At 43.6% G+C, this 286,657-nt stretch overlaps 3 protein-coding genes, 1 long non-coding RNA gene and 1 other non-coding gene across 45 annotated transcripts in view; 3 read left to right on the top strand and 2 right to left on the bottom strand.

The window, feature by feature from the left end:
- Positions 1–524: 524 nt before the first annotated feature.
- On the bottom strand, positions 525–45,409 carry SLC25A16 (solute carrier family 25 member 16). 11 transcript variants are annotated; one of them, XM_074001972.1, is made up of 11 exons: positions 45,167–45,409; positions 36,634–36,735; positions 36,314–36,406; positions 28,459–28,592; positions 25,204–25,267; positions 16,468–16,546; positions 13,140–13,261; positions 12,828–12,894; positions 7,863–8,025; positions 5,897–5,965; positions 525–1,777 (listed from the first exon to the last, which is right to left on the bottom strand). In XM_074001972.1, the coding sequence occupies exons 7-11, from the start codon at positions 13,257–13,259 to the stop codon at positions 1,621–1,623; spliced, it is 576 nt and encodes a 191-aa protein (XP_073858073.1). In that variant the 5' UTR covers positions 13,260–13,261; positions 16,468–16,546; positions 25,204–25,267; positions 28,459–28,592; positions 36,314–36,406; positions 36,634–36,735; positions 45,167–45,409; the 3' UTR covers positions 525–1,620. The 11 variants fall into 11 exon arrangements, with proteins under 11 accessions (XP_073858073.1, XP_073858070.1, XP_065377080.1 ...); XM_074001969.1 differs by lacking the exons at positions 16,468–16,546; positions 36,634–36,735 and adding an exon at positions 35,166–35,263; XM_065521008.2 differs by lacking the exons at positions 16,468–16,546; positions 36,634–36,735 and adding an exon at positions 20,120–20,206.
- Positions 45,410–81,534: 36,125 nt separating this feature from the next.
- Positions 81,535–220,986, top strand: TET1 (tet methylcytosine dioxygenase 1). 12 transcript variants are annotated; one of them, XR_012417860.1, is made up of 14 exons: positions 81,535–81,940; positions 92,764–94,799; positions 123,191–123,244; positions 169,234–171,529; positions 175,234–175,324; positions 175,892–175,985; positions 190,057–190,146; positions 191,313–191,524; positions 197,747–197,897; positions 198,249–198,335; positions 206,489–206,578; positions 208,846–208,983; positions 212,829–213,180; positions 217,311–218,138. XR_012417860.1 is itself a non-coding variant. In XM_015456260.4 (13 exons), the coding sequence occupies exons 2-13, from the start codon at positions 92,886–92,888 to the stop codon at positions 218,315–218,317; spliced, it is 6,486 nt and encodes a 2,161-aa protein (XP_015311746.1). In that variant the 5' UTR covers positions 81,535–81,940; positions 92,764–92,885; the 3' UTR covers positions 218,318–220,986. The 12 variants fall into 12 exon arrangements, 8 of the variants coding, with proteins under 8 accessions (XP_015311746.1, XP_005565748.1, XP_073858050.1 ...); XM_015456260.4 differs by lacking the exon at positions 190,057–190,146 and having other exon boundaries at positions 217,311–220,986; XR_012417862.1 differs by lacking the exons at positions 175,234–175,324; positions 190,057–190,146 and having other exon boundaries at positions 217,311–218,533.
- A 24,473-nt stretch (positions 220,987–245,459) lies between these two features.
- CCAR1 (cell division cycle and apoptosis regulator 1) overlaps positions 245,460–286,657 on the top strand; it is a 78,965-nt gene continuing 37,767 nt past the window's right edge. The window contains exons 1-14 of one of the 20 annotated variants that reach the window (XM_074001957.1): positions 245,686–245,729; positions 246,874–246,995; positions 255,392–255,506; positions 265,919–266,091; positions 266,879–266,923; positions 269,926–269,958; positions 271,949–272,142; positions 274,669–274,783; positions 274,883–275,075; positions 280,095–280,224; positions 280,477–280,638; positions 284,501–284,726; positions 285,358–285,471; positions 286,017–286,183. In XM_074001957.1, coding sequence (XP_073858058.1) covers positions 274,736–274,783; positions 274,883–275,075; positions 280,095–280,224; positions 280,477–280,638; positions 284,501–284,726; positions 285,358–285,471; positions 286,017–286,183 — 1,040 coding nt within the window. In that variant the 5' untranslated portion in view covers positions 245,686–245,729; positions 246,874–246,995; positions 255,392–255,506; ... (3 more) ...; positions 271,949–272,142; positions 274,669–274,735. Of the gene's footprint in view, positions 245,604–245,685; positions 245,854–245,953; positions 246,250–246,873; positions 246,996–255,254; positions 255,348–255,391; positions 255,507–265,918; positions 266,092–266,878; positions 266,924–269,925; positions 269,959–271,948; positions 272,143–274,668; positions 274,784–274,882; positions 275,076–280,094; positions 280,225–280,476; positions 280,639–284,500; positions 284,727–285,322; positions 285,472–286,016; positions 286,184–286,657 lie in introns of those variants that run through there. The other 19 variants (XM_074001955.1, XM_074001958.1, XM_074001956.1 and 16 more) reach the window with 19 other exon arrangements.
- The window catches only part of LOC135965132 (uncharacterized), a 213,136-nt gene continuing 205,044 nt past the window's right edge, over positions 278,566–286,657 (bottom strand). The window contains exon 2 of the long non-coding RNA XR_010577999.2: positions 278,566–278,749. This is a non-coding gene — a long non-coding RNA (uncharacterized lncRNA). The remainder of the gene's footprint in view (positions 278,750–286,657) is intronic.
- On the top strand, positions 285,819–285,885 carry LOC123567008 (small nucleolar RNA SNORD98). The gene has a single exon (XR_006689718.1). It is a non-coding gene; the product is annotated as a small nucleolar RNA SNORD98 (small nucleolar RNA).

The following is a 286,657-nucleotide window of genomic DNA, read 5'->3' as shown; positions in this document are numbered from 1 at the left end:
ATGTTGATCTTAAACTCCTGATTTCAGGTGATCCACCCAACTCGGCCTCCCAAAGTGCTGGGAATAAAGGCGTGAGCCACCACGCCTAGACTTCTAATGTCTTTAAAGTCATATCAAAGGGCCGGGCACCATGGCTCATGCCAGTAATCCCAGCACTTTGGGAGACCAAAGTGGGCAGATCATGATGTCAGGAGATCGAGGTCATCCTGGCTAACACAGTGAAATCCCGTCCTACTAAAAACACAAAAATTAGCCTGGCGTGGTGGTGGGCACCTGTAGTCCCAGCTACTTGGGAGACTGAGGCAGGAGAGAATCACTTGAACCCGGGAAGCAGAGGTTGCAGTGAGCCAAGATCACACCACTGCACTCCAGCCTGGGCAATAAAGCAAGACTCTGTCTCAAAAAAAAAAAAAGTCACATCAATTCTACAAATTACTGTTTCTGAAGACAGAACTTTAAATATTCCCTTCCCATTTCTGACATGCTTATTTATAATAAATCATAAAAGCACTCTAAAGAGAATAAATGGAATTCTTACATTTTAAAACATTTTGTTAATATAAAGGATAACAATTCAAATCATATTTTACATTTCTACGTCTTCATATTGCACTAAAATTATTTTACATGGAAGAACTAGTTGATGCATCATAATACCTTAGAAACATTTTTTGATATTCACATCTACATTAATAAATATTTCACAGTCTACTTAAATAAATATTCTAGTATAGAGTGAATCATCTAACAAAAACAAATCTACAGTGCTACTTTGTTTTTGAGAGCAAAGATATTCAGTATTTTTATTTCTGCCTCTGGGAAACACACTGACATTTTCAAACACATGTAAGTCACTCATAGTACCTAGTAATAACAATTGAGCAAGACTTAGTCGTTCATTCATTTATTAAACGGGGTCTCACGATGTTGCACAGGCTGGCATGGAATTCCAGGGCTCAAGTGATCCTCTCACCTCAGCTTCCAGAGTAGCTGGGACCACATGCCCATCCTACCATGCCCAGCTTCTTCATTTATTTTTGTGTCTCTACATGGCTACTTTTTAAATACAACATTAATTTTATTTAAAAAATGAAGGAAAGAAGTGTTTTTCCTATTATCCAGTGGAGCATAATTGTGAGAAGAGAGATAACAAAAATAAAATGTCAATGCTGGCTGTTTTATAGAACTTAAAAATTCAGTTCTCATTATTCTACTGCAATATAACCAACCCTGCTTATTTTAATAATAATAAACACTGTCAGTCTTTTAAAAACCATGATAACAATTAAAAACTTTGAACAGCATGACAAAGCTAATGGCAACCTCTTGAACCCCGTTTTAAAGCTAGTTCTACTTCCAAATAAAACTTTAAAGCGGTTTAGCCAGCATCAGCTTAGGAATATTTTTTTCAATGTTCTAAGGTATAATGTTTGGCATCAAAAAGTATGGTAAGCACTTCTGATTTGTGACTAAAGAAAAAATAATCAAGTACTAAAATACCAGTGGCTCCTGTGACAGTGTAAATATCCCCATTCAAGTAATGTTCCCCCAACAATTAAAGTAACGTTTCATTTCTCCCTCTGAGAATGTATTAAGGAAAACCAACCATAATTTTTTTTTTTAGTTGAGGTGAAAAACCTGCTTCATAAGTTCATATGTTGTAAAAGCAACTGCTTGAGAGGGAATACAGCGAATGTAATTAAGAGATAAACCACGATAGAGTCCTTTTCGAATTCCATGGTGTCCATAGACATACTTCATAGTATCCCGCATGGTACTGAAAGACAATGATTAAATGATGACACCTCTATGCCCATTCATGAAGAAACAATTTCAGGATCCATAATATCAATTTTTTTTTTTTTTTTGAAATGGACTCTTGCTCTGTCACCCAGGTGGGAATGTGGATTGCAGTGGTACGATCTCAGCTCACTGCAGTCTCTGCCTCCCAGGTTCAAGTGATTCTCCTGCCTCAGCCTCCTGAGTAGCTGGGATTACAGGCGCATGCCACCATGCCCAGCTAATTTTTGTAATTTTTAGTAGAGATGGGGTTTCTCCATGTTGCCCAGGGCAATCTCGAACTCCTGACCTCAGGTGATCCACCCACCTCGGCCTCCCAAAGTGCTGGGATTACAGATGTGAGCCACCGCGCCCAGGCCATAATATCAATTTTTAAAGAAGCTTAAATGCCATCTTGAATAGCTTTAGGAAGACAAATGTTATAACAAGCGAAACTTTTTTCATAATAAAAAGGCAAATCATTCCAAACAAGTACAAGCATTATGCATCAAATTTCAGGACTCATTAGCACAACATATTTTGTTTGTACTATGTCTATGACATTTATTGGACAACACTATTTCATACTTATATTTGAAATATTAATGCAATCCTTTTAAAGGATGTATGTCCAGTTGCCCTTTAAGCCTTTATTATAGCTGAAGTTGCACAGTACCAACAGCAGGTGGTTATAGAACTAAAGCTTGAAGGACTATCTTTCAGATTTCAGCCAAGAAGACTTTCCTGTTTCAGAGTTGTTCCTTTCCTTTCAAACCAATAATTTGGGCTTGGCCTTCCCCTTTCAACAGGCAATCTGGACTGAAATCTTTTCAAAAATCTTTTTTTTTAAGACTAAGTCTGGCTCTGTCGCCCAGGCTGGAGTGCAGTGGCCGGATCTCAGCTCACTGCAAGCTCCGCCTCCCGGGTTTACGCCATTCTCCTGCCTCAGCCTCCCGAGTAGCTGGGACCACAGGCGCCCGCCACCTCGCCCGGCTAGTTTTTTGTATTTTTTAGTAGAGACGGGGTTTCACCGGGTTAACCGGGATGGTCTCGATCTCCTGACCTCGTGATCCGCCCGTCTCGGCCTCCCAAAGTGCTGGGATTACAGGCTTGAGCCACCGCGCCCGGCCAGTTTTGTTTTTTTTTTTTTAAAAAGACAGGTTCTCACTCTGTTGCCCAGGCTGGAGTGCAGTGGCAATCGTTGCTCACGACAGCCTCCAACTCTTGGGCACAAGCAATCCTCCCACCTCAGCCTCTTGAGTAGCTGGGACTATAGGCACATACCACCACCATGCCTCGTTAATGTTTTTTTTAGTTAAAAGAAATTTTTTTAGAGACAAGGTCTTACAATGTTTCCCAAGCTGATCTCAAACTCCTGGCCTCAAGTGAACCTCCCACCTCAGCCTCTCAAGTAGCTGAATACTACAAGCACAGGGCAATGTTCATGGCCAAAAAAATCTTTTGGATAAATAAGGCAATCCAAATTCATGAACAAATGTTCTGCTCTTCCCCTGAGAGACAACATATCACCAATCAAATGGAATGATTTTAAATCACTATAAAGAAAACTCTGGAGCTGTGCTATACAATCACAGCAGCCACTAGCCACATATGGCTATTAAGCACTTGAAATGTGGCAGTCCAAATCAAGATGTGCTGTGAGTGTAAAATACATCCTGGATTTCAAATACTTTATATAAAAAAAAAGAAACAAAACAACGAAATGTTGAGGTGATAACATTTTAGGTTTAACAAAAAATATTTTTCACAATTTTTTTTTTTCTTCTTTTTCTTTTTTTTTTGTTTTGTTTTTTATTTTTTTTGAGACGCAGTCTCGCTGCCAGGCTGGAGTGCAGTGGCACAATCTCGGCTCACTGCAACCTCTGCTCCTGGGCTCAAGTGATTCTTGTGCCTCAGCCTCCCGAGTAGCTGCGACTATAGGCACGCCCCACCACACCCAGCTAATTTTTTTGTATTTTTAGTAGAGACAGGGTTTCACCATGTTGACCAGGATGGTCTTGATCTCCTGACCTTGTGATCCTCCCTCCTCGGCCTCCCAAAGTGCTGGGATTACAGGTGTGAGCCACAGCGCCCGGCCCTTTTTCTTTTTTAGACAAGAATCTCGCTCTGTCACCCCAGCTGGAGTGAAGCGGCATGATCTTGGCTAACTGCAACTTCCGCCTCCCGGGTTGAAGCAATTCCCTGCCTCAGCCTCCTGAGTAGCCGGCATGACAGATGCCTGCCACCATGCCCAGCTAATTGTTTTTGTATTTTTAGTAGAGACGGGTTTCACCATCTTGGCCATGTTGGTCTTGAACTCCTGACCTCATGATCCACCCACCTCTGCCTCCCAAAGTGCTGGGATTACAGGTGTGAGCCACTGCTCCAGGCCTCTTTTGTTTTTTTTTGAGGCAGAGTCTCACTCTGTCACCTAGGCTGGAGTACAGTGGCACCATCTCGGCTCACTGCAACCTCCGCCTCCTGGGTTCAAGCAATTATCGTGCCTCAGCCTCCCGAGCAATATTTCTTTTTATACTTTTTAAAAATTTGGCTACCAAAAATGTTAAACATGTAGCTCACATTATATTACTATTTTTAAAAACTGGCTGGGCATGGAGGCTCACGCCTGTAATCCCAGCACTTTGGAAGGCCAAGGCAGGCAGATCACCTGAGGTCAGGAGTACCAGACCAGCCTGGACAACATGGTGAAACCCTGTCTCTCCTAAAAATAAAAAAATTAGCCAGGCATGGTGGCAGGTACCTATAATCCCAGCTACTAGGGAGGCTGAGGCAGGAGAATCGCTTTAACCCAGGAGGCAGAGGTTGCAGTGAGCTGACATCATGCCATTGCACTCCAGCCTGGGGGACAAAAGTGAGACTTTGTCTCAAAAACAAAAAACAAAACAAAAAAAAAAAAACAGCTCTAAAATATTATTATTTTTTTTAAGAGACAAGGTCTCACTGTGTTGTCTGGGCTGGTCTTGGACTCCTGAGTTCAAGTGATCCTTTCACTCTGGCCTCCCAAATTGCTCAGATTACAGGCAAGAGCTACTACGACTAGCCTAAATTTAATCTTTTGGTTTTTTGTTTGTTTGTTTGTTTTGTTTTATTGAGACGGAGTCTCCGTCTGTCGCCTAATTGGCTCACTGCAACCTCCACCTCCCTAGTAGATGGGATTACAGGCACCCGACACCACGTCTGGCTAATTTTTGTATTTTTAGTACAGACGGGATTTCATCATGTTGGCCAGGCTGGTCTCAAACTCCAGACCTCAGGTGATATGCCCTCCTCGGCTTCCCAAAGTGCTAGGATTACAGGCATGAGCTATCGTGCCTGGCCCTAAATTAAATTTTTTTTTTTTTTTTTGAGACAGAGTCTCGCTCTGCCGCCCAGGCTGGAGTGCAGTGGCGTGATCTTGGCTCACTGCAAGCTCCGCCTCCCGGGTTCACGCCATTCTCCTGCCTCAGCCTCCCGAGTAGCTGGGACTACAGGCGCCCGCCACCTCGCCCGGCTAGTTTTTTTTTTTTTTGTATTTTTTAGTAGAGACGGGGTTTCACTGTGTCAGCCAGGATGGTCTCGATCTCCTGACCTCGTGATCCGCCGCCCGTCTCGGCCTCCCAAAGTGCTGGGATTACAGGCTTGAGCCACCGCGCCCGGCCTAAATTAAATTTTTAACAGGAGGATTAGAACCTGATTATAGACCAGGCACGTAGGCAGATCACTTGAGGTCAGGAGTTCAACACCAGTCTGGCCAACATGGTGAAACCTTGTTTCTACTAAAAATACAAAAATTAGCCAGTCATGGTGGTGGGTGCCTGTAATCCCAGCTGCTTGGAAGACTGAGGCAGGAGAATCACTTGAACCCGGGAGGCAGAGGTTACAGTTAGCCAAGACCATGCCACTACACTCCAGCCCAGATGACAGAGTAAGACTGCATCTCAAAAAAAAAAAAAAAAGAAACTGATTGCCTGATTGTAATCTTATAAAGTTTCCAAAATAAACTTTGGGAGATAAAATGGAAGATACAGACTATTGGTCAAACTAGAGTCATACCTCCTTACTGAGTTTAATGTTACATTTCCTAAAGAAAATGAACAATGACATATGATGAACTTACAGGCACTTTTCAAATTCTGGCAGAACAGTTCCTAATTGCATTCGCCGACGTGTCACATCAAATGGGTAGCTAAAAGAAGAAAAAAGGCATAAAGAATAAAAATTTTTGGTTTTCTACTCAACAACTATTGAATACAAAGCCCTATAAACTCAAAGAAATAATGTGTTACTGCTCTTATTGTTCTGTCTAACCTAGGAGTCAGGATATAAGCATATGAATAAAATCAATTAACGATATAGAGATCTTTGCTTATGTGATCCCTCTGATTAGAGGATTCTTCTCTCCCATCACCGTAATATCAAGTTCTGTTTATTCCTAAAGGCCAAATGAAATGCCAGTTCCTGAAGAAACAAACTGGTTGCTTTTCACTGTTGAACACTAATATATAGTTTCTCAACATTGGCACTACTGACATTTTGGGTTGGATCTTCCTTTGTTGTAGGGAACTGTCCTGTGCACTAGAGATATTTAAGCACTTCCCTGACCTCTGCCCACTAGATGCCGGTAGCACTCTCCCAGCTGTGACAACCAAAAATGTCTCCAGACATTAACAAATGTCCACTGGCGGTAAAACCACCACCAGTTGAGAATTGCTCTACTGTTATGATGCAGCAAGTCCCCTTGAATACAGTAGACCAATACAAAATTTTCCATAAGGGCTAAAACTAATAATACAGATAACTGCCTGAAATTAAATACACAATATACAAATGCAATCTCTCTCTTTTTTTTTTTTTTTTTTTGAGACGGAGTCTGGCTCTGTCGCCCAGGCTGGAGTGTAGTGGCCGGATCTCAGCTCACTGCAAGCTCCGCCTCCCGGGTTTACGCCATTCTCCTGCCTCAGCCTCCCGAGTAGCTGGGACTACAGGCACCCGCCACCTCGCCCTGCTAGTTTTTTGTATTTTTTTTTTTTTTTTAGTAGAGACAGGGTTTCACCGTGTTAGCCAGGATGGTCTCGATCTCCTGACCTCGTGATCCGCCCGTCTCGGCCTCCCAAAGTGCTGGGATTACAGGCTTGAGCCACCGCGCCCGGCCTTTTTTTTTTTTTTTGAGACGGAGTCTCACTCTGTCGCCCAGGCTGGAGTGCAGTAATGCAATCTTGGCTCACTGCAACCTCTACCTCCCAGGTTCAAGCAATTCTCTGCCTTGACCTCCCAAGTAGCTGGGATTACAGGGGGCCGCCACCACACCCGGCTAATTTTTTTTTTTTTTTTTTTTTTTTTTTGAGACGGAGTCTTGCTCTGTCACCCAGGCTGGAGTGCAGTGGCCGGATCTCAGCTCACTGCAAGCTCCTCCTCTCGGGTTCACGCCATTCTCCTGCCTCAGCCTCCCCAGTAGCTGGGACTACAGGCACCCGCCACTTCACCCGGCTAGTTTTTTGTATTTTTTAGTAGAGACGGGGTTTCACCGTGTTAGCCAGAGATGGTCTCGATCTCCTGACCTCATGATCCGCCCGTCTCGGCCTCCCAAAGTGCTGGGATTACAGGCTTGAGCCACCGCGCCCGGCCCACCCGGCTAATTTTTGTGTTTTCAGTAAAGACGGGTTTTCACCATGTTGGCCAGATGGTCTCTTGACCTCGTGATCCAACCAACCAGCCTCGGCCTTCCAAACTGCTGGGATTACAGGCGTGAGCCACTGCACCCGCCCTCTGTCTTTTTTTCTTAGGGGCAAGGTCTCGCTATATCTCCCAGACTGGCCTCAAACTCCTGGGCTCAAGCAATCCTCCTGCCACAGTCTCCCAAGTAGTTGAGACAACAGGCAGCACTACTCCATCCGAACATGTAATTATTTATAATATGCTTAAAGTGCACACACATCTGGAAAAATGTATTAAATTGATACTTATATTTTGCAAGGGATCCTCTTTTTGAATAATCTATTAGAAAAAATAAATGATTAACCAATGTTGAAAATCAGGATTGGGTAACCATAATTTGATTAAATTAAGTTGGTGAAGAAACTTACGATATTGTCTGCGCTATTGCTCCAGCAACACCACCACAAAGTAAGTTTACGTGAGTTTTCAACACTAAGACATTAGGATTGTCTGACGAAGGTCTGCCAAGAAGGGTAGGAGCATGGGAAAGACCAACACTCTTTAAGGTACCAAAAGTAAAAAATGAAACACCTGAAAAAAAATAATAAATTCACCATGATGCTTAACGTAACATGAGCTGTGAAAAAGACACCATTCTTAAATAATAAACACATTTCCTAATTTCTGGTGTTTGGCTTAATTTAAAATAGAAAGATTTGTGTACATAAATAGCCGAAAGATGACGAAATTACCACCAATAAAAAATTATAGCTTTGGTTTTCATGCACCACTGCAGTTTACTGCACTGACGGAGGCTATAGTGGATATAATGCCACTTTATATGTGAAAAAAATAACGTTTTCCACGTTTCACATGAGAAACATTAAATTCATGACTATTAATTACAAGGAAATGTGACAACTTACATTTAAAATAACAATGATGGCCAGGCACGGTGGCTCACGCCTGTAATCCCAACACTTTGGGAGGCTGAGGTGGGCGGATTACCTGAGGTCAGGAGTTCCAGACCAGCCTGACCAACATGGAGAAACCCCGTCTCTACTAAAAATACACAATTAGTCGGGTGTGGTGGTGCATGCCTGTTATCCCAGCTACTTAGGAGGCTGAGGCAGGAGAATCATTTGAACCCAGGAGGCGGAGTTTGCAGTGAGCCGAGATCACACCATTGCACTCCAGCCTGGGCAACAAGAGCGAAACTCCATCTCAAACACAAAACAAAACAAAACAAAAAAACAGTGATGGTGATAATGTAAGATACAGGCAAAAATTAAGAAGTGAAAAAGCATTTTTATTTTAATTAAGTGTCTAAGTTTGTCTTCAAGGAAGAATTGTGACCATGACAGAAGCGTTTATGTTAATTCACAAAACACGCAGAATCTAATAAAAATAGTATGCAGATAGTGCTTGTTAAACATTACATGATTTTACTAGAATCATTATTTATTAATAAAATTAGGAAAGAAATTCAGGGAGGGGAAAAAAGTAAATAGATATGAAATTCAAGCATTCCTCCCAACTAAGCCTTACTCGAGATATTGTGATGTTTATTGAATTGGCCAGGCTCAGTGGCTCATGCCTGTAATCCCAGCACTTTGGGAGGCTGAGGCTGGCGGATCACAAGGTCAGGAGTTTGAGACCAGCCTGGCCAACATGGTGAAACCCCATCTCTACAAAAAATACAAATATTAGCCGGGTGTGTTGGTGTGCGCCTGTAGTCCCAGCTACTCAGGAGGCTGAGACAAGAGAATTGCTTGAACCCAGGAGGCAGAGGATGCAGTGAGCCGAGATTACAACACTGTACTCGAGCCTGTGCAACAGTGAGACTCTGTCTCAAAAAAAAAAAAGATTCATAAGGGATTTCTCTTACCAAATATAAAGACTCATTGTGAAACTGCCCTAGCCGAGGCAGCTCATCCTTCTAATCCTAACACTAATGGAGGCTAAGGTGGGAGGACTGCTCAAGCTCCAGAGTTTGAGACCAGCCTGGGTAATATAGTGAGAACTCATCACTGCAAAAAATTTTTAAAAGGAGGTAGATGCAGTGTGTTACATGTCTGTAGTCCTAGTTACTCAGGCCGCTGATGTGGGAGGATAACCTGAGCCAAGGGAGGTCAAGGCTGTAGTGAGCCATGATTGCACCACTGCACTCAGCTATGATTGCACCACTGCACTCCAGCCTGGGCAACACAGCAAGACTCTATGTCAAAGAAAAAAAGGAAAAAAAAAAAACAACAACTCTGCATTATGTTATTTTTTTAAGATGACTGGGAAAAGAAGATACTTTTTTTTTTTTTTTGGAAACATAGTTTTATTCTTGTCACCCAGGCTGGAGTGCAATGGTACGATCTTGGCTCACTGCAGCCTCCACCTCGCGGGTTCAAGTGATTCTCTTGCCTCAGCCTCCTGAGTAGCTGGGATTACAGACGTGCTCCACCACGCCTGGCTAATTTTTGTATTTTTAGTACAGACGGCATTTCACCATGTTGGTCAGGTTGGTCTCGAACTCCAGACCTCGTGATCCACTCCCCCTGGCCCTCCCAAACTGCTCGGATTACAGGCATGAGCCACTGCACCCAGCCAAGAAGATACTATAAAATGGTGCCAAGTCAAAACTGAAGGGGATAAAAAAAAAAAAAAAAACAACTTCCTTAACAAAGAAAATAAATACTTCCAGAGAGATTAGTGGCATATATATAAAATGCTAAACGTTAAAAATCATTATCAGAAGAAAATATTTCTTGACACAATAAAGACTATCCATAAAAGAATAGATTGATACATTCAACTACCTTAAAATTGGAATTTCTGAACCACTAGAACAGCTTAAAAAACAATTTTTTTTTTCAAACTGGGACAGGGTCTTACTCTGTCATTCAGACTGGAGTACAGTGGCATGATCACAGCTCACTGAAGCCTCAACCTTCTGGGCTCAGGCAATCCTCTCGCCTCACACCAAGCCTGGCTAATTTTAGAAAATTATTTGTAGAGACAGATTCTCCCCATGTTGCCAAGGCTGGTCTCAAATTCCCAGGCTCAAGTAATCCTCCTGCCTCAGCCTCCCAAAGTTCTGGGATTATAGGTGTGAGCCACCATGTCTGGCCACAGCACATTTTAGTTTGCTATTAGTGCACTGTTTTGTTGTTGTTGTTGTTGCTTTTTTTTTTTTTTTTTTGAGATGGAGTTTTGCTCTTGTGGCCCAGACTGGAGTGCAATGGCGCAATCTCGGCTCACTGCAACCTCCGCCTTCTGGGTTCAAGCAATTTTCCTGCATCAGCCTCCCAAGTAGCTGGGATTACAGGCATGTGCAACCACGCCCGGCTAATTTTATATTTTTAGTAGAGATGGGATTTTTCCATGTTGGTCAGGCTGGTCTCAAACTCCTGACCTCAGGTGATCTGCCTGCCTTGGCCTCACAAAGTGCTGGGATTACAGGCATGAGTCACCGCACCCGGCCCTTGTTGCTTTTTTGTTTGTTTGATTTTTAGAGACAAGGTCTCACTCTGTCACCCAGGAGAGTGTCCATTCTTTTGGACGAAGCTCCTACACTAGGCCCTAACAGACCAGACTAAAAATCAAAACAGAGTCACCCATGCTTAAGTTCCATACTACCAAACTAAAACTAGTTGTTACCTGACCTCCTGAGAAATTAGGAGAAAGAAGTGACAGCTACTTTCTCTAACAGGCCAGTTTCAATCTTGAATAAGCTTGATAGTAAACTTCTCTCTGCTTGATTGATTGATTGACTGACTGATTTATAAATGGAGTCTCACTCTTTTGCCCAGGCTAGAGTGCAGTGGCGGGATCTTGGCTCACCACAACCTCCGCCTCCTGGGTTCAAATGATTCTCCTGCCTCAACCTCCCGAGTAGCTGGGATTACAGGCACACGCCACCAAGCCAGCTAATTTTTGTATTTTTAGTAGAGACAGGGTTTCACCATGTTGGCCAGGCCAGTCTCGAACTCGTGACTTCAGGTGATCCACCCGCCTTGGCCTCCAAAAGTGCTGGGATTACAGGCTTGAGCCACCACACTCGGCTCCTTTTGCTTTAATACTTACACAAAAAAGGTAGCCTAATATAACCTTAAGTTAACTAGTGATTTTTCTATTTTATTCTTCCTGTCCCCAACTTACAAGGATAGTAACTTTGAACTGAGCAACCTGCTTGTTCATTGTTTCTGCTTTCTTCAACCCTTTCTCTATATAAAATCAACTCCTTCGGGTCTAGTCTTTCCAACTCTTACTCTATTTTTATGAAATGAAGTATTGCCCAATTCTAGAATTGCAAATAAAGCCAACTGAGATGTTTAAACTAAACTGGCTGCAACTTTGTCTTGTAACACAACTGTATGTAAATCCACAATTACCTCAAAATAAAAAGTTTAGTTTAAAAAAAAAACAAGACTGCCGGGCACAGTGGCTCACACCTATAATCCCAGCACTTTGGGAGGCCAAGGCAGGTAGATCACCTGAGGTCAGGAGTTCGAGACCAGCCTGACCATGGGCAAGAGAATCGCTTGAACCCAGCAGGCAGAGGTTGCGGTGAGCCGAGATCACGCCATTGCACTCCAGCTTGGGCAACAAGAGCAAAACTCCGCCTCAAAAAAAAAAAAAAACAGGACTGTAAACAAGGTAATAGGCCGGGCTCGGTGGCTCAAGCCTGTAATTCCAGCACTTTGGGAGGCCGAGACGGGCGGATCACGAGGTCAGGAGATCGAGACCATCCTGGCTAACACAATGAAACCCCGTCTCTACTAAAAATACAAAAAAATTAGCCGGGCGTGGTGGCGGCGCCTGTAGTCCCAGCTACTCGGGAGGCTGAGGCAGGAGAATGGCGGGAACCCGGGAGGCGGAGCTTGCAGTGAGCCGAGATCGCGCCACTGCACTCCAGCCTGGGCGACAGAGCAAGACTCAGCCTCAAAAAAAAAAAAAAAAAAAAAAAACAAGGTAATAATGGAGACTAGAGAACTACAGGTATCCTTATTTTTCTTCTTTCTACTTTTCTATATTGTCAAAATTTCCCATAAGTCTTCATTATTTATAATGAGACAAAAACCACTTTTCAACTCCTATTTTTAATTAACATGTTCATAAAAACTAAATGTTTAACATCATCTAACGTAAGTGTGTGTTAATAAGACTACAGCTGGCTCAGGTATTAAGAAAAAGATGTAAAGTAATTTTCTACTTATCATATACAAATAGTCATCTTTATATCCAAGACATTACTATTATGTGACCATGCATAAATCATTTCCTATTAAAAGTACTTAACAGACAGCATCTTTTTATATTACCATTTCAGAAAAAAAAAGAAAAAAAAGGTAACAAATTTTAAACATGCAAATTAGGATTCTGGCAAATTTGAAACATACCTGCATATGGAGCCATTCCTAAAATAGTAGGCATCAGACCTCTGTAAAATCCAAAGAAACCACCTTCCTTTTGAGTGAAGGAAAATTGCAAGTGAGATTACATTGTGCTCATTATCATAAACATCAAAGAACAAAATCACACTTTATAACAGAAAAATTATTCTGGGATCCACCCTGAAACACAAAGATGTGCTTTCATAATTATTGTTATTAACATCAATAAGTAAAAGAATAATTATTTATATGACATTCAAAATATTTTCCTAAGTATAAAAGGGCATGTTATAGATGAGGAAGGTAAATATGAAATACCTGTGCATAAATTGTTTTGAATGCATGAATAATTCCTGTATAGGTGTGTTCCCCTTTCACCTGGAATGCTAGGCGGACCCTAACCATGTCAAGAGGGTAAGTACAGATAACTGCTGTCATACCTGAAAAGAAAGTAGAAACTTAAAGGTAAAAAAAAAATTTGATGTATACATATATTCCTCTATCATTAGTATTATTCTAAATATTATGGCAATGGTGAAAACCCAATAAAATCAAAGGTGATATTACTGATAGAATTATACCATATCATTAGATGCAAAAACAACCTAGTAAGTGAAGGGTCAGTTTGCAAAAAATATTTTCAAGTTCTCACTGTGAAGTTATACTGTCAGCACCAAAATGGTACAGTGTACAGTGTAAGGGAATCATGAGATTTTTTTTAAAACAATTATTCTACTATTTATGTATTCCCAGTTAAGACATCAGAAAGGAAACACAGTAGGTCCTCCTGATCCATGGTTTCCACATCCACGGATTCAAGCAACCATTGATGGAAAATGTAGTGAGGTCTACAATGGTTGCATCTGTACTGAACATGTACAGATTTTTTGGTCACTGTTTCCTAAACCATATAGTATAACAAATATATACATAGCATTTACATTATATTAGGTATTATAAGTAATCTACACCCAGCCCAACTCCATTTCTTAATTCCTTTTCCCATGTTCCAAGTTTTCTGGTTACTGGCTGAAAGGGGTTTAATAGGCCAGGCGTGGTGGCTCACGCCTGTAATCCCAGCACTTTGGGAGGCCAAGGCGGGTGGATTGGTCAAGAGATCGAGACCATCCTGGCCAACACGGTGAAACCCAGTCTCTATTAATAATACAAAAATTAGCTGGGCGTGGCAGCACATGCCTGTAGTGAGGCAGGAGAATCACTTGAGCCCAGGAGGCAGAGGTTGCAGTATGCCAAGATGGCGCCACTACAGTCCAGCCTGGCAACAGAGTGAGAGTCCATGAAAGAAAAGAAAAGAAGAGAGAAGAGAGAAGAAAGGAAGGAAGGAAGGAAAGAAGGAGAGAGAGAAAGAGAGAAAGAAAGAAAAAAGAAAAGAAAAGAAAGAAAAAAGAAAAGAAAAGGAAAGAAAAGAAAGGAAAAGGAGGTTTAATAGCAAATCACTGTGGGAGCTGGGCATGCTCACGCCTGTAGTCCCAGCACTTTGGGAGGCTGAGATGGACAGATCACCTGAGGTCAGGGGTTGAAGACCAGCCTGGCCAAGATGGTGAAACCCCATCTCTACTAAAAATACAAAAATTAGCCAGGTATGGTAGCGAGCACTTGTAATGCAGCAACTTGGGAGGCTGAGGCAAGAGAATCACTTGAACCCAGGAGGCGGAGGTTACAGTGAGCCGAGATCGTGCCATTGCACTCCAGCCTGGGTGACAAGAGTAAAGCTGCATCTAAAAAGGAAAGGAAAGGAAGGGAAGGGAAGGGAAGGGGAGGGGAGGGGAGAGGGGGGAGGGGAGGGAAGGGAGGAGGGGAGGGGGCAGGGGAGGGGAGAGGGAGAGGGGGAGGGGAGGGGAGGGGGAGGGGAGGGGTGGGGAGGGGAGGGGGAGGGGAGAGAAGGGGGAGGGGAGGGGGAGGGGAGAGAAGGGGGAGGGGAGGGGAGGGGAGGGGGAGGGGGGAGGAGAGGGGAGAGGAGGCGAGGGGTGGGGGGAGGGGAGAGGAGGGGAGGGGAGGTCACTGTGGGAGTTAATGTAGTGGTTAAATAATTAATTGGTAGGAAACAAGAATATCCAGAAATTTGTAAAGGTAAAGGAAGTGGGTGGGTACCATGGCTCAATCCTTTTAATCCCAGCACTTTGGGAGGCTGAGGTAAATGGATCACTTGAGTCCAAAAGTTTGAGAACAGCCTGGGCAACATAGCAAAACTTTGTATTCATTTAAAAAATAGGCCGGGTGCAGTGGCTCACGCCTATAATCCCAGCACTTTGGGAGACTGAGGTAGGAGGATCACTTGAGGTCAGAAGTTCCAGACCAGCCTGGCCAATATGGTGAAACCCCGTCTCTACTAAAAATACAAAAATTAGCCAGGTGTGGTGGTGGGCACCTGTATTCTCAGCTACTCTTCTCGGGAGGCTGAGACAGGAGAATCCTTGAACCTGGAAGGCAGAGGTTGCAGTGAGCCAAGATCATACTACTGCACTCCAGCCTGGGTGACAGGGCCAGACTCTGTCTCAAAAAATAATAATAATAATAAACTATTAACTTTTTACTTATAATCAAAATTGACCAAAATGGTCAAAAGTTAAAAAAGTATGTACTCTAGGGACAGACACGGTGGCTCACGCCTGTAATCCCAGCACTTTGGGAAGCCGACACGGGCGGATCACAAGGTCAGGAGATCGAGACCATCCTGGTTAACACAATGAAACCCTGTCTCTACCAAAAACTGGGGAGGCGAGGTAGGAAAATAGCATGAACCTGGGAGACTGAGCTTGCAGTGAGCCGAGATCACGCCACTGCACTCCAGCCTGGGTGACACAACAAGACTCCGTCTCAAAAAAAAAAAAAAAATTAGCCAGGCGTGATGGTGGGTACCTGTAATCCCAGCTACTCAGAAGGTTGAGGCAGGGAATCCTTGAACCTGGGAGGCGGAGACTGCAGTGAGCCAAGATCATGCCACTGCACTCCAGCCTAGACAACAGAGTGAGACTATGTCTCAAAAAAAAAGAGAAGAGTATAAACTCTAGAGTGTACCTCCTTGCTTCAAATTAGACTCTACCACTAACTAGATATACGACCCTGATCAAGTTACTTAATCTGGGTTTCAATTCTGTTTTCTGTCAAATGGGTATTATAATAAGTGGGTACCTAAATCAGGGTTTTGTAAAGATTAGGTGAGCTAACATATGTAAATGCTTAAAATAATTCCTGGTACATAGTAAAGGTTACATATAAGTGTTAGCTATTATTCTCCAGTGTATTCTATTGAAACTATGTACTTTTTTATCCTTTCCTTTGAGAACCAATTTATTTGTCTCCTCTTCTTGCATCCCCTTGCCCCCCATCTGTTTCCTGCATATCAAAGCTTACAAATTTGAATTAAAAGGGAAGCACAATCAGAGAATTACTGAAGAAGAATATGTAACAACGTGGGAATTCAGCTTGCCTGGTGCTAGTATTCAGACTGACATCCATAACAATCATTCAGAGGGTGACTGAGGTTTTCAATTCATGAAGCTACAGTCTCCCATTGGGCCTCTTTTCTCCATTCACACACTCCTTACTATTCTATCTAACAGTTCTTTTAAGAAGGCCAAAAAAGCCCTCGATGAACAAATAAGGCAAATCAGAAACTACTTACCTTGAATAGTGATGGTAACAGCTTTCTTCTTCCCTCAGTTTACAACTACAATCCAATACAAATAGTAGAATATCTTTACCTACCAGGAAGCAATGAGACTCAATCAAGCTGAGACTTGCTTTCAATTTTTATGAATGTGCAAACTCTTCTCTTTCCCTCCCTTAAGTCAAGAAACTGAGGACATAAAGATAAATCTAAACAAAGTCAGACTTTTTTCTCTAAATTCTCATCATCTTACTGTCTCTATAGTCTAGAATCCCAGGAGTTATGGGAAACCTGAGAATATATTTTAACCAGCAATTACATTAGGGATCATATTTAGAAAGTATGGTAAATATGAATTATTTATTGCATTCCAGAAAGAAACACAAAACACTTTTTTTCTTCTTTTTGTTGAGATGGTGTCTTGCTCTGTCACCCAGGCTGGAATGCAGTGGTGTGATCACTGCACACTGCAGCCTCAAACTCCTGGGCTCAAATGTTCCTCCTACCTCAGCCTCCCAAGTTGCTGGGATCACAGGTGTGCATCACCCCACCCAGCTACAAAGGATTTCTTAAAAAAGGAACTAACATTACAAAGAGAGAGTAAAAGGAAAGAAGAAATCAATATTAGAAATTGCATAATACAGGACATTTACAGACCCTCATCAATTCATCCTTTTCTGCAACTTCTCAATGAATACGGTAGTGGATTTGTTTTCAAAGATGGCTTCTCACCACCCTCCATCTCCATCTGAGGCTGACATAGTGGGAGCAGCATCCAGAGTCCATGTACATATTCAAAGAGATTAAAGTATAACAAAAATACATAGTTTCTAAATACATACTTTAGACAAAAGAAGGGCTCCAAGCATCATAGATACAAAAGCTAAGCCACAAAGCTAAGCAAATTGGTCTGGAGTAGGAGTCCAAGGAAGTCCAATTCTACAATAGTTTGTCCCTTGGAAACACGTTACTACTTTGAGGTTGACTAAATATCAGTTATGAACAACCAAAATACACCTGTCGATAGTTGTGTGCAATCTCTGATGAGTATGACAACTAAAATTATGTTCTTAGAGTAGGTTCTAGGTAGAAAAAATTCAGTTATGACACTCATGAGCCACAATAGAAACCATTATAACACAAAAGAATAACTGTACATCTTTTTCTTCTTACTTCTAACATTTTTTTTTTTCCCCGAGATGGAGTCTTGTTCTGTTACCCAAGCTGGAATGCAGTGATGTGATCTCGGCTCATTGAAACCTCCACCTCCCAGGTTCAAGCAATTCTCCTGCCTCAGCCTCCCAAGTAGTTGGGATTATAGGCGTGCACCAAGACACCCGGCTAATTTTTGTATTTTTAGTAGAGATGGAGTTTCACCATGTTGGCCAAGCTGGTCTTGAACGCCTGCTCTCATGATCCACCCCACCTTGGCCTCCCAAAGTTCTGGGATTACCCACCGTGCCCTGCCTTTATTTTTATTTTTGAGGAAATGGGGTCTCATTGTGTTGCCCAGGCTGGTCTTGAATTCCTGAGCTCAAGCAATCCTCCCTTCTTAGCCTCCCAAAGAACTGGGTTTATAGAGTATATGCCTTTTGTACAGGATTCTCACATAGAAATCACAGATCTCTAATACCTGTACAATGTAAGTCAAAAACCCAAAGGGCTTAAGAGTAGAGGTCTAAGCATCATGCCACTCCCCCACTCCCACAAATCAGGACTCAAATTCTATTAATTGGGACTTACCTACATTCCAATTTTCAAAAATTCAAGAATTGGACTACCAGCTCAGAAGAGCAATTTTTCCAAACATGTAGGAAGCTTGTTGCTTTTGAATTCTGGATCAGAGCTCAAGGGAGATAGAATTCCCCCCTTTTTTTTTTTAACTTTTTCTTTTTTCTTTCTTTTTTTTTTTTTTTTTTTTTTGAGACGGAGTCTCACGCTATTGCCCAGGCTGGAGTGCAGTGGCGCGATCTCGGCTCACTGCAAGCTCCGCCTCCCGGGTTCCCGCCATTCTCCTGCCTCAGCCTCCTGAGTAGCTGGGACTACAGGCGCCCGCCACTTCGCCCGGCTAATTTTTTGTATTTTTAGTAGAGACGGGGTTTCACTGTGGTCTCGATCTCCTGACCTTGTGATCCGCCCGCCTCGGCCTCCCAAAGTGCTGGGATTACAGGCTTGAGCCACCGCGCCCGGCCTTCTTTTTTCTTTTTCTTTTTTTTTTTTTTTTTGAGACAGTCTCATTTTGTCACTGTGCCCAACCTAGAATTCCCCTTTTTTTTTTTTTTTTTTTGAGACCGAGTCTCGCTCTGCCACCCGGGCTGGAGTGCAGTGGCCGGATCTCAGCTCACTGCAAGCTCCGCCTCCCGGGTTCACACCATTCTCCTGCCTCAGCCTCCCGAGTAGCTGAGACTACAGGCGCCCGCCAACTCACCCGGCTAGTTTTTTGTATTTTTTAGTAGAGACGGGGTTGCACCGTGTTAGCCAGGATGGTCTCGATCTCCTGACCTCGTGATCCACCCGTCTCGGCCTCCCAAAGTGCTGAGATTACAGGCTTGAGCCACCGCGCCCGGCTAGAATTCCCTTTTAAATATAAAAGTATTTGGAAGGCCAGGTGCAGTGGCATGTGTCTGTAGTCCTAGCTACTTGGGAGGTTGAGATGGCAGGAATGCTTCAGGTCAGGAGTTCAAGACCAGTGTGAGCCACATAACCTCTTATTTTTTCTGTCTCTACAAAAAAAGTTAAAATTAGCCAGGCACGATGGCATGTGCCTGCAGTCCCGGCTACCCAGGAGGCTGAGCGGGGAGGACTGCTTGAGCCCAGGAGTTAGAGGTTGCAGTGAACTAGCATCTCACCACTGCACTCCAGCCTGGGCAACAGAGCAAAATCCTGTCTCTGAAAAAAAGAAAACAAAATTTATTTGGGAAAGGTGCCTCCAAGCCTCTTTGAGATTCTCAAAGTCCGGTGAGCATGTGGTTCTAATAATCTTTGGAGTATACCGTACAGTCATCTGATTGCAGATGTCCAGCCTCTGCTGTGATCGGCTACTGCCTTTGCCATAGTCGTTGTTAAATATTTTGAATATCACCATTATTTACAACTAAAATATTCCCTACATTACAAATGAAACGAAAAGGAGAATAAAGAATTCAGGTTGCTGACTTAAAAGCATGCACTGGTATGGAAGGATTAATAACATTCCCTTGTGTTCATGGAGGACTTCAGATCTCTCAGACTGCTTTTACAGCAATTCTTTACACTGACCCTCAGAACAACTGAGATAGAGGAGAAAGATTGGGAAAAAGGAGGGTTGTGGGAAAGAGAGCGAGAGAAACCACAAGCTCCACTTTAACAAACATAGAGGCAAGTTACAGAGGTTTTGGGTGATCTGCCCATGGTCAAAGGGAAGGTGAGTAATGGAGGCCAGGCAGGATCCCAGCAAGTGTTCTGTCCACTCAACCACCAAGCTTTGGACTGGAACATCAAGTAGGAGCAGACCAAAGAGCGCAACAAGCGGAACTCAGCTCATCACTTCTAGGTTGTAACACTTTCCTTCTTTTTTCTCTACTCTTTATCTTGTCACGTTTAGTTCCATGGAAACTGGCAGAGCCAGATGGATTTCAGACAACTAAAACATATGTGGGGAAAGGAGACCTTCCTTAAAAATACAAACCCTTCTCTTCCCTTCTGCAGCCATCACCGAAGCAGGAGCAGCCAAAATGAAATTCAATCCCTCTGTGACTTCCAATCGAGGCAAGAACTGCAAAAGGCATTTCAATGCAACTTCCAACATTAGCAGGAAGATTATGTCTTCCCCTCTTTCCAAAGAGCTGAGACAGAAGTACAATGTGTGATCCACGCCTATCCGAAAGGTTTTGATGAAGGTCAGGTTGTATGAGGACACTATAAAAGTCAGCAAATTGGCAAAGTAGTCCAAGCTTACAGGAAGAAACATGTCATCTACAATGAATGGGTGCAACGGGAAAAGGCTAATGGCACAACTGTCCATGTAGACGTTCACCACAGCAAGGTGGTTCTCACTAGGCTAAAACGGGACAAAGATGGCAAAAAGATTCTTGAACAGAAAGCCAAATCTCACCAAGTAGGAAAGGAAAAGGGCAAATACAAGGAAGAAACAATTGAGAAGATGCAGGAATAAAGTAATCTTATATACAAGCTTTGGTAAAAACTTGAAACAAAAAAAAGAAAATACAAACCTTGATCTCAATCTATAGGTTTCCTTTTGCTGGCCAACTGAGATTTAGTATGTATTGGATTGTAGTTGTAGGACGAGGGACAGGAAAAAAGTTTTTAAAAAGCTTTAAAATAAGCTACGTTAAAATGATCATAAAAAACACAACTTTTTACTTTAGCAAATATAAAATTTCCGAAGTTACATTTAGAAGCCTTATCAAAAGTAGAGGAGCAAAGATACCAGACATAAATTAATCATAAGATCCAGTTCAAGCATTTCAATCACAGGAGAAAACTATAAATTGTAATTTATACAAAGTCTAGCTCTGTTGCCAAGGCTGGAGTGCAGTGGCGCGATCTGGGCTCACTGAAACCTCTACCTCCCAGGTTCAAGCGATCCTCCTGCCTCAGCTTACCAAATAGCTGGGATTACAGGCGCCGACCACCATGCCTGGCTAATTTTATTTATTTTTACCACAGACAGGGTTTTACCATGTTGGCTAGGCTGGTCTCAAACTCCTGACCTCAGGTGATTCACCCGCCTTGGTCTCCCAAAGTGTTGGGATTACAAGCAAGAGCTACCGTGCCTGGCCCTGAATTAAATTTTTAACAGGAGGATTATAACCTGATTATAGGCCAGGCACCATGGCTCACGCCTGTAATCCTAACACTTTGGGAGGCTGAGGCGGGTGGATCACCTGAGGGCAGAAGTTCGAAACCAGGCCAGGTGCGGAGACTCACACCTGTAATCCAGCACTTTGGGAGGCCGAGGCAGGCAGATCATCTGAGGTCAGGAGTTTGAGACCAGCCTGGCCAACATATTGAAACCCCGTCTCTACTAAAAATACAAAAATTAGCCAGGCATGTGGCACATGCCCGTAATCCCAACTACTTGGGAGGCTGAGGCAGAAGAATCTCATGAACCCAGGAAGCAGAGGTTGCAGTGAGCTGAGATTCCACCACTGCACTCCAGCCTGGGCAACAGAGGGAGACTCCGTCTCAAAAAAAAAACAAGAAAAACGAGAATTGCAAAGCGATATACAGGATGCGCGCGGTGGCTCCTGCCTGTAATCCCAGCACTTTGGAGAGCCAAGGTGGGCAAATCACCTGAGATCAGGAGTTCGAGACCAGCCTGGCCAATATGGTGAAACCCCGTGTCTCTACTAAAAATACAAAAATTAGCCAGGGATGTGGCACGTTGCCTGTAATCCCAGCTACTTGGAAAGCTGAGGCTGAAGAATGGCTTGAACCCAGGAGGCGAGGGTTGCAGTGAGCCAAGATTGTGCCACTATATTCCAGCCTGGGCAACAGAGAGGGACTCCATCTCAAAAAAAAAAAAAAAAAAAGTGATATACAAAATAACACATCGTAAAATTTGGAAACTTTCTAACATTGCTCTTCTGTAAACTGAAGACAAATCATAGAGCTTTCCTAATAATGTTGTCCTGTGGACTCCATGTCGAGTGTCCAAATATTATATGTCAAGAGTTGTATCAGCCAGGCTGAGTGCAAACTCATCCCACCACTCAGCCTGGGTGACAGAACAAGAGCCTATCTCAAAAAAAAAAAAAAAAAGGAAAGAGAGAAAAAGGAGAGAAAGAAGAGAAGGGGAGAGGAGGGAAAGAGGGGAGGGGAGGGGAGGGAAGGGAAGCGAAGGGAAGCGAAGGGAAGCGAAGGGAAGTGAAGGGAAGGGGAGGGGAGGGAAGGGAAGCGGAGGGAAGGGAAGCGAAGGGAAGGGAAGGGAAGGTAAAGGAAAGGAAAGGAATGTTGGGAGAATCTGACTCAAAATTTGAATTTTCAAATGGGTGCAGTAGTGTGTGCCTCTAGTCCCAGCACTTTGGGAGGCTGAGGCAGGAAGATCACTTGAATCCAGGAGTTTAAGCCATCCTGGGCAACAGAGCAAGACTCCATCTCTAAAATAACCTTTCTTTGGCAAAAAAGTTATGTGAGTGAATAATGTTGGCACAACTGACAAGTCATATGTAAAACTTATTCCGTCCATCCCTCACTCCCTCTATAAAAGTAAACATAAGATCAACATGCCAAAACAAATAGTTTTAGTAAAGAAACATGACTAGGGCTGGGCACAGTGGCTCACACCTATAATCCTACACTTTGGGAGGCCAAAGCGGGTGGATAACCTGAAATCAGGAGTTCGAGACCAGCCTGGCCAACGTGGCGAAACCCCATCTCTACTAAAAATACAAAAATCAGCCAGGCATGGTGGCGTGAGCCTGTAATCCCAGCTACTGGGGGGCTGAGGCAGAAGAATCGCTTGAACCTGGGAGTCAGAGGTTGCAGTGAGCTGAGATCGTGCCACTGCACCCCAGCCTGGGCAACATAGTAAGACTCTGTCTCAAAAAAAAAAAGAAAAAAAAAACATGACTAAATGTCTTTAACTTAGAATGGGGAGGGAATTTCTACACACAACACAAAATTTAGAAGTTTAACAGAGGAAAAAAACTAACATGTTTGGCCATGTAAAACGTCTGTATAGGGAAAAAAATCTTAGATGATTTTTTTAAAAAAATCATGGAACCAAAGGTCAAATCTAAAACTGGGAAATAAAATATTAGCAATATCTCAAAGAAAAAGAACTAACGTCCCACCTCCCAAACTCATAAAAATGAATATTGGCTGGCCGGGCGCGGTGGCTCAAGCCTGTAATCCCAGCACTTTGGGAGGCCAAGACGGGCGGATCATGAGGTCAGGAGATCGAGACCATCCTGGATAACCCAGTGAAACCCCGTCTCTACTAAAAAATACAAAAAAAAATTAGCCGGGCGAGGTGGCAGGCGCCTGTAGTCCCAGCTACGCGGGAGGCTGAGGCAGGAGAATGGCGTGAACCCGGGAGGCGGAGCTTGCAGTGAGCTGAGATCCGGCCACTGTACTCCAGCCTGGGCGACAGAGCCAGACTCCGTCTCAAAAAAAAAAAAAAAAAAAAAATGAATATTTAAAAAACAGAAATAGGCCAGGTGAGAATTTGAGGAGTTTGAGATCAGCCTGGGCAACATGACAAATGCCCGTCTCTACAGAAAATACAAAAATTGGCCGGGTGCAGTGACTCACGCCTGTAATCCCAGCACTTTGGGAGGCCAAGGCAGGCAGATCACGAGGTCAGGAGATCGAGACCATCCTGGCTAACACGGGAAAACCCCATCTCTACTAAAAATACAAAAAATTAGCCGGTCGTGGTGGCGGGGGCCTGTAGTCCCAGCTACTGGGAGGCTGAGGCAGGAGAATGGCGTGAACCCGGGAGGCGGAGCTTGCAGTGAGCCGAGATCACACCACTGCGCTCCAGCCTGGGTAAGAGCAAGACTAGGTCTCAAAAAAATTAAAAAATAAAAATAAAGAAAATACAAAAGGGCCGGGCGTGGTGGCTCAAGCCTGTAATCCCAGCACTTTGGGAGGCCGAGACGGGCGGATCACGAGGTCAGGAGATCGAGACCATCCCGGCTAACACGATGAAACCCCATCTCTACTAAAAAATACAAAAAACTAGCCGGGCGAGGTGGCGGGCGTCTGTAGTCCCAGCTACTCGGGAGGCTGAGGCAGGAGAATGGCGTAAACCCAGGAGGCGGAGCTTGCAATAAGCTGAGATCCGGCCACTGCACTCCAGCCTGGGCGACAGAGCGAGACTCCGTCTCAAAAAAAAAAAAAAAAAAGAAAATACAAAAATTAGCTGGATATGGTGGCATGTGCCTGTAGTCCCAGCTACTTTTGGGAGGCTGAGAGAGGAGGATGGCTTGAGCCTAGAAGGTGAAGGCTGCAGTGAGTTGTGATCACGCCACTGTACTCCAGCCTGGGAGACAGAGCCAGACCCTGTCTCAAAAAAAGAGAAGAGGAGAGGAGGGGAGGGGAGGGGAGGGGGAGGGGAAGGGGAGGGGAAGGGGAGGGGATAAGAGAAGGGAGAGGAGAGGGAAGAGGAGAGGGAAGAGAAGGAAAGGAAAGGAGAAGGAAAGGAATTGCTAATCATGGTTGTCTCTAGGGAATGCAACTATTTTTACTGTATAGGAGTAGTTATTACTATAGTCATAATTCGTTACAATTTTTTTAAAGAAAAAAGATAAATTTTGAAAAGTAATGGCTGGTCCAAGTGAAGTGCAGTGATGTTTAAAACTCATTGATCACAATCAGTTACAGTTTTCTTTGTTTTTTCTCCATTCACACTGTATTACATGACTAGCCTTCAAAAAATTTTTTTAAAATTTTTAAACATTTCCAAAAGTAGAACTGTCAAAGAGAATGCAAGCTTTTCACATAGTTATAAGTTGAGACTACTCCTTATCCTCTACTGTAAAAGGACTATTTTTCAGTTGGCGTATGGTAATTTCATATATATAACTGAATATAGAAAAACAACAAATGTGTGCTACTAAATCAATGTCACACTTTTTATTTTAATACATAACTTTTTTTGAGGATGCACCCAGGAAAAAATACAAGTCACAGGACACCTGCAACCTGTGCTTTCCTCAATGCCACTCATATAATCTAAACCAAATTAAGTATTTTAACAGAAAATTAATTTGTCAGAAATAAAATATACCTAACTCCTCTTACCTGCCATAGATCCAGCCATTAATCTGTGCACATGACCCGAAATTCCCAGCTTCGTAGTAATTAACTAGAAAACAAGAACACTGAATTAAATGAGATATTTTTTAAATGCTGCCCATTTTACTGTTTAATAATGAAGATTTATTTCAAGAGTTACAGGACTAATAAAAAGAAAATTAATAATAAATGTGAACGAAATGAGCACAATTAAATACAGCTTGGCAGTATTATATCACAGCAAAGGGGATGTTTCCTCTGCAGTCTCTGCTTTAATTTTTTGTGTTTCTGCAGAAGCAAACTAGCTTAGAATTGCTAAATATATGATACTGTGTATTAAGGAACACAAGCCCTTAACAAGTGACTGAGGGTAGTAGGAATAAATTGTTACTTTTTTTTTTTTTTTTTTTTTGAGACGGAGTCTTGCTCTGTGTCCCAGGCTGGATTGCAGTGGTGCAATCTCAGCTCACTGCAACCTTCGCCTCCTAGGTTCAAGAGATTCTCCTGCCTCAGCCTCTCAAGCAGCTGGGACTACAGCCACATGCCACTACGCCTGGCTAATTTTTTATTTTTTAGTAGAGACGAGGTTTCACCATATTGGTCAGGCTGGTCTTGAACTCCTGACCTCAGGTGATCCACCCACCTCGGCCTCCCAAAGTGCTGGGATTATAGGCGTAAGCCACCACACCTGGCCTAATTTTTTATTTTTATTTTTTTTAATGCTCTATAGACAATGAAGTCCTGATATACAAATGGTATCAATTCTCTCTGGCTGACTAGCTTAGAATGTTGCTCCGATCTCTGCTGCTTGTTCTTTTTTTTTTTTTTTTTTTTGAGATGGAGTCTCACTCTGTCGCCCAGGCTGGAGTGCAGTGGCGGGATCTCCACTCACTGCAAGCTCCGCCTCCTGGGTTCACACCATTCTCCTGCCTCAGCCTCCTGAGTAGCTGGGTTCCACCATGTTAGCCAGGATGGTCTCGATCTCCTGACCTCGTGATGCACCCAGGCTGGAGTGCAATGGCACAATCTTGGCTCACTGCAACTTCCATATCCTGGGTTCAAGCGATTCTCCTGCCTCAGCCTCCTGAGTAGCTGAGATTACAGGCATGTGCCACCACATCTGGCTAATTTTGTATTTTTAGTAGAGAAGGGGTTTCTCCATATTGGTCAGGCTGGTCTCGAACTTCTGACCTCAGCTGATCCTCCCACCTCAGCCTCCCAAAGTGCTATGATTACAAGTGTGAGCCACTGCGCCCAGCCAGTTTCACTATTTTATTTAATAAGAAAATCCAAAGTCACAGTGTTCCTCTCCTACAATTGAGTAACAAAAAGCACACTAAAGGCTGGAGCCCACGGATAGCTTGGGCCCAGGAGTTCCAGATTAGCATGGGCAACACAGTGAGACCCCACCTCTACAAAATGTTTTTTAAAAAATTAGCCAGGCCGGGCCGGGCGCGGTGGCTCAAGCCTGTAATCCCAGCACTTTGGGAGGCCGAGACGGGCGGATCACGAGGTCAGGAGATTGAGACCATTGGCTAACACGGTGAAACCCCGTCTCTACTAAAAAATACAAAAAACTAGCCGGGCGAGGTGGCGGGCGCCTGTAGTCCCAGCTACTCGGGAGGCTGAGGCAGGAGAATGGCGTAAACCCGGGAGGCGGAGCTTGCAGTGAGCCGAGATCGCGCCACTGTACTCCAGCCTGGGTGACAGAGCCAGACTCCGTCTCAAAAAAAAAAAAAAAAAAAATTAGCCAGGCCTCCTCTCCACCACTGAAAAAGAAAGAAAGAAAGAAAAAAAAAATTAGCTGGGGGTGGTGGCACATGCCTCTAGTGCCAGTTACTTAGGAGGCTGAAGTGGGAGAACTGCTTTAGCCCATGAGGTTGAGGCTGCAGTAAGCCATGACCACATCACTGCACTCCAGTCTAGGAGACAGAGAAACTATCTCAAAAAAGAAAGAAAGAATAGAATAGAATAGAATAGAATAGAATAGAATAGAATAGAATAGAATAGAATAGAATAGAATAGAATAGAATAGAGGGAAGGAGGGAAGGGAAACACATTAAAAATATATTAATATTTTATGGATTTATTATCTTCTTTAAAGATACTCTAGCTTTCGGCCGGGCACGGTGGCTCAAGCCTGTAATCCCAGCACTTTGGGAGGCCGAGACGGGTGGATCACGAGGTCAGGAGATCGAGACCATCCTGGCTAACACGGTGAAACCCCGTCTCTACTAAAAACATACAAAAAAATAGCCGGGCGAGGTGGTGGGCGCCTGTAGTCCCAGCTACTCGGGAGGCTGAGGCAGGAGAATGGCGTGAACCCGGGAGGCGGAGCTTGCAGTGAGCTGAGATCCCGCCACTGCACTCCAGCCTGGGCGACACAGCAAGACTCCGTCTCAAAAAAAAAAAAAAAAAAAAAAAAAAAAAAAAAAAAGATACTCTAGCTCTCATTCATTAGGAGTGAACATAAAGAATTTACTTGGCTGGGTGCAGTGGCTATGCCTGTAATCCCAAGACTTTGGGAGGCCAAGGCGGGGGATCACCTGACATCAGGAGTTCCAGACCAGCCTGACCAACATGGTGAAACCCCGCCTCTACTAAAAATAAAAAATTAGCCAGGCATGGTGGTGCATGCCTGTAAGAATGTAGGAGGCAGAGATTGCAGTGAGCCAAGATCATGTCATTGCACTCCAGCCTAGGGAACAAAAGTGAAACTCTGTCTCAAAAAATAAATAAATAAATAACTCATAACTGACTAACAATTCTGGAATCAGTAACTCCAAAGACAATTTATATTTAAAAGCTTAAGCTATCACAAGTCTTATTCCTTTAAAAAGGCATTGCTATATCAAAAGTAACTTTTTGGCCCGGTATCATGGCTCATGCCTGCAAGACCAACACTTTGGGAGGCCAGGAGTTCGAGACAAGCCTGGCCAAAATGGCAAAGTCCTGTCTCTACTACAAATACAAGAATTGGCCAGGCATGGTGGCACAGGCCTGTAATCCCAGCCACTCAGGAGGCTGAGGCAGGAGAACTGCTTGAACCTAGGAGGTGGAGGTTGCAGTGAGCCTTTCAAAATAGTGTCACTGTACTCCAGCCTGGGCAGCGAGACTCTGTCTCAAAAATTAAAAAAAAAAAAAAAGTTCAAATTTTAAAATATGAAACTTTTACATATTTTTAAATGTCCAAAGCAAATGCCTGGTCAAGCATGCACAATATTCAAGAATGCAAAAGAGAAAAGATCAAAGTTTAACTACCGTTTTATAATGCTCAAATGCCATAAACTGGATTGCACCATAGGGAAAGATTCGAATCATCATTGCACCATTTCCTTTATACAATCCAAGGAATCCTTCTTTTTGAGGAACAGCACGCAATGCAGAAAATACTCCTATTTTTAGAGGAAAAATGCTGTTAAAACCGAGAAAATTACCTAAATCTAAATTTTCATGACAACCACAGATAAAGATTAATGTGCCATCACTTGGGATATAATTTTGCTTAAGGGATTACATGAATAGTAATTTCTATAAAACAGCTAAACCTACTAAAAATACAAAATATATCCAAATAATATAAATAAGCACACCCCATATAATATAAAACCTACTGTAGAAACAGCTACAAATTACAACAAATTCTATTTATAATAATAGCAAATTATATTAAACTATAGCAATCTAAAAAATATTAACAATAGAAATATATGCAAGGTCTAGGTTTGCACTAAAGATGATCTACTCTTTTTTTTTTTTTTTTTTTTGAGACAGAGTTTCATTCATGTTGCCCCAGCTGGAGTGCAGCGGTGTGATCTGGGCTCCCTGCAACCTCCGCCTCCCTGCACTCTCCGCCTCCCAGGTTCAAATGATTCTCCTGCCTCAGCCTCCCAAGTAGCTGGGATTACAGGTGCCCACCACCACGCCCAGCTAATTTTTGCATTTTTAGTAGAAACGGGGTTTCACCATGTTGGCCAGGCTGGTCTCGAACTCCTGACCTCGTGATCCACCCGTCTCGGTCTCCCAAAGTGCTGGGATTACAGGCGTGACCCACCATGCCTGGCCCTGAAGATGATCTACTCTTATCTGGAAGGATGAAGGCAGGTTTCAGAGGCCTACCCAGATACATGTGTTTTGTTTGTTTACATAAAGAGACTTTTAAATAAAGCAAGCAAATAAAAAGATTACCTATTAATACTCTGTAAGTGTGGGGGCAAATTTTCATTATTAGGACACTTTAGGAATAATGATAAACAAAGGGCTCAGTTGTAATCTATATACAGTGATATTCTGAGCTTTCTAACTGACAAGTAAAAAATATAGATATAGATACATCTATATATAGTGATATCTTTATTACTTTATTAACATCGGTCACTAATCCTACAAGCAGTATACAGACTTCTCAAAAACACATGACTACTTCCATTATTCAACAATTTAAATTCAAGTTCCCTTTCAAATTTTTCAAGCAAACTTTTGATCAAATATGAAAGTAAATCACCAGGCTCATTTCAAATTTTAGACTGCAAATAACCTTTTCAGCCCTTCTCAGTAATTAAAATTGTAGGTACTTATTAACATCCAAAAGATATATCCCAAAAGTATCTCACAATAAGCAGATATCTAAATGTACTAACATTCTGTTAAGAAGAATCCTGGCGTTGCGTGGTGGCTCATGCCTGTAATCCCAGCACTTTGGGAAGACAAGGCAGGTGGATCACCTGAGGTCAGGAGTTTGAGATCAGCCTGGGCAATATGGTGAAACCTCGTCTCTACTAAAAATACAAAAATTAGGCAGGCATGGTGTCCTGTGCCTGTAATCCCAGGTACTCAGGAGGCTAAGGCAGTCTGACCTACATGATGAAACTCTGTCTCTACTAAAAATACAAAAATTAGCTGGAAGTGGTGGCAGGTGCCTGTAATCCCAGCTACTAGGGAGTCTGAAGCAGGAGAACTTTTTGAACCCGGGAGGCGGAGGTTGCAGTGAGCCAAGATTGTGACACTGCACTCCAGCCTGGGCAATCAGTGAAACTCTGTCTCAAAAAAACAAAACAAATTGGGATAAGGAGAAATTTTAAATATACTCCTTCCTTATAATTTGAGGAAAATAATTTTAATTTAAAATAAGAAGTACAACCAGGCACAGTGGCTCATGCCAATAGTCTGAGCACTTTGTGGGGCCAAGGTGAGAGGATCGCTTGAGCCCAGGAATTTGACACCAACCAGCCTGACTCAGCCTCCCAAAGTGCTGGGATTACAGGCGTGAGCCACTGCACCTGGCCTTTGTCTTTTTTTTTTTTTTTTTTTTTTGAGACGGAGTCTCGCTCTGTCACCCAGGCTGGAGTGCAGTGGCCGGATCTCAGCTCACTGCAAGCTCCGCCTCCCGGGTTTACGTCATTCTCCTGCCTCAGCCTCCCGAGTAGCTGGGACTACAGGCGCCTGCCACCTCGCCCGGCTAAGTTTTTGTATTTTTAGTAGAGACGGGGTTTCACTGTGTTAGCCAGGATGGTCTCGATCTCCTGACCTCGTGATCCGCCCGTCTCGGCCTCCCAAAGTGCTGGGATTACAGGCTTGAGCTACCGCGCCCGGCCGTCTTTTTTTAATACAGTTTTTTTTTTTTTTTTTGAGACATGGTCTTATTCTGTCACCCAGGCTGGAGTGCAGTGGTGTGATCACAGCTCACAGCAGCCTCTACCTCCTGGGCCCAAGCAATCTTCCTGCCTCAGCCTCCTGAATTGCTGGGACTAAAGGCAAGCGCCACCATGAGACCAGCCTGACCAACATGATGAAACCTCGTCACTACTAAAAATACAAAAATTAGCCCAGCATGGTGGTACGCACCTATAATCCCAGCTACCTGGGAGGCTAAGGTTGAAACCAGGAGGCAGAGGTTGCAGCGAGCCAAGATCGCACTACTGCTCTCTAGCCTGGGTAACAGAGCAAGACTCCATCTCAAAAAATAATAAATACATAAATAAAAGACATATAAAATAAAAACACGTCTTTGATGCCTTGGAAGTAATGTCACACTTTTTATAAGAAGTTGGAGTAGAAGTAATAGTTTTGTCCAATAACATATCTTTATCATCTGTGAAAAATCATGTTTAAAAAAGCAAAATTTTAGGGGCTGGGTGCAGCTGGGGCTGCTCACGCCTGTAATCCCAGCACTTTGGGAGGCCAAAGTGGGTGGATCATCTGAGGTCAGGAGTTCGAGACCAGTCTGGCTAACATGATGAAACCCTGTCTCTACTAAAAATACAAAAAAAAAAAAAATTAGCCAGGTGTGGTGGTGAGCACCTATACTCCCAGCTACTCGGGAGGCTGAGGCAGGAGAATTGCTTGAACCTGGAAGGCCAAGGTTACAGTGAGCCAGATCGCACCGTTGCACTCCAGCCTGGGTGACAAGAGTGAAACTACATCTCAAAAAATTAAAAAATGGACAGGGCGCAATGGCTCACGCCTGTAATTCCAATACTTTGGGAGGCCGAAGTGGGCAGATCACCAGGTCAGGAGATCGAGACCATCCTGGCTAACACAGTGAAACTCCATCTCTACTAAAAACACAAAAGATCAGCCAGGCGTGGTGGCATGTGCCTGTAGTCCTAGCTACTCGAGAGGCTGAGGCAGGAGAATTGCTTGAATCCGGGAGGCAGAGGTTGCAGTGAGCCGGTATCATGCCACTGCACTCCAGCCTGGGCGACAGAGCAAGACTCCGTCTCAAAATAAATAAACACATGAAAAAAATTTTCGAAAAAAGCAAAATTTTAAAAAACTATCTTATACCTACAAAAAGTGGAGAGGTACCTGGAATAAAATGCTTAAAAGCATTAAAAAAAAAAAAAAAAAGGTTGGGTGCAGTGGCTCACTCCTGTAATCCCAGCACTTTGCGAGACCGAAGCCGGCAGATCATGAGGTCAGGAAGTTGAGACCAGCCTGGTCAACATAGTGAAACCCCATCTGTACAAAACATACTAGGGCTTGGTGGCAGGCACTTGTAATTTGAGCTACTTGGGAGACTGAGGCAGGAGAATCTGGCCTTGAACCTGGGAGGCAGAGGTTGCAGTAAGCCAAGATTATGTCATTGAACTCCAGCCTGGGCAACAAGAGTGAAACTCTGTTTCAAAAAAGAAAAATTAAATTAAATTAAAAGCCACCAAAACAGATTTATTTTTTTGAGGGGGCTTGTATATATTAAAAATAGAGGACATTCCAAAGACTACTATAATAGTTCACTGTTGCACTCCAGGAATTCACTCCAAATTTTATACGCCTTGTAGGGTATACTGTAACCAGGGTACACTGTAACCCACAGCATGTAGCCCTATAGAGCGTGAAATCTAATATGAATATGTAACCTAATGACTGCAAATCAGGAAACAAAACAACACACATCAGCACAGGGAGGAGGTTAAAGGAATAAAAGAATCCTGTTCAGACACTGATACGCAGGGTCATTGTAAAACACCCCAAGACACTGGGTAATATCATTCTTCTCCATTTTATCCTCAATCTAGACAACAAAAGAAAATAATTTCCTTCCTTTCCAGTTTTTTATAATCTCTCAACAAGTTCACAGGTCTAATTCTTTCTTTCTTTTTTGGAGACAGAGTCTCACTCTGTTGCCCAGGCTGGAATGCAGTGGCACAATCACAGCTCACCGCAGCCTCAAATGCTTGGGATCAAGCAAGCCTCCCACCTCAGCCTCCCAAGAGTACTGGGACTACAGGCACATGCAACCACACACATTTAATTTTTTTTTTTTTTTTTTTTAAGATGGGGTCTCACTCTATCGCCCAGGCTGGAGTACAGGGGCACAATCTTGGCTCACTGCAACCTCTACCTCCTGGGTTCAAGCAATTCTCCTGCCTCAGCCTCCTCAGTAGCTGGGATTACAGGTCTGCGCCACCATGCCTGGACAATTTTTGTATTTTTAGTAGAGACGGAGTTTCACTGTATTGGCTAGGCTTACACATATTTAATTTTGATTCTTTGTATACATGAGCAATAAACTGTGTGAGGAAGAATTCATTGCAGAGGCAGGGCACAGTGGCTCATGCCAGTAATCAAAGCACTTTGGGAGGCCAAGGCAGGTGGGTCAAACAGCTTAAGCCCAGAAGTTTGAGACCAGCCTTGGCAATATAGAGATACCTTGTCTCTACAAAAAATTTAAGACATCCTGTCGCAAATAAATACATACATACATATATAAATACATAAATAAGTCTAATAAAAACTAAATTAAAGATAAATGATAATTCACTCCTGGATATGAAGATAGTTGCAATTTTCCTATTTCAAAGTACAGACTTCCTCAGTATTAAAAATGTCAGCTGGGGCTGGAAGTGGTGACTCATGCCTGTAATCCCAGCACTTTGGGAGGCCGAGGCAGGTGGATCGACTGAGATCAGGAGTTCAAGACCAGCCTGACCAACATAGTGAAGCCCCATCTCTACTAACTATACAAAAAATTAGCTGGGCATGGTGGCAGGTGCCTATAATCCCAGCTATTCGGGAGGCTGAGGCAGGAGAATCGCTTGAACCTGGGAGGCGGAGTTTGCAGCGAGCTAAGATCACGCCATTGCACTCCAGCCTAGGCAACAAGAGCGAGACTCCGTCTCAAAAAAAAATTTTTTTGGCTGGGCAGTAAGGTCCCACGCAGTAATCCTAGCACTTTGGGAGGCCAAGGCAGGAGGATCACTTGAAGTCATGAGTTGAAGACCAGCCTGGGGAACAAGTGAGACCTACTCTCTTTTTTTTTTTTTAAATAAAAAATAAGAAACCAGCTTGGTCAAACATAAGGAAACCCTGTCTTTACCAAAAATACAAAAATTAGCTGGGCGCAGTGGTGCATGCCTGTAATCCCAGATACATAGGAGGCTGACACAGGAGAATTGCTTGAACCCAGGAGGCAGACGATACCATGAGCTGAGACCGCACCACTGCACTCCAGCCTGGGCAATAGAGCAAGACCATCTCAAAAAAAGAAAAAAAAGAAGAGAGAGAGAAAAAAAGAAAAGAAAAAATATTGACAAGAAAATGAGTTACAATTAATATACTACATAAATATCCATTCAGGATTGTAAGAATGACACTTTTAAAATGCAGTTGGAAAAATAACTGATTGTTATTCACCCTGTTAAACATCTTTCTATAAAACGATATTATAAAAATCAAGCACAGTGGCCACGCGTGGTGACTCATGCCTTTAATCCCAGTACTTAGGGAGGACAAGGCGGGCAGATCACCTGAGGTTGGGAATTCGAGACCAGCCTGGTAAACACAGTGAAATCCCATCTCTAGTAAAAATACAAAAATTAACCGGACATGGTGGCACACGCCTGTAATCCCAGCTAGTCAGGAGGCTGAGGCAGGAGAATAGCTTGAACCCAGGAGGCAGAGGTTGCAGTAAGCTGAGACTGAGCCAGCTTAGACTCAGTAAGCTGAGACTGGGCAACAGAACAAGACTCCATCTCAGAAAGAAAGAAAAAAACTAACACAAATAATGTTTTGGCCGGGAGCAGTGGCGTATGCCTATAATTTCAATACTTTGGGAGGCCAAGACAGGCAGATTATTTGAGGTTAGGGGTTCGAGGCCAGCCAACATGGCGAAACCCTGTCTCTACTGAAAATACAAAAATTAGCCAGTCATGGTGGCGGGTACCTGTAATCCCAGCTACTCGTGAGGCTGAGGCATGAGAATGGCTTGAACCCTGGAGGAGGAGGTTTCAGTGAGCCAAGATCATGCCACAGTACTCCAGCCTCTGGGCAACAGAGCAAGACTTTGTCTCAAAAAAATAGTAATAATAATAAGCTGGGTGTGGTGGCTTACACCTGTAATCCCAGCACTTTGAGAGGCTGAGATGGGCAGATCATGAGGTCACGAGTTCCGGACCAGCCTGGCCAATATGGTGAAACCCCGTACCTACTAAAAAATACAAAAGTTAGCCGGGCATGGTGGCGCACACCTGTAGTCCCAGCCACTCAGGAGGCTGAGGCAGGAGAATCACTTGAACCTGGGAGGCAGAGGTTGCAGTGAGCCGAGGTCACGCCATTGCACTCCAGCCTGGGCAACAAGAGCAAAACTCCGTCTCAATAAATAAATAAATAAATAAATAAATAATAAAAAATCAGACTGAGTTGTTATGTGTGCCTGTGAACAATGTGACTAATTAATCCCAATAAACACGTAACATTTACTTCAATTATTCCAAGATTTGGGCTAGGAAAATATCAGCATCCTAAAATGATAATATATATAACCACTACTGCAAATGAAAGGATTATAATGGATAAGAAAAATATTCTTTGGAAAATTTGCCCCCTTTCCTTTTTTTTTTAATTGCCCCTTTTCAAGTTCCTGAATCTACAGAGAAAAAACAAAGAGCAAATTTGCCCGTTTGAAATGCTTGTTTCCTGGTGCCGTAAAGAAACAGTACTTGAACATATATTTAAAGTACTTAGCAAGGTCATTTTTATTTTTCGCAGAAAGGGTACCCTCGCCAGCAGTTTTGCCATGAGAGTACACCGAACAAAGGAGAAACAGGGTCATTTATAACCTGACTTGTCCACCCTACTGTTGTGTCCTGTTTCCATTGGCTGGAATGGGACCTCACACCCTATATTTGTCCCGATTGGCTAGCAATTTAGAACTTTTTAAAAGAGGCAAAGGAGAACAAAGGAAGGAGAAATTAACGTGTGGAATCCTGTGAAAGGTCAAAAAACACCTTTAAATAAGGAAGAGGAACAGGCTGTGACTAATGCTTGCAAAACACCTTCAAATAAGGAAGAGGAACAGGCTATGACCTAATGCTTGCTTGGAGCAGAATAAGCATGCCAGGGCAAATATTTACACTAAATTGTGGGAGCTAAGAAAATAAAGTACTTTGATTTTTTTTTTTATCATGGCTAGCAGATATTTAAGAATGTTAGCACAAGTCTTTGAATAAATTTTGCTTTTTAAAAGAAGTTAGTATGTATTCCTAATTAAATGGGGAAAAAGTCTTTAAAGAGGAACCTCTACTTTACTTTTTGCATCCCCAAACTTAAATTCCCTTTTTTGCCCACTTTCCACAATATTTTCATTCATTTTTATCTTTAGCATCTATTAACTCACCGAAATGCTTGTAATGGCGATTGTGAGCTTGTAATAAAACCTTTACTCGATCCAATGGAGCAACTGTTGTTTTGGCACAGCATCCAGCAATACCTAAAAATTTTTCAAAAGGTCAGGAAGAAATTGCGTACCATTTCTTTCCAGATAGAAATCATTAGTTGTTCAGCCAGCAAACCCTCTAATCTCTAATTTAGTCTCCATGAGTAAATCTGCCTACAGCATGGACATGCAGATGCCTGGTCCCCATTCCCTGTAACTTAATAAGTGAGCATGATTACACTACTTTAGTAAGTTTTATTGTGTAAATCAGTATCTAATACCTGAGGAACACTGGGAATCTTGCTAAAATGTGATTATGGAGACAGACACTTGAAGGTATTTATCCAACTGCCAGGTCCTGTTTGAAGTAACCTCCTCTTCTTCTGGAAGATTTTTATGGAGACAGACACTTGAAGGTATTTATCCGATTGCCAGGTTCTGTTTGAAGTAACCTCCTCTTCTTCTGGATCATTTTTTCATTGAAACAACCAACTTTTACCCATAAAATTAGTCATTCATTTATACATTCAGCAAATATGTATTTTGACCCTACCATGTGCCACTGGGAAAAAGTATAGATGAAAGTAGAATAAAGTGCATACATGGGCTTTAGCATAGGTCAGAGTCCAGGCCAGCCCCTCGAGCTTGGCATGCTTCTAAATCAACTATATAGACTTCTCTACAATATTGTACATCTAGTAATGACTTGATAAAATGGGTGGCTCCTCTTATAAAAAGGTGAAAAATAAGCCAGGCACAGTAGCTCACACCTGTAATCCCAGCACTTTGGGAGGTCAAGGTGGAAAAATTACTTGAGACTAGGCGTTTGAGACCAGCCTGGGAAACACAGTGAGACCTCATCTCTATAAAAAAAATGTTAAAAATCGGCCGGGCGCAGTGGTTCATGCCTGTAATCCCAGCACTTTGGCAGGTTGGGGCGGGCAGATCTCCTGGGGTCAGGAGCTCGATACCAGCCTGGCCAACATGGTAAAATCCCGTCTCTATTAAATATACAAAAAAAATTAGCGAGGCATGGTGGCAGGCACCTGTAGTCTCAGCTATTTGGGAGGTTAAGGCAGGAGAATCCCTTGAACCCAGGAGGCTGAGGTTGCAGTGCGCCGAGATCAGGCCATTGCACTCCAGTCTGGGCAACAAAGTGAAACTGTCTCGAAGAAGAAAAAAAAAAATTAGCGAGACATGGTGGTATGCCTCAATACTCAGAGGCTAAGGCTGGAGGATCACTTGAGCCCATAGCTGGAAGTCGCAGAGAGCTATAATTGCGCGGCTTCGCTCCAGCCTGGGTAACAGAGCAAGACCCGGTCTTTAAAAAACAACAAGTCCAGGCACGGTGGCTCATGCCTGTAATCCAGCAATTTGGGAGGCCAACGCAGGCGGATCACTTGAGGTCAGGAATTCGAAACCAGCCTGGCCGACATGGTGAAACCCCATCTCTACTAAAAATACAAAAATTAGCCAGGCATGGTGGCGGCTGCCTGTAATCCCAACTACTCGGGAGGCTGAGGCAGGAGAATCTCTTGAACCCGGGAGGCGGAGGTTGCAGTGAGCTGAGATCACGCCATTGCACTCCAGCCTGGGTTACAGAGACTATATCTTAAAAAAAGGAAAAAAAAAAAAAACCACACACACACACACACACACACACACACACACAAATAAAATTTTAACTTTAAAAATCCACATTCTGAGATATCCAAAAATAAATTGTGGCTGGGAGCAGTGGCTCACGCCTGTAATTGCAGCAGTTTGGAAGGCTGAGGCGGGCAGATCACGAGGTCTGGAGTTCAAGACCAGCCTGGCCAACATGGTAAAACCCCATCTCTACTAAAAACACAAAAATTAGCCGGGCATGGTGGTGCATGCCTGTAATCCCAGCTACTTGCGAGGCTGAGGCAGGAGAATTGCGTGAACCCAGGAGGCAGAGGTAACAGTGAGCTGAGATCACACCATTGCACTCCAGCCTGAGCAACAGAGTGGGTCTCTGTCTAAAAAAACAAACAAAATAAATAAATAAATAAATAACATGTATATTTATACTCAAATATTATATCTACTATGTTTCCATATCAAAGCTCTCTTATCCGAACTAATGAAAATAATAGCTGGCCAGGCGCAGTGACCCATACCTGTAATCCCAGCACTTTGGGAGGCCGAGGCGGGCGGATCACCTGAAGTCAGGAGTTCGAGACCAGCCCTACCAACATGGAGAAACCCTGTCTCTACTAAAAATACAAAATTAGCCCGGCGTGGTGGCGCATGCCTGTAATCCCTGCTACTCGGAAGGGTGAGGCAGGGTAATCACTTGAACCTGGGAGGCAGAGGTTGTGGTGAGCCGAGATCACGCCATTGCACTCCAGCCTGGGCAACAAGAGCGAAACTCCGTCTCAAAAAACAAAAAAAGGCTGGGTGCAGTGGCTCATGCCTGTAATCCCAGCACTTTGGGAGGCTGAGGCAGGTGGATCACAAGGTCAGAAGTTCAAGACCAGCCTGGCCATAATGGTGAAACCTTGTCTCTACTAAAAATACAAAAATTAGCCAGGTGTGGTGGTGGGCACCTGTAATCCCAGCTACTCAGGAGACTGAGGCAGAAAATTGCTTGAACTCAGGAGGCAGAGGTCTCAGTGAGCTCAGATTGCGCCACTGCACTCCAGCCTGGGTGACAGAGTGAGACTCCGTCTCAAAAAAAAAGAGTAAATCATAATAATGGCTATCCAAAATTATGGATAAACTAAAAATAATATGCATTTGGTTTTAGAATATTGTATATTATCTTCTCAGTTGTGTACGAATTAACTGTATAATGAATTATTTAGGCCAGGTGCAGTAGCTCACGCCTGTACTCCCAGCACTTTGGGAGGCCGAGGCAGGCAGATCACCTGAGGTCAGGAGTTGAAGACCAGCCTAGCCAACATGGTGAAACCCCATCTCTACTAAAAATACAAAAATTAGCTGGGTGTAGTGGCACATGCTTATAATCTCAGATACTTGGAAAGCTGGGGCAGGAGAATCGCTTGAACCCGGGAGGCATAGGTTACAGTGAGCCAAGATCACACCACTGCACTCCAGCCTAGGTGACAAGAATGAAACTCCGTCTCAAAAAAAAAAAAAGAGAGAGAGAAATTGTTTAGAATGTATTCAATAAGTAGTTTTATTTAATAGTATCTTTTTTTTTTTTTTCCAGGCTGGAGTGCAATGGCATGATCTCGGCTCACTACCACCTCCGCCTCCCAGGTTCAAGTGATTCTCCTGCCCCAGCCTCCTGAGTAGGTGGGATTACAGGAACCCGCTGCCACGCCCAGCTAATTTTTTTTTTTTTTGTACCTTTCGTAGAGACGAGGTTTCACCATGTTGGCCAGGCTGTTCTTGAACTCCTGACCTCGTGATCTGCCCGCCTCGGCCTCCCAAAGTACTGGGATTACAGGCATGAGCCACCACAACCAGCCTATTTAATAGTGTCTTACCTTGCTTTCACACTACAGTAGTCCCCCCTTATCTGCAATTTCACTTTCTGCAGTTTCAGTTACCACCAGTCATCCATGTTCAAAAAATATTAGATAGACAATCTGTAATAAGCAATTCACCCGGGCACAATGGCTCACGCCTATAATCCCAGCACTTTGGGAGGCCTAGGTGGGAGGATCACCTGAGGTAAGGATTTCAAGACCAGCCTGGCCAACTTGGCGAAACCCTGTCTCTACTAAAAATAGAAAAATTAGGCTGGGCGCAGTGGCCCACACCTGTAATTCCAGCACTTTGGGAGTCCGAGACAGGCGGATCACCTGAGGTCGGAAGTTCGAAACCAGCCTAACCAACATGGAGAAACACCATCTCTACTAAAAATACAAAAATTAGCTGGGCGTGGTGGCGAATGCCTGTAGTCCCAGCTACTCGGGAGGCTGAGGTAGGAGAATCGCTTGAATCCGGGAGGCAGAGGTTGCAGTGATTCAAGATCGCACAATTGCACTCCAGCCTGGGTGACAAGAGCAAAACTCTGTCTCAAAAAAAAAAAAAAAAAAAAAAAGGTCGGGCGAGGTGGCTCACGCCTGTAATCCCAGCACTTTGGGAGGCTGAGGCGGGCGGATCACGAGGTCAGGAGATCGAGACCATCCTGGCTAATACAGTGAAACCCCCTCTACTAAAAACTTCAAAAAATTAGCCGGGCGCGGTGGTGGGTGCCTGTAGTCCCAGCTACTCGGGAGGCGGAGGCAGGAGAATGGCGTGAACCCGGGAGGCAGAGCTTGCAGTGAGCAGTGAGCTGAGATCGCGCCACTGCACTCCAGCCTAGGAGACAGAGGGAGACTCAGTCTCAAAAAAAAAAAAAAAAAAATTAGCCAGGCGAAGGGCCAGGCATGGTGCCTCACATCTGTAATCCCAGCACTTTGGGAGGTTGAGGCGGGCTGATGGTGAGGTCAGGAGATTGAGACCATCCTGGCTAACAAGGTGAAACCCTGTCTCCACTAAAAATACAAAAAATTAGCCAGCGTGGTAGCACGTGCCTGCAGTCCTTGCTACTCGGGAGGCTGAGCCAGGAGAATCGCTTGAACTTGGGAGGCAGAGGTTGCAGTGAGCCAAGATCATGCCACTGCACTTCAGCCTGGTGACAAAGTGAGACTCCGTCTCCAAACAAAAAAAAAAACAGAAAGGAACACACAGACACACACATACTCACATTTAATATCAAGTGACAATAAGGCAGTGGGGATACAAAATGGAATAGACACTTTAGAAATACTTTGACAGTTTCTAATTAAAACACAAAAAATTAGCCGAGAGTGGTGACGGGCACCTGTAGTCCCGGCTACTTGGGAGGCGGAGGCAGGAGAATGGCGTGAACTCGGGAGACGGAGCTTGCAGTGAGGCGAGATAGCACAACTGCACTCCAGCCTGGACAATGTGAATGAATCTTAAATGCATTAAGGTAAGTGATGGAAGTCAAACTCAAAAGGCTACATACTGTATGACTCTATTTATATATCTTTCTGGAAAAGTCAAGACTATAGAGATAGAAAAACAGATCAGTGGTTGACAGGGGTTGCAGATGAGAGGAGAGGAATGTCAAAGAAAAGTGGAAATAAAGCCCGGCACAGTGGCTCATGCCTGTAATTCTAACACATTGGGACGCCAAGGCAGGTGGATCACTTGAAGTCAGGAATTTGAATCTGGCCAGAATGGTGAAACCCAGTCTCCACTGAAAATACAAAAATTAGGCCAGGCACGGTGGCTCACACCTGTAATCCCAGCACTTTGGGAGGCCGAGGCGGGCAGATCACGAGGTCAGGAGATCAAGACCATCCTGGCTAACACGGTGAAACCCCATCTTTACTAAAAATACAAAAAATTAGCCGGGTGTGGTGACAAATGCCTATAGTCCCAGCTACTTGGGAGGCTGAGGCAGGAGAATCGCTTGAACCTGGGTGGTGGAGGTTGCAGTGAGCCAAGATTGCACCACTGCACTCCCGCCTGGGCAACAGAGTGAGACTCCTTCTCAAAAAAAAAAAAAAAAAAAAAAATTGCCAGAAGTGGTGGCACCCACCTGTAGTCCCAGCTACTCTGGAAGCTGAGACAGGAGATCACTTGAACATGAGAGGTGGAGGTTGCAGTGATATCAGGCCACTGCACTCCAGGTTAGGCAACAAAGCGAGAATGTCTCAAAAAAAAAAAAAAAAAAGAAAAGTGGAAATATTTTGGAACTACTCTATATCTTGACTGTGGTGGTCATTACACAACATGTTTGTCAAAGTGCATTTTACTTAGCCAACAATGATAGCTCTTTTTTTTCCCCTTTCATGGAATCTGGCTCTGTTGCCCAGGCTGAGTGCAGCGGTGCGATCTGGGCTTACTGCAACCTCCGCCTCCCGCGTTCAAGTAATTCTCCTTCCTCAGTCTCCCAAGTAGCTGGGACTACAACAGGTGGGCACCACCATGCCCGGCTAATTTTTGTATTTTTTGTACAGACTGGGTATCACCATGTTGCCCAGGCTGGTCTCCAACTCCTTAGCTCAAGCTATCCACCCGATTCAGCCTCCCCAAGTGCTGGATATAGAGGCCTGAACCACTGCACCCAGCGATAGATCTTTTGTTCTCTGATTTATACCAAGCAAGTTGGAGGCACATAGCTGGGACTCATTTCCATGTGAATAAATGTCATTTCTTTTTTTTTTTCTTTTAATTGAGAGGGAGTCTCGCTCTGTTGCCCAGGCTGGAGTGCAGTGGAGAAATCTCGGCTCACAGCAACCTCCACCACCCAGGTTGAAGCAATTCTCATGCCTCAGCTTCCCAGGTAGCAGGGACTACAGGCATGTGCCACCACGCCTGGCCTTTTTTTTTTTGTATTTTTAGTAGACATGGGGTTTCACCATGTTGGCCAGGCTGGTCTTGAACTCCTGACCTCAGGTGATCTCCCCACCTGAGCCTCCTGAAGTGCTGGGATTACAGGTGTGAGACACCTCACCTGGCCTAAATGTCATTTTATCAGCAGAAGAACAAAATAATTAAATTCTGAGGCCTGGATTGGTGGCTCACGCCTTTAATCCCAGCACTTTGGGAGGCAGAGGTGAGCAGATTGCTTGAGGCCAAGAGTTCGAGACCAGCCTGGCCAACACGGTAAAACCCTGTTTCTACTAAAAATATAAAAATTAGGGCCAGGCGCGGTGGCTCACACCTGTAATCCCACCACTCTGGGAGACCAAGGCGGGTGGATCTCGAAGTCAAAAGATCAAGACAATCCTGGCCAACATGGTAAAACTCCATCTCTACTAAAAATACACAATTAGCTGGGTGTGGTGGCACACACCTATGGTCCTAGATACTCGGGAAGCTGAGGCAGGAGAATCGCTTGAACCCAGGAGGCAGAGGTTGCAGTGAGCTGAGAGGGCACCACTGCACTCCAGCCTGGGTGACAGAGTGAGACACCGTCTCAAAAATAAATAAATAAATAAATGAGCCAGGCATGGTGGTGCACGCCTCTAATCCCAGCTACTTGGAAGGCAGAAGCAGGTAAATCACTTGAACCTGGATGCAGAGGTTACAGTGAGCAGAGATCGTGCCGCTGCACTCCAGCCTGGCTGACAGAGTGAGACTCCATCTGGAAAAAGAAAAAGAAAAAGAAAAAGAAAAAAAAAAAAAAAAAAAAATTGGCCGGGCGCGGTGGCTCACGCCTGTAATCCCAGCACTTTGGGAGGCCGAGGCGGGCGGATCACAAGGTCAGGAGATCGAGACCACGGTGAAACCCCGTCTCTACTAAAAATACAAAAAATTAGCCGGGCGCGGTTGTGGGCGCCTGTAGTCCCAGCTACTCGGGAGGCTGAGGCAGGAGAATGGCGTGAACCCGGGAGGCGGAGCTTGCAGTGAGCCGAGATCGCGCCACTGCACTCCAGCCTGGGCGACAGAGCGAGACTCCATCTCAAAAAAAAAAAAAAAAAAAAAAAAAAATAGCCGGGCCTGGTGGCATTCCCCGGTAATCCCAGCTACTTGGGAAGGTGAGTGAGGAGAATCACTTGAACCCAGGATGCAGAGGTTACAGTGAGCCGAGATCATGCCACTGCACTCCAGCCTGGGTGTGGGAGTGAGACTCTGTCTCAAAACAACAACAACAACAACAAAAACTTAATACTGCTGCAGTCTTCAGAAATGATCTTTCTACAAATCCTCATGTGAGTGTTTGCTTTGTTTTGTTTTGTTTTTGAGATGGAGTGTGGCTCTGTTGCCCAGACTGGAGTGCATGGCAGGATCTCAGCTCACTGCAACCTCCACCTCCCCAGTTTAGGTGATTCTCCTGCCTCAGTCTCCTGAGTAGTTGAGTGCCACCACGCCTGACAAATTTTTGTAGTTTTAGTAGAGACAGGGTTTCACCATGTTGGACGGGCTGGTCTCAAACTCCTGACTTCAAGTGATCTGCCCACTTCAGTCTCCCAAAGTGCTGGGATTACAGGTGTGAGCCACTCTGCCCAGCAAATTTTTATCTTTTGTTTGTTTGTTTGTTTGTTTTCTTCTTTTAGGAGAGGGCCTTTCTCTGTAGGTCAGGCTGGAGTATAGTGGTATGATCATGGCTTACTGGAGCCTCAATCTCCTGGGCTCAAGCAGTCTTCCTGCCTCAGCTTCCCTAGTAACTGGGACTACAGTAGTGCACCACTGCACACAACCTCAATGTGGAATTTTTAAATTTATGAATCTTAAATAAGTAATTACAACCCAGAGAAGTAATTAAAGAAGGGTAGAGCTTGAAGGCCCAGGAAATTCCTAAGCGACAATATGAACTTTTTGATCCCAAAGTCACACCAATAACAGGGCTTGTCAAGTACTGTGGCACAGTTTACTAGAATCACTGGAACCAGTTTTGGCTCTAGATAGTTTTGCACAATTTTCCAGTCGTCATTAAAAAGCTGATCTCCAATATTTGTTTTCCTTTAAGCAAACAGCAAAATCCAAGTCTACACTGGGTCACTCATGGTTTTTATAAAAGAAAGGAGTGCCCCGCATGTTTCACTAAAACCCCAGGGTCTCTGTAAGGGATCCTCCTCTTTTCCCTGTTACCCAGCCCTGAAAAATGGGTACCTGATTCAGACCTTCCACCTCCCCAGCCTTTGCCGGAGAGCCAAAGGTTCCACTCCCCATTATCTGACTGTCATTAGTCAAGTGATTACTAGAAAGAGGTTACAGCAGGTCAGGGCAGACGTCTAGCAGAGCATTGAAGCAGCCAGAGTCCAGGAATGTCATAAAGGCCGCTTGCATCCCACTTGCCCACAATCCTGACCCCGCCACCCAGAGCGCGGCTGGCTCTTCGTGGCATGGACCCACCTCCGGCCAGAAAGGAGCGCAGCCAGTAGAAGTCTCTGCGGGCTGTGGGCCCTCCGGCCCCTGCCGCCTGCGGCATTGCAGGAGGGGGATCGGCCGCCGCCAGGGCTGCCGCGGCCGCCGCCGCCATCAGGACCAGAGTCGCGTCAGCAGCCGAGGTTGCCAACTTACAAAACACCGGACGGGACCATAGCCCGAACAGGCGGTGACAGGACGCTGACCGCCCCGCCGGCGGGGCAGAGTGACACCCGGCGGCACGGCGCGAGCTGATGGCGTACAGCAGGGGCGGGACCTGAGTCACGCGCCAAGGGGCTCAAGCGGGAGGGGCGGGGCCAGGATGCGGAAGGGGGCGTCACCCAGGCTCGTAAACTTCCCCATAGCGCCTCACCCGGCATAGCCTCTGTCAGTTTACTGCTCAGGCCCCTTCTGTTCGGACGGAAAAAGGGAACGGTAGGCAGTGAGACCGTCCCATTAAAACCCACAACCTGGCCGGGCGCAGTGGCTCACGCCTGTAATCCCAGCACTTTGGAAGGCCCAGGCGGACGGATCACGTGAGGTCAAGAGTTCAAGACTAGCCTGGCGAACGTGGTGAAACCCCGTCTCTACTAAAAATACAAAAAATTAGCCTGGCGTTGGGTGGGCGCCTGTAATCCCAGATACTGGGGAGACTGAGGCAGGAGAATTGCTTGAACCCAGGAGGCAGAGGTTGCAGTAAGCCGAGATCACGCCATTGCACTCCAGCCTGGGCGACACAGCGAGACTACGCCTCGGAAAAAAAAAAAAAAAAAAAAAGAAGCAGCAGCAGCAGCAGCAGCAGCCAGGCGCGGTGGCTCCCGCCTGTAATCCCAGCACTTCGGGAGGCCGAGGCCGATGGATCACGAGGTCAGGAGATAGAGACCATCCTGGCTAACACGGTGAAACCCTGTCTCTACTAAAAATGCAAAAAATTCGCCGGGCGTGGCGGCGGGCGCCTGTAGTCCCAGCTACTCAGGAGGCTGAGTCAGGAGAATAGCATGAACCTGAGAAGCGGAGCTTGCAAGTGAGCCAAGATCCCGCCACTGCACTCCAGCCTGGACTACAAAGCAAGACTCCGTCTCAGGGGAAAAAAAAAAAAAAAAAAGCCCACAACTTTTTTTAGAAAGTTCTCTCCCATCTCTTCCCTTGACCTATATTGACCACTGACCAGTAATCCAGTAATCGCCTATCGCGCTTTTTTTTTTTTTTTTTTTTTTTTTGAGACAGAGTCTCGTGCTATTGCCCAGGTTGGAGTACAGTGGCGAGATCTCCGCTCACTGCAACCTCCACCCCCTGGGTTCAAGCAATTCTCTCGCCTCAGCCTCCCTAGTAGGTGGGATTACAGGCATGCGATACCACCCCCGGCTAATTTTTGTATGTTTAATAGAGAAGGGGTTTTGACGTATTGGCCAAGGCTGGTCTCAAACTCCTGACCTCATGGGATCCGCCCTCCTCGGCCTCCCAAAGTGCTGGGATTACAGGCGTGAGCCTCTGCGCCCGCCTCTCCGAGCTGTATTCTGACCTCCCTAGGATACAGCCTTTCTAACCTGCGGCTTCTCGCTTTTTCAGGCATGTTTGGACTTGCTTTCATCTCCCACCAAATCAGCTCTGCTTTGTCAGAGCTCCTCACTGAACATCAGTTTCTGCCCTCCCTAAGTCCCCACTAAGCTTCCATTCCACCCCTACCACCTCTGCAAAATATTTTAAAAAATATATCACAACCAGGCCTGGAGCGGTGGCTCACACAGTAATCCCAGCACTTTGGGAGGCCAAGGCTGGCAGACCACCAGGAGTTCGATACCAGCCTGGCCAACATGGTGAAACCCTGTCTCTACTAAAAATACAAAAATTAGCCGAGTGTGGTTGTAGGTGCCTGTGGGTGCCAGTAATCCCAGCTACTCGGGAGCCTGAGGCAGGAGAATCGCTTGAACCTGGGAGGTGGAGGTTGCAGTGAGCTGAGATCCCACCGTTGCACTCCAGCCTGGGTGACAAGAGAAAAACTCTGTCTCAAAAAAAAAAAAATATATATATATATATATGTATATAATATCTTGCTAAAGCAGGTGATTCTTTCTTTTTGGCTCTATACATTTCACAAATAGTTCTGCCTTTTCAGGCAATCCTGAATCTGTCTTCCACTTAGTTCTCCAATTTGTTTGAAATGTTTGTTTTTTGGTGCCGTAAATAAATAGCACTTGAATATAAATTTAATTTATTTAGTAAGGCCATTTTTACTTTTTGCAGAAAGGGTACACTCGCCAGCAGTGTACAGGGTCATTTATGACCTGTCATGTCTACCTTACTGCTGTGTCTAGTTTCCATTGACTGGAACAGGACCTCACATTTTGTATTTGTTTCAATTGGCTAGTAACTTAGAACTTTTTAAAAGAGGCATAGGTAGAGAGGAACAAAGGAAGGAGTAAGTAACTTGTGGAATGTTGAGAAAGGTAAAAACACTTTTAAATAAGGAAGAGGAACATGTAGTCCCAGCTACTCGGGAGGCTGAGGCAGGAGAATGGTGAGAACCCAGGAGGCGGAGCTTGCAGTGAGCCGAGATCACGCCACTGCACTCCAGCCTGGGCGACAGAGTGAGACTCTGTCTCAAAATAAAGAAAGAGAAGTTATTATTTATTCCTAATTAGACGGGGAAGAAAGTCGTTGAAGAGGAACCTCTATTTTACTTTTTACAAATTCCACTGAGCTCTGCTTCCTACCAACCTCAAGTCTCTGCCCTAAACTCTGAGGAAACTTCCAGGTTCATCTCCCTGGTCCCACTGCGTCCAAGACTCTATTTATTAACCACCATTTACAAGCATTTCTCTCTCACTGTGGACCCCACATCAGTTCCAGCCTGGACAAAACTCATTCCCAATCTTTGTGACCAAAGTTGTACTGAACTTTTATCTTCCCTTTCAGAAATTACCTATTATATTTTTACTAAATACTTCAGCCTTCCCTTTACAGACACTGATCTCTGTCTTTTTCTGTGCATGTGCCTCTGCAAAATGTGCATTTGCAGATGTTCCAGTGTTCCAGAGCTTAGTCTATGCGTCTCTTCTCTTCTATGATTATATTTGCTCTTAGAGATCTCACCCAAGCGCGTGGCTTTTTTCTTTCCTTTTTTCGATGAAGTTTCCCTCTTGTTGCCCAGGCTGGAGTTCAATGACACAGTCTCAGCTCACTGCAATCACCACCTCCCAGGTTCAAGCAATTCTCCTGCCTCAGCCTCCCAAGTAGCTGGGATTACAGGCATGCGCCACCACGCCTGGCTAATTTTGTTTGTTGTTTTTTTTTTTTTTTGAGACGAAATCTCGCTCTGTCACCCAGGCTGGAGTGCAGTGGCCGGATCTCAGCTCACTGCAAGCTCCGCCTCCCAGGTTCACACCATTCTCCTGGCTCAGCCTCCCAAGTAGCTGGGACTACAGGCGCCCGCCACCTTGAGTAGAGACGGGGTTTCACCGTGTTAGTCAGGATGGTCTCGATCTCCTGACCTCGTGATCCACCTGTCTCAGCCTCCCAAAGTGCTGGGATTACAGGCTTGAGCCACCATGCCCGACCAATTTTGTATTTTTAGTAGAGATGGGGTTTCACTATGTTGGTCAGGCTGGTTTCAAACTCCTGACCTCAAGTGATCCTTAGCCTCCCAAAGTTCTGTGATTACAGGTATGAGTCACTGCCCCCGACCCCACCCGACCCCTCTTTTTTTATTTTTTATTTTTTTAATTTATTTATTTCTTTTTTTTTGAGGCAAGGTCTTTTGCTCAGGCTGAAGTACAGTGGCGAGATCTCAGTTCCCTGCAACCTCAAACTCCAGAACTCAAGTGATCCTCTCACTTTAGCCTCTCAAGTAGCTAGGACTAGTGGCGTGCACCACTATGCCTGGCTAATTTGTTTTTAAATTTCTTTTTTTTTTTTTTTTTTCAGACAGAGTTTCACTCTTGTCACCCAGGCTGGAGTGCAATGGCATGATCTCAACTCACTGCAACCTCTGCCTCCTGAGTTCAAGCGATTCTCCTGCCTCAGCCTCCCAAGTAGCTGGGATTACAGGCGCCCACCACCAGGCCCAGCTAATTTTTGTATTTTTAGTAGAGACGGGGTTTCACCATGTTGGCCAGGCTGGTCTTGAACTTCTGACCTCAGGTGATCTGCCCACCTTGGCCTCCTAAAATGCTGGGATTACACGTGTGAGCCACTGCACCCAGCCTGTTTTTTAATTTTTTTGTAGAGACAAGGTCTCACTCTGTTGCCCAGACTGGTCTTGAACTCCTAGCTTCAAGTAATACCACCTCAGCCTCCCAAAGTGCTAGGATAACAGGTGTGAGCCACTGTGCCCGGTCTCCAACTATAGCTTTTTTTTTTTTTTTTTTTTGGTTTTTTTGTTTGTTTGTTTTTGTTTTTCTGAGACAGAGTCTTGCTCAGTTGCCCAGGCTGGAATGCAGTGGCGCAATCTCTGCTCACTGCAACCTCTGCCTCCCGGAGTCAAGCGATTCTCCTACCTCAGCCTCAGGAGTAACTGGGATTACAGGCATGTGCCACCATGCCATACTAATTGTATTTTCAGTAGAGGCAGCGTTTCACCATGTTGGCCAGGCTAGTCTTGAACTCCTGACCTCATGATCTGCCTGCCTCGGCCTCCCAAAGTCCTGGGATTACAAGCATGAGCCACAATCATGGTTTTAAATAACATCCATATCATGAGAACTCCCATATCTCTAGTCCTTCTCACTCTATTCCCCAACTCCATTGATTCATATCTCCACAATCTTCATCTGTATATCTAACTGGCATCTATTTACCACATCCAAAACTAATTTTTTTTTTTTTTTTTTTTTTTTTTTTTGAGACGGAGTCTCACTGTGTCGCCCAGGCTGGAGTGCAGTGGCCGGATCTCAGCTCACTGCAAGCTCTGCCTCCCGGGTTTTTACGCCATTGTCCTGCCTCAGCCTCCCGAGTAGCCGGGACTACAGGCGCCCGCCACCTCGCCCGGCTAGTTTTTTGTATTTTTTAGTAGAGACGGGGTTTCACCGTGTTAGCCAGGATGGTCTCGAACTCCTGACCTCATGATCCGCCCGTCTCGGCCTCCCAAAGTGCTGGGATTACAGGCTTGAGCCACCGCGCCCGGCCTAATTTTTTTAATTAAAAAAAAAATTTTTTTTGAGACAGTGTCTTGCTCTGTCACCCAGGCTGGAGTGCAGTGGCAAGATCACGGCTCACTGCAGACTCCTCCTCCTGGTGCCCGTGATTCTCCCATGTCAGCCTCCCGAGTATCTGGGACTACAGGCAGGCGCCATCAAGCCTGGCTAATTTTTGTACTTTTTGTAGAGACAGTGTTTCATCATGTTACCCAGGCTGGTCTCAAACTCCTGGGCTCAGACTATCTGCCTGGGTAGGCCTCCCAAAGTGTTTGGATTACAGACACAAGCTGCTGTGCCAGACCTCAAAGCAATTCTCCAAAACTTGAACCAAATTTCATCACTCCTCATCCCAAAACCCCCTGATGGCGGCCAGGCCCAGTGGCTTACGCCTGTAATCCCAGTACTTTGGGAGGCTGAGGCAGGCGGATCACCTGAGGTCGGGAATTGGAGACCAGCTTGACCAACATGGAGAAACCCCATCTCTACTAAAAATACAAAATTAGCCAGGCATGGCGGTGCATATCTGTAATCCCAGCTACTCGGGAGGCTGAGGCAGGAGAATTGCTTGAACCCCAGAGGTTGCTATGAACCGAGATCATGCCATGGCACTCCAGCCTGGGCAACAAGACCGAAATTCTGTCTCAAACAAACAAACAAACAAAAATAAACAAACAAAAAAACCCTCTGATGGCTTCCCATTCTACATAGAGGAAGCTGAAATCCTTACAATGACTTTGTGAATTCCTACTAAATCTCTGACCTCCACAGCTAGGACTCCTCTCAGTCATGCTGGTCTCTTTGTTGTTTTTCAAAAACACCAAACATGCTTCCTTCAGGGCCTATGCATGTGCTATGTCTTCTGCCTGCACTGCTAGATATTCCTTGTAACTTCTTCTCTCCCCTCCAAGTATTTATACAAAATGACACCTGAAATAGACCTTGCCTAACTACGATATTTAAAATTACCAATCCCGGCTGGGCGCGGTGGCTCAAGCCTGTAATCCCAGCACTTTGGGAGGCCGAGACGGGCGGATCATGAGGTCAGGAGATCGAGACCACCCTGGCTAACCCGGTGAAACCCCGTCTCTAGTAAAAAAATACAAAAAAACAGCCGGGCGAGGTGGCGAGCGTCTGTAGTCCCAGTTACCCGGGAGCCTGAGGCAGGAGAATGGCGTAAACCCGGGAGGCGGAGCTTGCAGTGAGCCGAGATCTGGCCACTGCACTCCAGGCTGGGTGACAGAGCGAGACTCCGTCTCAAAAACAAAACAAACAAAAAAAAAATAAATAAAATAAAATAAAATTACCAATCCCTACCATAATTCACTATCTCTTTTCTGTCCTTTATTATTATTATTGTTGTTGTTGTTGTTGTTGTTGTTGTTTGAGAAGGAGTCTCGCTCTGTCACCAGGCTAGCGTGCATGGCGCGATCTCCACTCACTGCACCCTCCGCCTCCTGGATTCAAGCAACTGTTTCGCCTCAGCCTCCTGAGTAGCTGAGATTACAGGCACAAGCCACCATACTTAGCTAATTTTCTTGTATGTGTATATATATGTGTGTGTGTATACACACAGACACACACATACATATATATATACACACACACACACTTTTTTTGTGTGTGTATTTTTTTTTTAGATGGAGTCTCGCTCTTGTCACCCAGGCTGGAGTGCATAGGCACAATCTCAGCTCACTTGCAACCTCCGCCTCCCGGGTTCAAGCAATTCTCCTATCTCAGGCTCCCGGGTAACTGGGACTACAGGCGCACGCCATCATCCCCTAATTTTTTTTTTTTTTTTTTTTTTTTGAGACAGAGTCTCGCTCTGTCGCCCAGGCTGGAGTGCAGTGGCATGATCTCGGCTCACTGCAAATTCCGCCTCCCAGGTTCATGCCATTATCCTGTCTCAGCCTCCCAAGTAGCTGGGACTACAGGCACCCGCCACCATGCCTGGCTAATTTTTTGTATTTTTTTTTTTTTTAGTAGAGACAGGGTTTCACCATGTTAGCCAGGATGGTCTTGATCTCCTGACCTCATGATCCACCCGTCTTGGCCTCCCAAAGTGCTGGGATTACAGGCGTAAGCCACTGCACCTAGCCAAAATAAAATCACTCTTGTCCCCACACTCTACCCCTCTAATGCATCTATTATAATCTGATGCACCTACTTCTTCTGCAATGGCCCCTGAGCTTTGTGGGAGACACTGAAGTTATTTCCATGGCGTGGGTGACATGTTGCCTCAGTTTGTTTTCTAGTTGTAAGCAGAGACTGCAGCAACAATACAACAGACAAGATATCATAGGTTAAATATAAGGCACAGAATTAAAAATGCCTTTGTCACCACGTTTACCCGTAGCCAAACCAGGAGGAGAGCCACTGGGAGAAAGAAAGGGTAGAGAAACACACTCTAGAAAGAGGTTCATTTCTCCTTCTGTAGGGCAGAGCACCAGGAGGAACAGAAGACTATGAGTGGAAATACAAATGCTTAGTAGATACTTGGTGGGAGAGTTCTTCTCCATCAAGCAGAATGACTGTGGTAGTTTCATCTCTGTTAGTGAGGACACAGGCAGCCTGAAGATTATGGGCTGGGGGTGCATACCAAACATGTTGCCCAAGGGACGAAGGTGCCAGTATTATGTGTAAGGCTACAGGAGCAGCAAAAGACCATGTCAGACGGCTGACCGAGGTTCTCTTTAAAAGAAGCCTTGTTCCAATGTATTGGCATGTGGAGCATTTTGGCCCAGACTCCAACAGGATCAATGCAGACCACTTACACTGGCCAGGAAATCCCTTGCTCTTTGGCAAGAAAGGCCCTATTCAACCTGGGGTAAGTTGCCAGTCCAACCCTCATTCACGTGTCTCCTCCCCTTGCCGGGCGCTGTGGCTAACACCTGTAATCCCAGGACTTTGGGAGGCCAAGGCGGGCAGATCACCTGAGGTCAGGAGTTCAAGACCAGCCTGACGAACATGGAGAAACCCCATCTCTACTAAAAATACAGAATTAGTTGGGGTGGTGGCACATGCCTGTAATCCCAGCTACTTGGGAGGCTGAGGCAGGAGAATAGCTTGAACCCAGGAGGCGGAGGTTGCTGTGAGCCAAGATCATGCCATTGCACTCCAGCCTGGACAACAAGAGCGAAACTCCGTCTTAAAAAAAAAAGAGGCCGGGCGCGGTGGCTCAAGCCTGTAATCCCAGCACTTTGGGAGGCCGAGACGGGCAGATCACAAGGTCAGGAGATCGAGACCACCCTGGCTAACATGGTGAAACCCTGTCTCTACTAAAAAATACAAAAAACTAGCCGGGCGAGATGGCGGGCGCCTGTAGTCCCAGCTACTTGGGAGGCTGAGGCAGGAGAATGGCGTGAACCCAGGAGGCGGAGCTTGCAGTGAGCTGAGATCCGGCCACTGCACTCCAGCCTGGGTGACAGAGCGAGATCCGTCTCAAAAAAAAAAAAAAAAAAGAAAAAAAAGTGTCTCCTCCTCTGGATCAAGGTCTTGGGGAGTCCTAAATAACATTTGCTGTTGGCCTGTTATCAGCACTGGTAGACATGCATCTGGTCAGACTTTTTTTTTTTTTTTTGAGACAGAGTCTCACTCTGTCACCCAGGATGGAGTGCAGTGGCATGATCTCAGCTCACTGCAACCTCCACCTCCCAGGTTGAAGCGATTTTCCTGCCTCAGCCTCCCGAGTAACTGGGACTGCAGGTGTGCACTACCATGCCCAGCTAAATTTTCTGTTTTTAGTACAGACAGGGTTTCACCATGTCGGCCAAGATGGTCTTGATCTCTTGACATTGTGATCTGCCTGCCTTGGCCTCCCAAAGTGCTGGGATTACAGGCATGAGCCACCACGTCCAGCCCAGACTTTTTTTGTAAGTGTGGTCAATAGACCCTCCCCAGTGGTGGTACTGAGTCCATGGTATGATACCAGCACAGAATGTATTTCAACCAAATTAAGATTTCTTTTTTTTTTTTCTTTATTTTTTGGAAATAGGGTCTTGTTCTGTGGCCCAAGCTGGAGTGCAGTGGTGCCATTATAGCTAACTGCAGCCTAGACCTCACGGGTTCAAGTGATGCTCCTGCCTCAGCCTCATAAGTAGCTGGGACTCCAGTTGCGTGCCACCACCATGCCCAGCTCGCTCGCTCTCTCTCTCTTTTTTGTTTTTTTTTGTGGTAGAGACAGGATTGCACTATGTTGCCCAGCAGGCTGGTCTCCAATTCCTGGCCTCAAACAATTTTCCCACCTTGGCCTCCCAAAGCATCGGGATTGCAGATGTGAACCACCACCTCTGGCCCAAATTAAGGTTTCTTTTATTTTTTTGAGATGTTGTCTCCCTCTACCTCCCAGGCTGGAGTGCAGTGGCACGATCTCGGTTCACTACAACCTCCCCCTCCCAGATTCAAGCAGTTCTCCTGCCTCAGCCTCCTGAGTAGCTAGGATTACAGGCACACACTACCATGCCCGGGTAATTTTTGTATTTTTTAGTAGAGACGGGGTTTCACCTTGTTGGCCAGGCTGGTCTCGAACTCCTGACCTCAAGTTATCCGCCTGCCTTGGCCTCCCAAAGTGCTGGGATTACAGGCATAAGCCATCTTACCCGGCCCTAATTAAGGTTTCTAATTAAGGCCAAATTAAGGTTTGCCTGAAGCAAAACCTTCTCCCACCCATGCAATGTTCTGGGTTGCAAAAATATTCACTGTGTGCCTTCAAATTGCTATTTTTTGTTTCAATAAACCTTGCCACTTGGGGATTATATGGCAAATGAAATCTCTGGTCTATATCCCTTTCAAGTGCCCAATCTTGGACATCATGCCCAGTAAAATGTGTGCCTACATCACTACAAATGCATCAAGAGTATCCATATATTACACTGAGTTGTTCCAAGCCCTTAATGGTGGCTATTTGGTTTGCCCTTTTACAAGGGAAGGCCTGTAACCACCCTGTGGTGGTGTCTCCATGTTAGTATGTACTTCTATCCCAACCTTACTGGTGGAGGTCCATTGTAGTCTATCTGAAGCCTCTCACAGGAGTGGCTGTCCCATATATGTGTCCAGATCTATGTGGAATGCAGCAGGGGCACAGGTGGGAGCAAACCGAACAGTGTGGTACTGCTGCTGCTAAATCTGCATAGCAGAGGGGCAATCCTGCTCCCTTTGCTATTCGCCATTCCACTCATACACTGTGATGCCCACTGTATTTATGTGCCAATCAGCTAGCTCAGAGAATTGCAAGGGAGCCAGGGTTCTAATTTTTGCCATGGTACCAGCCTCCATGTTACAGGGGTGGGGGATGGGGGTTGAATCTGACCGGTGTGCAGAAACGTGATACATAGTTAGATTTGCAGTGAGTTCTTGTAGCTTTTCCCAAATATCTTTCCACATGGCAGCTTCCCACAGTATGTGCCAGTCATTCCAACCAACCGGGCAAGCCAAATTATAAGGTCCTTTTTTTTTTTTTTTTTTTTTTAACTGAGACAAGGTCTTGCTCTGTCACCCAGGCTAGAGTCCACTGGCACAATAATGTCTCACTGCAGCCTCAACTTCCTGGGCTCAAGCAGTCCTCCTGCCTCAGTCTCCCTAGTAGCTGGGACTACAAGTATGCACCACAACACCGAGCCAATTTTTTTTTTTTTTTGAAACAGAGTTTCGCTCTGTCACCCAGGCTGGAATGCAGAGGCATGACTTGGCTCACTGCAACCTCCACCTCCCAGGTTCACGCCATTCTCCTGCCTCAGCCTCCTGAGTAGCTGGGACTATAGGCGCCCATCACCATGGCTGGCGAATTTTTGTATTTTTAGTAGAGACGTGGTTTCACTATGTTGGTCAGGCTGGTCTCGAACTCCTGACCTCTTGATCCACCCACCTCTGCCTCCCAAAGTGCTGGGATTACAGGCTTGAGCCACTGCGCCTGGCCAACACAGAACCAATTTTTAATCTTTTTGTAGAGACGAGGGCCTCACTATCTTGCTCAGGCTGGTCTCAATCTCCTGAGCTCAAGTGATCTTGGCTCACAAAGTGCTGGTATTATAGACATGAACCACCACTCCTGGCAAAGATCACTGAATACTGCGCAACTATTTGTACAGAGAACTATAGGCCATCGCTCATGGCCATCGTACAAACCAATTGTGCAGCTCAAAGTTCTGCCTATTGACTGCTTTGCTGCATTCTCAAACCATAAGGTATCTGCCTGTGTATGGGCAGCTGCAGCTACTGTGTGTCCATCCATACAGGTTACCTCTGCTCAACCCATCTCAGTACCAAGTGTTTTCAAGAATAAGGGTCATGCCTCCATGTACACACTCTGCAATAGGGGCAGCCCTGGTCTCATAGTGTACTAGCTTTAAGATAGCATGCACAGCCGTGCACAGTGGCTCACGCCTGTAATCCCAGCATTTTGGGAGGCCAAGGCGGGTGGATCACCTGAGGTCGGGAGTCTGAGACCAGCCTGACCAGCATGGTGAAACCCCGTCTCTACCAAAAAAAAAAAAAAAAAAAAACAAAATTAGCCGGCTGTGGTAGCTCATGCCTGTAATCCCAGCTACTCAGGAGGAGAATCACTTGAACCTGGGAGGCAGAGGTTGCGGTGAGTCAAGATCTTACCATTGCACTCCAGCCTGGGCAACAAGAGCAAAATTCCGTCTCAAAAAAAAAAAATGATAGCATGCAATTCATCTCTCAACGGACTCATGGAGAGGGCACTACCTTGTTGCAGGTATGCATGCCACTTTTGTAAAGTGGAGGCCTGGGCAATAGCTGAGGCAGTCCTGGCAAACAACACTTCCATCCAGCCTTTGATAGGGAAACCTGTTTGTATGTGTGTGTGTGTGTGTGTGTTTTGTTTTTGTTTTTGTTTTTTGAGACACGGTCTTGCTCTGTCGCCTAGGCTGGAGTGCAGTGGCACCATCAAAGCTCTCTGCAGCCTGGAACTCACAGCCTCGAGTGATCCTTCCCCTTCAGCCTCCCAAAGTGCTAGGGTTACAGGTTTCAGCTACCATGCCTGGCGAGGAGACTCGGCCTTACTATTATTGGCAAAGCAGCAGTTCTGGGTTTCACTTGCTACATCCCCCAGGATCTGTTGTTCAAGTGGGGAATTCGTGGGTTTCAGCACTATTGGTCCAGAGCTGTGACCAAAATCCTAGAGGAACTGCTTTCCCATGTTGGACTTGCCAGAGGGCCCAACTGGTCCCCTCAGCATTTATGGTCACATCTAAAGACATCGCCATCCTGGAAAAGGGGAACCTAAGGCTTTTACCTGAACCACTAGCATTTTAGCCTTCTCAAATGTTTCCTCTTGTTTTCTATACCAGCACTAACTGGATACCTTCTTTACTAGTCAGTGTAGGGGATATAAACATTAAGCTAAATGTGGAATGATGTCTGCTAGTATCCCAAAAGACTGAGGAAATTTTGTAACTGTTTCCCTGTTTTAGGCATGGAAAATTTTTATATTTTGCCAATGATTGTGCCTGGGATAAGGTGTGTCTTAACCGATCAACTGACACTCTAAAGACTTTACAGATGGTCCTGGCCCTTGTATATTTTGCAAGTTGATGGCCCATCCTCTGGATTGGAGAAGGGTGCACAAGTGTCAAGCTGTTGCTGTAACACTGACAAATCTTCAGAGGTTAGCATAATATTACCAACGTAATGAAACCATCTGACAGCAAGTGGTGGTGGAGATAGAGTCAAACCTCTAACAATCACACCATGACAAATAGTGAGTCTATGTAAATAACCTTAGGGCAACACTTGAAATGTCCATCTCGGCTGTCCCAAGTAAAAGCAAATTGGCCAGGCATGGAGGCTCATGCCTGTAATCCCAGCACTTTGGAAGGCCAAAGGCCAGAGGATCACTTGAGGTCAGCAGTTCGAGACCAGGCTGGCCAACATGGTGAAACCCTGTCTCTACTAAAATACAAAAATTAGCTGGGCATGGTGGCGCACACCTGTAATCCCAGCTACGCAGGAGGCTGAGGCAGGAGGATCACTTGAACAAGGGAGGTGGAGGTTACAGTGAGCTGAGATCACGCCACTGCACTTTACCATGGGCCACAAAGGGAGACTCTATCTCAAAAAACAAAACACGAAAACAGCCAGGCTTCGGTGGCTCACACCTGTAATCCCAGCACTTTGGGAGGCCAAGATGGGTGGATCAACTGAGGTCAGGAGTTCCAGAACAGCCTGGCCAGCGTGGTGAAACCCCACCTCTAAAAATCAAGCATTAGCCAGGTGTGGTGGCGCCTGCCTGTAGTCCCAGCTACTCAGGAGGCTGAGACAGGAAAATTGCTTGAACCCGAGAGGTGGAGGTTTCAGTGAGCCAAGATCACGCCACTATACTCCAGCCTAGGCGACAGAATGAGACTCTGTCTCGAAACAACCAACCAACCAACAACAACAACAAACAATAAAAAAACCCTAGCAAATTGGTCCTGTGAGTCAGGATGCAAAGGGATGCTAAAGAAGACATTAATGGCCAGGTGTGGTGGCTCACGCCTGTAATCCCAGGACTTTGGGAGGCCGAAGTGGGCAGATCACCTGAGGTCAGGAGTTCAAGACCAGCCTGGCCAACATCATGAAACCCCGTCTCTACTAAAACTACAAAAAATTAGCTGGGCGTGGTGACAGTGCCTGTAATCCCAGCTACTCAGGAGGCTGAGGCATTAGAATCGCTTGAACCCAGGAGGCAGAGGTTGCAGTGAGTTGAGATTGTACCATTGAACTCCAGCTTGGGCAACAAGAGTGAAACTCTGTCTCAAAAAAAAAAAAAAAAAAAGAAGAAGGAGAAGAAGACATTAGCATCTGGGTGCGTTGGCTCACGCCTGTAATCCCAGAACTTTGGGAGGCCAAGGCAGGCAAATCACCTGAGGTCAGGAGTTCGAGACCAGCCTGACCAACATGGAGAAACCCCGTTTCTACTAAAAATACAAAATTAGCCAGACGTGGTGGCGCATGCCTGTAATCCCAGCTATTCGGGAGGCTGAGGCAGGAGAATTGCTTGAACCCAGGAGGCAGAGGTTGTGGCGAGCCAAGATCATGCCATTGCACTCCAGCCTGTGCAACAAGAGTGAAACTCTGTCTCAAAGAAAAAAAAAGACATTAGGGAAATCTAACATGACATGGGTTTAGTTGCATTCTGCACCTGTGTCCACTAAAGTCAGGGTTCTCTGTGTGTTTTTTGGAATCTAATAGATTGTGAGCTCCACAAGGGACCTATGGCTGCCCCCTACTGCTTGTAGGTGGAGGTAACCTTGGCCCCATCCCTGGTCTTCAGGCTGGAGAGGAGTACACCTTTGGAATCTTGGAATGCAGAGTTTAGGATTTTCTTTTTCTTTTTCTTTTTTTTGAGGCGGATTCTCCCTCTGTCACCCAGGCTGGAGTGCAGTGGCATGATCTCGGCTCACTGCAACCTACATCTCCCGGGTTCAAGCAATTCTCCTGCCTCAGCCTCCCAAGTAGTTGAGACTACAGGCGTGTGCCACCACGCCTGGCTAATTTTTTGTATTTTTAGTAGAGACGGGGTTTCACTGTGTTAGCCAGGATGGTTCTTTTTTTGTTTGTTTATTTTGTTTTGAGACAGAGTCTCACTCTGTTGCCCAGGCTGGAGTGCAGTGGCACAACCTCGGCCTCCACCTCCTAGGTTCAGTCAATTCTTCTGCCTCAGCCTCCAGAGTAGCTGGGACTATAGGTGCATGCCACCATGCTGTTTTTTGTATTTATAGTAGAGTCAGGGTTTCACCGTGTTGGCCAGGGTGGTCTCAAGCTCCTAACCTCAGGTGATTTGCTCGCCTCGACCTCCCAAAGTGCTGGAATTACAAGCATGAACTACTGCGACTGACCAAGTTTAGGGTTTTTTACATGGAGTTTCTTTTTTACTTTCCCCTTTCCTGGTGGGGCACTAGGGAGGGGCCTAATTTGTTGGTCAAGAGTCAGGTCTTTCCAAAGGCCCACCAACATTGCATTTGGCTGTGGATCTGTTTTCTCTTTTTCTTTTTTCCCTTTTTTTGTCTTGTCTTTGTCTCACTCTGTCACCTAGGCTGGAGTGCAGTGGCCTGATCTCGGGTCACTGCAGTCTCTGTCTCCCGGGTTCAAGTGATTCTCCTGCCTCAGCCTCCTGAGTAGCTGGGATTACAGGCGCCTGCCACCGTGCCCAGCTAATTTTTGTATTTTTAGTAGAGATGGGATTCACGATCTTGGCCAGGCTAGTTGAACTCCTGACCTCATGATCCACCCACCTCGGCCTCCCAAAGTGCTGGAATTACAGGCATGCGCCACTGTGCCCAGCCTATTTTCTCTTTTTCTATCTTGGGTGAAATCAAATTATACCACATTTGTTTCCTGGTAATCCTAATTGGGCTTTTTTGGCTTCCCTTTTTGGTCTAGCAGACTTGGTTTTTAAATTAAATTAAATTAAATTTTCTAGTAACCAATCTGACTTTATCTTTTCCTTGTTCTGTCTCTCCAAGATTAGCTATGGTTTATCGCACATTATATATATCTTGTCCCATAAGGGGGCTCAAGAGGGATAAGAGAAGGCCATGCCACTCTTGGGAAGCATTCTGTAACAATTTTCTTTTCACGCCTGTGGTAAGCACAGTCTTTTCTGGTCCTTCAAATTGTCGGGGCTGGACCCAGTGGCTGACTGAGCAAGGTGGTTCATGCCTGTAATCCCAGCACTTTGGGAAGCAGAGGCAGGAGGACCACTTGAGGTCAGGAGTTTGGGACCAACCTGGCCAACATGGTGAAACCCATCTCCACTAAAAATACAAAAATTAGCAGGGCATGGTGGTGGGCACCTGTAATCCCAGCTACTTGGGAGGCTGAAGCAGGAGAATCTCTTGAACCAGGGAGGCAAGAGGCTGCAGTGAGCTGAGATCACACCACTGCACTCCATCCTGGGTGACAGAGTGAGACTCCATCTCAGGGAAAAAAAAAAAAAAAATGTGTTGGGCCTACTGCATGCCCCACTCTCTTAAAGTGCTCTGTGCTTCTTCCAAAGATTCCCATGGTGAGCTGTGTCCAGAGAAGTCTCTTTTATTTGACTGAGCCTCTCTCATGGTCGCTATAATCCCAGTCCACAAGTCTACGGTTACCCAAGACAGTTCTAGCATAATACAAACACTGTCTCAAAGTGAGATGAGTTGGTTATATTAATCATTTTTTTCAGCTTCGTTCTCTGCTAGAGAAATGCCATCCCTACCAGTGTCCCATAGCCGCACCATCCATGTGGCTGAGCTTTCTCTCAGCAGCTCTTTGGAAATTTTTGCTAGCTCTAATAATTCTTCTGAGGAGTAATCTTGGATCATCAAAGATTCCTGCAAAGGCTGTTGCTTATGGCCAGGATGTACATATTGGGCTTTTGCTTTCTGCTGCATGCCTTCAAAAGGGGATGATAATTATCCTCCACCTCCCAGATAACCTCTGTGTCTTTATCTGGCTCACTAGCTGGTTCCCAACAATTCCAAATGTTTGCATCCCAGTCTGGTTTGGCAAGGGCAGCCTGCATTAGCACAGTTTTTTCCCTCCCAACTGTACAAAGTGTCAAGCTAAGGTTTCCAACTGTGCCTCCTGTGTTTCAAGCTTATCTGCCAAACCAGAAACTAACACAGATGTGGAAGTCTTTTTCCTTTTTTTTTTTTTTTTGTGACGGAGTTTCACTCTTGTTGCCCAGACTGGAGTGCAATGGCGCAATGGTGGTTCAATGCAACCTCCGCCTCCCGGGTTCAAGCAATTCTACTGCCTCAGCCTCCTGAGTAGCTGGGATAACAGGCTCACACCACCACGCCTGGCTAATTTTTTTGTATTTTTAGTAGAGATGAGGTTTCACCAGGTTGGCCAGGCTGGTCTCAAACTCCTGATCTCAGGTGACCCACCCACCTCAGCCTCCCAAAGTGCTGGGATTACAGGCAGGAGCCACTGTGCCTGGCGTGGAAGTTCTTATATCCCTTTCTAATTGCAATTCTTCTAACTTTCAGATATTTGCTGTAGCTGCTACCTGTACTTCTATGGTCGCTGAAATAGACCATAACAGTGGCCAAGTCACTGTCATAGCAGCTCACTGACCTTTCTCACCACAGTGAGTCATATGGCTTTTTACAAATCCCCAGGATTTCCCCAGGGATGCTTCTTTCTTCTTGCTCATGCTTTGGTTTCCTGGCTCCTGGCTGGATCACCACTTGTTTCATGTAAGGGCTGTATATGCAAAGCCACCCTCAAATGCAGAAGAACTGAGAAATTAAAGAAGGGGGCAGATAAATCCAGTTTGTCAGTACGGGATGACTTATTGGGAGAATTTACAGACAGAAGCATGGTCTTGGGCAGCTACAGACAGGTAGAGCTCTTCACCTCAAACCCCCAGGTCCAGGGCTTAGATCTTGGGGAAAGGTAACTGTGCTCTGGAAGGAATTCGTAGGTGGCTACGATGTACCAAGGGTTGCTTTGAAGGAAAGGTGAAACTTACAATGAATAGGTATCCTATATAAAGAGTAATACATCACCTAGACATTTTGGAGGCATTCCCAGACTCGGGGTTAGTCAGCGAATTAGCATTTCAAATAAAGTTATTCTTATCCCCAAAATGACAAACGACTTTTGAGTACAGACAACATAAAATTACCATACAGGCCATATAAAACAATAACTACCTAAGGCCGGGCGCGGTGACTCAAGCCTGTAATCTCAGCACTTTGGGAGGCCGAGGCGGGCGGATCACAAGGTCAGGAGATCGAGACCATCCTGGCTAATCTGGTGAAACTCCGTCTCTATTAAAAAATACAAAAAACTAGCCGGGCGAGGTGGTGGTGCCTGTGGTCCCAGCTACTCGGGAGGCTGAGGCAGGAGAATGGCGTGAACCCGGGAGGCGGAGCTTGCAGTGAGCTGAGATCCAGCCACTGCACTCCAGCCTGGGCGACAGAGCAAGACTCCGTCTCAAAAAAAAAAAAAAAAAAAAAACAATAACTACCTAAAAAGCCTTCTTTGAAAGCTTTCCCTCATTTGACACGTACCCCAACATGTTATGAAATGGGGGGAAATTGTGTATCTTTTAGTAAGTATTATCTTGCACCTTAGCTATCTTTTTTGTTTGTTTGTTATTTATTTGCGACAGAGTTTCGCTCTTGTTGCCCAGGCTAGAGTACAATGGCGCGATCTGGCTCACTGCAACCTCCACCTCCCAGGTTCAAGAGATTCTCCTGCCTCAGCCTCCTGAGTAGATGGGATTACAGGCATGTGCCACCATGCCCGGCTAATTTTGTATATTTAGTAGAGACGGGGTTTCTCCATGTTAGTCAGACTGGTCTCGAACTCCCAACCTCAGGTGATCCACCCTTCTCGGCCTCCCAAAGTTCTGGGATTACAGGCATGAGCCACCACATCAGCCTGTTTTTGTTTTTTTTAATTGAAATGGAGTCTTGCTCTGGTGCCCAGGCTGGAGTTCAGTGACACAATCTCAGCTCATTGCAACCTCTGCCGCCCGGGATCAAGTGATTCTCCTGCCTCAACCTCCTGAGTAGCTAGGATTACAGGCACCCACCAACACGCCTGGCTAATTTTTGTATTTTTAGTAGAGACTGGGTTTTGCCATGTTGGCTAGGCTGGTCTCGAACTCCTGACCTCAGGTGATCCGCCCGCCTCAGCCTCTCAAAATGCTGGGATTACAGGCGTGAGCCACCGCACCTGGCCGGATCTTAGCTATCTTTGTCTTCTATTATGCAGTCTCTTTTAGACCACAGATCATTAATTTTTCTTTTATTTTGTTTTCTTCTGAAACAGTCTTGCTCTGCCACCCAGGCTGGAGTGCAGTGGCACAATCTCAACTCACAGCAATCTCCGTGTCCTGGGTTCAGGCAATTCAACTGCCACAGCCTCATGAGTAGCTTCTCCTGCCACAACCTCATGAGTAGCTGGGATTACCGGTGTGCGACAGCACACCCAGCTAATTTTTTAATTTTTAGTAGACATGGGGTTTCCCCATGTTGGCCAGGTTGGTCTCGAACTCCTGACCTCAAATTATCCACCCAGCTTGGCCTCCCAAATTACTGTGATTATACGCATGAGCCACCACACCCAGCCAATTCATTTTCTTTAATATAAAACTTAGAGGCGGGCGCAGTGCCTCACGCCTGTAATCCCAGCATTTTGGGAGGCTGATGTGGGCAGATCAGGAAGTCAGGAGTTCGAGACCAGCCTGACCAACATGGTAAAACCCCATCTCAAAAAAAAAAAACAAATTTAAAAATTAGCTGGGCGCAGTGGTGCATGCCTGTAGTCCCAGCTACTCAGAAGACTGAGGCTGGAGAATCGCTTGAACCCAGGAAGCAGAGGTTGTGGTGAGCTGAGATTGCACCACTGCACTCCAGCCTGGGTGACAGAGTGAGACTCTGTCTTTTTTTTTTTTTTTTTTTTTTTTTTTTTTGAGACGGAGTCTCGCTCTGTCGCCCAGGCTGGAGTGCAGTGGCCGGATCTCAGCTCACTGCAAGCTCCGCCTCCCGGGTTCACGCCATTCTCCTGCCTCAGCCTCCCGAGTAGCCGGGACTACAGGCGCCCGCCACTGCGCCCGGCTAATTTTTTGTATTTTTTTGGTAGAGACGGGGTTTCACCGTGTTAGCCAGGATGGTCTCGATCTCCTGACCTCGTAATCCGCCCGTCTTGGCCTCCCAAAGTGCTGGGATTACCGGCTTGAACCACCGCGCCTGGCCAACTCTGTCTTAAAAAATAAATAAAAATAAGCCGACCGGGCAAAGTGGCTCATACCTGTAATCCCAACACTTTGGAAGGCCGAGGCAGGCAGATCACCTGAGGTCAGGAGTTCAAGACCAGCCTGGCTAACATGGTGAAACCCCATGTCTACCGAAAATACAAAAAATTAGCCAGGCATAATGGCACGTGCCTGTAATCCCAGCTACTCGAGAGGCTGAGGCAGGAGAATCGCTTGAACCCGGGAGGTGGAGGTTGCAGTGAGCCGAGATTGTGTCGTTGCACTCTAGCTTGAGCAACAAGAGCGAAACTCTGCCTAAATAAATAAATAAAAATTAGAGACATTGTCTTTCTATGTCACCCAGGTTAGTTTAAAACTCCTGGGCTCAATCAATCCTCCTGTCTCAGCCATCCAAAGTGATGGAATCACAGGTGTGAGACACCATGCTCGGCTCATTATTAACTTTTATTTATTTATAGTTATCAGAAATAAGCATCATATATTACAGATGCCTTATTCATTTAAAAAACTTTAGGGAACAGCCAGGCACGGTGGCTCACACCTGTAATCCCAGCACTTTGGGAGGTCAAGGCGGGCGGATCACAAGGTCTGGAGTTCGAGACCAGCCTGGCCAACATGGTGAAACCCCGTCTACTAAAGATATAAAAAATTATCTGGGTATGGTGCTGCCTGCCTGTAATCCCAGCTACTGGAGAGGCTGGGGCAGAATTGCTTGAACCTGGGAAGTGGAGGTTGCAGTGAGCTGAATTCGCACCATTGCACCTCAGCCTGGGCAACACGGCAAGACTCTGTCTCAAAAAAAAAAAAAAAAAAATTGGGGATCTGCTGGGCACAGTGGCTCACGCCTGTAATCCCAGCACTTTGGGAGGCTGAGGTAGATGGATTACCTGAGGTGAGGAGTTCGACATCACCCTGGCCAAATGGGGAAATCCCATCTCTAGTTTAAAAAAATAATAATAATACCAAAAAAAAAAAAAAAAGCCAGTCTTGGAGGCAAGTGCCTGTAATCCCAGCTACTCGGGAGGATGAGGCAGGAGAATCACTTGAACCTGGGAAGCAGAGGGTGCAGTGAGCCAAGATCCTGCCATTCCACTCCTGCCTGGGCAACAAGAGGGAAACTCCGTTTTAGCTGGGCATGGTGGTGGGCGCCTGTAATCCCAGCTACTCAGGAGGCTGAGGCAGGAGAATCGCTTGAACCCAGGAGGCAGAGGTTGCAGTGAGCTGAGATCGTACCACTGCACTCCAACCTGGGTGACAGAGCGAGACTTTTTGTCTCAATAATAATAATAAAGAAACAGGATGTCTTCATTCTCTTTTATAGCCACATAAAGTACAGGATTTTAGTATATCAGAAGAAATGACATGACAAATCCCAGAAGCATACACAAGAATTTGTCAGCCATCATGATCTCTGAGGAGGGGGATGAATGAAAGATGAGGAGCTGCACATTGTTTTTGAGACAGAGTCTCATTATGTTGCCCTGGCTTGAGTGTAGTGGCATGATCTTGGCTCAGTGCAACCTTCGCCTCCTGTGTTCAAATGATTCTTCTGCCTCAGCCTCCTGAGTAACTGTGACTACAGGCGTGCACCACCACACCCAGCTAATTTTTGTATTTGTAGTAGAGACGGGGTCTCACCATCATGGCTTGGCTGCTCTGGAACTCCTGACCTTGTTCATGATCCACCTGCATCGGCCTCCCAAAGTGCTGGGATTACAGGCGTGAGCCATCATGGCCAGCCAATTTTTTATTTTTAGTAGAGACGGGGTTTCACCATGTTGGCCAGGCTGGTCTTGAATCCCTGACTTCAAGTGACCCACTTGCCTTGGCCTTCCAAATTGCTGGGATTACAGCTGTGAGCCACTGCACCCAGCCCCAACTCCTTTTTTGTTTTGTAGAGAGGAGGGCTCACTATATTACCCAGGTGGGTTCAATCTCCTGGGCTCAAGCAATCCACATGCCTTTAGTTTCCCAAAGTGCTGGGATTACAGGCATGAGCCACTGCACCCAGTTGAAAGCTGGGACTTAAAAAAAAAGTTTCAGATTTATCTTTTTTTTTTTTTTTTTTTTTTTGAGACGGAGTCTCGCTCTGTCGCCCAGGCTGGAGTGCAGTGGCCGGATCTCAGCTCACTGCAAGCTCCGCCTCCCGGGTTCACGCCATTCTCCTGTCTCAGCCTCCTGAGTAGCTGGGACTACAGGCACCCGCCACCTCGCCCGGCTAGTTTTTTGTATTTTTTAGTAGAGACGGGGTTTCACCGTGTTAGCCAGGATGGTCTCGATCTCCTGACCTCGTGATCCGCCCGTCTCGGCCTCCCAAAGTGCTGGGATTACAGGCTTGAGCCACCGCGCCCGGCCTCAGATTTATCTTTTATTTTGGCTTGAGTAATATGGTTATTATTATATTTTTTTCATGAAAATTGCCCTGGCCAGGCGCAGTGCCTCACGCCTATAATCCCAGCAACTTGGGAGGCTAAGGCGGGTAGATCATGAGGTCCAGAGATCAAGACCATCCTGGCCAACATGGTGAAACCCTGTCTCTACTAAAAGTACAAAATAATTAGCTGGGTGTGGTGGTGCGTGCCTGTAGTCCCAGCTACTTGGGAGGCTGAAGCAGGAGAATCGTTTGAACACAGGAGGCGGAGATTGCAGTGAGCCGAGATCACACCACTGTACTCCAGCCTGGCAACAGAGCAAGACTCCGTCTCAGAAAAAAAAAAAAAAAAAAAAAAACACAGAAAACTGCCCAGGCATGGTGGCTTATGCATGTAATCCCAACACCTTGAAGGCTAAGGTAGGGGTATCCCTTGAGGGCAGATGTTCAAGACTGACCTAGGCAACATATTGAGATCCCATCTCTGCAAAAAAAAAAAAAAAAAAAAAAAAAAACTTGGGCGTGGTGGCATGTGCTTGTAGTCCCGGCTACTTGGGAGGCTGAGTAGGAGGGGATGGCTTAAGCCCATGAATTCAAGATTGCAGTGAACTAAGATTGCACCACTGCACTCCAGCTTGGGTGACAGAGCAAGACCCTGCCTCAAATAAAATAAAATGAAATGAAAACGGGACATGTTTTGGTTAAGTCTTTTTCTACAGCCCACCAAATCTATACATTAAATATCTAACACCACAAATGGGCATGGTGACTCATGCCTTTAATCTCAGCACTTTGGGAGGCTGAGTCAGGAGGGTTGCTTGAGTCCAGGAGTTTGAGACCAATCTGAGCAACATAGTGAGATCCATGGTGAGCCTGGCCAAGCTGGTGAAACCCTGTCTCCACTAAAAATATGAAAATTAGCTTGGCGTGATGGCATGTACATGTAATCCCTATTACTGGGGAGGCTGAGGCAGGAGGATTGCTTGAACCTGGGAGGTGGAGGTTACAGGGAGCCAAGGTGATGGAGTAAGACTCCATCTTAAAAAAAAGAAAAGACAACCCCATGCAACGTATACAATTTGGTGAGTAACTGGAGTAGAATGTGTGAGAATTGCAATGAGAGAGACATAGAAATGTTGCAGAAGCAGCTCAGAGATCCATAAGGCTATGGAGCTCCTAATTCTGCCTCAGTAATTATATAAGGTTTCACAGACTTGGAGCTCTGTGAGTCGGGTTTTGAGGAATAAGGACAAGTTTTCCAGGTTGATAAGAACGAAAATTAGTCTGGACATGGTGGATCACGCCTGTAGCGCTAGCAAATTTGGGAGGCTGAGGCTGGCAGATTGCCTGAGCTCAGGAGTTCGAGACCAGCCTGGGCAACATGGTGAAACCGTGTCTGTACTACAAATACAAAAAATAGGCTGGACATGGTGGCTTATACTGTAATCCCAGCTCTATGGGAGGCCGAGGCAGGTGGATCATGAGGTCAGGAGTTCAAGACCAGCCTTGCCAACATGGTGAAACCTCGTCTCTATTAAAAACACAAAAATGGCCGGGCGCGGTGGCTCAAGCCTGTAATCCCAGCACTTTGGGAGGCCGAGACGGGCGGATCACGAGGTCAGGAGATCAAGACCATCCTGGCTAACACGGTGAAACCCCGTCTCTACTAAAAGATACAAAAAACTAGCCGGGCGAGGTGGTGGGCGTCTGTGGTCCCAGCTACTCGGGAGGCTGAGGCAGGAGAATGGCAGGAACCCGGGAGGCGGAGCTTGCAGTGAGCTGAGATCTGGCCACTGCACTCCAGCCTGGGCGACAGAGCGAGACTCCATCTCAAAGAAAAAAATAAAAAATAAAAAATAAAAACACAAAAATTAGCTGGGTACAGTGGTACGTGCCTGTAATCGTAGCTACTCAGGAGGCTGAGGCAGGAGAATCACTTCAACTGGGGAGGCGGAGGTTTCCGTGAGCTGAGATTGTGTCATTGCATTCCAGCCTAGATAACAAAGCAAGACTCTGTCTCAAAAAAAAAAAAAAAAAAAGAAAGAAAGAAAGAAGAAGAAGATGAAGACTGGGCGTGGTGGCTCACGCCCGTAATCTCAGTGCTTTCAGAGGCCAAAGCAGGTGGATCAAGAGGTCAGGAGTTCGAGATTAGCCATTAGCCTGACCAACACGGTGAAACCCCATCTCTACTAAAAATACAGAGATTAGCCAGGCATGGTGGTACATGCCTGTAATCCCAGCTACTCAGGAGGCTGAGGCAGGAGAATCACTTGAATCTGGGAGGTGGAAGTTGCAGTGAGCCAAGATCGCACCACTGCACTCCAGCCCCGGCGACAGAGCGAGACTCTGTCTCAAAAAAAAAAAAAAAAAAAAGACAAAAAAAAGAAAGTTAGACAAGGGAAGAAGAGGACAGGCAGGAGGAAGAAGGACATTCTAGGCAGATCTGCATCCGTCCCTCTGTCCCAACATTTCCATCATCTCTATTCACAAAGCCGGAGAAAATGTTAGGAGAAACTCATGAGGTAACTAAGATAGGTTTTATTAAGATAACTTTTTTTTTTTTTGAGACAGGGTCTTGTCAAGGTCTGTCTCCCAGGCTGGAATGCGGTACCATGATCTCAGCTCACTGCCACTTCTGCCTCCTGGGTTCAAGTGATTCTCCTGCCTCAGCCTACCAAGTAGCTGGGATTACAAGAGCCTGTCACCATATCCAACTACTTTTGTATTTTTAGTAGAGGAAGGGTTTCACCATGTTGGCCAGTCTGGTCTAGAACTCCTGTGCTTATGCGATCCATCCACCTGGACCTCCCAAAGTGCTGGAATTTCAGCCGTGAGCCATTGCTTGGCCACTCATTCAGTCATTTTTAGTGCCTGAATAGGCATGTGTGGAGGTTACGACATACAACATAAATGAAGCGTCAGAGGGGAGGAAGTCTCAGCAACACTCAGGTGAAAATGAATGGAAAATAGAGCAGGAACACAAAACGTGGCTTCAGAGGTTAGTGGTAATACCAGAGCTACAAACCAGGACTAGAAATTCAGCTTCAGAAGTCTTCTGAGACCAGTACTCTTGAAGGGCTTGCAGTACCAGGAAGTCTCCAAAGGAGGGAGCAGGTAGAGAGAGAAGATGGTGAAGACAATTTGGTTGGACATGTAGGTGGCCTATTAGCTGTCACAGAGATCCAGGGAGGAAGCATTTTTAAACAAAGGAGAATGAAGATGTGGTGACTATAGCCTTAGGAGAGTGCAACAGTGGACTCAGGAATAAATGAGTATTGTAGAAAAGAGAAGCAGCAAATAGAAATTCTTGGCCGGTCATAATGGCTTCATGGCTGTAAATCCCAGCACTTTGGGAGTCTGAGGTGGAAGGATCACCTGGGGCTGGGAGTTCATGACCAGCCTGGGCAACAGAGCAAGATCCCATCTCTAAAAAAAAAAAAATTTTTTTTTTGAGATAGAGTCTGGCTCTGTCAGACGCCGGGTGTGGTGGCTAACACCTCTAATCCCAGCACTTTGGGAGGCTGAGGCGGGCAGATCATGAGGTCAGAAGTTCAAGATGAGCCTGGCCAACATGGTGAAACCCTGGAAACCCCGTCTCTTTTTTTTGTTTGTTTGTTTTTTTGGTTATGAGTCTCACTCTTTTTGCCCAGGCTGGAGTGCAGTGGTGCAATCTTGGCTCACTTCAACCTCTGCCTCCTGGTTTCAAGCGATTCTCCTGCCTCAGGTTTCAGAGTAGCTGGGTGGGGAGGTGGCAGCTACAGGCACCCCCCACCATGCCAGGCTAGTTTTGTATTTTTGGTAGAGACGGGGTTTCACCATGTGGGCCAGGCTGGTCTTGAATTCCTGACCTGATGATCGCCTGCCTTGGCCTCCCAAAGTGTTGGGATTACAGGTGTGAGCCACCTCGCCCTGCTGAAACCCTGTCTCTACTAAAAAGTACAAACATTAGGCTGGGCATTAGCCTTGCCTGTAGTCCTAGCTACTTGGGAGGCTGAGGCGGGGGATCACTTGAAACTGGGAGGGAGGCTGAGGCTGCAATAAGCTGTGATCATACCAGTCCACTCCAGCCTGGGCTACAAAAGAGACCTTGTCAAAGAGAGAGAAGGGAAGGGGAGGGGTGGGGAGAGGAGCTGCGGGAGAGATTCTCAGGGAAAGAAATAAGAAAACAAGGTCAAGTAAAGGGACCACCTGGGAATGGTAAGCACAAAAGACCTATAAACAGCAGAGGAGAAGGAATTAATGAAGAGGAGACTGTGACAATGCTAGAAAGACAGGGACTCATTAATGGAGTAAGAGGTGCTTAGATAAAGTAACATAGAAGCTATGGGTTCAAGGATACAAGCTAATGGGCAGCCACATAACATAGAGAAGAAACTTCAAGTAAGAAAAGAAATTGCACGCTGAGGAAAGGAAAGAAAGGTAAGTAAGAAATCTCTGTCATCCCACTACTCAGGAGGCTGAGGCAGGAGGATCACTGGAGTCTAGGAGGTGGAGATTGCAGTGAGCTATAATCACACACGGTACTTCAGCCTGGATGACAGCTAGAAACTATTGCTTTTTCTTGAGACAGAGTCTTGCTCTGTTGCCCAGGCCGGAGTGCAGTGGCCAGATCTCAGCTCACCACAACCTCCGCCTCCCAGGTTCAAGCGATTCTCCTGCCTAAGCCTCCCCAGTAGCTGGGACTACAGGCACCCACCACCACACCTGGCTAATTTTTTTTTTTTTTTTTTGAGACGGAGTCTTGCTCTGTCACCCAGGCTGGAGTGCAGTGGACCGATCTCGGCTCACTGCAACCTCTACCTCCTAGGTTCAAGCAATTCTCCTGCCTCAGCCTCCTGAGGAGCTGGGATTACAGGCATGCACCACCACGCCTGGCTAATTTTTGTATTTTTTTTTTTTAGTAGAGATGGGGTTTCACCATGTTGGTCAGGCTGGTCTTGAACTCCTGATCTCGTGATCTGCCTGCCTCAGCCTCCCAAAGTGCTGAGATTACAGGCGTGAGCCACCATGCCCGGCCACACCCAGTTATTTTTTTGTATTTTTAGGTGTGAGCCACCTCACCTGCCCGAAACTTGATTTTTAGCAATTTTTATTTTATTTTATTTAAAATTTATTTTATTATTTAATAAGATAAAATAAGTATTTTAAAACCTATTGCTGGCCAGGCATAGTGGTTCACGCCTGTAATCCCAGCACTTTGGGGGGCCCAGGCAGGTGAATCGTGAAGTCAGGAGTTCGAGACCAGCCTGGCCAAGATAGTGAAACCCCTTCTCTACTAAAACTACAAAAATAAAATAAAATAAAATTAGCCAGGCGGGGTGGCAGGCCCCTGTAATCCCAGCTACTCGAGAGGCTGAGGCAGGAGATCACTTGAACCAGGGTGGCAGAGGTTGCAGTGAGCCAAGATCGCGCCACTGCACTCCATCCTGGACAACAGAGTGAGACTCCGTCTCAAAAAAAAAAAAAATATATATATATATATATATATATAGTTTATTTCTTCAATTTTCCATGGAATCTTTTTTTTTTTTTTTTTTTTTTTTTTGAGACGGAGTCTCGCTCTGTCGCCCAGGCTGGAGTGCAGTGGCGCGATCTCGGCTCACTGCAAGCTCCGCCTCCCGGGTTCACGCCATTCTCCTGCCTCAGCCTCCCGAGTAGCTGGGACTACAGGCGCCCACAACCGCGCCCGGCTAATTTTTTGTATTTTTAGTAGAGACGGGGTTTCACCGTGGTCTCGATCTCCTGACCTTGTGATCCGCCCGCCTCGGCCTCCCAAAGCGCTGGGATTACAGGCGTGAGCCACCGCGCCCGGCCTCCATGGAATCTTATGAGACCACTGACGACCTCTGGTAAGGAGTGAACTACTGTGATATGAAATACATTTAGTCTGAGTCTCCAGCTCCTGTCACACAGCTCCTAAAACCGTAGGAATTTCCTGAGTGCTAGGAATGTCTTAGCAAACCCCTTCATCACACCAGAGTTTATGCTAAAGAAGTGATTCAGGGTGGGGTCCCAAGGTAGCCTTAGGCTGGGGCTGCTCAACGGGTGATTAGAGGATTGGAAAGGCAGAGGGGGTGGGGAAGGGAGGGGTTCCGGAGAGGACGCTCTATAAAGACTTTTGAACAGGGAGTCGCTGAACATTTGGAGTTGCTGGGAGGTTGTTGTTCGCAGTCAGGGTACGGAAGCTTTGTGACACCTCCTACAATCATGCCCTTTGCATGTCTTCTTGGAGTGATCATCTGTGTCCTTCATAATACATTGGTAAACGTAAGTAGAGCATTTCCCCTGAGTTCTGTGAACCATCCTAGCAAATTATCAAACTCGAGGAGCAGGGTAGTGGGACCCCTGATTTATAGGCAGTCAGAAGCACAGGTCACTGTCTGGGACATGTAATTGGTGTCTCAAAATGGCGGCAGTCTTGTGGGACTGAGCCCCTATCTGCGGGCTCCAGATAGCATCAGAATTGAATTGAGTTAGAGGATACCCAGTTGGCATCTACTGGAGAGTTTTGGTGTGTGTGTGTGTGAAAACCCCCATACATTTGATAAATATTCTGAGCTGCATTCAGTGCGAGTAGAGAGAAAAAACTTTTTTCCCTTAATTTGTGACCAATAAATGCCAATTCTTAAACATCTGCTCAGTGCAAGTTCTCTCCTCTGGTAGTTCTCTGGTCATTCCCTTGGGTCCTTTCTTCCCCCCCCCCACCCCAAGATGGAGTTTCACTCTGTTGCCCAGGATGGAGTACAATGGTGCGATCTTGGCTCACTGCAACATTCACCTCCTGGATTCAAGCGATTCTCTTGCCTCAGCCTCCCGAGTAGCTAGAATTACAGGCATCCACCACCATGCCCGGGTAATAGTTTGTATTTTTAGTAGAGACGGGGTTTCACCATGTTGGCCCGGCTGGTCTTGAACTCCTGACCTCAGGTGAGCAACTGGCCTCAGCCTCCCAGAGTGCTGGGATTATAGGCCTGAGCCACCACGCATGGCCTCTTTTCTAAGAATTATTTCATTTTATTTTATTTTTTTGGCAGAGTCATGCTATGTCACCCAGTCTGGAGCCCACTGGTGCACTTATAGCTCACTGCAGCCGTCAACTCCTGGGCTTAAGCAATCCTCCCGCCTCAGCCGCCTGGGTAACTGGGACTACAGGTGTAAGCCACAGCGCCCGGCCTCCTTGAGTTTTTTCTACTTGAAATTTTTCTTTCTCCTTTGGATTCTTAGCCGATCTGACAGCATTAGATCTTTACCAATGCTACTGCTGGCTTCTGCTGCTTCTTTATTCTTGGTCTCAAACTCCTGACCTCGTGGCCAGGCGCTGTGGCCCACGCCTGTAATCCTAGCACTTTGGGAGGCTGAAGTGGGTGGATTGCCTGAGCTCAGGGGTTTGAGACCAGCCTGGACAACATGGTGAAATCCCGTCTCTACTAAAATACAAAAAAAATTAGCTGGGCGTGGCGATGTGCGCCTGTAGTCCCAGCTACTCTTGAGGCTGACGCAGGAGAATGCTTGAATCTGGGAGGCGGAGATTGTAATGAGCTGAGATCACGCCACTGCACTCAAGCCTGGGCGACTGAGGGAGATTCCGTCTCAAAACAAAACAAAACAAAACACAAAACTCCTGACCTCGTGATCCACCCGCCTCAGCCCCCTAAAGTGCTAGGATTACAGGCATGAGCCATGGCGCCCAGCCTATTTTATTTTTTATTTTATTTATTTATTTACTGAGTTAGGGTCTTCCTATGTTGCTCAGGTTGGTCTCAAACTCCTCCCATGTCAGCATCCTAAGTAGCTGGTCCCCAGGCATGGGCCATCTAGCCCCAATTCATTTCTCTCTCTCTCTCTCTCTCTCTCTCTCTCTAATCAGACCCTGATTACCTTATAGGACATAATGAGTCTGTCTTCCTTAGTTACTATATAATTTATACTACTAGGACCATATAAGATTCCTAACACTTAGTATTGCCAAATTTTAAAATTTTGTCCAATGGAGATTATATTCTTTTTTTTTGAGACGGAGTCTTGGTCTGTCACCCAGGCTGGAGTGTAGTGGTGTGATCTCAGCTCACTGCAACCTCTGCCTCCCAGGTTGAAACAATTCTCCTGCCTCAGCCTCCCCAGTAGCTGGGATTACAGGCGCCCACCACCATGCCCGGCTAATTTTTGTATTTTTAGTAGAGACAGGGTTGCACCTTCTTGGCCAGGCTGGTCGTGAGCTCCTGACCTCGTGATCCACCTGCCTTGGCCTCCCAAAGTGCTGGGATTACAGGTGTGAGCCACGATACCCCACTGAGGTTATATTCTTTAGGAAAGAAACTCTGTGTGTATATGTGTGTTTGAGGAGGTTATGCTATATTATACATATAATTTCCACCCCTGTCAGGTCACTAACCAAGACAATTTAGTAAGGAGAGTAGCTAAGCTGTTTTAGAGATAGAGCAATAGTAAAATGAGAAATAACTTTAGAGGGAACTTGAGTTAGGTTTGGATGAGTTAGATAAGTGCAGTTCCAATACCCTTATGACATAATTTTCACACCTCTTTTTTTTTTTTTTTTTTTTTTTTTGAGGCGGAGTCTCGCTCTATCGCCCGGGCTGGAGTGCAGTGGCCGGATCTCAGCTCACTGCAAGCTCCGCCTTCCGGGTTCACACCATTCTCCTGCCTCAGCCTCCCGAGTAGCTGGGACTACAGGCGCCTGCCACCTCGCCCGGCTAGTTTTTTGTATTTTTTAGTAGAGACAGGGTTTCACCGTGTTAGCCAGGATGGTCTCGATCTCCTAACCTCGTGATCTGCCCGTCTCGGCCTCCCAAAGTGCTGGGATTACAGGCTTGAGCCACCGCGCCCGGCCTCACACCTCTTTTTAAAAGAGGTGACTGGAAAAAAGACATGAATTCTTGCTGTTACTTGGGGGAGAAAATGGAGTAAGTTAATTATAAGGATAGTAGAGGCCGGGCGCGGTGGCTCACGCCTGTAATCCCAGCACTTTGGGAGGCCAAGGCGGATGGATCACAAGGTCAGGAGATCGAGACCATCCTGGCTAACACGGTGAAACTCCATCTCTACTTAAAAAATACAAAAAATTAGCTGGGCTTGGTGGCGGGCACCTGTAGTCCCAGCTACTTGGGAGGCTGAGGCAAGAGAATGGTGTGAACCCGGGAAGTGGAGGCTGCAGTGAACTGAGATGCGCCACTGTACTCCAGTCTGGGTGACAGAGCAAGACTCCATCTCGAAAAAAAAAGATAGTGGAAAATTGCCTAAACATTTATTCTTTGTTATTGATGTCCAGAAAGAATTGCACTTTATTTTTTTCTCCTTGAGTAGACACCTCATGTTATAGTTTAATTTCCCATGACTTGTTAAACCTTTTAGACTTTATGGAAACATCTGGCCCCTTTCCTGATAGAGGAGCCCGATCAGGTTGCTGGCTGCCAAGGTGGTTTTTAATATCATCTACATGCTGAGGACTCTCAGTTTGTTTCTCCAAGATAACTCTTTCCCAAACTCGAAATTGTCCCAGACTTGGCCAGTGGGAGGGACCTGTCCTTTTCTGATGGACATTCAGATGGTTTCCAGTTTTTCACCACTGTGAAACATGATGAAAATATTTTATTTACGCAGACACAATTGAGCCTTCAGAGCCTTTGCACTTGCTTTTTTCCTAAGCCTGAAATCTTCCTCCAGCTTCCTCCCTTACTTTTTACAGATCTACTCAATGTGGTCTTCCTTGATTGCTGAATTCAAAATTACAATCCTGGTCGGGGGCATTGGCTCATGCCTGTGATCACAGCTACTTGGGAGGATGAGATACAAGAATCGCTTGAACTTGGGAAGTGAAGGTTGCAGTGAGACAAGATTGCACTACTGCAATCCAGCCTGGGCCACTGAGTGAGACTCCCTCTCAAAAGCAAACAGGCCAGGTGCATTGGCTCTTTGGGAGGCCAAGGCAAGTGGATCACCTGAGGTCAGGAGTTCAAGACCAGCCTGACCAACAAGGTGAAATCCTGTCTCTGCTAAAAAAACACAAATTAGCCAGGCGTGGTGGTGCGTGCCTGCAGTCCCAGCTACTGAGGAGGCTAAAGCAGGAGAATTGCTTGAACCTGGAAGGCAAAGGTTGCAGTGAGACGAGATCAGGCCACTGCACTCCAGCCTGGGTGACAGAGCAAGACTCCATCTCGAAAGAAAAACCCAAAACAAAACACACACACACACACACACACACACACACACACACACACGATTCTTTTAGAAGCACACATGCAATTAGAATCCTTTTAGAGGCCGGGCGCGGTGGCTCAAGCCTGTAATCCCAGCACTTTGGGAGGCCGAGACGGGCGGATCACGAGTTCAGGAGATCGAGACCATCCTGGCTAACACGGTGAAACCCCGTCTCTACTAAAATACAAAAAAAATTAGCCGGGCGAGGTGGCGGGCACCTGTACTCCCGGGAGGCTGAGGCAGGAGAATGGCGTGAACCCGGGAGGCGGGGCTTGCAGTGAGCTGAGATCCGGCCACTGCACTCCAGCCTGGGCAACAGAGCTAGACTCCGTCTCAAAAAAAAAAAAAAAAAAAAAAAAGAAAGAATCCTTTTAGAAGCACTCATTGGGTATTTTATTATTTTATTTTATTTTATTTTGACACAGGGTCTTGATCTTTCTTCCAGGCTGAAATGCAAGCGGTGCGATCTTCGCTCACTGCAACTACCTCCCAGGCTCAGTTGATTCTCCCATCTCAGCTTCCGGAGTAGCTGGGACAACAGGCATGCACCACCATGCCTGGCTAATTTTTATATTTTTAGTAGAGATTTCACTAAGTTGCCCAGGCTGGTCTCGATCTCCTGGGTTCAAGTGATCCTCCCGCCTCTGCCTCCCTAAGTGAGGAAATTACAGGCATGAGCCACTGAGCCCTGAGCCCTGTGTATTTTGTGTGTGTGTGTGTGTGTGTGTGTGTGTGTGTGTGTGTGTGTTTGAGACAGAGTGTTGCTCTGTTACCAGGCTGTAGGCTGGAGGGCAGTGGCACCATCTTGGCTCACTGCAACCTCCGCCTTCCGGGTTCAAGCAATTCTCCTACCTCAGCCTCCCAAGTTCCTGGGATTACAGGTGCGTGTCACCACGCCCAGCTAAGTTTTGTATTTTTAGTAGAAACTGGGTTTCACCATGTTGGTCAGGATGGAGTTGATCTTGACCTCATGATCTGCTCACCTTGGCCTCCCAAAGTGCTGAGATTACAGGCGTGAGCCACCGCACCTGGCTATTTTTTTTTTTAGTTGCAATCTTCCCCAGCATTCCCCGTCCTCTTCCCTGCCTTTCTCCCCCACTTTATCCTGGTGCTATCACTATCTGATAAACTATATATTCTGCTCATTTGTTTTCTTTATTTTCTGTGCCCCAACTCCTACAACACGATGGAATGCAAGCTCTGCAAGGACCGAGGTTTCCTTTTGCTCACTTTTGTTTCCCCGAGTTTGGAACTGTGTCTGGCACTAAGTAGGGACTCAAGGTGCATTAGGGGAATTAGTGTTACCATGGACATCATTCTATGTAGTGGTATGATTTTCGTATTTCAATACATTTTAAAGTTAATCCAGTTAATTGACAAAAGCCATGATATCGCTATTTTATGATAGTCCTTTTCCTTTTGTTCTTCATGAAAATTACGTTATGTTGGATTTTTCCTTTTCCTTCCTTTGGGGGCAGGGAGATGGGTCTTGCTATGGTTGCCCAGGATGGCCTCAAACTCTTGGGCTCAAGCAATCCTCTTGCCTCAGCCTCCCAAGTAGCTGGGATGGTGTGCACTATTATGCCCACCTGAAAGTAAGGATTTTTTTTGAGACAGTGTCTTGCCCTGTCACTCAGGCTGGAGTGCAGTGGCTTTACCAAAGCTCACTGCAAACCTGAAACTCCTGGGCTCAAACAGTCCTCCTGCCCCAGCCTCTCAAAGTGTTAGGATTATAGGTGTGTGCCCAGCCTTGAAAATCAAGTTTTTAAGTCAAACTCTCCCTGCATTCCTTTTTTTTTTTTTTAATCTAGGTAGAATGTTTCTTTCTTTTTTTTTTTTTTAAGAGGGAGTCTCCCTCTGTCGCCCAGGCTGGAGTGCTGTGGCACGATCTCCGCTCACTGTAAGCTCCACCTCCCGGGTTCACGCCCTTCTCCTACCTCAGCCTCCTGAGTAGCTGGGACTACAGGCGCCCACCACCGGGCCCGGCTAATTTTTTGAAGTTTTAGTAGAGACGGGGTTTCACCGTTAACCAGGATGGTCTGGATCTCCTGACCTTGTGATCCACCCACCTTGGCCTCCCAAAGTGCTGGGATTACAGGCGTGAGCCACCGTGCCTGGCCTAGGTAGAATGTTTCTAACAAGGTATTAATAAGTAAGCTTTTTGAAGTATTGATTTAGAAGGGTCAATTTTTGTCCATAAGATTTATTTCATGGAAGGCAGCTATGCTAACCACTATACCATCAACAGGTCATATAAAATTTATTTCAGGCCGGGCGCGGTGGTTCAAGCCTGTAATCCCAGCACTTTGGGAGGCCGAGAACGGGCGGATCACCAGGTCAGGAGATCAAGACCATCCTGGTTAACATGGTGAAACTCCGTCTCTATTAAAAAATACAAAAACTAGCCGGTTGAGGCGGCAGGCGCCTGTAGTCCCAGCTACTCCGGAGGCTGAGGCAGGAGAATGGGGTAAACCCGGGAAGCGGAGCTTGCAGTGAGCTGAGATCCGACCACTGCACTCCAGCCTGGTGACAGAGCCAGACTCCGTCTCAAAAAAAAAAAATTTATTTCAGGCCTGGTGCGGTGGCTCACGCGTGTAATCCCAGTACTTTGGGAGGCCAAGGCAGGTAGATCACCTGAGGTCAGGAGTTTGAGACCAGCCTGACCAACAAGGTGAAACCCTGTCTCTACTAAAAAAAAGAAAAAAATATATATATTAGCTGAGTGTGGTGGCGCACACCTGTAATCCCAACTACTCAGGAGGCTGAGACAGGAGCATCACTTGAACCTGGGAGAGAGGTTGCAGTAAGCCAATATCACGCCATTGCACTTCAGCCTGGGCAACAAGAGTGAAACTCCGTCTCAAGGAAAAAAAAAAAAAAGATTGATTTCAAATGCCACATTTCTGATTTTATTCAGCCAAGGTACTTTGTCTGATTGTGCCATTGAAAACATGAGTGCAGTCATCAGTTTGCTCTGCCAGCCTGGAATCTCTGTTCTTTCTGTGTAGGAGGTAAATTCTCTTCTATGCCTACATTGTAGTGTAAGAATACATTTGTATGAATCAATCAGTGAAGAAGGTTAAAAGTTTAGGAATCTTTCCGAGAACAGCCTGGTTATGCTTATGTGTATAAGAATAAAATCTAAGTGCAGAATGGGGGTAGAATGGTGTGAAAGGTAATGAGGGACTGAATCCTTTCTCTTCACTTGAAGTTTGACCTGGAAGGAATGAAGATTCCATGAACAGCATTTTCCTTACCACAGTGACCCCATTAAAGTCCTGGATTCCCTTGTCTGTGTCATGACTGCTGGAAGAAGCAATAGCCATCAAACATTTAGAGAAAAATTCAGATGCCCTAGTCAGTCTTAATTCTGGCATAATGCCACTGGTTATTCCTCCTCATTCGGAAAACTTAGCTCTTCTTGCACTTTCATTTCTTCATTCATAAAGTGAATACGACCACCACTGAGGTCCAGGGCCAAATAGCTAACAGAAACATTATGATGAACTTAGCAGACGTCCAGCCCAGAGTCAGGGAACACAGCCCTCATCTGGTTTCTCTCTTTGGTGTTGAGGGCGGTTTTCCGTTGCTGGCGACCTAGATATTGCTCAATGGTGTCATCTCTGACCTGGCATCTTCTTCATACGTTTATAAACATGCAATTTAGAGATCCTAAAAACTTTTTCTAGAGTTCTCCTGGGAAAAAAGGTAATGACAAAATCTTGACACCTCTCTACTACTTCTTCGGAGACAGAGAGAGAGAGAGTGTGTGTGTGTGTTGAGAGAGGTGGAGAACGAGGGGGAGGGGAGGGGGTCGAGAGGGAGTCGAGGAGGGATTCCAGCTCCAGTTTGGGTAAATCCAGCTCGCGTTTTGCCTGTCGCTCAACTGTGCAGGGTCCAGCGAAGGCAGAGCCCCAGCTTCACTCCCTGAGGTCTGTCCTGGGGAGACACTGCTGCTCCGGGGGGCTGACCTGGCGGGGAGTGGCCGCGCAGTCTGCTCCGGCGCCGCTTTGTGCGCGCAGCCGCTGGCCCCTCTACTCCCGGGTCTGCCCCCCGGGACACCCCCCTGCCCCGCCCAAGTCATGCAGCCCTACCTGCCTCTCCACTGTGGACCTTTGGGAACCGACTTTCCACCTCAGGGGCTCCGGCCTTGACTGTACTGGGAGCCAGTAGGCGCCCTCCCCTACCCGCCCGCGCCTCTCGCGCCCGCCGGGGCCCCGGGCTCCAAAGTTGTGGGGAGGAGCGCGAGTTGGAAAGTTTGCCCGAGGGCTGATGCAGGCTTGGAGCTGGGGGCCGTGCGCTGCCCTGGGAGTGTGACCCGGCCAGCGGTGAGTTGGGGCCGGGGCAGAGGGCAGGGGTGCGGGGAGGGAGGACTCCGACGCCGAGGCCCGAGGGGGGTCCGGGAGGCGGCGCTCGGCGCGGGCTGGACTGGCCAGGGCTCTGCGTCCTTGGCTCTCCCGCGGCCGCAGGGGTGGGCTCGTTCCCTGCCGCGACCCCCCACCCCGGGACGCTCGGGGCGCTTTTGTTGCTGGAGGTAAACAATGCCCCCGGCCGGAGGTCTCGGCCACCCGCCCGGGAGGCCCCGACACAGCGCCGGGTGGGGGGCAGCGGGGGCGACTGGGGCTCTGACCCCGGGCTGCGCTGAAGAAGGGCTGGGGGAGGGCAAGTGTGGCTTGGGGGAGACGGCTGAATGTGCCAGTGGTTCCCTGGCCCCTTTGGGGAGTTGGAGGTCCGGGCGCCTCGGGATAAGGAGAGGCTAGAGTCTGTGCAAGTTGTGAGTGGGGAGCCCGGGCTGTCCCGTGCTCAAGCGTACCCCCTAAACAAGTTTTCTTCCTCCCTCCATATTTATATGAGAGACAGGTTGATGGGGAAACGCTTTGGCGCCTGTCTCCCCGAGAGTTGTGGGAGGACGGCTCCAGGGATGAAACGTTTGGAGTGGAGGCAGTGGTGGAGTCTTGCTGGGAGTTGGCTTGGAGTTGTTAAGGATCAGGGAAGCAGGGAATACGGAGTAGAGTGTGTTCTGTCAAAATGGCATTTAAGAAACTCATTTGTGAACACCACTGGGTCGCAGGACGCGCTGGCTTTGCGATCCCATCAGTCCCCGTCTGGCGGGATCCCGGAGCGGGCCCTGAGGGTGGGAGGTGCGCGGAGCTTGGTGCTGGGGCTAGTCGTGCAGCACGTGAGGGGCCTGGTCCTCGCCCGAGGGCTAGGAGGATGCCGCGCAATCTACCGCCCCCAGAGAGAAAATGCTCTTCCCCTCTCTGTGCTTCCCTCCTTCCCTCTCCCCCGCTCCGGTCCCCCCTCGCTCGCCCCGGGCTCTTCTCTCTCTCTCTCTCTCTCTCTCTCTCTCTCTCTCTGTCTCTCTGTCTTTCTCTCTCTCTCTCTCTCTCTCTCTGTCTCTCTCTCTCTCTCTCTCTATATATATATATATTCTACAAGAAGTGGTCTGGAAGGGGACTGACCGGCGCTGGTAATCTTTCCACGTGAACGAGAAACCCACGCTGGGCATTTCTGATCCACTAAAAACTAAAGTGTCTCCAAAAGAACATTTAAAGGTTCAGCCTCGGAGTCTTTCCCGCGCCCCCAACTCGTCCTTCTCCCAAATTAACCAACCTTTCTACATACGTCTCTTAGGGTGCCTCTTCCCCTCCGCCCCGGTTCCACTCTGGGGCACTAAACGAGCTGCACAATACGTCCTAGTAATGACCGGTTTTTGAAGAAATGTTTGAAAAGTGCTTTAAGACCTTGAAGCGAGAACAGGATTAGGTACACAGACCTGGGCCGGCGGGGTGAGCCGCGCGCGCCACTGGGAAGAGCGGCGCTGTATAGCAGCAGCCCCGGGTCTCCCCTGGACCTGAGTGTGCTCGGCGTCCCCACCCCCAATATAAAGTAAAATAAAAGCAATGGTTTAATTAGGCCTCAGGATACGAAAAAATATGGAAAAGGAGCTTCTTAACCAGTTAGGGCAACGGTTATTTGGAGCCTATTACGAATTTATGACTACAATTAAACCAGGGGCAGGGGTACATGTAGATAGGTACGGAAATAAGGAGATTAGTATGAGTTAATAATCAAAAGACTTAGGTGAATCAAACCAAGAATCAAAAGACTTAGGTGGTTTTTGGTGTGTTTCCCGATTTTATCGGTATTGGTCATAGGGGTCCCCCTTTTCCCCAATTAAGGGGTTTTAATTAGCTTGTCAACCTCTCTGTCTTTAAAGCTAAGTTGTAGTTTCAATCAAATTTCAGAATCAAGATATACGGGAAATGGCAGACAGTGTCCTTTTCTCTTTGCAAAGATGAGGAGTCCAGGCTTACAACTCTGGGACTGCCACTTTCCATTTTAATGAGAGTTAACTATCGCTCTCCGGGCTGGTCTTCCAGAATGGATGGGTGGGAGGGTTGGGTCTCCACTGTCCCTGCCCTTTGTTTCTCTTCCTTCTCCCATCTGATTTGTCTCCCCTCCCCCACCTTCCGAGCGTCCGTATCTTTCCTTTCCTGCACACTTGATTTCCCCTCTCCCCTTGGTCTTTTAGTCTTTGGCCTTTTGATCTCAGTTGTCTTTTAATATTCTAGTTTTATTACTATAGATGTCGAACCCCTTCCTCAGTTTTTACTCTAAGTAATTTTTCCCCTTCCTCAGTTTTTTACTATAAAATTCTTTCCCTTCTTTCGTTTTTGGCCTTTTTTGTTTTCTTTTTGGGCACTTTCTTCCTTCTCATGCTTTTTCTTCTACTTCCTCCTAATGTGTTTTATGCCTTTCTTGTCTTTGGAAGGACCGTTCTATGTCCATTCTAACGTCTCCCTTCCCTTTTCTTGGCCCTTTCCCCCCCTTTTCCCCCTTCCTCTCTGCAGGGCAGAGGGGTGTTTTACATATGGAAGGAGCCATTGACTAAATGTGCTGGCATTCTAGTGAGTTTCCCTGAACAGCTTTTACATGTGCCGAGAGCTCTTACACTTCCTGTGGTAGAAAACTATCTAGGAACTGCAAGCAGTTGCCTGCCTACTCTTCGTTTAGAGGTAGAACTTAGTTGCTGGAGGAAACTGAGCCGGGTGCTGCCTTTTTGAAATAAATGTTATAAATCTTGTTTTTCTCAGCCAAGTGCAAGAGCCTTTAAGTTTTGTGGAGCTGAATGGAGGGACTATGAAATCAGTCTGTTGCAACTAGCTCTATGTGTGCAAATACCACGTTTTTGGCCACTGCTGGTAGTGGAAAGAATTGAAATATGACTTTAAATTAACATGAAGGCTGGATCGTTACATCAATTAAGCATTTTTGCCCAGAGGATTTTGGGGGAATCCAGAAAAAGGACAGATATAGGTGGGAGAGGATCTTTCTGACATGTTGCTATCAATACTAGTTTGTTTGTTTGTTTGTTTGTTTGTTTTTTGTTGTTTGTTTTTTGTTTGTTTGTTTGTTTTTTGAGTCTCTGTCTCCCAGGCTAGAGTGCAGTGGTGTGATCTTGGCTTACTGCAATCTCTGCCTCCCGGGTTCAAGCAATTCTCCTGCCTCAGCCACCGGAGTAACTGAGATTACAGGCGTGTGCCACCACACCTGACTAATTTTTGTATTTTTAGTAAAGACAGGGTTTCACTGTGTTGGCCAGGCTGGTCTGGAACTCCTGACCTCAGGTGATCCGCCTGCCTCGGCCTCCCAAAATGCTTAGATTACAGACAAGAACCACCACACCCGCCAGTTCTCTACAGAAAACCCTTACACTTTAAGAAGCCAGCTTTTCATTCTCTAAGCAAGGTAATTATTTTAAAAATTTAGTTGGGTTATTATCTCCTGGCCTATAATTTTGGATCGCACACTCTGTAGTTCCCTTGTCACAAAGACATTTTATGGGGGAAAATGTTCTATTGTTTTCCTTTTTTTTTTGTTTTCAGAGTCTCGCTCTGTGGCCCAGGCTGGAGTCTAGTGGTGTGATCTCAGCTCACTGCAACCTTCATCTCCTGGGTTCAAGTGATTCTCCTGCCTCAGCTTCCCAAGTAGCTAGGATTACAGGCATGTGCTACCATGCCCGGCTAATTTTTGTATTTTTAGTAGAGACAGGGATTCACCATGTTGGCCAGGCTGGTCTCGAACTTCTGACTTCAAGTGATCCACCTGCCTCAGTTTCCCAAAGTGCTGGGATTATAGGCGTGAGCCACCGTGCCTGACCAAAATAATGTTCTATTGTTGTTTGGGGGTCTTGGTGCTCTCTGGTGTAAAGATCTGTTGATTGAGTAATGTTTTACATCACAGAAATGGTTTTTCGTTTTTCCCTTCCATGACAGTAAGAACTCACAGGATGGTGTCCATTAATTGCACACGATTCCCATCTTGGGCCAATGATATATGCTTAATAACAGGGTCTCCAGTCTTATTTTCTTCTCATATCATTTTATCATGAAGCTATCTCTGCAGCACTTTCACGGACTCTTGAAGACATTCCAGGTTAGAATAAAAGTAACTTTCTCATGCCTGTAATCCCAGTGTTTTGGGAGGCTGAGGCAGAAGGATCATTTGAGGCTAGGAGTTTGAGACCAGTCTGGGCAACATAGTGACATCAATCCTCATCTCTACAAAAAATAAAAAGAACTTAGCCAGGCATGGTGGCCTGTGCTTGTAGTTGGGTGGCTGAGATGGGAGGATCACTTGAGTCTAGGAGTTTAAGGCTATAGTTAGTGATCACAGCACTGCACTCCAGCCTGGGCAACAGAGCAAGACCTGTCTCAAAAAAAAAAAAAAAAAACGAATATTGAGAGGCATTGAAATATCAATTTTTATCAGAAATGAAAAATGGAAGTAGAATTAGGGAAGAGTGTACACAGGGGAGATTTGACTGCTGGAAATATTTTAGTTCATGTGAGTATTTATTTGAAAATACACATTTTTGCTGGACATGGTGGCCCACACCTGTAGTCCCAGCACTTTAAGAGGCTCAGGAGGGCAGATGACTTGAAGCTAGGAGTTTGAGAGTGGCCTGGGCAGCATAGTGAGTCTTCACAAAAGAAAGAAAAAATTAGCCTGGTGTGGTGGCACGTGCCTGTAGTCCCAGCTACTTGGGAAGCTGAGGTGGGAGGATCACTTAAGCCCAGGAGGTCAAGGCTACAGTGATCCTTGATACACATGAGCGACAGAGCAAGACCCTGTTAAAAAAAAAAAAAAAAAATATATATATATATATATATATATATATATATATATATATATATGCATGCACACACACACACACAGACACACACACATTTTTGTATGAATTGAATACTCTATGATAGAAGCACTAAAAATGGAAGTAAATCATTTAATAATGTTTACAAAAAAGAAATTAATTTCCAGAGGTCTTTGAGGTAATTCCATATTTAAATGTGGACCTATTTAATGGAGTGGACTACATTCTCTTCCCCTTGCCTCCACAAATTTCATGATAAGCTTGCTACCCTTACTCCATGAGTTCGGCTCTTGGGACAACTTAGTTTGTCACAAAAGAAGTTTATGTTTCAATAGTGGAGCCAAGAGTGATAAAAATCAGGGTCTTGCCGGAAGGAGTCCTTATTTTGTTTCTGGTTGTCTCTGATTCCTTGGCTGGGTGGTACTCAGTGATTTTCTCCCCTGCAGTTGGGTTTTTCAGGGGTCATTGGCCTCTTTCATGATCTCGTAAAAAGGCTGTTACCATTTAAAGAGGCCACATCTTCGCAATCCATGTTGTTCATACCTTTTCTATTTCTTTGACAGGCTGTTTTTTAGGAGATAGGGTTTGAATGATAAAGATTATCTTAATTACAAGTCTGAATTTCTAAAGCACTTCAATTTAAAAATATAAAAGAATATAGGAGAGACAGAGATCAAATTGTAAACCACTTTCAAAGCAGATCCCATGACACCCTCTGGCATACCCAGATTACTTGCCTACATATATGAATTTTAATTTTTGTGGCTGATTGCAATGACTAGATTATATACTCCTAATAATTTTTTAGCAGTATAATCTTGATACAAGAGAGAAAGCATGCTTTTAATGATAGTGTTGAATTTTGAGAGATTAAAATGAATTGCTTTTTGTAATGAAAAATGCATCCTGATAAAGGTATTTGTTGACTTTTTGGAAATTCAAATTGGAATGTCTTGTTTTCTGAAAATCTTGTACAAAAAGCAGTGGTCTTTGGAGAAAATATCCTTCAGTTTTTCACAGCCAAAGACTGAATTACTGCAAGCCAAACTTTTTTTTTTTTGGAAGAAGGGGAAAGCAGTAAGCTTAGATGCCAAGAATTCAAGTGAAGTATTCTCTGGCCTAGTGTTTGTATTTAGTACAGATTTATCAAAATGTTATTTTTTGTGTATTTGATGTTATCGCTAATGTCTATTTTAAAAGTCTTAAAGACACATTACATTGACTAAATGTAGTGTGCTCTGGGAACTCTTATGTGTGTAACCTACTTAGTGCGTAAGGTGGGAACAGAACCAAAAGGAGATCTTGGTCTGGAGAATATAACAAAGTCTGGGTTAAACTGGTTCCATAATAATGATAACTACCACTTATTTTCTCTTTCTCTCTTTTTTTTTTTTTTGTATTTTGAAGTTGCAAACAGCCTTCTTTTTTTTTTTTTTTTTAGCTCCTATTTATGAAACACCTATCATGCGCGAGCCCTGTGCTAAGCCTTTACATATATTATTTCATTTTATTCTCATGATAACCCAGTGAGGTCAACACTATTAGACTTTCTTTTGTATTACACATGAAGAAACATAGGTATAAAGATACCAAGAAACTTGTCACAATCTACTAATATTTATAAACTGAAAACTGAACCCAGGTCAGCCTACTTCCAACGTCCATCTTTTTACTCTGCTACCCATGTCCCCTTACACTCAACCACAGATACCACAAGGATGAAACCAATGCCACTAGGTTTTTCCTGTGGGAGCCTATTGAAACCTCAAAACTACCTCATTTTTTATGAAGGAACATGGACTCAGTTAAGTAGTTCTCTGGACACATAGCTGGTGATCACAGATTCAAACCCAGGACTTTTTGATGTGAGATCATCTCTAGACCTGAAACTAACCAGTGGGTCCCAGGATTACCTGGGTCAGATCAGTAATTTTTAAACAGATTCAACCGGGGAGGGTTCCAGTGATTCTCCTGCCTCAACCTCCCAAGTAGCTGGGATTACAGGCATGTACTACCACGACTGGCTAATTTTGTATTTTTAGTAGAGATGGAGTTTCTCCATGTTGGTCACTCTGGTCTCAAACTCCCGACCTCAGGTGATCTGCCCTTCTCAGCCTCCCATAGTGCTGGGATTACAGGCATGAGCCACTGTGCCTGACCGGGTTTGTTTTTTTAATCTATTTTTAATTTTTCTCAGACTTTGGGAGGCTGAGGTGGGTAGATAACCTGAGGTCGCGAATTGGAGACCAGCCTGCTCAACATGCCAAGATCGTGCCATTGCACTCCAGCCTGGGCAATAAGAGCGAAACTCCTGGCCGGGTGCGTGGCTCACGCCTGTAATCCCAGCACTTTGGGAGGCAGAGGCGGGTGGATCACGAGGTCAGGAGATCGAGACCACCCTGGCTAACACGGTGAAACCCCATCTCTACTAAAAATACAAAAAATTAGCCAGGCGTGGTGGCAGGCACCTGTAGTCCCAGCTACTCAGGAGGCATGGTGGCACATGCCTGTGGTCCCAGCTATTGGGGCAGCTGGATGGCAGGATTGCTTGAGCCCAGGAGGTTGAGGCTATAGTGAGCTGAGTTTGCACTACTGCACTCCAGTCCGGGTGAGACCCTCTCTCAAAAAAAAAAAAAAGAAAGAAAAAGACTTGTGGGATCTTTTAGAAGGAATTTCAGAACCAGCAGTCTTTGAATTGAGTCAGGAGAAAGAAAAGAGGGACATTTCTGGGTTTGGGGAGTGTCCACCACAATGCCTTCCTTAGACATAGCGGGTACTCAACAGATGTATTGGACCTGTGTGTCTTATCTGTAACCTAATTTGTCAATACTGTCTCCTGAGACTTTATGCTGTTTTGGTGTGCATGTGAAAAGCTCAAAATTTGTGGATTGTTAATTGGAATGTGGTAGGAAGTGTTGGATCTCCAGGGAGGAGAGTTTCTTACGTTATATAAACCTCTTCTTCTGGTTTAACCAGCTTTACTGTCAAACAGATGATACTTCTCCCTGTATAGGGATGTGCTCAGGAAAGAGATAATTTTTAAAGTATCCACATTTGTAAAGATTGGGATTTAAGCTTTAAAACACATATAATGGCTGGGCATGCTGGTTCACACCTGCAATCCCAGCACTTTGGGAGGCAGAGAGGGTTGCTTGGGGCCAGGAGTTCAAGGTTACAGTGAGGTATGATTATGTCACTGCACTGCAACCTGGGCAACAGAGGGAGACCTGTCTCAAAAAAAAAATACATAAGAATCAATAAAATCATGCATGAAACTACAAGGGGTGTGGTTTCTAATACAGAGAAAACCCCATGCTTACCTTATTTGAGGAACTTCATCAACTTAAATCATTTGTTGAGGCAACTAAAGAAGCTTTAAGTGAATCTAAGGTTTAAAGGATACTTTAGTATTTTTTTTTTTAAATAATTTCAACTCTTCTTTTAGGTTCGGGGGTACATGTGCAGGTTTGTTACATGGGAATATTGTGTGATGCTGTGGTTTGGGGTGCAACTGCTCCTGTCACCCAGGTAGTGAACATAGTACCCAATAGTTTTTCTTTTTTTTTTTTTTGAGATGGAGTCTCGCTCTGTCACCCAGGCTGGAGTGCTGTGGTGTGATCTTGGCTCACTGCAACCTCTGCTTCCCAGGTTCAAGTGATTCTCCTGCCTCAGCCTCCCGAGTAGCTGGGATTACAGGTGCCCGCCACCATGCCCAGCTAATTTTTGTATTTTTAGTAGAGACGCGGTTTCACCATGTTGGCCAGGCTGGTCTCGAACTCCTGACCTCAAGTGATCCACCTGCCCCGGCCTCCCGAAGTGCTGGGATTACAGGCATTAGCCACCATATCCAGCCAGTACCAGATAGTTTTTCAACCCTTGTCTTCATCCCTCCCTCCTTCTCTAGTAGTCCTCAGTGTCTATTATGGCCATCTTTATACCCATGAGTACCTGATAAGTGAGAGCAAAAGATATTTGGTTTTCTGTCCCTGCATTAATTCTCTTGGGATATTTTAGTACTTTCTGTGTTGACTATATTTTCTTTTGCAGTAAACAATTCTCAGTTCCATGATTTTAATTATTAAAAAAAATTTTTAGGCCGGGCGTGGTGGCTCACGCCTGTAATCCCAGCACTTTGGGAGGCCGAGGTGGGCAGATCACGAGGTCAGGAGATGGAGACCATCCTGGCTAACATGGTGAAACCCCGTCTCTACGAAAAATTTAAAAAAAAAAAATTTTTTTTTTTTGAGACAAGAGTCTCACTCTGTCGCCCAGGCTGGAGTGCGGTGGCGCGATCTCGGCTCACTGCAAGCGCCGCCTCCCGGGTTCACGCCATTCTCCTGCCTCAGCCTCTGGAGTAGCTGGGACTACAGGCACCCACCACCATGCCCGGCTAATTTTTTGTATTTTTAGTAGAGACGGGGTTTCACCATGTTAGCCAGGATGGTCTCGATCTCCTGACCTCATGTTCCAACCACCTCGGCCTCCCAAAGTGCTGGGATTAGAGGCATGAGCCAGCACGCCCAGCCCTGTTATTTCATTTCATTTCATTTCATTCCATTTCATTTTTTGAGATGGAGTCTGGCTCTGTCACCAAGGCTGGAGTGCAATGGCACAATCTCCCCTCACTATAACCTCCGCCTCTCATGTTCAAGTGATTCTCCTACCTCAGCCTCTTGAGTAGTTGGGTTTATAGGTGCGCACCACCATGCCCAGCAATTTTTTTTTTTTTTTTTGAGATGGAGTTTCACTCTTGTTGCCCAAGCTGGAGTGCAATGGCACGATCTCAGCTCACTGCAGCCTCCATCTCTCAGGTTCAATCCATTTTCCTGCCTCAGCCTCCCGAGTAGCTGGAATTATAGGTGCCCACCACCACGCCCGGCTAATTTTTTTTGTATTTTTAGTGGAGACGGGGTTTCACTATGTTGGCCAGGCTGGTCTCAAACTCCTGACCTCGTGATCCGCCCACCTTGGCCTCCCAAAGTGCTGGGGTTAGAGGCGTGAGCCACCGCGCCTGGCCACTATTTTAATTTTTATTATTTATTTATTTATTTATTTTGAGACGGAGTCTGTCTCTGTCACCCATGCTGGAGTGCAGTGGCGCGATCTCGGCTCACTGCAAACTCCGCCTCCCAGGTTCACGCCATTCTCCTGCCTCAGCTTGCTAAGTAGCTGGGACTATAGGTGCCCACCACCACACCCGGCTAATTTTTTGTATTTTTAGTAGAGACAGGTTTTCACCGCATTAGCCAGGATGATCTCAATCTCCTGACCTTGTGATCTGCTCGCCTCGGCCTCCCAAAGTGCTGGGATTACAGGCGTGAGCCACCGCGCCTGGCAATTTTCGTATTGTTAGGAGAGACGGAGTTTCACCATGTTCACCAGACTGGTCTCGAACTCCTGACCTCATGATCCACCTGCCTTGGCCTCCCAAAGTGCTGGGGTTACAGGCATAAGCCACCGCCCCTGGCTGCTATTTTTATTTTTATGAGATGGAGTCTGCCTATGTTGCCCAAGCTGGTCTTGAACTCCTGGCCTCAAGTTATCTTCCTGCCTCAGTCTCCTAAAATGCTGGGATCACAGGCATGAACCACCGCTCTTGGTCCTTGCTTTTAAGTGGCCGGGCATGCTGGCTCACACCTGTAATCCCATTACTAGGGGAGGCCAAGCTAGGTGGATGACTTGAGCCCAGTTAAAGACCAGCCAGGGCAACATGGCGAAAACCAGTCTCTACAAAAAATACAAAAATTAGCCGGGTGTGATGGTGTGAGCCTGCAGTCCTAGCTACTTGGGGGGCTGAAGTGGGAAGATTGCTTGAGCCTGGGGAGGTCCAGGCTGTGGTGAGCTGTGATCATGCTTCTGCACTCCAACCTGGGCAACAGAATGAGATCCTGTCTCAAAAAAATAAAATAAAATAATTAGTAGTGAATATTCTATTTCAAATAGGGAAATGCATAGGAAAAAGACTCACTTCAGTGTTTTCTGTTGTTATTTCAGACCAAAACCTTGTGTGACTGAGCTCAAGAGCAGTGCATCCAGATTCTCCTCAGAAGTGAGACTTTCCAAAGGACCAATGACTCTGTTTCCTGTGCCCTTTCATTTTTTCCTACTCTGTAGCTATGTCTCGATCCCGCCATGCAAGGCCTTCCAGATTAGTCAGGAAGGAAGATGTAAACAAAAAAAAGAAAAACAGCCAACTACGAAAGACAACCAAGGGAGCCAACAAAAATGTGGCATCAGTCAAGACTTTAAGCCCTGGAAAATTAAAGCAATTAATTCAAGAAAGAGATGTTAAGAAAAAAACAGAACCTAAACCACCCATGCCAGTCAGAAGCCTTCTGACAAGAGCTGGAGCAGCACGCATGAATTCCGATAGGACTGAGGTTCTTTTTCAGAACCCAGAGTCCTTAACCTGCAATGGGTTTACAATGGCGCTACGAAGCACCTCTCTTAGCAGGCGACTCTCCCAACCCCCACTGGTCATAGCCAAATCCAAAAAGGTTCCACTTTCTAAGGGTTTAGAAAAGCAACATGATTGTGATTATAAGATACTCCCTGATTTGGGAGTAAAGCACTCAGAAAATGATTCGGTTCCAATGCAAGACACCCAAGTCCTTCCTGATATAGAGACTCTAATCAGTATACAAAATCCCTCTTTACTTAAAGGTAAGAGCCAAGAGACAGCTCAGTCTTGGTCCCAAAGAGTTGAGGATTCCAAAATCAATATCCCTACCCACAGTGGCCCTGCAGCTGAGATCCTTCCTGGGCCACTGGAAGGGACATGCTGTGATGAAGGACTATTCTCTGAAGAGACATTTAATGATACCAGTGGTTCCCCAAAAATGTTTGCTCAGGACACAGTGTGTGCTCCTTTTCCCCAAAGAGCAACCCCCAAAGTTACCTCTCAAGGAAACCCCAGCATTCAGTTAGAAGAGTTGGGTTCACGAGTAGAATCTCTTAAGTTATCTGATTCTTACCTGGATCCCATTAAAAGTGAACATAATTGCTACCCCACCTCCAGTCTTAATAAGGTTATACCTGAATTGAACCTTAGAAACTGCTTGGCTCTTGGTGGGTCTACGTCTCCTACCTCTGTAATAAAATTCCTCTTGGCAGGCTCAAAACAAGCAACCCTTGGTGCTAAACCAGATCATCAAGAGGCCTTCAAAGCTACTGCAAATCAACAGGAAGTTTCTGATACCACCTCTTTCCTAGGACAGGCCTTTGGTGCTATCCCACATCAATGGGAACTTCCTGGTGCTGACCCAGTTCATGGTGAGGCCCTGGGTGAGACCCCAGATCTACCAGAGATTCGTGGTGCTATTCCAGTCCAAGGAGAGGTCTTTGGTACTATTTTAGACCAACAGGAAACTCTTGGTATGAGTGGGAGTGTTGTCCCAGACTTGCCTGTCTTCCTTCCTGTTTCTCCAAATCCAGTTGCTACCTTTAATGCTCCTTCCAAATGGCCTGAGCCCCAAGGCGCTGTCTCATATGGACTTGCAGTCCAGGGTGCTATACAGATTTTGCCTTTGGGCTCAGGACACACTCCTCAATCATCATCAATCTCAGAGAAAAATTCATTACCTCCAGTAATGGCTATAAGCAATGTAGAAAATGAGAAGCAGGTTCATATAAGCTTCCTGCCAGCTAACACTCAGGGGTTCCCATTAGCCCCGGAGAGAGGACTCTTCCATGCTTCACTGGGTGTGGCCCAACTCTCTCAGGCTGGTCCCAACAAATCAGACAGAGGGAGCTCCCAGGTCAGTGTAACCAGCACAGTTCATGTTGTCAACACCACAGTGGTGACTATGCCAGTGCCAATGGTCAGTACCTCCTCTTCTTCCTATACCACTTTGCTACCCACTTTGGAAAAGAAGAAAAGAAAGCGATGTGGGGTCTGCGAACCCTGCCAGCAGAAGACCAACTGTGGTGAATGTACTTACTGCAAGAACAGAAAGAACAGCCATCAGATCTGTAAGAAAAGAAAATGTGAGGAGCTGAAAAAGAAACCATCTGTCCTTGTGCCTCTGGAGGTAAGCAGACAGTCAAAGGGCGGGGAGACAGCTGATACTTGGTATAGTGATCTATGTGCAGAGACACCTCTCGTGTCTCTGCGTAATAGTGAATTGTTTCACTAGTACGTATTTTTACTTTGGTACAATGTTACTTTAAGTTATCCATACAAGAATTCCTGGACCTACCTGAAGTATGTCTTATGCAGTGATGCCTTAGCTAGCTTATTTTTAGAATTTGTCCCAGAAAACTAGAACATACAGTTTTTTCTCATTACAGGATTTGATGGACATGTAGAGAAATTGTATGAAATGTGGTTTTGCAAAGATTTCCCCTATGCCTCTTTTGGCTAGTTGTGTGTCTTTTTTGGCAGTCACAGATTTAAAAATTAAGAGTGGAACAAATTCATTAACTCCATAGCAGCCTGAAAAACCAGAGGAATTAAACATCTTTCCTTTTCAAAGAATACAGTTGCATCCCTAATCTTGAAACTTTGCTTTGGAGATATAGCAATAATACAGCTTTTGTCTCAACTTTTGGTGAGTGATTTCTACCTGCTCTACTAACCTCATAGGGTTGTTGGGATTAAAGGAAAATGGCTTGTAAACTCAAGTAATATACAAACATTAGTTCTTATTATAGTTAATGAACCTAACGTAGTTAAAGGATCTGTTGATTTAGAATTTATTTAAAAACTTTTAGGGAGCTTGGTTAAAACTCAATATTACTTTTTTGGCCTTTTGAAACACCTGTCAAATATGATGTTTTATGATTTTTAGATTACACATTAAAGTTATGTTTATTATGTCTATTATGAATGCAGGTATAGTAGAATAGATGGACTTAGAAGTATTGTAGGCCTGGTGTGGTAGCTCATGCCTGTAATCCCAACACTTTGAAAGGCCAAGGCGGGCAGATCACTTGAAGTCAGGAGTTTGGGACCAGCCTGGCCGACATGGTGAAACCCCATCTCTACTAAAAATACAAAAATTAGCTGGTTGTGGTGGCAGTTGCCTGTAATCCCAGCTACTCTGGAGGCTGAGGCAGGAAAATCAGTTGAACCCAGGAGGCAGAGGTTACAGTGAGCCAAGATTCCAGCCTAGGCCACAAAAGCGAAACTCTGTCTCAAAAATAAATAAATAAATAAATAAATAAATAAAGTATTGTGGCCGGGCATGGTGGCTTACACCTGTAATCCCAGGACTTTGGGAGGCCAAGGTGGCGGATCACTTGAGGTCAGGAGTTCGAGACCAACGTGGGGTGAAACCCCATCTCTACTAAAATTACAAAATTAGCCGGGCATAATGGTGCACACAGGTAGTCCCAGCTACTCAGGAGGCTGAGGCAGCAGAATCGCTTGAACCCAGGAGGTGGAGGTTTCAGTGAGACATGATCACACCACTGACCTACAGCCTGGACAACAAGAGTGAAACTCCATCTCAAAAAATAAAAATAAATAAATAAATAAATAAATAAATGAATAAATAAAAATGTTGTGAGGCCGGTCACGGTGGCTCACACCCGTAATCCCAGAACTTTGGGAGACTGAGGTGGACAGATCACTTGAGGCCAGGAGTTCGAGACCAGCCTGGCCAACCTGGCGAAACCCCATCTCTACTAACAATATAAAAATTAGCCAGGAGTAGTGGTGCATGCCTGTAGTGCCAGCTACTCTGGAGGCTCAGGCACAAGAATCACTTGAACCTGGGAAGCAGAGGTTGCAGCGAGTGGAGATTGCACCACGGCACTCCAGCAGGGGCAACAGGGAGAGACCCTGTCTCAAAAAAAAAAAAAAAAAACGTATTGTGAGGTTTAGGCCAGGCATGGTGGCTCATGTCTGTAATCCCAGCACTTTGGGAGGGCTCAGACAGGTGGACTGCTTAAGCCAAGGAGGTCGAAATCAGCCTGGGCAACATGGCAAGACCTCATCTCTACTAAAGATACAAAACTAGCTCTGGATGATGGCACGTTCCTGTAGTCCCAACTACTTGGGAGGCTGCAGTGAGAGGATCGCCTGAGCCTGGGAAGTCAAGGCTGCAGTGAACAGTGATGGTGCCACTGCATTCTAGCCTGGGTGACAGCAATGAGACCCTGTCTCAAAAAGAAAAAAAAAAAAAAAAGGATTGTGAACTTAAAATTCAGTAAACTGTTTCTATTTCTTTTTTGGTTTTCATTTTCTTTTCTGAGTCTCACTCTGTCATCCAGGCTGAACTGCAGTGTCGTAATCTCGGCTCCCAAGTTCAAGCAACCTCTGCCTCCCAAGTTCAAGCAACCTCTGCCTCCCAAGTTCAAGTGATTCTGTCTTGCTCAGCCTCCTGCGTAGCTGGGATTACAGGCGCCCACCACCATACCTGGCTAATTTTTGCATTTTTAATGGAGACAGGGTTTTGCCATGTTGGCCAAGCTGGTCTCCAACTCCTGACCTCAGTTGATCTGCCTGCGTCAGCCTCCCAAAGTGCTGCGATTACAGGCATGAGCCACTGTTCCTGGCCTTCTATTTCACTCTTGACTCAAATTATCAGTTTAAAAATGCTGACTTTGGCTGGGTACAGTGGCTCATGCCTGTAATCCCAGCACTTTGGGAGGCCAGTGCAGGCGGATCACGAGGTCAGGAGATCAAGACCATCCTGATTAACACGGTGAAACTCTGTCTCTACTTAAAAATACAAAAACTTAGCCGGGCGTGGTTGCGGGCGTCTGTAGTCCCAGCTACTCAGGAGGCTGAGGCAGGAGAATGGCGTGAACCTGGGAAGCGGAGCTTGCAGTGAGCCAAGATGGCACCACTGCACTCCAGCCTGGGCGACAGTGCAAGACTCCACCTCAAAAAAAAAAAAAAAATGCTGACTTTCACTGCTCATGGTGGCTCACGGCTGTAACCCCAGCACTTCGAGAGGCTGAGGGGAGAGGATTACTTGAGGCCAGGAGTTTGAGACCAATATAAGCAACATAGCAAGACCTCATTTAAAAAAAAAAAAAAAAAACCACATAGGTGGTCCGGGTGCGTTGACTCACGCCTATAATCCCAGAACTTTGGGAGGCCAAGGTGGGCAGATCACCTGAGGTCAGGAGTTTGAGACCAGCCTGGCCAACATGGTAAAACCCTATCTCTACTAAAAATACAAAAATTAGCAGAGCATGGTGATGCACACCTGTAATCCCAGCTACTCAGGAGGCTGAGGCAAGAGAATCTCTTGAACTTGGAGGGGCGCGCTGCAGTGAGCCGAGATTGCGCAATTGCACTCCAGCATGGGTGACAGAGCAAGACACTGTCTCAAAAAACAAGAAACAAAAAAAGCATTGCTGGGTATGTTGGCATACACCTGTATTCCCAGTTACATGAGAGGCTGAGGTGGGAGGATAGCTTGAGCCCAAGAGTTCAAGGCTGCAGTGAGCTATGATGGCACCACTGCATTCCAGCTTCAGGGACAGAGCCTGACCCTGTCTCAATCAATAAATAAATAACGCTGATTTTTTATTTGTCTGAGACACTGCAAATGAGAGATCAGACATTTAATAAATCATGTATTGATGGGCATTTAAAGTGTTTCTAAAATACTTTGTCAAAAAGCTTACTGAGCCTGTAATCCCAGCACTTTGAGAGGCCAAGGCATGTCGGGAGTGGTGGCTGGCAAGAGGACTGCTTGAGCCCAAGACTTTGAGATAAATAAACTGGGCAACATAGCGACATACGCCTCTACACCAAAATTTAATTTAATGTAATTTAATTAATTTATTTTTGAGAAAGAGTCTCGCTCTGTCACCCAGGCTGGAGTGCAGTGGCTTGATCTCAGCTCACTTAACCTCCAACTGCCGGGTTCAAGCCATTCTCCTGCCTCAGCCTCCCGAGTAGCTGGGATTATAGGCACCTGCCACCATGCCCAGCTAAGTTTTGCATTTTTAGTAGAGATGAGGTTTCACCACGTTGTCCAGTCTGGTCATGAACTCCTGACTCAGGTGATCTGCCTGCCTCAGCCTCAAAGTGCTGTGATTACTGCGCCTGGCTGATTTTTGATTCTTTATAATATTTTTATTCTTTTTTTAAAGCCCTGACCATGGTAAGGACAGATTTTGAAGTTTTTAGTGAGTCCTGATAAGAATTTTTACATTTAGCTGGGATTTGGACAAAGCCGCCCGTTAAGACATTTTTAGGAGCAAAATAGAGAAAGATCTTGTTTGATGCTGAGTGATGGATACACCTGGGGGACAGAGGGGATGCTTTTGCTTTGAATAGTGTTGCTAATTGCTGATTTCTGGTCTAAATTGGGGTGCTGGGACTACAGACATGAGCCATCACGCCCAGCCCCAAAATTTTAAAAAAGAAAAAATTAGCCAAGCGTGGTGGCTCATGCCTGTGGTCCCAGCTACTCGGGATGCTGAGGTGAGAAGATTGCATGAACCTGTGAAGCTGAGGTTGCAGTGAGCTATGATCGTGCCACTGCACTCCAGCCTGAGTGACATAGCAAGCAAGACCCTGTCTGAAAAAATAATAATAATAATTACCTTACTGAAATATATAATCTTCTTTCACTCAATCAAGTCACTTCACACATGTGGTAACAGATAAAATGTGGCCCGTTACTGATGGTTTACTAAAGATATTGGTAAAGTAACATTTAGCAATATCTCTAGTAGAGAGACCTCCCTTGTAAGCTACTGGTTTGTAGCATTGCCAAATGACATCATTGTAAAAAAACACTGTATCTCTAATGGATATGAACACATTTGTTCTATTCTTTCCCAAACCTGCTCTTTCTCTTGCATTACATGTTTGGTTCAGTGCCATTAACACATGATCACCCAAAATAGAATATTCAGTATCTTCGCCTCCTTTGTTCATCCATCCAAATTCTTTTGTTCTACAAGTTCTGAACACTACCACCTCTCCATTTTCTTGGCCACTGCTATAGTGAGGCCTTTATTTCTTTTTTTTTTTTTTTTGTTGAGACGGAGTCTCGCTCTGTCACCCAGGCTGGAGTGCAGTGGCCGGATCTCAGCTCACCGCAAGCTCCACCTCCCGGGTTTACGCCATTCTCCTGCCTCAGCCTCCCAAGTAGCTGGGACTACAGGCGCCCGCCACCTCACCCGGCTAGTTTTTTTTTTATTTTTTTAGTAGAGACGGGGTTTCACTGTGTTTGCCAGGATGGTTTCGATCTCCTGACCTCGTGATCCGCCCGTCTCGGCCTCCCAAAGTGCTGGGATTACAGGCTTGAGCCACCGCGCCCGGCGAGGCCTTTATTTCTTAAACAGGATAATTTCAGTGCTATCTTTATTATCAACAAGTATATATTGCACTTCTCCTAGGCTATGCACTGGAAACATAATCATGAGCATTCTAGCCACCAGGGAAATCAGGAAGCTGAATAATAAGCTCTCCTTAGGGTAGTTCAAGTTTTCCTTTTGAAAAACATGATTCTTCGCTCTAACTACATGTAGTGTTCTGTTTATGTGATATATTTCACTCAAAATAAAACAAAAGAAATAGAGCAAAACTTTCAGGGCCTTCGAATGATTAGATGAAGCCTAGATTCATTAGCAGGGAATACAGGACCTTTAAGATTTTTGCAAAACTCGCTTCTGTCTTTTCTGCCTTCGTGTATCTTCACTTTCTACTTGCTGCAGCAGTATCCGACTGCATACATTCCCCCAGTGCACGTTCTTGCCTCAGTCTCCAGGCCCTAGTCATGCCCTTTTTCCTTTCTCTGTCTTCTTTTTTTGAGACAGACTCTCACTCTTTCCTTCTTTTTTTTGAGACTGAGTTTCACTCTTGTTGCCCAGGCTGGAGTGCAGTGGTGCGATCTCAGCTCACTGGATCCTCTGCCTCCCAGGTTCAAGTGATTCTCTTGCTTCAGCCTACCTAGTAGCTGGGATTACAGGCGCACACCACCACGCCCAGCTAATTTTGTATTTTTAATAGAGATGGGGTTTCTTCATGCTGGTCAGGCTGGTCTCAAACTCCTGTTCTCAGGTGATCCACCCGCCTCGGCCTCCCAAAGTGCCGGGATTACAGGCGTGAGCCACTGCACCCGGCTGAGTCTCACTCTTTCACCTGGCCTATTTTATTATTTTTATCTTATCTTTCAGTATGAACCAATGCATTTTTATTATATTCAATTTTATTTATTTATTTATTTATTTTGAGACAGAGTCTTGCTCTGTCACCCAGGCTGGAGTGAGGTGGCATGGTCATGGCTCACTGCAGCCCTGACCTCCAGGCTCAAGTCATTCGCCCACCTTAGCCTCCCAGTAGCTGGTACTACAGGCACATGCCTGGCCAGCTTAAAAATCTTTTGTAGAAGGCTGGGCATGGTGACTCCCGCCTGTAATCCCAGCACTTCGGGAGGCCAAGGAAGGTGAATCACTTGAGGTCAGGAGTTCAAGACCAGCCTGGCCAACATGGTGAAAACCCGTTTCTACCCAAAATTCAAAAACAATTAGCCGAGTGTGGTGGGGCACGCCTGTAGTCTCAGCAACTCTGGAGGCTAAGGCAGGAGAATGGCGTGAGCCCAGCAGATGGAGGTTGTGGTGAGCCAAGATTGTGCCATTGCACTCCAGCCATATATATATATGGCGTGGTGGTGGCCCACACTTGTGATCCCAAGTACTCAAGAGGCTGAGGTGGCAGATTGGTTGAGGCTGCAGTGAGCTGTGATCACTCCACTGCACTCTAGCCTTGGTGACAGTGAGACTGTGTCTCAGAAAATACAGAAAAATTCTGAAGGAGTCTCTCTGAATTTATTCTTGTTTGAGGGTTGCCTGTAAGAAATAAAATATGTTTAGCCCGTAAACATAGATTATTACATTGTAGTCTCCCATTCTTTAATTGCATGACAGCGTGTTATGTAATCTTCTGAGAGGTATCTTTTGGTCTTGAAAAAAACTTAATTTGTCATCTGTCAAGCCTAATTCAGCTTACTCTTCTTGATATTCAGAATTACAGATAATTAAAACTGCTAGCTTTGTCACGCTCAGTCATCTAGGAATTTGCTTTCAGTTGGGGTTTTCCTCCTGTGCGTTTGTAATTTAGCATTTTGAAATATATGCACTACCCTGTTTATTGAACAGTGAGAGATTGTTACAAAAAAGGAAGGGGGGATTGTAGAGCTATTCGCAGACATTAGAGAGTAGCTGCTTTGGGCTGGGCACGGGGGCTCACGCCTGTAAACCCTGCACTTTGGGAGGTTGAGGCAGGCAGATCACGAGGTCAGGAGATCGAGACCATCCTGGCTAACACGATGAAACCCCATCTTTACTAAAAATACAAAAAAATTAGCCAGGCGTGGTGGTGGGCACCTGTAGTCCCAGCTACTCAGGAGGCTGAGGCAGGAGAATGGCGTGAACTTGGGAGGCGGAGCTTGCAGTGAGCCAAGATTGCGCCACTGCACTCCAGCCTGGGCCACAGAGCAAGACTCCGTCTCAAAAAAAAAAAAAAATATATATATATATATATATATATATAAAGAGAGTAGGTGCTTTGGCTAGACTACACTTTCACAAGTAATTTTTAGTATGTGTGAAAGCCAAAGAAAACAAAATTGGCCATGGGGGACTGGCGCACTCCTGTAATCCCACCACTTTAGGAGACCGAGGCAGGCAGATCACTTGAGCCCTGGCATTGGAGACCAGCCCAGGCAACACGGTGAAACCCTGTTTCTCCAAAAAAAATACAAAAATATTAGCTGTGCATTGTGGCATGTGCCTATAGTCCCAGCTTCTCAGGAGGCTGAGGCAGGAGGATAGCTTGAGCTCAGGATGTGGAGGTTGTAGTGAGCTGAGATCATACTACAGCCTGGGTGACAGAAACTGTGTCTCAAAAAAAAAAAAAAAGGGAAAGCAATCTAAAGTTGTAGACTGTATCTCTAAAGACAGGGTCTTTATATATCTCTAGCCAGGTAATTTTGGTGTAGTATCATGCATTTAATTAACTTTCATTGAATGACTGGACAATTAGTTTGCAAGTTTAGTCAAACTGAAATAATCTCTCATATTTACTCTGGTTAGTGTATTTTTTGTCTAAAATATTAAAGGGCTATTGTGTACTTGGTTAGTTTAAATAGCAGCATATTAGATGACACTTTTTTTTTATTTTTGGAAATGGAGTTTCGCTCTTGTTGCCCAAGCTATTGTGCAATGGCATGATCTTGGTCACCGCAACCTCCACCTCCTGGGTTCAAGCAATTCTCCTGCCTCAGCCTCCTGAGTAGCTGGGATTACAGGCATGCACCACCCCGAGTAGCTGGGATTACAGGCATGCACCACCATGACTGGCTAATTTTGTATTCTTAGTAGAGACAGTGTTTCTCCTCGTTGGTCTGGCTGGTCTTGAACTAATCTCAGGTGATCCGCCCACCTTGTCCTCGAAAAATGCCGGGTTTACAGGGTAAGCCACCGCACCTGGGCTTAGATGACACTATTAAGTCATCTAATGCGCCATATTCATTACCACGATAGCCTCTTAACTAATGCAAATTCCACTGGAAAAAAAATTGTAATACCTACATGGGCTGTGTCTCAGGAGCTAAAAAGTTAAGTAGTGTTAGTATGATACAAATTGAACCACTGACTATCCACTATTTTATGTGCAGATCTTTCCATGTGTTGATAGTCTAGCTCCAGGGCTGTCATTTCAGAATTGCTTGACACACTCATATCATTTTATCCCTTTTGGTGGTAGTGGGGGCGGGGCTAGCCTCTCTTGGCCATTGCTTTTCTCAGTTTTCAAACAGCCGTATCTCATTTTGGCATATGTTACATATGGCATATGGAACAAATTTTTGCTACCAACTCTTTCAATTGAGGGCAGATGTTATATGTACTTAAATATGTCTTTAAGGAATCTCTTTGTATCACTACTGAGACTTCAGTAGCATACTGCACCACAGAACTGGACTTTGGGGAAAAAAAATAAAAAACACCAAACTTTTGTTGTTTAGTAGATACTCGTGTATAACCTCCAAGTATGTGAATATAAAAGCATGTTGACTGACTCTGACCCATGGGTGTTAATTTCTGAAATTTTGTCACAGTAGTTCAAATCTTACCCATCATTTTGTATGTATTATCTTTTCTAGGAAGAAAAATTTGTAAAACTGCCCAACATCTTCATCCAGTGTCAGCATAATCCAAGTTACACTATGATGTAATATTGAGCACCCTATTATCGTACATGTTTATTTTGCTACAGAGCTTAAATTCAGATCTCTTTTTGTTGGTCAACCTTTTGGTTTTTTTATTCCAGAGTGGTATTTCAAGAATTGACTATATCAAAGCTGCGAAAGTACTTTTCAAGTAGCCAGCCATTATGGGACTATGATGGATAATGGCACAAATGTTACCAGGAAGGATAGGAGAAAGCATCTCTTTTTGTATTATTATCATACTAAAATAAGACACAACTTCCAAATGAATCAGACTAATCTAAACAATTCAGGGCACTACCTTGACAATGAGACCCAGTGCTCAAGACATATCCAGAAGGCATTGGCTAATTATCATCAGATTTTCATGTCTGCTATGAGTGCAACAAAAGAGAAATTTTGCTTTTTACTGATTTAATTGTGCACCATTAACACCAAGTCACTGTTTTGAAAGAATGTCCTGATGTTCTCCTGCAGAGAGAGCACTAGAAGTGAGATGCCTGGCCGGACACGGTGGCTCTCACCTGTAATCCCAGCACTTTGGGAGGCCGAGGCGGGCAGATCACGAGGTCAAGAGGTCAAGACCATCCTGGCTAACATGGTGAAACCTCGTCTCTGCTAAACATAGAAAAATTAGCTGGGTGTGGTGGTGTGCACCTGTAGTCCCAGCTACCTGGGAGGCTGAGGCAGGAGAATCGCTTGAACCCGGGAGGTGGAGGTTGCAGTGAGGTGAGATTGAACCACTGCACTCCAGTCTGGCGACAGAGACTCTGTCTCCAAAAAAAAAAAAAAAGAAAAAGACGTGCTTATGTTAACTTCCAAAGCCCAAGCCTTGGGTTTAGGGGGTGCTAGCAGCACATAACAGGTGCTCAAGAAATATTTGTCGAACAAATGATTGAATTAGTGAGTGCATAACATCTTTTTTTTTTTTTTTTTTTTTTTTTTTTTTTTTTTTGAGGCAGTCTCACTCTGTCGCCCAGGCTGGAGTGCAGTGGCGCGATCTCGGCTCACTGCAAGCTCCGCTTCCTGGGTTCACACCATTCTCCTGCCTCAGCCTCCCGAGTAGCTGGGACTACAGGCGCCCGCCACCACACCTGCTAATTTTTTGTATTTTTAGTAGAAACGGGGTTTCACCGTGTTAGCCAGGATGGTCTTGATCTCCTGGCCTTGTGATCCGCCCGCCTCGGCCTCCCAAAGTGCAGGGATTACAGGTGTGAGCCACCGCACCCAGCCTCTTTGTAAAAATTTTTTTTTTTTTTTTTTTTTTTTGACGGAGTCTCGCTCTGTCGCCCAGGCTGGAGTGCAGTGGCCGGATCTCAGCTCGCTGCAAGCCCCGCCTCCCGGGTTTATGCCATTCTCCTGCCTCAGCCTCCCGAGTAGCTGGGACTACAGGCGCCCACCACCTCGAGTGGCTAAATTTTTGTATTTTTTAGTAGAGACGGGGTTTCACCGTGTTAGTCAGGATGGTCTCAATCTCCTGACCTCGTGATCCTCCCGTCTCGGCCTCCCAAAGTGCTGGGATTACAGGCTTGAGCCACCGCGCCCGGCCTGTAAAATTTTTTTGAGACAGAGTCTTGCTCTGTCGCCCAGGCTAGAATGCAGTGGCGAGATCTTGGCTCACTGCAACCTCTGCCTCCCAGGTTCAAGCAATTCTCTTCTCTCAGCCTCCCAAGTAGCTGGGATTATAGGCACACCCCACAATGCCCAGCTAATTTTTTTTTTATTTTTAGTAGAGACAGGGTTTCACCATGTTGGCCAGGCTGGTCGTGAACTCCTGACCTCAGGTGATCCACCCGCCTCAGCCTCCCAAAGTGCTGGGATTACAGGCGTGAGCTACCGCGCCCGGCCATGAGTGAATAAAATCTTACAAATACATGAGTCAGCCTTTTTTTCATATGACGATGTTTGTTTAAAAAAAAAAAAAAGAAAGAAAGCAAGCAGGCCGGGTGCAGTGGCTCACACCTGTAATCCCAACACTTTGGGAGACCAAGGCTGGCGAATCACTTGAAGCCGGGAGTTTGAGACCAGCCTGGCCAACATGGTGAAACCCCATCTCTACTAAAAATACAAAAATTAGCCAGGTGTGGTGGCATGCGCCTGTAATCCCAGGTTCTCCGGAGGCTGAGGCAGGAGAATTGCTTGAACCCGGGAGGTAAAGGTTGCAGTGAGCTGAGATCGCGCCTCTGCACTCCAGCCTGGGTGACAAAGTGAGACTCCGTCTCAGGGAAAAAACAAAAAAAGTATACTGTAAACCATAATTTTATTCCATATGTAGTATACTATAGCAGCTAGTACACCAAAACAACACTATATGAGTTTATTCTGCACATATCCCTCTTATCTTTTTTTTTTTTTTTTTTTTTTTTAGGCAAAATCTCGCCCTGTTGCTCAGGCTGGGGTGCAGTGGTGAGATCTAAGCTCACTGCAACGTTTGCCTCCCGGGTTCAAGCAATTTTCCTGCCTCAGCTTCCGTAGTAGCTGGGACTACAGGCGTCTGCCACCACGCCCAGCTTATTATTTTGTGTTTTTGTTTTGTTTTGTTTTGTTTGAGTCGGAGTTTTGCTATTGTTGCCCAGTCTTGAATGCAATGGCGCAATCTTGGCTCACTGAATCCTCTGCCTCCCGGGTTCAAGCGATTCTCCTGCCTCAGCCTCCCGAGTAGCTGGGACTAAAGGCATGCATCACCATGCCAGGCTAATTTTATATTTTTAGTAGAGACAGGGTTTCTTCATGTTGGTCAGGCTGGTCTTGAACCCCTGACCTCAGGTGATCCTCTCATCTCAGCCTCCCGAAGTGCTGGGATTACAGGAGTGAGGCGCTGCATCAGGTCTTGTGTTTTCAATAGAGATGTGATTTCACCATGTTGACCAGGGTGGTCCTGACCTCCTGACGTCAGGTGATCCGCCTGCCTCAGCTTCTCAGCGTGCTGGGATTATAGGTGTGAGCCACTGTGCCTGGCCAAGTATTTCTAGGCGAATTTGATCCTAGTTTAAGTGATTCCAACATCATTCTTTCATATGATTTAGAAATCATAAAACTGCAACTTCTACATCAGAGGTTCTTACTCTGGATAGGCTTCAATGGTCTGTGATCCCACCCCCTCAGAATTATATGCAGCATATTGCCTTTATATGCATTTTTTATGGTGAGATTACCCATAGCTTGTATTAGATTTCAGAGAAAGTAAATCGTATGTCCACTCCCTGAAATAAAAAGAAATGAAAGAATCAGACCACTTAAAAATTTTTTTTGGGCCGGGCACAGTGGCTCACGCCTGTAATCTCAGCACTTTGGGAGGCCGAGGTGGGTGATCACGAGGTCAAGAGATCGAGACCATCCTGGCCAACGTGGTGAAACCCCGTCTCTATTAAAAGTACAAAAATTAGCCAGGCATGGTGGCGGACGCCTGTAGTCCCAGCTACTCGGGAGGCTAAGGCAGGAGAATGGCATGAACCCAGGAGGCCGAGGTCGCAGTGAGCCGAGATCGCGCCACTGTACTCCACCCTGGCGACACAGGCTCCATCTCAAAAAACAAACAAACAAAAATACGTTTTTGAGATAGAGTTGCTCTGTCCCTAGGCTAGGCTACAGTGGTGATCATAGCCCACTGTAACCTTAAACCTCTGGGCTCAAGGGATCCTTCCGCCTCAGCCTCCTAACTAGCTAGGACTATGCGTGTGTGCCACTATGCCTGGCTTACGTTTTTGCGTTTTGAGAAGGAGTCTTGCTCTGTTGCCTAGGCTGGAGTGCAGTGGTGCAATCTCGGCTTGCTGCAATTAGTCCCTCCCGGGGTTAAGCGATTCTCCTGCCTCAGCCTCCCTCGTAGCTGGGATTACAGGTGCCAAACACCACTCCCAGCTAATTTTTGTATTTTTAGCAGAGACAGGGTTTCACCATGTTGGTCAGGCTGGTTTCAGACGCCAGACCTCAAGTGATCTGCTCGCCTAGGCCTCCCAAGTTGCTGAGATTACAGGCATGTGCCATTGCGCCCAGCCAGCTAACGTTTTTTGTTTTTGTTTTAATTTTTTTGTAGAGATGTGATCTCACTATGTTGCCCAGGCTGGTCTTGAACTCCTGGCCTCAAGTGATCTTTCCTCCAGCTTTCCAAGGTGCTGGTATTACAGGCATGAGGCACCGTGCCCAGCCTCACATCAGTTTTTTAACGGATTTGAAGGAATGCAATTGAGTATTGTTTGTATGGTTAAGGAGAAAACAGTTTGCTAAGAATTTAGTTATTTCCTATATGGTAATCAGTGTGAGAGTGGACCTACTTGTAACATTGTGATAGTCATATTGCAAAGCAGAGATGCCATGAGGAGCAGAGATGATGTCTGTAAAGTGTCTTGCAGTGCGTCTGCTATACAATAGGTGCTTAAAAGTGGTGGGTATTACATATGTTTGAAGAGATTTTTGTATTTATTTCATTACTTTCACCTGTTTTCCATCTTGCCATTTTATTCATGTTATGTAGAGGAAAGTAATTAAGTCTTCCTAAGTATTCCATATGTACCATTTCTCAGTATCTGCAAAAGCATTTTTCTGCTGGAAGATTAAGATACTTTATGAATGAATTGGTTTCACTGTTCCCATGTGATGCAGAGTTATAGTTGTGGTTTCCAGCGAGATGACTATGCCACAGTTATTTTCTTGTGCTTGTATAATAAGAGGGTTTTGGTGTTTCTACTGTGTTCTAGACAGTTACACTATACAGCTCATTTTCATATCATATTTCATACGCAACACCATATTGTGGTGAGTTTTCTGTAAAAGTAGGATCAAGGGAGGAGGAAGTGGGAGGACAAGACAGTGGAAGGCCAGAGTTGATCCAAGCCATGGAATTTTGGATGGAGTGGATATAGGTTAGATTTAGAGAAAAAAGCGGGTGTCTGTTGGTTTCTTCTATCCTTAGAGGAGTAAGTAATTTGTACAGGAGTTATTACAGAATTGCAGAGAGATTTGTCTACTGGGCAACATAGAAGTTAAGTTGCTTTCCTTATTTCCCATTTTCTAGAGACCCTGATACTGCATTATGAGTTGGTAAAACAAACAGACTAATAAAACACGAAAATCAAAATAGTGTTCTACCTTTTTTTCTTCCTTTTTAAAGAACCAATAACCTTTATTATTAATTAGGTACATTACTAATTCACATTACTTCATTACTAATTAGTTACACGCAATTTTAACAAAATTGAAACTGCTTGAAACACACACAGGAAGCTGGCAAAGGAAAGGAAGGTGGAAGGAAACTGACATTTTTTTGAGGGCCAGACACAGTGATAAGACTTTCCATTACTGTATTCATTGCTCACAGTAACCCTAACCCATGAGGTATAAGCATTCGGGTTCTCATTATGCAGAATGGGAAATAGAAACACATCTTGTTGGTTTTGTTTTGTTTTTTGAGACAGTCTCACTCTATCACTCAGGCTGGATTGCAGTGGCGCAACCTCCGCCTCCCAGGTACAAGAGATTCTCGTGCCTCAGCCTCCCAAGTAGCTGGGAGTATAGGTGCGTACCATTACACGCCTGGCTGATTTTTATATATTTAGTAGAGATGGGGTTTCACCATGTTGGTCAGACTGGTCTTGAACTCCTGACCTCAAGTGATCCACCTGCCTAGGTCTCCCAAGTGCTGAGATTAGAGGCGTCAGCCGCTGTGCTCAGCTTTTATTTATTTTTTATATGTAGAAATAGACATGGAGTTTTATCGTGTTACCCTGGACTCAAGCAATCCACCCACTTCAGACTCACAAAGTGCAGGGATTACAGGTGTGCACCACCATGCCCAGCCTTATTCAGTATTTGTTTTTTTTTTTATTTTTATTTATTTATTTATTTATTTTTTTTGAGACGGAGTCTTGCTCTGCCGCCCAGGCTGGAGTGCAGTGGCCGGATCTCAGCTCACTGCAAGCTCCGCCTCCCGGGTTCACGCCATTCTTCTGCCTCAGCCTCCCAAGTAGCTGGGACTACAGGCGCCCGCCACCTCGCCCGGCTAGTTTTTTGTATTTTTTAGTAGAGACGGGGTTTCACCGTGTTAGCCAGGACGGTCTCGATCTCCTGACCTCGTGATCCGCCCGTCTCGGCCTCCCAAAGTGCTGGGTCAGTATTTGTTAAGTGAGCAGTATAGCATTAAGAAAACACATGCTCATTGTCTTATACAATCTTACAACAATCCTATGAAATATACATTCTGCTTTAATTTATAAAGTAAGACTCTGAGGCTTAGAGAGGTCAGGTAACTTGCTTAAGAACATAGTTGATCTGGGATTAGAATCCCTGGGTTGAACGGTATGTGTTCATTTTAGTTACCATATCTCTGAGCTAAAGCAATGAGGAAAATGTAAAGGGCCCAGAGGATGGAGAATAGTGAGACTGAGAGGTGGACTGGTTAAGGAATAAGTCATGCTGAGGTTATTGCTGTCATATTTTAGACTTGTTAAATTTGGAGAGATGTTAGCATCTTATAGGTTCATTTCACACAAAAAAAACCAAAAATGTTAACATGATTTAAATACTTAAACTCTTTGAGTTTGTCAATTCTACTGCTGCTGTATTTTAATATTAAGGTGTTCCTTTAACTGTGTTTAACTCTTTCTCTCCATTTTTAATTTTACTTAAAATACTTTTAGTGAAACTCTGTCTCAAAAAAAAAAAAATGTGTATATATAGGTCGGGTGTGGTGGCTCACACCTGTAATCCCGGCACTTTGGGAGGCTGAGAGAGGAGGATCTCTTGAGCCCTGGTGTTTGAGACAAGCCCAGGTAACAAACTGAGACCCTCATCTCTACAAAAAATATACAAACTAGCTGGGCATGGTGGTGAGTGTCTGTAGTCCCAGCTAGTAGGGACGCTGAGGTGAGAGGATTGCTTGAGCTGAGGAGATGGGGACTGCAGTAGGCTATGATTGCACCACTGCACAGCAACCTGGGCAGAAGACCCTGTCTCAAAAAAAAAAAAAAAAAGGTTTTTACACTCCCTGGACCTTATTTCCCTCTGAATCATGGTCTGGTAATTCTTCACTATCATGGTAATGATTCACCCTCCAATTCCTTCAAGAAGATGACTTTGTGTTCTATCCAACTTTTCTTTTTTTTTTTTTGAGACGGAGTCTCCAGGGTGGAGTGCAGTGGCCGGATCTCAGCTCACTGCAAGCTCAGCCTCCCAGGTTTACGCCATTCTCCTGCCTCAGCCTCCCGAGTAGCTGGGACTACAGGCGCCGGCCACCGCGCCCGGCTAGTTTTTTTGTATTTTTTAGTAGAGACAGGGTTTCACCGTGTTAGCCAGGATAGTCTCGATCTCCTGACCTCGTGATCCGCCCGTCTCGGCCTCCCAAAGTGCTGGGATTACAGGCTTGAGCCACCGCACCCGGCCCTTTCCAACTTTTCTAATTGTCTTCAGCAGGAGGTTTCTCCCAAATTATCAATTTCATTATCTGTAGAAGTGAAAGTTTCTTATTCTCTTTAACTTAGTAAGTGTAAGGTTATATTATGATGCAATTAGCATGGAGCTAGCCTATCCCGACACTAGCAGCAAACTTGTTTAATACTTAGATGTATATATCTATATGCGTGTATATATATACTTTAAAAAGAAATTTATAAGAAGAGATGGGGTTTCACCATGTTGCCCAGGATGGTCTTGAACTCCTGGGTTCAAGTGATCCACCTGCCTCGGCCTCCCAAAGTGCTGGGCTTACAGGACCCCAGCCTTAGTACTCTATTTATCTGGAAGAGGTTCCAGTGCCCCAAAATGCTGTAATGTTTAATGTTAATATCTCCAATTTTTTTTTTTTTTTTTTTTTTTTTTTGGAGACAGTGTCTCACTCTTTCACCCAGGCTGGAATACAGTAATGACATCTCGGCTTACTACAACCTCTGCCTCCCGAATTCAAGCAATTCTCATGCCTCTACCTCCCAAGTAGCTGAAACTACAAGCATGCACCACGATGCTCACTAATTTTTTGTATTTTTAGCAGAAATGGGGCTTCACTGTGTTGGCCAGGCTGGTCTCGTACTCCTGGCCTCAAGCCTTCTGCCTGCCTTGGCTTTCTAAAGTGCTGAGATTACAGGTGTGAGCCACCATGCCCAGCCTTCCAATTTTTATATTAAATGAATTTTAACTGCTCATTGTATGGTTTACGTGTACATCGTTTTCTTAATTAGTTACAGCCATAGTTCTCCATAGCTGCAGTTGCACAGACTGAGAGTCAAGTGCCATACACATGCTTTTCTTTTGTGTGTGTGTGTGAGTGACAGGGTCTTGCTCTGTTCCCCAGTCTGGAGTGCAGTGGTGTGATCATGGCTCACTGCAGCCTCCACCTCCCAGACTCAAGTGATTCTCCCATCTCAGCCTCCTGAGTAACTGGGACCAGAGGCATGTACCAACATGCCCGGCTAGTGTTTTTGTTTGTTTGTTTTTGTTTTTTAGAGATGGGTCTCACTATGTTGCCCAGGCTGGTCTCAAACTCCTGGGCTCAAGCAATCCTCCTGCCTTGGCTTCCCAAATTGTTGGGATTACAGGCATGAGACACCACGCCCAGCTACTACATGCTTTCCATATCCAATATTGCATATAGCTGTAATGTTAGCATTTCCCCTCACTGAGTCTACTGGAGGTTGACTTGCTCATGGTCCCGTCACTGGGATTTGGATCTCCCCAAGGATATACTCATCTTGTATAAGATCCTAGCACTTTGAGAGGCCAAGGTGGGATGATCACTTGAGGCCAGGAGTTTGAGACCAGCCTGGGCAACATATTGAGACCCTGTCTCTACAAAACATAAAAAGAATTGGAGTCTGAGGCGGAAGGATCACTTGAGCCCAGGAGTTCACCACATGTCTGCCTTGAGCCATGACTGCACTGGTGTACACCACCCTGGGGGACAGAGCAAGGCCCTGCTTCTAAATAAATAAATGATTTAAGAAAATATAAAGTTATTTTCTTTCTTTTTAAAAAAATTTTTTTTGAGACAGAGTTTTGCTCTTCTTTCCCAGACTGGAATGCAACGGCATGACCTCGGCTCACTGCAACCTCCACCTCCCAGGTTCAAGTGATTCTCCTGCCTCAGCCTCCCAAGTAGCTGGGATTACAAGCATGCACCACCACCTTCAGCCAATTTTGTATTTTTAGTAGAGATGGGGTTTCTCCATGTTGGTCAGGCTGGTCTCAAACTCCCGACCTCAGGTGATCCACCTGCCTTGGTCTCCCAAAGTGCTGGGATTACAGGCATGAGCCACCGCATCCCATTTATGCATTTTAAACAAAAAGAGCTAATGTGTCATTGACTATTTGGATATCAGGAAAATCATGCAGACTTTGGAAAGTTAATTGTAGATATTATGAGTTCTACTGTTGTAAATATTATGAGTTCAATGATAGGTCTTTTTATTTTTTGGTTCCTCTCTTTTTTCTGTCTGAGTTATGTTCCATGGAAAAGTGCTATTCAGTAAGAACGACAGCCATTAAGCAGTGCCCTTGAACATAGCTGGTGTCCTGTATTCTATTTCTGGAATGAACAAAGTAAGAGCATCCCCTACTTCCAGCATCAGAAGCATCTGTGCAGTACAGGGTCATCCAGCTGAGAGAGTAACTCATTTGTCGGCAGTCAAATCTTGCTTCTCCATAAATTGTTTGAAACTCGAGTAAATGAGTTTAGAAACTAAAGAAGTAAACCCTTTCTGAATAACTGGTCTCATCTCAACAAAAACAGCCCACATAAAGGCCAGGCGCGCTGGCTCACGCCTGTTATCCAAGCACTTTGGGGGGCTGAGGCGGGCGAATCACGAGATCAGGAGATCAAGAACATCCTGACTAACACGGTGAAACCCCATCTCCACTAAAAAATACAAAAAACTAGCCAGGCGTGCTGACGGGTGCCTGTAGTCCCAGCTACTCGGGAGGCTGACGCAGGAGAATGGCATGAAACTGGGAGGCAGAGCTTGCAGTGAAGCGAGATCGTGCCACTGCACTCCAGCCTGGGTGACAGAGTGAGACTCCCTCTCAAAAAACAAAATACAGCCTACATAATAGCTATTCTCAAAATAATTGCTTTCTTCTGATTAGGAGACTTAGTTATAAAAGGGTGTTTTCTAGCTTAAAAACAAAAGAGTTTCAGGTCTGGGACAAACCCAATCACCTCTCTTTAGTTCTCCTCTTGAAAAGGTAACTTGTATATTTGATAATCATCTTAACAGGTGCATTATTCTTGGCTTCTCAAAGAAACAATTATGGACAACTGAAAGACAGAACAACAAAAATAATTCTAATGGGAATGGTAGAGAAGTAAAGGCTGGTATCTCTTCATATGCATGCTCAATAACCTTGCCACCCAAGTGGTGGCATATTTATTGACATGCATATCTCCCCATGGCCCCTTAGCAGCCACACTGGAATGTTACCTCAGCAACCACAGTGCTCCAGTGTCTTTATGGGTGCTGTTACCTCCATGTGGGGCACACTGCTTTCTTCCATCCCTCTATATCTTGCCAACTCCTACCTGCCCAGGGTTTCAGAGGGAAATGTTGCTTCCCCTGGGAAGCCTCCTGGGTACTATATACCTCCTGGGCTCATCTCATTCTACATTATGTCATGAATATGTGGTTATTTGTTTGTGTCTCTTATAAGATGGTAGTTTCCGGGTGGGTGGCAACAATGACATTCCTCCAGTTATACACTCAGCACTATGTCTGCATAAGAGAGGTGCTCAAGGCCGGGGCACGGTGGCTCATGCCTGTAATTCCAGTACTTTCGGAGGCCAAGGCGGGTGAATCACGAGGTCAAGAGATCGAGACCATCCTGGCTAACGTAGTGAAACTCCGTCTCTACTAAATACACACAAAAAATTAGCTGGGCGTTGTGGCACGCACGTGTAATCCTAGCTACTCGGGAGGCTGAGGCAGGAGAATAGCTTGAACCTGGAAGGTGAAGATTGCAGTGAGCTGAGATCGCGCCGCTGCACTCCAGCCTGGCGACAGAGTGAAACTCCATCTCAAAAAAAAAAGAGGTGCTCAACATATATTACATTGTTTTAAGGGGTTTTGGTTATTAAATGGGGAAGGTCATTGTCAAAAACAAATTAATACATTTTAAAGAAAACATTTTTGGACCTGGGGTCTTTTAAGGTTCTTCAATAATTTTAAGTTCTCTGAAACGGAAGGGAAAAAATAAAGTGTTTTTTCTTTTTTTTTTTTAATTTTTAATTTTTTCACTTTTTGTGATGGAGTCTCGCTCAACATGTTGCCCAGGCTGGAGTGCAGTGGCGAGATCTCTGCTCACTCCAATTTATGCCTCCAGGGTTCAAGGGATTCTCTTGCCTCAGGCTCCTGAGTAGCTGGGACTACAGGTGTGCGCCACTATGCCCTGCTAACTTTTGTAGTAGTAGTATTATTTTCAGACAGAGTTTCGCTCTTGTTGCACAGGCTGGAGAGCAATGGTGCAACCTTGGCTCACTGCAACCTCCGCCTCTCAGGTTCAAGTCATTCTCCTGCCTCAGCCTCCTAAGTACCTGGGATTACAGGCGCCCACAACCACGCCCAGTAAATCTTTTGCATTTTTAGTAGAGACGGGGTTTCACTATGTTGGCCAGGCTGGTCTCAAACTCCTGACCTCAGGCAATCCACCTGCCTTGGCCTCCCAAAGTGCTGGGGTTACAGGCATGAACCACCGCGCCTGAGCTATTTTTTCTCTTTTTTGAGACAGAGTCTCTCTCTGTTGCCCAGGCAAGAGTCCAGTTGCAAGATTCCAGCTCACTGGAACTTGTGCCTCCTGGATTCAAGTGATTCTCCTGCCTCAGCCTCCTGACTAGCTGGGACTACAGGCATGCACCACCATACTTGGCTAATTTTTGTATTTTTAGTAAAGATGGGGTTCTACCATGTTGGCCAGGCTGGTCTCAAACTCCTGACCTCACATGATCCTCCCACCTTGGCCTCCCAAAGTACTGGGATTACAGGCATGAGGCACTGTGCCCAGCCCTGTTATTGGATTTTTCTGTCCAAATTTTGAATCTAGACTGACACAGGGAGTAGGCCTTCCACTTTCTAGTTGGTACAAAGAAGAGTTGAGAAATTTGGGAGAGGCAATAATTTCAGCCCCATTCTTACAACAGTTTGACTCAGTTGGTAACTGTTGAAGATTATTCACCTACTTTTTCCTCAATTCTTGCTTTAGAAGAGCCACCAAGGAACAGCTATTTTTACCAGCAGTAAGCAGAACTGCTGGAGGGAATCGGTAGATCTGGCCGCTTGGGAGGGTGGGGGAAGAGCAAGAGTAGCCTCAGGGAAAGGGGTCAGGGAGAGATCCATCAGGAAAGGCTCTGCTAGGGGACCAACCACTTACATTCTGACTATGTACTCAACACAGTCTTGCAAGGAGATTCTCCAGTGTTAGTCTTTCGGGTTCCTATGTGTCACAGGAAATAAAAACAAACCAGCTTTTTTAAATCTATGAGAAAGGCCGGGCACGGTGACTCAACGCCTGTACTCCCAGCACTTTGGGAGGGTGAGGTGGGCTGACCACTTGAGGTCAGGAGTTTAAGACCATCCTGGCCAACATCGTGAAACCTTATCTCTATTAAAAATACAAAAATTAGTCAGGCGTGGTGGCACGTGCCCATAATCCCAGCTACTCAGGAGGCTGAGGCAGGAGAATCGCTTGAACCCGGGAGGCAGAGGTTGCAGTGAGCCGAGATCTCACCATTGTACTCCAGCCTGGGCTACAGTACAAGACACTACCTCAAAAAAAAAAAAAAAAAAAGAAGAAGAAGAAGAAAAAAATTAGCTTGTTATGGTAGCACAGGCCTGTTCAGGACACTGATATGGGAGGACCACTTGAGCCCAGGAGTTCGAGGTTGCAGTGGGCTATGACTGGAGCACTGGACTCCAGCCTGGGCAAGAGAGTGAGACCTTATCAAAAAAAAAAAAAAAAAAAAAATCTGAAAGGTACGAGACATTATTTTCTTATTCCTTAAATTATTTTAAAGTTTTTAATTTTTATGGGTACATAGTACGTGTGTGTACTTATTCTTATTGATTGGAAGTTTATAATAGATGGTTCTTGGAATATCTTCAGTTATCACTGCAAAAGTTGTAGCCCCCAAAATCAGAAGAAAAATAAAGGATTTCTTGGGAGAGGAGAGTGCAGGACACATTGGAATGATACTGTGTTTGGGTCTTCAGTCTTGAGGAAAGGTGAATTACTCCTGAGACTAATCTGGAAGAAGATTTCTCCTAGTATGCTGCTGTTGTTTTAATCTAAATAGTTTGTACTTCGAGTTTCTTGTTGATCCAGAGGTGCATATACCCAGAAAGAGAAGTACAGTTTTGGAATTATTCATAGTTTTAATCCTGAGGGCATAACACACACACATTCTTTTTTTTTTTTTGAGACGAAGTCTCGCTCTGTCGTCCAGGCTGGAGTGCAGTGGTGCTATCTCAGCTCACTGCAAGCTCCGCCTCCCGGGTTCCCGCCATTCTTCTGCCTCAGCCTCCCGAGTAGCTGGACTACAGGAGCCCGCCACCTCGCCCGCCTAATTTTTTTGTATTTTTAGTAGAGACGGGGTTTCACTGTGTTAGCCAGGGTGGTCTCGATCTCCTGATCTCGTGATCCTCCCACCTCAGCTTCCCAAAGTGCTGGGATTACAGTCGTGAGCCACCGCACCCGACCCACACTTTTTTTTTTTTTTTTTTTGAGGTATAGTCTCACTCAGCCACCCAGGCTGGAGTGCACTGGCGTGATTTCGGCTTACTTGCCGAATTGCTTGAAACTCCCCTTGCCGGTTTCAAGGAATTCTCTTGCATCAGCCTCCGGTGTAGCTGGGATTACAGGCAAGCGCCACCATGTCTGGCTAATTTTTGTATATTTAGTAGAGTCAGGGTTTCAGCATGTTGGTCAGGCTGGTCTTGAACTCCTAACCTTGTGATCGGCCTGCAGTGACCTCCCAAAGTGTTGGTATTACAGGCGTGAGCCACTGCGCCTGGCCAAAACATATATATATATATATTTTTTTTTTTTTTTTTTTTTTCTTCTTCTTCTTCTTTTGAGACAGTCTCGTCCTGTTGCCCAGGCTGCAGTGCAGTGTCGCTATCTCAGCTCACTACAAACTCTGCCTTCTGGGTTCCAGCAATTCTCCTGCCTCAGGCTCCCGAGTAGCTGAGATTACAGGCACATGTCACTACACCCAGCCGAAGATATTTCTTTTAAGGTTATTTTAGGATATTTACAAATGTGTTTTGTTGGATATTGAAAATGAAGAGAATTTGTAGAGAGAGCTGTATAGATGGTTAGAAGTGGGGAGCAACTCAAGTTCTATATATTTTCATATTTTTTCTGTATATTAATAAACATCTTATGGTACATGCTCAAGTCAAGTTCTAACCTGCTATGCAAGCTGAGATATTTTTACCTCTTTGGGCCTCTGGAAATTATTTCATAGCTAATATTTAATTTTTTGGTAGAGATGCAGTCTCCGCTATGTAGCTTAGGCTGGCCTTGAAATCCTGGGCTTAAGTGATCCTCCAACCTTGGCCTCTCAAGTGCTTGGATTGCAAATGTGAGCCACCTGGCCTCTGCTCAGAATTTCTGACTATTCTCTCGCATCAAAACTCGCCCAGAGCTCAGACCATCAAATCACTTAGTATAGGAATTGAAACACCTGATAGAGATTACCAATCCATTCTGTGTTCAAACAAGTATAGATCTTCATGGTGAAGCGTCAATTTGATTATGAAAGTTCATTAACTTTCATATATAGCTAGGATGAGCCTTGGCTTTATTTATTATCTAATTTTACAGAAGAGTGCACACAGGCCTTTGATGTTTGCTTAGGTTGTCAAGTGCAATGTTGTATGGCTTCATGAGTGTTCTATACAGTGAAAACACCTGTCTTTGGGTCTTTAAAAAACAGACCTCTCACCAATATAGATATTCCGTACACCTAACCCTCTGAGCCTGGTTTCATTTTGTTTTATTTTAGTGAACACACAGCTAAGGGATTGATTTTTTTTTTTTTTTTTTTTTTTTGAGATGGAGTCTCGTTCTGTTGCCCAGGCTGGAGTGCAGTGGCACGATCTCGGCTCACTGCAACCTTCACCTCCCAGGTTCAGGTGATCCTCCTGCTTCAGTCTCCTGAGTAGCTGGGACTATAGGTGTGCACCACCACTCCTGGCTAATTTTTGTATTTTTAGTAGAGACAGGGTTTCACCATGTTGGCCAGGCTGGTCTCGAACTCCTGACCTGAAGTGATCAACCTGCCTCAGCCTTCCAAAGTGCTAGGATTACAGGCCTGAGCCACCGCACCTGGCTGATTGATTTAAATTATACAATTATATCATAATATACCATGGCCACTTTACTAAATGTTGAACAACTAACCTGGATAAAATGTTGATGTTTTTAAAGTTATATTCAAACATTCAAGAGAAGAGGCATAATGTGTAACTGAAATGCAAGGCACTTCAAGAAACGTAGGGCTACCCTTGTGCATAGCTGATGGGAATGTAAAACGGTGCAGCTGCTCTGGTAAACAATTTGGTAGTTCCTCAGAAAGTTAAACATAGCCTTATCATATGATCCAGCAATTCCACTCTGAGGTATATACTACTTGTATACCTACTTGTACACCTATATTCATAGCAGTAATATTCACAATCACCAAAAAGTACTAACAACCCAAATGTCTAACAACAGAATAATGGAAAAACAAAACGTGTTATGTACATACAAAGAAATATTGTTCAGCCTTCAAAATGAATGAAATTCTGATACATTCTACAACATGGATGAACCTTGTAAATATTATGCTATTAATAAGTGAAGCAAAGAGAAACAGAAAGAAAAATACTATACGAAAAATACTATATGATTCCAATTATAAGAGGTACTTAGAGTAGTCCATTTCATAGACAGAAAGTAGAATGGAAGTTAGTATGGGCTGGGGGAAGGCAAATGAGGAGTTACTGTTTAATGGGTATGGAGTTTCTGTTTACAAGGAGGAAAACGTTCTGGAAATGGAGAGGTGATAGTTGCACAGCATTGTGAATGTACTTAATGTCATTGAACAATACACTTAAAAATAGTTAAAATGGGCCAGGCATGTTGGCTCACCCCTGTAATCCCAGCACTTTGGAAGGCCAAGGTGGGTGGATCACCTGAGGTCAGGAGTTCAAGACCAGCCTGACCAAAATGGTGAAATCCCGTGTCTACTAAAAAATACAAAAAATTAGCCAGACATGATGGTGGGTGCCTGTGATCCCAGCTACTTGGAAGGCTGAGGCAGGAGAATTGCTTGAACCTGGGAGACAGAGGTTGCAGTGAGCCAAGATCGCAACCACTGCACTCCAGCCTCGGTGTGACCAAGTAAGGCTCCGTCTCAAAAAAAAGTTGTTAAAATGAGGCTGGGTGCGGTGGCTTACTCCTGTAATCCCAACACTTTGGGAGGCCAAGGCGGGCGGATCACCTGAGGTCAGGAGATTGAAACCAGCCTGCCCAACATGGCGAAACCCCGTCTCTACTAAAAATACAAAAAATTAGCCAGGTGTGATGGTGCATGCCTGTAATCCCAGCTCAGGAGACTGAGGCAGGAGAATCATTTGAACCTGGGAGGCGGAGGTTGCAGTGAGCTAAGATCATGCCATTGCACCTGGGCGACAAGAGTGAAACTCTATCTCCAAAAAAAAAAAAAAAAAAAAAAGTTAATGATAAATTTTATGTTATGTATATTTCATCACAGTTTTTTTTTTTAATCACCAAAAATGGGGGGATGTACAGCTAAAAGATTTTGTACCTATTTTCAAATCTTACTGTATTTGATGATTTTTCTGCCTGTTTCAATGCTGCTTTATTCCTCACAGAGAGCTTCTTAGAGGTAGTGTGGGCTTAGTGTGTGCAAAGTTGCACTGGTTGATGTGCATAATTCAGAGTCCAATTGGTTTTGTTACAAGTGTTGAAGGAAGAGTTGAGAACTCCATATTCTATCCATTAGGCTTTATTTTTCTTTTTTTCTTTTTTTTTTTTTTTGGAGACGGAGTCTCGCTCAGCCATCTAGGCTGGAGTGCAGTGGTGCTCACTGCAACCACTGTCTCCCGGGTTCAAGCGATTCTCCTGTCTCAGCCTCCTGAGTAGATGGGATTACAGGCACCCACCATCATGCCCGGCTAATTTTTGTATTTTAGTAGAGACAGCGTTTCATGTTGGCCAGGCTGGTCTCAAACGCCTGACCTCAGATGATCCTCCTGCCTCAGCCTCCCAAAGGGTTAGGATTACAGGCATGAGCCACCGTGTCCGGCCAGTAGTTTTTTTCTTACATGAGATTGTTAAAAATGTGGGTGAGGAGTGGGTGAGTGAGAGGTAATTTAAAAGTGGAAAAACAGCGCATGCTGGACTTCACGTTCCAAAATGAAAAGCATGCTTTTGTGGCAAACTGAAAGGCTAGGAATCAAGGGTGATGAAATGCAGGCCTTCCGGCCCTCACTCTGTTCCCGATTTCTGGTTGTGGGAATCTGTTCTGAATCCAACTGCAAGTGGAAAACCCATCTTTGGCTGAGCAGCCGGGGAGGCCCTCCTGCCAATCCCCCAAATGTGCTGCTGAAACTTTGGCCCTGCAAGGCTGGAGCTAGGGCTGTCTTCCCCAGATCTATGCAGCTGTCAAGGTGGCTGTGATGGGACTGTGACTGCCCTCTGCACTGCATTTTGGCAGTGACCTTGAGACCAGCCAGCTCACCACAGCTGTCCTGCTCTGCTGCCGCTGTTGCAATGCCAGGTGGCTAAGAGGGGTGGTGGGGGGCACGGCTCCTGGTCCAGCTTTCCCAGTGTCTGGCAGGTGCCAGCTGTGGTGCCAGCTGTCCCACTGCCTACCACCCACTGTGTGTGGGGGCAGTCCAGGTGTATGTTGGGAGATGGTGGCTTGTTCTACCCCTGGCTCAGGTCCTGATCCCTAGGAAGTGGGTGGTTCTGTCTGACCGCGAGTCTGGTGCACAGACCGGCCCCACGGACTTGCTTGGCAGGTCTGCGGATATAGATGCTCAGTGACAGTTGATCTTGGGAGACAGAAGAGCCAAAGGTATCCGTTTATCCCGAAGATATGAGTCCTAATTTTCCTTCTGGTAGGGGAGAATTTTTATTTGGAAATGAAGGTCATCAGAAATGCCCAGAGCAAGAGAGAGAAAGTCCTTTCTCTCTAGCCACTCAGAGTGGCAAGTGTATTTTGAAAACTCCTCCCCTTCTTTTTGTCCTCATCCTGTCCTTTTCCTTTTCAGTGGCTTTACTGTTATTTTTTAATTTGCCATTGTCATTGGACATTTATTGACAGAAATCAAATTGCTGTGTTTCTGGGCAAGGCGCCTGCTGCAAAGAGGTGTGGTTCCCGAGGAATGAGACATGCAGCCCAACAGCTGAGCCTACACTGTCCTCACATAACCTCCCTGCCTTAAATATCGCCAATATTTAGCCTTGCCTTATAAAGTAAAAATGCACAATACCTTCCAGAGTTTCAGCAAGCCCAAATGCCCCCCTAGGCTCAGTTATGTCTCCTGTACATTGGAGGCACAGCAGCGCACCCCTCCCCCATGCAGACCTGCTCTCGGAGCCGCCAAGAGGTTACTAATCAGGAAGGCTCTGCCATCGATCCAATGGTGGTGACCTGGGGGATTTGTGTGCATTGTTTTTGCTGAAGCCTCCTGTGATTTCGGCGCGACCAGATCCTCTGCAGCGAACTCCATGTCGCAGCTTGTGGCTGCCTGTGTCCTGTGGTGAGAGCCGAGCCGCACAGGAGATCCTTTGTCTAGGAAGGGCTAGGCTGAGAAGATCACTTTGGAGTTGCTAAGCTCTGCATTGCCATTGGCTGCACTCTTTGTGGGGCTGTTTTTGCAAAAGGCATGCCCAGCACGTCTACAGTGCTGGCAGGCCAGGGCTGCCTTTAAACACCATGATAATAATACCAAAAAGCAGTTTGCAGAACTGTTCCACTGTAGAGGCTTCCTCTGCAGAAGCAAGCAAGATGGCTACCTCGTGGGCTTCGCTGTGAAGAATGCAGAGGCTAATTAAGACAGACTTTAAGGGGAAAAAAGGGTATTTCCCTACTCAATATTTATGCAAGATTTTTTTTAGTGACTTTTAAAGTATACATTTTACATACGCTCTTTAGGTTCTGCCTAGCAAACATGTTGATGATTTTAAATGGTGTAAATAGTTTTACAGAGAAATAGCCAAAAATTTTGGGGATGTGGGAGCTGATTTTATTTCTTAAACAGAGGCTCATTTTGCAATTTGATTTTTTTTAGGTTATAAAGGAAAACAAGAGGCCCCAGAGGGAAAAGAAGCCCAAAGTTTTAAAGGTAATCAGCTGTTGATTAAATAATATTTCATTATTTTTCCATTTCATATAGTATTTTTCTGCACTTGGGTATATTTGGAGTACAGTATATGTGAATTCTCCCAGATTTTCAGTAGATGGATGAATTTCCACTCAACTAAAGTGTTTTCTCTTTTTTTTTTTTTTGATGTGCTGCATAATGTGCATATTAGCATCCTTTATTTTCAACTCCACACAAGTCTACAGAAGGAAAAGTTTGTATGCAGAGGGTTGTGAATAAAATTTGTTTTTCTTTATAGCTCCCTTTGTAGCATCTGCATTTGTGGTGTTGCACCAGTGTGTAAACTTAAGCCCTTTAGAAGAAAGGCACTATTTGAAGTTGACATCTATGATCCATTGTGATTTTAATAGACTGTCCATTAAAGGCTATTTTAAAATGTATGATTCTTTTCCAAAGAAAAAGGTCCTTAGAGATTTTAGTTAAACTTAATGTGTAAGTCATGGAGATCTTACAGCCAAATTATAGTTGTTTAATCTCAAATTCTCATAATATCATCTTTAATTTTGGCTTTCATGGAGCCATAAGAATATGCATGTTTTCTTTATTTTCTGTAGTTTGCCTGATGAGTATTTAGTGGTAACCTAATTCAGTTATAAGCTCACAGTCTGTGTGATGAGATTTGTACAGTGTTTAGAAGGGTTAATTTAAAAGCATATGGCATCACTAAAAGTTCAAGGCTAGCTTTAGTCTAGCAAATAGGTGCTTATGTGTTTAAGATTTCAAGTGGTGTATTGCTATTAGAAATGTAAGCAACCTTTGCAAGCCACCTTTTAAATTCATGAAGAAATACTAAGCAATAAAATGACTTGTCTTTAATTATTTTGTGTACATTTAATTTAAAATAGTTTTACCTAATCCTAGCTTTCCTTTTTTACATATAAAGTTTTAGCACTCAAAGAGGAACAACATGTTGAACTATGAATGTGGCAGAATTTTATTTCATTTGTTGCCCCAGTGTGTAACTTGAAAATGTTGACACGGAGAACCAAACCTTGCCCTGCTTTCAAATTTGCCTGACCACATTGAGTTTCTGCTTCCTGTGTATATACAGCGTTTTCATGTACCAGTTTCATCAACCAACAAGTATTTATTTAATATTTACCACACAGTCAGCAATGTGCTAGGCACTGTGAAATGAATGAAATTGCTTGACACAAATTTTCACTGGGCCTGGACAAATAGAATCATGGTTATTCTCAAGGTAAATTAAACCCTTTTCTGTTTTTCTTCTTTGTGCTGATCCATCAACTCCCTTTTTCTCCTTTTCCTTCCAACAAAGATAGAAGTTTATCATTAAAACCTCCTTCTATACTTTCTGTCTTGGCTATATCCATCTCAGGCATTTTGTGAGAAATAGTTGTAGTCTTACTCTTATAAATGGCTCTCATTTGTTGGAGTTGTCGATGGGGGTTAGCAGGAGAAAGGGATAGACTACATGGAGAAAACTAATACAGACCAAGCCTAGTATCTATATCTTCTCCTGCCTTGGCTAGGAAGTAGAATTGGACTTTGAGAATGCAATTTAATTCTATGTTTATTTTGTTAGATTGTGAGTGTCCTGTCACCTGAAATAAATTTAAAAAGTAAATATACCATGTGTTGCTTTTTGGAATCATGGTAGTGGACTCTGACTTAAAAGAAAAAGAAAAAAAGTACCTGTGGGTGGCCACATTTCATCTGCAACAGCAAGCAGAACCAAATTGTTGCTCACGTTCCTCTATAGTTAGCAATTGTTGTACAAGAGCAGGAAAATATTCTAAAAGGAAAAAAATTTCTGATGTTGGCATTTAAAAATGTTTTTCTACACTTTCTGTTAGACATAATTTTTTTCTCATCCAAAGAAAGCTTTGTTTCTCTGCTTCACAGTAGAAATGCTAAAAAAAAAAAAAAACTTTTGGATTTTAGCTTGATGTGTATAAAATTCATAGAGCAAATGTAGAATATTATATAATCCTATAGGAGACATAAGAAAATGAAACCTGTGTTTGGGAAGGAGAGTGGGAGAGGAATACAACTATCAGCTTAAGGTTTTATGAGTGAGGACTTCAGCGTTCTAGGAGGATGCTTCCTGGGGGACCAGTGATGGGAATCTCACAGGTTATGATTTGATCTTCCATCATAATTTGCTGTCTTTACATTTGGCATTATTCCAGAAATTTAGTCTGCTTCCTGTGAAATCTCCTGGATCATTTACTCTTTGTCAGTGTGGATGCTGCAGGTGTCCTGATTGACTTTTCATTTTCATCATGTATTAGAAAGTAGTTGGATAGGTGAAGAACGTGATTCAAGAAGTTGGGTATAGAATTTGAGACTTGTTTCATCCTATACTGATCTGAACCTGATAACTACTGAATCTAGTTGTGGGGCTGAAATTGGCTGGAATGTCTTATATCCCTCTCCTCTTAAAAACATACCTATTATCCACCAGGTGTGATGACTCATCCGTGTAATCCCAGAAGTTTGGGAGGCCAAGGCAGGAGGATTGCCTGAGGCCAGGAGTTTAACACCAGCCCGCAAAACATAGCAAAATCCTGTGTCTATGAAAAATTTAAAAATTAGCTGGATGCGATGGCATGCACTTGTAGTCATAGCTACTCATGAGCCTGAGGAGGGAGGATCGCTTGAGCCTAGGAGTTGGAGGCTGCAGTGAGCTATAATCACATGAGCTATATGCACTCCAGCCTTAGCGGTAGAATCAGACCTTGTCTCCAAAAAAAAAAAGGAAACTATTATCCTTATTTATACCTATATTCATTCTATTGTACTTCAAAATTAAAAACTAAATAGTGATCTAAATCCTGATTAGAGATTCTTCCTGTAGCTGAAATGATAGTTCTGGCCAAAGCACTTTAAAGGCCAGAATGGGTATCAGCTAATGGTGCACCAGTGGTGGGTGGGGGTGGCTCAGCATCAGCTTCCTATTCAAACCTATTGGTGATCACTAGTTATTTTCATACATAGATGACATCTTGTTAGCAATGTTATTATTGGAAACACAAGCATTTCCTTGACTCTTGATCTAGGTAGAGATGTGGTCTAATTCCAGTCCTTGAATCATGAACTTGGCCTTTTAAGTGATGTGGTTTAGAATTCCTCTTGGAAGAAACCTTTGTGTAAATAACTTTTACTTTGCGGGGCGCGGTGGCTCAAGCCTGTAATCCCAGCACTTTGGGAGGCCGAGACAGGCGGATCACGAGGTCAGGAGATCGAGACCATCCTGGCTAACACGGTGAAACCCCGTCTCTACTAAAAATACAAAAAAACTAGCCGGGCGAGGTGGCGGGCGTCTGTAGTCCCAGCTACTGGGGAGGCTGAGGCAGGAGAATGGCGTGAACCCGGGAGGTGGAGCTTGCAGTGAGCTGAGATCCGGCCACTGCACTCCAGCCTGGGTGACAGAGCAAGACTCCGTCTCAAAAAAAAAAAAAAAAACTTTTACTTTGTGTGTGTGTGGTGGGGGCAGGTAAGTAGGAGTGTATATTCCCTTTAAGAAAGTCGATTTTAAGGTGATATTAATTTTGTTAGATTGTTAGTCGTTGTCCCCAGAGAAAATCAGACAGCACAGTCGATTGGGGGTTTGAACAGAGTTTAATAAATGAATTACTTTAAATGGTGTGGGGAGGGTTAAGGAAAGAACTAAGGATGGTGAAGAAATCCAGGTCTAATGAAGCCAGAGCTATTACTAATCCTAGGCCTGAAGGGGGATGGTGACTGGGAACCAGGTAATGTAGCTCCAGCTGAGTAGAGGAAGCATGGGCTGGAACCTTTGGTAAAGAGATGCTCTTGCAAGGAGTCAAGGAGGGGGTGGGTGTGGGATAAATGCCCTGCTCTCCAGTCTCTTGCTGCTTTGACTGGTTGATCCCAATGGGGAGCCAGAGTGAAAGGGGAGACTTCTGATGCAGTACACGCTGGTCAGCCTTCTGGGACGTGTAAGAGGGTTATGGAAGGTGGAATGTAGGCCTGGAAGGGAAAACAACATGCTGAGCATGACTACTGACCACAGGGGTAGCATGGTAGGGTGAACAATAGTACTAGAACCATGGTTATGTAAGATGGTAACATTAGGCAAAGATGGCTGAGGAGTATGTAAGAACTCTATACTATTTTTGCAACTCATCTGTAAATCTAAAATTATTTCGAAATAAGCATGAGCATCCTTGAGGGGATGCATTTCTACATTCTGTAATTAGTCTTTTTGGCTGGTAAGGAATATTTTCTAGCTATTTAATTATAAAATATCATCACAGTAGTATTTGGAAGAGCTGGGTGAACAAATATAAAGAAATGTCAGTGAATATTAAACCAGGAGAGTGTCTCCAGAGGCTGATTTTAGAAAGGCAAAATGGAAACTAAGGGATCTTCCTGCAGGGTTTGGCACTAACTTGTTCTTCTCTGTTTCCTTCATTCCTTGATGACGCTGATAAAGAACAAGTGGGGCTGGGCGCAGTGGCTCATGCCTGTAATCCCAACACATTGGGAGGCCGAGGCGGGCAGATCACCTGAGGTCGGGTGTTCGAGACCAGCCTGACCAACAGACAGAAACCCCCATGTCTACTAAAAATACAAAATTAGCCAGGCGCAGTGGCTCATGCCTGTAATCCCAGCTACTCGGGAGGCTGAGATAGGAGAATCACTTGAATCCAGGAGGTGGAGGTTACAGTGAGGAAACAAGCAAAAATTGCCGAGATGATGAAGGAAAACATCATCCAGGGAAAGTTACTTAATGTTCCAATAATTTATAAATTGTTTTTATTGAATTTATTTATTTATTTGAGACAGAGTCTCAATCTGTCGCTAAGGCTGGAGTGCAGTCGTGCAATCTTGGCTCACTGCAACCTCTGCCACCTGGGTTCAAATGATTCTCCTTCCTCAGCCTACTGAGTAACTGGGATTACATGCATGTGCCACCACGCCCAGCTAATTCTTTTTTTTTTTTTTTTTTTTTTTTTTTGTATTTTTAGTAGAGACGTGGTTTTGCCAGGCTGGCCAGGCTGGTCTCAAACTCCTGGCCTCAAGTGATATACCCACTTCAGCCTCCCAAAATGCTGGGATTACAGGCATGAGCAACCATGCCTAGCCCATATATTATTTTTATATATACTAGACCAGTGCTGGTTTAAAAGGACTAAATTATATGCTGGTTATGTTTGTTTGTTGTTTGTTTGTTGAGCTGAGGTCTTGCTGTGCTGCCCAGGCTGGTTTTCAACGCCTGGGCTCAAACTATTGTCCTTTCTCATTCTCCTGAGTAGCTAGGATTACAGCTACCCTCCCCTGCTAAAATTACTAAATTAGATACAATTGAGTTACATTGTTTATTTTAAAATTCTATTAAGCTATAAATAGGCCAGGTGCGGTGGCTCATGCCTGTAATCCCAACACTTTGAGAGGCCGAGACGAGTGGATCACTTGAGGTCAGGAGTTCAAGACCACCCTGGCCAACATGGTAAAACCCTGTCTCTACTAAAAATACAAATATTCACCAGGTGTGGTAGCAGGTGACTGTAATCTCAGCTAATTGGGAGGCTGAGGCAGGAGAATCACTTGAACATGGAAGGCGGAGGTGGCAGTCAGCCGAGATTGTGCCACTGCACTCCATCCTGGGCCACAGAGGGAGACTCCCTCTCAAACAAACAAAAAAACCCTAGGAATGAAAGACAACATAGTTGCTAATGATTTTCTTCTGCTTATTTGTCTATAACATTGTTTCAGTTAGTAAAATAAATCACTGGTAAAGTAATTTCTTTAGAGTTTTTAAAGGGAGGGTTATAATGCAACATTCTATTACTTGTAGCAACATGTTGCAAATTTAAGTACTAGATCAAATACTAAGCTTGACCATCCTTCAGGAAAAAACAAAACAAAGAAAAACCATATCATTGTGATAGTTCCTTATAGTCCCAGGCAACTAATCCCAGACTTCTGGATTTAATGGGCCAGTGAGGAAAAAATTCAGAGTGGGTGTTGAAAGTATTCACAAGGGGATACCAGCTTTATTTTTTTTAAATGAGAAGATAATATCAGAACACAGGAAGGTCATAGAAATTTAATAATTTAGTTTTATGACAACACATGGTCTTTATTGAACTCATTTTGTCATAAACTGGCAAAAACTGTTAAGGACGTGTGCTCACCCATCAGTGTTTATTCACACAATCAAAGACACACATGGGCTTCTGGTTTGTATACCCAGAAATTGTAATACAGCATTTTGCCTGGAGATCAGACTGGATTTCAGGGCTGAGTTCTCACTAAGCCAGCTCAAACACAGGCATTCGTTGATCACTGGAGCATGTATATTTCCAGTGACTCAAGACTCATGTCCATTCTGTGATTTCTAGGAATGATCCCAAACAGAGAATCAAAGTGAATAAAAGCCAAATGGAGTTGGACGGGTTTAAGGAAAATTTCATTCAGGCTATTAAAAAAAAAAAAAAAAAGACTTGAATTCTTCCTAGTCCACAAAAGAGCATATGCCTTGTATCTTGAATACTTAGGCTCATATGGTATGTGTTTGTATTTTGATAGTGCCGGATTCATACTGTTTCTGAGTTGTACTTTCTTTACTGTATAGCTCTCCATTTACTGACTAGAATATATTCTCATGAGTCAGATAAAAAGAGTCAACTAATAACTTTATTGAATTTTTGTTTGGATCTTAATTATTTATTTATTATTATTATTTTTGAGACAGGTCTCACTGTTGCCCAGGCTGGTGTGGAGTGGCACAATCTTGGTTCATTGCAACCTTTGCCTCCCAGGTTCAAGAGGTTCTGTAGCCTCAGCCTCCCAAATAGCTGGGATCACAGGCACACGCCACCACGCCCGGCTAATTTTTGTATTTTTTGTAGAGACAGTTTTGCCAGGCTGGTCTAGAACTCTGAGCTCAAAGTGATCCATTCTCCTCAGGCTCCTAAAGTACAGGCATGCACCACTGCACCTGGCCTTCTTAATTCATTTTTAAGTGAAATAATTTTAATAATGGAATGTCTTTCAATGTCATTCATATATATGTATATATTCTCTTTATATATAGAATATATACATATATATATTAAATTTTCAACCATTTGATGGTAAGGTTTGCCAACCAAAATGGCCTATGCAAGAGAATGTGGGTAACAGAGGTAACAGTGTCTTTTTTTGGGGGGGGGGGGGACAGAGTATTACTCTGTCACCAGGCTGGAGTGCAGTGGCACAATCTCGGCTTACTGCAACCTCCAACTCCTGGGTTCAAGCAGAGGCTCCTGCCTCAGCCTCTGGAGTAACTGGGACTACAGGTGCACACCACCACACCCAGCTAATTTTTGTATTTTTAGTGGAGACTGGGGTTTCACCACGTTGACCAGGATGGTCTCAATCTCTTGACCTCATGATCCACCCTCCTCGGCCTCCCAAAGTGCTGGGATTATAGGCGTGATCCACCATGCCCAGCCAATAGTGTCTTATTTATTTATTTATTGAGATGGAGTCTCACTCTGTAGCCCAGGCTGGAGTGCAGTGGCATGATTTCAGCTCACTGCAACTTCCGCCTCCCAGGTTCAAGCGATTCTTCTACCTCAACCTCCCAAGTAGCTGGGATTACAGGTGCCCGCCACCACGCCCGGCTAATTTTCTTTATTTTTAGTAGAGATGCGGTTTCACCATCTTAGCCAGGCTGGTCTTGAACTCCTGACTCGTGATTCACCCGCCTTGGCCTCCCTAAATGCTGGGATTACAGGCGTGAGCCACCGCGCCTGGCCTATTTATTCATTTATTTTTGAGATGGAGTCTTGGTTTGTCACCCAGGCAGGAGTGCAGTGGTGGGATCTTGGCTCACTGTAACCTCTGCCTCCTGGGTTCAAGCGATTCTCCTGCCTCAGTCTCCTGAGTAGCTGGGACTAAAGGTGTGTGCCACCATGCCCAGCTAATTTTTTGTAGTTTTAGTAGAGACAGGGTTTCACCATGTTGGCCAGGTTGGCCGCCAACTCCTGACATCAGGTGATCTGCCTACCTCGGCCTCCCAGCGTGTTGGGATTACAGGCATGAGCCAACATGCGTGGCCATATTTATTTTTTAATTTAAAAAAAGTTTTTTAATATAAAGGAAGGGTCTCAAATGTTGCCCAGGGTGGTCTCAACCTCCTGGATTTAAGTGATCCTACTGCCTTGGCCTCCAAAAGTGTTGGGATTACAGGCATCAGCAACCGTCCCTGGCCCATAGTTTTGTTTGTTGGTTTATATGTTTTTATGACAGGGTCTCACTCTGTCACCCAGGCTGGAGTGCAGTGGCTCTGCTCACTGCAGCAGAAACCTACTGGGCTCTTGTGATCTTCTCACCTCAGTCTCCTGAGTACCTGGGATGACAAGTGTGTGCCACCAAGCCTAATTGTTTTTGTTTTTGTTTTTGAGATGGAGTTTTGCTCTTGTTGCCCAGCCTGGAGTACAATGGCGCGATCTTGGCTCACCACAACCTCTGCCTCCCAGGTTCAAGCGATTCTCCTGCCTCACCCTCCCTAGTAGCTGGGATTACAGGCATGTGCCACCACGCCTGGCTAATTTGTATTTTTAGCAGAGACAGGGTTTCTCCATGTTGGTCAGGCTGGTCTCAAACTCCTGACCTCAGGTGATCTGCCCTCCTCGGCCTCCCAAAGTGCTGGGATTACAGGCATGAGCAACCGTGCCCTGCCAAGCCTGACTATTTTAAAATTTTTTTTTGCAGAGACCAGGTTTCACTGTGTTGCTCAGGGTGATCTTGAACTTCTGGGCTTAAGCAATCCTCCTGCCTTAGCCTCCTCAAGTGTTGGCCCATAGTTTTAAATAGTAACTCCTTTTCTGTACTTCTGAAGTCTTTATCATCTATGTGTAAAATTTAGTGATGTCACATGAATTTGATTAAAGCATAGATTATTTTCAGAATTCTAGGAAACCAGATATTAAATAGTAAACTTATTCTAGGAGTTTGGTTATTTTATTTATATATATATGTATATATATATGTATATATGTGTGTGTGTGTATATATACACACACACACAGTGTGAGAGCATTTTAAAATATTTTATTTATTTTTAAATATTTTATGTACATATACACCATATCATAGGATTATTGGGGAGTTGGGTGAATTATTTAAAATATGTTAGGCAGGGCACAGTGGCTCATACCTGTAATCCCAGCACTTTGGGAGGCTAAGACTAGTGGGTTGCCTGAGCTCAGGAGTTTGAGACCAGCCTGGGCAACATGACAAAACTCCATCTTTATATATTTACAAAAAATAAGGCCGGGCACGATGGCTCATGCTTATAATCACAGCATTTTGGGAGGCCGAGGCGGGAGGATCACGAGGTCAGGAGATCCAGACCATCCTGGTTAACACAGTGATACCTCATCTCTACTAAAAATACAAAAAATTAGCCGGGCTTGATGGCGGGCGCCTGTAGTCCCTGCTACGTGGGAGGATATGATGCAGGAGAATGATGTGAACCCGGGAGGCGGAGCTTGCGGTAAGCCGAGATTGCGCCACTGTACTCCAGCCTGGGCGACAGTGTGAGACTACGTCTCAAAAAAAAAAAAAAAAAAAAAAAAAAAAAAAGGCAGGCATGGTGGCTCATTGCCTGTAATCCCAGTACTTTGTGAGACCGAGGCAGTGAATCACTTGAGGTCAGGAGCTCAACCACCCTGGCCAACATGGTGAAACCCCATCTCTACTGAAAAAAAGGAAATTAACAAAAATTAACCAGGCATGGTGGTGGTTGCCTGTAGTCCCAGCTACTCGGGAGGCTGAGGTGGGAGAATTGCTTGAACCCAGGGGCTGGAGGTTGCCGTGAGCTGAGATCACCCACTGCACTCCAGCCTGGGTGACAGAGGGAGATTCCTTCTCAAAACATAAGAAAAACACAAAAATAAAAATACGTTAACTGTTTAGAACTTTGGGAGGCTGAGGCGGGCGGATCACAAGGTCAGGAGATTGAGACCATCCTGGCTAACACGGTGAAACCCCGTCTCTACTAAAAATACAAAAAATTAGCCGGGCGCGGTGGCGGGCGCCTGTAGTCCCAGCTACTCGGGAGGCTGAGGCAGGAGAATGGCGTGGGCCCGGGAGGCGGAGCTTGCAGTGAGCCGAGATCGCGCCACTGCACTCCAGCCTGGGCCACAGAGCAAGACTCTGTCTCAAAAAATAAATAAATAAATAAATATAAATAAAAAATAAAAATAAAAAAAATGTTTAGAACAGCTTGGCATTCTGTGGTTTTCTTTGTTTTTACTTTTTTTTTTTTTTCCTTTGAGACAAGGTCTTGCTTGGTCACCCAGGCTAGAGTGTAGTGGTGTGATCATGGCTCACTGCAGCCTTGACCTCCTGGATCAATTGATCTTTTACCTCAGCCTCCTAAATAGCTGAGACCACAGGTGTGCACCACCAAACCCGCCTAATTTTTATGTTTTTTGTAGAGATGAAGTTTTGCCATGTTACCCAGGCTGGTCTCAAACTCCTGGGCTCAAGCAAACCCAAAGTATTAACACTACAGGCATGAGCTACCTTGCCCAACTAGTAATTTTTTGATAGTGATTATAATTACAAGTAAAGGTGTAATTTATATTCATAAAAATATTAAGTGAACTAGGCTGAGCCCAGTGGCTTATGCCTGTAATTCCAGCACTTTGGGAGGCTGAAGGAGGCAGATCACGAGATCAGGAGTTCGAGACAAGCCTGGCCAGCATGGTGAAATCCCGCCTACTAAATACAAAAATTAGCCGGGCATGGTGGTGGACCCCTGTAATCCCAGCTACTCAGGAGGCTGAGGTAGGAGAATCGCTTGACTTCAGGAGGCGGAGGTTGCAGTGAACTGAGATCGTGCCACTGCACTCTAGCCTGGGCGACAGAGCGAGACTCCTTCTCGAAAAAAAAAAAAAAAGGGATATTTCCAAAAAATGTGGATTTCAGCCAGGTACAGTGGCACACTCATGTAGTCCTAGCTACTTAGAAGGCTAAAGCAAGGTGATTGCTTGAACTATGGAGCTCAAGACTGTGGTATGCTGTGAGAGCTCCTGTGAAAATACACTGGACTCCAGCCTGGGCAACATAGCAAGACTCCATTTCTTCAAGAAAAACACAAGTGGGTTGGGCATAGTGGCTTAATGATTGCCATTCCAGCTACTCAGGAGGCTAGGGTGGGAGGATCATTTGAGCTTGGGAGTTCCAGGCTGCAGTGAGTTGTAATCATGCCACTGCACTCCAGCCTAGGCCAATTGTCAGAGATCCTTTCTTTCTTTCTTTTTTTTTTTTCTTTCTTTCTTTATTATTTTTTTTGAGAGGGAGTCTCACTCTGTTGCTCAGGGTGGAGTGTAATGGTGTGATCTTGGCTCACTGCAACCTCTGCCTCCCGGGTTCAAGTGATTCTCCTGCCTCAGTCTACTGAGTAGCTGGGGGAGGGGGTGGGGAGAGGAGCGGGGGAGGGAAGGAAGGGAGGAAGGGAGGGAGGCAGGGAGGGAAAAAGAAAATAAAATATTTCCGGCAGGGCGCGATGGCACACGCCTGTAATCCCAGCACTTTGAGAGGCCGAGGCAGGCGGATCAGTAGGTCAAGAGATTGAGACCATCTGGCTAACACGGTGAAACCCTGTCTCTAGTAAAAATACAAAAACTTAGCCAGGCGTGGTGGCGGACGCCTGCAGTCCCAGCTACTCCAGCGGCTGAGGCAGGAGAATGGCGTGAACCCGGGAGGCGGAGCTTGCAGTGAGCCAAGAGTCTCACTCTGTCACCCAGGCTGAAGTGCAGTGGCTCTATCTTGGCTCACTGCAACCTCCGCCTCCTGGGTTCAAGTGATTTGTGATTCTCCTGTTTCAGCCTCCTGACTAGCTGGGATGACAAGCACATACTACCACACCCAGCTCATTTTTGTATTTTTGGTATAGATGAGGTTTCACCATTTTGGCCAGGGTGGTCTCGAACTCCTGACCTCAGGTGATCCACCAGCCTCAGCCTCCCAAAGTGGTGGGATTACCAGCATGAGCCACCGGGCCCAGCCAGTCATTTGTTTTAATGTGATCAGCAGATGCTAGGACCCAGTCCTATAATCCCAGCAGTGTGGGAGGCTAAGTTTGGAGAATCCACTGATCCCCGGAGTTTGAGACCAGCCTGGGCAACGTGTTGAGATCCTGTTTCAAAACTAAAAAATAAAATAAAGTCCTTTTTAGTCTATTAATTTGCTTAGGTTTTTAATTGCATTTATTATTTTATGCGTGTGGGTTTTTTTTGTTTTTGTTTTGTTTATGAGACAGAGTCTCACTTTGTCACCCAGGCCACAATGCAGTGGCGAGATCTCGGCTCAGTGTAGCCTCACCTCTCAGGCTCAAGTGATCCTCCCACCTCAGTCCCCCAAGTAGCTGGCACTACAGGTACACACCACCATGCCCAGCTAATTTTTGTAGTTTTCATAGAGACGGGGTTACACCATGTTGCCCAGGCTGGTCTCAAACTCTTGAGCTCAACTGATCTGGCCACCTCAGACTCCCAAAGTGCTGGAATTACAGACATGACCCATCACACCTGGCTGCTTTTATTAATCATTACAAATCTTTAAGGGTAGAGTAGTATTCACCTCTGTGTTCTCCATAGTTTCAACAGAATATCTTGTGTTTACAACTCAATGCATTTATCTTTTTAATGAATAATTGAATTCATACACATTATAGCTTCACTTTCGTCAGTTAAGTCAGAACTACAAAATTTGTGTAATGGCATCTTGGTATAAAGGAAAAACTAGTTCCTCAAATCATTGTTCCAGACTTGATAGTCTCTAATTAATTGCTATGGCAAATCAAGATACATATTTAATACATTTATTTTAATGTGATTAATTTTTCTCTGACATGTTACATTTAAAAGGACCCAAACCTACATAAAAGTTGTCTTTCTTTTTCGTGATGGTTACATAGACTACTTGTCCCATTTTGTAATAAAATCTTTTGATTTGAAGGTCAATTGATTTGGGTAACTGACAGTAAATTTCAGTAGGTTTCAGGTAGGTTGTCCAATCTATGTTTAACTGTTGGAGTCTTTGTTGGAGACTGTCCAAAGTTCCTAATTACAGGAGATTAGCAGATTGGAAAAAACAATGTAATTGGGTAAATTCAGAGATTAAACTGATCTGCTGTATCCACCCCAGGTGGTTTCGGGGAATGAAGATAAAAGAATGCCTATTTGAGAAAACAATATGAAAAAAAAAAAAGTGGTGATAAAGTAATGGGGAAGCACTGACAAAAACATTACTGGTCGGCTGGGCGCGGTGGCTCAGCCTGTAATCCCAGCACTTTGGGAGGCCGAGGTGGGTGAATCACCTGAGGTCAGGAGCTCAAGAGCAGCCTAGCCAACATGGTGAAACCCTGTCTCTACTTAAAATACAAAAAATTAGGTGGGCTTGGTGGTACGTACCTGTAAACCCAGCTACTCGGGAGGCTGAGGCAGAAGAATGGCATGGGCCGGGCGCGGTGGCTCAAGCCTGTAATCCTAGCACTTTGGGAGGCCGAGACGGGCGGATCACGAGGTCAGGAGATCGAGACCATCCTGGCTAACACGGTGAAACCCCGTCTCTACTAAAAATACAAAAAATTAGCCGGGCGAGGTGGCGGGCGCCTGTAGTCCCAGCTACACGGGAGGCTGAGGCAGGAGAATGGCGTAAACCCGGGAGGCGGAGCTTGCAGAGACCATCCTGGCTAACACGGTGAAACCCCGTCTCTACTAAAAATACAAAAAATTAGCCGGGCGAGGTGGCGGGCGCCTGTAGTCCCAGCTACACGGGAGGCTGAGGCAGGAGAATGGCGTAAACCCGGGAGGCGGAGCTTGCAGTGAGCTGAGATCCGGCCACTGCACTCCAGCCCGGGCGACAGAGCGAGACTCCGTCTCAACAAAAAAAAAAAAAAAAAAAAAAAGAAGAATGGCATGAACCCGGGAGGCGGAGGCAGAGGTTGCAGTGAGCTGAGATCACGCCATTGCACTCCAGACTGGGGGACAAGAGCGAGATTTCGTCTCAAAAAAATAAAAATAAAAAAATTACTGGTTGAAGTATTTTGGTGAACCTTATTTGATTAAGATAAGTAGAAGTTATTTCAAAATGTTAATTTTGTCCCTCCACCCATTAAATCTGGTTTATGCTCTCACTTAACGGACAGTATAAAATAGCTGAACTGAAGATTGGAACATTTCATGAGAAATTTAATCCACCTGTCCAGGGTTTATTTAAAGCCTCTGATATTTGATCACTTCACTAAAACAGCTTAGGACCATGCTGACCATGCTGATTTAGTTGGGCCACATTTTCTAAGATGCTATACGTTATCACAAATGATACAATTATACTATAAGGTCTAACAGCTAATTTCTGCTCAATAGAATTTCTAGGGGGAAATACTAAAGATTAATTTATGTGCTATTCATGGTCAGAAATAAAAGACAGTATAAATACTGTGTTTTCCTTCTAAAGTGGTGAAAGGAAAAAATTTATTTTTCTGTCCTGACTTTTCAAAAAACTCAGTCAAATTCACTGCCCAAGAAATGTGATTTACTAAATTCTGAAATGAAAAAGCATCCTGTCTTCTCACTCCTTTATTGTTTGAGACAAGAGTCTTGCTCTGTTATCCAGGGTAGAGTGCGGTGGCACGATCTCAGCTCGCTGCGACCTAACCTTCGCCTCTTAGGTTCAAGCGATTCTCATGCCTCAGCCACCTGAATAGCTGGGACTACAGGTGTGCTCACTGCGTTCTCCACCTCCCGGGTTCAAGCAGTTCTCGTGCCTGAGTCTCTCGAGTAACTGGGATTACAGGTGTATGCCACCACACCTGGCTAATTTTTGTATATTTTATAGAGACAGGGTTTTGTCATGTTGCCAAGGCTGGTCTCAAACTCTTGAACTCAAGCAATCCACCCACCTTGGCCTCCTAAACTCCTGGACTTACAGACGTGAGCCATCACACCTAGCCGTTCTCATCTCACTTCTTTCTTGTGTGTTTCAGTAAAAATTTAAAATTCGTATGGCATTTTTTTTTTTTGAGTTTTACTTTTTTGCCCATGTTGGCACTCCAACATATTATGATTTCGGCTCACTGCATTCTCCACCTCCCGGGTTCAAGCAGTTCTCGTGCCTCAGCCTCCTGAATAGCTGGGATTACAGGCGCGTGCCACCATGCCTGGCTGATATTTGTATTTTTATTACAGACAGGATTTCACCATGTTGGCCAGGCTGGTCTCGAACTCCTGACCTCGTGATCCACCTGCCTCGGCCTCCCGAAGTGCTGGGATTACAGGTGTGAGCCACCGTGCCCAGCCTGGCATAGTACACAGTATTCTTGGCATGGTACACAGTATTCCCTTATACCCTTCCCTGAGGTTTCTTTTTCTCTCTCTACACATAGTTTTTTTATCCTGAATTCTTTGAGAGTAAGTTTCAGAATGGTGTTTCTTTTCTTTCTTTCTTTGTTTTTTGAGATGGAGTCTCGCTCTGTCACTCAAGCTGGAGTGCAGTGGCACGATTTCAGCTCACTGTAACCTACACCTTCCAGGTTCAAGCAATTCTCCTGCCTCAGCTTCCCAAGTAGCTGGGACTGCAGGCGCCCACCACCACGCCTGGCTAATTTTTGTATTTTTAGCAGAGATGGGGTTTCGCCATATTGGCCAGGCTGGTCATGAACTTCTGACCTCAAGCGATCCACCTGCCTCGGCCTCCCAAAGTGCTAAGATTACAGGCATGAGCCACCACATCCGGGCAAGAATGGTGTTTTTTATTTTTTATTTTTTTGAGACAGAGTTTCACTCTTACTGCCCCGACTGGAGTGCAATGGTGCGATCTTGGCCCACCACAACCTCTGTCTCCCAGGTTCAAGCGATTCTCCTGCTTCAGCCCCCAAGTAGCTGGGATTACAGGCATGTGCCACTATGCCCAGATTATTTTGTATTTTTAGTAGAGATTGGGTTTCTCCATGTTGGTCAGGCTGGTCTACAAACTCCCGACCTCAGGAGATCGGACTCACCTTGGGAGACCTCACCTGCCTCGGGTTCCCAAAGTGCTGGGATTACAGGTGTGAGCCACCACGCCGAGTCTAAAGGTGTTTTTTAAACTCCTTACTAGAGTATTTCCTGTAAATAAGGACATCTTACTTAGCTTACTGTACAATCATCAAATTAAGGAAATGAACATTGATACAATGCTGTATTATCTAATGTACTGATAAGGAAATTAACATTGATACAATGCTATTATCTAATTTACGCATCAGAACCTATTCAGATGTCACCAATTGTCCTAATACCTTGTACTTCAGATGCTCATTATGCATTGCTTTCAGTTCCTAGATCTCTAGTCTTTCTATCTGATCTTTTCCAAGCGTATAGGTTAGCTATTTTTGAAGAATTTCCCTCCTTTTGTAGAATTTCCCTCAAGTTGAGTTTTGCATTTGCTGATGATTACATTCAAGTTATGCATTTTCACAAGAATATCACAGAAGTGTGTTTGTGATATCTGCAGCATGATATCTGGAGACACATAATGTTATGGAGGCTCAAGTGATCCTCCTGAGGTATTGGGATTACAGGCGTTAGTCACCATACCTGGCTTTGAATTTTGGGGGTGGGGAGGGCATAGAAATGGTATCTCTTGAGTTTTTAAGAGTAAAGGAGTAAACCTTTTAAGTAATAGTGAAAAATGCTTATGGCTTCTTGTGTCACTCCACTCATGAAATCTAGTTTATACCCTCAATCAATATCCGATTACACAGTGTAGTTAAAATGGCTAAGTTTGGTTTGAGAAAGTTGGAGTCAGGTTACTGTGTGGTAAAATGTGGCTGTAGTAACTGGGATGTTGGAAAAAAAAAAAGGTATTAGCGAATGAGGCTAACTAGGCATAGAATTCCAAGGGAATGTGACATAGACTTCATTCCTTCTTTATCTTGCCCTTCCTGCTCTTATCTTCCACACAACTTTATCTTACCAGGACCTTAATACAAACAAAAGAAGCCCAATGCTGAAAGTCAATGGAGATAAAGTAAAATAGAAGATAACCAATTAATCAGTGACAACCTACTCCTCCAATCTGGGACCACCTAGCTGTGAACAAAAGAAAAAAGATTTATTTATGTACCAGATAGGAAACAAATAGCAGAAAATGCCCTTCAGGGCATGTACAAACACAAAAATTACCTCTGAGTGAAACTTTTAGCTTATTATAATAGCATAAGTATAGTACAATCCTATGTACAACTGATGATCCAAGGGCGACATGTCAAAGTGTAGTCAAAGTTAATTTGTTATGAAAGAAAATGCAGATTAATCAGTATGATTGAAAAGAAAATCTGGGCCTGACCTGGTAGCTCATGGTGTCATCTCAGCACTTTCAGAAGTTGAGCTGGGAGGATCACTTGAGCCCAGGATTTCAAGGCTGCAATGAGCTATGATCTTGCCACTTCACTGCAGCTTGGATGACAGAACTAGACCCTGTCTCTTAAAAAGCAAACAAATAATTAAGTAAAACGAAACTCAGTGAATTCATTGAATAGTAGTTTTAAATTATAGAAGACAGGCCGGGCGCGGTGGCTCAAGCCTGTAATCCCAGCACTTTGGGAGGCCGAGACGGGTGGATCACGAGGTCAGGAGATCGAGACCATCCTGGCGAACACGGTGAAACCCCGTCTCTACTAAAAAATACAAAAAACTAGCCAGGCGAGGTGGCGGGCGCCTGTAGTCCCAGCTACTCGGGAGGCTGAGGCAGGAGAATGGCATAAACCCGGGAGGCGGAGCTTGCAGTGAGCTGAGATCCAGCCACTGCACTCCAGCCTGGGCGACAGAGCCAGACTCCATCTCAAAAAAAAAAAAAAAAAATTATAGAAGACAACACTGTTGAAAGGAATTAAAGGTACAAAGGAAAAGTAAACATTCTCCTGTATACTTGTTCCTTCTTTCAATCTTAGTCTCATATATCAGAGGTGCATAGTCTTGACGGTTTTGTGGGTATGCTTCTAGGTATAGTCTATATACATACAAATATCTCTATAGTTACATATGTGTAGTATAGACACATGTGTCCACCCCTTCCGTTGTTCTTTTTTTGAGCCAGAGTTTCACTCTATCACCCAGGCTGGTATGCAGTGGTAGAAGCTCAGCTTACTGTAACCTCCGCCTCCCGGGCTCAAGTGATCCTCCCACCTCAGTCTCCCAAGTAGCTGGGAACACTCATGCTTGCCATCACGCCTGGCTTTTTACAATATTTTTTGTAGAGACAAAGGTGTCTCTCACTTTTTTGTCCTGAGCTCAAGTGATCTGCCCACCTCGGCCTCCCAAAGTGCTGGGATTACGGGTGTGAGTCAAATGCACTCACCCACACTCATTCATTTTGAATGGCAGAATTATTTTTAAAGTTTATTTTCATTGTAAATTGACAAACAATAGTTGCATATATTTATGGGGTAAAAAACAACATTGCATTTTTATGAATACAATGTGGAAAATTAATCTAATTAACATATTTATCACCTTAAATAACTTATGGTGAGAATATTTGAAATGTACTCTCTCAGCAAGTTTGCAGTACACAATGCACTGATAGTTATATTTACCATGCCGTGCAGGTGTCATTAGTTTTTGAAGTGAATTTTACATAATGTGAAATACTCAGATCACACGTATATTACTCAGTGAGTTTTGATGACTGGTTTCCCTAGTCTCATTGAGATATGATTTGTATACCATACAGTTCACTCATTAAAAGTGTACTATTCAGGCTGGGCATGGTGGCTCATGCCTGTAATCCCAGCACTTTGGGAGGCCGAGCTGGGCAGATCACTTGAGTTTAGGAGTTCAAGACCAGCCTGGTCAATATGGTGAAACCCCGTCTCCATTAAAAATACAAAAAGTAGTCACGCATGGTGGCAGGGGCCTGTAATTTCAGCTACTTGGGAGGCTGAGGCAGGGAGAATTGCTTGAACCCAGGAGGCAGAGATTGCAGTGATCCAGGCACTCCAGTCTGGGCGACAGAGTGAGACTTTGTCTCAAAAATAAATAAATAAATAAAATAAAGTGTACAATTCAATGGCTTTTAGTACATTCACCAATGTGCCTCTATCACAACAATCAATTTTAGAACATTTTCATTACCACACGAAGTAACCCTGTTCTCCTTGGCTGTCATTCCCCAATCCCTCCATTCACCCCAGCCCTTGGCAACCACTAGTATACTTCCTGTCCCTGGATTTGCCTATTCCAGACATTTCAAACAGTGGCATACATAGTACATGATACTTTGTGACAGACTTTCACTTTCCAAGTTCACCCATGTTGTAGCATATATCACGACTTTTCTTGAGTAATGTTTCAATGTATGTATTACCTATATAACTCATTTTATTTCTGTATCCTCCAGTTGTTGGCCATTTGTACACCACGCCCCCTCCCCCCACACACACACTTTTTAACTACTATGAAGAATCCTGCTATAGTCATTTATGTGGAAGTTTTTGTGTGGACATGTTTTCATTCTTCTTGGGTACATACCAAGAGTGGAATTACTGGTTCCTATGTTAACTCTATGCTTGACTTTAAGAGGAACTGCCAGACCTTTCCAAAGCAGCTTCATCCTTTTACGTTCCCACTACCAATGGATGAAAGGTTCAGTTTCTCTACATCCTGGCCCACACTTGTTAATGCCCATCTTAAAAGTTTTAGCCTCCTAGTAGGTGGCAAACTGGTATCTTGAATAGCTAATGGTATTTAGCTTCTTTTCATGTACCTCTTGGCCATTTGTATGTTTTCTTTGGAGAACTGTCTATTCATATTTAAATTGAGCCATTTGACTGTTTATTGAATTATAATAGTACTTTATGTGTCCTACACACAAGTCCTATATCAAATGTGTGGTTTGCACATTCTGTTAGTTATGGTATCATAATTTTGGTGGTGTTCAGTTTAGCTTTTTCTTTGGGTACTTAAGGTTTTGGTGTTAAAAACGGTTGGCCAGGCATGGTGGCTCATGCTTGTAATCCCAGCAATTTGGGAAGCCAAGGTGGGAGGATTGCTTGAGTCTAGGTGTTGTGTTGTGTTTTTTTGTTTGTTTGTTTTTTTTTTTGAGACGGAGTCTTGCGCTGTGTCACCCAGGCTGGAGTGCAGTGGCGCGATCTCGGCTCACTGCAAGCTCCGCCTCCCAGGTTCACGCCATTCTCCTGCCTCAGCCTCCGAGTAGCTGGGACTACAGGCGCCCGCCACCACGCCCGGCTAGTTTTTTGTATTTTTAGTGGAGACGGGGTTTCACCATGTTAGCCAGGATGGTCTTGATCTCCTGACCTCGTGATCCACCCGCCTCGGCCTCCCAAAGTGCTGGGATTACAGGCTTGAGCCACCGCGCCCGGCCGTGTTGTGTTTTTGTTGTTGTTGTTTTGAGACGGAGTTTCACTCTTGTTGCCCAGGCTGGAATTCAATGGCGCGATTTTGGCCCACAGCAACCTACACCTCCTGGGTTCCAGTCATTCTCCTGCCTCAGCCTCCTGAGCTCAGGAGTTTGAGACTAGCCTGGGCAACGTGGTGAAACCCCGTATTTACTAAAAATACAAAAATTAACTGAGCTTGATGGTGTTTGCCTGAAGTTCCAGCTACTCAGGAGGCTGAGGCAGGAGAATCTCTTGAACCCAGGAAGCGGAGGTTACAGTGAGCTGAGATCGCACCATTGTACTCCAGCCTGGGTGACAGAGCAAGACTCCATCTAAAAAAAAATAAGCAAAATAAAATAAAATAAAAAGGAATCTGGCTGATTAAATACTAGTTTCCCCTGAGTAGATGATTTGGGGTGTTTCTTAAACCTTCTCTACATCTGTTGCATTTTCAATTTTTTTCTGTAGTGAGATTTTAATAAAACCAAAGAAATTTCAAATTATAATGAAAAACACAAAGGCTAACCTTGGGATTAAAGAACTGAGTGATCAACATTGTGTACATTGTAAAATCCATTCCCTATATATAAAAGTTCTGTTTAAACCTAAGCCTTGAGGGAGAAAAATGGTCGTGGGAATGGGAGTATGGGCTCTAAGCTAAGATAGTTATATGTTTGTCTCTTTTTTATTTGGATGTTGTTTGATATTTATAAAATGATTGCAAAAATAGTACAAAGAATTTCTTTACCCAACATCCCCAAATGTTATCTTACATAACCTCACTGTCAATCAAAACTAGGATATTAACAGTAACACAGTGCTATTAACTATGTTAAAGATGTAACTCAAATTTGGGCAATTTTCCCTCGAATGTCCTCTTTTGGGTGCAGGATTCCATGTAGGATACCTATGCCCTTCCTTCCGTCCCTCCCTCCATCCCTCCCTCTTTGGACAAGGCCTTTCTCTGTCACCCAGTCTGGATGGAGTGCAGTGGCATGATCTCAGCTCACTGCAGTCTCAACCTCCCAGGTTCTAACAATTCTCCTGCCTCAGCCTCCAGAGTAGATGGGATTATAGGTGTCTGACACCAGGCCCAGCTAATTTTTGTATTTTTTTTTTAGTAGAGACGGTTTCGCCATGTTCACCAGGCTGGTCTGGAACTCCTAGTCTCAGGTGATCTGCCTGCCTCGGCCTCCCAAAGTGCTGGGATTACAGGCGTGTGCCACCACACGCGGCCCCTCATTGCATTTAGTTGTCATTTCTCCTTGATCTCCAACATAGTTCCACACAGTTCCTCAGTGCTGAACAGTTCCACAGTTCTCTTTTCAACATAGTTTTCTCAGTGTTTGCCTTTCATGACATTGGCAGTTTTAAAGAATCTTGGTCTGTTATTTTGTAGAATGTCCCTGAAATTGGTTTTAAGAGAATTTTTGTAGACAGTGTCTCACCGTGTTGCCCAGGTTGGTATAAAACTCTTTCCCTCAAAGGACCCTCCCGCCTTAGCCTCCCAGGGTGCTAGGATTACAGGCGTGAGTTAGTGCTCTTGGCTACTCTAATTGGGCTTGTTTGGTACTTCCTCATAATTAAATTTAGGATATGCATTTTTGGCAATAATCCAGGAGTTAGGTGCCCTGCTGTGTATCATGTCAGAAAATCACATTATCTGAGTTAACTTTGATCTCTTGGCTTAAGGGTTTTACAGAGATCTTTGGCCAGGTTTCACCTCTGTAAAATTACTGTTTCCCCTTGTAATTAACAAATATTAATATATTGTGGGGAGATATGTGGAGACTATGCAAGTCCTTTAATTGTATTTAGCATCTACTTTGCCTCCAACACTTATTAATGTGGTGTTCACCAAATGGTCATTTTCTGTTTCTACCATTCCTTCTACATCTATTAATGGAAATTCTACTGTAAAAAAGTGCTGTCCTTTTTCTCCCATTTCTTTATTCATCAAGTATTTGTTATATTAGTATAGTATAAACTTATAGCTATTTCTTTTATTCTATGGGCTATAAACTATTACTGACAGATATATGAAAGGTTAAAGAGAAGAGTGTTTTTGACTTGACATCTCAGGTTCTAAAGTATAAAAATAAGACTGTTGGATAGAAGGGAGGAGGAAACAGCCTATTACATACTGTTTCGAGGTAGTTAGTTTCCTGTTGCTTTGGATACTTGCAAAGGTTGAGGAATCACTTAATAGAGTTAACAGAGTACACCCCTGGCATCAGTAGATGGACTCGATGCCCTTGAAGGTCTCTTCTACCTTTGAGATCCTCTCAACGGCTTAAGCAGAAAACACAGATGGCCACTTCATAACTACTAAGCTTGCATAGTCAGGGTTAGCCTCTGGTGTATCTGTCACATAATTAGTAAAATCCAGCAAGAACACCAGGCAATGGGTAAGGTGTGTAGAAATTCAGTGTAAATGATGGAAACAGACCATCCCTGACGATTCCACCACACTCATTTAGCTGACCTCTCACTTGCAAGACTCAATATTACCAATGCCAAAGTAACTCAAAGCGACTTTTCCTTGGCATGTATAAAGAAGATTATTTCATTTTCTGGAGTTGTTTTCTAATAACAGCTACACTGCTGTGTGATGTGTTGTCTGCTGCCACCCCAAATCCTTTTCCAGCACTTTTCCTTTGAATTTCAGCCTTGGATTATTCTCCCCCAGACATTTCCATATTTTTCAGCTGACTTGTGTACATGTTTCCTGCCATCCCCATTTGTGAAATATTTCATAAAGCAATATAATATAATAGTTTTAACACACATATTTTCTTTCTTTCTTTCCTTTTTTTTTTTTTTTTTTTTTTGAGATGTAGTCTCGATCTATTGCCCAGGCTGGAGTGCAATGGCGTAATCTCGACCCACTGAAACTTCCCCCTCCCGGGTTCAAGCAATTCTCCTGCCTCAGCCTCCCAGGTGGCTGGGATTGTAGGAGCGTGCCACCACGCCTGGCTAATTCTTGTGGTTTTTCTTGTTTTGTTTTTGTTTGTTTGTTTCTTTTTGTAGACGGAGTCTTGCTCTTGTTGCCCAGGCTGGAGTGCAATGGCACAATCTCGGCTCACCACAACCTCCGCCTCCTGGGTTCAAGCGATTCTCCTGCGTCAGCCTTCCGAGTAGCTGGGATTACAGGCATGTGCCACCACACCCAGCTAATTTTATATTTTTAGTGGAGACAGGGTTTCTCCATATTGGTCAGGCTAGTCTGGAACTCCCGGCCTCAGATGATCCGCCCGCCTCAGCCTCCCAAAGTTCTGGGATTACGGGCGTGAGCCACTGCGCCCGGCCTAATTCTTGTGTTTTTAGATTTTTGGTAGAGACAGGGTTTCGCCATTTTGGCCAGGCTAGCCCCGGGCTCCTGACCTCAGGTGGTCAGCCCGCTTTGGCCTCCCAAAGTGCTGGAATTACAGGCATGAGCCACCGTGCCTGGCCTTATTTTCTTTTTTTCTTTTCTTTTCTTTTCTTTTTTTTTTTTTTTTTTTTTGAGACTGAGGCTCGCTCTGTCGCCCAGGCTGGAGTGCAGCGGCGCGATCTCGGCTCACTGCAAGCTCCGCCTCCCGGGTTCACGTCATTCTCCTGCCTCAGCCTCCTGAGTAGCTGGGACTACAGGCGCCCGCCACCTCGCCCGGCTGATTTTTTGTATTTTTAGTAGAGACGGGGTTTCACCGCGTTAGCCAGGATGTTCTGGATCTCCTGACCTCGTGATCCGCCCACCTCGGCCTCCCAACGTGCTGGGATTACAGGCGTGAGCCACTGCGCCCGGCTTCTTTTTCTTACTATATGTTCTCTTACTACGTCGGTTAAATTTTCTTCCCTTTTAGTAGCCTGTAGTTATCGGTCTCATTTATTATTGGCCCAACACTTGTATTTTACTCGTTTTCAATTAATTGCTAAATTTAGAAGGTCTTAGGTTTTATTTGAATTTCTACTAGCCAAGTTTGCCCACTCCTGGCAAGGGTTCTTTGTTGACTGTATTTGATCCAATATCTAGTCCCTATGATTGCACTGTCTCAAGCAGATTTGTTTGAATCAGTTTTGCAAAGAAAATACCAAGAAGCCTTGTAGAACTTGCTTTATTATTAATGTTCAAATGTACAATGCCTGCCGAGGCTTCATCACACAGGAACCTTGTGTTCTCAAAAGTCCCATTAGTTTTTGCTGCTATCATCTCATTTGTTAGCAGGCACCAAAGTCACTTAAAAGCAGGTCACAAAAGGCTACTTGGCAACATTCCACAGTGGTGTAGATTAAAGATATTTTAGGGTCAGGCTGTAACTTTAACAGAAAACCTTCAGTATTCACATATCAGGAAATCACATGGTTTTCTGGTGTTATTTTTACTTATTTTCATAAAAAGCCTTACACTCAGCTGTGTTGGTCTTTGCAACCTTCCTTTGATTGTATGATTTTAAGATTAATTGTTTTTAGTTTTGTAACACCAATCTTTTTGGGCCTATGGAATTCATAATATTGAAGTAATGCAGTCCTAGATTTGAATTTCTCTGTTTATGATCCTTGAGGAAATACTTAAGAGTGGACCAAGTGTAATGCCTCACACCTGTAATCTCAGCACTTTGGGAAGCTGAGGCAGGTAGATCGCTTGAGCCCAGGAGTTTGAGACCGACCTGGGAAACATGAGGAGACCCGGTGTCTACAAAATACAGAAAAGCCCAGCATGATGTCTACATGCCTGCAGTCCCATGGATTCAGAAGGTTGAGGTGGGAGGATCACTTCAGCCCACAAGGTCCAGAGTGAGGTGAATCGAGATTGTGCCGCTGCACTCCAGCCTGGGCAACAGAGTGAGAATGAGATCCTATCTCAAAAGGAAAAAAAAAAAAGAAATACTTAAAGGGGGAGGAAAAATACGGTGTCCTTTTCTGTATGGTCTAATATCTTTTAAAAACTCTTTCTTTTTTACTTTGTCTCTCTCTTTTTACTCTTTTTTTGTTTTTGTTTTTTGTTTTGTTTTGTTTTGTTTGGACACAGGATCTCATTCTGTTTCCCAGGCTGGAGTACAGTGGCATGAGCAGCCGGGACCTAGATACTATTTATTTGGTGTTTGTTTTGTTTGTTTATGTAGATAGAGTCTTTCTATGTTTCCCAGGCTGGTCTCCAACTCGTGGCCTCAAGGGATCCTCCTGCTTCAGCCTCCCAGAGTGCTGGGATAACAGGTGTGAGCCACTGCACTGGGCCTAGACATTTATTATTGTCTTTTTCTTTTATATATATATATATATTTTATTATTTTATTATTATTATTTTGTTTCTGAGACAGAGTCTCGCTCTGTCACCAGACTGGGGTGCAGTGGCATGATCTCAGCTCACTGCAACCTCTGCCTCCTGGGTTCAAGCAGTGCTCCTGCCTCAGCCTCTCCAGTAGCTGGGATTATAGGCACGTGCCACCACATCCAGCTGATTTTTTATATTTTTGGTAGAGACGGGGTTTCACCATGTTAGTCAAGCTGGTCTTGAACTCCTGAGCTCAAGTGATCTGCCCTCAGACTTCCAAAGTGCTGGGATTACAGATGCAAGCTACCGCACCTGGCCCCTTATTATTTTATTAGTTGTTTATTTATTAATTTTGAGATATTCTTATTCTATTGCCGAGGCTTAAACTTTAGGTTGTGAAATATTCATGCAAGTCTGTCTATAAGACATTTGTACAGTTAAGAATTATTAGAAGGCCGAGTGTGGTGGCTCAAGCCTGTAATCCCAGCACTTTGGGAGGCCGAGACGGGCGGATCACGAGGTCAGGAGATCGAGACCATCCTGGCTAACATGGTGAAACCCCGTCTCTACTAAAAAATACAAAAAAACTAGCCGGGTGAGGGGGCGGGCGCCTGTAGTCCCAGCTACTGGGGAGGCTGAGGCAGGAGAATGGCATAAACCCGGGAGGCAGAGCTTGCAGTGAGCCGAGATCCGGCCACTGCACTCCAGCCTGGGCAACAGACCGAGACTCCGTCTCAAAAAAAAAAAAAAGAAAAGAATTATTAGAAAAAGAACACTTGAATGGGTATATTGGCTCACACCTGTAATCCCAACACTTTGGGAGGCCGAAGCAGGTGGATCACCTGAGGTCAGGAGTTCAAGACCAGCCTGGCCAACATGGTGAAACCCCATCTCTACTAATAAAATACAAAAATTAGCTGGGTGTGGTGGTCCGTGCCTGTAATCCTAGCTACTCAGGAGGCTGAGACAGGAGAATCACTTGACCCAGGAGGCAGAGGTTTTAGTGAGCCAAGATCACGCCACTGTACTCCAGCCTGGGTGACAGAGCAAGATTCTGTCTCCAAAAAATAAATAAGTAAATACATAAATAAATAAAAATACAAAAATTAGGTGGGTGTGGTGCTGGACGCCTGTAATCCCAGCTACTCCGGAGGCTGAGTTAGAAGAATCGCTTGAATCCGTGAGGCAAAGGTTACAGTGAGCCAAGATCACGCTACTGCGCTCCGGCCTGGGTCACAGAGCAAGACTCCGTCTCAAAAAAAAGTAAAAAGAACACTCAATCACCATGCAGTTAAGAAATAAAGCGGCCGGGCGCGGTGGGTCACACCTGTAACGCTAGCACTCTGGGAGGCCAAGACGGGTGGATCACCCGAGGTCAGGAGTTAAAGACCGGCCTGGCCAACACGGTGAAATCCCGTCTCTACTAAAAAGAAATACAAAAATTAGCCGGGTATAATGGCGGATGCCTGTAATCCCGGCTACTTGGGAGGCTGAGACGGCACAATCTCTTGAACCTGAGAGGTAGAGGCAGTAAGCTGAGATCGCACCACTGCACTCCAGCCGGGGCGGCTGAGAGAGACTCTGTCTCAAAAAAAAAAAAAAGAAAGAAAGAAAGAAAGAAAGCATTGCCAGCCAGGTGTGGTGGCATGTGCTTGTAGTCCCAGCTATTCTGCAGCCTGAGGTGTGAGGATGGCTTGAGCCCAGGAGGTTGAAGTTGCATGGAGCTGCGATCGGTGATCCGGCCACTGCAATCCATCCAGGTTCACAGAGTGAGACCCTGTCTTAAAACAAAAAATAAAACACGCACAAAAGAAATAGGACATTGCCAATATTGTTGAATCCTCTATGTATGTCTCCCTCCCATATTGTCTTCCTTCTAATCCATAAGAAACTTACTTCTTTTTTTTTTTTTTTTCTTTTTTTGAGACAGAGTCTCACTCTCTCACTCAGGCTGGAGTGCAGTGGTGCGAACTCCACTCACTGCAACCTCTGCCTACTGGGTTCAAGCAATTCTCCTGCCTTAGCCTTCCAAGTGGCTCACTGCAAGCTCCGCCTCCCGGGTTTACGCCATTCTCCTGCCTCAGCCTCCCGAGTAGCTGGGACTACAGGCGCCCGCCACCTTGCCTGGCTCCTTTTTGTATTTTTAGTAGAGACAGGGTGTTACCATGTTGGGCAGGCTCGTCTTGATACGATAATCATTCTCTTACTCTTTTTTTTTCTTTTTGGAGACAGAGCCTCACTTTGTCCCTCAGGCTGGAGTGCAGTGGTTTGATCTCGACTCATGGTAACCTGCGCCTCCCAGGTTCAAGCAATTCTCATGCTTCAGCCTCCCGAGTAGCTGGGATTATAGGCACTGCCACCAAGCCCGGCCAATTTTTGCAGTTTTAGTAGAGACAGAGTTTCACCATGTTGGCCAGGCTGGTCTCCAACTCCTGACCTCTGGTGGTCTGCCGTCCTCGGCCTCCCAAAGTGCTGAGATTACAGGCGTGAGCCACAGCGCCTGGTCTCACTTAGTCGTCTATATAACGTTTTACCTTTTTTTTTTTTTTTGAGACGGCTCACTGCAAGCTCCGCCTCCCGGGTTCACGCCATTCTCCTGCCTCAGCCTCCCAAGTAGCTGGGACTAGAGGCGCCCGTCACCTCGCCCAGCTAGTTTTTTGTATTTTTTAGTAGAGACGGGGTTTCACCGTGTTAGCCAGGATGGTCTCGATATCCTGACCTCGTGATCCGCCCTTCTCGGCCTCCCAAAGTGCTGGGACTACAAGCTTGAGCCACCACGCCCGGCCCACGTCTTACCATTTCTAAATGGATGTTTGACAATGTAGTTCTTAAGTATTATGATTTCTTTGGGCTAAATTCCCAGAGGAAAGATTCCTAGGCATGGGCATGTAGTCAAAACACAGTGTTTTTTTGCATAAAATTTGTATTTGATTTTATCTGATTACAAAATTAATCAGGTTTATTATAAAATTATTTAGTGTCATTATATAAATTAATTAAACACCATCAAAATATATGATGTAGAAAGTAAAAGTTCCTGGTAATTACCCCACTACCAAATAACATACATTTGGTTATGTTCTTATGAGTATACAAACATTTATTATTATTATTACTATTATTATTTGGGGGGAGACAGAGTCTTACTCTGTTGCTCAGGCTGGAGTGCAGTGGTGTGATCGTGGCTGACTCGGCTGGGATTACAGGCGCCCACCACCACCACGCCCAGCTAATTTTCTGTAGAGTTTAGTAGAGATGGGTTTGGCCATGTTGGCCAGGCTGGTCTCGGACTCCTGATTTTAGGTGATCCGCCCGCCTTTGCCTCCCAAAGTGTTGGGGTTACAGGCATGAGCCACTGCGCCTGGCTGAAATGACAGTTTTTTAACATAAAAACAAATTGAGAGAAGAATGCAATAAAGGCCACTATATCTCTTATCTCAAGAAAACAAGTCTTTTTCTCTGTGTGAATGGCTGGAAGGTATCATCATTAAGTTTAAATATCTTAATAATAAGAGTTTTCTACATGATTATGCCAGTATTGCAATTCCTTTACATTATCAAAGTTCATCCTTAGATTTCCCCAGTTGTTTCCCAAATAAAACAATTTTGAGCCTGGGGGACAAGCACCAAGATCTGCCCTTGAAGTCCAGGAAGGGATAGCATTGCAATCAAATCAGTAAGTACAATCAATGGATTTGATAGAGGGCTGTGTAGAGATAGTAAAGGGAGGGTTGCTTAATCTAACTGAAGCTGGTTAAGAAATGCATAGTTTACTGTCACCTTTGTCCAGTTCTTAGAGATGAATGGGTGATTTTGGGGCTGTTGGATGGGGGAAGGGTCGAATAATTAGGACTTGAAGCCAGGCTGCTTGAAATAACATTTGGCAAGGCTCCAGACCTAAGGAATTCATGCAGAGGCCGCGGTTTTCTAAAACGCCCCCCTTGGTGATGTTGATGTTTAGCCAGGTGCTAAATGCAGAATGCAGCCTGAAGGAATGAGAGTTTCATATTAGAAGGAGCCCCTTAAAACTGCAGTCTAGGCCGGGCGCGGTGTCTCACGCCTGTAATCCCAGCACTTTGGGAGGCCGAGGCGGGCGGATCACAAGGTCAGGAGATCGAGACCACGGTGAAACCCCGTCTCTACTAAAAATACAAAAAATCAGCCGGGCGCGGTGGCGGGCGCCTGTAGTCCCAGCTACTCAGGAGGCTGAGGCAGGAGAATGGCGTAAACCCAGGAGGCGGAGCTTGCAGTGAGCCGAGATCACGCCACTGCGCTCCAGCCTGGGCGACAGAGCGAGACTCCGTCTCAAAAAACAAAAAAAAAAAAACTGCAGTCTAATGTTTGAAATTTGGGTAGGGCAGCTAAGAAATTGACTTTGTGATTTCATTTCAATCAATTTAAATTTGAAAACTGAAGCAATAGAAAACATTTTTCTCTAAAACAGAACTTCATCATTTCGGTATCACTGCATTTTATTTTAGTCACTAAAAATTTAGCATGTATGCGGGGTGCGGTGGCTCATGCCTGGAATCTCAGCACTTGGGAAGCCTGAGGTGGGGGGATCACCTGAGGTCAGGAGTTTGAGATCATCCTGAGCAACATGGTGAAACCCCATCTCTACTAAAAATGCAAAAATTATCTGGGTGTGGTGGCAGGTGCCTGTAACCCCAGCTACTTGGGAGGCTGAGGCAGGAGAATCGCTTGAACTTGAGAGACAGAGGTTTCAGTGAGCCGAGATTGTGCCACTGCACACCAGCCTGGGCAACAGAGAAATATCTTGTCTCAAAATAAATAAATAAATAAAAATTTAGCATCAAATTGAGATGTATTAATTGTAACTTATACTTTAAAATATATATAGAAATACAATCAAATATTTAGTTTGTATTTTTGAAATGTTGATAATATTTTGATATTGCCTTAAATAAAAGTATATTATTATTTTTAATTATTATTATTATTTTTTTGAGACAGAGTCTCCCTCTGTCACCAGATTGGAATGCAGTGGTGTGATCTTGGCTCACTGCAATTTCTGCCTCCCGGGTTCAAGTGATTCTCCTGCCTTGGCCTCCCAAGTAGCTGGGACTACAGGCCCCTGCCACCACACCTGGCTAATTTTTTGTACTTTAGTAGAGAGGGGATTTCACCATGTTGGCTAGGATGATCTGGATCTCCTGACCTTATGATCCACCCACCTTGGCCTCCCAAAGTGCTGGGATTAGAGGCATGAGTCACTGCACCCAGCCAAAAGTATATTATTAATATTAATTTCATCTGGTTCTGTTGGACAGTGCTTACTTAAAACAATATGAATGATTGGAAGTGCTACATACTTAAAGCCACACTCAATTCTGAGACTAATCCTGAAAAGGTGTGAGTTGATAGAAGATTAGGTTCGGAAAATGTTTGTCAGAACAACTACTAGAGTGTGATCTCCATAAATCTGGTATCTTTTTTATTTTCTTAACCATTTCTAGAGCATGTTTTAGGTACTCTACATTTGTTGAGTGAAGGCACTGAGGCAGAAGGAGTATGAGTAGAGGACATGGGCTGGATGGAAGAGGTGCTAAATAGATCGACTGCTGAACTTGGTAGCTGAATGGGGATATTTTGAGGAGTTTTGGGTTATTATTAAGTGGGTTTTGGGATTAAAGCAGGTATGGGAAAGAGATTACTCATAACTTTTAGACATGGTTGAGTTTTGTTTTTTTTGTGTGTGTGTGTGTTTTTCTTTTGATACGGAATGTCGCTCTATTGCCCAGGCTGGAGGGCAGTGGCGCTATTTTGGCTCACTGCAACCTCTGCCTCCCATGTTCAAGATATTCTCCTGCCTCAGCCTCCTCCTGAGTAGCTGGAATTTTAGGTGCCTGCCACCACGCCCAGCTCATTTTTGTTTTATTAGTAGAGATGGAGTTTCACCATGTTGGCCAGGTTGGTCTCGAACTGCTGACCTCAGGTGATCCATTCGCCTCGGCCTCCCAAAGTGCTGGAATTACATTCATGAGCCACTGTGTCTGGCCAAGATATCCAGTTGGTGGTTGACTGAGTTCAGAATTCAGGAGAAAGATCTTGTCTTGATAGGGGAGTTATCAGCAAATAAGTGTAGGTTTATGCCAAGTATGTGGACAAGTGGAGAGATTGGACAGAGGGCAAAGGGGAACACCATCGTTTATAGGTGGACATGGGAGCCAGCAAAGCTAAGGGAAATAAAGAGTGGAGAATTGAAGCGAGGATCCTAAAGAAGTGAATAATAGTAACAAAATATATTCTAGTCAGGTGCGGGGGCACTCAGCCTTTTTTCCCAATACTTTGGGAGGCTGAGGCAGGAGGATCCCTGGAGCCCTGGAGTTTGAGACCAGCGTGGGCAACATAATGAGACCTTGTCTCTACAAAAAATTTAAAAATTAGCCAGGCATGATGGTACGTGCCTGTATTCCCAGCTACTTGGGAGGCTGAGGCAGGAGGAGGCTCAAACCCAGGAATTCAATGGTGCAGTGAGTTGTGATTCTGCCACTGAATTCCAGCCTAGGCAACAGTGCCAAACTTTGTCTCAAAAAAAAAAAAAAAAAAAAAGAATATATATATATATATATATGATGATTCTGGCATTTCATTGAATTTGGCAGTGGGGACTACGTTGGTGAATCTTGAATAGTTTCAATGTAGTGGTAGGAACAAAATCCTAATTGTAGTAGATCGAAGAGTGCATGTTATACAGACAGTGACTGCAGACAATTATTTGGAGGACTTTGGTTGTAAAATGGTGCGATGTGGTAGGGTATTAGCTAACTATCCCCAGAAGATTTTGTTTTCTTTCTTTTCTTTTTTTATTTTTAGTAGAGCTGGTTTTCACCGTGTTAGTCAGGATGGTCTGGATCTCCTTATACGCCCACTTCAGCCTCCCAGAAGTGCTGGGATTACAGGCGTGAACCACCACCCAGGTTTTGTTTTCTTAAGATAGGAAAGACTTGCTTGTTATTGTCTGTGGGGAAAGAGCCAGCAGGGGAAGATTTACAGATCTCCAAACTTTGGCTCCAGAAAGCTCTCTGATTTTTCTCTTAGGAATGTGTAAACACTTCTGTGCATATTACCACCAGCTAAGTGCTGATGGTAAATAAATACTCAGTATTCTTGCAGCTAATGTTCTTAGAAAGCTGAGACATAAATAGACACTACTTTTTTCTTTAAGGGGTAACATTAGAGGAACTGACTAGAGACTCAAGACCACAGGGCCAACAGTGAAAGAACTAAAAGCCTAAACCTTGATTGGTGCCTTGTCGGATCATGAATTAACTAGTTATCTGATGGCCTTCTGCTTGGAGTTAGGCAAGGTCCCTGAAAGTTATCTTTGATCATGAGGGAGCATTCCACGAAGGATGACTTGATACTGGCTAAACCCTAGCAGAAAACAGGATCTGGCCAGGCGTGGTGGCTCATGCCTGTAATCCCAGCACTTTGGGAGGCCGAGGCGGGCGGATCACGAGGTCAGGAGATACAGACCATCCTGGCTAACATGGTGAAACCCCGTCTCTACTAAAAATCCAAAAAATTCGCTGGGCGTGGTGGCGGGCGCCTGCAGTCCCAGCTACTCAGGAGGTTGAGGCAGGAGAATGGCGGGAACCCGGGAGGCGGAGCTCGCAGTGAGCCGAGATGGCGAGATCGTGCCACTGCACTCCAGCCTGGGCGACAGAGCGAGACTCCCTTTCAAAAAAAAAGAAAAAACAATTATCTTAAGAAAACAAGATTTGTCATAAGAAGAATCTCCTGAGCTCTTAAGGGGCATTTAAATGGTATTTGAATTTTAAAAAAAAAAAAGGCAGATCACGTGAGGTCAGGAGTTCGAGAGCAGCCTGTCTAACATGGTGAAACCCCATCTCTACTAAAAATACAAAAACTAGCTGGCCGTGGTGGCCGACGCCTGTAATCCTAGCTACTAGTGAGGCTGAGGCAGGACAATTACTTGAACCCAAGAGGCGGAGGTTGCAGTGAGCCAAGATCACCATAGCACTCCACCCTGGGTGACAGAGTGAGACTTCGTCTCAAAAAAAAAAAGGGTTGTTGAAGTCTGCCTTCTATATTGAGCCTTTACAGTATGAGTGAACGTAAACCTTATTTGTAAAACTAGTGTGATTTAATCTTGTCTGATTAATCTACAATTGTATGGTCTTTTAATTTGGTTTTTTAAAAATTAATATGGAAATTTATACTGGAGGATTTTTTGTTGTCTTGTTTTGTTTTTTGAGAGACGGTCTCACTCTGTCATCCAGGCTGGAGTGCAGTGGTGTGACCACAGTTCACTGCAACCTCTGCCTCCCAGACTCAAGTGATCCCTTCCACTTTAGCCTCCTGAGTAGCTGGGACTGCAGGCATGTACCACCTTGCCTGGCTAATTTTTGTATCAGGTTGGTGCAAAAGTAACTGCAGTTTTTGCTGTTACTGTTAAAATTTTTTTAGAGATGGGGTTTCACCATATTGAAGGTGAAACCCCAGGCTGGTCCTGACTTCAAATGACCTGCTCACCTCAGCCTCCCAAAGTGCTGGGATTGCAGGCATGTCCAGCCCTGGGGTATTTTTTAATGCTAATAAGTTTTCACTGGATCTTAGTCTCCCAGTTATATGAAATGATAAAATATGAAGAAAAAGATAAAAATATGGAACATATCAGGATTATGCAGAAATGAGGAGGGTTGTAGTCCAAGAAATATTTGGAGGGAAAATGGACTACGACCTTTGACCACATCCTCAAGGAACAGATTATTTTTGTGAGACAGTCTCATTCTCAGCTCACTGCAGCTTTGACCAGCTGGGCTCAAGCGATTCTCCTGCCTCAGCCTCTTGAGTAGCTAGGACTTCAGGCACACACCACCACACCTGGCTGATTTTTAAATTGTTTGTAGAGATGGGGCTTTGCCATGTTGCCTAGGCTGGTCTTGATCTCCTGGACTCAAGCAATCCTCTTGTCTCGGCCTCCAAAAGTGCTGGCATTACAGGCATGAGCCACCGCACCTAGTTAAGAATTGGATTCTAAATTGAGTTCAAATTTACCCGTTTTCCATAACAGCTTGCTCTGAGCTCAGTGTTACTGTAAATATTGATTTTGGACTTAAGATGGTAATATTTTGAATAGCAATGCTATACTCCTACAACTCACAGTTAATATCCTTTCACACACAAATGAATAAAACAGGCCAGTGGATTTGGAAATTTAATAATCCGTACAATCTAAGAAAGTAAACTACCAAAAAAAGTAACTTTAATTCATTCATTGTAACTTTAATTCAGTGCATCTTAGTTAGCATTAGTATCCAGTGGAATTCATTGTGAATGTTAACACTTATTATTCACTACTGAATTGTTAATTTTAGAACAGTGCCTGGGGGCTAGACATTAGGACCTTGTTGTTAGACCTCTGGTTTGAAGCCTGGCTCTTGATGCTGATCTGAATAAGAAAGGTTCAGTGAGTGGAAATACTGATATTACTTAGTAGGAGATGCAAATGAGAGAATTCCTATGAAGTGCTGTTCATAATGATACCTGGCAAGTAGTAGATTCTCAGTACATAATAATAGGTGTTCATAAATATTCTTGTTTGTTTGTTTGTTTTTGAGATGGAGTCTCACTCTGTCATCCAGGCTGGAGTGCAGTGCTGTGATAGCTCACTGCATCCTCCGCCTCCCAGGTTCAAGCAATTCTCCTGCCTCAGCTTCCCATGTAGCTAGGATTACAGATGTGTGCCACCACGCCCAGCTAATTTTTGTAATTTTAGTAGAGACTTGGCTGTATTTTTTGTATATTTTAGTAGAGACTGGGTTTCACCATGTTGGCCAGGCTGGTCTCGAACACCTGACCTCGTGATCTGCCCACCTCAGCCTCGCAAAGCGCTGGGATTACAGGCATAAGCCACCGTACCTGGCCCAATATTCTTTTATTAATTGTGAGTTTGAGACCAGAATTACTAGGTTTTTCTTAAACGTTGGAGGACAAGTAAAAAAGGAAGAACTATCTAATACGCATTTTTCCTTTAAATAAGTCAGTTCATTTCAACATATACTAAAGTCCAGCAATTTGACTGGGTCTGGTGTTTCACACCTGTAATCCCAGCACTTTGGGAAGCTGAAGTGAGAGGACTGCTTGAGCCCAGGAGTTTGAGACCAGCCTGGGCAATATAGCAAGACCCTGTCTCTTAACAACAACAACCCACAGTTTATAGGAATATGTTGATTCATGTAATCCTCACAATGAACCTCTTTAATACATGTTATTACTAGCTCTGCTCCAAAGTTTGTTGTTTGATTCCTGCCAAACCCATGTTCTTAAAAATATATAAAATAGTTAAGATACTAAAAAGAATAATACACTAATCACCAGAGTTGGTTATTAACCTTAAGCATGGGTGGAGGATTGTTCGTGGAAAGTGTGAAGAATGAGAAGTTAGGTTTTGCTTTAGGGTCCGCTAGGGCCTGGGCAAGGCGGCATATGCCTGTAATCCCAGCCTGGGCAACAAACTGAGACTCAGTCTCTACCAAAATCAAAACAACAAAAAAGTGAAAATAAAGTAGAGTCCTCCAGGAGTAGGCTCATCAAGGGGCCAAGAGGTGTGACAGTGAAGCTTCAAGGGAGATCTACATTTTAGAGAGTTTTAAGTGAAAATTCTCCTTGGAGGTCTACAAACCAGACCCTTAAGGGGTCGTGAGCAAGTTAAGTCTGTGGTATTTAAGAAATGATTGAATCTGACTGATAATTCAATTATAATTTGGGTAGAAGTTTAAGATATTTGAATAAGGAGGGAAATTAGTAGAATGTCAGTTTGAGGCAGATTGGATGGTGTTAGGTTTTTCCTCCTTTGGGAATAAATTATACTGGCTCATAGCCCCAAAGAAAAAGGAGGATGGCCAAGAATACCTGTGAACAGAGAGCATTAGCTCTGAGGTCAGTCATGATTTTCTACACATTTGGAGCCAATCTTTAATTTCCACATTAAAAGAAAAATAGAGGTTTTTGATCCCTCCCTCGATTAACAACCTGCTCAACTTCCTCTCCGCCCTTCACCCCACCCCTGATTTGAAAGGATTTCTTTTGAGTTCTAAGACGCCCTGGCCAGATGAGGGTGGAGTTCTTGTTGGGGGTAGGAATGAGAAAATTAGAATATCAAAGTAATCCCAGCACTTTGGGAGGCCAAGGCAGGAGGATATCTTTAGCTCAGGAATTTGACACCACTAGCCTGGGCAACATAGTGAGACCTTGTCTCTACAAAAGCAAAAGTAGCTGAGCTTCAGGGGATCCCTTGAGCCTAAGAGATCGAGGTTACAGTGAGCTGGGATCCTCTCACTGCACTACACCCTGGTGATAAAGTGAAAAGAAAAGAAGCCTGGCTTTAGTGAAGAGATTTTGGAAACTTCTGAAGTCTCTGCTGTGACTCCCATCCAGCCTAGATGTGGAGGAGCCATGAGGCCCTGTATCACCAAGGTAAGGAGAGTGGAGTCTAGGGCCACACAGTTTCTCAGACCCACCTTTGGGGCAGCACTTTCTTTGACCCTGACTTTCTATGGACTTCGAATCTCTCAGCTGATGGCTATAGTCAGAGTAGGGAAACAGATCAGAGGCAAAGCTCCAAGAATATTAGGTATTCGACACTTGGTTTAATAGCTGAATTCTTTTGTTTTCTATTATTTTACTCTGTGTGTGTGTGTGTGTGTGTGTGTGTATGAGACACAGTCTCGCTCTGTCGCCCAGGCTAGAGTGCAGTGGTACAATCTCGGCTCACCGCAACCTCTGCCTCCCGTGTTCAAGTGATTCTCCTGCCTCAGCCTCCCAAGTAGCTGGGATTACAGGCTCGTGCCACCACGTCCGGCTAATTTTTGTGTTTTTAGTAGAGATGGGGTTTCACTGTGTTGGCCAGGCTGGTCTTGAACTCCTGACCTCTGGTGATTCGGCCTCCCAAAGTTCTGGGATTATAGGCATGATTCACTGCTCCCGGACAGCTTTCCTTTTTTTTTTTTTTTTTTTTTTTTTTTTTTTTTTGAGGCGGAGTCTCGCTCTGTCACCCAGGCTGGAGTGCAGTGGCCGGATCTCAGCTCACTGCAAGCTCCGCCTCCCGGGTTCCCGCCATTCTCCTGCCTCAGCCTCCCGCGTAGCTGGGACTACAGGCGCCGCCACCACGCCCGGCTAATATTTTTTGTATTTTTAGTAGAGACGGGGTTTCACTGTGTTAGCCAGGATGGTCTCGATCTCCTGACCTCGTGATCCGCCCGTCTCGGCCTCCCAAAGTGCTGGGATTACAGGCTTGAGCCACCGCGCCCGGCCCAGCTTTCTTTTTATCCCAAAAAAAGGAAAAATAAATTGATGGCTGAAATTCTGAATTAGTCAAATTAGTTCATTTCACTTCTTTGGGAAAATAAAGTTGTTGGAAAAACTTTCGGAAAAACTGTTGTACAGGTCTTCTTTGAAGATATTTTTGTTGTTTTTGCCTTAAATGTTCATTTTAGATTTCTCCTTAGGTGAATCTTCGGTGGGTAGCCAGTTGTTTTCTTTCTTTCTTTCTTTCTTTTTTTTAAAGACAGAGCCTCATTCTGTTGCCCCCAGGCTGGAGTGCAGTGGTGCCATCTCGGTTTACTGTGTGTGTGTCTGTGTGTTCGTGGCGGAGGGCTATAGTCAGATTCTGTTCAAATGACTCGGTCATTTCAGAATAAAACACCACATTGCTCCTTTAGACTGGGTATAAGATTATCAAGACAATGGGAATCTGGAAAAGTGAGAAAATGGAGCAGGCTTGGGAACTACTAGACCCAGACTTGATCTAAGGAGTTCAGCATTATTCTTGATTCAGAGTGGGTAGGATAGTCCCAGAGCAAGTTCTCGTCTTAGGATAATTTTTAAAAGTGATATGAAACAGGCAGGGCTCGGTGGCTCCTGCCTGTAATCCCAGAACTTTGGGAAGCCGAGGTGGGTGGATCATGAGGTCAGGAGATCGAGACCATCCTGGCTAACATGGTGAAACCCCGTCTCTACTAAAAATACAAAAATTTAGCCGGGTGTGGCGGCGGGCGCCTGTAGTCCCAGCTACTGAGGCGGGAGAATGGCGTGAACCCGGGAGGCGGAGCTTGCAGTGAGCTGAGATAGCTCCACTGCACTCCAGCCTGGGCGACAGGGCAAGACTCCGTCTCAAAAAAAAAAAAAAAAAGATATGAAATATAACTAATAACAAAGCTCAAGAGTTCTTAATTAAGCTCATTAATTAATGCGAATGTCTTATGAAGATTTTTCTTTTTTAAGACAGAGTTTCACTCTGTTGCCCAGGCTAGAGTGTAGTGGTGATCCGCCTGCCTAGAGTGTAGTGGTGATCCTAGGCAGGCGGATCACCTGAGGTCAGGAGTGCGAGACCAGTCTGGCCAAGATGCAAAACCCAGTCCCTCCTAAAAACACAAAAATTAGCTAGGTGTGGTCGTGCGAGCCTGTAATCCCAGCTGCACGGGTGGCTGAGGTGGGAGAATCGCTTGAACCTGGGAGACGGAGGTTGCAGTGAGCCGAGATCTCACCACTGCACTCCAGCCGGGGCGACAGAGCGAGACCGTCTCGGAGATTACTATAAGAAGAAGAAGAAGAAGAAGAAGAAGAAGAAGAAGAAGAAGAAGAAGAAGAAGAAGAAGAAGAAGAAGAAGAAGAAGAAGAAGAAGTATTATTTTAGACAGGGTCTCTGTCGCCCAGGCTGCAGTGCAGTGGTTCGCCCTCGGCTCCCTGGTTCACGTGATCCTCCCGCTTCGGGACGATAGGCGTGCACAACCACGCTTGGCTAATTTTTAGTAGAGACCGAGCTTCACTATGTCACCCAGGCTGGTTTCAAACTTCAAGCATGCTGGAGTCAAGTCTACCTGCCACGACCTTCCAAAGTGCTGGGAATCCAGGCGTGAGCTGCTGTGTCCCGCCCTTTACGTACACAAATCTTAGAAGGACCTCAAGATCTTTCTTATAGATAAATACAAACATTGAAGTTCTCAGTGTTCTTGGATATGCACATCTGTAAAATTGAAAGTATCGAGTCAAAAACTAAGACTTCTCTTTTTGCAATCCTATTAGTGTTAAACACTAGTAACTTTTTATTTTTTTGAGATGGAGGCTCAGCCTGTTGCCCAGGCTGGAGTGGAGTGGTGCTATCTCGGCTCACTGCAACCTCCTTCTCCCGAGTTCAAGCGATTCTCATGCTTTACCATCCGACTAGCTGGGATTTACAGGCATGTGCCACCTCGCCGGGTAATTTTTGTCTTTTTAGTAGAACGGGGGTGTCACCATGTTGGTCAGGCTGGTCTTGAACTCCTGACCTCAGATGATCTGCCTGCCTCGACCTCCCAAAGTGCTGATACTACAGGCGGAAGCCGACATGCCCTGCCTGTCATTTATTTTATAGCGTCTCACCTTTTACTCATGCTTTGGAAGACTTTCTCTACCTTTAAAGGTTTTTTGTTTTTTGTTTTTGTTTTTGTTTTTGAGACGGAGTCTCACTCTGTCGCTGAGGCTGGAGTGCAGTGGCTCAATCTTGGCTCATTGCAACCTCTGCCCCCAGGTTCAATGATTCTCCTGCCTCAGCCTCCCGTGTTGCTGGGATTATAGGCACCTGCTACTGCGTCCAGCTAATTTTTGTATTTTTAGTAGAGAGGGGGTTTCACCATCTTGGCTAGGCTGGTCTTGAACTCCTGACCTCTCGTGATCCACCATGCCTGGACTAAGTATTCTTTTTCTTTCTTTGTTCCTTTCTTTCTTCCCTTCCTTCCTTCCCTCCCTCCCTCCCTCTTCCTTCCTTCCTTCCTTCCTTCCTTCTTCCTTTCCTTTCCTGTCCTGTCCTGTCCTGTCCTGTCCTCTTCTCAGAGTCTCACTCTCTCGCCCAGGCTGGAGTGCAGTGGCACGATCTCGGCTCACTACCAGCTCCGCCTCCAGGGTTTACCCCATTCTCCTGCCTCAGCCTCCCGAGTAACTGGGACTACAGGCGCCCGCCACCATGCCCGGCTAATTTTTTGTATTTTAGGAGATGCAGGGTTTCACCGTGTTAGCCAGGACAGTCTTGATCTCCTGACCTCTGATCTGCCCACCTCGGCCTCCCAAAGTGCTGGGATTGCAGGCATGAATATTCCTTTTCTTACATCTCTTGTGTATGTGTGTGACATGTAATATTTATATGATGGTTGCATTTTAGTGTCCATAAATAGACTTATTGCAATACTACCACACTCATTAGTTTGCATAATATTTGTGAGGCTGCTTACTAGATACAACAGGAGTAATTGTGACAGGTTGTATGGCACATGAAGCCTAAAATATTTGCTATCTGACCCTTTACAGAAAAGTTTGCTGAACCTTGGTGTAAACAGTGTGTCTTTTGGCAACATGATAATCTGTTTAATCTTAGGCATTTTTGTTCTTTTTTTTTTTTTTTTTTTTTTTGAGATGAAGTTTCACTCTTACTCCCCAAGCTAGAGTGCAATGGCATAATCTTGGCTCACTGCAACCTCTGCCTCCTGGGTTCGAGTGATTCTCCTGCCTAAGAGGCAGGGTGTCACTTTGTTGCTCAGGCTGGAGTGCAGTGATTCCATCACTGATCAGTTATAGTGTTGAATTTCTATGTTTGTGACCTAGGCCAGTTCACATCTCCTTAGGCAACCTAGTCTAGTGGTCTCCTATTCCCAAGAGATTACCATTTTTTAATTTTTTAAATTTTTTTGAGATGGATTCTCGCTCTGTCGCCAGGCTGGAGTGCAGTGGTGTGATCTCTGCTCACTGCAGTCTCCGCCTCCCAGGTTCAAGCGATTCCCCTGCCTCAGCCTCTCGAGTACTTGGAACTACAGGTGTGCACCACCATGCCTGGCTAATTTTTTTGTGTGTTTTAGTAGAGACGGGGTTTCACCATGTTGGTCAAGATGGTCTCTATCTGACCTCGTGATCCACTTGCATTTGCCTCCCAAAGTGCTGTGATTACAGGCATGAGCCACTGCTCCCGGCCTATTTATTTATTTATTGAGATGGTGTCTCATTTTTTTAACCTGGCTGGGGAACAGTGGCATAATAGTATCTCACTGCAGCCTTGAACTCCCAGTCTCAAGGGATCCTCTAACCTCAGCCTACCCAGCAGGTAGGACTACAGGTTCATACCACTGCACCTGGCTCATTGTTTTTTCATTCATTCTTTTACTGAATTTACAAAGAAATATTGTATATATTTATCGTGTACAATATGAAGTTTTCAAATGTGTATATACTGTGTAATTGGAGTTATCATTCTTTTTACAATTAATATCAATGGAAACACTCCACTGTCTCAATTCCTGTGGTATGTCTGATGAGCTGTTTCAAGGTTTTTCAAAATTAGTCTGTAGTCGCAGCTTCTCTAGAGGCTGAGGCAGGAGACTTGCTTGAGCCCAGCACTCCAAAATCAGGCTTGGCAACATAGAGAGACCCTGTCTCTACAAAAAATAGGAAAAATATAAATTAACCAGACATGGTTACAGGCGCCTGTAGACCCAGCTACTCAGGAGGGTGAGGTAGAAGGATAACTTGAGCCTGGGACTTCGAGGCTACAGTGAGCCGTTATCGTGCCACTGCACTCCAGCCTGGGGAACAGAGTGAGACCTTGTCTCAAAAAAAAAAAAAAAAAAAGAAAAGACAGTAGATAAATAAGGATTAGAGGAGGGAATAGGGAGCTATTGCTTAAACAGGGCACAGCATTTCTCTTTGGGGTTTTGAAAATGCTCTGGAAGTAGAGAATGGCTATGGTTGCATAACAGTACAAATAAACTAAAAACCACTGAATTGTACACTTTTCTTCTTCTTCTTCTTCTTCTTCTTCTTCTTCTTCTTCTTCTTCTTCTTCTTCTTCTTCTTCTTCTTCTCCTTCTTCTCCTTCTTCTTCTTCTTCCTCCTCCTCCTCCTCCTCCTCCTCTTCTTCTTCTTCTTCCCCTTCCTCTTCCCCTTCCCCTTCTCCTTCTTCTTCTTTCTTCTTCTTCTGAGTTTCACTCTTGTTGCCCGGGCAGGAGTACAATGGCACAATCTTGGTTCACTGCAACCTCTGCCTCCTGTGTTAAAGCGATTCTCCCGCCTCAGCCTCCTGAGTAGCTGGGATTACAGGCACCCGCCACCACGTCCAGCTAATTTTTGTATTTTTAGTAGAGAAGGGTTTTGCCATGTTGGCCAGGCTGGTCTTGAACTCTTGACCTCAGGTGATCCGCTTGTCTAGGCCTTCCAAAGTGCTGGGATTACAGGTATGAGCTACCACGCCCAGCTGAATTGTATACTTTTCAACTGTAAAGTGATGGATTTCATGTCATGTAAATTCATCTCAATAAGAAAAATTAGGTTGGGTGCAGTGGCTCATGCATGTAGTCCCAGCACTTTGGGAGGTCAAGGTGAGCAGACCACTTGAATCCAGGAGTTTTGAGACCAGCCTGGGCAACATGGTGATATCCTGTCTCTACAACAAATACAGAAAAATTAACCAGACATGGTGGTACGTACCTGTGGTCCCAGCTTACTCGGGACCCTGAGCTAGGAGGAACATGTAAGCCTGGGAGGTTGAAGCCGCAGTGAACCGTGATTGTGCCACTGCACTCACTCCTTCCTTTGACAGAGTGAGACCCTGAGAAAGGAAGGAGGGAGGGAGGGAGGGAGGAAGGAAGGAAATTGAAACTATAGCAGTTACTTTAAAGACCCAAACACTAAAAATAACCCAATGCCCATGTCCAGCAGAAAAAATGATAACCTTGTTATGTATTTAATCAGTGAACTTACTATACAATGAGAATGGACTATAAGTATACTTAACAACTCATTTTGTGAAAATTTAAAAAGCTGTATACTTGTGATTTGTACACCTTTCTATGTGTATGTTCTATTTGAAAACAGTTTGTGTCAAAATAATAGGTATGTCCAGGCACGGTGGCTCACACCTGTAATCCCAGCACTTTGGGAGGCTGAGGTGGGCAGATCACCAGAGGTCAGCCTGGCCAACATGGTGAAACCCATCTCTATTAAAAATACAAAAATTGGCCGGGCGTGATGGCTCAAGCCTGTAATCCCAGCACTTTGGGAGGCCGAGGCGGGCGGATCACAAGGTCAGGAGATCGAGACCACAGTGAAACCCCGTCTCTACTAAAAATACAAAAAAAAAATTAGCCGGGCGCGGTGGCGGGCGCCTGTAGTCCCAGCTACTCAGGAGGCTGAGGCAGGAGAATGGCGGGAACCCGGGAGGCGGAGCTTGCAGTGAGCCGAGATCGCGCCACTGCACTCCAGCCTGGGCAACAGCGTGAGACTCCGTCTCAAAAAAAAAAAAAAAAATACAAAAATTAGCTCGGTGTGGTGGCGGGCACCTGTAATCCCAGCTACTTGGGAGGCTGAGGAGGAAAATTGGCTGAACCCAGGAGGCAGAGGTTGCGGTGGTCTGAGATCATACCACTGCACTCCAGCCTGGGCAACAGAGCAAGACTCTGTCTGAAAAAAAAAAATTAATTAATTAAAACATATAATAAAAATAAATAAATAAAATAGATATTGTCTAATGAACATTACTGATGTAAAAGTAGTTTAAATTGTGGGTTTTTTGTTGTTGTTGTTGTTGTTGTTGTTGTTTTTGAGTCGGAGTCTCGCTCTGTCACCCAGGCTGGAGTGCAGTGGCCGGATCTCAGCTCACTGCAAGCTCCGCCTCCCCGGTTCACACCATTCTCCTGCCTCAGCCTCCTGAGTAGCTGGGACTACAGGCTCCCGCCACCTCGCCCGGCTATTTTTTCGTATTTTTTATTAGAGACGGGGTTTCACCGTGTTAGCCAGGATGGTCTCGATCTCCTGACCTTGTGATCCACCCGTCTCAGCCTCCCAAAGTGCTGGGATTACAGGCTTGAGCCACTGCGCCTGGCTTGTTTTTTGTTTTTTTAAGAGATAGTCTCACTCAGTCACCCAGGCTGGAGTGCAATGACACAATCTTGGCTCACTGCAACCAACACCTCTCAGATTCAAGGGATTCTCCTGCCTCAGCCTCCCGATTAGCTGGGACTATAGGTGCCTACCACCATGACTGGCTAATTTTTTTTTGTATTTTTAGTAGAGATGAGGTTTCACCATATTGGCCAGGGTGGTCTCAAACTCCTGACCTTGTGATCTGCCTGCCTCAGCCTCCCAAAGTGCTGGGATTACAGGCATGAGCCACTGGGCCCAGCCTATAGTTTAAATTTTTAAAATTATTATTTATTTTTTATTTTTTGAGATGGAGTCTTGCTCTGTCACCAGGCCTGAGTGCAGCAGAGCAATCTCGCCTCACTGCAACCTCTGCCTCCTAGGTCAAGTACAGACGTGGCCTAGTTTAAATTTTTACTTGGAGGCCAAGGTGAGTGGATTGCTGGAGCCCACAAGTTAGAGAACAGCTTGGGCAACATAGTAAGACCCTGTCTCTACAAAGAAACTTTTTATTTTAATTTTTTTTTAACTTTAAAAATACTATTTGGGGGAAAAATGAACACATCAAAATATCAGCAGGTATGATATTTTGATAGTTCTGTGGGGTTTGTTTTTGTTTGTTTGTTTGAGACAGAGTCTTGCTCTGTCGCCCAGGCTGGAGCACAGTGGCATGATCTTGGCTCACTGCAACCTCCGTTTCCCGGGTTCAAGCGATTCTCGTGTTTTAGCCTTCCAAGAAGCTGGGACTACACCACGTCCTGCTAATTTTTGTAGTTTTAGTACAGACAGGGTTTCCCCATATTGGCCATGCTGGTCTTGAACTCCTGACCTCGTGATCTGCCCACCTCGGCCTCCCAAAGTGCTGGGATTACAGGTGTGAGCCATCACCCCTGGCCTTTGCTTTTGTTTCTTGGAGAAGAGGTCTCACTTTGTCACCCAGGCTGGAGTGTAGTAGCACAGTTCTGGCTCATTGGAACCTCCACCTCCTGTGCTGAAGCGATGCTGTCACCATCAGCCTCCCGAGTAGCTGGGGCTGCAGGTGTGCATCACCATACCTGACTAATTTTTTTTTTGTATTTTTGCTGGAGACTGGGTTTCACCATCTTGCTCAGGCTGGTCTTGAACTCCTGGGCTCAAGCGATCCTCTCATCTTGTCCTCCCAAAGTGCTGGAATTACAGGTGTTGAGCCACTACGCCTAGCCTAGTTGTCTTTTCTTTTTGTATATTATGCCCTTTTGGTATTTTATGACTTCACTGAACATGTAAAAAGCGAAAATAATATTTTAGGCTGTATCCACAGGGGCTTTACATTTACTTGCTATTACATTTTAATCTTCTTATGGCTGTTATTCAGATATTTAAGTAGATGACATGAGTAATTTCTGTATTTTACAGGCAGATTTTGACAACAAACCAGTAAATGGCCCCAAGTCAGAATCCATGGACTACAGTAGATGTGGTCATGGGGAAGAACAAAAATTGGAATTGAACCCACATCCTGTTGAAAATGTAACTAAAAATGAAGACAGCATGACAGGCATCGAGGTGGAGAAGTGGACACAAAACAAGAAATCACATTTAACTGATCATGTGAAAGGAGATTTTAGTGCTAATGTCCCAGAAGCTGAAAAATCGAAAAACTCTGAAGTTGACAAGAAACAAACCAAATCTCCAAAATTGTTTGTACAAACCATAAGAAATGGCATTAAACATGTACACTATTTACCAGCTGAAACAAATGTTTCATTTAAAAAATTCAACATTGAAGAATTCGGCAAGACATTGGAAAACAGTTCTTATAAATTCCTAAAAGACACTGCAAACCATAATAACGCTATGAGCTCCGTTGCTACTGATATGAGTTGTGATCATCTCAAGGGGAGAAGTAACGTTTTAGTTTTCCAGCAGCCTGGCTTTAACTGCAATTCCATTCCACATTCTTCACACTCCAACATACATCGTCATGCTAGTATACACAATGAAGGTGATCAACCAAAAACTCCTGAGAATATAACAAGTAAAGAACCAAAAGATGGATCTCCCGTTCAACCAAGTCTCTTATCGTTAATGAAAGATAGGAGATTAACATTGGAGCAAGTGGTAGCCATAGAGGCCCTGACTCAACTCTCAGAAGCCCCGTCAGAGAATTCCTCCCCATCAAAGTCAGAGAAGGATGAAGAATCAGAGCAGAGAACAGCCAGTTTGCTTAATAGCTGCAAAGCTATCCTTTACACTGTAAGAAAAGACCTCCAAGACCCAAACTTACAAGGAGAGCCACAAAAACTTCATCACTGTCCATCTTTGGAAAAACAAAGTTCATGCAACACAGTGGTTTTCAATGGGCAAGCCAACTCACATATCAGCTCAGCTACTAACCAAGCATCCACAAAGTCACATGAATATTCAAAAGTCACCAATTCATTATCTCTTTTTATACCAAAATCAAATTCACCCAAGATTGACACCAATAAAAGTATTGCTCAAGGGATAATAACTCTTGACAATTGTTCCAATGATTTGCATCAATTGCCACCAAGAAATAATGAAGTGGAGTATTGCAACCAGTTACTGGACAGCAGCAAAAATTTGGACTCAGATGATCTATCATGTCAGGATGCAACCCATACTCAAATTGAGGAAGACGTTGCAACACAGTTGACACAACTTGCTTCAATAATTAAGTTCAATTACATAAAATCAGAGGACAAAAATGTTGAAAGTACACCAACAAGCCTTGTCACGTGTAATGCACAGCAAAAATACAATCAGGAGAAGGGCACAATACAACAGAAACCGCCTTCAAGTGTACACAATAATCATGGTTCATCATTAACAAAGCAAAAGAACCCAACCCAGAAAAAGACAAAATCCACCCCATCAAGAGAACGGCGGAAAAAGAAGCCCACAGTTGTAAGTTATCAAGAAAATGATCAGCAGAAGTGGGAAAAGTTGTCCTATATGTATGGCACAATATGCGACATTTGGATAGCATCGAAATTTCAAAATTTTGGGCAATTTTGTCCCCATGATTTTCCTACTGTATTTGGGAAAATTTCTTCCTCAACCAAAATATGGAAACCACTGGCTCAAACGAGGTCCATTATGCAACCCAAAACAGTATTTCCTCCACTCACTCAGATAAAATTACAGAGATACCCTGAATCAGCAGAGGAAAAGATGAAGGTTGAACCATTGGATTCACTCAGCTTATTTCATCTTAAAACGGAATCCAACGGGAAGGCATTCACTGATAAAGCTTATAATTCTCAGGTACAGTTAACGGTGAATGCCAATCAGAAAGCCCATCCTTTGACCCAGCCCTCCTCTCCGCCTCACCAGTGTGCTAACGTGATGGCAGGCGATGACCAAATACGGTTTCAGCAGGTTGTTAAGGAGCAACTCATGGATCAGAGACTACCAACCTTGCCTGGTATCTCTCAAGAAACACCCTTACCGGAGTCAGCACTAACTCTCAGGAATGTAAATGTAGTGTGTTCAGGTGGAATTACAGTGGTTTCTACCAAAAGTGAAGAGGAAGTGTGTTCATCCAGTGTTGGAACATCAGAGTTTTCCACAGTGGACAGTGCACAGAAAAATTTTAATGATTATGCTATGAACTTCTTTACTAACCCTACAAAAAACCTAGTGTCTGTAACTAAAGATTCTGAACTGCCCACCTGCAACTGTCTTGGTGAGTACTTGTGTGGATGTGTTCTTATTTCACCTGCACAAATTACCTCAATCATGACAAGCAAATTCTGATTCATCTCTTTTTGTGTGATATTTTTTCCCCATTCTTACTCTAACTAAGATGGATTAAGTAAATCTATAACCATTTTTCTGTGGGACCTTTTGGTTCTGCTCACAAGAATGGAATATTCAACTTATAATTTGGAAAAACAAATTTGGAAAAGGTAAACCTGCTGAAGTGGAAAAATAGGCTGATATTTCTCTCAAGGCTGAATGTCTGTCAATTTATTGTGCGTAGCATAAGAATGAATTTCCTAGGCCAGGTACAGTGGCTCTTGCCTGTAATCCCAACACTTTGGGAGGCCAAGTCAGATGGATCACTCGAGGTCAAGAGTTCGATACCAGCCTGGCCAGCATGGTGAAACCCTGTATCTACTTAAAATTCAAAAATTAGTTGAGCATGGTGGTGCACACCTGCAATCCCAGCTACTCAGGTGGCTGAAGCAGGAGAATCACTTGAACCCAGGAGGCAGAGGTTACAGTGAGCCGAGATTGCACCACTCCCCTCCAGCTTGGGCAATAGAGCGAGACCCTGTCTCAAAAAAAAAAAAAAAAGAAAGAGATAACTTAATAGTTTATTACGGTTTATTTATTTTTCCTATATTCAAACAAATTTCAACTTACAAGCCTTTCATTATATTTTGTGTGTGAAATAGAAGATACATATAGAGAATGTAAAACATATGTATAAGTTAACAGTTATAAAATATATAGCTGGCAGTTGCCGTCCTACTCTAGAATTGAAGCTGGTTTATGTCTTTTTCAGTGTCTAGTGCTTTTATGCTCTATCCAGTACAAGATCTAATACTGTCTTTTTTGTCCAAAGAGCACTTGATATTCTGAAATAATATATTTCCATTTCTCTGCAATACAAAGTGTACCTGCGTATAAAGAAATTCCATAATCTTGGCCACTTGAAGAATTCATAAACCTTTTTGAATTTTAACATATTAACAAATTTGTTTAATACTGATTTCCTATTTCAAAAAATCAAAGAATAACCAGTGTGCTAACATGAGTCATGTGCTAATAGCTGACTCATGGACTGATCCCTAACCAATGTATTTCTACATTTTTGTGCCTTAGGAGTCATTGAAAGAGAACATTCTGAACCAATTAGTTTTAGTAGTGTGTTAAAAGCTCTGAGAAAATCTTGCTGGGTAAAGATTCTCAGGCAGATCTTATGAGAAATTTCCTCAGTATTTGAAACATGTGAAAGCTTAATTTGAATCCTGTACTGATTAGTTACTGTGTGTGGTCAAATTTCAGGTAAGCACTCTTCTAAGAAACCTGTTGACTCTAATATAGCTGTAAAAAATAGGGAAATTAAATAGATTGTGTCATTAAAGTTCGTTAGGCTGCTTGAAGCCCCATTATTTTGTTTACCATACAACTATGATAGAATAAATTTTTTGTGAAAAAATCTGTTTTGAACCTCATCCAAATAGGTTTAGTTATTAGAAGTCTTACTTAAAATATGGCTCCAAATCACAAAGACTCAAGATTTGCCTTGACCAAAGGTGATGTTTTTATTAGAAGTGGGTGGTTCAATGGGAAGGATAAGTACATCACACTGATTTTTTAACAACAGTAGAAAAAATAGTGTTGTGTAGTAATAATAATACTGAATTCTTGTTTTTCCAAAGTACACATTGTTCTGAAATAATATCCTTCCATTTCTCTGCTCATTGTTCAATACATAATGTTTTTTAGGTTTTTGTTTTGTTTGTTTGTGGATATAGGGTCTCACTTTGTTACTCAGACTGGTCTTGAACTCCTGGGCTCAAGTGATCCTCGTGCCTCAGCTTCCTAAAGTGCTGGGATTACAGGCGTGAACCACCACACCAGCTAACGCACAGTTTTGACAAACTACCATGTGCCAGTTACCAAGGATAGGCTGTTCTGAGAAGAATCTCACAATTTGGAAAGAGTGACAATGCTGTCTAGTGGAGTTGAATTGGGAGAACAAGGTTCTTGAATTAAGGAGAGAAGAATATAATCATGATAATGGCTTCCATTCTGGAGCTCTTACTACAAGTCTGATATTGTGCCTTGCTTTGACTTGTAATGTTCACAGCAACTCTTCAAAGGGAGGGCTTATTATCCCCATTATACAAATGCAGAAACCAAGGCACAGAGAATTTCATAGCTGTCCAGTAACTGAACTGGGACTCAGAGACAGCAGTCTCAACTCCAAAACCAATCCTTATAACGTACACTCTGGTGCTTAATAAATGTGAATTATATAAGAGAGAACAGTTTTCGGCCGGGTGCAGTGGCTCACGCCTGTAATCCCAGCACTTTGGGAGGCTGAGGCGGGCAGGTCATGAGGTCAGGAGATTGAGACCATCCTGGCTAACACGGTGAAACCCCATCTCTACTAAAAAATACAAAAAGTTAGCCGGGCATGGTGGTGGGCGCCTGTAGTCCCAGCTAATCAGGAGGCTGAGGCAGGAGAATGGTGTGAACCTGGGAGGCAGAGCTTGCAGTGAGCACTCTAGCCTGGGCGACATAGCGAGACTCCATCTCAAAAAAAAAGGAAAAGGTTGGGGGAGAGAACACTTTTCTAAATATCCTTACAAATGGAAATAAGGCCTGTAGTTCAACAAATACGAGCCTTTAACGTTTATATACCTGAGCTAGACTGCTTTTTCTATGTGCATGGTTCTAAAAGGATGATTGTCTAGTTTGAAGACCCTTTCCTTATGCAAAATAACTAGTCGCAGCATACAGGAATAGACAGCTGGGCATTCAGAGTTGAATAAGTACCTGCAGTGGACTCAGCTGTTTTTGGTGTAGAATTTCATGGCTAGAAATTCATGAAATGCAGAAATTCCCCAGTAATTCTTGTTACACATGAGTCTAAGGGGCCAAGTTAAAAATAGCATTTTTTAAGAAACAAAATTCATGCTCACAAAAATTCAAGTGGTGCAGAAATATGATGCAAACATCTTCCCATACTCCCATTCTATACAAAAGAACATTATTGATTTTAATTTTGTTTCCATTTTTACAAACATTTAAAACAATCTTTCTACTTGGTTTTCTAATATAATGATATCATGGATTTTTAAATGTTTTATAAATATTATTGTTTCAATCGATTTATTGTATTCCACTATATAAACATCCCATAATTTATTTAAACCACATGTTATTGACAGATGTTAGGAGTGTTTTGCTCTTTTTGATATTACAAATATTGGTAACAAGGAACATTCTTTTGTAATTGTGCAAGTGTGTAGTTGAATAAAATTGTCTGCAATGAAATTGCTCAATTTTTTAATAGGATTCTGAGGGCAACCTTTAACATTGTTCTTGGATAACTTTTAATATCACACCTCAATTAATAGATTTTTTTTTAAGCAGGAGATAGGAGTATAAATATGACCCACATCTTAAAATATTTTTTTTCTCCTCTGATTTTCAGAGGAAGAAAGAATTCGTTAGGGGCAGGAAGAAAGGAACATTAAAAGTTAAATTCCATGGGCTATTGTCCTTGACTTTAATTATCAAGTCTTACCAAAACCTTGTCAAGATTCGTGGTTCTGAATTGAGGGGGAACAAAAAGTATAAAAATAGCTTCTCCTGTCCCCTATGCAATTCTGTAAAGCTTTGGGTCTAATAATCTTATTCCTTCCACAGATCGAGTTATACAAAAAGACAAAGGCCCATATTATACACACCTTGGGGCAGGACCAAGTGTTGCTGCTGTCAGGGAAATCATGGAGAATAGGTGAGGAAATACGCTTCCCTGTTAAAATCATTTTCACTGTGAATCTGACTCAATGGAGATAAATCATCTCTAAGAACAAACGCCGTGATTGAAAAACATTCAGGAGTATGGGTTGGATGTTTCTTAGGGCCCAACAAAAGAGGGGTGTCCTCATGTCCCTACTGAGCCACCCATCATACAAGCTGTTGGGCACATAAAAGAGCACCCACAAAACAAGACTAATTGTCTTTGATAAATTCAGAAGTACTTTTTATATTATTGTATAATGGTAGAAATAGGTCAAATTACCACCCTTGACACTGCATACCCTACATTCCCATTGCTTGTCTTGCAGTCAGCCTATTTTTTAAAGAGTGATCTTTAAGGATAAGGGGGTAGGACTGGTTAACAAATTAAAATACCTGCCACACAAAAGCAAATGTTTAACAAAAGTAAATTATGAGGAGTGTTTGATTTTTGAGCTTCTGTACATCTATATCTTAAATACATTAAGATCTTCAAAGCCAAAGCCTTCAAGTACAGATTGCAATTAATTAGTACATTCCCTTCACTGTGTTTTATACTCAGGTATGGTCAAAAAGGAAACGCAATAAGGATAGAAATAGTAGTGTACACCGGTAAAGAAGGGAAAAGCTCTCATGGGTGTCCAATTGCTAAGTGGGTAAGTATTTCCTGTTTATATATATTTTTTTGAAGCTTGTTATTCCAGAGCTGATATTTATACTTTTACAATAGCCAGAGTGAGCTTTATTTTATTTATTCATTTGTTTATTTAATTTCTGAGACAGAGTCTTGGTTGCCCCAGCTGGATTGCAATGATGCAATCACACCTCACTGCAGCCTTGATCTCCCAGGCTCAAACAATCTTCCCACCTTGGTCTCCCAAGTAGTTAAGACTATAGGCACTTGCCACCAAACCCAGCAATTTTTTTTTTTTTTTTTTTTTTTTTTTAAGTAGAGAGGAGGTCTTGCTACATTGCCCAGGCTGGTCTCAAACATCTGAGCTCAAGTGATCCTCCCGCCTCAGTCCCCTAAAGTGCTGGGGTTACAGGCGTGAGCCACTGTGCTTGGCCAGATTTTTTGATAGATTTTCAAGAAAATTGGTCATTTGTGATGAAAGTTGCAAATATATTTTCTCAGTTTGTTGTGGTTTTACCAGTTAGTTTTTTTTTTTTTTTTTTTAACTGTAATCAGCTTTTTCATCTTTTATAGCTTTAGGATATTGTGTCTTAATTAGAAAAACCTTTACCACTTGTAGGTTATAAATCTCTCATTTCCTTTTGTAGTATTTTAATGATTTTATTTTATTTTTCTATATTGAAGTATTTTATATTTATCCTGGTTTAGAGCATTGGTAGCTATGTACACTTCTCCAGATGGCTACTCAGTTATCCAACACCACTCATTTAATTGTACATCTCTTCATTATTGATGTGTATTTGCTTATATGTGTAGATTCCCTATTGTGTTAAATTATTGTCTTTAATCAGCATGAGATTGCTCTATTTAGATTTTATAATGTTTCCATGTCTAATAGGCTAATTCCTTTTAATTTTTCAAAAGTGGTCTGACCATTCTGGTTTATTTTATCATATTAATGTATAAGCACCATGTTTCATTACAAGAATAAAATCCTATTGGTATTTTTATTGGAATCATATTAATAGAATTTGGAGAATTTACATATATTTTCATGTTCAGTCTTCCTGTTCCACATATTGCATCTTTCCATTTGCGTATGCCTTCTTTTGTCCTTGAGGACTGTTTTAAGATAGAATTTATTTAAGGTAGAATTTACATGTTTCTTGTTTTTGTACATATTTCTCTTGTGTATCCTCTAATACAGTTAGTCCAACAGACTAACTCTAATTTTATATTGCTTTAGTAATGATGGTCTCCTTACTTTGTTTCTCTCTTCCCATGGGGATGTTTCCAGAGTTTTCCCATTAAGTGTGGGTTGTTGGCCGGAACGGTGGCTCAGGCCTGTAATCCCAGCATTTTGGGAGGCTGAGGCGGCCAGATCACCAGAGGTCAGGAGTTCGAGACCAGCCTGGCCAACATGGTGAAACCCTGTCTCTACTAAAAATACATAAAATAGCTGGGCATGGTGGTGGGCAACTGTAGTCCCAGCTACTTGGGAGACCGAGGCAGGAGAATCGCTTGAACCCGGGAGGCAGAGGTTGCAGTGAGCCAAGATCAGGCCAATGCACTCTAGCCTGGGCAACAAGAGCAAAACTCTCCAAAAAAAAAAAGCGTGGGTTGTCAGGGAATGCGTTTCAGGGAAGGTAACATTTAAGCTGAGAAAGTAGTGACAAAAAGGAGCTAAATACGCAGAGGATATGCAGGGAGTAGCACTCCTAAGCAGAGAAAACAGCACGAACAAAGGTCTTGGGTTAAGAAATAAGAGTACATAAAAAAAATCTAAGCAGAGTCATTTGAAATTAAGGGGATAGGCTGGGCGCAGTGGCTCACACCTGTAATCCCAGCACTTTGGGAGGCCGAGGGGGGCAGATCACCAGAGGTCAGGAGATCGAGCCCATCCTGGCTAACATGGTAAAACTATTTCGTGTCTACTCGAAATAAAAAAATAGCTGGATGTGGTGGCGCGAGCCTGTAGTCCCAGATACTCTGGAGGCTGAGGCAGGAGAATCGCTTGAAACCAGGAGGTGGAGGTTGCAGTGAGCCTAGGTCAAGCCACTGCACTCCAGCCTGGGCGACAGAGTAAGACTCTGTCTCAAAAAAAACCCAAAATAGGCCGGGCGCGGTGTCTCAAGCCTGTAATCCCAGCACTTTGGGAGGTCAAGATGGGCGGATCACGAGGTCAGGAGATTGAGACCATCCTGGCTAACACGGTGAAACCCCGTCTCTACTAAAAAAATACAAAAAACTAGCTGGGCGAGGTGGCGGGCGCCTGTAGTCCCAGCTACTTGGGAGGCTGAGGCAGGAGAATGGTGTAAACCCGGGAGGCATAGCTTGCAGTAAGCTGAGATCCGGCCACTGCACTCCAGCCTGGGCGACACAGCGAGACTCCGTCTCAAAAAAAAACAAAAAACCAAAACCGAAAAACGAAATTAAGGAGATAGTTAATAGAACTGGGTGGGGGTAAAAAGGTGAATGATTTTGTAGGCCATAGTGAGGAGCTGCGGTTTTAGCCCATGAGTAACATGAAAACTTATAAGTATTTTAGATAGAGATGTGTTATCTGGCTTATGTTTTATATATAGTATTTAAGGAATTAACTGATAAAACCTGTATTCTTTATCTGTCACTGTTCAGCATCTTTGAATAGTAAACAGGTATCATCTCTTCATTTTTAGTGGGTTAGGAATCCAAGTGGTGCCTCTGGCATAGGCTCCTGTGAGGATGCAATCATCTGAAAACTTGACGGGGGGAGGGTGGTGCAGCTAGAGGACCCAATTCCAAGCTCTCTTACAGGAGACCTTAACTCTTTGATGGCTGTTGGCTGGAGGCCTCAGTTCCTCCTCATCTTAAATGTTTTCATAACACAGCAGCTTGGTATCCCCCAGAGTGAGTGGATCAAAAGAGAGCAAGGAGGAAACTACAGTGTCTTTTATCACCTCGAGAGGTTGAGGCCAGGAGATCAAGGTCACAGTGTACTATGGTGGCTCCTGTGAATCCATAGCCAGCCACTGCACTCCAGCCTGAGCAGCATAGCAAGACCCCACATCGCTTTACAAAAAAAAAAAACAAAAAAACAAAAGAAAATCAACTAGATTCTCAGAAGCCACAGTTATAAATCTCCCATCCTGGCTTTGTGGTAATAATTTTCTTGCTCTCCACCTTTCCCTGCTAGTTATATATTTCTCAAACAGTACAGTTTTATTTTGTTTTGTTCTTTTGTGTCTGGCCTATCCATAATACCTTGTATATTTGAAATAAATCACACAATTGGTTCCCAATATCTGGGGCTGATAGTTGTTACAGATTTGTTGAGCTGTATCTGTTAGCTATTTCTGAATTGTTCACTCCTTTGTCTATTAAGTGGCAAGGAACAAATATGTCCTCATAATGTGGCAGTTGGCTTCTCCTACAGTGAGTCTGAAGGAAAGGCAACTAGGCTTATTGGTGGGATTGGGGGTGATTTCTTTTTCCTGTCTTTAAAACCTTTTCTAATATAATAATAACGACAGTGATGTAAATAATTGTAATGTATAGTTTTTTGGGTTTTTCTTTTTCCTTAAGAAGGCAAATATAAACCCTGTAGCTTAAAGATTTTGGTAGCAACTTTCTATTTAATATTTTTCCCTAGTGAAATTTTATTTGTTGGTTTTGGATATCCATCTGTCTGTGTTACCTGAACTAGAGTGCACTAACCCAGGGGACCCCAACCCCTGGGCCATGGGCCAATAAGAACCTGACTTCACAGCAGGAGGTGAGCGGCAGGACAGCAAGTGAAGCTTCATCTGTATTTTCAGCCACTCCTCATTGCTAGTATTACCACCTGAGCTCTGAGTCCTGTCAGATCAGCAATGAGATTAGATTGTTATAGGACTGCAAACCCTCTTGTCAACTGTACATGTGAGGGATGTAGGTTGTGCTTTCCTTATGAGAATCTGATGCTGAAGCTGTCCCCCCTCACCCCTAGATGGGACCGTCTAGTTTTAGGAAAACAAGCTCAGGGCTACCTCTGATTCTTTATTATGATGAGTTGTATAGTTACTTTATTACATATTACAATGTAATAGTAATAAAAATAAAGTGCACAATAAATGTAATGCACTTGAATCATCCCAAAACCTCTGCCCCTGGCCCCACCTCCGTGGAAAAATTGTCTTCCATGAAATGGGTCCCTGGTGTCAAAAAGGTTGGTGATCACTGCACTAACACAATCATAGCTCACTGCAGTCTTGAACTCCCAGGCTCGAGTGATCCTCCCATGTCAGCCTGTGAAGTAGCGAGGACTATAGGGGTGTGCCACCATGCCTGGTTATCGAGGACTATAGGGGTGTGCCACCATGCCTGGTTAATTTTTTCTTATTTTTTGTAGAGTCGAGGTTTACTATGTTGCCCAAGCTTGTCTTGAACTCCCAGCCTCAAGCCTCTGCCTGCCCCAGGCTCCTAAAGCCATGAGATTATAGGTGTGAGCCACCATGCCCAGGAGCAACATTCTATTTAAATCCTTAGGATTATTAGGTACAAGAGGTATTTGGCATTTTTCGTGAAGCACGTGTATTTCAATTGCTCTTATTTTCTCTTGTGCAATATGTCTTCTCAGAATGAGAATACCTTAGTGTATACTAATGTATACCTGGCTCTTTTCACAAATGCAAAAATAATCCAATCATAAGAAATGAAATAAAGCACAGCTGCTGAGCAACGTAATGAAAAATTTTCTGTCTACTAATGACGATTCAAAAGTATAATCTTGGTAACAAAACCAAGCAATACTATTGCATTTCTATGAAAATAAAATAAGTTTTTTTGGTTGTTTGTTTCATTTTTTTGTTTTGTTTGTTTGTTTGAGACGAAGTCTGGCTCTGTCACTGAGGCTGGAGTGCAGCGGCGCGATCTCGCGATCTCGCGATCTCGCGATCTCGGCTCACTGCAAGCTCCGCCTCCTGGATTCACGCCATTCTCCTGCCTCAGCCTCCGGAGTAGCTCGGAGTACAGGTGCCCGTCACAACGCCCGGCTGTTTTTGTATTTTCAGTAGAGGCGGGGTTTCACCGTGTTAGCCAGGATGGTCTCCATCTCCCCACCTCGTGATCCTCCCACCTCAGCCTCCCAAAGTGCAGGGATTACAGGCGTGAGCCACTGTGCCCGGCAAAAAATTTTTTTAGATTAGCCGACTGTGGTGGTGTGTGCCTGTGGTCCCAGCTACTCGGGAGGCGGGACGATTGCTTGAGCCTGGGAGGAGGAGGTTGCAGTGAGCCAATATCGGGCCACTACACTCGAGCCTGAGTGAAAGAATGAGCCCTGCCTACAGAGAGAACGGAAAGTTGAGTATCTTGAATTTGAATTGGTATCTTTAAATAGTATGGCTGTGGTATTCATTAGCTATTTTCTGAGGCATGAGAAACTGAAGATTAGAGCTGGGAATCTGCTGGATTTGTCCACCCCACGCTTGAACTTTAGGTAGAGGTTGAATGAAAATTGGAATTTAAAAAAGTCCATGAAGGAAGGTGGGAAAAATTTCAAAACAATTTAAAAAGAGAATTAGATCTGTCTGTATTCTACATAGTTTGTAGAACTTTACCGTGAGGTTATTTTGAATGACACTAGTGCAATTGGGTGGACTATATGTGGGTGAGGGAGGAAATGAAGGTCAAAAATTTTGAACTAAGAAATGGAATACACACATGCAGTCAGTGAATTACATTGCTCCAAATTTACTTTTCATCTTGGATAGTGTACATTTTTGGTGTACTTGTTATAAAACATTAATCTATATCAAGCATCATTTCATGCTTTCATTTTTTAAAATCTTCATGTATACGATTAGATTTGTTAGTAGTTTTAGAGTTCTATCCTAAACTGCCCCCCGCCTGTTTTTGTTTTTTTTTTTAAGTTGTGTTTCTTTTGTCTTCCTTTTTTTTTTTTTTTTTTAAATCTTGCTCTGTTGCCTAGGCTTGAATGCAGTGGCATAATCTCGGCTCACTGCAACCTCTGCCTCCCAGGTTCAACCAATTTTCCTGCCTCAGCCTTCACCATGTTGCCCAGGCTGGTCTCAAACTCCTGACCTCAAGTGATCCACCGGCCTCCACCTACCAAAGTGCTGGGATTACAGGCGTGAGCCACCGCAACAGCCCTCTTGTCTTCTTTGTTTCAAAGAGAGATCTATTACTTCTCTTTTTAATGATCACACACAAAAAGTCTAACAGAAAATTCTAACTGGCTAGCACCATTTTCTGAGCCATTCTTAACATTGTTTTGACTATGTTCTCAACACTGTTTTATTCTTCTCTTGAAATGTTTCCTTGCCAGGTGGTCATTAATACTCTCACATAATTATACTCTTTGGCAGAGATTTTTGACTCTTTTTCTCTGCTGTCACTTTGGATCTTGTCAGGAACAAGTTATCTTGTACTTCAGTAGATTTTGAAGAAAAAGGTAGTGTAGTTTCTTAGATGCATCTTAGATGTTCAAGGAGAATCGCTTGAACCTGGGAGGCAGAGGTTGCGGTGAACTGAGATTGCACCACTGCCCTCCAGCCTGGGTGATAGCATGAGAGCCTGTCTCAAGAAAAAAACACAAAAAAATAGTATTTTAAAAATTAGCTGGATGTCATGAGTAAATCACATTTAAGAATTTCCCAGCTGGCCAGGTGCGGTGGCTCACACCTGTAAACCCAGCACTTTGGGAGGCTGACACGGGTGGATCACTTGAGACCAGGAGTTCAAGACCAGGGTGGCCAACATGGTGAAACCCTGTCTTTGCTAAAAATACAAAATTAGCCGGGCGTGGTGGTGTGAGCCTGTAATCCCAGCTACTCAGGAGGCTGAGGCAGGAGTATAACTGTATACTTCCCCTCTTGAGCTTCTGGGGTAATGGCAGAAGTAGGGAGAAGAGTCAAACAGTGGATGGCCTCGTTGGCTCCAATGCCTGAGTGCTTCACATTGGGCATCGTATGATTAGTTCCCCTCTGTGGAATTGTGTATTAGTCAATAGAGCAGGTGTGGCAATGAATACCTACAAGTGATTTCTTTTTTTTTCTTTTGAGATGAAGTTTCTCTCTGTTGCCCAGGACAGAGTACAGTGGTGTGATCTTGGCCCTCTGCCTTCCAGGTTCAAGCCATTCTCCAGCTTCAGCCTCTCAAGTAGCTGGGATTACAGGCGTGTGTCACCACGCTCAGCTAATTTTTGTATTTTTAGTGGAGGTGGGGTTTCACCATGTTATCCAGGCTGGTCTTGAACTCCTGACCTTAAGTGATCCAGCCACCTTGGCCTCCCAAAGTGCTGTGATTACAGGCATGAGCCACTGCGCCCAGCAAGAGAATGTTATATTTACCCCTCTTGTCTGATGTGACCCAAGTTTAGGGGTGAAGCTAAAGTATGCAAAAGTCCTCAAAACGTCTTTCTTGGATTTATACATTTATCCAATCTTCAAAACCATTCCCTTTTTTGTTGTCTTTGTTAGTTCTTCTAAGGTTCTACCTAATTACCTGCCTTGGTTATCTTTGAACTATACCATAGTGCTGCTTGTTTCTGCCCAATAAGGCACCTCCTTGTATATTATCATGACAGGAAGATAAAGAGATGAGGTGGTACCCTGGGCTACTTGTTTGGTGCCTACGATATCTTCCTAATGTGAGCTAGCCATTTTATTTGTCAGTGATAAAATTTAGTCAGTGAGCAAGAAGTTAATGTTAACTGTCGATAATATTAAACTGACTTACTATTATTATTATTATTTATTTATTTATGTTTGAGATGGGAATTTTGCTCTTGTTGCCCAGGCTGGTGTGTAATGGCACGAATTTGGCTCACTGCAACCTTTGTTTCCCAGGTTCAAGCAATTCTCCTGCCTCAGCCTCCCAAGTAGCTGGGACTACAGCCATGCACCAGCATGCCTGGCTAACTTTGTATTTTTAGTAGTTTCTCCATGTTGGTCAGGCTGGTCTTGAACTCCCAAGCTCTAGTGATCCACCTCCCTTGGCCTCCCAAAGTGCTGGGATTACTGGCATGAGCCACCGTGCCCGGCCCATTAGTACTCTTTTTATGTTAGTTTGTTTACTCGCTTATAGAGTTCATTTTTAAGGAAATTTTAATTCAAGTATAACATACACACAGAAAAGTGTGCATATCATAAGGTACAGCCTAGTGAAGTTGTGCAAAGTAAACATACCCATGTGACCATTGGCTAGATCAAGACATTACCAAAACTTCAGAACCCCGTTGTGTGAACTCAGTCATTAACCCCTTTACAAAGGTTGAATTGTATTGTAAAAGTCTCATTTTCTTGTAATATGTAGATAGCTTTAAATGATGTTAACTGGTGACTTCTTGGGAGGGGTTGGCCGCCATAATTTTGTTTTGAAAAATTTAGTCTACTTTGTCTCTTGTATGATTATTGATAAAACTCAAAAGTGAGGTTTCTTTGGAAAGATACGATCCTGCTACACTTGACATGAATGTTGCTCCTAGATCTGAATCTGATCTGGAATTTGTATGCTACATTTGTGGCACTGACAAAGCACCCTATTCCCTTTGGAAACCTTACAAATAAGATTGTGTTACAGGGACTTATTTTTTGCTTTTAAAAAATAATCTTTTTTTAAAAAATTATAATTTACAGCTTGTATACTTCAACTTAGTTTGGTTTTTAATTTAACGTTTTTTTACTTTTTTTTTTTTTTTTTTTTGAGACGGAATTTCACTCTTGTTGCCCAGGCTGGAGTGCAATGGCACAATCTGGGCTTACTGCAACCACCGTCTCCTGGTTTCAAGCAATTCTTCTGTCTCAGCCTCCCAAGTAGCTGGGATTACAGGTGTGCCTGGCCAGTTTTTTTTTCTTTTTACTTTTTAAAAAATTATTATTACTTTTTTGAGACAGAGTTTCACTCTTGTTGCCCAGGCGAGAGTGCAATGATGCAATCTCAGCTCACTGAAACCTCTGCCTCCCGGGTTCAAGGAATTCTCCTGCCTCAGCCTCCCAAGTAGCTGGGATTACAGGTGCCCACCACCAAGCCCGACTAATTTTTTTTGTATTTTTAGTAGAGATGGGGTTTCACCACGTTGGCCATGCTGGTCTTGAACTCCTGACCTCAAGTGATACACCCGCCTCGGCCTCCCAAAGTGCTGGGATTACATGTGTGTGCCACCACGCTGGCCTTTTTTACTTTTTAAACCTTAAAATTTTTTAAAATTGTGTAATCTTGTTCCTTCTAATACTAGTTTTTAAATTTAAAAATTATATATACACATATGGATATATTTCAAATTTTAAAAGCCCTTACAATTTTAGCCTGTGCTTAGAGATTATAATTTTTAGCAGTTTGGGTATACTCAAACTAAGAGTTAGGCTGTGAAAATTTTCTGGTTTTTGAGACAGGGTCTTGCTCTGTCACCCAGGCTAAAGTACAGTGGCGCAACTCACTGCAGCCTCGACCCAGGCTCAAGCAATCCGCCTTCCTCAGCCTCCCAGGGAGCTGAAACCATAGGTACTCACCACCACGCCTATGTTTTTGTTGAGACAGGGTCTCATTTCATTGCCCAGGCTGGCCTTTAACTCCTAGGGTCAAGAAATCCTACCGCGGCCTCTTGTGTTGGGGTTACAGGCATGAGCCACTATGCCCGGCCAGAACTTTTTTCTTTTCTTTCCTTTGTTTAAAAAAAAAAACAAAAACAAAAACAAGTATTGTGGGTTTTTTAATTTAAAAAAAATTTTTTTCTTTCTTTTTTTTTTTTGCAATGGAGTTTCACTGTCGTCGCTCAGGCTGGAGTGCAGCAGCACGATTTCAGCTCACTGCAACCTCTTGGTTCAAGTGATTTTCATACGTCAGCCTCCGCAGTAGCTGGAACTATAGGTTGCACCACCACACTTGCCTAACTTCTGTATTTTTAGTAGAGACAGGATTTCACTATGTTGACCAAGCTGATCTCAAACTCCTGACCTCAGCTGGTCCGCCTGCCCTGGCCTCACAAATTGCTGGGATTACGGCTTGAACCACTGTGCCCTGCCCTAATTTTTGTATTTTTAGTAGAGGCAGGGTTTCACCATGTTGGCCAGGCCAGTCTCGAACTCCTAACCTCAAGTGATCCACCTGCCTTGACTTCCCAAATTACTGAGATTACAGGCATGAGCCACCATACCTGGCCTGTTGTTAATAGTTAAAAAAATATAGAAACAAAATACTAAGCTAAGAGTGATAATTTTTGTCATTGTACACCTAAGGTGAAACTTGACATCATGATTCAATTTGCATTGTAACTAGCAAAGGTAGGTGTCTTTACTAATCATTAATTTTAATTTCTTCCATGAATTCACTCTTCATAACCTTTTTTAGGTTATCTTCTATTACACTTTTGTAAATATGTATAATAGACCACATATGTATAATATGTATATGTATAATAGACCATGGCTGGTTTTATCATGGCTGGGCGTGGGGCCTCACACCTGTAATCCCAGCACTTTGGGAGGCTGAAATGCGCAGATCACTTGAGCCCTGGAGTTTGAGACAAACCTGGGCAACATAGCCAGACCTCGTCCCTACCAAAAATGCAAAAAGGTAGCCAAGGACAGTGGCAAGTACCTGTAGTTCTAGCTACTTGGGAGGGTTAGCTGGGAGGATCAAATGAGCCCGGAGAGCTTTTAAATGATGTTAAAGGCTGCATACAGTGAGCCATGATCAAGCCACTGCACTCCAGCCACCGTGACATAGTGAGACACTGCCTTCAAAAGAAAAAGAATAGAAAACAAAAAAAAGAACAATTTTAAAAGAACAAACTTCAATTTAGAAGAGCAATTCCCTTATTTGTTTAGAAAATGTTTCTCTTGAGGGTTGGAGAATTACCTATTGGGTACAATGTTCACTATTTTGGAAGTGAGTATACTAAAAGCCCAGACTTCACCACTGCCCGATATATCCATGTTAAAAAACTGCGCTTGTACCCTCTAATTCTTTAAAAACAAATTTTCCTGACATGATGCGCATTTACGCTTCCATATGAACCTTAGAAACACGCTAAATTTGAATAGATTGCGGGAGAGATTTGTGGCTAGACATTTAGGGTTGGCTTTCTCATTTAGGAACACTGTCATGTTCTTCCAAGTGAACTTTCTTTTATAACCTTCTCTTTATAGTTTTATTCTTATGTTTTTGGCATCTTTCTGTTTTTTAACAACCTTACTGAGATATCAGCCTTTAAATCAAACTTCTATCTGGTTATTCCTGGTATGTAGTAAAGCTACTGTATCTTCAGTATATAGGAATCTACTTGTTTTACTCTCTTTAAAAATCAAGTAGATTTTTCTGTGATTATCTTGAAAAATATTCTAGAAAGACTATTATAGCTATAATAATTGTGTCCTTTTATTTTAATACCAGTCATATATCATATTGTCTGTTTCAAATAGGACTATAGAACAATTATGAAGTCTGTATACCAGCAAGAAGTTAGTGAATATAGTAGAAAAATAATTAAATGTCACCACAGTATTCATTGACATTAGGAATAGTGTATTTTTGTACAAATAACTAGAATGTGTATACCTTCAGTGTTCTCCTGGTTTTTGTAAGCAGGGTAATTAAAAAGCTATTTAACTACTTGGTTTTTCTGTTTCCTATATGCATGTGACATGACTAGAAGCCAAATTTGCCTGCTATAACAAAAACCTCTATGGGGCTTTGAGCTGCTTCTGTCCCAAGCATTGAGTATTCAAGAATAATCTTAGCTACAGTTGCCTCTTGGAAATTTAATAGTATCTTTATAACAACATTTTCTTCTTTCTACCAACATAGGTACCTCCTTTTTTTTTCTTTTTTTTTTTTTTTTTTTTTTTGAGATGGAGTCTTGCTCCCGTCGTGCAGGCTGGAGTGCAGTGGTGCAATCTTGGCTCGCGGCAACCTCCACCTCCCAAAGTGCTAAAGGCATGAGCCGCGGTGCTGTCCTGGGTAGCTCCTTTTTACTGTGTTTTACTTTGCTAGGTGACGAATATTGTTGGGCATATATTCATATGCTCATCATCTATTTCCGTATTCTCTATTATGAAGTGCCTATTCAATTTTTTTCTGCCAATTTTCTATGGGGGCAATTCTCTGTGTATGTTGTATCATATATATTATGCCAAATATATACAATGTAAATATATATAATGTGTGTATATATATATTATGTCAAGTATATGTAATGTAAATATTTCCTCCTGCCCTTTTGCTTGCCTTGTTTATTTATTTATTTATTTATTTTTTGAGGCAGTTTCTGTCACCCATGCTGGAGTGCAGTGGCAAGATTTGGACTTAATGCAACCTTGGCTTCCCAGATTCAAGGGATCCTCCCGCCTCAGCCTCCCAAGTAGCTGGGACTGCAGGCAGGTGTCCACACCCGTCTCATTTTTGTGTTTTTTGAAGAGACAGGGTCTCACCATGTTGCCCAAGCTAGTCTCAAATTCCCGACCTCAAGTGATCCAACCACCTCCCAAAGTGCTGGGATTACACGCGTGAGCTACTGCGCCTGGCCTGCTTTTTTTTTTTTTTTTTTAACTCTGTTGCCTAGGCTGAAGTTCATGATGATAGCCTTGAACTCTCCATCTCAAGTAATCCTCCTGCTTGCCTTCTTTATTTTTTTATTATATTTTTTGGGGGGGAACAGAGTTTCTGTCTCCCATGCTGGAGCACAGTGGTGACATCTGGGCTCACTGAAACCTCGGCTTCCCATGTTCAAGGGATCCTCCCACCTCAGCCTTCCAAGTAGCTGGGACTACAGGTACATGCCACTATGCCGGGTTTATTTTATTTTTTATGCAGACTGGGTCTCAGTATGTTGCCCAGGCTGGCCTCGAACTCTTGGCCTCAAGCAATCCTCTCACCTCTACCTTCCAAAATCTTGGCGTTACAAGCGTGAGCTGCGTCACCCAGCCTTTTTTATCTTTTCAATTAGCAGATTTGGTAAGCCATTTTAAAATGCTTTGCCCACTCGTAGGTCATGACTATGTTTTCTTCTAAAATTCTTCATTGCTTTATTTTTTGTGTTTAGATATACATTATATTCAAGTTGATCAGTGTGAGGTAGGGGTCAAGATTCATTTTCTTCCATAAACGTTGGAACAATTGGTCAGTTTACACACACACACACCCCTCTGATAGGGTTTTGATTGGGATTGCATTGAATCTAGAGATCAATTTTGGGAAAACTGACATAATTATAATAATGTCTATTCCATGAATTTATACTCCTCTGCATATAGTTAGACCTTTGTTTATTTTAATAATATTTTTAGTTTCCAGAGGTCTTACAGATTTTTTTTTTTTTTTTTTGAGACGGAGTCTTGCTGTCACCCAGGCGGGAGTGCAGTGGCCGGATCTCAGTTCACTGCGCTCCGCCTCCTGGGTTTATGCCATTCTTCTGCCTCAGCCTCCTGAGTAGCTGGGACTACAGGCACCCGCCACCACGCCCGGCTAGTTTTTTTTTTTTTTTTTTTTTTTTTTGTGAGACAGAGTCTCGCTGGGTCGCCCAGGCTGGAGTGCAGTGGCCTGATCTCAGCTCACTGCGAGCTCCACCTCCCGGATTTACGCCATTCTCCTGCCTCAGCCTCCCGAGTAGCTGGGACTACAGGCTACCGCCACCTCGCCCGGCTAATTTTTTGTATTTTTTAGTAGAGACGGGGTTTCACCGGGTTAGCCAGGATGGTCTCGATCTCTTGACCTCGTGATCCGCCCGTCTCGGCCTCCCAAAGTGCTGGGATTACAGGCTTGAGCCACCGCGCCTGGCCCAGACAGATTTAATATTTAAGCAGTTTATTGAACTCAGATTTGAATTTAAAGACTCCTAACCATTGTGCTTAATTTTCTATTGTACACTGATGGAAATTTGGAATATCCAGAAAAGGCACAAATATCATCAGTAAAAAGCTTTTTAGCATTTCCCATACAAAAATGTTATTAATATAAATTTGTTGTTAATTTTGACAACTTGAATATTAACCAATATAATTTTGATACAACATATATAATTTTGTATTTGAGATTATTTGCAAGTAGTGTGTTATTATTTGGCTGTAAGAGGACATATAAATACAGAAAAAAAATTTAATGTAAATAATTGTGTCTAGGGGGAAGGTCCTAAAGCCAACTCTACTCAAGGAATGACTTGGTAGCAATGATTGTTAACCATCTGGAGTGACAGAAGAAAGTGATATTGGGTAACTAACTTCTTAAGAAGTTTCATCTCAAGTTTTGTAATATTATTATAGCAACAAAAAATTATGCTATTGGTTGGTCCATTCTGGTCACATGGATGGGTATTTTCATCATGTTCTGGTTATGTGCTGATTAATGTGGTCAATCTCTGCACTTTGTAAATTTTTGATAAATGGAGGCAGTTTAAAATGGTTGGATGGTTTTATGTGGTGACAACATTTGTATAGACTTTTTTTTTTTTTTTTTTTTTGTAGTTAACACTCGGACCACTAAGCAAATTTTAAATACTGCTGAAGCCTTTTTAACATCCCAATAATTGGATGCAGTATTAAATAAATAAATAAATATTTACAATTAATTTTTCTATTTTGCATTCACCAAGTCAACTAGACCACATTAGTCTTATGAATTAAAAGCATATAATGCATCCTTCCAATAGCATGTAAAAATTACAAAAATCACAGAGGCATTCCTTTCTGTATATTAATTCTTGATAGTAAAATGAGTCACCCAAAGGAAAATCTGTGACATTCCTCAGATGGCCAAAATTCAGTTGTCAAGTTTATTTTTAATGTTGAGAGTTCTTGGTTATTTCCATCTGATTACATTAGATGGTTTTTTCGATCATCCACATTTGTTCCTTTGTGACATTCGTGGAATTTCAGTGCAGTTAAGTTTTCTACCAAGCCCTCTCTTGTCTGCTGTGCAAACTAGAACAGCAGCGAAATAAAACACAGACTGCCTTTTACTACTTCTACAAATAATAACCACATATCACAGATTTTTGTTCTGCCTGTTGTTTGTTAGTCATATAGGCTGAGGTACTCTTGTGATGAGTCTCGTGGAGAGGGAACTGTTGAGGCAGTGGAAAGTCCTATAGGCTTTTATCCCTTGAGAAGCAGTAACTTTAAAAAAACTAAAATATGGTCGGGCATGGAGGCACATGTCTGTAATCCTAGACCTTTGGGAGGCCAAGGAAGGAGGATTGCTTGAAGCTAGGAGTTTGAGACCAGCCTGGGTAACATAGTTAGACCCCGTCTGTAGAACAAATTGTATAAATTAAGTAAATAAACTAAAATATAATCATGCAGAACGTCAAAAGGAATATCCATTGCATTCAAATTTGGCATACTTGTCTTCCATAGATGAATATATTCTGTTTTTTCAGGTTTTAAGAAGAAGCAGTGATGAAGAAAAAGTTCTTTGCTTGGTCCGGCAGCGTACAGGCCACCACTGTCCAACTGCTGTGATGGTGGTGCTCATCATGGTGTGGGATGGCATCCCTCTTCCAATGGCTGACAGGTTATACACAGAGCTCACAGAGAATCTAAAGTCATACAATGGGCACCCTACCGACAGAAGATGCACCCTCAATGAAAAGTAATTAAATCTGCTGTATACTGCCTTGCCATTCAGATCTCTATTACATAATGGTAAAATGTTATTTAGCTACCAACTATGTATATTATATGAGAGAATAGGGTTTGAGTATTGTGGAATTAAAAAAGAATGAACATTTCTGCACAGAGAGAATATTTTATAGTGAGTTAAGGTCAGTTTAAATCATTCTCCTTTAGAATATTACTTCACTGTGACCGGATGCAGTGGCTCACGCCTGTAATCCCAGAACTTTGGGAGGCCGAGGCAGGAGGATCATGAGGTCAGGAGATCAAGGCCATCCTGGCTAACACAGTGGAACCCCGTCTCTACTAAAAATACAAAAAATTAGCCAGGTGAGGTGGTGGGCGCCTGTAGTCCCAGCTACTTGCGAGGCTGAGTCAGGAGAATGGTGTGAACCTGTTAGGCGGAGCTTGCAGTGAGTCGAGATCGTGCCACTGCACTCCAGCCTGGGCGACAGAGCAAGACTCTGTCTCGAAACAAAAAAGGAAAGAATATTATTTCATTGCTTCCCTTTTTGGGAAGAGTCTGGAGGAAAGGGATTTTGACTTAAAAGAATGGTCTTCCACAGGAGTGTCATATCATTTTGCATTTCCTCTATTCAATGTAAGAGAGTATCTGTTTTTCTGTAGTCTTACCAATGATTATGTTGGCAAATGTGAGTCTTTGCCTATTAAGAGAAATGACATCAGGGTGATTTTGACTTGAATTTCTCTTATCAATGAGAGTGGTTTTTTCATATGATTAAGAACCATTTGGCTTTTTGTTAGTTTGTTTTAACCATCTGTTAAATAACCTAGCCCATTTTTGCAGAGAATTCTTCCATTTATCTATTTTCTCTCTACTCTATGATATAATTTGCAAATATTTTTCTCAGTTTGTGTTTTTCCTTTAACTATGTTATCTCCCGCAAAAGGTTTTGTTTTTAATGCAATCAAACATACCCATCTTTTTCCTTATTTGGGTCTGGATCTCGAGTGGTATTTAGGCTTTTTTTTTTTGTGACTTTAAGCAAAGCAATATATAATGAAACCAATATTTTTCTTATCAATATTGTAGCAATATTGAGCGATATTCGGGGAACTGATGTATGTGGTTTCACTTATAATCACGGTTTCCAACAGCCTATTGACATCAAGTGAGAAATGACTATACTTGTTTAAAATATAAATTTTTGAAATTTAAATCTCTCATACATTTCATGAATCACCAGTGAATAGTTGTAAGAGGAGATAAGTTTTGTTGTTCTTGTTGTTCTGTTTTTTTGAGTCAGAGTCTTGCTGTCACCATGCTGGAGTGCAGTGGTGCGATCTCGGCTCACTGCAATGTCTGCCTCCCGGGTTCAAGTGATTCTCCTGCCTCAGCCTCCTGAGTAGCTGGGACTACAGGCATGCGCTTTGGGAGGCCGACAAGGGAGGATCACTTGAGGCCAAGAGTTTAAAAGCCAGACCAGGCAACATAGTAAGACTCCATCTCTACAAAAGTATTTTTTAAAAAACACTGTTTGGGAATGGTGGCACATGTCTGTAGTCCTAGGTAATTAGGAGGCTGAGGTAGAAAGGTAGCTGTTGCCCAGGAATTTGAGGCTGCAGTGAGCTATGATGATGCCACTGAACTCCAACCTGAGCAACATGGCAAGACCTTGTCTCTTTAAAAAAAAAAATGAGAGAGAGAGATTGAACTTCATGGGCCTGATGTAGTGGCTCATGCCTGATCAAAGCAGGAGGATTTTTTGAAACCAGGAGTTGAGAACCTATCCCTACACAGCATTTTTAAAACCAGGCATAGGGGTGTGTGCCTGTGTTCCTGGCTACTTTGAAAGCTGAGGAGGGAGGATGACTTGAGGCCAGGAGTTTGCCATTAAAGTAAGCTATGATTTTGCCAGTGCACTTGAAAGAGCATGACCAAGTCTTCCCCCAACCCACCCCCCAAAAAAACAGTTCACAAATACAGAAAGATGTAAGAATACTCCAGTGAAATCTTTTTTTTTGAGATGGAGTCTCACTCTGTCGTCCAGGTTCAGTTGCAGTGACGCAATCTCGGCTCACTGCAAGCTCTGCCTCCCAGGTTCATGCCATTCTCCTATCTCAGCCTCCCAAGTATAACTGGGACTACAAGCGCCCGCCACCATGCCTGGCTAATTTTTGTATTTTTAGTAGACACGGTATTTCACCATGTTAGCCAGGATGGTCTTGATCTCCTGACCTTGTGATTCGCCCGACTCAGGCTCCCAAAGTGGTGGGATTACAGGTGCTAGCCACTGCGTCCAGCCCAGTGAACTCTTTTTTTTTTTTTTTTTTGAGTCAGATTCTCACATTGTAGCCCGGACTAGAGTGCAGTGGTACAATCTTAGCTCACTGCAACCTCCGCCTCCTGGATTCAAGCAATTTTCCTGCCTCAGCCTCCCAAGTACCTGGGATTACAGGCGGCAGCTACCATGTCCGGCTAATTTTTTATTTTATTTTATTTTATTTATTTATTTATTTATTTATTTATTTATTTATTTATTTTTGTATTTTTAGTAAAGATGGGGTTTCACTATGCTGGCCAGGCTGGTCTCGAACTCTTGACCTCGTTATCCACCCACCTCAGCCTCCAAAAGTGCTGGGATTACAGGCGTGAGCCACCGCACCTGGCCCGGTGAACTCTTATATACCCTTACTTAGATTCCACAACTATTAACATTATGTTACATTTGTTTATGTACACATATAAACACGTTACTGTTGTTGACTTATTTCTTTCTTAATCATTTGAGAGCTAGATGTAGACTTTGTCTTTTCCCCTAAATAATACTTGAATGTATTTATCCTAAAACTGAGGATATAGTTCTCTTGTATATTCCTATATAATGATCAAATTCAGGAAATTTAAATTTGATAAAATACTATGATCTCATCTGAGTTCATATTCAAGTATCATCCATTTCCCAATAATTTTCCCCTGTCCATGATTCAATGCATTTAGTTATTTTGTCCTTTTGCTCCCTTAATCCTTTTTGTTTTCTCAGTTTTTGTCTTTCATGACGTTGAAATTTTTGAAGCAAAAAGGCTAATTCTGTAGACTGTTAATCAATTTGGTTTATCTGTTTCTTCTTGACTTCTGTTTCTCAAGTCAGGCTATGAAATACAACCTAAAACGAAAGAAAAAAAATTTTAAAAATGAAATGTAACCTGGACTATTACACTGAGTGCAATTTGTCCCACTATTGGTGTTGTTGACCATTTAAAATAATCTGAGGATGCCCTTTTAGATCTCACAACTTATCATATTTCCTCTGTGTTTTATTTTTAAAACAGTAGTACATAGTAAAACAACATTTTTCTCTCCTCCCGTGTCTTTTTCAATGATACGAATAAATATCTATTTGGTTTTCAATGATATGAATAAATATCTTTCTATATATCTATATCTTTCTATTCAAAATTTTTTAACCATTCCATTTGCATCTCATTTAGTGAATTTCATTGTAGTCTTTCTTTTTTTTTTTTTTTTTTTTTTTTGAGACGGAGTCTCGCTCTGTTGCCCAGGCTGGAGTGCAGTGGCTGGATCTCAGCTCATTGCAAGCTCCGCCTCCCGGGTTTACGCCATTCTCCTGCCTCAGCCTCCCGAGTAGCTGGGACTACAGGCGCCCGCCACCTCGCCTGGCTAGGTTTTTTTGTTTTGTTTTGTTTTTTTGTTTTGTTTTTTTTTAGTAGAGACGGGGTTTCACCATGTTAGCCAGGATGGTCTCGATCTCCTGACCTCGTGATCCGCCTGTCTCGGCCTCCCAAAGTGCTGAGATTACAGGCTTGAGCCACCGCGCCCAGCTCATTGTAGTCTTTCTTATAAGCGATGTTAAGTTACATATCAGGCATTTTCCAGACTTTCATAGTGAAAACATAAAAAATAGTTTTTTTCTGAATTTTTATATTATTTTCACTTTTTAAAAATAATATTTGGTTTCTTTATTGTTTGTATATTTTAATCATTACATAAGTACAATGTATACTAAGTTGTAAGCATTATGCAATTTTATTTTATTTTTTACTTAATTATTCTTTTAATGTTATTTTTGTCCTTTCTTTCTGATGGAATTTAAAAGCGTGCGATCCTTTTTTAACTTTCATTTTAGGTTCAAGAGTGCGTTTGCAGGTTGTTTATTTAGCTAAATTCATGTCACAGGGGTTTGTTGTACAGATTATTTCACCAGTCAACTACTAAGCTAGTATCCAATGGTTATTTTTTCTGATCCTCTTTCTTCCCACCCTTCATCCTCAGGTAGGCCCCAGTGTCTGTTGTCCATGAATTCTTATACTTAACTCCTACTTATAAGTGAGAACATACAGTATTTCATTTTTTGTTCCTGTGTTAGTTTGATAAGGATAGTGGCCTTTAGCTTTATTCATGTTCCCACAAAAGACACGAGTATGTTCTTTTCTATGGCTCCATACTATTCTGTGGTGTATGTGTACCACATTTTCTTTATCCAGTCTGTCATTGATGGGCATTTAGGTTGATTACATGTCTTTGGTATTGTGTATAGCACTGCAGTGAACATTCATATGCATATGTCTTTATGATAGAATGATTTATATTCCTTTGGGTATACACCCAGCAATGGGATTGGAAGAGCATACAGTTTTATAACTGCAAGAAGAATATATGCCAATTTCATTGTCATTCTTACCATATAGTTTAGTTTAAGGCTTTAGAAATGCCCTAAAATGGCCGGGCGCGGTGGCTCAAGCCTGTAATCCCAGCACTTTGGGAGGCCAAGACGGGCGGATCACGAGGTCAGGAGATCGAGACCATCCTGGCTAACACGGTGAAACCCCCGTCTCTACTAAAAAATACAAAAAACTAGCCGGGCGAGGTGGCGGTCGCCTGTAGTCCCAGCTACTCGGGAGGCTGAGGCAGGAGAATGGTGTGAACCCAGGGGGGCGGAGTTTGCAGTGAGTTGAGATCCGGCCACTGCACTCCAGCCTGGGTGACAGAGCGAGACTCCGTCTCAAAAAAAAAAAAAGAAAAGAAAGAAATGCCCTAAAAGTTATACACTTAAGATTTAATTAAATGAAACTGGTTTTCTGCTCCATTTTTTTCTATTATGCACTTTTTAAAGTTTTTAAAATTGAGAAAATGTTTTGTTTTTGTTTTTGTTTTTTGAGATGGAGTCTTGCTCTGTCACCCAGGCTGGAGTGCCGTGGCACAATCTCGGCTCACTGTAACCTCAGTCTCCTGGGATCAAGCAATTCTCCTGCCACTACGCCAGGCTATTTTTTGTACTTTTAGTAGAGATGGGGTTTCACCATGTTGGTCAGGGTGGTCTTGAACTTCTGACCTCATGATCCCTCCCAAGGTGTTGGGATTACAGTCGTGAGCCACCACACCTTGCCAAGAAACTGTTTTTATATAAAATATATATTGTTTTTCAATCCTCAGAAAAGTATATCAGTCTCATTTTAGATATAAAGCAGCTGAATTCCAAAGAGGTAATAAAATGTTCTAATTTTCATTTGTGATATGGAACAAATCCAGGATTTAAAACCCAGATTTAAAAACCAGGTTCTTTCCAGGCTCAGTGCCTCACACCTGTAATCCCAGCACTTCGGGAGGGTAGATAACTTGGGGTCAGGAGTTTGAGACCAGCCTGGCCAACCTGGTGAAACCCGTCTCTACTAAAAATACAAAAATTAGCTGGGCATGGTGGTGCACACCTGTAATCCCAGCTGCTCAGGGATCTGAAGCAGCAGAAGCGATTGAACTTGGGAGGCGGAGGTTGCAGTGAGCCAAGATTGTGCCATTGCAATCCACCCTTGGTGACAGGGCTAGACCCCATCTCAAAAAAAAAAAAAAAAAAGAAAAACCCAGGTTCTTTATTTCCCTATCTCAGACATCTCCAAATCAAACAATATTGTGGATATTTTAGATCTGTATAGTTTATTCCCATTTATTTGGAATTGCAATCATGACCAGTATCTTTGCTAAAAATTTGGTTATAATAAAGTATAGTTAGCCCTGGTCCCCTAGTCAGATTTCTTGAAAAAACAAAAGTTAGCTTTTTATTGTTAACATTAAATTACTTTAAATAAGTAATATAATAGATAAGTGTTATAACCGGTTCTTTAGCCATCCAACCTTCTAAAACTATATAAACCTGAAATGTTGTGTCTGAGGTGTTGTAATGCTTCATCAATTCACTCTATTGTAATTCCAATCTTACAGTCGTACCTGTACATGTCAAGGAATTGATCCAGAGACTTGTGGAGCTTCATTCTCTTTTGGCTGTTCATGGAGTATGTACTTTAATGGTTGTAAGTTTGGTAGAAGCCCAAGCCCCAGGAGATTTAGAATTGATCCAAGCTCTCCCTTACATGTAAGTGTTCTTTTTTATTCAAATAATTTATTTTTGAATTACACATTGAATATTTAAGTGCATTCCTTTAACATTTTCTGAAACACTATAACAACTAAATATTGAAAAGTAGTAATCAAATAGTAAAATTATATTTCTATTATATAAGTAAATAAATTAAGACTCTAAACAAATTAGGTAAAGACTTTAGCTATCACCCCAAATTCCAATTGTCCCTGGCTTCCTCCTCCTGCTCTACTACCCCACCCCAGCAAAATCATCATTAAAAGAACCTAGAATTTTATACTCAACCAAAATAGGAAAAACCCATTTGCCAAAATTTCAAAGACTCAGAAAGTTTACTACCCACAGACCTACTATGAAAGAATTACTAAAGGACGTAATCCAGAAAGAAGATATATGAAACCGGAACGAATCAGTCCGGGACACGAGGCCATGGTGAGCAAAGAAATTAGTCAAACTTGGTGTTAAGTTAAATAAGTTCAATACTTATATATTTTAAATAAAAATAACCTATAACTCCATAAGCCTTTATCAGCTTGTGGGTGGGTAGGCAGTGGGAGGGGGTGGGGCACCAATAGGAACTAAGTATTCTAATGTGTTATGCTTTGTTTGTGTAGTGAGGATTTATATATTGATTAACTATAAGACTGATATCTTTTAATCTTTGAGTAGTGACCAAGAGTAAAAAAACATTTTATATTACAAGCCACTATACACATACATAGACATAAGGAAATAATTAGACCTATCTGAAAACAATACTTCCTTTCTTACATGTAACAACAGTAACATTAAAATATTTAAAAGGTTAATATCATTGTAGTTACTCTCTAAGAGTCTCTATGATGCATTTTTTATCAGATTTTTTAATTTTTATTTATTTATTTTGAGACAGAGTTTCACTCTTGTTGCCCAGACTGGAGTGCAAAGGCATGATCTCGGCTCACTGCAACCTCCACTTCCTAGGTTCAAGCAGTTCTCCTGCCTCAGTCTCCCAAATAGCTGAGATTACAGGCATGCACCACCATCATGCCCAGCAAATTTAGTATTTTTGGTGAGATGAGGTTTCACCATGTTGGCCAGGCTAGTCTTGAACTCTGGATCTCAGGTGAGATCTGTAGTCCCAGCTACTAAGGAGGCTGAGGTGGGAGGTTGTCTTGAGCCAACCAGCTAGGTTTTTTTTCTAAATATTATATGATAAAAGTATCTGTCTCTTTTTGGCTCTCTGAGCAGCACCATGGTTGTTGGCAAGAATAAGCCCCTTATGAAAGGTGGCACAAAGGGAGCCAAGAAGAAAGTGCTTGATCCATTTTCTAAGAAAGATTGGTATAATGTGAAAGCATCTGCCGTGTTCAATATAAGAAATATTGGGAAGACACAAGTCACCAGGACCCAAGGAACCATAATTGAATCTGATGGCCTCAAGGGTCATGTGTTTGAAGTGAGTCTTGCTGATTTGCAGAATGATAAAGTTGCATTTAGAAAATTCAAGCTGATTACTGAAGATGTTCAGGGCAATAATTGCCTGATTAGCTTCCCTGGCATGGATCTTACCCATGACAAAATGTGTTCCATGGTCAAGAAATGGCAGACAATGATTGAAGCTCATGTCAATATCAAGACGATTGGTGCTTACTTGCTTCATGTGTTCTGTGTTGGTTTTACTAAAAAATGCAACAATCGGATACGGAAGACCTCTTATGCTTAGCACCAACGGTTCGGCCAAATCCAGAACAAGATGATGGAAATCATGACCCAAGAGGTGCAGACAAATTACTTGAAAGAAGTGGTCAATAAATTGAGGATTGGAAAAGACATAGAAAAAATTCTTGCCAATCTGTCCTCTCCATGATGTCTTTGTTAGAAAGGTTAAAGTGCTGAAGAAGCCTAGCTTTGAATTGGGGAAACTCATGGAGCTTATTGTGAAGGTAGTAGCTCTGGAAAAGCCGCTGAGGATGAAACAGGTGCTAAAGTAGAACGAGCTGATGGATATGAACCACCAGTCCAAGAATCTGTTTAAAGTTCAGACTTATAATAGTGGCAAATAAAAAGTCATATTTGTGGGGGGAAAGAAGTATCTGTTAGTTTATAAATATAAAGGATCTTCAAAACATTCAAGGAAAATGCATATTATGAATAAACTATGCATGGATTTCATAATATTTTTTTACCAAAATAAAATACTAACTTGTAACATGCCTGAATGGAGTCTCATTTGAAGCACTAAGAAGGATAACATGTCAGTTTATAAACTGCCTCTATCAGAGCGACATGAATTGTGCTAAAATTGAAGCAAGAACAAACATCGAATTTCTGGTGAAGCTTGGGTGAAAGAATGATAAATTCATTGATGCCTTCTAAAAAGCTTATGGGCAATGTCATAAAGAAATCTGCAGTTTACAAATGGATAGCTCATTTTAAGAACGGCTGGGACGATTTTGAAGATGAAGGCTAAAGCAGCAAACTATCCATGTAGTTTTATTTTATTTTATTTTTTTATTTTTATTTTTTGAATCTGGGTCTCGCTTTGTCGTCCAGGCTGGAGTGCAGTGGTGTGATCTCGGCTCACTCACTGGACCTGAGCTCAAGTGATCCGCCTGACTCAGCCTCTCAAAGTGCTGGCATTACAGGCATGAGACACAGTGGTCAGGCAGCTTTTTAGAAATTAAGATAAAAGGCCGGGCGCGGTGGCTCAAGCCTGTAATCCCAGCACTATGGGAGGCCGAGGCGGGCGGATCACGAGGTCAGGAGATCGAGACCATCCTGGCGAACACGGTGAAACCCCGTCTCTACTAAAAAATACAAAAAACTAGCCGGGCGAGGCGGCGGGCGCCTGTAGTCCCAGCTACTCGGGAGGCTGAGGCAGGAGAATGGCGTGAACCCGGGAGGCGGAGCTTGCAGTGAGCCGAGATCGCGCCACTGCACTCCAGCCTGGGCGACAGAGCGAGACTCCGTCTCAAAAAAAAAAAAAAAAAAAAAAAAAAAATTAGCCAGGCATGGTGGTGGGTGCCTTTAGTCCCAGCTACTCGGGAGGGTGAGGCAGGAGAATGTAGTGAACCCAGGAGATGGAGGTTGCAGTGAGCCAAGATTGCACCATTGCACTCCAGTCTGGGCGATACAGCGAGACTCCATCTCAAAAAAAAAAAAAAAAAAAAAAAGAAAGAAAAAAGAAAAAAAAGAAAGAAAGCTACTCGGGAGGCTGAGGCAGGAGAATGGCATAAACCCGGGGGGGCGGAGCTTGCAGTGAGCTGAGATCCGGCCACTGCACTCCAGCCCGGGCGACACAGCCAGACTCCGTCTCAAAAAAAAAAAAAAAAAAAAAAAAAGAAATTAAGATAAAATCGGCCCTCTCTGGCTGTTTAAGGAAAAATATTTGGCCCAAGATCAGTGACAGTCCCTACTCCTTGCCAGGTGCCCAATTAATACCTAGGCTATTTTATAAAGCTATTTTGTTGTTTAAAGTTTCACTCTTATTGCCCAGGCTGGCATGCAATGGCTTGATCTCAGCTTACTGCAACCTCCACCTCCCGGGTTCAAGCGATTCACCTGCCCCAGCCTTCTGAGTAGCTGGGATTATAAGTGCCCAACACCACACCCAGCTAATTTTTTGTATATTTAGTAGAGACGGTGTTTCACCAGGATGGTCTCAATCTCCTGACCTCGTGATCCACCCACCTTGGCCTCCCAAAGTGCTAGGATTACAGGCGTGAGTCACCGCGCCTGGCCTGGCCTTGTTTGTTTGTTTGTTTGTTTGTTTGTTTGTTTGTTTGTTTTGAGACGGAATCTTGCTCTGTTGCCCAGGCTGGAGTGCAGTGGCGCAATCTCGGCTTACTGCGAGCTCCACCTCCCAGGTTCACACCATTCTCCTGCCTCAGCCTCCCGAGTAGCTAGGACTACAGGTGCCCTCCACCACGCCCGGCCAATTTTTTTGTATTTTTAATAGAGACGGGGTTTCACCGTGTTAGCCAGGATGTGTATTTTTTCTTTTTAGTAGAGATGGGGTTTCATCATATTGGCCAGGCTGGTCTTGAACTCCCGACCTCAGATGATCTGCCCTCCTCCGCCTCCCAAAGTGCTGGGATTATAGATGTGAGCCACTGTGCCTGGCCCACGCTCAGCCAGAATCAAAGAGTTTTAAGGAGAAGAGTGACATACTTAAACTTGCCCTTGAATGAGATCCCTCTAGATGCTGTTTGAACAATAGACTAAATGTAACCAAGAGTAGATTTAGCAAGAGGAGCCAACTATCCATGAGCACAATCCATGGAGGGGATAGTGGTGACTTAAATTATAAGGAGGGGTTTCATCTTTATCATCAGGCACACTGGAAATAGGACCAGGTTTGTAGAGTGGGGGATCAATAATTCACTTTGGATATATTGGTATTGAAATTCCTAAGGGAAATCTACATGGGAATGTCAGGTCAATAATAATGGGAATCTGGAACTTAAGAAATGGTCTAAGTGGTAATTATAGCTATGGATGATGATATGATGGTCCTAGAGATTAGATACAGACAAGAGTGCTAACAGAGGCCTGGTGTGGTGGCTTACATCTGTAATCCCAGTACTTTGGGAGGCCAAGGCAGGTGGATCACTTGAGGTCAGGAGTTTGAGACCAGCCTGGCTAACACGGTGAAACTCTGTCTCTACTGAAAATAAAAAAATTAGCCGGGCATGGTGGTGGGCACCTGTAATTCCAGCTACTCAAGTGCCTAAGGCAGGAGAATTGCTTGAACCTGTGAGGCCGAGGGTGCAGTGAGCTGAGATTGCACCACTGTACCCCCGCCACCACACAGACACACACACACAAAATAAGGTAGGAGAGGGAGTTAATCTTGACCACCAATAGGAACATATCTGATACGTAATTCCCCCTGTATCTGATATGCACGTTCATTCTAATGAAATAATTAGAAAGTCAGGATTTTACAATATGAATAATAAGCCTGTAATAGTAAAATAATACTAATAGGGCCAGGCACAGTGGCTCACACCTGTAATCCCAGCACTTTGGGAGGCCGAGGCGGGTGGATAACTTAAGGTCAGGAGTTCAAGACCAGCATGGCCAACATGGTGAAACCCCGTCTCTACTAAAAATGAAAAAAAGTATCCAGGCATGCTGGCACATGCTTGTAATTCCAGCTACTTAGGAGGCTGAGGCAAGAGAATTGCTTGAACCTGGGAGGTGGAGGATGCAGTGAACCGAGATTGTGCTGCTGCACTCGTACTCCGGCCTGGGCGACAGAGTGAAACTCCATCTCAAAAAACTAAAAAATGAAAAATAATCACAGTGGGGCCGGCACTTTGGGAGGCCGAGACAGGCGGATCACGAGGTCAGGAGATCGAGACCATCCTGGCTAACACGGTGAAACCCCGTCTCTACTAAAAAATACAAAAAACTAGCTGGGCGAAGTGGTGGGCTCCTGTAGTCCCAGCTACACGGGAGACTGAGACAGGAGAATGGTGTAAACCTGGGAGGCGGAGCTTGCAGTGAGCTGAGATCCGGCCACTGCACTCCAGCCCGGGCGACAGAGCAAGATTCTGTCTCAAAAAAAAAAAAAGAAAAAAGAAAAATAATCACAGTGAACTGTACAAGCTATGAGTTGCTTCTAGTTGTCTACTTTATTTCAGTGCTTCTACAGAATAAATGAGGTAATTTGAGTTGACCTGTTCCTCAGTAGGACTTGTGACTCTGTGTGGTCCATAACAGAATAAATATTATTACAAAATAGAATAAAGTGATGTGAGAATATTGAAGAATTTAAACCTGATGCTGCATACAAAAAGTATAGAATTTACATGTGACTTTTGCAGTGTTCATATCAATAGCAGTACACAACTGTTAATATTTCTCTGCATTATTCCACTGGTAGTAAAACGGGGTTACCCAGCCCACTGGATACTTCCAATGATTGAAGACATAAATAGAATTGTTTTAATGGGTATTTAAATCATAATTCTAAAGTTTCTCCCAAATAAACATAATAATTAGTGTGAGAGTTTAGCTAGGGCATGTTTTTAAAGTAAGGTCATGACTTTCCTGGTTTTTTGTTTTGTTTTGTTTTTGTTTTTGTTTTTTGAGACAGAGTCTGCCTCTTTCTCCCAGGCTGGAGTGCAATGCCATGATCTCGGCTCACTGCAATCTCCACCTCTCAGATTCAATAGATTCTCCTGCCTCAGCATCCCAAATATCTGGGACTACAGGAACATGCCACCACACCTTGCTAATTTTTGTATTTTTAGTAGAGGCTGGGTTTCACCATGTTGGCCAGGCTGGTCTCGAACTTCTGACCTCAGGTGATTCACCCACTTCAGCCTCCCAAAGTGCCGGGATTACAGGCATGAGCCACTGTGCCCAGCTGACTTTCCTGGTTTTTAAACTACAATGGGTAGGATAAAAGTAGCCTGATTAACAGACAAATCTGTGAATGGATCCTATGAATTTTTTTGTATAATCAAGTCAATATAAATCAATAGGAAACCAAAATGATTATGAGTCACACTTTACGGTTGCTAAGATTGAGGGTTGTCAGAAACCACTAAATAATTGAACTGTTGTGTCTAAATTATTGTATAACTTTGGCTTTTATAATAATTTGATGCATACCAAAGGTTAATTGATTCATATAATGGTCTCCTTTCTGTGTTGATGGCATCTCCTTCCACCAAATCTCACATGAGCACATGAGGCAAAAGCCTCACTCACACTTTTTAGTCCATGTTCTCTATACTTTGTTTTTTTTTAGACAAGATCTGGCCCTGTCACCCAGGCTGGAGTGCAGTGGTATGATCTCATCTCACTGCCACTTCTGCCTCCCAGGTTCAAGCAACCTTCCCATCTCAGCCTCCCAAGTAGCTGGGACTACAAGTAGGCTCCATCACGACTGGCTAATGTTTTTTACTTCTTGGAGAGGTGTGGAGTTTCACCAAGTTCCCCAGACTGGTCTCAAATTCTTGAGCTCAAGTGATCTACCCACCTTGGCCTCTCACAATGTTGGGATTACAGGCGTTAGCCACCACGCCTGGCCCTCTATACCCTTCCAATTGATTTCCTAAGAGGTGACTGTTCCTTTACCAGATATCTAAGTTGATGCAGAATGTAATCATTTCTGAAACACTTTCAGTGTTCTTTCAACTATCTGTGTTTCCAAAGGCTCCCTTCTCTGTTTCATTTCTCATACTGTCATCATGGATTTTTTTAATAGAGACTTTTGTGATAGTTTTCCTTTGAAAAAATCTGACGTCTCTATCAGTAGCAATCCAGATTTCTTGAGTGTTAATGGTCCTCATAGTCCTTCCAAGTCTTCTTCAATTTGTAGTTTTTTGTTTTTGTTTTTGTTTTTCTTTTTTTTGAGACGGAGTCTCGCTCTGTCGCCCAGGCTGGAGTGCAGTGGCCGGATCTCAGCTCACTGCAAGCTCCGCCTCCCGGGTTTACGCCATTCTCCTGCCTCAGCCTCCCGAGTAGCTGGGACTACAGGCGCCCGCCACCTCGCCTGGCTAAATTTTTGTATTTTTTAGTAGAGATGGGGTTTCACCATGTCAGCCAGGATGGTCTCCATCTCCTGACCTCGTGATCCGCCCGTCTCGGCCTCCCAAAGTGCTGGGATTACAGGCTTGAGCCACGGCGCCCGGCCAATTTGTAGTTATTATAGTGTGGAAAAGAGAACTGTAGACAACCACTTGCCCACTTACTTCCTTTGATCTGCAGGCATTTACTAAACCTCTCAGTTATCCTGACCTTGCTCTTTTGTAGAGATCATGCATAATATTCCTATTTCATGGTCCATAAGGACACGTGCTTAATTCATAAAGACATATGGATTCCATTTGAAACAGTATGTCACACAAAGTAGGTGTTTTATATATGTACTGTCTCTTCTCGTTATAGAAAATTGTTAACATTGTAACGAAATTACTTGCCATTTCCCCTTGCCAGCAGGAACGTTGTTTTCATTTATTCCAAGTGCCCAATACTATTGAATAAATATAAATATTTATTTTTCACAACATGAACAGTATTGTAATTTATCTCTAACAGTATTTAAATTTCTAATTACAACAGAATTTTCATTTCAAAAGACTTCATTAAAACATAACAATGTCTAATAGTTTAGATGGAGAAAAGAAGCAATGCGATTTTCTGTGGTAGCTATTTCATCAGGGTAAGAATGAATTGTGCAGGCCGGGCGCGGTGGCTCACGCCTGTAATCCCAGCACTTTGGGAGGCCGAGGCGGGCGGATCACGAGGTCAGGAGATCGAGACCATCCTGGCTAACACGGTGAAACCCCGTCTCTACTAAAAATGCAAAAAAATTAGCCGGGCGAGGCGGGGGGCGCCTGTAGTCCCAGCTACTCAGGAGGCTGAGGCAGGAGAATGGCATGAACCCGGGAGGCGGAGCTTGCAGTGAGCCGAGATCGCGCCATTGCACTCCAGCCTGGGCGACTAAGCGAGACTCTGTCTCAAAAAAAAAAAAAAAAGAATGAATTGTGCATTAACCACCATCACCCATGATTTATGGTTCAGTTGTACCTTAAACACACAAAGGTGCAATTATAAAATAACTAATGGATTATGTTTTCCTATAGGAAAAAAACCTTGAAGATAACTTACAGAGTTTGGCTACACGATTAGCTCCAATTTATAAGCAGTATGCTCCAGTAGCTTACCAAAATCAGGTATGTATTGGTATGAACTTTTTGTTTATTTATTAATTTGAGATGGGGTCTTGCTTTGTTGCCCAGGCAGCAGTACAGTGACATGATCAAAGCTTACTGCAAACTCCTAAGCTCAAACTCCAAGTGATCCTCCTGCCTCATCCTCCAAAAATGCTGGGATTACAGATATGCCAGACTGTTTTATATTTTAAAAAGTCATTGTTAGCCGGGCTCATTAGCTCACGCCTCTAATCCCAGAAATTTTGGAGGCCAAGGCATTCGGATCACCTGAGATCAGGAGTTTGAGACTAGCCTGGCCCACATGGTGAAACCCCATCTCAACTAAAAATACAAAAATTAGCCAGGCATGGTGATGTGCACCTGTAGTCCCAGGTAATCAAGAGGCTGAGGCAGGAGAATCACTTGAACCCAGGAGGCGGAGGTTGCATTGAGCTGAGATCATGCCACTGCACTCCAGCCTGGGTGACAGAGCGAAACTGTCTTTAAAAAAAAAAAAAAAAGGTCATTGTTAATAGAAAAAAATTTTTTTTTTTTTTTTTTTTTTTGAGACGGAGTCTCACGCTGTTGCCCAGGCTGGAGTGCAGTGGCACGATCTCGGCTCACTGCAAGCTCCGCCTCCTGGGTTCACGCCATTCTCCTGCCTCAGCCTCCTGAGTAGCTGGGACTACAGGCGCCCGCCACCGCGCCCGGCTAATTTTTTGTATTTTTAGTAGAGACGGGGTTTCACTGTGGTCTCGATCTCCTGACCTTGTGATCCGCCCGCCTCGGCCTCCCAAAGTGCTGGGATTACAGGCTTGAGCCACCGCGCCCGGCTGAAAAATTTTCAAATTTGAACAAATATATACATACATAGCATATATATCTAACATACATATATATAATCTACTTATTGATCTACTCTTTTTTTTTTTTTTTTTTGACACAGAGTCTTGCTCTTGTTGCCCAGGCTGGAGTCAGCCTCTTGGCTCACTGCAACCTCCGCTTCCCAGTGGGTTCAAGCAGTTCTCCTGCCTCAGCCTCCCGAGTAACTGGGACTACAGGCATGCGCCACCTGGCTAATTTTTGTATTTTTAGTAGAGATGGGGTTTCACCATGTTTCCCAGGCTGGTCTCAAACTCCTGGCCTCAAGTCATCTGCCGGCCTCAAGTGATCTGCCCGCCTCAGCCTCCCAAACTGCTGGGATTACAGGCATGAGCTACCCCGCCCAGCCTCCACCTTTTCATTTTAAAAGGAGTTACAAATTCACTTTCTAGAATAGTTCATGAAATGTGTGTGTCTTCTTTTTATGGATATTGAAAACTTGAGCTTTTATTGGTCTTTCTTTTTTTTTCTTCTTTCTTTCTTTCTTTTTTTTTTTTTTTTTTTTTGAGACGGAGTCTTGCTGTGCCCCAGGCTGGAGTGCAGTGGCGCGATCTCGGCTCACTGCAAGCTCTGCCCCGCCGGTTTCACGCCATTCTCCTGCCTCAGCCTCCCAAGTAGCTGGGACTACAGGCGCCCGCCACCTCACCCGGCTAATTTTCTTGTATTTTTAGTAGAGACGGGGTTTCACCGGGTTAGCCAGGATGGTCTCGATCTCCTGACCTCGTGATCCGCCCATCTCGGCCTCCTAAAGTGCTGGGATTACAGGCTTGAGCCACCGCGCCCAGCCTCTTTTTTTTGTTTTTTTTTTTAGACGGAGTCTCGCTCTGTCACCCAGGCTGGAGTGCAGTGGCTTGATCTTGGCTCACCGCAAGCTCTGCCTCCCGGGTTCACACCATTCTCCTGTCTCGGCCTCCTGAGTAGCTGGGACTACAGGTGCCCGCCACCACGCCCGGCTAATTTTTTGTATTTTGTTTAGTAGAGACGGGGTTTCACCGTGGTAGCCAGGATGGTCTCAATCTCCTGACCTCATGATCTGCCTGCCTTGGCCTCCCAAAATCCTGGGATTACAGGCGTGAGCCACTGCGCCCGGCCTTATTGGTCTTTCTTTCTAATGGAATGATTGAGTCTGTTTTACTTGCTTTTTCATCTCCAACAACAATTAGTATCCTCACCCTGCCTTCCCTTGTAAAGTCATTGATTTTCCTTTTACTCCGTGTATTGTCAAGTGCTTTATCCCGAATGTTGCTAAACTACACCTTCACGACAATAATACACTTAGTCTCAGAAATTACAAAGTATAATTAATTAGAAACTTTGTGAGGAAATTATTTTTACTCTTACTCTTTACTGAAGGCAGGTGATTCCCTTCTCTCTCTTAAGATTGTACTCCATGCTTTCTTTTCTAGGTGGAATATGAAAATGTTGCCCGAGAATGTCGGCTTGGCAGTAAGGAAGGTCGTCCCTTCTCTGGGGTCACTGCTTGCCTGGACTTCTGTGCTCATCCCCACAGGGACATTCACAACATGAATAATGGAAGCACTGTGGTATGTACCTGTGTGAATTTGTATTCTAAAAGCTCCATCACTATATGCTTAGGCTGCAGTCCTTAAGTATACTATGATGATTATTACTGTGAGAAATCTTAATTTATGTGCTATTAGAAATAAATAAAAAGAAAAAAGTTAAAAAATAAGAAATAAGTGTATAGTGCAGGTCTTCATTAAATACATTATCTCTGTACTTCTAAAAAGTAACAGGACCAGCCTCAAACATTTTGTTGAAAGTCTATGTTATATATTTAATTGTGGTGTGTTTGCTGGGAGGCAGGAGTACTTTTTTTTTTTTTTTTTTTTGAGATGGAGTCTCACTCTGTTGCCCGGGCTGGAGTACAGTGGCGCAATCTGAGCTCACTGCAACCTCTGCCTCCTGGGTTCACACCATTCTCCTGCTTTAGCCTCCCGAGTAGCTGGGACTACAGGCACTCACCACCATGCCCGGCCGATTTTTTTGTATTTTTAGTAGAGACGGGATTTCACTGTGTTAGCCAGGATGGTCTTGTTCTCATAACCTCGTGATCCACCCGCCTTGGTCTCCCAAAGTGCTGGGATTACAGGTGTGAGCCACCGCGACCAGCCAATTTTTTAAAGTAACAATTCTCTGCTATCAAACTAGTAGGTATGAAGTTGAGCAGGTTACTTAATATTTGCTTTTGCCATCTGCACTTCAGGGTTTTTGTGAGGCAACTATGCCAGTTATCATCAATATTTGCATTCAGGTATACCTACTATGTTTATAGTTACATAAATCATCACACGTCCATCGCCTGAAGTCAATTAAGAAATACGTAAATTAGGCAGAAGACCCAGTGGAAAATCTTGTAATAGTCTTTTTGTCTGTTTGCTTCACCTAATTATCTTCCTGTCATCTAGTAAAGCGAGATCAATAGAGAGCAATTGCTTTTGTTTTTCTGCTGCACCAGTGTTTTAGGTTTGCCAGATAATTCTGAAACCTTCATTAAGTCTTGGCTGCAGGATGAGCATGTTGGCTCACATCTGTAATCCCACCTACTTAGGAGGCCAAGATAGGAGGATTGCTTGAGCCCCGGGAGTTCTAGACCAGCCTAGGCAATAAGACCCCGTCTCTTTAAAATATACAATTTAAAAAAAAATTTTTTTTTTTTTAGATTTAGCTATAACATCTTATAGTGTGATCGAAAGTATATGATTGGATCTATCAACAGGCAGTCTTCCTTGCTTGGTCTGTCTGTAGAAGAGTATTAGTGATCGATTAAGCCACAATAACCTTTTTTTTTTTCTTTTTCCTTTTTTTTTTTTTTTTTGCATATCATTTCTGTATACAAAAATGTTTTGTAGATCTTTGAGACCAATGTTATTTCCAAGTGTTGAAGTTATGTAAATCCAGCCTGGTAAATATGAACCAGGCAGTGGTTCATCACCATCACTTGGCTGGGACATTTTACCTGAATTACAGAATATCTGTGATCAGGTTGAAGTCAGTTCAGAGTCAAGCTAAGTTTCAGTTTCTCCTCTCTGTGCCCTTTGACTTCCAGTGCCTGGATTACTCACGCAATGAGGGTCTTATCCAGAACTTGACATCACTCCAAATTCCCCCATCTTCAAACATGTGAACTCTTGAAATTCTACCACTCCCTCTCCATCCACCCTGTTTTACCATACTTTCTTTCTTTCTTTTTTTTTTTTTTTTTGAGACGGAGTCTCACGCTGTTGCCCAGGCTGGAGTGCAGTGGCGCGATCTTGGCTCACTGCAAGCTCCGCCTCCCGGGTTCCCGCCATTCTCCTGCCTCAGCCTCCTGAGTAGCTGGGACTACAGGCGCCCGCCACCGCGCCTGGCTAATTTTTTTGTATTTTTAGTAGAGACGGGGTTTCACTGTGGTCTCGATCTCCTGACCTTGTGATCCGCCCACCTCGGCTTCCCAAAGTGCTGGGATTACAGGCTTGAGCCACCCCACCCGGCCCTTTTTCTTTTTTTTTAATTGGTTTACTTTCTACTCCTGTGGTAACTATCCTTTCTAATTATGTCAACTCCTTATGTGCTTCTTAGTCTCTCTGTAGCCAATTAAATTGGTTCCAGTAAACATTTATTGATGTGACATTCTGATTTTCAGCATGACTGTTACTAAGTATGAACAGATTACTACCATGACAGTTTAATATTGCAGGCTTTGGCCAGGCACCATGGCTCATGCCTTCATGCCTGTAATCCCAGCACTTTGGGATGCTGAGGTGGAAGGATTGCTTGAATCCAGGATCTTGAGTGTAGCCTGGGCAGCCTTGTGAGACCCTGTCTCTACAATTAAAAAAAAAAAAAAATTAGCTATGCACGATGATACACACCTGTATTCCCAGCTACTCGAGAGACTGAGGCAGGAGAAACACTCAAACCCAGGAGTTTGAGGCTGAAACATATATTTATATTTTAGACTTTGCTGAAAAATGTGACTATAGATTTTTTTTTTAAAAAACTGAAATTTTTTAACCTTTAACTTTGCTTTACCTTGGTATCTATCAAGTTCTATCATGAATCCAAAAATGCTTTGGAAATCAAATCTGTTTATTTCCTTTATCTCCAGTCTTTGCTATCATTGAAAGGTTTTATAGCTCCAGGATATGTGTTTTTAATATAAAATAAAGAAAACATTTGATAGGTTTCTGCTGGATTTTTAATATTTGAAAATTAATTTAGCTGGACCTAGTGGCTCACACCTGTAATCCCAGCTCTCTGGGAGGCTGAGGTGGGCAGATCACTTAAGGAAAATTAATTACAATTAAAATAGTTTTATAATAAAATATTAGTTTTTAAAGCAGAATATTAATATTAGGTATCAAAAGTCAGGAATCACTATAGTGTCTATAGTTCTGTATTTTCGTTTCTCTATAATAAATATAACCTTTAATGTAAGGCGAGGGCTAAAATAGGTTGCATTTAAGATTAAAAAATTGGCTATTAATATTTCATATCCAAAGAAAGGCAAATTTATTGATATTTATTGATATGGCTCCTCACTGGAATAGAGCAACAATGGAACAGAAAATTAAAAACATTTTTTTAAACTGTTAGCACGTAAGTCTTTCTGGAAAGAGAAATCAGTTATGTCCCCACTATCCAAGGAATGTGACATTCTTGAAATACCGGAAATAGGGTGCTCTGTGAGCTAAAATCGTATCTTCCTAATAAGTTATAGTTAATATGGGCCGGGCACGGTGGCTCACGCCTGTAATCCCAGCACTTTGGGAGACCGAGATGGGCGGATCACGAGGTCAGGAGATCGAGACCATCCTGACTAACACGGTGAAACCCCGTCTCTACTAAAAACACACAAAAAAATTAGCCGGGCGCGGTGGCGGGCGCCTGTAGTCCCAGCCACACGGGAGGCTGAGGCAGGAGAATGGCGTGAACCCGGGAGGCGAAGCTTGCAGTGAGTGGAGATTGATCCACTGCACTCCAGCCTGGGAGACAGAGCAAGACTCCGTCTCAAAAAAAAAAAAAGTTAATATGAACACAATAAACACAGTTCAATAGCCGTTTCTTAATTTAGGCAATGAAGTAAGATGAAATGTAACAAGAATGTTTATTATAAAAAATAGGTAAGTATTTTGTAATACTATAATTTACTTAGAAAATTAACTAAATATTACTCTGATCTGCCTACAAACAGCTGGGAAGTTACTATGATTGAACAGAGTTGGGTGGCTTGATATAAAATAATAATATACCATCATCAACCAACTGAATATAAAATGGGAATACAAATCTCTTTCCCAAAGGTAACAAAACGAAGGTAGGAATAGCCACAATGAATGTGCATGGCCCCTATATCTTTCCCCTTTCATGTTTTTCTCCCTATCAGGTGTGTACTTTAACTCGAGAAGATAACCGCTCTTTGGGCGTTATTCCTCAAGATGAGCAGCTCCATGTGCTACCTCTTTATAAGCTTTCAGACACAGATGAGTTTGGCTCCAAGGAGGGAATGGAAGCCAAGATCAAATCTGGGGCCATCGAGGTCCTGGCACCCCGCCGCAAAAAAAGAACGTGTTTCACTCAGCCTGTTCCCCGTTCTGGGAAGAAGAGGGCTGCGATGATGACGGAGGTTCTTGCGCATAAGATAAGGGCAGTGGAGAAGAAACCTATTCCCCGAGTCAAGCGGAAGAATAACTCAACAACAACAAACAACAGTAAGGCTTCGTCACTGCCAGCCTTAGGTGAGCCTTGTGGAACCTGCTAATCTCTGCACAACTTTGATGGATAGAAGTGTTTGGATTTTGCCTTGCACATTATTTGTTTAGAGTTGAAACTAAGACACTGAATATATTTTTACATATGCCAGAAGCAAAAGTCAACAAAAAAGTGACCCATCAGTATTTCTTGGTAATTTTTTCTACTTATCCTTTTTAAAACTTTCACATATTCTTTTTTATGGCATTGGGAAGGGTCTCACTTTATTGCCCAGGCTGGCTTGGCACACCTTGGCTTAAGCAATAATCCCACCTCAGCCTCCTCCAGAGTAGCTGGAACTGCAGGCACACACCACTGTGTCCAGCTAATTTTAACATGTTCTTATCATTTTTCCTGTGAATTTCCCCATCTAATTTGAAGCCCTGCTCATTGTTGTTGGCATAGATAAGAGACATGACTTTCTGGATGCCGTCCTTGATCACCTTTACCCTCAATTTAAGCAATAATTAAACAAATATTACTAAACGCCACTTTCAACAGTGGTATTGTGGGTTGTTGTTGTTGCTGCTGTTTTTGTTTTTTTTGTTGTTGTTGTTTTGGGTTTTTGTTTTGTTTTGTTTTGTTTTTTTGAGACGGAGTCTTGCTGGGTCGCCCAGGCTGGAGTGCAGTGGCCTGATATCAGCTCACTGCGAGCTCAGGCTCCCGAGTAGCTGGGACTATAGGCGCCCGCCAAATTTTTTGTATTTTTTAGTAGAGATGGGGTTTTACCAGGTTAGCCAGGATGGTCTCGATCTCCTGGATCTCCTGACCTCATGATCCGCCCGCCTCGGCCTCCCAAAGTGCTGGGATTACAGGCTTGAGCCACCGCGCCCAGCCAATTGTTTTGTTTTTGTTTGTGGAGACAAGGTCTTGCTCTGTAGCCCAGGCTGGAATACATGCAGTGGCGTGATCTTTGTTCACCACAGCCTCAACCTTCCAGGCTCAAGCAGTCCTCCCACCTCAGCCTCCCAAGTAGCTGAGACTGTAGTGCGTGTGCCACTGTGCCTAGCTAATTATTGTATTTTTTATAGAGATAGAGTTTCACCTGTTTCCCAGGCTGATCTGGAACTCCTGGACTCACATGATCCTCCCAAATTGGTGTAATTACAGGCATGAGCCATCACGCCTGGCTTGATTTGTTGATTATAAAGTCTCATTAGTTTTGGTTTTGGATTTTGGGGTGTTTTTGTTTTTTTTTTTTTTTTTTGAGACGGAGTCTCGCTGTGTCGCCCAGGCTGGAGTGCAGTGGCCGGATCTCAGCTCACTGCAAGCTCTGCCTCCCGGGTTTTTACGCCATTCTCCTGCCTCAGCCTCCCGAGTAGCTGGGACTACAGGCGCCCGCCACCTCGCCCGGCTAGTTTTTTGTATTTTTTAGTAGAGACGGGGTTTCACCGTGTTAGCCAGGATGGTCTCGAACTCCTGACCTCGTGATCCGCCCGTCTCGGCCTCCCAAAGTGCTGGGATTACAGGCTTGAGCCACCGCGCCCGGCCAAGGGGTTTTTTTTTTGAGAGACAGAGTCTTGCTATGTTGCCAAAGCTGGGACACAATGGCTATTCACAAACACAATCATAGCACAATGCTGCCTCAAACTCCTGGGATCCCATGGGAACCTCTCTATTAGCTAGAAGTATAGGTGTGCACCACACCTGGCTCTTATCAGCTTTTCACCTAATATATATTTTGAGACGGAGTTTCACTCTGTCACCCAGGCTGGAGTGCAGTGGTACCATCTCGGCTCACTGCAACCTCTACCTCCTTGATTTAGGTGATTCTCCTTCCTCAGCCTCCCGAGTAGCTGGGAGTACAGGTGCCCGCCACCATGCCCAGCTAATTTTTGTATTTTTAGTTGAGATGGGGTTTCACCATGTTGGCCAGACAGGTCTTAAACGCCTGACCTCAAGTGATCCACCCACCTCGGGCTCCCAAAGTGGTGAGATTACAGGTGTGAGCCACCACGCCAGGCCGGCTTCTCAGTTCTTTTGCCACAATCTCAATTGTCTTTGATAGCTTTCTTAATTTCTGTAACAAGTTGTTCCAGGCTCATCTATATAATTCTGCCCCATATTTAAAATCAGCCGTTTCTTTGATAAGCCTATAGAAGGAACAAAAAAAACATGAATTCATACTGACATTCAAAATTAACATTATAATGTATTCCTTAGCTTCTTTCATTTTTACATTTATGAGTAGTTGTTTATTTGTTTTTATAACATGCGCAGAGTTGGCAGTGCAGGCATTTATATAATGCTGAAAGAAATGTAATACAGACAAATACTGAGAAGAAATGTATAGTCCCAGATATTTGTAAGCATAATGTGCAATACTTGGGCCATAATGTCTGTTTCTTTTGTAATTCTACCCCTCGGTCATTTAGTCTTTCCTTCCCATCATTTACCTTCTGTGGACTTCTTAACCTCTATAGTAATAGTGCCACTGATAACAGCAGAGGTTTCCTGATGTACCATTGCTGGATCTTATATATGCATTATCTTTAGAAGTCAGAGCTCTCATGACTCCAGGTTGTAGCATCTGAGAGGAGAACTGCAGAGCTTCTGAAATTGATCAATGTTTATTATATTATCAATGTATTATATTTTTAATTACTTTAAAACATGGCTGCTTTACCTTTTCTTGGTCCTAAGATTTGCTAGTTTTGCACTTCCAAATATTTTTTTTAGAAGTTCACAACAGGAGCCAGGCGAGGTGGCTCACGCCTGTAATCTCATCACTTTGGGAGGCAGAGGCGGGCAGATCACGAGGTCAGGAGTTCGAGACCATCCTGGTCATTGTGGTGAAACCCTGTCTCTACTAAAATACAAAAAATTAGCCAGGCAGGCATGGTGGAGATTGAGACTATTCTGGCCAACGTGGGGAAACCCCGTCTGTACTAAAATACAAAAAATTAGCCAGGTGTGGCAGTGTGTGCTTATAGTCCCAGCTACTTGGGAAGCTGAGATAGGGGACCCACTTGAACCCAGGAGGCAGAGATTGCAGTGAGCCAGGATCGCACCACTGCACTCTAGCCTGGGCGACAGATTGAGACTCCATCTCAAAAAAAAAAAAAAAGAACTTCATAACAGGGAGAATGTCCCCAAGGAAAATATTCCCGGCCGGGCGCGGTGGCTCAAGCCTGTAATCCCAGCACTTTGGGAGGCCGAGACGGGTGGATCACGAGGTCAGGAGATCGAGACCATCCTGGTGAACACAGTGAAACCCCGTCTCTACTAAAACTACAAAAAAACTAGCTGGGCGAGGTGGCGGGCGCCTGTAGTCCCAGCTACTCGGGAGGCTGAGGCAGGAGAATGGCGTGAACCCGGGAGGCGGAGCTTGCAGTGAGCTGAGATGCGGCCACTGCACTCCAGCCTGGGCGACAGAGCGAGACTCCGTCTCAAAAAAAAAAAGAAAAAGAAAAAGAAAATATTCCCATTGGATGTGACATTTGTGTGGATGTGTCAGAGCAAATAACCCACAGTTGACATCTTGAGAGTAATGCTCTACTTCCTTAATGAGAAGGACACTAAGCTGAAATACTCTTGCTTTTGAGGGTCACAAAGATTTATGTTCAACTACAATGTTTTGCTTGACTTCTCTCTGCCTAATCTTGGACTTTGACAGTTATGATGGTTTTGTTACCTAGAAATATTTATAAACTATTACTTATTTTTACTTTTTAAAATATAGGGTCATACTATGCCTTAAGTATATCTAAATATCTCTTTGAATAGTTAAATATTGCTCTATATCATTGTATTATAATACCTGCACAATATTACAACATTTAGTTGTATTATTTACTTCCTACCAAATTAGGTCAATTCTAATATTTTACTATTTCAAACAATGACCAGCCATCCTTTTGGCTAGATTTTTGCACTTATTTGTGCCTCTTTCCCAAAGGAAGAGTTCTTTAAGGAAAATTACTAGATGAAAAAGTATACAAAACTACATAAAATTTTTAATTTGTGTGTGATTTGAAATGAGCAGAACAAAACCGACCAACACAACATCAGTGTTTTCTTATAAAATTCTCTGTACCTGTCTTTGAAAATACTTTTTAAAAGACAACCCTACCAAAAGTAATTTGTATTTTTCTTCACATTTGGTGTCCTTGTTTAGGGAGTAAAACTGAGACTGTGCAACCTGAAGTAAAAAGTGAAACCGAACCCCATTTTATCTTAAAAAGTTCAGACAACACTAAAACTTATTCGCTGATGCCATCCACTCCTCATCCAGTGAAAGAGGCATCTCCAGTTTTCTCCTGGTCCCCGAAGACTGCTTCAGCCACACCAGCTCCGTTGAAGAATGATGCAGCAGCCTCGTGTGGGTTTTCAGAAAGAAGCAGCACTCCCCACTGTACAATGTCTTCGGGAAGACTCAGTGGTGCCAATGCAGCCGCTGTTGAAGGCCCTGGCATTTCCCAGCTTGGCGAAGCTGCTCCTCTCCCCACCCTGCCTGCTCCTGTGATGGAGCCCCTCGTTAATTCTGAGCCTCCCACTGGTGTGACTGAGCCGCTAACATCTCATCAGCCAAACCACCAGCCCTCCTTCCTCACCTCTCCTCAAGACCTTGACTCTTCTCCAATGGAAGAAGATGAGCAGCATTCTGAAGCAGATGAGCCTCCATCAGACGAACCCCTATCTGATGACCCCCTGTCACCTGCTGAGGAGAAGTTGCCCCACATTGATGAGTATTGGTCAGACAGTGAGCACATCTTTTTGGATGCAAATATTGGTGGGGTGGCCATCGCACCTGCTCATGGCTCGGTTTTGATTGAGTGTGCCCGGCGCGAGCTGCACGCTACCACTCCTGTTGAGCACCCCAACCGTAATCATCCAACCCGCCTCTCCCTTGTCTTTTACCAGCACAAAAACCTGAATAAGCCCCAACACGGTTTTGAACTAAACAAGATTAAGTTTGAGGCTAAAGAAGCTAAGAATAAGAAAATGAAGGCCTCAGAGCAAAAAGACCAGGCAGCTAATGAAGGTCCAGAACTGTCCTCTGAAGTAAATGAATTGAACCAAATTCCTTCTCATAAAGCATTAACATTAACCCATGACAATGTTGTCACCGTGTCCCCTTATGCTCTCACACATGTTGCGGGGCCCTATAACCATTGGGTCTGAAGGCTTTTCTCCCCCTCTTAATGCCTTTGCTAGTGCAGTGTATTTTTTCAAGGTGCTGTTAAAAGAAAGTCATGTTGTCGTTTACTATATCTTCATCTCACCCATTTCAAGTCTGAGGTAAAAAAATAATAATGATAACAAAACGGGGTGGGTATTCTTAACTGTGACTATATTTTGACAATTGGTAGAAGGTGCACATTTTAAGCAAAAATAAAAGTTTTATAGTTTTAAATACATAAAGAAATGTTTCAGTTAGGCATTAACCTTGATAGAATCACTCAGTTTGGTGCTTTAAATTAAGTCTGTTTACTATGAAACAAGAGTCATTTTTAGAGGATTTTAACAGGTTCATGTTCTATGATGTAAAATCAAGACACACAGTGTTAACTCTACACAGCTTCTGGTGCTTAACCACATCCACACAGTTAAAAATAAGCTGAATTATTATTTCATGGTGCCATCGTTCCAACATCTTCCAATCATTGCTAGAAAATTGGCATATTCCTTTGAAATAAACTTATGAAATGTTTTCTCTCTTAAAATATTTCTCCTGTGTAAAATACATCATTGTTGTTAGTAATGGTTGGAGGCTGTTCATAAATTGTAAATATATATTTTAAAAGCACTTTCTATTTTTAAAAGTAACTTGAAATAATATAGTATAAGAATCCTATTGTCTATTGTTTGTGCATATTTGCATACAAGAGAAATCATTTATCCTTGCTGTGTAGAGTTCCATCTTGTTAACTGCAGTATGTATTCTAATCATGTATATGGTTTGTGTTCTTTTACTGTGTCCTCTCACTTTCAAGTATTAGCAACTTGCAGTATATAAAATAGTTAGATAATGAGAAGTTGTTAATTATCTCTAAAATTGGAATTAGGAAGCATATCACCAATATTGATTAACTTTTTTTTTTTTTTAGAACTAGGTAAGAGTGGTCTCTTCTTATTGAACAACCTCAATTTAGTTTCATCCCACCTTTCTTAGTATAATCCATGAGAGGTGTTTCCAAAAGGAGATGATGGTACAGGATAGGTTTCAGAAGAGTCAAATGCTTCTAATGTCTCAAGGTGATAAAATACAAAAACTAAGTAGACAGATATTTTGTACTGAAGTCTGATACAGAATTAGGAAAAAACAAATTCTTGTTGAAATATTTTGAAAACAAATTCCCTACTATCATCACATGCCTCCCCAACCCCAAGTCAAACAAGAGGAATGGTACTGTAAACATGGCTTTGTCCGTTAAGAGCTAATTCATTTGTTTATCTTAGCATACTAGATTTGGGAAAATGATAACTCATCTTTTCTGATAATTGCCTATGTTCTAGGTAACAGGAAAGTAGGCATTAAGTTTATTTTAGTCTTCCCATTTTCTTCCTATTACTTTATTGACTCATTTTATTGCAAAACAAAAAGGATTACCCGGACAACATGTTTGGAACAAGGAGAATTTTCAATGAAATACTTGATTCTGTTAAAATGCAGAGGTGCTATAACATTCAAAGTGTCAGATTCCTTGGGAGTATGGAAAACCTAATGGTGCTTCTCCCTTGGAAATGCCATAGGAAGCCCACAACCGCTAACACTTACAATTTTGGTGCAAAAGTAAACAGTTCCAGCAGGCTCTCTAAAGAAAAACTCATTGTAACTTATTAAAATAATATATGGTGCAAAGTATCTGTTTTGAGCTTTTGACTAATCCAAGTAAAGGAATATGAAGGGATTGTAAATAACAAAATGTCCATTGATAGACCATCGTGTACAAGTAGATTTCTGCTTGTTGAATATGTAAAATAGGGTAATTCATTGACTTGTTTTAGTATTTTGTGTGCCTTAGATTTCTGTTTTAAGACATGTATATTTTTGTGAGCCTAAGGTTTCTTATATACATATAAATAAGTGATTGTTTATTGCTTCAGCTGCTTCAACAAGATATTTACTAGTATTAGACTATCAGGAATACACCCTTGCGAGATTATGTTTTAGATTTTAGGCCTTAGCTCCCACTAGAAATTATTTCTTCACCAGATTTAATGGATAAAGTTTTATGGCTCTTTATGCATCAACTCATCTACTCATTCTTCGAGTCTACACTTATTGAACGCCTGCAAAATCTAAATATCACTTTTATTTTTCTTTGAATCACCACCTATGACATAGTAAACTTGAAGAATAAAAACTACCCTCAGAAATATTTTTAAAAGAAGTAACAAATTATCTTCAAGATAATCCATGGTAACGTATGCAGTAATTCAAATTGATCTGTCTCTGAATAGGTTTCTTAACAATCTAAACTTGAAACATCAATGTTAATTTTTGGAACTGTTGGGATTTGTGATGCTTGTTGCAGTTTACCAAAACAAGTATTTGAAAATATCTAGTATCAACTGAAATGTTTCCATTCCATTGTTGTAGTTAACATCATGAATGGACTTCCTAAGCTGATTACCCCACTGTGGGAACCAAATGGATTCCTACTTTGTTGGACTCTATTTCCTGATTTTAACAATTTACCATCCCATTCTCTGCCCTGTGATTTTTTAAAAGCTTATTCGATGTTCTGCAGCATTGTGATTGTATGCTGGCTACACCGCTTTTAGAATGCTCTTTCTCATGAAGCAAGGAAATAAATTTGTTTGAAATGACATTTTCTCTCATAAAACTGGTCATCTAACATTATTTCTACCCCTCTATTATGTTTTACTGTAATGATCACCTTTTCTTATACTTCTCTTATAACACTTAAATTGGATTTTAAATCTGTGTTTGTTCATAGTATGATCATTGAATTCGCTGATACATGACCTCATTAGCCCACTCAGTTCATAATATGCTACAAACTTACCAACTTTAATGAGAGAATAATTCCAATTCCTGCCTATTGCAGAATCCTACAAAATATAATGCTGTACTTGATATTCCTTTTTTTTTTTTTTTTTTTTTTTTTGAGACAGAGTCTTGCTCTGTTGCCCAGGCTGGTCTCAAACTCTTGGCCCCAAGCGATCCTCCTGCTTCAGCCTCCTAAAGTGCAAGGATTATAGGCATGAGCCACTCTACCTGGCCTGAAATTCCATTTCTAATGGCTCTTGAGCCATTGTTGAAATTCCTTTTTTTTTCTTGTGCTTGTCAGTCTCACCTACCTCTTGTTTCCAATTCATCTACAAAGTACCAAATAGACCAGGTCATAAACATAATTGAAATACATTTTACTGGAAAGTGAGGCTATCTGAAAAGGCATAGCTGTAGGCAAATTATTGCAACATGTTTACATCTTAAATAACATTCCAACATCTTTGTTATTCAGTCTGCATGTTGATAATTTCATTTATTAAATATAGAACTTCAACTAGATGAGATCCATAAGTAATTTACTTAAGACATAACCTCAATACATATTTAATTGAATACATACCCTGTGTAAATAAGCTACTGATTTAATTCACACGACTAACCTACTTTCTAACATTATTACAGTGGACTTCTACTGATACCATTTCACAATAGCATGTGTGAAAATAACCCTGGACCAGTTTTTAAAACAAAAATTATATTGACTTTTTATCTGGGACGTGGGACTTTATTGCATGAAACTTCCATTGACAGTGGGCATAGCATTTCCTTTGCATATGCCAACTAAATCAGTAGCTGTATGCAACCTTTAATAGATATATAGTTATTACCTTCAATTTCACACCTTGATGCATGGAAATCTTTTTTATCTATATTTAATACAACTGTGAGTTTTGATCTTTTATAGAGATTTATGTCAACAGAATTTTGAAATAAGTTCATATAGTAGTGGCCTTTCATAGCAATGGAAGACAGCTGAGAAATCACATAGTTGAATCACTGGGGCCCAGAGAGTAAATCTTAATGCTAGATTGTAGTTAGAATTTAAACTGATGAAGGCCACTTTGTGTTGAGAACTGTAGGGAAACTTGATTTTCTTACCCAAAGGGTATTTTACCACTGGGAAATAAACAAGTATCAAATGCTTATACTGTATAGACTTTCAATTCCCCGGAAACTAGTGTTAAGCATATACAAGAAGTTATAAAGGCGTGGATGATTGAAATAATTAAGGAAAGTATTTCCACTGTATATACGACCCAGCCATGCTTACAGAGTTCATTCATGCCCTTTGCCTAGTTAGCCTCACAATTAAGTCCCAGCATAGTTTATTTTGATGTAGCTGTCTACATGTATTGGAATACTATTTTATTGCACATAGCTCCTAAACGTGCCCATAAGTATATTGAACACCAGTTGTGTGGCACACTCAACCAAGTGAATGTAATCAATACATAATTGCTGAAGGAGTCTGCATTTATCCAAATCAAATTATGCTCCATGTTGAGCTAAGTTTTAACAGCTTTAGAAAATGATGTCATCCATTGCTCTGGAATGCAATTCGGAAAGTCAGAGTCAGTATGTCCTTCATCAGAAATTAAATTTGTGTGTTTTCTTAGAATGTATTGAGATTTATTGGCATGTTGTTGCTTTTCCTATATATATAAAGTGGAAACTGAGTTCCTTTATTACTTCCTGAGATGGTAGAGCTGACTTTTATGCAGGATATCATCACTATTTTTTTGCGCATTGATAGCTACAAATTTTATATTATTATTTTTTTTTTTTTTTTTGCTACAAATTTTAATTTTCTACCTTTCAGTGTCTGGATGACTTTTTAATTCTCTGTTTCTTCTGGGCTTCCAATCATATACCATTGTTTGCTTCAAAAGGGATATATTTTACTCAAGTAATCCAAAGACATTCCTAATTTTGCCACTCCTCATTTTCACTTCTCTTTAAGGGCCTTTATAGTATGTTCTAATTTCTCATTTGATAGTACGCAACATTTAATATTTTTAGCTCTAAAATTCCATCATTAATTATTTTTTTCTTTTCTTTCTTTTTTTTTTTTTTTTTTTTTTTTGAGAGGGAGTCTTGCTCTGTCGCCCAGGCTGGAGTGTAGTGGCGTGACCTCGGCTCACTGCAACCTCCGCCTCCTGAGTTCAAGCGATTCTCCTACCTCAGCCTCCCGAGGAGCTGGGATTACAGGTGCCCGCCAACACACCCGGCTAATTTTTGTATTTTAGTAGAGACAGAATTTCACTATGTAGGTCAAGCTGGTCTCAAATTCCTGACCTCAAATGATCTGCCCGCCTCAGCCTCCCAAAGTGCTGGGATTACAGGCGTGAGCCACTGCGCCCCGCCAATCACTTCTTTATCAGCTGTACTTCTTTCCTACCTTTACTGTAATACTTACGATCTTGCCTGGGTCATGAGTTTTCTTCTAGTTTGTTCAGCTATAGATGTCTTTTATGTTGGAGCAAAACTAGGTCCAAGGTAGGAATGTCATTATTAGATGTAAAACATTAGCTGATTTAACCAATTTATGTTAGTGCAACTTTGAAAACCCTTCGTTAACAGTATAAAGCTAGGTTTCCTAAAAATAGGAATTTTGTCCTTGGCAGCTGCTATGTAAGTCATGACCCTTGTCTTGTTCATAAGAAAGAAATTTTACAGCTGTCAGATTTTCATTTTAGGAGAAACAATGTTGGAAATTAATTTGGCTTCTTCTCCATTTGGCAAGGTATGAACCTTATAACACTTGACTAGACACTCTACTTGTTATTTTTCTTTTTTCTCACTTTACTGAAGCTGCAATATCACTAAGCGCACTTTCATTCTTTTTACAGTGTTATTTTTCTGATTTTCTTTAAATTAAAAATCTGTTGCTTCTCCTTCTCTGTCCTGTCTCCAATTCTTCTGATCCCCTACACAAATACACGTGGTTCATTTAAAAAATAGCAACCATCTTGGTAAAGCTGTCTTTTCCATTGTGTCCCGCAAGTTCTTTTAGGTGTAACATCATAAGAAATCACAAACTTGTATTCAACTCTTTTCAGTTTTAGGCAAATTCCATTTTTAGGAATAATAGTTAAGCAGCCATAAGACCACAGGTTAATATTGAGTGCTCTCTCTTACTTTACCAATCCCAACAATGTTTAACTCTTATTTATTAGTTTTTGAGTGTTTTATGTAAAAATTGTGTATGAAGTTAAATATTCTAAGTTCTTCTGTATGGCTTTACTACATCTAATGTAAATTTACTCCATTGGAATTCTTTGGTTTTTGGCAGGGATAGGGATTATTCTATAATCTGGGTGAGAAAGATTAGGAAATGGACTGAAAGTAATTGGAAGAGGAGGCACAAGTAAACCATCAGAAACGCTTTTGACCATAAGAAGGGGAAATTAAGGGACAGAACGGAAGAAGCATTGTGCTCCTATCAGCAATCTGAGGGTTAACTCTACCTGCTTAAAAGCAAGAAATATTTTTAATATTTCTTCTCTCCACTCTGTACTAATTTTATCTGAAAAATTGCTGCTAAAATTCAGGAACCATTTTGAAAGCAACGGTAGTAATCAAAGGTATAATCCTCATGCTATATAATGTTTTAGATTATCAAACTGCTTTACTATGTGGAGCTTTTTCTGCCCATTACTGAGGGTTAGACGGGGAACATTGTTCCCATCTTAGAGGTGAGGAATGTGCAGATGGCAAGAATAGTAAATGGCTGGCTCCAAGTTACACAGCAAGTCAATCAATCAGAGACTAAAATATTTATTACTGGTAGACTGCTAAATTTCTGCATCATGAACAATGACTTGGAGAGGATGTTGCTGAGTAGAAATTTTGTCACACCTGATCTGAGAATATAAAATTTGTTCATTTGCAAAAAACATGCTTCTGAAGTATTTTGTTTCCATTATTTATTTAGCCAGCTAGTTTCTTATGTGTACTAAAGAAGGTCTCCCAAATTACCTAAATTCCACAATAGGGCTTAGATTTATGAAGTTTTATATTTTTTCCTCCTTATAAAAAGCTCTTTTTATAAAAAATATCCCTGTAGTACTAAAACAGGGAGAAATCTCCTAAATAATATATTTTTTAATATCACTTTTTTTAAAAACTAGGGTAAGTACCTCACAATCAAAATTTAATGTATTTGTTATCTTGAAATGCAGGGGTTTTTGAAGGAAATGTGGTAGGTAAACAATTTAGTTCCCAATTCCTGATCGTAAAAATGCAAAATTGGGCCGGGTGTGGTGGCTCACGCCTGTAATCCCAGCACTTTGGGAGACAAAGGCAGGTGGATCACGAGGTCAGGAGTTCAAGACCAGCCTGGCCAAGATGGTGAAACCCCCATCTCTACTAAAAACACAAAAATTAGCCAGACATGGTGACGGATATCTGTAATCCCAGCTACTTGGGAGGCTGAGGCAGAGAATTGCTTGAACCCGGGAGGCGGAGGTTGCAGTGAGCCAAGATTGTGCCACTGGACTCTAACCTGAGTGACAGAGTGAGACTCCAACTCAAAAAAAAAAAAAAGCCAAATTGTTGGTATCTCTAAGACAGAGCAAGACTCCCTCTCTAAGAGATAGTAGTGTCTCCCACTTAATTGAATTCATTTTGTTTGCTTTGCTTTGATTCTTGCCACATAAAATCTGTGGGTCAAAGGCTAACCCAGAGATTTGCTCAGAGAGTTAAGAAAAATAATAAGATGTATTTGTAAATTTTTAAATAATGAAAAATGAGATGTATTTGTAAATTTTAAAATAACCTCTTTATAAATATAAATATCTTTATAAATATAAAGAGGTAGGATGTTTTGGCTATCTAATTAGCACATTCTGAGTCACACACACAAACAGGCCAAACAACTCTAGATATTCAAATAAATTCCCCTTTTGGTGATTCAGTTCAGTAACTGCCTGTCCTCATCAATGCCTGTTTGTGATGATGAAATAGTTGACAACTGGGACTTTACAAAAATAGCTCCTGAAAAAAATTAAATATTTTATTGCAATGTATGTTCATATTTTTTTTAGCTTTTATGAAATAACATTGTGATAGGTGCTTTAAGATAAATATTTTTCCAGAAGTGGTTTATAGTATAAACTAAGGGCAGTTTTTACATTGTGATATGTGGGTGGATGGTCATATTTAGTTAGGTTATTAAGAAATCATGAAGTGTTCTCTAACAAGAAACTTGCAAAGCTATTTGGCAGGAAGAAAGTCATTAACTTCTAGTTTATCTTTTTCTCATGCTATCTGCTTAATTACCAAGTAAATTCACTTGCGTACCATTACCTTAATTCAAAGGAGAAGCCAAAATGTCTATCATTGGTGGGAGTAAAATATAAGCAGATTCTTTACCATGGTGAAATAGAATAATACTGAATTCCCAATACAGAAATACTAATTTCATAAGCTAATATTCCTGTCTTTTAGCTGACTTCTTTCTCTCTTCAGGATATGTTTACTATTTATTATTTACCTTTGAATTTTTGCTTTGGGGGACTTTTACCTATTGCATCCCACTATATTAAGTATCTTTTACAATGAAATATCTTAGCAAGGAAATGCTTTTAAAACTTCACAAATATCCGATTTCATTCTTAACATATGGGGGAAGCAGTAAAAGAAAAAGCACTTCACCATGTAGAAAGGAAAGTGATCATTTTAATTAAGATAATGTCAATTCATGATCAACATTTAATCCTCTGCAAACAAGGGAACACTTACTAGCAGTACTTGAAGACTTGTGAGTTGGAATTGCATGTTACTTGAAAGATCTAATTAAGCTAAATTTTGGTGCACAGCAGTTGTACATGATTTCATGTTTATGTAGCAAAATGCATTGAAATGTATTAGTGTTGAAACATACATGTAAAGGTAGTTGTGGAAATTGTTATATTTTCCTTGTGTGTCATTTATTTAGAGCATAAAGGTTTTTTTTAATTGTTCTAACTGAATAAGGCTAAATGAATACTGTAATTGAAAATATATTTTAAATCTTTGTCATGAGTTTTTTTAAAAAAAAACTATTGCAAATTGTATCATTCCTGATTACACAGAACTTTGTGGGTGGTTTTAAATAAATTTTATACTTCTATTTTGCACCTGATAGTCTAATTTTTCTTTCCTCCTAAAAATCACATTTAAAAGTTTAATATTCAATAAAATTCACACATTTTAACTACAAAGGACTATAAGATTTAATATTTGGAGATGACTAAACATAAGCATGTGCTCACCATAAAATCAAAATGGCTAGCATTTATGAAATGCTTATTACATGCCAGAAACCTTACACTTTATGTAAATTATGTAATTCCTGTGGTGATTCTATTAAGGACTCTTTTTTTTTTTTTTTTTTTGAGACGGAGTCTCACTCTGCTGCCCAGGCTGGGGTGCAGTGGCCGGATCTCAGCTCACTGCAAGCTCCGCCTCCCGGGTTTACGTCATTCTCCTGCCTCAGCCTCCCGAGTAGCTGGGACTACAGGCGCCTGCCACCTCGCCTGGCTAGTTTTTTTTTTGTAATTTTTAGTAGAGACGGGGTTTCACCGTGTTAGCCAGGATGGTCTCGATCTCCTGACCTCGTGATCCGCCCGTCTCGGCCTCCCAAAGTGCTGGGATTATAGGCTTGAGCCACCGCGCCCGGCCCTATTAAGGACTCTTATCAACCTCATTACATAGATCTATTCTGAAACTTGAAGTTATTAAGTTCACAGCCCTAGTAATTGGCAGAGCTGTTACTCTACTCGTCCTTACTTGGCTTTACAATCGTTTCAATAAACTTAATAATTTTCCTTAAGTCTGCTAAATTTAAACTTAATTCTGAATGCAGTTTGCCAACAGTATTTTACTGTTTTTACTTTTTTTTTTTTTTTTTGAGACAGTCTCACTTTGTCGCCTGGGCTGGGGTACAGTGGCACGATCTTAGCTCACTGCAACCTCTGCCTCCTGGTTCAAGTGATTCTCCTGCCTCAGTCTCCTGAGTAGCTGCGATTATAGGGGTGCATTACCACATCTGGCTAATTTTTGTATTTTTAGTAGAGACATGGTTTCACCATGTTAGCCAAGCTGGTCTCAAACTCCTGACCTCGGGTGATCCGCCCACCACTGTCTCCCTAAGTGCTGGGATTACAGGCGTAGGCCATTGCGCCTTGAAGCCAACAGTATTTTAAAGACTTCAATATTAATTTTTTTTTTTTTTTTTTTTTCTGAGACAGAGTCTCACTCTGTCGCCCAGGCTGGAGTGCAGTGGGGCGATCTCAGCTCACTGCAACCTCCGCCTCCTAGGTTCAAGCAATTCTCCTGCCTCAACTTCCTGAGTAGCTAGGATTACAGGTGTGCACAACGACGCCTGGCTAACTTTTTTTTTTTTTTTTTGAGACGGAGTCTTGCTCTGTTGCCCAGGCTGGAGTGCAGTGGCGCAATCTTCGCTCACTGCAAGCTCTGCCTCCCGGGTCCACGCCATTCTCCTGCCTCAGTCTCTCCAGCAGCTGGGACTACAGGCGCCTGCCACCACGCCCGGCTAATTTTTTTGTATTTTTTATTTATTTTATTGTATTATTTTTATTTTTTTGAGACAGGGTCTTGCTCTGTTGCCCAGGCTGGAATGCAGTGGTGTGATCTTGGCTCACTGCAAGCTCTGCCTCCCGGGTTCAGGCCATCTCCTGCCTCAGCCTCCCGAGTAGCTGGGACTACAGGTGCCTGCCACCACGCCCGGCTAATTTTTTTGTATTTTTTATTTATTTTATTTTATTTTATTTTATTTTATTTATTTATTTATTTTATTTTTTTGAGACAGAGTCTTGCTCAGTCGCCCAGGCTGGAGTGCAGTGGTACAACCTCGGCTCACTGCAAGCTCCGCCTCCCAGGTTCACGCTGTTCTCCTGCCTCAGCCTCCCAAGTAGCTGGGACTACAGGATCCCACCACCACGCCAGGTTAATTTTTTTTTTTTTTTTTTTTTTTTTGTATTTTTAGTAGAGACGGGGTTTCACCGTGTTAGCCAGGATGGTCTTGATCTCCTGACCTCGTGATCTGCCCGCCTCGGCCTCCCAAAGTGCTGGGATAATAGGCGTGAGCCACCGCGCCCGGCAATTTTTGTGTTTTTAGTAGAGACGATATTTCACCATGTTGGCCAGGCTGTTCTCGAACTCCTGACCTCAGGTGATGCACCTGCCTCAGCCTCCCAAAGTGCTGGGATTACAGGCTTGAGCCACCATGCCCGGCCTCTAGTTTACTTTTCATAAAAATTCCATTACAGGCCAGGTGTGGTGGCTCATGCTTGTAATCCTACCAATTTGGGTGGCTGAGGTGGTAGATCGCTTGAGCTCAAGAGTTTGAGACCAGCCTGGGCAAGGTAGGGAAACCCCATCTCTACAAAAAGTACAACAAAATTAGCCAGGTGTGTCGGCAAGCACATGTAGTCCCAGCGACTTGGTAGACTGAGGCGGGAGGCTCACTTGAACCCAAAAGGTTGAGGCTGCAATGAGTTGAGATGGAGCCACTACACTCCAGCCTGGGTAACAAAGTGAGACCCTGCCTCAAAAAAAAAAAAAAAAAAAGATTGGCTGGGTGTGGTGGCTCACACTCACAACAATCCCAGCACTTTGAGAGGCCAAGGCGGGTGGATCACCTGAGGTCAGGAGTTAAAGACGAGCCTGGCCAACATGGTGAAACCCTGTCTCTATCAAAAAATTAGCTGGTTGTGGTGGCGGGTGCCTATAATCCCAGGTACTTGGGAGGCTGAGGCAGGAGAATCACTTGAATCTGGGAGGCAGAGGTTGCAGTGAGCTGAGATTGCGCCACTGGACTCCAGCCTGGGCAACAGTGAGACTGCATCTCAAAAAAAAAAAAAAAAGGCCGGGCGCGGTGGCTCAAGCCTGTAATCCCAGCACTTTGGGAGGCCGAGGCGGGCGGATCACAAGGTCAGGAGATCGAGACCACAGTGAAACCCCGTCTCTACTAAAAATACAAAAAAAAAAAAAAAAAAATTAGCCGGGCGCGGTGGCGGGCGCCTGTAGTCCCAGCTACTCAGGAGGCTGAGGCAGGAGAATGGCGGGAACCCGGGAGGCGGAGCTTGCAGTGAGCCGAGATTGCGCCACTGCACTCCAGCCTGGGCAACAGCGTGAGACTCCGTCTCAAAAAAAAAAAAAAAAAAAAAATTATATGTTACTGGGCATGAGGGTGTATGCCTGTAGTCTCAGCTACCAAGAAGGCAGAGGCAGGAGGACTGCTTTAGCCCAGTAGTTTAAGTCCAGCCAGCCTGGGCAACATAGCAAGATCCTATCTCTAAATAAAAACAAACAACATAAAAATTGTATAAGAAACAATCGGAACATTTATTTTTTATAATTTCAGAGTGGGAAAAGCATGTCACAAAATTTAAGAGGCATAAAAGAAAAAATTACCAATTTAACTATATAAAAATAATAAGGCTGGGCATGGTGGCTCACACCTATAATCCCAGCACATGGCCGGGCGCGGTGGCTCAAGCCTGTAATCCCAGCACTTTGGGAGGCCGAGGCGGGCGGATCACAAGGTCAGGAGATCGAGACCACAGTGAAACCCCGTCTCTACTAAAAATACAAAAAATTAGCCGGGCGCGGTGGCGGGCGCCTGTAGTCCCAGCTACTCAGGAGGCTGAGGCAGGAGAATGGCGGGAACCCGGGAGGCGGAGCTTGCAGTGAGCCGAGATCGCGCCACTGCACTCCAGCCTGGGCAACAGCGTGAGACTCCGTCTCAAAAAAAAAAAAAATAAAAAAAAATAATCCCAGCACATTGGGAGGCAAGCAGGGAAGACTGCTTGAAGCCAGGAGTTTGAGAATATTTCAGGCAACATAGTGGGATCTCATCTCTACAAAAATTTAAGGCCTGGCGTGGTGGCTCACGCCTGTAATCCTAGCGCTTCAGGAGGCCAAGGCAGTCGGATCATGAGGTCAGGAGTTCGAGATCAGTCTGGCCAACATAGTGAAACTCTGTCTCTACTAAAAATTCAAAAAAATTATCCAGTGTGGTGGTGGGTGCCTGTAATACCAGCTACTTCGGAGGCTGAGGCAAGGAGAATTGCTTGATTCTGTAAGGTGGAGGTTGCAGTGAGCCAGGATTGTGCCATTGCACTCCAGCTGAGGCAACAGTGTGAGACTCTGTCTCAAAAAAATAAATAAATAAAAAATAAAAATGTCTGGGCGTGGTAGGCTGAGCTTGTAGTCCTAGCTACTTGAGAGGCTGAGATGGGAGGATTGCTTGCGCCGGAGATGTTGAGACTGCAGTGAGCTGTGATAGCAGCACTGCACTTCAGCCTGGGTGACAGAGAGAAAATCTGTCTCAACAAAATTTTAAATTTAAAAAATAAATAATAGTCCGGGCATGGTGGCTCACGCCTGCAATCCCAGCACATTGGCAGGCAGAGGGGAGCGGATCCCTTGAGGTAAGGAGTTCAAGACCAGCCTGGCAAACAATGGCGAAACCCCGTCTCTGCTAAAATAATACAAAAATGGCTGGGCGAGGTGGCTCACGCCTATAATCCCAGCACTTCGAGAGCCCGAGGCAGGTGGATCACCTGAAGTCAGAAGTTTGACCAGCATGGAGAGACCTTGTCTCTACTAAAAAAACAAAATTAGCCGGGCGTGGTGTCCTGTAATCCCAGCTACTCGGGAGACTAAGGCAGGAGAACCGCTTGAATCCAGGAGGTGGAGATTGCAGTGAGCTGAGATTATGCCATTGCACTCAAGCCTAGGCAAAAAGAGTGAAACTCTGTCCAGAAAAAAAAAAAAAAAAAAAAAATAGTGAAAATGGAACCTTCTGTACAAAAAATTTTCCCAAAATCAAATTTGAAAAAAAAAAACAAGTCAAAACCTAGCATTAAATATTTGAAGCTTGGCCGGGCGCGGAGGCTCATGCCTGTAATCCCAGCTACTCAGGAGGCTGAGGCAGGAGAATTGCTTGAACCTGGGAGACGGAGGTTGCGGTGAGCCGAGATCACACTATTGCACGCCAGCCTGGGCAACAAGAGCGAAACTCCATCTCAAAAAAAAAAAAAAAAAAATTTGAAGCTCATATAACAGAAGACTAAAATAATGAGCTATCAAGAATGAATAAGGATCAGTGGCCTAATGGAAATAGAATAAAGGATAGGAACAATTGGCTAATAGAAAAGGAAATACAAATGTCTCTTACAAGTATAAAAATATATCTTCATGCATAGTAAGAAAAATACTATTACTACATTAAGATGCCAACGATGGCCACCATCCATTCCTTTCCTCTCTTTTTGTGCATGACATATCCCCATGGAGTGGTGGCAACTGTTCTTCCACCTTCTGGAATTTGAGTTGACAGTGTTCCCTTCTTCACTTTGGAGCCCCGAGGTATTACGAGTGAAGGCCAGGTTGCTCTGGGCAAAAAAGAAGCTGAGAGTAATGGAGTACTGAAGTGCTAGATTCTGATTTAAGAAACAACACTGGGCATGTGAGAATCAGGTAACTCTAGCTCCAGCTGCCATGTGAATACAAGAATATGAGAGTCCTTAAGCAATAGCCAGATAGCTGAGCCCAGTCATTCCACAGAGCTAGCAGATATTGATATTTTAAGCCACTACATTTTGTGATGGTTTGTTATGCCATAAAGCACCATTATTCAGTGCTCCCATAAAGTGCTGGTGGAGTATAAATTGGTATAATTCTTTTTTTTTTTTTTTTTCTGAGATGGAGTCCCACTCTGTTGCCCAGGCTGGAGTGCAGTGGCGCGATCTTGGATCACTGCAACCTCTGCCTCCTAGGTTCAAGTGATTCTCCCGCCTCAGCCTCCTAAGTAGCTGGGATTATAGGTGCATGCCACCATGCCTGAATAATTTTTGTATTTTAAGTAGAGACAAGGTTTCACCATGTTGGCCAGGCTGGTCTCAAACTCCTGACCTCATGATCTGCCTGCCTCGGCCTCCCAGAGTGTTGGGATTATAGGCGTGAGCCACCATAACCAGCCATAAATTGGTATAATTCTTATGGATGTAGAATTGGCAGTAACTATTAAAATCATAAATGCATGAAAACTGTGACCAAGCAATCCTTTTAAGAATGTTTTTATTTTTTAGAGACGGGGGTCTTGCTATGTTGGTGAGGTTGGTCTTGAACTCTTGGCCTCAAGCAATTCTCCCACCTCATCCTCCCAAAATGCTAGCATTATAGTCATGAGCCACTTTTCCCAGCCTTAAGAAGGTATTCTACTGATAAAATTATACATAAGTGAAATCACATAATCACGAAGTTGTTTATTGCAGCACTGCCTATGAAAGTAAAGAAGAATAAGCAGCTCATGCCTGTAATCCCAGCACTTTGGGAGGCTGAAGCAGGCAGTTCACCTGAGGTCAGTTCACCTGAGGTTCGAGACGAGCCTGGCCAACATGGTGAAACCCCGTCTCTACTAAAAATACAAAAATTAGCCAGGCATGGTGGCACGTGCCTGTAATCCCAGCTATTTGGGAGGCTGAGACGGGAGAATTTCTTGAACCCCAGAGCTGGAGCTTGCAGTGAGCTGAGATCAAGATCCAGCCACTGCACTAGACTCCATCTCCAAAAAAAAAAAGAATAAAAAAGGGCCTAAATACCCATCCATTTTAGATTGAGTAAATATCATACGGCAAATTCACACAAGAATAGGTACTTCAATGGTTTAAAAAAAAAAAGTGGGGGAGGGGAAGCAATTTCTATCTGGATATGGAACAATTTCTTTTCTTTTCTTTTTTTCTTTCTCTGGTCTCACTGTCGCCCAGGCTGTAGTTCAATGGCGTGATCTCCACTCACTGCAGCAACCTCTGCCTCCCAGGTTTGAGTGATTCTTGTGCCTCAGCCTCCCAAGTAGCTGGGATTACAGACGTGCACCACCACCCCCACTTATTTTTATTTTATTTTATTTTATTTTTTGAGACGGAGTTTCACTCTGTTCACATCATTCTCCCGCCTCAGCCTCCCGAGTAGCTGGGACTGCAGGCATCCACCACCAAGCCCGGCTAATTTTTTGTATTTTTAGTAGAGAGGGGGTTTCACATGTTAGCCAGCATGGTTTCGATCTCCTGACCTTGTGATCCACCCGCCTCGGCCTCCCAAAGTGCTGGGATTACAGGTGTGAGCCACCGCACCCGGCCCTAATTTTACATGTTTAGTACAGATGGGGTTTCTCCATGTTGGTCAGGCTGGTCTCGAACTCCCAACCTCAGGTGATCTACACACCTCGGGTTCCCAAAGTGCTGGCATTACAGGCATGAGCCACTGAGCCTGGCATTTTTGTATTTTTTGTAGAGACATGTTTCTCCATGTCACTTACACTGGTCTCAAACTCCTGGATTCAAGGGATTCACCCACCGCAGCCTCCCAGAGTACTGGCATTACAGGGGTGAGCCACTCCACCTAGCTCATTTTCCTGTTTCTTAAATTGCCTTTTTTTTTTTTTTTGAGACCGAGTTTTGCTCTTGTTGCCCAGGCTGGAGTGCAATGGCACGATCTTGGCTCACCACAACCTCTGCCTCCTGGGTTCAAGCAATTCTCCTGCCTCAGCCTCCCGAGTAGCTGGGATTACAGACATGCAGCACGCCTGGCTAATTTTGTATTCTTAATTGCCTTTTTAAAAAATTATTGCCGAGGTGGTGACTCATACCTGTAATCCCAGCACTTTGGGAGGCTGAGGTGGTGGATCACGAGGTCAGGAGTTTGAGACCAGCCTGGTCAATATGGTGAAACCATCTCTACTAAAAATACAAAAAGTCAGCCAGGTGTGGTGGTGCGCGCCTGTAGTCTCAGCTGCTCAGGAGGCTGAAGCAGAAGAACTGCTTGAACCCGGGAGGTGGAGGTTGCAGTGAGCTGAGATCGCACCACTGAACTCCAGCCTGGGCGACACAGCGAGATTCCATCTCAAAAAATAAAAATAAAAATAAAATTATTATTATTGGCCAGGCTTGGCAGCTCACGCCTGTAATCCTAGCACTTTGGGAGGCTGAAGCGGGTGGATCACCTGAGGTCCAGAGCAGGAGACCAGCCTGGCGAACATGGTGAAACCCTATCTCTACTAAAAATACAAAAAATTAGCTGAGCTTGGTCACACATGCCTATAATCCCAGCTACTTTGGATGCTGAGGCAAGAGAATCACTTGAACCCGGGAGGCAAAGATTGCAATGATCTGAGATCGCACCATTGCACTCCAGCCTGGGCAACAGGAGTGAAACTCCATCTCAAAAAAACAAATAAAAATAAATAAAATAAATTTTATTATTATTTTGGTAATTTTTTTAGTATTAACTTTTTTTTTTTTTTTTGAGACGGAGTCTCAATTCTGTTGCCCAGAACGGAGTGCAGTGGCATGATCTCAGCTCACTGCAACCTCTGCCTCCCGCGTTCAAGTCATTCTCCTGCCTCAGCCTCCTAAGTAACTGGGATTACAGGTGCGCATCACCACGTCCAGTTAATTTTCGTATTTTTAGTAGAGATGGGTTTTCACCATGTTGGTCAGGCTGGTCTCAAACTCCTGACCTCGTGATCCGCCTGCCTCAGCCTCCCAAAGTGCTGGGATTACAGGTGTGAGCCACGGCACCTAGGCAGTATTATCTTTTCTACAAGCTATTAATTGCCCTCAGTTCGAAGTAATTGTTATGTCAAAGAGGCATGTTTTGGGATGATATATTCTGGTTTCCTTCAACTCATAGTAGCATTATTCATACTAGCCCCAAAGTAGAAAAACGTAATAGATGAACTAATGTGTGGATAAGCAAAATGTGGTATATCTATTGTGTTAAAGAGAAGTTTTTAAAATCTGTTTGTAGTCATAATTGTGATTGTTGAGTTTTCATGTGTGAGATGTGTGTCACTCAAGCCTTTTTACAATGTCCGTATATTACATAAAAAAAAAAAAAAAGAGGCCGGGCACGGTGGCTCACACCTATAATCCCAGCACTTTGGGAGGCCAAGGCAGGCGGATCATGAGGTCAGGACATCGAGACCAGCCTGACCAACATGGTGAAAACCCGTCTCTACTAAAAATACAAAAATTAGCCGGGTGTGGTGGCGGGCACCTGTATTCCCAGCTACTCAGGAGCCTGAGGCAGGAGAATCGCTTGAACCTGAGATGTGGAGGTTGCAGTGAGCCAAGATTACACCAGTGCACTCCAGCCTGGGTGACAGAGTGAGACACCGTCTCAAAAAGAAAAAGAAAAAAAAGAATGACATTTTTTGAAGCACGATAAGGAAGACTTTACTTGGGACCATTACGATTATGTATAGGGACCACTACAATGGGATTTTACAGTGGGAAAGACAGTTGGCCTAAACTCTGAATAAAACATGGGCAAGGGGGGAATTTATAGCCAAGGAGCAGGTTAGGGTCAGTGGATAGAAAGTTACTAAGGACCAGGTTCACATCTGTCATCCTAGCACTTTGGGAGACTGAGGCAGGAGGATCACTTGAGGCTAGAGTTCGTGACCAGCCTGAGCAACAAAGTAGACCATCTCTACAAAAAAAATATTGCAAAAATCAGCCAGGCGTGGTGGCACACGCTTGCAGTCCCAGCCACTTGGGAGGCTGAGGTGGACAGATTTCTTGAATCTAGCAGATCAAAGCCACAATGAGCTGTGATCATGCCACTGCACTCCAGCACTGCTGCCTGGGTGACAGAGTGAAACCTTCTCTCAAAAAAGAAAGGAAAACAACATTACTAACAGGTAACATCAGAGTCCGGGAATTCTGACTAAACTCATTTAACAGGATTGAAGGGGTGGCCTGCCCCTCCACACCTGTGGGTCTTTCTCCTAAGGTGGAACGAGAGACTTGAGAAAAGAAATAAGACACAGAGACAAAGTATAGAGAAAGAAAAGCGGGGGCCCAGGGGACCGGCGCTCAGCTTACAGAGGACCCACGCCGGCACCGGCCTCTGAGTTCCCCTAGTATTTATAGATAATTATCTTTACCATCTTAAAGATAAGGGAGTGGCAGGACAATAGGATCGTTTTTAGGGAGGAAATTAGCAGTAAGACATAAGAACAAGGATCTCTGTGACATGAATAAGTTTAAAGGAAAATCCTGTGCCTTGAGATAAACCTTTTAGCAACATTGTTTCATCCTATCACATGGGGATAAACCCTGGACAATACCTAGCTTTTCTAGGAACAAAGACACACCCTGCACGCCCAAAATCCATTAAACCTTGAGTTACCACAGCACATGTCTTTTGCAAGGACAAGGTTGGGGGTAGGGTCACAGATTAACAGCATCTCAAATATAGAACAAAATGGAGTCTCTTATGTCTACTTCTTTCTATATAGACACAGTAACAGGCTGATCTCTTTCTTTTCCCCACACAGGATTATTGCTGAAGACAGGTAGAGGTGATGAGACAGCACTCTGGTGGTTGGTGGAGGATGAGGAACTTGATCAGATATTGAGGGTGATTACATATCAAGTGTAGGGGGTTCTTGGAATGGGCACGGTGTCTCATTCCTGTAATCCCAGCACTTTTGGAGCCTGAGGTGGGCGGATCACTTTAGGTCAGGAGTTCAAGACCAGCCTCGCCAAAATGGTGAAACCCTGTCTCTGCCAAAAATGCAAAAATTAGCTGGGCATGGTGGTGCGTGCCTGTAATTCCAGCTACTCGGGAGGCTGAGACATGAGAATTGCTTGAACACAGGAGGCAGAGGTTGCAGTGAGCCGAGATCATGCCACTGCACTCCAGCCTGGGCTACAGAGTGACAGTATGTCTCAAAAATAAAAATAAAAAAAGGGGTTGGAGGGGCTCTTGACAAACTTACTTAACAGGGTTCTTTGCTAAAACTGGATTTGAGCTGGGTATAGTGGTGCACACTTTTAGTCCCAGCTACTCAGGAGGCTAAATCCAGAGGAATGCCTGAGGCCAGGAGTTCGAGGCTGCATTGTGCTATGATTGTACCTGTGAAGAGCCACTGCACACCAGCCTGGGCACCACGGGAAGACCCTGTCTTTCTTTCTTTTTTTTTTTTTTTGAGATGGAGTCTTGCTCCGTCGCCTAGGCTGGAGGGCAGTGGCCGGATCTCAGCTCACTGTAAGCTCCGCCTCCCGGGTTTACGCCATTCTCCCGCCTCAGCCTCTGTAGTCCCTGTAGCTGGGACTACAGGTGCCCGCCACCGCGCCCGGCTAGTTTTTTTGTATTTTTTAGTAGAGACGGGGTTTCACCATGTTAGCCAGGATGGTCTCGATCTCCTGACCTCGTGATCCGCCCGTCTCGGCCTCCCAAAGTGCCGGGATTACAGGCTTGAGCCACCGAGCCCGACCGGGAAGACCCTGTCTTTCAAAAAACAGTAAATACAAGTAAAAGTGGGTTTTAGAATAAAGTGCACAGGTGGGCCTAGGTCAAGGTCAGGAGCCTGACTAAAGTTTGGTCAAGCAGAGAATCTCTATCAGTCTCTTCTCTTTTCTTGTTTTCTTTTTTTTTTCTGTCTTGAGACAGAGTCTCGCTCTGTCACCCAGGCTGGAGTACAGTGGCATAATCTCAGCACACTGCAACCTCCACTTCCCGGGTTCAAGGGATTCTCCTGCCTCAGCCTCCGGAGTAGCTGGAACTACAGGTGTGTGCCACCACACCTGGCTTATTTTTGCATTTTTACTAGAGATGGGGTTTCACCATGTTGTGCAGGCTAGTCTCAAACTCCTGACCTCAGGTGATCTACCCACCTCGGCCTCCCAATCAACTAGCCTAGCCAACCTTCCTTCCTTCTTTCCTCTCTCTTTCTTTCCCTCACTCCCTTTCTTTCTTTCTTTTTTCCTTCCTTCCTCTTTCTTTTTTTTTGAGACAGGGTCTCACTCTGTCACCCAGACCAGAGTGCAGTGATGCCATCTAGGCTCACTGCAACCTCCGTCTCCCAGGCTCAAGTGATCCTCCCACCTCAGCCTCCAAAATAGCTGGTACTACAGGGTGCATGCCACCACGCCCGGCTAATTTTTGTTTTTGTTTTTGTTTTTGTAGAGACGGGGTCTTGCCATGTTGCCCAGACTAGTTGCCTCTCTTTTCTTTCCTTTGCACAATTTAAGTCTATTTTTTCTTTTTTTTTTTTTTTTTTTTTTTTTTTTTGAGACGGAGTCTTGCTCTGTAGCCCGGGCTGGTGTGCAGTGGCCAGATCTCAGCTCACTGCAAGCTCCGCCTCCCGGGTTTACGCCATTCTCCTGCCTCAGCCTCCGGAGTAGCTGGGACTACAGGCGCCCGCCACCTCGCCCGGCTAGTTTTTTGTATTTTTAGTAGAGACGGGGTTTCACCGTGTTAGCCAGGATGGTCTCGATCTCCTGACCTCGTGATCCGCCCGTCTCGGCCTCCCAAAGTGCTGGGATTACAGGCTTGAGCCACCGCGCCCGGCCTTTAAGTCTATTTTTTCATTCAATCACCTTTTATTCTTTAAGGACCAGCTGAATCATCTGTTGGGCCTTGGTAGCAGAGAATATTCACTGGATTGTTAGCGGTCAAGAATTTAATAAGGGGGAATTTCTATGAAGAAAAATAACAATTAATAGAAACCCAGTTTCTGAATCTAGAGGGCAGTGAGTCAATAAGATTTTTAGATGTTGGGCTTGAGGATAGCAACCCAATGGATTTCCTGGTTTAGAGTTTGAATGTCTCTGGTAATGACATTTGGTGTTTCTGATGAAGTTTCTGATTGGTCCACCCAGTAGCAAGCACAAAGTTGATTTCTTTTAAGTTTGTATCACATTTTCCAGCTTTGGCTAGCAAGGCTCTGGGAAAATGAGCAGTTTTAATATTTTGTGACTCTAAGCCATAAGGGTGGAAAAAAAATTGGAAATAATAGTTTGGAGAGTTATAGCCAGATACTGACGGAAACTAGAAGAATTTAGGATCCAGGTCAGTCTGCAGATAGACCTCTAAGACGACGAACAAGACTAGAATTTTTTTTTTTTTTAATTATGAACGGAGTTTCGCTGTTGTTGCCCAGGCTGGAGTGCAATAGCACGATCTCAGCTCATTGCAACCTCCGCCTCCTAGGTTCAAGCAATTCTCCTGCCTCAGCCTCCCAAGTAGCTGGGATTACAGGCACCTGCTACCACGCCCAGCTAATTTTGTATTTTTAGTAGAGACAGGGTTTCACCATGTTGGCCAGGCTGGTCTTGAACTCCTGACCTCAGGTGATCCGCCTGCCTCGGCCTCCCAAAGTGCTGGGATTACAGGCATCAGCCACTGCGCCCGGCCAAGACTAGAATCTGATAATCACGAGGATGTTCTATAGTTTTCCATTGAAACTATACTGTCTCTAAAATCACCCTTATTTTTATTAAAGATGATCAAAGGCTGACTTGTTTGCAAAGTAAGTCTAGTCATTAAACTTGGCCTCATTATTTACGTAAGTATAGCAAGAATAGTGATTGATTTTGATCTTAGGCTTTTTATTTTTATTTATTTATTTTTTGAGACAGAGTCTCACTCTGTTACCCATGCTGAAGTGCAATGGCGTGATCTCGGCTCACTGCAACCTCTGCCTCCCAGGTTCAAGCGATTCCCTTGCCTCAGCCTCCCAAGTAGCTGGGATTACATGCGCCCACTACCATACCCAGCTAATTTTTTGTATTTTTTAGTAGAGACGGGGTTTTGCCACGTAGGCCAGGCTAGTCTCGAACTCCTGACTTAAGACGATATGCCCACCTTGGCTTTCCAAAGTGCTGGGATTACAGGCATGAACCACCGCCCCTGGCCAGAATCTTAAGAATCTGAGAATTTTAGGACAGCTTTCTTTGGTTCCACAATTCTTCCATCCTCCTTGTGTGACCTTGTATTCATGTTGTATCCACTGTCTCCACAGTGGCATACATGACAAACTGAAAGCTCCTGGACTGCTTGGTGTTTGGATCTCTCATTACTACACAATCTGAGTGTTCCCCATTGTTTAAAATGGCTCCTCAGGCTCTCCCATCAGTTCCCCCCCCTTCCCCTCCCCTCCTTCCTCTCCCCTCTCCTCCCCCTTTTCTTAGAGGTAGTCTTGCTCTGTTACCCAGGCTGGAGTGCAAGCGTGAGATCTTGGCTCACTGCAACCTCCGCCTCTTGGGTTCAACGATTCTCCTGCCTCAGCCTCTAGAGTAGCTGGGATTACCGGTCATGCCATCACGCCCAGCTAATTTCATCAGTTGTTTCAAAGCCCAGTCCTCTGCTGAAGAGCTTCCATAGGTGTTCAGCGTCACAATGACAATGAAAGGAGAGACTTTAATTTTAATTTTTAAAAATAGAGACAGGGGTCTTGCTATGTTGCCTAGGCTGGTCTTGAACTTTCGGCTTCGAAGCAATCCTCCCATGTTAACCTCTCAAAGTGTTGGGATTACAGGTGTGAGCCACTGTGCCTGTCCAGAAGAGAGACTTTCAGGATTCTTCCTCAGTGGGTTCATAGGGAAAGGAATAAACGAAGTAACATATCTCTCAAATTGGACGTTTAAAAGCCCTTTGGCCGGGAGCGGTGGCTCACGCCTGTAATCCCAGCACTTTGGGAGGCTGAGGTGGGCGGATCACAAGGTCAGGAGATCGAGACCATCCTGGCTAACACGGTGAAACCCCGTCTCTACTAAAAATACAAAAAATTAGCCAGGCGTGGTGGCGGGCACCTATAGTCCCAGTTACTTGGGAGGCCGAGGCAGGAGAATGGCGTGAACCCTGGAGGCGGAGCCTGCAGTGAGCCGAGATCACACCGCTGCACTCCAGCCTGGGCACAGAGCGAGACTCTGTCTCAAAAAAATTAAGAAATAAAGAACGTGCAATGTTAACCATAAAATGGAATGAGTTCTGATACATGCCACAACATGGATGAACCCTAAAATCAATGTGCTAAAACAAAGAAAATCAACACATAAAAGGCCACATATTGTATGATCCTCTTTATAGGAAATGTCTAGGACAGTATAGACAGAAATGTTAGTGGTTGCCTGAGACTGCTAAGAGTAGGGATTGGGGGATATTGGTTAACAGGTATGGGTTTCTTTTTCGGGTGATGTAAAGGTTCTTGAAGTAGTGGTAGGGATGGTGGCACAACCTTCTGACTATACTAAAAGCCACTGAATTGTACTTTTTTTTTGAGACGGAGTTTCGCTTTTGTTGCCCAGGCTGGAGTGCAGTGGCGTGATCTCAGCTCACTGCAACCTCCGCCTCTTGGATTCAAGCAATTCTCCTGCCTAAGCCCCCTGAGTAGCTGGGATTACAAGCATGCACCACCACACCTGGCTAATTTTTGTATTTTTAGTAGAGGTGGGGTTTCACCATGTTGCCCAGGTTGGTCTTGAACTCCTGACCTCAGGTGATCCACCTGCCTGGGTCTCCCAAAGTGCTGGGATTACAGGCATGAGCCACCGCGCCCGTCCTCAATTGTACTTTAAGATATTTTAAATAGTGAATTGTATGTTAAGTAAATTTTATCTCAATTTTTAAGATGAGTTAAAAATGTTACAGGGTATAACTAGTTCAACCATTGTGGAAGACAGTGTGGTGATTCCTCAAGGATGCATAACTAGAAATACCATTTGACCCAGCCATCCCATTACTGGGCATATACCCAAAGGTTTATAAATCATGTTGCTATAAAGACACACGTACACATAGGTTTATAGCAGTACTATTCACAATAGCAAAGACTTGGAACCAACCCAAATGTCCATCAATGATAGACTGGATTAAGAAAATGTGGCACATATACACCATGGAATACTATGCAGCCATAAAAAAAGATGAGTTCGTGTCCTTTGCAGGGCCATGGATGAAGCTAGAAACCATCATTCTGAGTAAACTGTTGCAAGGACAGAAAACCAAACACCACATGTTCTCACTCATAGGTGGGAACTGAACGAGAACACTTGGACACAGGGGGTAACACCACACAACCCCCGTGATCTCGGGGTGGGGGGAGGGTGATAGCATTAAGAGATATACCTAATGTAAATGACGACGGGTGCAGCACACCAACATGGCACATGTATACATATGTAACAAACCAGGACGTTGCGCACATGTACCCTAGAACTTAAAGTATAATTTAAAAAAAAATGTTACGTCTGTTCATATCCTTTGCCCACTTTTTGATGGGGTTGTTTGTTTTTTTCTTGTAAATTTGTTTGAGTTCTTTGTAGGTTCTGGATATTAGCCCTTTGTCAGATGAGTAGATTGCAAAAATTTTCTCCCATTCTGTAGGTTGCCTGTTCACTCTGATGGTAGTTTCTTTTGCTGTGTAGAAGCTCTTTAGTTTAATTAGATCCCATTTGCCAATTTTGGCTTTTGCTGCCGTTGCTTTTGGTGTTTTAGACATGAAGTCTTTGCCCATGCCTACGTCCTGAATGGTACTACCTAGGTTTTCCTCTAGGATTTTTATGGTATTAGGTCTAACATTTAAGTCTCTAATCCATCTTGAATTAATTTTCGTATAAGGAGTAAGGAAAGGATCCAGTTTCAGCTTTCTACTTATGGCTAGCCAATTTTCCCAGCACCATTTATTAAATAGGGAAACCTTTCCCCATTTCTTGTTTCTCTCAGGTTTGTCAAAGATCAGATGGCTGTAGATGTGTGGTATTATTTCTGAGGACTCTGTTCTGTTCCATTGGTCTATATCTCTGTTTTGGTACCAGTACCATGCTGTTTTGGTTACTGTAGCCTTGTAGTATAGTTTGAACTCAGGTAGCATGATGCCTCCAGCTTTGTTCTTTTGACTTAGGATTGTCTTGGAGATGCGGGCTCTTTTTTGGTTCCATATGAACTTTAAAGCAGTTTTTTCCAATTCTGTGAAGAAACTCATTGGTAGCTTGATGGGGATGGCATTGAATCTATAAATTACCTTGGGCAGTATGGCCATTTTTACGATATTGATTCTTCCTATCCATGAGCATGGTATGTTCTTCCATTTGTTTGTGTCCTCTTTTATTTCACTGAGCAGTGGTTTGTAGTTCTCCTTGAAGAGGTCCTTTACATCCCTTGTAAGTTGGATTCCTAGGTATTTTATTCTCTTTGAAGCAATTGTGAATGGAAGTTCATTCATGATTTGGCTCTGTGTTTGTTACTGGTGTATAAGAATGCTTGTGATTTTTGCACATTAATTTTGTATCCTGAGACTTTGCTGAAGTTGCTTATCAGCTTAAGGAGATTTTGGGCTGAGACAATGGGGTTTTCTAAATATACAATCATGTCATCTGCAAAGAGGGACAATTTGACTTCTTCTTTTCCTAACTGAATACCCTTGATTTCTTTCTCTTGCCTAATTGCCCTAGCCAGAACTTCCAACACTATGTTGAATAGGAGTGGTGAGAGAGGGCATACCTGTCTTGTGCCAGTTCATACAGCCAACAGACACATGAAAAAATGCTCATCATCACTGGCCATCAGAGAAATGCAAATCAAAACCACAATGAGATACCATCTCACACCAGTTAGAATGGCGATCATTAAAAAGTCAGGAAACAACAGGTGCTGGAGAGGATGTGGAGAAATAGGAACACTTTTACACTGTTGGTGGGATTATAAACTAGTTCAACCATTATGGAAAACAGTATGGCGATTCCTCAAGGATCTAGAACTAGATGTACCATATGACCCAGCCATCCCATTACTGGGTATATACCCAAAGGATTATAAATTATGCTGCTATAAAGACACATGCACACGTATGTTTATTGCGGCACTATTCACAATAGCAAAGACTTGGAATCAACTCAAATGTCCATCAGTGACAGATTGGATTAAGAAAATGTGGCACATATACACCATGGAATACTATGCAGCCATAAAAAAGGATGAGTTTGTGTCCTTTGTAGGGATATGGATGCAGCTGGAAACCATCATTCTTAGCAAACTATCACAAGAACAGAAAACCAAACACCGCATGTTCTCACTCATAGGTGGGAACTGAACAATGAGATCACTTGGACTCGGGAAGGGGAACATCACACACCGGGGCCTATCATGGGGAGGGGGCAGGGGGGAGGGATTGCATTGGGAGTTATACCTGATGTAAATGACGAGTTGATGGGTGCTGACGAGTTGATGGGTGCAGCACACCAACATGGCACAAGTATACATATGTAACAAACCTGCACGTTATGCACATGTACCCTAGAACTTAAAGTATAATAATAATAAATAAATTAAAAAAAAAATGTTACAGGGTATATCCTTTCTCCCAAATAATGGAACGAGATTAAAAAAAAAAAAAAGGGAAAACATAAAATGGCGCAGGCCTGACTCGGATCACGTGACCGCCATTTCTTTCCTTCCCACCCAGAGGAAGGCTCTTCCTTCAGAACAAGCGCAAGACATACAGTCCGGCGGCTCATTGTTAAGCGAGGCCAAGGCAACCCTTAGGCGCGCTCTATTTCTCCCTCCGTAGCGAAAGGGCCAGGCGTATTGAGCCGTCAGGAGAGCGCGCACGCAGAACGTCAGCCAGTAAGCGCCGTTCCTCCGGGAGATGTGGAGGAGGGGAGCGGCGTGGAGGAAGAGGGGGAAGTTGGCGCATGCGCCTAAGGCTGACGGGTTTGAAATGGCTTCGATGTTAGCCGGGACCCGACTCAGGTGAAGGTCTGGTCCGCGCGGTTGGAGAGGTGGGCGGCGAAGCCGGGGGTCTTAACATCCTGTCGGATCTGTGCACGGGCCAGGAGCGATCTTTTGGGTAGCGCGGCGGCCCTGGGCGGCGACGGTGGGGCTCTTGTGGGACTGGGACGGGAGGACGCGGTCCCTTTTGTGCGGGTCGGAGCAGGCCCGGCGCGGCCAGCCCCTCCCCCACCACTCGGCACCTCAGGTGCCCCCAGCGCCCCTCAGCCTCGGCCTGGCGACTCCTCCGTCCGCCGCCCATTGCTCCCGAGTCGCTGCGGTTGTACCCTCCTGGCCTCTCGGCCCGGGACATCGTGGCGGCTCCCGGCGGCGTGGGTCTTGGGGAATAGAAGCTTTATCCGTGCGTGGTAAAAGAGCCCAGGGATCTCGAGTGTCGTGGGGCGGTGGGTTCCGGTGGCCGGCACGGAGCTGGGACTGGAGGAAGATGGACGGCCGGGCTCCGGCCCTTGAGGGTCGCGGGGACCGAGGATGGGGTGCGCGGGTAGAGAATCTTCGCCTTTTCTGGTTTGTGTTGGGGGGAGGGGTTTTCCCAGTGGTTCTTTAAGGGACATCCATTATCTCAACGGCTTTTTCCCTCGAGATCGGGGATGGAAAAGAAGCCTCCCAAGTTCCTTCTCTACTCTGAAAAGTAGAGATGTTCGTTATTTAAATGATATCCTTAAATACCTGTGATGGGGGTCTTGTCCCAATATCCGTTATTGGTTTTAACATTACCCTGGCCTCACTCCCCAACTCATTGCCAGAAGAAACACGTAGGCTGTATTTCCTGTGAATATAAAGTTGTGAACTTTTTGTTAACAATTGGGTAGATACAGCAGATGGTCTTCTGTTTAAATGTGACAATTTGTAGTCCCAGAAAGGAGTGCTTTTTGTGAGTCTCCCCCTAATGTTATCTTGTAAAATAGGGCACTCCTGGTGATCTACTTGATGTAAAATGTTTTTGCTGCATATTGGATGTTCATTTGCCCTTTTTCTACTTACAGTTATTTCTACTGAAATCTGCGAAGACGTCCTTGACACATTAAACATTTCTTTCTATTATAATATCCTTTTGTGATATCTGTAGCTTGGTTGGACTTTAAAATGTGGATCCTTTTCTTGATAGATCGATGCTATAGAAGACAAACAAGGGAAGGTTTTTTTCCTTTTGCATCATGGCTCAGTTTGGAGGACAGAAGAATCCGCCATGGGCTACTCAGTTTACAGCCACTGCGGTATCACAGCCAGGTCAGGCTTCTAAATACATGTACTGTAAATGTTTGTGGGAAACTTGTTAAAACTAGGTGACTTAGGGCCGGGGGTGGTGGCTCCCGCCTGTTATCCTAGCACTTTGGAAAGCCGAGGAGGTGGATAATGAGGTCAGGAGTTCGAGACCAGCCTGGCCAACATAGTGAAACCCTGTCTCTACTAAAAATACTAAAATTAGCCGGGACTGATGGCACGCCCCCAAAATCCTAGCTACTCAGGAGGCTGAGGCAGGAGAATCCCTTGAACCCGGGAGGCGGAGGTTGCAGTTAGCCGAGATCGCGCCACTGCACTCCAGCCTGGGCGAGAGAGCAATACTCCGTCTCAAAAAAACAACACAACATGAATTAGGCTGTTCTGATATTCTGATACTGTAAAGTATTTGCAAATTGTGAATTCATTAACTTTCTCTGAAGTTCCTTTTTGAAATCTATAGATAACTAATAAAAAAGCTGTTTTACATAGCAGTTTGGACAGTTTTGTAGTTTTTTAATACCTTAGATTAACTTTTAATTGATTTAATTGTGTTAGAGGTTAGCCACTCATTCGCGTATACTGTATTTGGCATGTTAAGTTGCCAGTATTCATGAGTTATATTTAAAAGTAAATGTAGGCTGGGCGGAATGGCTCATGCCTGTAATCCCAGCACTTTGGGAGGCTGAGGTGGGCGGATCACTTGAGGTCAGGAGTTCAAGACCAGCCTGACCAACATGGAGAAACCCCGTCTCTACTAAAAATACCAAACTGGCTGGGTGTGGTGATGCATGCCTGTAATCACAGCTACTTGGGAGGCTGGGGCAGGAGAATCGCTTGAACCTGGGAGGCGGAGGTTGCGGTGAGCCGAGGTCGGCCACTGCACTCCAGCCTGGGTAACGAGCAAAACTCCATCTCAAAAAAAACAAAATGTATTTAGGCTAGGTGAGGTGTCTCATGCCTGTAATCTCAGCATTTGGGAGGCCAAGGTGAGCGGATCACCTGAGGTCAGGAGTTCGGAGACCAGCCTGGCTGACATGGTGAAATCCTGTGTCTACTTAAAAAATACAAAAGTTGCCGGGCGCGGTGGCTCACGCCTGTAATCCCAGCACTTTGGGAGGCCGAGGCGGGCGGATCACAAGGTCAGGAAATCGAGACCACGGTGAAACCCCGTCTCTACTAAAAATTACAAAAAATTAGCCGGGCGCGGTTGTGGGCGCCTGTAGTCCCAGCTACTCGGGAGGCTGAGGCAGGAGAATGGCGTGAACCCGGGAGGCGGAGCTTGGAGTGAGCCGAGATCGCGCCACTGCACTCCAGCCTGGGCTGGGCGACAGAGCGAGACTCCGTCTCAAAAAAAAAAAAAAAAAAAAAAAAATAGAAAAGTTAGCTTGGCATGTTGGTGCACGCCTGTAATCCCAGCTACGCGTGAGGCTGCAGCAGGAGAATCGCTTGAACCGGGGAGGCAGAGGTTGAGTGAGCTGATAGTGCAACGCTACACTCCAGAGTGGGTGATAAAGGGAGACTCTCCAAAAAAATTGAGATGGAGACCTTGCTTTGTTGCCCCGGTGAGTCTTGAACTTTTGGGCTCAAGCGAGCCTCTCATCTTGGCCTCCTAAAGTGCTGGGCTTACAGGTGTGAACCACCAGGACTAGCCAGTTTTTTGAATTTAAAGTTGAAAAACTACCTGGTGGTATGTACCTGTGGTTCTAGCTATTCAGGGAGGTTGAGGTAGAAGGATTGCTTGAGCAGGGAGGTCAAGGTTGCAGTGAGCCATGATGGTGCCATTGTACTCCAGTCTGAGTGAGACCTGGTCTCAAAAAAGGTAAAGAAAAAGAAAGAAAACCAACTCTAAAGAATTTAGTTGGCCGGGCCTGGTGGCTCATGCCTGTAATCCTAGCACTTTGGGAGGCCGAGGCGGGTGGATCACCAGGTCAGGAGATCGAGACCATCCTGGCTGACACAGTGAAACCCGTCTCTACTAAAAAAAACACAAAAAATTAGCCGGGCGTGGTAGCGGGTGCCTATAGTCCCAGCTACTCGGGAGGTTGAGGCAGGAGAATGGCATGAACCTGGGAGGCGGAGCCCGCAGTGAACCGAGATGGCGCCACTTCACTCCAGGCTGGGTGAGACAGCGAGATTCCGTCTCAAAAAAAAAAAAAAATTTAGTTACTAGACAAAGGAAAAAGATAGTTGTACAAGCTTCTGAGCACAGTGACTCACGCCTCGTCACCTGAGGTCATGAGTTCGAGGCCAGCCTGACCAACATGGAGAAACCCCATCTCTACTAAAAATACAAAATTAGCTTGGCATGGTGGCACGTGTCTGCAATCCCAACTATTCTGGAGGCTGAAGCAGGAAAATCGCTTGAACCCGGTGGAGGTTGCATTGAGCTCAGATTGCACCATTGCACTCTAGCCTGGGCAACAAGAGAGAAACTGCATCTCAAAAAAAAAAAAAGGTAGTTGTAAAAGCAGTAAAAGAACATTTACGTTTTCAAAATAAAATCAACAAGGCCTGCTGCAGTGACTCATTGTAATTCCAGCACTTTGGGAGGCGCAGGTGGGCATAGCACTGAGGTCAGGAGTTCGAGACCAGCTTGACCAACACAGTGAAAACTCTCTACTAAAAATACAAAAGTTGGATGGGCATGGTAGAGGTTGCAAGTGAGCCAAGATGGCGCCACTGTACTCAAGCCTGAGCAACAGAGCAAGACTCCAGCTCAAAAAAAATAAATAGAAATAAAGTCAACCAAATGTCATTTTCAAGGTAAATGGAAAATGTTATTGAAACTTTAAATAAATTTCTTCCCAAACTTTTTAGGAATAATTTTTTTTTGGTTATTTTTTGACTTATTTATTAACTCTTGAAAGCTTTAACTCCTGTAGCTTCAGATTTTTTTACTTGAATTAAACCAGTTGTGTTTAGGGATTTCAAATAAGTTTCCCAAGAATTTTACAGAATGAGATTTTGATTGCCTTTTAATTTGAATATATTTTTATTTTTGTTATATCTCCTACTTATTCTTGGCTGCGTTTTACTTGCTTACTGTTTTTTAATTCGAGGTCAGTTTTGGAGACACTGTGATCTTCTGACTTGAGTGTTCTAAAATATGGTGGAAATGATTAGTTATCTTGGTGACCTTTCTCCTTAAAGACGTGGAGGCCTGGCACGGTGGCTCATGTGTGTAATCCCAGCACTTTGGGAGGCTGAGGCAGGAGAATCAGTTGCATCTAGGAGTTCAAGACCAGCTTGGGCAATATAGTGAAACCCCATCTGCAAAAACTCAAAAATTAGCCAGGTGTGGTAGAGCACGCCTGTAGTCCCAGCTATTGGGGAGGCTGAGGCATGAAGATTGCTTTAACCTTGGGAGGTCTAGGCTACAGCGAGTTGTGATAGTTCCGCCATGTTCCAGCGTGGGTGACGAGTGAGACCCTGTCCTAAAAAAAAAAAAAAAAAGAAATGGGTACTTCAGGGTTTTGTTTTATTTATTTATTTTTTTCGAGACGAAGTCTCAGCTCTGTTGCCCAGGCTGGAGTGCAGTGGTGTGATCTCAGCTTACCCCAACCTCTACCTCCTGGTTTCATGCGATTCTCCTGCCTCAGTCTCCCAAGTAGCTGGGATTACAGGCATGTGCCACCATGCCCCACTAATTTTGTATTTTTAGTATAGACGGGATTTCTCCATTTTGGTCAGGCTGGTCTCGAATTCCCAACTTCAGGTGATCCACCTGCCTTGGCCTCCCAAACTGCCAGGATTACAGACGTGAGCCACCGCACCTGCCCTGGGTTTTGATTTTAATGAATCCTGATTCGGGAGATTGAAGGTCAACAGTTATATCTGCATGTAAATTAAATTTATATGAAATTATTATGGATATATTTAATTCAGATCCAAGTATTTCAATTTTTTTTTCACTATAGTGATGGGGTTTCAGTAATTTGCTCAGGCTAGTCTCGAACTGGGCTCAAGTATCCTCGTGCCACGGCTGGCCCAAGTATTTTTTTTCTGTGTTAAATAATGGGAAAACAGGAATTGACTTAATTTTGAGGATAACAGGAATTATTAGTAACTACTATGTCCAGAAGCAAGTACTGTGTACTCATACTTTGGCAAATTAAGCATGTTTTAGCTGGCTTTTACTGCATATAATTTGTTTTACATTCATATGTGTATTATGCCAATAAAATAGCTATTATAGTAAAATTATATTGTCTGTAGTTGTTAACATTTGTATTATTACTATTTGAATGTATGTTATAGTCTTTTTTTTTTAAGATAAAGGAGACATTGAAGGTTTATAAAACTTGTCAAAGGCAAAGTCAGTAGTAAATATAGGTGTCTCCTTTCCATATTTAGCAGTAGATACTCCAAATATAAATGATGAGAGGCTAAGGTGAGAGGATCACCTGAGTCTAGGGAGGCTGAGTCTGCAGTGAGCCTTGATCATGCCCTTGCACTCCAGTCTGGGTAACAGAGTGATACTGTGTTTCAAAAAAAAAAAAGGCAGCTATTGAAATATGCCAGCTATATTAGTGTTCTGTTGTTTTGTTGTTGTTGTTTGGTTGGTTGGTTTCTTTGAGACAGCATCTTGTCTGCCAGGCTGGAGTATAGTAGTGTGGTGTGATCATGGCTCCCTACAGCCTCAACCTCCTGGACCCAAGTAATCTTCCTGCCTCAGCCTCCCAAGTAGCTGAGACTATAGGCACATGCCACTATGCCTGACTCATTTTTTGTTTATTGAGACAGGGTCTCCCTGTGTTGCCCAGGCTGAACTGGACTCAAGTGATCCTCTCACCTTGACCTATTGGGATTGCAGGCGTGAGCCACCACACCCAGCTTGCACTTTATACTTAGATAACTGCATCAGTAGTTATCTCTTGCTTACAGCTTTCATGCCAAATTATCAGGCTCGTTCTTGCCGCTGTTCTTTTTTTTTTTTCTGTTTGTTTGTTTTTGAGACAGAGTCTCCCTCTGTCTCCCAGGCTGGAGTGCAGTGTTGCCATCTCTGCTCACTTCAAGCTCCACCTCCCAGGTTCATGCCATCCTCCTGCCTCAGCCTCCTGAGTAGCTGGGACTACAGGCACCTGCCACCACGCCTGGCTAATTTTTGTATTTTTAGTAGAGATGGAGTTTCACCATGTTAGCCAGGATGGTCTCGATCTCCTGATCTCGTGATCCGCCCACCTCGGCCTCCCAAAGTGCTGGGATTACAGGCGTGAGCCACTGCGCCTGGCTCTTGACATTCTTTTTTTTTTTTTTGAGACGGAGTCTTGCTCTGTCACCCGGGCTGGAGTGCAGTGGCCGGATCTCAGCTCACTGCAAGCTCCGCCTCCCGGGTTCACGCCATTCTCCTGCCTCAGCCTCCCGAGTAGCTGGGACTACAGGCGCCCGCCACCTCGCCCGGCTAGCTTTTTGTATTTTTTAGTAGAGACGGGGTTTCACCGTGTTAGCCAGGATGGTCTCGATCTCCTGACCTTGTGATCCGCCCGTCTCAGCCTCCCAAAGTGCTGGGATTACAGGCTTGAGCCACCGCGCCCGGCTGGCTCTTGACATTCTTAAACCTTTGTATCCTAATTCACAGTGTTTACCCAAAGATCCTCACTTCCCTAAGGAAGCTTTTCTCCTCCCATCTCTGGCTTGATGGTGATACTCTATCTTTAGTATTATTTTAAATTCTAACTGCTTGCTTTTATTTGTTTTTCTCTCTTAGTTACTATATATGATACTTCTTATTTTTCCTCCAGCTCCAGTGCATCCATCAGATGTAATGTTCCTAAAACATAATTTCTGTCAAAATCACAGAATTTTGGCTGGGCATGGTGGTTCATGCCTGTAATCCCAGCACTTTGGGAGGCCAACGCAGGCAGATCACAAGGTCAGGAGTCCGAGACCAGCTTGGCCAACATGATGAAACCCCGTCTCTACTAAAAATACAAAAATTAGCTGGACATGGTGGCAGGCACGTGTAATCCCAGCTATTCGGGAGGCTGAGGCAGGAGAATCACTTGAACCTAGAGGCGGACGCTGCAGTGAGCCCACATTGCGCCATTGCACTCCAGCCTGGGCGATGAGCAAGACTCCCTCTCAAAAAAAAAAGAAATCACAGAATTTTTTTCAAAGCTGGATCAGACCTAAACTAGATTTTTTTCTTTTTTTTGAGTTAGAGTCTCGCTCTGTCACCCAGGCTGGAGTGCAGTGGCACGATCTGGGCTCACTTCAATCTTCGCCTCCCAGGTTCAAGTGATTCTTCTGCCTCAGCCTTTGGGACTGTAGCTGGGACTACAGGTGCGTGCCACCACTCCAGCTAATTTTGTGGGTTTTATTTTTAGTAAAGATGGGGTTTTGCCATCTTTCCCAGGCTGGTCTTGAATTCCTGAGCTCAGACAATCCACCCATCATGGCCTCCCAAAGCTAAGCTGCATTCTTGTTTTTTTTTATTTGACTTTAAAATTCAAAATTTCAAACTGACCCAAGAAACGTTTTTGCATTTTTTTTTTTTTTTTTTTTTTTTGAGACAGAGTCTTGCTCTGTTGCCCAGACTGGAGTGCAGTGGCCAGATCTCAGCTCACTGCAAGCTCCGCCTCCCGGGTTTACGCCATTCTCCTGCCTCAGCCTCTGGAGTAGCTGGGACTACAGGCGCCCGCCACCTCGCCTGGCTAGTTTTTTGTATTTTTTAGTAGAGACAGGGTTTCACTGTGTTAGCCAGGATAGTCTCGATCTCCTGACCTTGTGATCCACCCGTCTCAGCCTCCCAAAGTGCTGGGATTACAGGCTTGAGCCACCGCGCCCGGCCAACTGCATTCTGTCCCAACTTAATTCTCTAACAGATAAGGAAATTGAGGACAAGGACGGTGAAAAAAATTTGTTAGGTCTCACAGGAGGTCATAGCAGAGTCAGTGTCAGGACCTCAGAATTGTGGTTCATTTTATCTTCTATTTCTTCATTCTCACATTCATCTGCAAAAGTATCTTCAAGGAGTTTTAGAATACAGTTCAGATTCTAGGGTGGTATTCAAGGTTTTATTTTTCTGGCCCTATTTTTCATTTCTCTCACCCCTTGAAATATATTCTTAATATTTACCCTATTTTTTCATACCCTACCTGAAGTGCTGTGATACATCTTCAGTGACAGCCATTCTTGGGACTAGAGCTTTTAGTTTTGAAAATTTCTGTTGTGTAAAAAGACATTGAGATAAATGGCCAGTGACTCACCAGTCAATGACCAGTCAATCAAATCTTTTTTTTTTTTTTTTTTTTTTTTGAGACGGAGTCTCGCTCTGTCGCCCAGCCCAGGCTGGAGTGCAGTGGCGCGATCTCGGCTCACTCCAAGCTCCGCCTCCCGGGTTCACGCCATTCTCCTGCCTCAGCCTCCCGAGTAGCTGGGACTACAGGCGCCCACAACCGCGCCCGGCTAATTTTTTGTAATTTTTAGTAGAGACGGGGTTTCACCGTGGTCTCGATTTCCTGACCTTGTGATCCGCCCGCCTCGGCCTCCCAAAGTGCTGGGATTACAGGCGTGAGCCACTGCGCCCGGCCAGTCAATCAAATCTTTAGCTCTTAGATCAATTATCTTATTTTTTTGATCATGGAGTCTCGTTCTGTCTGCTCAGGCTGGAGTCTGTCTCACTCTGCCTATGCTGGAGTTCAGTGGCATGATCTCAGCTCACTCTAACTTCCGCCTCCAGGGTTCAAGCAATTCTCCTGCCTCAGCCTCCTGAATATCTGGGGCTATAGGCTTGCCACCATACCCGGCTGATTTTTGTATATTTAGTAGAGACAGGATTTCGCCATGTTGTCCAGGTTGCTCTCGAACTCCTGACCTCAGTTGATCCACAGGCCTTGTTCTCCCAAAATGCTGGGATTACAGGTGTGAGCCACTGTGCTCGGCCTTAGATCAATTATTGAATATAGAAGTACCTTCAGTATATTTGATGAAAAACATTTACATGTGTATCTGTATTTAAACCAGTAAAATATGGAGGTGGATTTACCAGATTCAGACCAATTCTCACCCATTTCATATATTTTTTTAAACATCCATTTCATTTTTTGATTTTTTTTTCTTTTTTAATCTTTTTAGCTAAGGGAAGAAGACATCCAAAAATAAACCTGGAGTGTTATTTTTGGTTGTTTTTGTTTGTTTTTTGAGATAGGGTCTCACTTTGTTGCCCAGACTGGTCTCAAATTTCTGCCTTCAAGGGATCACTTAGCCTGTGAATGGTGTCTTCAACTGCCTAAGGGGATTGACCAACAGTTATTTGAATTGTAGTAAGAAGAGGCTATTGCCAAGAGCACTAGTCATCACTTCCAAACGACTTCTGAGAGCAGAAGAGCTGTCATCTGTTACAACATTATAGAAAGTGTAAGAACCTCATATAACAATAAGGCTTTTCTTTTTCCTTATAGAATAGCACTGTCCAGGCCGGACACGGTGGCTCTCACCTGTAATCCCAGCACTTTGAGAGGCCAAGACGGGTGGATCGCCTGAGATCAGGATTTCAAGACCCACCCGGCCAACCTGGTGAAACCCTGTCTCTACTAAAAATACAAAAATATGCTGGGCGTGGTGGTGGGCGCCTGTAATCCCAGCTACTTGGGAGGCTGAGGCAGGAGAATCACTTGAACCCAGGAGGCAGAGGTTGCAGTGAGCGGAGATCGCACCATTGCATTCCAACTTGGGCGACGGAGCTGGACTCTGTCTCAAAAAAAAAAAAAAAGAAAAAAGAATGGCACTGTCCAATAAGTAGAACTTTTCTTTTTTTTTTTTATTTTTTTATTAGTATACTTTAAGTTCTAGGGTACATGTGCACAACATGCAGGTTTGTTACATATGTATACATGTGCCATGTTGGTGTGCTGCACCCGTTAACTTGTCATTTACATTAGGTATATCTCCTAATGCTATCCCTCCCCCCTCCCCCCACCCCCTCCCCACAATAGGACCCGGTGTGTGATGCTCCCCTTCCTGTGTCCAAGTGATCTAATTGTTCAGTTCCCACCTATGAGTGAGAACATGCGGTATTTGGTTTTCTGTTCTTGTGATAGTTTGCTGAGAATGATGGTTTCCAGCTGCATCCATGTCCCTACAAAGGACACGAACTCATCCTTTTTTATGGCTGCATAGTATTCCATGGTGTATATGTGCCACATTTTCTTAATCCAGTCTGTCACTGATGGACATTTGAGTTGATTCCAAGTCTTTGCTATTGTGAGTAGTGCCGCAATAAACATAAGGTAGAACTTTTCTATGGTAATGAGCATGTGCTATATCTGTATTGTATAATATGATACCCACTAACTACATGTGACTATGAAGCCCCTGAAATATACTTAGTGTGACTGAGGAACTGAAATTGTAATTTTATGTTAATTTTTATTAATTTAAATGAAACAGCCACATGTGTTTGGTGGGTAGTAAATTGGACAATACAGTTATATAAGATCATAACACTTGTAGTACGTTATTTATTTATTTATTTTATTTTATTTTATTTTTTTGAGACAGAGTCTCGCCCTGTCGCCCAAGCTGGAGTGCAGTGGCCGGATCTCAGCTCACTGCAAGCTATGCCTCCTGGGTTTACGCCATTCTCCTGCCTCAGCCTCCCGAGTAGTTGGGACTACAGGCGCCACCACCTTGCCCGGCTAGTTTTTTGTATTTTTTAGTAGAGACGGGGTTTCACCATGTTAACCAGGATGGTCTTGATCTCCTGACCTCATGATCCACCCGTCTCGGCCTCCCAAAGTGCTGGGATTACAGGCTTGAGCCACCACGCCCAGCCAGTACGTTATATTTAAAATATTATTTTGTAGCCAGGCGTAGTGACTTACTCTTGTAATCCCCCCACTTTGAGTGGGTCACTTGATTCCAGGAGTTTAAGACCAATGTGGTGGCACATGCTGGTAGTCCCTCAGGAGGTTGAGTCAGGAGGATTGAGCAAAACTCTGTCTAAAAAAAAAAAAAAAAAAGGCCGGGCGCGGTGACTCAAGCCTGTAATCCCAGCACTTTGGGAGGCCGAGACGGGCGGATCACGAGGTCAGGAGATCGAGACCATCCTGGCTAACACGGTGAAACCCCGTCTCTACTAAAAAATACAAAAAACTAGCCGGGCGAGGTGGCGGGCGCCTGTAGTCCCAGTTACTCGGGAGGCTGAGGCAGGAGAATGGTCTAAACCCGGGAGGCGGAGCTTGCAGTGAGCTGAGATCCGGCCACTGCACCCCAGCCTGGGCAACAGAGCAAGACTCTGTCTCAAAAAAAAAAAAAAAAAAAAATGCAAAAACGTTTCTTGGGTCAGTTTGAAATTTTCAATTTTAAAGTCTTTAAAAATTTATTTTTATTTTCTTCTTTTTTTTTTTTTGAGACGGAGTCTCCCTCTGTCGCCCAGGCTGGAGTGCAGTGGCGCGATCTCGACTCACTGCCAGCTCCGCCTCCCGGGTTCATGCCATTCTCCTGCCTCAGCCTCCCATGTAGCTGGGACTACAGGCGCCCGCCACCGCTCCCGGCTAATTTTTTTTTGTATTTTTAGTAGAGACGGGGTTTCACGTGTTAGCCAGGATGGTCTATATCTCTTGACCTCGCGATCCGCCTGTCTCAGCCTCCCAAAGTGCCAGGATTACAGGCGTGAGCCACCGTGCCTGGCCTAAAAATTTATTTTTAGAGTGGGGTCTTACTATGTTGCTTAGGCTGGATTTGAACTCTTGGGCGGAAGCAGCCCTCCTGCCTTAGGCCCCTGTGTGCACCAACATGTTCCACAATATTTTGAATTTTATTCATTGTTTCAGAAAGATGAGTCACCTTTTTTTTTTTTTTTTTTTTTTTTTTTTTTTACTGAGATGGAATTTAGCTCTTGTCGCCCAGCTGGAGTGCAGTGGTGCAATCTTGGCTCACTGCAACCTCTGCCTCCCGTGTTCAAACGATTCTTCTGCCTCAGCCTCCTGAGTAGCTGGGATTACAGGCATGCGCACCACCACACCTGGCTAATTTTTGTATTTTTAGTAGAGACGGGGTTTCACCATGTTGGTCAGGCTGGTCGCACACTCCTAACCCGGTGATCCACCCATGTCGGCCTCCCTAAGTGCTGGGTTTACAGGCGTGAGCCGCTGCGCCCAGCTCCTCTTTTGTGTTTTAATTATACCTTGTGGTCAATAAATAATTATGTTAATAGTATATTATAACATGACTGTTTTAGTCATATGAAACTGATTGTAGTTTTTTAAAAATAATATATGTATACATATTCATTTATTTTTTTTTTTGAGATGGAGTCTGGCTTTGTCGCCCAAGCTGGAGTGCAATGGCGGGATCTCAGCTCACTGCAACCTCCATCTCCTGGGTTCAAGCGATTCTCCTGCCTCCGCCTCCTGAGTAGCTGGGACTACAGGCACGTGCCACCATGCCCAGCTAATTTTTGTATTTTTAGTAGAGACAGGGTTTCACCATTTTGGCCAGGATAGTTTCGATCTCTTCACCTCATGATCCGCCCGCCTCAGCCCCCCAAAGTGCTGGGATTACAGGTGTGAGCCATCACGCCTGGCCAAAAAAGAATATTTTTATCCTTAAAGGTGGTTTCAGAAAACTTAGCCCTTACTGTTTTTAATTTAATTTTTTGAGACAGGGCCTCACTCTGTCACACAGGCCGGAGTACAGTGGTGCAATCACGGCTCACTGTAGCCTTGATATCCTGGGATCAGGTGATCCACCCACCTCGGCCTCCTGGGTAGCTGGGACTACAGGTGTGCGCCACCATGTACTACCAATTTTTTAATATTTTTCATAGAGACAGGGTTTTGCGTTGTTGCCCAGTCTGCCCTCAAATTCCTGGGCTCAAGCAGTCTGCTCACCCTGGCTTCGCAAATTGCTGGGATTACAAATATGAGCCACTGTGCCAGGCCTAAATTTTATTTAGCAGATAGCCTGTGGTCATTTAGGTCTCATTTCATTTAGTTATTTGTGATATAAATACATAGTGATAAGTATCTATTGTGATTGTGGTATGGGACCTTTGACAATCATTGAATGAGATAAAAGTAAAGGATCAGAGTGCTTCAACATGTATAATTGGAAAAGATCTTCAAATAACATGTGTTTGGCTGTTTTATGTGTGTGAGGGAGATTAAATCAGAGATTAATAACTTTGTACTTTGCAGATGACAGAATTACTTGCAGAATGTTGATTCTAATAATTCACATTGAGTGCCGAATGCATGTATAAAAATATTTAAGGATAGCTTCTCAAATGTCCACAAAGGGAAGCATTATTAAATATTTAATGAAATACACTTCATTGAAACTAAAGTCTCAAGTATAAGTGATTTAGAAAAGAACTGTTATATATTTATAAAAGATATAATCACATTCACAGTGATTTCACAAAATTTGAATAAGTACCTAGTGGTGTGAAGCAACTACTCTACTGCAGTGTAAATTATCTTCCCATCAATTTTTCCTAGCAGTCAAACTCTTTATTACCCGTTAAATTGTCTTTTTGTTTTGTTTTGTTTTGTAGAGTCTTGCTCTGTCACCCAGTCTGAAGTGCAGTGGCACAATCTCGGCTTACTGCAACTTCTACCTCCTGGGTTCAAGCAAGTACCTCAGCCTCTGATGAAGCTGGGATGACAGGCATGGGCCATCACGTCTGGCTAATTTTTGTATTTTGAGTAGACATGGGGTTTTGCCATGTTGGCCAGGCTGGTCTCGAACTCCTGGCCTCAAGCAATTTACCCACCTTGGCCTCCCAAAGTGCTGGGATTACAGGCATGAGCCACAGTACCTAGCTGAAATTGTCTTGTTTCTAACTCATCACATGGACTGTCAGGTATAGAAAAGAGATGTGTGGGTATTGGATGTCATCTCACCTACTTGGTTCTGGACTGTTTTATGCTGCCAGAATACAGAACACCCAGAAAAATTATAAGAAAAAATAGACATTCTGCGATTTTGGCTCTGAGCACTTCTGCTGTGGCAACTGTCAATAATTCCAGGATTGTGGGAGTTGGTACCAGCAGAGTGAAACAGCAAATCTAAGGCCGTGGTTCAGGTGTATGAAAGTGATGTTATGATACTTACACTTGAATCACTGATTTTAAAATGTCAAATGCAGAACATGCCAATTTAAATTTATTAACATGCCAATTTAGATTATTAGAATTTAAAATACTTTTAAAATAATTTTTAAATAGAATTTAAATAATTAAAGATAGATAAATAAATAAATAAATAATTTAAAATAATTTTTCCTAGGGTCTTGTTCCTATTTACATGACAATTTTTTTTCTATTGCCAGAACAGTTTTTTTTGTTTGTTTGTTTGAGGCAGAGTCTTGCTCTGTCACCCAGGCTGTAGCACAGTGGTGCCATCTCAGCTCACTGCAACCCCCGCCTCCCTAGTTCAGGCTGTTCACCTGCCTCAGCCTCCTGAGTAGCTGGTACTACAGCTGTGCACCACCATGCCCAGCTAATTTTTATACTTTTAGTAGAGACGGGGTTTCACCATGTTGGCCAGGCTGGTCTCAAACTCCTGTCCTCAGGTGATCTGCCCGCCTCAGCCTCCCAGAGTGCTGGGATTACAGGTGTGAGCCACCATGCCTGGTCAGAACAGTTCTTCTTAACCTTTCTTGGGTCTATATATAATCCTTTTGAAAATCGGATGATAGCTATGCATTTATCTTCCATTTTGCATACAGTTTAAGGAAATTATCCTACCTTTTAGAAGCTATGCGCTATCCAGGCATGGTGGCGTGTGACTGTAGTCCCAGTTGCTTGGGATCCTGAGGCGAGAGGATTGCATGAACCCAGGAGTTCAAGGCTGCAGTGAGCTAAGATTGCACCACCACCTTCCAGCCTGGATAACAGTGTGACTACATCTCTGAAAAAAAAGTGATAGAACTTGTGCCCTACATTTTGATACACTATTTTTTCTGTATTCTCATTGCAGTTAACCTCATTTTGAATTAATATTGGTGTTAAGATATTCCCCAGGTCTTTCTATTTAAATTCATTTTGTTGGTCCTTGTTTTATCCTTTCTCCCTACCTATGACATCTGACTTATCTTAAAAATAGTTAAAAGAGAAAATAGGCCAGGCACAGTGGCTCATACCTATAATCCCAGCACTTTGGGAGGCCAAGGTGGATGGATTGCTTGAGCTCAGAAATTCAACACCAGCCTGGGCAACATACTGGGACCCTATCTCTACAGAAAATATCAAAAATTATCCAGGCATGGTGGAATGTGCCTGTAGTCCCACCTCCTCAGGAGGCTGAGGGAGGAGGATCACCTGAGTTCGGGAGGTTGAAGCTGCAGTGAGCCAAGATTCTGCCACTGTACTCGAGCCTGTGTGACAGAGTAAGACCCTGTCTCAAAAAAATAGAAAAGAAAAAATGAAAAATTCAGTGTTGTAATGATTAGCGCTGTGTATTTAGGGCATTTGTAAAGTTTTCTTTTCACTGTAGATTCTTCTCTTTCTTTAAATTTTGAAATTTTGGTTTTGGCCTGAAATCCCAACACTTTGGGAGGCACAGGCAGAAGGATTACTTGAGGCCAGGACACTTGAGACCAGCCTGGGCAATATAGCAAGACCCCATCTCTATTATAATAAGAATTTTAAAAATTTATTTATTTTTTATTTTTGTCGAGATCAAGTCCCACATTGTCACCCAGGGTGGTGTGCAGTGGCATGATCTTGGCTTACTACACCTCCCGGGTTCAAGTGATTCTCCTTCCTTAGCCTCCCGAGTAGCTGGGATGACAGGCTCACGCCATCACACCTGGCTAATTTTTGTATTTTTAGTAGAGACAAGGTTTCACCACGTTGGCCATGCTGGTCTCAAACTCCTGACCTCAGGTAATCCACCCTGCTCAGCCTCCCAAAGTGCTGGGGTCACAGACATGAGCCACCACGCCAAGGTTTTTTTAAAAACATTTTTAAAAATTATTGTTTTTGCAGATGATAATTTTGAATTTTTTAAAATTCTAAATATGATTCCTAGGATTTTGTTTCTTTTGTTATTTTTTGTTTTATTTTAAATGAAATTAGACTTTTTAAATAGTTGATAATAAACCTCAAACTTTGAACGAATTTTTGTGATGTTCAAGAGTAGGGTACCTTCCTTTGATCGGTTTATTAAAGCTCTTTATTCTGTTTTTTTTTTGAGACGGAGTCTCGCTCTGTCACCCAGGCTGGGGTGCGGTGGCCGGATCTCTGCTCATTGCAAGCTCCGCCTCCCGGGTTTATGCCATTCTCCTGCCTCAGCCTCCCGAGTAGCTGGGACTACAGGCGCTCGCCACCTCGCCCGGCTAGTTTTTTGTACTTTTTAGTAGAGACGGGGTTTCACCGTGTTAGCCAGGATGGTCTCGATCTCCTGACCTCGTGATCCGCCCGTCTCGGCCTCCCAAAGTGCTGGGATTACAGGCTTGAGCCACCGCGCCCGGCCTATTCTGTTTTTATAAAGCACAAATTGTTCTTTCTGTAGAGTTAATAACTAATAGTTATAAAGCAGCATTTTTTTCAGACTGTTTTCAGATACAAGCAAGATAGTTTGGGGAAGGATGTGTTCCATGAGCAAATACTGGTTTTTATGGCCTCTTGGTTTTTTCCCCCTGGATACCATTGAGAAAATTTGGCTGATGCCTGTAATCCTAACACTTCGGGAGTGTAAGGGAGGAGGATCGCTTGAACCCAGGAGTTCAAGACCACCCTGGGCAACATTAATGAGATTCCATTTCTTTTTTTTTTTTTTTGACACAGAGTCTGACTGTGTCACCCAGGCTAGAGTGTAGTGGTACGATCTTGGCTTACTGCGGCCTCTGCCCCCCCGGTTTAAGCGATTCTCGTGCCTCAGCCTCCTGAGGTGTAATTCAGTTTAATTCAACTAAATTACGTAAAGTAGTTACATAAAGCATAAACACATTTAATTCCTGCGTTTAATTCAGTTTCCTGAATTTAGCCTTAGATCCCATTTTTTCCAATATTTATTGCGCCAGGGAGCTAGTGGTCATTTTTCTAGGGGATGTGTTTTTGGGAAGTTCAGTGCTAGACCATAATTTTTTTTTTTTTTTTTTTTTTGAGGCGGAGTCTTGCTCTGTCTGCCCAGGCTGGGGTGCAGTGGCCGGATCTCAGCTCACTGCAAGCTCCGCCTCCTGGGTTTACACCATTCTCCTGCCTCAGCCTCCTGAGTAGCTGGGACTACAGGCGCCCGCCACCTCGCCCGGCTAGTTTTTTTTTTGTTTTTGTTTTTGTTTTTGTTTTGAGACGGAGTCTCGCTGTGTCACCCAGGCTGGAGTGCAGTGGCGCGATCTCGGCTCACTGCAAGCTCCACCTCCCGGGTTTACGCCATTCTCCTGCCTCAGCCTCCGAGTAGCTGGGACTACAGGCGCCCGCCACCACGCCCGGCTAGTTTTTTGTATTTTTAGTAGAGACGGGGTTTCACCATGTTAGCCAGGATGGTCTCGATCTCCTGACTTCGTGATCCACCCGCCTCGGCCTCCCAAAGTACTGGGATTACAGGCTTGAGCCACCGCGCCCGGCCTTTTTTTTGTATTTTTTAGTAGAGACGGGGTTTCACCGTGTTAGCCAGGATGTAGACCATAATTTTTACCTAAAGTTTCTGCATTTAATGGAATTGGGTAAAAGGATCAAGTAAAACCTTTATCATATTCTCAGTGTGTAGCTATCTCTAAGCATACATTAAACATTTAAGTACCAAAGTCTATCATTTTGAGTCCCTCTCCCCAATTATTTGGCCTTAGCAAATTATCATTTTAAGTTACTACATGGTGAAATGTTTTTTAATTTCTCAGTACAGTAGTGTACACTAACTAAAACCTCTTGGTGGCCAGTTGTGGTGGCTCACACCCGTAATCCCAGTACTTTGGGAGAATGAAGCAGGTGGATTGCTTGAGCCTAGGAGTTCAAGACCAGCCTGGGAGACATAAGGGGATCCCTTCTCTACCAGAAATTTAAAAATTAGCAGGATGTGGTGGCTTGCACCTGTAGTCCCACCTACTCGTAAGGTTGAGGGGAGGATCACTTGAACTTGGGGAGGTCAAGGCTTCCATAAGCTGTATTCGCACAACTACACTGCAGCCTTAGTGACAAAGTGAGACTGTGTCTCAAAAACACAAACCCTTTTTGTGCCTTTTTTTTTTTTCTTCAATATTGAGAGGTAGAGTTTCACTCTGTGAAAATCCCTCATAGGATTATGGCTCACAGGCCGGGCGCGGTGGCTCAAGCCTGTAATCCCAGCACTTTGGGAGGCCGAGACGGGCGGATCACGAGGTCAGGGGATCGAGACCATCCTGGCTAACACGGTGAAACCCCCTCTCTACTAAAAAATACAAAAAACTAGCCGGGCGAGGTGGTGGGTGCCTGTAGTCCCAGCTACTCGGGAGGCTGAGGCAGGAGAATGGCGTAAACCTGGGAGGCGGAGCTTGCAGTGAGCAGAGATCCGGCCACTGCACTCCAGCCTGGGCGACAGAGCGAGACTCTTGTCTCAAAAAAAAAAAAAAAAGGATTATGGCTCACTGCAGCCTGGAATGTCTGGGCTCAAGTGATCCTCTCATCTCAGCATCCTGAGTAGAATGGTCCTCCTATCTCAGCTCCCTGAGCAGGTGGGGCTACAGCTACCTGCCTCTGTGTGTGGTTTATTTTTTAAAATCTTCATAGAGATGAGATCTCACTTTGTTGCCCAGGTTGGTCTCAGACTCCTGGGCCCAAGTGATCCTCCTACTTCAGCCTCCCAAAGAGCTGGAATTACAGACATGAGCCGCCTTGTCCAGCCTACATTTTTTTCTTCAGAGACTAGACAAGCATTATAATGAGAAGGGGAAAAGAGTAGAACAAGGAGTTCAGTCAGTAACTGAACAAACAGTTTAGGTAACTCATTACCTTTGGACCAGGCTTTTTGTGCTTAAGTGTTGTTTTTGTCTGTTTTCTTTTTCTTTTTTTTTTTTTTTTTGAGATGGAGTCTCACTCTGTTGCCCAGGCTGGAGTGCAGAGGTGATCTCAGCTCACTGCAAACTCTGGCTTCCAGGTTTAAGCGATTCTCCTGCCTTAGCCTCCTGAGCAGCTGGTACTACAGGCATATGCCACCATGCCCAGTTAGTTTTTGTATTTTTAGTAGAGACAGGGTTTCACTATGTTGGCCAGGCTGGTCTCGAACTCCTGACCTCAGGTGATCCTCCCACCTTGGTTTCCCAGAGTCCTGGGATTACAAGCATATGCCACTATCCCCCAGCCAGTTTTAGTCTTTTTTAAAATTAGAAATTTTTCCTGGCATGTAAAAATCCTATGTATTTATGGTATACGTACACAATACCAAAGTTTTATAGATATATATCAAGTCTTGATGTATATATATGTCATGGAATGGCTAAATCAAGCTATTTAATGTGCATTACTTCACATATTTTTGTTGTGAGAAGACTTAAAAGTCTGCTCTCAGTGTTTACATATATAGTGTATTGTTATTAACAGTAGTCAACATGATGTTCACTGGGTATCTTGAACATTCCTCCTAACTGAAACCTTTGACCAACGTGTGCCCAATCCTACCCTGGGCCCCACAGCCTCTTTTAACCATGATTTTACTCTGTTTCTCTTAGTTTGACTTTCTTACACTCCACATAGGAGATCATGCAATATTCTTCTTTCTGTGCCTGGCTTATTTCACTTAACATAATGTCTTTCAAGGTTCATACGTGGTGCAAATTACAGGATATTCTCCTTAAGGCTGGATAGTATTCCCTTGTGGATATATACCACATTTTCTTTATCCAGTTGTTCACTGATGGACACTTAGGTTGATTCCATATCTTGATTATTGTGAATAGTGCTAGAGTGAACATGGGTTTGCAGATATCTCTTCTGTGTACTTTTTTCATATTTTTTATATTTTTCATAATCTTGATTTTTATGTTTTCCTTTTTGATTTCATTTTAGCTGCACTGGGTGTTCAACAGCCATCACTCCTTGGAGCATCTCCTACCATTTACACACAGCAAACTGCATTGGCGGCAGCAGGCCTTACCACACAAACTCCAGCAAACTATCAGTTAACACAAACTGCTGCATTGCAACAACAAGCCGCAGCTGCAGCAGCTGCATTACAACAGGTAAATCTTTAATAGGTCTAATTATTTGATGTAGAAAACTTTATGAAATCTGAGTAGCTAGCATTGCTACCTTCATTTGATAGGTAGTGAAGAATTACGTGTTTTTATTATGCTTATTTTTTTTTCTGGTGATGAATGTTATATCTGACCAGCATATATAGGGAAGAATAGTTGGGCCAGGCATGGTGGCTCATGCCTGTAATGCCAGCATTTTAAGAGACTGAGGTGGGAGGATCGTCTGAGCCCGGGAATTTGAGACCAGCCTGGGCAACATGGTGAGACAGCATATGCAGAAAAAACGAGAATTAGCCAGCGTGGTGAAGGACACATGTGGTCCCAGCTGCTTGGGAGGTTGAGGTGGGAGGATTGCTTGAGCATTGGGAGGTTGAGGCTGCAGTGAACTGAGATTGCACCACTGCACTCTAGTCTGGGAGGCAGAGCAAAACCCTGTGTCCAAAAAAAAGAGTAGTTGAATAGTCAGAAATTTTAAGTCCTTAAATTGGGCCATTCTTATACCTTAATTACGTGAATAAGATTTACTTCTTTTTGGATCCCAGAGTATAAGTAATCACAACTTTATTTAATTTAGATGAAGTTTCACTGTTCCAGAAAATTTATCTTTATTATTTTTATTTTTATTTATTTTTTTGTTTTATGAATCAATGCCATGCCAGAACAGAAAGTTTATGTTTAGTGTAATTGTATGTATTTCTATGTATATCACTTTTTGAGAATGAATAAATTTAGTGTCTATTTTTCTTTGAAAAACATTTTTTTAATCTTTCAGCAATATTCACAACCTCAGCAGGCCCTGTATAGTGTGCAACAACAGGTTAGTTTATATTTTCCATGTTAAAAACTGATTTTAAAATAGCCATTTGCTCCAAAGTTCAATTGATAGAGAGTTTTATTTCTGTCAGCTACCTTAACATGCGATACGAATTTTTTGGGAGGGACTGGAGTAAATCAGGTAGGAAAAAAGGAATGTCTACAAGGGTGAGGGAGATAGGAGGGTGGTCCTAAGTACCCAAATCCTTAGTCTTTGTTGCATGTTTCTAAGAAAGTATGAAGAGGTTGGCCGGGCGCGGTGGCTCAAGCCTGTAATCCCAGCACTTTGGGAGGCCGAGACGGGTGGATCACGAGGTCAGGAGATCAAGACCATCCTGGCTAACACGGTGAAACCCCATCTCTACTAAGAAATACAAAAAACTAGCCAGGCGAGGTGGCGGGCGCCTGTAGTCCCAGCTACTCGGGAGGCTGAGGCCGGAGAATGGCGTGAACCCGGGAGGCGGAGCTTGCAGTGAGCTGAGATCCGGCCACTGCACTCCAGCCTGGGCTACAGAGCGAGACTCCGTCTCAAAAAAAAAAAAAGAAAGTATGAGGAGGCTGGGCGCGATGGCTCACGCCTATAATCCCAGCACATTGGGAGGCCGAGGTGGGCGGATCACCTGAGGTTGGGAGTTTGAGACCAGCCTGACGAACATGGAGAAACCCCGTCTCTACTAAAAATACAAAATTAGCCGGGTGTGGTGGCGCAGGCCTGTAATCCCAGCTACTCAGGAGGCTGAGACAGGGAGGCTGAGGCAGGAGAATCGCTTGAACCCAAGAGGCGGAGGTTGTGGTGAGCCGAGATCGTGCCATTATACTCCAGCCTGGGCAACAAGAGCAAAACTCCATCTCAAAAAAAAAAAAAAAAAAAGGGTGCAGAGAATAATCTGGAAAGAACTACCCTTCGGACTGTTACGCTCCTGTCTGGAACCTTTGGGCCAGCTCTGCTGAACTAGACCACATGTGAGAATGAAAGCTCTTTTTGCTACTTGAAACCTAAACCTTGTATAGGCTTTCAGCCTTTATTTATTTTATTTTTAAAAATTTTTGTCACATTAACACCTACTACAGCCTTTATTTCTTTAAAGGAGTAGGGCCCCCAGCCCCCTTTTTATTAATCAAATTGTGTATAGAAATCAAAATATTAAAATAGAATTGTTCAGAATGGGAGAAAGCTGACCTGGCACAGTGGTTCACGCCTGTAATCCAAGCACTTTGGGAGGCCAAGGCGGGAGGACCACTCGAGGTCAGGAGTTTGATACCAACTTGGCCAACATGGTAAAACCCTGCCTCTACTAAAAATACAAAAATTAGCTGGGCCTGGTGGTGCACACCTGCCAAAAATTAAACAAAGTGGAAGAAAGCCTCCCTTTATAGTTCACACTTCTATTCCCTAGGCACGTTTGAACAATATGGAAGCTCCTTATTTAGACTAAAAGCAAGTTTCATTGGCCCCTTTTCCTTAGACATATTCTCTAGGAACTGTCAAGGGAAGAGAGGAAATATAGATATGCTTTAGCCTAAGCATGTCCCTGGAAAGGATTTGGTCTCATTCTTTTTTGAGACTGAGTTTCATTTTTGTTACCCAGGCTAGAGTGCAATGGCACAATCTTGTCTTACTGCAACCTCTGCCTCCCGGATTCAAGCAATTCTCCTGCCTCAGTCTCCCGAGTAGCTAAGATTACAGGCGCACGCCACCAGGCCCGGCTAATTTTTTCTATTTTTAGTAGAGACGGGGTTTCACCATGTGTCAAACTCCTGACTTTGTGATCCACCCGCCTTGGCCTCCTAAAGGGCTGGGATTACAGGCGTGAGGCACTGTGCCCGGCCTCATTCTTTTTTTTTGTGGCTGCAGAGGCTTCTTAATTCATAACTTCTTTGTTCCTAGATCCATGGCCCAGTTTAATCCTTGACTTAAGCCCCTTGAGGCTTCAGAAGCATTGCATTTTCCCAGAAGACCTCAGTATTTCACTAGTAATTGCTTTAAACTTCTTAAAAACTGACAAGAGATTGGTCTCAAATCGGATGTCTTGTTTTTAGAATACCTTCCAACTTATTTTAGTGCTTGTATGAAATACATTATTAAAGATGATAATGAGTGAGGCTGAACCTTGCAAAAATTGTGATACTCATTCTGCTTTAAAAAATGGCACTACTTAACTGTTCTTAACTTACAGAAAAATAGTATTTTGATATGATTTAATCTCTAATCCATGTTGACTCCAGGTAAACTGAATGTTTTGAATTTACAACCTCATACAGATTATTTTACCTTAGCCTAAGTCAAATTTATATTTCAGAATTTTGAAATTTCTCCTTTCATACTAATTCCTTTTACTTTCTGGTAGTAGTACACTTTGCTATTACAGAAAAACCATACGTCAGAGTATGTGGTCCTTCATGGTCTCTGTGCCTATGGCAAATTGTCTATCAACAGCGCTTCTCATTTTAGGTATATATCTATGAATTGGATCGATGACCAGTGATATTTTTTGAAACAAGTAGCATACTGATGATACTGAGTTATTTCTGTAGCGTGGTAATCTTCGCTTTTAGAGATTTTGTGGGGTTTTACTGTGGATGCTATTCCTAGGAAATAATAACAATAACAAAAAAATCAGGTTCTGTATTTTTATTAATAAAAGTAGTTAAGTGCCTATCATTGAGTGAGTTACTTATATATGAGGTCTGCAGTTGTTAGAAATAATTGTAGGAAATTTTATACTTAGTGATCTCTGTTACTTTTCACATTTTTCTTAATAAGATAACTGGGCTGGGTGCAGTGGCTCATGTCTGCAATCCTATCACTTTGGGAGTCCAAGGCAAGAGGATTGCTTGAGCTCAGGAGTTCAAGACTACCCTGGGCAACATAGTGAGACCTCGTTTCTGTTTAAAAAAATAAAAATAAGTAGAATAACTTATAGGAATTATTTATTTTATAAATCATCTATGAAGCAACAATTCTGATTGACCCTTTTCTCTGTGTGTTTATTTTTCTATTTTCAGTTACAGCAACCCCAGCAAACCCTCTTAACACAGGTTAGTTGGTATTACTTTATTTGTTTTGGATGTCTGAATGAACAGTAGACTAAAGCTTTATTCCTATTCTACTTTTTCTTTCAGAGTTTAGTTACTTGTTAGATTCACCTAATAATTTAGGAATATAATGCTAAATAAAGGTAGAAGTATGCTATTTTATCTTTGATGGTTTCTCATTGTAGGTTCAGCTGTGATACAGTTTGAATAAATACGAGGTTTTCTTTTATTTATTTATTTTGAGACAGAGCCTCCCTCTGTTGCCCAGGCTGGAGTGCAATGGTGCAATCTTGGCTCACTGCAACCTCTGCCTCCCGGGTTCAAGCGATTCTCCTCTCTCAGCTTCGTGAGTAGCTGGGATTACAGGCGCCTGCCGCCATGCCCGGCTAATTTTTTTATTTTTAGTAGAGATAGGGTTTCACCATGCTGGCCAAGCTAGTCTCGCCTAAGGTCCTGACCACCTGCCTTGGCCTCCCAAAGTGCTGGAATTACAGGTGTGAGCCACCACGCGCGGCTGAGGTTTTATTTTAAACTTAATACTACTGACTTTTCATTAATACAGATTTTTGTAGTCGTCTTCTTTTGGAAAATTTCTGCACGTTATTTCCACTTTAGCAGGGAAAGTTATTGTGTGACATTATCTGCTTAATTTTTCAGCAACATTAAAAAGTTTTGAACTTTTGTTAGTGCTACCTTAGGCTTTGTATACTATTTATTACGCCTTTCACATACTCTTTTTCTATTTTTACAATCTTGAAAGTGTAAAAAGTGTTCTTAGCTTATAAACTATGTAAAAACAGCCTATAGGCTGTCTTTGGCCCATGGGTCATAGTTTGCTGATCACTGTTTAATACATAGAGTGAAATACTATGCAGCTGTTAAAGTAAAACCTCTTTGTGTACTGATATGGAATGATATTCCAGATAATCTGAGGTGGAAGTAAAGATACAGTCTAGTATGTATTACATGCTTCCATTTATCTATATGCATATTCGAATAAAACATCTCTAGGAGGCTTTACACTAATAATTAGGACAGTGATTGCTTCAGGTTTAGGGAACTTCATAGCTGAGGAGCAGGGATAGGAGAGAAGCTTTTCACGGTATAACCTTTGGTACCATATTTTTAGTCTTGAATCTCTTACTTGTCTTTTAAAAATATACTTTTTTTTTTTTTTTTTTTTTTTTTGAGACGGAGTCTTGCTCTGTCGCCCAGGCTGGAGTGCAGTGGCCGGATCTCAGCTCACTGCAAGCTCCGCCTCCTGGGTTCACGCCATTCTCCTGCCTCAGCCTCCCAAGTAGCTGGGACTACAGGCGCCCGCCACCTCGCCCAGATAGTGTTTTGTATTTTTTTTTTTTTTTTAGTAGAGACGGGGTTTCACCAGGTTAGCCAGGATGGTCTCGATCTCCTGACCTTGTGATCCGCCCATCTCGGCCTCCCAAAGTGCTGGGATTACAGGCTTGAGCCACCGCGCCCGGCCTTAAAAATATACTTGAATTGAGCAATCAACCTGTTTTTATTAAAGAACTACAGTTGGTTAACACCTAACTCATATTTTCAATCATCAACAAAGTAGAATTTCCAAATTAAGTAGAAAAACTATAGAAGTTCTTTTGTTCAAATGCTATTTCCCTAAGTGTACCCATAACACATTACTAGTATCTTAAGATATTAAAGAAATTTCATGAGAAAATAATTTTGTGGTCAAAGTTTAAGGAATGCTGAGTTCCTTTACTATACTTAGGACTTTCCTGAGCCTTTATTATGCTAGTATAGCTATTGTATTAGTAAGAACACTCATCTGAGGGATCTTGATGAAATAGGCTAAAAATAATTTACAGTTTAATTTTAGACCTGACTCTCAAGATGTACATGTGTATCTTCTAACATAATATGAAAAGTTTAATATTCTGGGTTAGTTTTAAGTAGTCATACTGAGTTTTTAGATGATTTCAAATCATTGCCTTAATTTGATGTTGATTTTGTTTTATAGCCAGCTGTTGCACTGCCTACAAGCCTTAGCCTATCTACTCCTCAGCCAACAGCACAAATAACTGTATCATATCCAACACCAAGGTCCAGTCAGCAGCAAACCCAGCCTCAGAAGCAGCGTGTTTTCACAGGGGTGGTTACAAAACTACATGATACATTTGGATTTGTGGATGAAGATGTATTCTTTCAGCTTAGGTAAACTTAATTAGGTCTTGTCACATGGCTTCTTGCATTTACCATAAAACACCTGTTTAGTTGTGGCAGAAATTATATGTAGCCCAGGCTGGACACAGTCGTGCAATCTCAGTTGACTCACTGCAGCCTCTGCCTCCTGGGTTCAAGCAATTCTCTTGCCTCAGCTTTGGAGTAGCTGGGATGACAGGCATGCACCACCACACTCGGCTAATTTTGTATCTTTATTAGAGAATGGGAGTTCACCATGTCGGCCAGATTGGTCTTAAACTCCTGACCACAAGTGATCCACCCGCCTCAGCTTCCCAAAGTGCTGGGATTACAGGTGCCCGCCACCACACCCGGCTAATTTTTTTTTATTTTTAGTAGAGACGGGGTTTCACCATGTTGGTCAGGCTGGTCTCGAACTGCTGACCTTGTGATCCACCCATCTCGGCCTCCCAAAGACCTGGGATTACAGGCGTGAGCCACCATGCTCGGCCCTTTTTATTTTATTTTTTGAGATGGGGTCTTGCTCTTTTGCCCAGGCTGGGGTCTAGAAGTGCAGTCATAGCTCACTGCAGCCTCAAATTCCCGGGTTCAAGGGATCCTCCTGCTTCAGCCTCTCAAGTAGCTGGGACTCTAGGTCCATGCTACCATGCCCAACTTTTTTTTTTTTTTTTGAGAGCAAATTTCGCTTTTGTTGCCCAGGTTGCAGTGCAATCTCGGCTCACTGCAACCTCCACCTCCCGGCTTCAAAGGATTCTCCTGCCTCAGCCTCCTGAGTAGCTGGGATTACAGGTGCCCGCCACCACGCCCAGCTAATTTTTGTATATTTAGTAGAGACAGGATTTCACCACGTTGACCAGGCTGGTCTTGAACTTCTGATCTCAGATGATCCACCTGCCTCAGCCTCCCAAAGTACTGGGATTACAGGCGTGAGCCACCAAGCCTGGCAACTATTTTTTTTTTCCTTTTTCTTCAGATCTAGACATAAAGACTAATTTTTAAATTTTTTGTAGAAATGTGATCTCACAATATTGCCCAAGCTGGTCTTGAACTCTTTTGTTTTTTTTTTTGTTTGTTTTTTGTTTTTTGTTTTTTTGAGACGGAGTCTTGCTGTGTTGCCCAGGCTGGAGTGCAGTGGCCGGATCTCAGCTCATTGCAAGCTCCGCCTCCCGGGTTTTTACGCCATTCTCCTGCCTCAGCCTCCCGAGTAGCTGGGACTACAGGCGCCCACCACCTCGCCCGGCTAGTTTTTTGTATTTTTTAGTAGAGACGGAGTTTCACCGTGTTAGCCAAGATGGTCTCGAACTCCTGACGTCGTGATCCGCCCGTCTCGGCCTCCCAAAGTGCTGGGATTACAGGCTTGAGCCACCGCGCCCAGCCCTTGAACTCTTGATCTCAAGTGATCCGTTTGGTTTTTAAAGTTATGGCATTAGAGGCATGAGCCACTGTACCTGGCCGTCTACTTTTACTTTTTCTTATTTTTTTATTTTTAAAATTTTAATTAATTTATGTATTTTGAGATGGAGTATCACTCTGTCGCCCAGGCAGCAGTGCAGTAGCGCAATATTGGCTCACTACAACCTCTGCCTCCCAGGTTCAAGCGATTCTCCTGCCTCAGCCTCCCAAGTAGCTGGGATTACTCCTGCCACCACGCCTGGCTAATTTTTGTATTTTTAGTAGGGGTGGGGTTTCACCATCTTGACCAGACTGGTCTTGAACTCCTGACCTCATGATTCACCTGCCTTGGTCTCCCAAAGTGTTGAGATTACAGGCATGAGCCACTGCGCCCGGCCTCTTTTATTATTATTACTTTTTTTGAGATGAGTCTCACTCTTGCCCAGGCTGGAGTGCAGTGGTGCGATATTAGCTCACTGCCACCTCCGCCTCTCGGGTACAGGCGATTCGTACCCAGCTAATTTTTGTGTTTTTAGTAGAGATGGGGTTTCACCATGTTAGCAGGCTGGTGTCGAACTGCTTAAGTGATCTGCCCACCTTGGCCTCCTAAAGTGCTGAGATTACAGGTGTGATCTACTGCTCCCATCCCCCAACTACTTTTTATTGTTATTTTATTTTATTTTATTTATTTATTTTTGTTTGAAACCGAGTCTCATCTGTCACCGAGGCTGGAATGCAGTGGCACGATCTCAGCTCACTGGAACCTCCACCACCCGGGTTCAAGTAATTCTCCTGCCTCAGCCTCTTGAGTAGTTGAGATTACAGGTGTGCGCCACCACGCTCGGCTAATTTTTGTATTACTACTAGAGACAGGGTTTCACCATGTTGACCAGGGTGATCTTGAACTCCTGACCTCAAGTGACTTGCCCGTGTCATCCTCCCAAAGTGCTGGGATTACAGGCATGAACCACCGCACCCAGCCTCATCTTTTAAAAGAGCTTTCCAGGCTTCCGTTTCTGATATAGTTTACTGTTCATTTTTTTTGAAATACAGTTTACTTTAAAGTACTAACTATGTAAATCATTTTGGGGAGAAATCTATTTTAATTGTATTTATATTTAACTTATTTTTTTCTTTTTTTTACAGTGCTGTCAAAGGGAAAACCCCCCAAGTAGGTGACAGAGTATTGGTTGAAGCTACTTATAATCCTAATATGCCTTTTAAATGGAATGCACAGAGAATTCAAACACTACCAAATCAGGTACAGAAAATACTGAGTTAGGTATTATAGAAGCTTGGTAAGTGAGTCTTCTAATTCACAAAGTTTATTTTTTCTTATTCTTTCATTTTTTAATTGAAGAATCAGTCGCAAACCCAGCCGTTACTGAAGACTCCTCCTGCTGTACTTCAGCCAATTGCACCACAGACGACATTTGGTGTTCAGACTCAGCCCCAGCCCCAGTCATTGCTGCAGGCACAGATTTCAGCAGCTTCTATTACACCACTATTGCAGACTCAACCACAGCCCTTATTACAGCAGCCTCAGCAGAAAGGTATCTTTGCTTTTGTTTCAGACGAATATGTAACTTTTTAGTTGTTAATATAACTATGCTTTTAATTTCAAAAATAGGCAGGGATTTCAAGAAAACTTGAAGCCTAAAGAATCCTGAATAGGACACATCTACTTCCATAGCTATGTGGAAGTATTTTTTTTTTCTCTTAATGATAAGAAATTAAAAGATACACCCTTGTGGACTTAAATATCAAAACTATTAAATTACTTATTAAACCATACCACATCAAATGAATTTGCTGAGTTTTAAGTTTTTTTGCCAATTGATTGTTTGAAACTCCAGATGTGTTCTTTTTCACTCTGTCACCCAGGCTGGAGTGCTGCAATCTGGGCTCACTGCAACCTCAGCCTCCCAGGTTCAAGCTATTCTCCTGCCTCAGCCTCCCAAGTAGCTGGGACTATAGGCATGTGCCACCATTCCTGGCAAATTTTTGTATTTTTAGTAGATACAGGGTTTCTTTTTTTTTTTTTTTGAGATGGAGTCTCGCTGTGTCTTCCAGGCTGGAGTGCAGTGGCGTGATCTCGGCTCACTGCAAGCTTCGCCTCCCGGGTTCACGCCATTCTCCCGCCTCAGCCTCCCAAGTAGCTGAGACTACAGGTGCCCGCCACCACGCCCGGCTAGTTTTTTGTATTTTTAGTAGAGACGGGGTTTCACCATGTTAGCCAGGATAGTCTCGATCTCCTGACTTCGTGATCCACCCGCCTCGGCCTCCCAAAGTGCTGGGATTACAGGCTTGAGCCACCGCGCCCGGCCGTAGATACAGGGTTTCTCCACGTTGGCCAGGCTGGTCTCGAACTCCTGACTTCAAGTTTTCCACCCACTTTGGCCTCTCAAAGTGCTAGGATTACAGGCATGAGCCACCGCACCCGATCCAGATGTGTTCTTATAACAACAGTGTTTAAAATAATACATAGGGCTGGGTGTGGTGGCTCACACCGTAATCCCAGCACTTTTGGAAAAATGCAAAAGTTAACTGGCTCGTGGTGGCAGGCGCCTGTAACCACAGCTACTCTGGAGACTGAGGCAGAAGAATCACTTGAACCCAGGAGGCAGAGGTTACAGTTAGCCCAGATCACGCCATTGCACTCCAGTCTGGGTGATAACAGCGAAACTGTCTCAAAAAAAAAGAGAAAAAGATGACAGTTAGCCTTAGCTTAAAGAAGCCTACTTAATTGGCATTAAAAAGTGTGATTGTGACATGTTTTGTTTTTTTTTGTTGTTTTTTTTTGAGGCAGGGTTTCTCTCTGTCACCAAGGCTAGAGTGCAGTGGTGTAATCTTGGCTCACCGCAACCTCCACCTCCCCAGCTCAAGTGATCCTGCTACCTCAGCTTCCTTGAGTAGCTGGGACTACAGGTGCACGCCACCCTGCCAGCCTAATTGTTATATCTTTTGTAGAGACGGGGTTTCACCATGATGCCCAGGCTGCATTTTCTTTTTTGGAGACAAGGTATCGGTCTGTCACTCAGGCATGGGTGCAGTCGTGTGATTTCAGCTCACTGCAGCCTCGACCTCCTGGCCTTAAGCAATCCTCCCGTCTCAGCCCCCCTCTAATTTTTGTACTTTTTTGTAGAGACAGGGTTTTGCCATGTTGCCCGAGCTGGTCTTGAACTCCTGGAGTCAAGTAATCTGCCTGTCTTGGCCTCCGAAAGTGCCGAGATTACAGGTGTGAGACACTGCTCCCAGCCTGCATTTTCTTTGTTATTGTAGATGATGATACATAGCAAAATGACAGATTACAGTGTAATGAGTTATTTAATGAACACCTATGTAATCACTACTCAGGTCAAAAAAATACAACATTGTGTCTGGTTGCAGGGCAGTGGCTCACACCTGTAATCCCAGCACTTTGGGAGACTGAGGTGGACAGATTGCTTGAGCTCAGGAGTTCGAGATCAGCCTGGGCAACATGGTGAGACTCCATCTCTACTAAAAATCCAAGAAATAGCCAGGCGTGATGGTGTACACAGGCTGATGTGAAAGGATCACTTGAGCCCAGCGGGCGGAGGTTGCAGTGAGGCAAGATTGCACAACTGCACTCCAGCCTGGGTGACAGAGCAAGACCCTGTCTCACAAATTGCACAACAACCATTTGTAACTCATTTTCTTGTATGCATCCTTGTTTGGTTTCGAACATAATGTGTGATTCTACTTTTATGACATTTTGTGTGTGAGACTCTTTTTTTTTTTGAGATGGAGTTTTGCTCTTGTTGCCCAGGCTGGAGTGCAATGGTTTGATCTCGGCTCACTGCAACCTCCGCCTCCCAAGTAGCTGGGATTACAGGTGTCCGCCAACATGCCCAGCTAATTTTTTGTATTTTTAGTAGAGACGAGGTTTCACCCTGTTGGCCAGACCAGTTTCAAACTCCTGACTTTCAGGTGATCCACTCCCCTCAGGTTCCCAGAGTGCTGGGATTACAAGCATGAGCCACCATGCCTGGCTTATTCATCCTTCTTACTGCATCCAATTCTTGCTTTATGTTAGGTCTTTTCTTTTTTTACTGTGGCCTCATGGGTTTTTTTATTTATCCTTTGTTTTATATTCAGTTGTTTTCTTTTTGATCCTTTATATGTATAGTTTGTAAGAATTTTTTCAAGCTGACTCCCGTGTCTTTTTATTTTTGAGATGGAGTCTTGCTGTGTCTCCAAGGCTGTAGTGCAGTGGCATGATCTCAGTTCGCTGCAAGCTCCGCCTCCCAGGTTCACGCCATTCTCCTGCCTCAGCCTCCCAAGTAGCTGGGACTACAGGCGCCTGCCACCACGCCCGGCTAATTTTTTATTTTTTATTTTTTTAGTAGAGATGGGGTTTCACCATGTTAGCCAGGAGGGTCTTGCTCTCCTGACCTCGTGATATGCCCACCTTGGCCTCCCAAAGTGCTGGGATTACAGGCGTGAGCCACCGCACCCGGCTTCTCCTGTGCCACTTTTACAATTCCCCATGGAGTATTTCTTAAAGGAGAAGTCCCAGTGAGGGTGTTCCAAAATTGAAAGCTCCCTATATGTTTCTGGGATGACAGGGACATGAAAAGGGAGATGAGCATAACAATGCATAAGAATCCTACTGACATACACATTTTTCCATTCATAATAAAAATCAGACCATACTGAACTAATTTTTTAGGAAACATAGTAGTGGAGAGATTTTTTTCCTGCTACAAACTGCAGAGCAGTAATGCAGATGATCACCATACTAGGCTTCCTACTAGGAGTTAAATCATTGTCATAGACCAGCGTCAGAAAACTGTTCTAGTGGAGAGGTGTGGGATCCCATATATCATGTTATCAGTTGGGAAGAATGAAATTATTTGTGCTTGTGTTTATTTTCTGTGATGTGTAATAGTTCTGTCTACTTTAGAGATGTTTAATGTGAATCATTTTACTGAGGTTGAGCAACTTTTAAAGAAAAACACATTTTTTAGTCCTTATGGCGTGATCAGATGTTGAAAGGGGGAATGAGTATTTTAATCTATGTTGTTTTTTTTTGTTTTTTGTTTGTTTGTTTGTTTGTTTGTTTGTTTTGAGACGGAGTCTTGCTCTGTCACCCAGGCTGGAGTGCAGTGGCCGGATCTCAGCTCACTGCAAGCTCCGCCTCCCGGGTTTACGCCATTCTCCTGCCTCAGCCTCCCGAGTAGCTGGGACTACAGGCGCCCGCCACCTCGCCCGGCTAGTTTTTTTGTATTTTTTAGTAGAGACGGGGTTTCACCGTGTTAGCCGGGATCGTCTCTCGATCTCCTGACCTCGTGATCCGCCCGTCTCGGCCTCCCAAAGTGCTGGGATTACAGGCTTGAGCCACCGCGCCCGGCCTTTAATCTATGTTGTAAAGGACTTAGTTACTTGTTCTAGTTAATCTGTCTAAAATACTTACAACTTCGCATATATTATACATCTTTCCATAAATTAAGTGTGCATTGTAGTAAAGAAGGTAAATTTGCACTATTCCTACCTGGAAATATTTATACTATTTCAAAATGAAATTGTTGATTTTCAGTATTGGGAAGAATTCGTCAAGATAGTGCCCCACCTGGGCAACAGAGGGAGACCCCGTCTCCTCAAAGAAATTTTTTAAAAAATTAGCTGGTTTTAGTGGTGCATGCCTATGTCCCAGCTGCTTTGGATGTTGAGATGGGAGGATTGCTTGAGCCTGGGAGGTGAGGCTGCAGTAAGCCATGATTGCGCTACTGCACTCCAACTGGGGCAATAGAGTGAGACCCTGTCTCAAAAAAAAGGTAATTTTTTTTTTTTTTTTTTAAACACAGTGTCTTGCCCTGTCACCCAGGTTGGAGTTTAGTAGCACGATCTCAGCTCACTGCAACCTCTGCCTTCCAGGTTCAAGTGATTCTCCTGCCTCAGCCTCCTGAGTAGCTGGGATTACAGGAACGCGCTACCACGCCTGGCTAATTTTTTTGTATTTTTAGTAAAGACGGGTTTTCACCACATTGGCCAGGCTGATCTCGAACTCCTGACCTCGTGATCCGCCCGCCTCTGCCTCCCAAAGTGCTGGACTTACAGGTGTGAGCCACCGTGCCTGACCTGACAGTACCTATTCTTTTTTTTTTTTTTTTTGAGACACAGTTTTGCTTCTGCCGCCCAGGCTAGAGTGCAGTGGTACGATCTCAGCTCACTGCAGCCTCGTCTCTTGGGTTCAAGCGATTCTCCTGCCTTAGACTCCTGATTAGCTGGTATTACAGGCACCCATCACCACTCCCAGCTAATTTATGCATTTTTAGTAGAGATGGGGTTCCACCATGTCGGCCAGGCTGGTCTCAAACTCTTGACTTCAGGTGATCCACCCGCCTCGGCCTCCCAAAGAGCTGGGATTACAGGCATGAGCTACTGCACCCAGCCAGTACCTATTATTTGAAAATATATATTAACAGGCCAACTTTGAAAAAACAATTTTAGTGACTCTCAGTTATTTAACTTTGTTCATCTAATTTTATCAGGTACTTTTGAACTTTGTTTAGACACGCTAAACATTTTTTTTCTTTTATCTTTTAAAGCTGGTTTATTGCAGCCTCCTGTTCGTATAGTTTCACAGCCACAACCAGCACGACGATTAGATCCCCCATCCCGATTTTCAGGAAGAAATGACAGAGGGGATCAAGTGCCTAACAGAAAAGATGATCGAAGGTATATTTTCTAAAGTATACTATGGATGGTGGCAATGGTTGTACAACAATGTAAGCATAGTTAATGCCACTGAACTATGTGCCTATAATATAAAATTTTAAAATGCTGAATTTTGTGTTATGTCTATTTTACTACAAATTTTAAAAAGTTAAATATACTGTGGAATCTTGCTTACATTACCTACTCTACTTCGTTGAAGAGCTTTTCCATAATATTAGAAATATTAGTAATTTTAGAAAAATTTGCTTTTAGTCGTGAGAGAGAGAGAGAAAGACGTAGATCGAGAGAAAGATCACCTCAGAGGAAACGTTCCCGGGAAAGATCTCCACGAAGAGAGCGAGAACGATCACCTCGGAGAGTTCGACGTGTTGTTCCACGCTACACAGTTCAGTTTTCAAAGTTTTCTTTGGATTGGTAGGTTATTCCCCACCCATTGTTTTCTTGAGTTACTAATTTCGTATAATTTGACAGAATATGTTACAGAGATTTTTTTCTTGCAACATTGATTTCCCGACAGTTAGTGTTCTTCATGTAAGCGCAGAAATGCAATTTGAAATAACTTAATTCTCTACTATGCTGCATTATTTTTATATCCCCATGAAGGAAATCAACTGGTATTGAAAAAGACAGCCCCTCAAGGAAATTCCTTTGTCATAAAGTTATTCCCCTAAAGTTAGAATCAGTTAAGATCTAGACTTACTGATAACTTGAAGATCATGTATAGTCCATTGTATGTGATGAGGCAGTAATACAGTAGTAAACCAATTATTTCAAGTTTAGCTGTGGCAGTGTAGTATAATAGAAACATAGATATGCATATATACTCACATACATAATGTATTCACATGTATAGTGTATGTGTATGTATATACATAAATATATAATTCACCCTTTGAATCAGAAGTCATGACAAATTACCAGGAGTTTCTCTTTCTTTTTTTTTTTTTTTTTTTTTTGAGACTCTGTCACCCATGCTGGAGTGCAGTGTCGTGATCTCAGCTCACTGCAGCCTCCACTTCCTGGGTTCAAGCTATTCTCCTGCCTCAGCCTCCCTAGTAGCTGGGATTACAGGTGCTCAGCACCACACCCAGCTAATTTTAGTATTTTTAGTAGGGATGGGGTTTCACCATATTGGCTAGGCTTGTTTCGAACTCCTAACCTCAAGCGATCCACCTGCCTCGCCCTCCCAAAGTGCTGGGATTACAGGTATGAGTCACTGTACCTGGCCAATTTACCAGGAACTTCTGATGTTTACCTACAAAAAAAAAAAGGTAATATTAACTAGCAGAATTATTGTGAGGTTTAGTTCATGTATCCAAAGGACTTAACCCATTGTGTGGCAGTTGTATAGTCTCAGAAATTAATGGTGGGTTGTGGTGGCAACTTAGGTAATAGATGAATAGATGGAAAAAAAACAAATTGACCGTAAAACAGGAAAATCATTAAAAGCAGCGTTCAAGGCTGTTGAGCTAAAAGCAGATAGCTGTATGCAATGCAGTGGCCTAAGATGATATTATTACATTTAAACAGTGATAATTACCATTCATAATACTTGCCTGTCAGTGGTTAAAATTTCTGTATGTTCAGTTCTAGATTTAGTAACCCAGTGAATTTTAGTCAAGCTACTTAATGCCAAGAAAATTTTGTTTGGTGACTTTGCTTAATTATGTTACGTAGTTGGTGTTCATTTACTCTTACTTATGGTCAAATCAGCACCTACTTCTTTTTTTGTTTTTTTCTTCAAGATGGAGTTTCGCTCTTGTTGCCCAGGCTGGAGAGCAATGGGGCGATCTTGGCTCACAGCAACCTCTGCCTCCCGGGTTCAAGCAATTCTCCTGCCTTAGCCTCACGAGTAGCTGGGATTACAGGAATGCGCCACCACACCCGGCTCATTTTGTGTTTTTAGTAGAGACAGGGTTTCACCATGTTGGCCAGGCTGATCTCAAACTCCTTGCCTCAGGTGATCCAATCGCCTCGGCCTCCCAAAGTGCTGAGATTACAGGCGTGAGCCACCACACCTGGCCCAGCAACTACTCTTCATTTACACTAGTTTTCTTCTTATAGCTGTTTACTGTTATACTTAAAAATCTGTAGTCTGCATATTTCAGAGAAACCAGTTGAAACCAACACCGCTTTCACAGCCTCAAAGATATTAAATAGGGGAGCTCTGATTTTAACCCATCTGTTCTCAATATTGAATGCTTTTTTGGGAAGAGTTGATGCATAGGATATGAAATTGAACAGCTATTTAGCTTCTTCTAAATTAGACCTTCAGGGGCCAAGTGCAGTGGCTGATGTCTGTAATCCCAGCACTTTGGGAGTCTGAGGTGGGCAGATCACTTGAGGTCAGGAGTTCAAGACCAGCCTGGCCAACATGGTGAAACCCCGACTCTACTAAAAAATACAAAACTTAGTTGGGCATGGTGGTGAGTGCCTGTAATCCCAGTTTCTTGGGAGGCTGAGGCAGGAGAATCACTTGAACCCAGAAGACAGAGGTTGCAGTGAACTGAAATTGCACCACTGCAATCCAGCCTGGGCGACAGAGGGAGACTCTGTCTCAAAAAATAAAGAAAAATAATAATAATAAATTAGACCTTCACAGTTTAGTTTTACCACTTTGAAGTAAATTCCCAGAACATTAAGTGGATCTCTTGCAAGTAAAAATGATTTTAAAGTTTCCATACTTCTCATTTGTAGTTGTATAAATCAAGATTTTCTTACACTAATATGATTATAAGAAACTTCATGCCCATGCAATGATTTATTTGTACTTACATCTTTTGTTTTATTATAAATTTTACTCCTGTGGGGTAAAACATGACTTCAAAAATTCTGGTGATGCGAAATTGGGAAACAATTATACATAATTTCTTTTTGTCACACTTCCTTAAAAACAAAACTCAGATACTTGTTTCACGTTTTTATTATTTTGACAGCAGAATCATATCCAAATAAAGTATAATTACAGGCCTGGCACTGGTGGCTCACACCTGTAATCCAGCACTTTAGGAGGCCAAGGTGGAAGAATCACTTGAGGCCAGGAGTTTGAGACCAGCCTAGGCATATAGTGAGACCTCACCTCTACAAAAAGTAGAAGTTACCCACATATGGTAGTGCACCTGTAGTCCTAGCTATAATACTTGGAGGCTGACATGGAAAGATTTCTTGAGCCTAGGAATTCAGGTTACAGCAAGCTATGAGTGTGCCACATTGCACTCTGGCCTGGGCGACAGGGCAAGATTCTGTCTGTAGATTGGATGGATGGATAGATGGATGGATGGATGGATGGATGGATGGATGGATGGATGGATGGATGGATGGATAGATGGATAGATAGATTCTGTCTGTAGATAAAATAGATAAATAGATAAATAGGTAGGTAGATAATAGTCTGTTTGACAAGTTTATTGCTCTGTATTTATTTTTATACTTCAAATAAAGACATCTCTACATGTAGATTACTTCATCTTTCAACTTCTGCCTTTAGTTGTCTTTAAAAAAGACAATGTAGTTGTCTTTTCGTCTTACATTATACTTTTAACAGACATCTCTTAACCTTTTGCCAGATTGACCTTTCAGTTCCTCTCTTTTAAAAACTCTACTTCTTAGGAAAAAGGAAATGATCCTTTAAAAAATCAGTACGAGATTTAAAAGACAAGAAATTTATGCCCTCTATACATAATAATCAGGTATGGATCTTAATCATTCACAGAGAAAGGGGTGTGGAGGTGCAGATAATCCAAGGAATATATGAATTTTCCTTTTGTGTGGATTTTTGTATTTAATTTTGAATGTATGGTTGATCTAGGAACTTACTGTAGTAAAATAAAAGTTCCATAGTTTTTCTACACTCTGAAAACCTGACTGAGGGGCATACAGAAATATTAATTTGGTACCACTCTCATTGATGTTTTGTATCCTTTCAACATGAACCATAATTTTCCAGTAATCCACAGTTCCAGCTGAGGAAAACCTGCTTTTGTACAGATCTTTTCTGGAGCTGAGGTTCAAGTTATTTCAAAGGGTCTTCTGTAACAAAAAGTAACGAAATAAGGATAACACTGAGAATACTATTTATTAAAAACTTTGAGTATACAAATTTGAAAGTAATATTTTCATATGTCTCTATCCAAATCTATAGCTCATTGGTAACTGACTTTGTCCTTTTTCAGCTTACTTTTTACCATATGAAATTGTATTTGCTACAGAATCGAGTGAATGTTTGTGTAACATTTTTATTAAGGCTCTTTACTCACTACTTATGTCTGTTTTTCAGTCCCAGTTGTGACATGATGGAACTAAGGCGCCGTTATCAGAATTTGTATATACCTAGTGACTTTTTTGATGCTCAGTTTACATGGGTGGATGCTTTCCCTTTGTCAAGACCATTTCAGCTGGGAAATTACTGCAATTTTTATGTAATGCACAGAGAAGTAGAGTCCTTAGAAAAAAATATGGCCATTCTTGATCCACCAGATGCCGACCACTTATACAGTGCAAAGGTTTGTATTCAACTGTGATATGCAGCTTAAATTTCTTAGCAGTTATTCATAATAAAAGGGTATGTAGAATTATCCTTCAGAAAGTGTTAGGTAGACCCGAATACCTGTTTTCTTCTTGACTGCTTGATCCTATTTTGGTCATATAATTTAATTTCAGCTCTCTTTGCCTCATCTCTTGAGCTGTAAAACTAGTTATTCTAACATTTAAAATCTCATAAAAATGTGAAGATAAAGTTGATGTTAATGAGATATTTGGAATGTCATATGACTTCTGGTAGCCTCAGATAAAACTTAGTGTTAGATGAATGCACTAAATGTTAGTCTTAAGGGAAACATTCAGTATATTACGTATAGTCTACAGTTTTGTTTAAAGCATTGTTTGAGTGAAAAAGCATCCCTTCAAAAGTTAAAACTAAGTAATTATAAGGTATCTAGGCCTGGCATGGTGGCTCACGCCTGTAATCCTAGCACTTTGGGAGGCTGAGGTATCTAATACTATTTCTGCTATATATACTTCCTATTTTTATTTAAAAATTTCAGACATCTAATATGTAAAGATAATTAGTAGTGCTTCTCATTTTTTCACATTACTTTAGACTTTTGACAGGATTGAATTATTTGACTATAATAGGTAATGCTGATGGCTAGCCCTAGTATGGAAGATTTGTATCATAAGTCATGTGCTCTTGCTGAAGACCCGCAAGAACTTCGAGATGGATTCCAACATCCTGCTAGACTTGTTAAGGTAAAAGGACACATTTGTTTTAACTTTAGATGTATTCACTTTGCTTAGCTGTAAGTTTGTACACATAAAATCTAAAACCCTACATTTTAATATGTGTTGATTAGTTTAATGACTAATTTCAATATTAAGGCACCCAGAATTTAATGATGTAGATGTTTTTCTCATTGCAGATTATGACTATATCTTATTTGTACGCTACTAGTTCAACAGTCATTTTGATGTTTTATATTCGTAACATAGTAGAATCTTAGTGGTAATAGGATTCAGTGTCTTTGGATGTTGTTGAAATTTGAATTATAGCTTGTTTCTTTAAAAGAACTCTATCTGAAGAAATATTTTAAAAGGATGAGTTATGATGTGTGTAAATCCTATTCCATTGCTGAAATGCAGTGTGGAACACAATGAACTGAACTCTTCCTTGACTGACAGATACCAGAGGTAGTAAAAATGGTATTGGAAAGGTTTGTACCTTTCCTTCTCAAGTATCTTATTTGTAATTTGACAGGGTGCGTAATATATGTAAATGATTCTTTGTTTTGAATTAGTTTTTAGTGGGCATGAAAGGCAAGGATGAAGCTATGGCCATTGGAGGCCACTGGTCTCCTTCGTTGGATGGACCAGACCCAGAAAAAGATCCCTCTGTGTTGATTAAGACTGCTATTCGTTGTTGTAAGGCTCTGACAGGCATTGATCTAAGTGTGTGCACACAATGGTAAGTACCAATTCATTTCTTGATTAGAAGTGTTTTACTAATAGTTTATGTAGTTGTTCTTGTCGATCAGCCTTTTCCCCTTGGCTTATTTTAGCAATCCTGGTCATGCAGGTAATCCCAAAGGAAAATCCCCATTTGTAGCTAAAGTTTATTTGGTGCCAAAATGTTTTGGGGAAAAAGGATTAAGAACTAATCAAAATAAACTGAAAATTTAAATGTTTTGTTATGTTGTACTTTGGAAGTTGGATGTATGTTGAAAATACTTTTCATTTCATGCATAGCTGGAGAAGATCGTCAAGAGAGAACTTCATTTCATTATAATTCTTTTGTTATAAAATGATGTAGTTGCGATTATTTTTGTTCAGCCATATTTTCTCTTGAGGCTTATTTGTCCTGTGTATTTTAGTGTGTCTCTTGTGACTTAATTTGAGAATATTCTTTTTTAGCACATGAAATCTGAACAGCTATCCAGCT

The sequence above is a fragment of the Macaca fascicularis genome, chromosome 9, assembly GCF_037993035.2.
Source record: "Macaca fascicularis isolate 582-1 chromosome 9, T2T-MFA8v1.1".
Classification (NCBI taxonomy): Eukaryota; Metazoa; Chordata; class Mammalia; order Primates; family Cercopithecidae; genus Macaca; species Macaca fascicularis.
Note: the sequence above shows the minus strand (reverse complement) of the source record. Positions and strands in the feature narration are given on the sequence as shown.

Excerpts from the sequence above, each read along its gene's own strand:
- SLC25A16 (XM_065521008.2), bottom strand. The coding sequence starts at position 45,293 with ATGGCGGCGGCGGCCGCGGCAGCCCTGGCGGCGGCCGATCCCCCTCCT. Across the intron at positions 25,268-28,458 it reads CATTTGAGCATTATAAAACG|TTAATTACTACGAAGCTGGG; the intron begins GTAGTTAAACTT and ends CTTGTTTTCTAG. Across the intron at positions 12,895-13,139 it reads TCAAAACAATTTATGCACAG|GAAGGTGGTTTCTTTGGATT; the intron begins GTATTTCATATT and ends TTCACTCAAAAG.
- TET1 (XM_015456260.4), top strand. The coding sequence starts at position 92,886 with ATGTCTCGATCCCGCCATGCAAGGCCTTCCAGATTAGTCAGGAAGGAA. Across the intron at positions 197,898-198,248 it reads ATCCAAGCTCTCCCTTACAT|ACCTACTATGAAAGAATTAC; the intron begins GTAAGTGTTCTT and ends TACTACCCACAG. Across the intron at positions 208,984-212,828 it reads TGAATAATGGAAGCACTGTG|GTGTGTACTTTAACTCGAGA; the intron begins GTATGTACCTGT and ends TCTCCCTATCAG.